The following is a 288358-nucleotide window of genomic DNA, read 5'->3' as shown; positions in this document are numbered from 1 at the left end:
GCCCTACATTTTTTTCCTTTTTTGATAATACATTACACTTCGATGTGTCACAATGTGGAAGAAAAGCCACTTTCATAGCGACTTTAATTCACTTTTATAAGGTGTTTGAACACTGATGTTGGTCCGCAGTGTGTGAGAACAACCAGCCTATAATGGCAAAAATTCACTCTCTCATTTTTTTTCATTCCCATAAATCAAAAGCAGTCTCTTCAAACGTGTGGATTCTGATTCCCCCTACAGCAACGTCATTGTAGGGAGAAGCCCCGGAGACCAAAGCTATGTCACTATTTTTATCCCGCCATACTCACCATCTGCATAATTCATAAACGCTCATTAATTTTGCACAGTACAGTCAGGTGACAGACGACTGAACATATAAGGCTGATCTCGCTACTTATAATTTCTATCACTTGTCCTGTTTTGTTGTTGCCAGTATGCTGGAGCATGAAGCTCTTGAAGCTCCGCCCTCTTCTTGAAAGGGGGCCAGGAATACCAGCTCATTTGCATTTAAAGGGACACACAAAAAATGGCACGTTTTCGCTCACCCCCCAAAAACATTTACATATTTTATAGCAAATTTAAAATGCTATAAAAGATTATCTGTAGGGTATTTTGAGCTGAAACTTCACACACACACACTCTGTGGCGATTTTGTAAAAAGGAGCATAATAGGTCCCTTTAAAATGTAGTAAAATTGCTGGCTTTTCTGACTGATTTTCACACACACAAAGGCTTTGCGCCTTTTACTGCCATTCAGATCAATCACATGCCTTCAGAAGACTTATAGAATAAAGTGCATAACTTGTATGGTCCACTTTTAATGTTGATTTGTGTAGTTTTACAGTTGGTCACTATGAACTGTCATTGTATGGTAGAGCTCTTTCACTCCAGTCCAGGAAGGACAGTGTCCTGCAGACTTTGGTACTAAACCCACCCACTTTAACCTTTCTGTCATTTGCAAGTTTGGTTGTGAAGTTGAAGGACCTTGTTGTATAGCAAGAACTTTGTAACAATTCTTCAAAATGTCTCCTTTATGTTCCACAGAAGCAAATAACATCTTAGAGGTTTGTAAAAGCATGAGGGTGAGTAAATAATGATATTATTTTTCCTTTTTAGGTGAACTATCCCTCTTCTGAGCATCAGTGCATATATACAAGATCACTGGTGAACACTGTTTCATAATTAGTATCCTGAGAGCAATGTAAATGCAGTGCAGTTCTATCTCATATGCAATTTCCTGGTAGCATCTTTGTATTGTCAAACCGTACATTACTTCTTACAAACAGAAAGCACCACTTGTGTTTTGAGTGTAATGTGAATGTATAATAGATGCAGCTCATTTTCATTTCAGTAAACAGCATCTCTAACCTTGAATAATGGATTCAGTGCCTGCAAGAATGATCCGTGAACCTTGATCTGAGTCCATTGAAGTTTAATATCATTCTGAATGTCAGAATGCTTTACGGCAGAGAAACATAATCCTTTTTCACTGAAGGTTGGGCTTGTCACCAAGATGTGCTCTGAAACACTTCCAAATTATCTGAGATGATTTTTGTGTGGTTCTGCAGAAATGAACAATGGAAAAACTATGGCTGGATAATCATTTCAATTGATTTACTGGATTCAAAACATTCTGTCAATCGGGTGTAAATAGACAGTGGTCCAATGACTGAATGACTCGCAGCTTGGGTCCTAAAAAAAGGACTCCATTAGAAATCTCTCTGGGAATCTTTTCCAAAATGAGCAACAACCCAGTGTCCTCTGAGGTTTTGAGGAGCACATCTAAGACAGCAGAACAAGCTTTTCCACTTCTTGATACCTGAAAATCATTTAAAAGCATTAGCTTTCAAAAAATGAAACATGAGCAATGAGAAGCGAGCACATGTTCAGTGAGGTCACTGCCATTGGCTGCTCTTGATCTACACAGACCAGTATCTCATTCTCAGTCGACATGTTCAGACCTGATTTTCTGAACTGGCAGAAGTGCACCTGCCCTATGAAGGTGTGATCGCCATCAGCAAATGGTAAAGGTAAAAATAAATAATTGGAAACAGACAGCACTTGCCTTTTGCCAATTTACCTGAAAAGTAAAGAGCTTTTAAAAGTAAAGAGATTGCAGTGTTGTATTACTTTTGTTCAACTCAGCATGATGACCATTTGAGTGATATTTCTTTTGTTATTTCTTTTCCCCTCTTTGAATGTAAAAAGCAGGTTTCCTCTGAATGGGTTTATTTCCAATACACTTCAACAACGTATGTCACCTGGAAAATTGTGTATTTGCCCAATAAATAGGACATATTTGCGAATATAATAGTCATATAATGTGGCAGTCCTTTATATTTCTGAGAAAGCATTCTACAAAAGGCATACTAAATCAGCTCATCATAAAGGTGAATTAAATACGGGTTACACGACTAAACTGACAATCTTGTCTCACAGTCTTTTCTCACAATTGTGATATTTAAGTTTCTTTCCTTTGCAGGCACAGTTTTCATTTTCCTGCCTCAATCTATGGCCTGGTGGGTCTTTAACAAGAGAACAAATTCTATATTCACGAGCATCCACTGGACCATTGCACTGGAATGCAAATAGGTTGGCTGCAGAGAGGGGAAAGTGCTGGGCTGCCACTTCCTATTGTGGATTTTTTAAAGACATGGCAGTTTTGATGATTATTCTAATCCCACCAAGGGCCTCTTAGTCTGAACTTTCCTTATCTCTCACTCCCAGTCATTCTCTCATTAAAAGGCAATCACAGGCCACCAACTCTAATAAACCAGCAAGTTCCCTTTTGAAATAGGGGTAAAATGAACATTTCTGGAGGCCGCTGTTTTTCCTTTTCAGGATGATAAAACCACTAGTTGTTCATGCAAATAAATGTATATTGAGCTATTGGCATACTAGTATATGTATATTGTTTCTGGATTTTAAAGAGTTTAAAAGTCACATACAGTAAGCATTAAAAGTCAATGAAGGGCAAGTCCTTGTATTTATAGAATGGAAGGTATAAAACTGGCTGAGCTCAACAGGTGTTTTGGGTGAACTAATCCTCAAAAACACACACTGACAAACAGAAAATCTTACCTGAAAGAATAAACTCTTGGCATATGCTGAATCTACGTTGGAGCAGCTGTGTTTCTAAGGATGCAGGTTTGGATCTGGTCTGCATCCTCCTCTTTCAACTTCCCTATTGACTGAAGGCATAAAAAGCATTACATTTAAACTGCACAATTATTGATATCGCATAACCACAATCAGATTAATCAATATGTCTATATTGTCTGTAATGGGGATTAAATATTGGAATAGTTTACTGCAGTCAATAAGACACTGTTATACTTATCACACTTTTAAATATTATCTTAAGACATTTTAATTTTAAATAATGTGTTGGTTTTTATGTAGTGTTGTATGTGTATTTGAGTAGGCCTATGTGTCTTTGTGTGTACCTGCCTAGGATCTTCGGTTGTAAATTAGCAATGTTGCTATAAGCCGGCTTGCTTACATTTTGTATTTTATACTATTCTTCATAAACATGTATTGTCTCTATCAAATAAACAAATGCATCATCAATAACCTATTGCCTATTTGCAACAAGTGTCTTAAATTAGAATGGATTTCCCTCACTTCCTTAATAGCACATTTTTGTCCTTTAAAGATCTAAAACCTTCAAAATGAGTTCCAATTAACCTCCATGGTCCATATCAAAGGCCCTTTTTACACTTGGTATTAAGTTGCGTTTTGGTCGATCGGATCACAAGTCGATGAGGGAGACACATAGGCCTACCTCTCTTTTGTCCACTTTCAACCACTTTTTTTCTACGCAATTTACATATGAACACGCCCGTGTCCAAAAAACATACGGAGAGCATCAGCTTTTATTGCTCTGACAAAGTTTAATGCTGCCTTCACGTGCTATCGGAATTATTGTAAATACTAAGCTGTGTCCCAAATCACGCATACACTATGCACTTATACACTATGTACTTGTGCACTATGTAACGTACTGCTCCGAGACAGAGGTTGAGGATCCAAACGCAGCTTTATTAAAGGGTAATCCACACTCGTAGTCAACAAACAGGCAAGGGGTCATAACAAGTAATCAGTCCAATTAGGCAAACAAGACAGGAGAGACAGGCAAACGGGTAATCCATGGAACAGGCAAGAAATCCAAAACCAGAGACATGAAACCAGGGAAACCGCTCAGAAATGCAGAAATGCAGTAAAACAACAAACAAGACTTCACAGTGAATGAAAGAGTGAACATGGTTTATATAGGCTGGGGTAATGGGGTAATGAGGTGATGAGACACAGGTGCAAACAATGAGTGATGATGAGTCCGGGCAAAGGATTATGGGTAATGTAGTTTGTGATGGAGTGACATTCCGGGGTGGAGTGCCCTCAGGTGGTAATCAGGGGCACTTTCACTGGTGATTGTGACACTATGGGCCCTATTTTAACAATCTGAAACGCAAGTGTCAAAGCGCGAACCGCAAGTAACTTTGTGGGCGGGTCTCGGCACTGTTGCTATTTTCCCGGCGGGATAAATGGCTCTTGCGCCCGGCGCAAATCTAAAATGGGTTGGTCTGAAGTAGCTTCATTATTCATAGGTGTGGTTTGGGCGTAACGTGAATAAACCAATCCGAGCGTCATCCAACATTCCCTTTAAAAGCAGGTGCGCAAGTTCCATTATGGATTGCTATTATTATGGCGTATTTACCAGGCGCACGCCAGGAGCGGTTCACAGCCGAGGAGACTGATGTTCTTGTAAGAGCAGTGAAAGACAGAGAAGTGAAGTTGTAATGTTGTACATTATGGTAAAGGTGATTTCACAGTATTTTTTTTTTTTAGGCTTTCAGTTTTTTCAGTTTTTCAGTCGATTTTTTTTCCTGGTTCTTGACGGACAAACCAATTTGTCAGATGTCCTTATATACATATATGTCTTGCCACTATTGGGCAAACAGGTCTTATCCTTAATTATTACAATTAGCCTGAATCATTTGTAAGCTAGATTTATGCCTATTTTTTCACATCTTCGTGGCATACCACAATGATTTCCGTCATCTCATGTGTTAATATTTTTTTAGTGTAACAATTTATGATTTGCAAAAATAACTGTTGCATCTGTGTAGATTACATGAGCAAAGTGTGTGCGCGTTGTGCACGCTATACATTATGGTCAAGCATGCGCCCTTAAAATAGCATAATGAACAACGCGCAACGCGCCACTGACTTTAGACTAGGTTTTTTCTGGTCAGTAGCGCAATTGTTTAATGGAACAGCAAAATAGCACCAGGGATTGTTTGCGCCGGAACACGCCTCCTTTTTTGCGCTGAACCGCCCAGGGAGCGCAAGTTCATTCACTAGTTTAGCGACGTGCTTCTGTGGAGGGATAAGCGCGCTTTGCGCGGGTGCAAAATAGGAATGACACATGCGTCGGTGTACAAAGTCAATTGCGCTGGGTGCAAGATAGGGCCCTATGTACTCAACCGTGTAGTGTATGAACTTTACATGGTTATTTTGTCAGTCAACATCGGAATCTAGTAGTTCCTCCCCCTCCACTACGTAATTAAAGCTGCGACAGTTGAGTGCATGAAGTGTCCAACATTACACACTTGGTTTTTTTCCGTTAATTTAGTGCATCATCCGGGTATTTAAAGTGCACTTTTTCTTTTTGGAATGTTCAGTGTTGTCAGAAAGCCTTCCTAGGAACTAATGTTATTGTTTCCGCACGTTCCGTTAGTAGTGACACACCGGTAGAAGATGACGGTCAATCTTTGTTTATGCTGCGGGGTATGCACTGTTTAATGCGTGAATTCAATACATGTAAGTACATATATCCAGTTATATCTTTACTGTAAGTGTCATGCATGTAATGGGTAATCTGCGATGTTTATATTGGTCGAGTTTTCCGTTCATTTCGGCCGTAATCTTCCATACTAATCTGCTGAGTCATCACGAGTCATCAACGCGCTAGTGTTCCGTTCCGATACAGCGCGAGTGTTTGTTTACAATCGCTTACAGCTGTGTGCTACTGTATTTTCGTCAACTTTGTGGTTATTAATACTGACATTTTGGTTAAATATATATTTCTAGTATTGTTTAGTTGATTTCCTTAAACCAAATTGTGCAATGAGACATACATGTTAGACGAATATCATTTGTAAATTATTTCTCTTTATTTCTTTCTGTAGACCATACATATCACTGCTGCATACCGCAGATGTATACAAGACTGTGAATAAATACCTCATCAACAAGAATCTCTTCTCCATTCCTGATTCTCTAATCGGAATCTGATCCATATTTGGCCGCCTCAACCAGTTGAAATATAGATGATAGTGAGGCTTCACTACATTATTATGGTCCTTCGAGCCGGATTGAGAGCAAGTTTAAACCAATATGGATCCAGCTGAAAGTGACACATTAGAGACAATGGACAGACCACGCCGCAGGACTAATCTGCCGTCTCACTTGGACGATTATGAGGTTGACTACCGACCCGCTGAGGACCCTCCTCCTAACGCTTCTTCCCACTGTCCCAGTCAATCAAGAAGCAACTCGAGGAAAACGTCTCGCAGTGGTGCAAGCTCTCATTCCAGGACAAGTAGGCGTTCTATAACCTCCACTGGCGTTTATCTTCCACCTGAACTCTCTAGTGTCCAGACTGCTATTTTGGAGGAGAAGATTAAACAGAGGCAGTTAGACAGTCTCCGCCAGCAGGTTGAGGAGGACTCACTGGCTGATGTGGAATACCAACGGCTACAGACACAAGCGAAAGAAGCCCAGCGCATTCAAGAGGAAGCTCTCACAGCAAAGGAGGCTTTATCCAAGCATCTAGAAAGACAGCGTAAGCTGCAACAAGCAGAGACTGAGCTTGAGGTAGCGAAGCTAGTATCCTCCATGCTAATTACAGACTCTGGTTCAACAACTCCTGTGCCTCCAGGCTCACCGGACAGCCTTTTGCCTCCACCTCAGCTTGTACACATTAGTCCAGCCATAAGTCCACCTCATCCATCATCCTCTCTCCAGCAGCCCGCTACTCAATCACCAGCTGTGACCTCAACCATACAAATCCGTCCATCTGAACAGAATATTCCTGATAACTCTTGGGTGTCTCAGCCATCACTTAGACCTCTGCAGTTGACAGCTGAATCTAAGAGTGCGCCACCTGCAGTGCACCACCGATTACCACAAGCAGTCTCATCACCTGTCTCCAATGTATTTCAGACTACCCCTATAGCTGCTCCAGCTCGTACAGTGCTATCACGATCGAATGTGGTACCTCAACTTCACTCAGGAGCCATAGTCATGTCTAATGCTGCACAGCCTTTGAGTACAATCATGCCATCTGTGCCACAGCGGCCTACCACAGCAACACTGCCACCACTTACAATGCCATATGCGGCACCGCAGACAGTAACCCCTCCAGTGGCAACGCGCACACGTCTGCTGCAGCCTCCAATTACCAGCTATCAGGCTTCCGCCATGCCACCTACTGGCTCCAGCTATGCTCAACCACCTTCATTCTTGCCCGTTCAACATGATGGTCATCCAGCATACCCTGGTACAGAGCTACTATTTGCATCAGCCTATGGCATACCACAGCCCAAGTTGCCTGTGTTTGAAAGTGGTAATGAGAGTGACTTTGCCTTGTTAAAGTTGGCCCTGGACAATTTGTTGAGCAGTCATAGCCACCTCAGTGAACAGTACAAATATCACGTCTTACTCAGCCATTTAAGACTTCCCAGTGCTCAGCAACTGGCTAAAGCCTATATGTACCATTCACATCCTTATTCAACTGCTCTGCAGGCTCTTCAAGATAAGTATGGCCAGCCAAGACAGCTTGTGCAGTCAGAGTTGGGTGCCATCATGAACACTCCACCACTCAAAATGGGTGATGCTAACGCTTTTGACTCCTTCGCATTATCCGTTCAATCATTAGTGGGCATGCTGAGGACTCTTGAGGGCCAGAACGGTTATGAGCTCATGTGTGGCTCTCACGTGGATCGTCTGCTAAGTAAATTACCATCGGCTTATCGTGATGGCTTTGTTGAATACTGCCTGAGCAGGGGCATTCTACAGACGGGTACCGACAAGACCTATACGCTTCCTGATCTGGCCGCCTGGTTAGAGATCAAGTCTCAAGCGAAACGCATCTCCAGCCGAGCTGCAACCTTGTTCCAGAGCAACTCATTTAAGTCCTATGGTAAGGCGATGACATTCACTCGTCCAAAGGAACGACCAACACCAGTTCTTCTGGCCAATGAAAGCATCACAAGGCCCCCTAAATCTGCAGACCTGAAACCCAGCTCAAAGCTAAAACCATATTGTCCCCATTGTGATAACAGGGACCATTACCTCAACTCATGTGACCAATTCAAGAAGTTCACCACTTCTCAAATCGTCGCTTGGATTAAAGAGGGAAACCGCTGCTGGAGATGTGGTCGGACACATGCAGTAGAGGCCTGCAACCTCAAGCGTCCATGCAAGGTCTGTAAAGAGATCCATCTCACCGTTCTACATGACTCCATTAATGACACTTCTAGGGCTGTACTCATGGTAAGCACGCCACCTACCAGGATCTATCTTGATAGACCTAACCGTTCCCCGAAGGTCATGTTGAAAGTGGTTAAAGTCCTCCTCCACAATGGTCGACACACTATGGAAGCCCATGCAGTCCTCGATGACGGGTCAGAGAGAACAATAGTGCTTCAGCCAGTAGTTCAGCAGCTCAAGTTAACTGGTACACCCGAATTGCTTCCCCTACAGACAATTCAACAGTGTCACACTGAACTTGATGGGTCTTCAATATCTTTTGAGGTGTCCTCAGTATCCAAGCCCATGACGAAGTTTAGTATCCGCAACGCATTCACTGCAACCGGTCTGTGTCTAGCGGAGCACAACTACCCAGTGACTGCCCTCCAGAGTGCCTATCGACACCTGAAGGATCTGCCGCTGCCTCCTGTGGACAGGGTAAAGCCATTTCTCCTTATCGGGTCAGATAATCCCCACCTTCTGACTCCAATTCAGCCCATACGCAAAGGCCCAATAGGAGGACCCATTGCTGTCTGCACACAACTTGGATGGTCTCTCCAGGGCCCGATGAGTCCAATGCAACCCTCACGAGGGAATCAGCAGTGTCTCCACATCATGACAGTCCCAACCGGGGATGAACTTATCCACCATGTAGAAAGGCTCTGGCAAGTTGACACCCTCCCTTACAACGAGAAAATGGTCACCAGGTCCAAACAGGATCGAGAGGCTTACACCCTGTTGCAGAATGCCACAATTCGGGTGAATGTGGACGGTGTTCAACGTTACGCTACACCATTGCTGAGACAAACACCGGTGAGTTTACTCCATGCAAATAAAGAGACTGTGCTTCCCAGTTTACGTAGCACTGAGCGCAGGCTGGCCCGGGATCCTGAGAGGGCTAAAACCTACTGCACTGAGATCCAGAAGTTGGAGGTGGCTGGTTATGTGGCTAAGATAACTTCAGAGGAGGCAAACGATAGTGCAGAGTCTTGGTACATCCCGCACCACCTGGTACACCACAACGGTAAAGACAGGATTGTCTTTAACTGTTCCTTTAAACACCAGGGACAATCCTTGAATGATCAACTGCTGCCTGGACCGACATTGGGACCTTCCTTGCTAGGTGTCCTCCTGAGATTCCGCCAACACACTGTTGCAATCAGCGGGGACATCAAAGGTATGTTCCACCAGGTACGCCTGCTGCCCAGGGACAGGTCAGTGCTGAGGTTCCTGTGGAGAGACATGTGTAGGGAGATGGAACCTGATATATATGAATGGCAGGTACTTCCGTTTGGCACTACATGCAGCCCATGTTGTGCTATTTACGCCCTTCAACATCACGCCCAAGGACACAAAGATGACATGGCTGACCTGGTCGACATAGTAGAACATTCATTCTACGTTGATAACTGCCTCCACAGCACGCCAACCATAAATGAAGCTAAAGTAATAGTGGATGGACTGCGTCAGATGCTCTCCGGTGGAGGCTTCGAGATAAGACAATGGACAAGCAACGTGCCATCTGTCATCCAACACCTTCCTACAGATGCCAAGTCTGCTAATAGCGAGCGCTGGTTGGCACAAAGCAGCACTGACCTCCAAGAACCCACTCTTGGTCTGCGGTGGAATTGTATCAATGACACCCTGGGTTACAACTTGCGCTCAACGGAGACCACTGCCCCTACCATGAGGAACATGTATAGGACTTTGGCGAGTCAATATGACCCTTTGGGGTTCATTATCCCATTCACTACCAGAGCCAAGGTTCTTATCCAAGACCTCTGGAAGCACAAGCTTGGGTGGGACGACCCCATTGAACCTCTGCATTTGAGAGAACAGTGGCTTACCTGGGTAGGAGAACTCCCGACTCTCCTTTAGTTGCAGTTCCCTCGAACATACACCTCGGCATCCATTGACAACTCTCCAGTCATCCGAGAGCTGCATGTCTTTAGTGATGCATCGGAAAGAGCTTATGGTTCGGTAGCCTATTTGCGTACCACAGATGGTCAAGGACAGGTCACAGTAACCTTCGTCTTAGCCAGATCTAGAGTGGCTCCAAGAAAATGCCTGTCCATGCCTCGCTTGGAGCTGAGTGCCGCACTGACTGGTGCCCAGTTGGCTAAGGTGATCCAAACGGAGTTGACCATTCCTCTTCACAAGGTTACTTTCTGGTCTGACTCTACTACTGTGTTATACTGGCTGACATCAGAGTCCTGCCGCTATAAGGTGTTTGTAGGAACGCGTGTAGCAGAAATACAGACCCTCACCGATATGGCTGAATGGAGGTATGTTGAGTCCGTTCACAACCCTGCTGACCACATCACACGAGGGCTTACACTAACCGAGATAACAGGCCCGCATCAGTGGAGCTCAGGACCGGCTTTCCTAAACCAGCCATTGGACCAGTGGCCATCTACACCTAAAACTAAAGAAGAGCCAGACTTCAGTGAGTTAAAGAAGGGTGCCTTCATTGGAATGGTTTCCGAGCCTAGTAGTTCCATTCCTGATCCAAGCCAGTTCCACGCATGGCACGAGCTCATCCAGGCAACTGTTAGATCCCTGCATGGGGCGGCCGGCACAGACACTGACTCTCCTGTCGAGGCTTCTGATTATATTGAAGCAGAGAGGCTCCTCCTGGCACAGGCTCAAAGTGACTCATTCCCGCTTGAAGTCAGGGCTTTAAAGGCCGGACAGTCGATTCCAGCTGACAGTCGTTTGAGCTCTCTCGCCCCTGAGTATGATGGGCTCACTGGTCTCATTAGAGTGGGTGGCCGGCTACGTCGGGCTAGTGACCTTGACCTGGAGACTAATCATCCAATTGTGTTGGACTCTAGCCATCCCGTCACCAAGCTGCTAATTAAGGAGACAGATCAGCGGCTCCTTCACCCCGGCTCAGAAAGGGTCTTGGCTGAACTGCGTCGCCAGTATTGGGTGCTTCGAGGCAGAGAAGCAATTCGTTAACAGCAACGCACCTGTCAGGAATGTCAGCGGTGGCGCGCCAAGCCTCAAACCCCGCGACTGGCTGATCTACCACCCTGCAGGCTCAACCTGTATAAGCCACCTTTCCATTCTACTGGCGTAGACTGCTTCGGCCCATTTACAGTCAAAGTTGGTCGTCGCCAAGAGAAAAGGTGGGGGATCATTTACAAATGTATGACGACACGGTGCGTGCATCTGGATCTATTGGAGCATTTGGACACTGACGCATTCCTGCTCTCTATGCGCCGATTCATAGCACGACGAGGCACGCCCATGGAACTGCTTTGCGATAATGGCACTAATTTCGTTGGAGGTGATCGAGAACTTCGAGAGACCTTCAATGCCATGTCACCAAGGCTCCAGGAGCTGCTGGCTGGGCAGAAGATCCGGTTTCGCCATAATCCACCAAGTGCGCCTCACTTCGGGGGAACCTGGGAGCGTGAAGTGAAATCAGTCAAGACAGCACTGCGTGTAATCCTGCGAGAGCAGTCAGTCCCTGAATCAGTACTGCAAACCCTTCTGGTAGAAGTTGAAAGCATCTTGAATGCCAAGCCACTTGGTTATGTATCCTCAGATGTCGCAGACTTTGATCCAGTGACTCCGAACTTACTCCTTATGGGTCGCCGCGATGCCTCTCTACCTCAGGTCCTGTATGACTCCAACAACTTGCTCGGAAGACGGAGGTGGAGACATAGTCAGGTGCTGGCTGACCGTTTCTGGACTGCCTTCATTCGCCATTACCTCCCAGGCTTGCAGGGTCGTGACAAGTGGAGGACAGATGGCAAAGAACTGACAGTAGGCCAAATCGTGCTTATTGTCGATCCGCAACTTCCACGGGCACTCTGGCCTGTTGGCACAGTGATGGAGACTCTAGCTGGGGTTGATGGTAGAATCCGTATCGCCAGAGTCAAGGTTAAGGAGAAAACCTACACCCGTCCAGTTGTCCGCCTGATCCCAATTCCTCACCTTGAGGACGATGAGACGGATACTTCAGACAGACTTTCTTAGTGTGTTCAATTATCCTGGCAGATAATTGGGGGCGGCAGTGTCAGAAAGCCTTCCTAGGAACTAATGTTATTGTTTCCGCACGTTCCGTTAGTAGTGACACACCGGTAGAAGATGACGGTCAATCTTTGTTTATGCTGCGGGGTATGCACTGTTTAATGCGTGAATTCAATACATGTAAGTACATATATCCAGTTATATCTTTACTGTAAGTGTCATGCATGTAATGGGTAATCTGCGATGTTTATATTGGTCGAGTTTTCCGTTCATTTCGGCCGTAATCTTCCATACTAATCTGCTGAGTCATCACGAGTCATCAACGCGCTAGTGTTCCGTTCCGATACAGCGCGAGTGTTTGTTTACAATCGCTTACAGCTGTGTGCTACTGTATTTTCGTCAACTTTGTGGTTATTAATACTGACATTTTGGTTAAATATATATTTCTAGTATTGTTTAGTTGATTTCCTTAAACCAAATTGTGCAATGAGACATACATGTTAGACGAATATCATTTGTAAATTATTTCTCTTTATTTCTTTCTGTAGACCATACATATCACTGCTGCATACCGCAGATGTATACAAGACTGTGAATAAATACCTCATCAACAAGAATCTCTTCTCCATTCCTGATTCTCTAATCGGAATCTGATCCATATTTGGCCGCCTCAACCAGTTGAAATATAGATGATAGTGAGGCTTCACTACAAGTGTGAACACACTACTTACACTATTTATACTTAAAAACATTATAGAATAAAAGTTCTGAAATAATTTTGATACCCAAATTCCCGAGATGGGCGTGCCATAAACTTTAAACATGGTGGTGGGGAGAACTACTGCTGTGACAGGTATGATTTATTAGTTTTTTTCCCCAAAACACCTAAACAGCTTGTCTTATCATTAATGAAGTGCATATTTACATATACGAGTAATCACTTGAAGCGTATTGTATGTTTTATACACAGCGAAAATAGCCTGCATTTGACCGAAATTACAGAATTGGCAGAAAGTGGACTATCTGGCATCGTAAATGTTTATATTGTCAATGCATGTGACACGACATAGCCTATAATTTTGGTTTTAATACGATTTTCCCAATTATTGGCAAGAATAAATGTGGTGTCCTCCACTATTCCTGTTCATTCCCGACAACAAAGCACTTAAATGCAACAAGCTCGTAATCACGACTTCAGAAGTGGGAACTATCAAATTTCCGATTGCACGTGAAGGCAGCATAAATCCCATCTGGGTAGGGCACTTCCCATAATGTTTCCGTATTAGGTAAGTAGGCGGAGAGGTGGTCTTTTGTGGTTGTTCGAATGCATTCTACCATATGAGCATCCACACTATACGAAAGCAATCTGGTCAAATGCGTTTTCAATTACCGTTGAAAGTGGTCGAAAGTGGACACACTCAAAACATTTTAGACCCCGTTTACACCTGTATTTAGCTTTTATGGCCAAACACATTAGGTACGTTTACATGGAGCACTGTAATCGGTTTAAAAGTCCAATCCGAATGAAAATGCTCCATATAAACACCTCAGTCAATCGGAATAAAAATGGCCAAACCGAATGAAATTGTAATCGGTTTGAAGCGGGTGGGATAAACCTTTTCATGAACCAATCAAACTGAAAAGTCCACCATGTAAACAACGTGATCCGATTACTTTGAGTGTAGGCTACGTCTTTCTGTGACGTGATATACAGCGCGCGTGCCTCCACAACTGAAGAGCGTGTGCCTCTCTTTTCCAAGAGAGGAAAGTTCATTTTTCCGAGGTATTAAACTTTTTTTTTCGTAACATGTTCTGAACATGATGTTGGAATAATGACACAGACATAGCCTGGCTACACCATCTCATCTTGATAGTGTTTGTCCTAGGCTTCAACTGCGCCTGACAGAAGAATTAATTTTTCTGAGGTGATTCTTACACTTTACAACAAATAATGAATAGCTTTTATAAAACTGTATAAGTCCTGGTGGCCGTTGAGAGTTGCCATTGCAATGGGGAACATTCAAGCTGCTGGAGAACACATGTCGACATTTTGTTTCTCGTAAGTTAGATATAAAAAAAAAAGTTAAACAACTGCCTCAAAATTGGTTAAGTAACATTACCCACAGTCTACTTGAATTACTTTTGTTAATATTTATACCTTTGTGATTATGGTATCTTTCCTTAATCATCTGAAATATCTATGCGTTTAGTACTAGTATGCGGAGCATGTCTTGAATGCTTTCATTCTTGTTTCACCATACATCCTGTTTTTATCAATAATTTGGGTGCATTTTGTAGTTAATTTTGTGTTTTTCAAAATAAATGAATTGAATTAATTTTGTTTCCGCATTAATCATTCACAGCTGTTGAAATAGCCATTGTATAGGACATAAATTAGTTTAAACTACTGCATGTCCGCCCACAGAAAAATAAATAAATATAAAAATGACCAACACAGAACTATTGATCCACGATACTAACGTTACGAATCTGATGCGGCAGACAAACTGTGTGCGCATGTCACAAAATGATTCTGACTGAAAGTCAGCACATGTAAACACCAAATCGGTTTAGATAACATCTCATGTAAACAGTCCACCGAATCTTTCAATCGGAATGATTTTAATCGGAATGACAAAAAAGTGCGCATGTAAACGTGGCTATTGATCAGTTTGATGAAATGGAAATCTGTTTGTTTGTTAAATAGCAATTAGCAAGACAGCTAGACAATATGTTATAATTTCTTCCTATTTTTAAGATAGGGACAGTCAGGCAGGAGAATGATGAATGGGATCAAGAAATGGCACAAGCCGTATTCAAATTCAGTGAAACAAAAACCAAAAGAAACCAGCAGACATTTTTCTCTGCAGGGCTTTTCACACTTGAAATAGGCTAGTTAACCCTGGGTCATTCCGGTAAACGTAATCCTGGGTTGTCTTGCTTCACATTTCACTCTTACTTTACTTTAGGTCAACAATTAATCCTGGGTATTCGTAAACTGCCGTTTCACATTGTACATTCCCATACACATTTGCACAGTGACAAATATCAGTGTCATTGATTGGCCGAGTGTCACTGAATAACACCACAAAAGCAGTGCTAACCCTACTCTGGAGCAGGGTTTCATAGCCCCACTTATACATGTGTGAAACATTAATTTACCCACATTGTTTAGAACGAGGATAACCCTTGGTTAGACACAGTGTGAAAAGCCCTTATCAGTGCAGCTCTGAATGACCAGAGTCTCAGCTACCACACTACCGCAAAAGGTAAATGAGCCAATCGAATGATTTCCAAACAGAGACTCATCTAGAAGCCAGAGATTGTATAAATAACCATCTATGTCAATCCCATCTGTTTTTACAACAGTCGCCTCTGTCACAGCATAGTTTTTGCAGATTTTTGGTTTGATGAAACCCTTCTTAACCTGCTTTGGCTTAGCACTCAGATATACTGTAGCTTGAAGCTGTTTTTCCACCACATACACTCTAATAATTTGTCATAATATGGAGTACCACCCAGGGACAGGGCTTTTGCAGTTTTATAGTTCCACTGAAGAGTAACATAAAGCTTAGGCTCTTCCCTAACTTTCAAGATCAATGATTAATGCACTGAGTGGCACAAAGCCAAATGCTGCAAAAATAGGGGGGAATTTATGTAAATAATATGCATTAAAATAGAGCACCAGCCAAACTCAGAGTAAGCGGCTGTCACTCTGTTTGATTCACAAATCTATAAGTCCCCTTTGTTACTAAATTACGCCCGCAATCTGTTAGTGCTGCAGGGATAGAGGCCGCCTTCGCGGATCTGTGACTCCCGAAACAGCTGTCCACAGCGGTGGATCCACATTTTAACACTTGCAAGCAGCCAATGGGGTTTATTTTCAATACTACACAGCATGGGCTGTAAAGTATCTGGAAGACACAGCACCCTGAGGCTTTGCAGTTGAGAAAAACAAGCTAAAATAGCACCCAAAAGCAGGCATACTCATGTCAAAACTCTTACACAATATGCTTAGACGTTTGCATTTGAACATGCATGGGAACTTTGAAATAAGACATATGTTCTGCTGTATTAAAGAGTCTCGGTTCATTTGCGCTGGATGAGAGGCACATTTCCTCAGATGTCTTAGGATATGCATTATTTATGGATCCGTTCACACAGAGAAGCCTCATATATGGTTGGCTGCCATGTCCCAGTTGTGCTCCCAGAATTCTCTTCTCGTCGTCTTTAGGAGGAGATAAACCTCCTCTGTGTAATGCAGAGGACCTGTGAGATGATACGGCTCTCTCCTCACACAATAACAAGATGATGTGCTCCACGACTGCGTCATGGCGGCGGTGAGACTAGTTGTACATGTCATATTTTGAGTCTGTGTAATCAGACTGTGACAATATTTCACAAGCACTGTCAATTCTGTGTTTTTCTTGTGATATTGGAAAGGGTAAATTTGTCTATTCACATCTCATGTATTTTATATGCTGCCCTGTTTTTTGTTGTGTGTTTTGTTTGTTTACATTTCAGCTATTTTTGTCCAATTTCGGTGCAAACAAAGCAAACGAGTTTGACTGATGAGAATAATCTGATTAGAGAATGATGTCTGTGTATTCCACTGAAAGCCATTGGCCGCTGAAGGTCTGTCACCATGACAATGCTCAGTCAAAAGAATATTGGGAACTCATTGGGATGCTGATGAGAATAGACGAGCATGTTTTCATCAGTCAGAGCAAAAAGGCCACTCCGGCTTGCAGCCAAATGAGTGTTCATCAGCCTCTGTGCTGATTCACTGCCAAGTGTGTTCACCAGTCTGGGTTACCATTAAACTATTTGTGTGTATAATACGACAGCTTCAAAATTTAAAACTGATTTTATTCAAGGAGTAATGATGTTGAAAATTCAGCTTTGCCATCACAGCAATAAATTACATTTTAAATGTTTTATATATTATATAGTTATTATATAGTAATATTATTATAGTTGATTTTAATATCACTGTTTTTACAGTATTTTTTGAAGAAATCTTACCGATCCCAAACTTTGAAACAGTATACACCGATCAGGCATAAGATTGACAGGTGAAGTGAATAACACTGATTATCTCTTCATCACGGCACCTGTTAGTGGGTGGGATATATTAGGCAGCAAGTGAACATTTTGTCCTCAAAGTTGATGTGTTAAAAGCAGGAATAATGGGCAAGCGTAAGGATTTGAGCGAGTTTGACAAGGGCTAAATTGTGATGGACGACTGGGTCAGAGCATCTCCAAAACTGCAGCTCTGTGGTTCAAGTGGTTCAAGGAAGGAACAGTGAAGAACCGGCGACAGGGTCATGGGCGGCTAAGGCTCATTGATGCACATGGGGAGCGAAGGCTGGCCCGTGTGATCCGATCAAACAGACGAGCTACTGAAACTCAACTTGCTTAAGAAGTTAATGCTGGTTCTGATAGAAAGGTGTCAGAATACACAGTGCATCGCAGTTTGTTGCGTATGAGTCTGCATAGCCACAGACCAGTCAGGGTGCCCATGCTGACCCCTGTCCACCGCCGAAAGGGCCAACAGTGGGCACGTGACCATCAGAACTGGACCACAGAGCAATGGAAGAAGGTGGCCTGGTCTGATGAATCACATTTTCTTTTACATCACGTGGATGGCCGGGTAACCTGGGGAACACATGGCACCAGTATGCACTATGGGACGAAGGCAAGCCAGCGGAGGCAGTGTGATGCTTTGGTCAATGTTCTGCTGGGAAACCTTGGGTCCTGCCATCCATGTGGATGTTACTTTGACATGCACCACCTACCTAAGCATTGTTGCATATACACCCTATCATGGAAACAGTATTCCCTGGTGGCTGTGGCCTCCTTCAGCAGGATAATGCCCTGCCACAAAGCAAAAATGGTTCAGGAAGGGTTTGAGGAGCACAAAAACGAGTTTGAGGTTTTGACTTGGCCTCCAAATTTACAAAACACTTAGGATAAAGTGCTGGACTAACACATCTCTACTGCACTGTTCAACCTAAAATGTTCAAAATATGTACCATATAACATCTCATTATATTTCTCTGTTGAATATAATTCATCATAGCACTGTCACTGACAATAATGACGTTTTTTTTCCAATAATCTGGTACAACCTTATATCTAACACAAACATATTAAATATCATTATGTGTTTGGTTGCAGTAACCCAAATGAGGAATATAAAGAAAGCTCCAAAAATATGTAATAAAGACTTAAACTCGCATTAAGCAGAAGCTAGTTTTCTATAGGGAGGATTTTTATGACAGCCACTATTTCTTCGGTTGCCTTCTGATTTCAGGTCTCTTTTCTGAAGCTCAGATTTCTATGCTGGAGAAAGCCAAGAGACTGCTGATTTGTGCAGGTTTGTGGAGAATGAAAGCTGAACACGAACGGCATTCTTATCAGCCACGTTCATTCGAATACCTGTCAAAATGAATACATCTTCTGTTTGACCCTACATAAAGACAGGGAAGGAATATGCTCTCTTGTATTCTTAAAGGTTCCTCTTAAATGCATTAGATATTGTGCTAGCAGGTAATGCAGTAAGCCTTCTCAGGTAGACTCCATTACTATGTTACAGCTTTATTTATGTGGATCAGGGGTCATGTCTTGCATGAAATGATGTGCGCTTTTCATCCATACTGTTTGGCGTGACCAGAGCTATGTATCTAAACCTGATCTGTGAATAAAGCCTTTGCCTGCCTTTTTTTTTTTGTTTCAACTGCCTGTTTTTCATTCCAAATGTTTATTAGTTTATTATTGTACTGTAACAAACACCTCCTAGAGATTTTATCAGATAAACATAATATTTGGTCAGTTCAATCTAAAGGCCTTTGCGACATTAAATTGCTAAAATCTTGAGTTTTTGAGATGAAGGGAGTGTGCGTGGCAGTCTGACAAAATTCAGTGCGACTGCGAGAGGCGCCTGGAAAAAGCCTCCATAAAAACGGACAGAGTCCGAATGACGGTCGGCAAAATCGAAAGAAAAGCTTGTCCTTTACTGAAAATTGCTGAAAATCATCCAATATCCTTTTTATGTTTTAAAATAATTATATCAAAATATCCATAAAAACAAATTGTATAAAATACTTCTCAGATACATTTTTTAGAATAAAGTTGCATCAAAATTGTATTGTATTTAACATAATTGTATGCATTTGAAATATAGAGAAGTTCTTTTAATTCAGCCAAGAGTTCACGGCGTGACTTATCGATCTTCCACTGGTCACAAGTCGTCATGTGATGTGAATTCGGAGCTCAGAGTTCACCAAGCTTGAACTTTGGAACACAGCGAAATGCAAAACTTTTCGCATGAGTTTGCGTTTCCGATCTGACGCATTTGCATGCGTTTGAATGGAATTCAATTAAATGAAAAGTGCAGTGTGACCGCCCCTTTAGTGTGCCTCTGATCCACAGCGAAAGACTTCCTCTTCCCCACCTGAGCAGAATTAAGAGGTGCATGTTACAGTTTCTCCCTAGTTCTGCACCACTTGTATGGGAGTGGTAACTAGGTGGGAATTTGAAATGGATTTAGCCTAACTGGTAGCAGATTAAGTCTGGCTTGCTGTCGTAACATCTCTGTCCAGTGTATAAAAGTCTCTCACATATTTGTGGGCTAAGCACATTCTCTTCTAACTGATCGGGAATCATATTGTCAGTACTGGCGCCAAAATTACATGAAACAACAAGTTCTTACAAAGCAACAACATACTGTAAAAATGTCTTGTGAGGCACCTGACAGTCTTTACAGAAGGCGTGTTGTTCAGCTAATATGTTTGCTTTTGGAAAGAAATACTCTCAATCAAGCAGCAACCTTCCGGTCTCTCTCATGAATGTGACTTGAACTGCAATTAATCGCCTGGCCGCTAGACAGGCTCCAAAAGGGAGTCAATCCTATAGACACCCCATGTTAAAATACCCAACTTTAGAGCAAAAAATATATAGGACATTTTGCCCTTCATGACAACTGAGGGGGGTTCATTTTTTTTATAACTCATCCGTTTAAATTGTATCAAGCAATAAAGTTCTGCATAATTAAGGGTGTGGCCACTTGAGTGACAGGTGGATTGCCACTGCTGTCACTACTAGCTGTCTGCTCCACCCATGTCCCGCCTCTTTGCCCATTTTCGGTTATCCGGGAATGATGTGGGTGACCATAGACTGTAAATAAATATGGACGTAGTGTCTGTGACGTCACCCATAGGATTCTGAAGAGCAGTTTTGAAGCGTAAAGTAGGGTCGAGCTGGCCGTTGGGATCTTGGCAGCGCGTCATCGCGCTTCACTCCCGGATAATAGAAAATGGGCAAAGAGGCGGGACGTGGGCGGAGCTGAGGTGACGCGATGACTAACAGACAGCAGATAAATGGCTATCCACCTGTCACTCAAAGTGGCCACGCCCTTAATTATGCTGAACTTTAAGGCTTTATATAATGTAAACAAATGATTTATAAAAAAAAATCACACCCCTCACAGTTGACATGAAGGGCAAAATTAGCCGTATAGACCAAAACCATAATTTGTACCAGGCTGTAAGCATGTTTTTTTCTGCTGTAAAGTTGGGCATTTTCACTTGGTGCTCAATGAGATTTGGCTCCCTTCTGGAGCCTGTCCCTACCGGCAGTTGATGAATTGCAGTTTAAGTCACTTCCGTATTGGCTTCAAGAGAAACTGCGGGAGGTTGCCGCTTGGTGGTGACGCGCTGCCAAGATGAAGGCTGGCTCTGTCCACTTTGAGCTTCATAAATGCTCTTCAGAAACCTGGTGACGTCACCATTGTTTAATACAGTTTCAATGCATCCTCTGCACCCTCTGTCTTTTGTATGGCCAAGCATGCCCTGCAGCATCAATAACTCATAGGTCTTTTTTTTTTTTATCCGCAGCCATGTGCTGAACAGCATAGCAGGCTGGAAAAAATTCTGGCATGGCAAGTTAGCAACAGCCATCCTCATGACCAACGAAAGCTAAAAAAAAAAAGCCTAATCCACGTCGCCAATTTGTGGTCTCTGTCAAACGTTATAAAACAATGGAGCACACGAGACAGGAGTAGCGAACTTCATCCATCTTATTTACTCATTTACTTCTGTTCTCACACACAATACATCACAATACAACAACAGTTCAGACTTCCTTTTCAAAATAGGAGTCAAAACACAATTCACATAATATTAGGGTTAGTTCACAAAAAAATCTCTCATGTCGTTCCAAAGTCGTAAGACTTTTGTTCATCTTCGGAACACAAATTATCTTTTTAATGAAATCTGACAGCTTTCTGTCCATCCATTGACAGCCTATGCTCCTACCACTTTCAAGCCCCAGGAAGGTAGTTAAGACATCATAAAAGTAATCCATGTGACTTTATTTTAGAATTTTAGAGCAGATGTCATATGTTATTTATTTAATTATGAGTTTGGCAGTTTTTTGAGATTTCAGGATTCCCTATTCAAATAGATAGGACTTGGTCTTGGATGCCCGAAATATCTGTGTTAATATGGCATCCAAGTGAACAAAGCAGGCTCAAAATTAATAAACACTCTAAAACAGCTAAACTTGCAACAATTGAAACATTTGCAAAAAGGCCTAAAATTATTGATTAGGGATGAAGCCTCTTAAATCTTTTAGCTTTTCTCGGATTGTTTCAAGAAGAGATTTGAAGCATCAAGAGTGTCAAAAACAGTGCCATCTTGTGGCAGGTCAAATTTATAGCAGCCATAAACCTGTGTTTTACTTATTAAAGGTAGGTAGTGTAGTCCATTTCGGAGAGGCTAGCAATAGCAAGCTAGTTTTAAAAGCATAAGATCCGATTCCCAGCCTCCCTTCAGAGTGCTCTCGAGGCCTCTTCTTTAAAACACAACACAGCAGATTCTGTAAAGTGTCACAAGACGAGCTCCTAGTAATGCCGCGTTCCAGGCAACCCGTAGCCCATGTTTTTTCCAACCTTCTACCCGTGAACGGCAGTTTTCCATTTGTTGACATGACATGGTTATGATTCAGATTGTATGTAGGCCTATCATATATTAACTTAGAGATAATCACCATATTTATAATGAAACTATCATATTTAAAAATGTGATATTAATCATATCATATAATAAAATATAATTTATTGTTACTACTGTAAATCTATATTAAATTATTATGGGATCTCCTTCAATGCTTTCAGAATCTTTACTTTTTTAAATTATTTTGTTTTTATATTTTTCAGATATATTTCTATATTAACATTTTAATGACAGCATATTTATTGATCAAAAATGAATTATTTTATTCATCGAAATAAACAGAACATTGTTCAAACTTTGCTAAAGTGATTGTGTATTAACTTAGACATTATTAAACATATTATTTTAGCGAAAGTATTTGTATCAATACTGTGTGCCTTTTGCCCCATGCTGGTGAGCCTTTTACCCCATGTGTGGGTTAAAATGCCCCCCTCCACACCCCATACATTTTAAAGATTTAAAAAATAAAATAAACCACTTTTATGATTTATTTTCACACAAAATCTGTTGCTCCATAAATGTTTAATACAAACATATATATTTTTTCTGTATATCATACATTAGTGAAAAGCACATTTTTCTTAATGTGTGCCTTTAGCCCTGTTGTACCCTACTAGATCGATGCGCTCCCAGTTACGCTGGGAAAGTCGTACACGAATAACGTAAAATAAAAGGTATAACAGCTTCTTTTGCCTTATGCGCCGTTTTTTTCTCCTCCGTTTACCTCAAATAAGCAAGGAGTAAGCACCTTTGGTGATAGAAATGATTGGTCCGCCATGCTTTGTTTACATCTAGCTACCACAATTCCTTGCGCTCAGGCAGTTTAGCGTGACTTTGCCTGGAACGCTACAAAGTCGTGGTTTGAAGTCATAACTTACGGGCTCAAAAACCTGCATGGAACGCAGCTTAAGTCACGGGTATGCCATCACGGTTACGACATGGCATGAAGCCGTGAATGCAGCATAAGCTTGTTGTTTTGGTTCAGGAGGAACTGTTGTGCTCTGTGACAGTCTTACAGACTAGCCCTCCAAATCTCAACCCCACCCTGCGATGATATGAACTCTCCCCTCCCCTTACGAAAATTAACTATGGTTTTATTGTAGTAAAAATGTTGTAACCATGGTTTTTTGGCTAATTGATTACATTTATAACCACAGTTTTACCACAAAAACATGGTTAAACTATGGTTCGAGTTGCAAAACCATGGTTCATTTGTGGTTACCATGGTTTAACTATAATAACCATGGTTTTTTGGTTTTATTTGTAGTAAAACCTTGGTTCATTTTCAACCGGATTTAAACCGGAAGGCGATCTAAACCGAATGCAATTTCAACTGCAAGACCTAATGAAAATTATAAAAGCCTCACCTTTACTACCTTTTTGGGGCTTGAAGAGGTAGTTGCGTAGGCTCTCAGATTTCATTAAAAAGATCTTCATTTGTGTTCCAAAGGTGAACAAAGGTCTTACGGGTTTGGAACAACATGAGGGTGAGTAATTAATGACAGAATTTAAATTTTTGGATGAACTAACCCTTTAAGAAGAATGTGCTTTTTCTATGACTTTATTGTTTCATTTTCAAATGTATTAGCACTTCACAGAGAGGTTAGAGATTACTGTGTCTCATCTTGCCACCTCAGCGAGGGGACAAAGCCAGCTGCCTCTCAAGGTAATCTCCGCCTCTACAGAGGGAGACGCGCTGTCTGCGTTTGTTACCAAACGCACCCTGAGACTAAAGTACCCAGGCTCTGATATGTTTACCTTTACTCTTTTGCACACTGCATTTGAAGCTTTATCAGTGTATTGACACAGGGGGATTAGGTTAGTGTGAAACAAGGTTGCTTTATCAATCCAAGCTCTTCCACCCCTTATACGCTCCATAATCCCTACAAAGAGAACCAAGAGAGGGAGACGAACAGACATATTTGGTATCGTCTCATGTATTCACCATTTATCTCTCTGAAGTATTTGCATTTGACACTGCGGCTCGAAGGCTGTAAACAAACAAAATAGTCTGTGCGTGCAGTTGAAAAGTTTATTTTAAATTAACTAGCTACTTAAAAGTTTACTTTAGCCTCTTACCTATCATGTGATGGTTTCCATGGCAACACTGGGTATTTGTTTGACAAGCGGTGACGGGCTGCATCATCTCTTCAACACTCTCCATCTCTTGACTGGCTGTGTGAAAATTACGTTGATTTTATCCCAAATTAATTGCCACCATTTTGACACACCACCTCATTTGGGGATTTCATCAGCACACGCAGATGTCCTATGCAGGTAACTCTTAAAGGGATATTTCACCCAAAAAAAATTCTGTCTCTTACCCTCAAGTTGTTCCAAACCTGTGTGAATTTCTTTCTTCTGCTGAACACAAAAGATAGTTTAAATAATAAGGGTAACCAAATTGAGTAATACGGGTAACCAAACAACTAATGATGCACACAGATGAATAATTTATATTAAAAACTGCAATATTCCATTAAAGGATTGTCAATTTTGAACACAAACACACACACACACACACACACACACACACACACTTCACAGAGCAGGTTCTTTGTAATGACTTATTAACTAAAAAAAAAAAAGTCTGTCATCTCCACTCAAACAGTCAAAGGCATGCAGGGGAGTTGCAGATAGATCAATTTACCGTACTGCTCTCTTGCCTGTTTTTGTAATGGGCTTTGATGTTCACATTGAGCTACATCAGAAGGAGGTTCTCGGATACCCAGCTCTATGATTGTGCAGGAATGTCTCTTTAAAGTCTTAACCTTAAAAGTCGCTTCAACGTTTCAGCATTTACATACTGTAGATGCGGTCAATCGACATTTAGTGGGAAATCTGCGTGACCAACTTAAAGGAGCTATGTAAGAATTCTCATGTAGGCTAATCGCTTATTTATTGCCAATGTGTGAACAGCTTGTAACAGAACGAGACCTTACCCCACTTCCTAGGCACTCAACGCGCTTTTCATAGAAGGGGGGAATCTCCTCAACCACCACCAATGTGCAGCATCCACCTGGATGATGCGACGGCAGCCATTTTGCGCCAGAACGCCCACCACACTCTGGTTTATTGGTGGAGAGGAGACAGAGCGATGAAGGGGATGATTAGGAGGCCATGATGGACAGGGGCCAATGGGAAAATTTGGCCAGGATCCTGGGGTTACACCCCTACCCTTTATCGAAGGACATCCTGGGATTTTTAATGACCACAGAGAGTCAGGACCTCGTTTTAACGTCTCATCCGAAAGACGGTTTAACTGCTGTTACCGCTCTCATTTTTGTTGTGTGTTTTGTTATTGAGAGGAAAGCGTGCAGCACATATATTCATATAAATGTGGATAGTGTCGGGATGTTTGTTAAAAGTATAATCACTGCAAAGGTATTTCCAACTTTTTAGAAAACGAACTTCGCTATGAGCATATCAGGGCCTTGAATCATGTTCAGCACGAGTGTGTTCACGAGCAAGTTGCGGCCACTGGTGTCACCAATGGTATCTGAATTGTGAAATCTTTGAGAGGAAATAATTTGCCCTCACAGATCGCGTGAATTCTTATTTGCCAAATAATATTAAATGTGACCGCACCTGTCATGGTTGCCAAGTCTGCGGTTTTCCCATGGAGTTTGGGCTACTTTTACTGTTGCAGCGAGTTTTCCCTGTGGGTTAAAGGTTTTACATATTTCATAAATTATATTTGACTGAAATGCTTGTATTGAAATATATTACATTCTACCAATGATTTTTTTTCATTTTTTATTCTTATATAGCACAATTTAATACAACCCGAGGAGCCAAACTGCTTTACAATTACAAACAACATAAATACATCAATACAATGTACATAAAACCAAGATACAAAATGCACAAAACCACCTTCAAAAGAGATACAGTTGCAGTCAAAACCTCTACATAACTGTTCTTGCATAGCGTTTAACAGATGTGATTTTAACCTAAATTTGAAAGTATTTGGCTGATCTAATAGCGAGGGGGAGATCATTCCAAAGTTTTAGACCCATTTGGGAGAAAGCTCTGTCACCCTTATGTTTGTATTTTGTCCTACTAACACATATTAGATGGTAATTCTCTGATCTCAAGGATGGGGGGAGTAAATTGTCCTAGATGTTAAGTTTTGTGAAGGAGGGGCACTTTTAGGGAGCCTTTGAGCTGTGTTTATGATTACTACAATGTAGTAGTTTTCAATTTGCATAACAGTGACTGTAAAATACGTATTTTAGGTATGGGAGAGGCATATTTTGTTCAGCTCATCTGTCCACCAAGACTTGATTTGTGAATTTGCCATTAAGATTCTTGATAACATTAAGTTATTTCACACACAAATTTACATTTAACATTCTTTCATAATTTACTCATCCTTCCATACCTGTATGACTTACTTGCTTTTGCAGAATAGGCTAAAAAAGAAGATATTTTGAAGAATGTTTTGGGAAACACTTCACAATATGTCCATTTGTTAACATGAATTAACTGTTAAATATATTCTAAGGCATTTATTAATCTTAGCTCATGTTTTATTAAAACATTTTTTTTATCAAAAGTATATGTTAATACTATTGAATAAACCTAAACTAATATTTGTTTTCTTATTAACTAACATTAACAACGATTAATAAACACTGCAACAAATGTATTGCTCATTGGACCCCGTTGACTTCTATATGGGAACAAATACTATGGAAGTCAGTGGGGTCCATCAACTGTTTGGTTAACGTCATTCTTCCAAATATCGTCCTTTGTGTTCAGCAGAGGAAAGAAATTCATACATGTTTGTAATAACTTGAGGGTGAGTAAATGATGACAGAATTAAACAATTTGGGTGAATTATCCCTTCGGTGCATTAACTTACTGTCGTTAACAAGTGGGACCTTGATGTCAAGCGTTACCATGTTTTGTACAAAATAACATTAGACCCTACACTGACCTTCATTGACAGAAACGCACAAAAAAAACTTAAAACTACAGAAAAATATGCTAGATCAGTGATTGGAAAGGGGAAAAAAATATATCTTTACTTTTTCGAGGTAAGAAATGGAAGACGCTGATAGATGCTAATACAACAGGCAGGCTGGTGCCAATCATGTGATTGTATGACGCCATCTAGTGGATGTCTTTTTTATTTTTTATAAATAAATAGGTTTGATTTGAATGTTTTATTACTATTATTATTATTATTTATTTGCTGTTGCAATTTCCAATGACAAAAAAGCAATGACATTTCGATAAATAGTTTTAATATTACATTTATTGTATAATGCGTATTGTATAACACCTTAAGAGTTATACAACAAATCTCTCAAAAGAAAAATCACTGATACAAGCCCCTAGTTTACACCAGGGATTACAAATTATAAAATACTCTGGCAAAGGCTGCTTTAAATCCAAACACATCAATATATGACAATAAAATAATTAGTGACAAAAAAGAAAGAAAGAATACAGAAATACTACGCATCAGAGTCCACTTATCATTTAAAAACAAACAAGCAATCATTATTTGCCATTGACTGGAAAATATTTGCTTCTCAAGCAATTTCTTTACAAAAACAAAGGATATAATCTTGATTATTGAGTTTGGTTATATAGATTACTCCAATCAAAGACTTTCTTTATAGCTCTTCCTCCAACTGATTTGAGGGCGATATGAGCGACCTTCTCCTTGTTTTTGAGACTATTAGTGAAGAATAAAGTCACTCAACATGTGCACATGCACTATCCCAAAGCAACACCACAGATTCTGCCAATGTCACATACACTAATAAACAGAATGGTTAAAATTTGACATTGTCAGACTTGTTAGCACATGTTACTGAGACGTACAGAAGCAGCAACAGTTCTGAAAGCATTTGTAAGTTATTTTCAAGTCCTTAATCCTGAGGATGGAACATCAAGAGTGCATCTTAAACATGAAACACATCAGATGCAACAATCAGTAACGTTTCTATTACTTAAATTACTAAAGTAAATTAAAATAAAATCCTATTCTGATTTGAATCCCTTTCATAAATATGTCTCTCTGAATCACTGCGGTCTCATGAGAAACATAATTTAGGCCTCTTTCAATCTCCGCTTAAGAACCTTTTTGTACCTAATAAAAGAGCCCTAAAAATCTTTCCTCCAAAAGTTCCCAGATTTACATTTCTTCAAACAAGACACGGTTTTTCTTTCAGTACATCAGTACATCTTTAGGCATACTGCATTCAAAACAGGGTCGAAAGCAAATCACCCACCTGTTAGTAACTGGTTTTCAATATGGCAAATTGACAGTAATCTTCAGAGCAGTGCACAACAGATAAAATCTGAAAAATGTCAAATAAAATAAAAATTAACAGTGCGGGTGGGTGCATTTTAACCCTTGTTTGACTTCTTCCAGCTATTAGGAGCTAGAAAAATATAAGACAAAAACAATGGCACAATCACCAGAGTGTGTGTGTGGGGGGTGATATATTAAGCCCATTTAACTGTTACGTCACATTACAGTTTTAACATTCCTCGGAATGTGGCACTAAAACAGAAGGAAAAAAAATTAAGAAACATAAATCTCACAGTCCTCCTTAACCAAATATCTGAAACAGATTAAGGCCCAACACAAGGCACAAGCACACAGAAATAATCCATTATGATTGACACAAAGAGGTTTGGAGAGCTGTACTGATCAACCAGATGGCTAAAACCTTCACAACACCTCCCACAACGGCCCTGGTGCCCATGACAAGCCTGAAACTGCTGTTTGGTTGAGAATATTGTATGCCACCATTCAAAAGTTTAGGGCTGGTAAGATTTTTTATGTTTTTTTAATGTCTCACCAAGGCTGCATGTATTTGATTTAAAAATTAGTAAAACAGTAATATTGTGTTTTCCTATTGATTATATTTTCAAATGTATTTTATTCCTGTGATGGCAAAAGCTGAATTTTCAGCATCATTACTCCAGTCTTCAGTATCACATGATCCTTCAGAAATCATTCTAATATGCTGATCTGCTGCTCAAGAAATATTTATTCTTTTTCGTAATAATAATAAAAATATGTTGAAAACAGATGTCTGTTCAGTCTTTTTGTCTTGTGCGTTGTTAAGCATTCTTGCTAAATAAAACTATTTATTTATTTAAAAAACTGCTAGAATTCCTTTTTCTCAGAAACAAGATTTAATACTACAAATGAAACAAGCACAACTAGCAGGTCATGGGGAAAAAAAGAAATGTATTCTATGTCATTAGTATTGCAATATTAATGTAAACCCTCATCAGTTACTGAGAATAATATTATTTCTGATTCTACTAAAACGTATGGCCGGAATTGTGAGCTTTTGAGGCTGTAGTCATAAGCGTTTCATTCATGCATAATCAATGAGCTCCTATTCAGTCATCAGACACATGGGCCAACTGTTTCCCTCTCTTCCACAAATGTGAGCTGCACATTAAAAAATCCTGGCCGAGGCCCAGTACTACTGGAAACATCTCAAATGTATTTCAACAATACTAGCTGAAAGATTTGGCATCCACTCTGATGATGTTAAATAAGCGATCAGCGTGAACCAATAAACAGCTGTTCTGTGTAGAATGAGTCCTTAATTCTTTGGTGCTTGACTAAATAGGAATTAGTTCAACGACTAATTCAATAGTTGAACAGCCACCAGGACAAGTCATCGTATTTCTAACCAACCCATATCATAGCTGTCCGATGCATAATCCAAGCACAAGATCTTGCGTGTGGATTATGATCAGAAAAAAAGTTTACATTTTGGCCGAGAGCAAACAAATCTCTCTCAGATGAATCAAAGTATACAGTTTTTTTCCCTGTGGTGCATGCATGTGATGAGATCAGCGATATGGGCATATAATGCATCTCTGTCCTAGCTCTGAGAGAAGTATTCTAGTACAATGCGTAGGTGACCCAGTCTGTCCTTTAGGGAAGTCAAAGACAGAACGGTGGTCTGATAGGCTGGATCTAACTGCAGCACTGACAGCAGCCACCAGCACCAGGCCGGTCCATTGGCAGACGCCTAAAATGCACAAAAACACATTCTAGTCAGGAAGTTACTATTCAAATTCAAGATTGGTGGTTTTGCTAATAAACACAATATTCTGTGTGCTCTGACCTGAATTTCGTCCTCTTTCTCGGGCATGATGCCGTACTGCCGGCTGATCTGCTCCTGAATGCGGCTGTTCAGACGGTGGTACCACTCCCTCGCCTGCTGATACACGCTGTCATGGAGAAGCTGCAGTAATTCAAGCTCGCCGCCTTCCACCTAAACACAAACAAGCAGAAGTTTTAATGTCGTACTGATGATAACACAAATGCTTGTGAAATCATAATGTAGATGGGTTAGAAAAGACTTTGAATATGTTGACTAACAGGCAGTTAATCACATGCTCCTCTTCCTAATGTTTGCTGAATACACTTGCAATTAGCGCTAAATAACATAAGTATTTACTTGATAATAAATTTGCAGTGCTAACAAAAGGTTTCATATTTACTGACATTATAAGCAATCTATCAGACAAACAGGCTCAGGCTTGTGATAGTGGTAATAACCCTCCTCATGAATCTTTAATGCATGCTTTTCATTTAATGTTCATGACACCTTATTTAGGTGGTTGAGACTTGGGGTGCCGTGGGAATCACAGGGCACCTCACGATACGATACAATACATTGCTCACGAACGATACAGATGATATCACGATACAGAAATTCTGCGATAATTAATATATTGCTATACAATGTTCGTAGTATTACCCGTGTACTTTACTTTTACCAGGCAGTTCTTGCATATTGCGTACTCTTTGTCAATTTTGTTTGTCGCATTAATGGTATAAAAGCCGAAGTGGGTCCAGACGTGGACGTGGCTGGGCCATCTATTATTTTACTCACACTGCTGTCTACCATCCATTCTTGGGCTAGTTAACTTATGTTCATGCTTCCCTCATTGATGTGTTAAGCGTCACCTTGAGAAGCCATGAAGTAGCAATGCTGGGAGTAGGAAAATCTATTTTGAGTGCCTTATTTTATTCATTAAAATATTGATATTTGGCGGCAGCATATCGATTCTCGTATCGCACGGAGAAGGAAGTTAAGATTTGACTAAACTAACTGAAATCACAATAGTTACTAAATAGATTACATAGAATTTCTGATGTTTCAGTGATACGGACCCATGAGCGCAATTTCATCCGCATGATTGTTGTATTATCTGGTTAAAAGGTAAATGGGCCGTTTCCACGACAACGGAGTTTTGGGGGCCTGAAAATGCAAGCATTTGAAAACGGGTTTCAAAGTGCAAGGTTTCGGAAACGATACCTTTATCGTCTCCATGGAAACAACAAAAACGCAAATCTGTGAAAATGGTGACGTCATGCGCAAGCATGTTACGTGTTTACCCATGCGTATTACTTGTTCGCTGGGTGTTTTTTTGACAAAGCTTTAACTACTGGCCTGGCATGTATAATACAGCCTTTATAGTCATTTTCGCACAATTTGTGTAAATGGGGATCATTTTGACAATGTTGTCGTCTGTTTTTAGTACATCGTTGTCTTGTTAACATTCCCTTAATTTCTGAATATTTGCCATACAGTCTTTGGGCAAGATTTACTTACAGCTTGTATCAGCGCAAACCCTCCTTTGGCGTAAAAAAAAAAACTGTCAGGATTTACTAAAGACACGTAGTGAAAAATTAGCACAGGGAAAAGGCGTGGACAGGGTTATTTTAGTTGCTGAATGTATTGCATATGCATTTGTAGGAGTTTCCCTTTCAGATGCAAAATTTATGGGAGGAGAGTATTTAAATGAATCATGCAAGGTGTTTTAATAAGGTTTGCTAGTCAATTTACTGTTATTTGCACCATTATGTAACACCCAAAAAATACATGTCTTAGACCAGACGCTAGTTTGCACTGCTCTTGTTAGATTGCATTATGGAAATGATCCGGCTGCGTCTGTGTTCTTTTATTTGCACGTCGTCAGTAGATCACAAGAAGAACTTTCCACTCACATCTGCATTAAATCTAGCCCTTAATGTGCTTTAAAGGGGTTAGTTCACCCAACAATTTAAATTCTGTCATTAATTACTCACCCACATGTCATTTCAAACCCATAGGATTTCCATTCATCTTCGAAGCACAAATGAAGATCTTTTTGGCGAAAACGGAGAGCTTTCTGTCCCTCTGTTGACCGCTATGCAACTACCATTTTGAAGCTTCAAAAAGTTCATAAAGAGATCGTAAAACTAATCCATATGAATTAAGCAATTTAGTCCAAATTTTCATACGCGAGTCGATTACTTAATATGATGAACAGATTTAATTTAGGCTTTTATTCACACATAAACATTGACAAGCGAACATAAAATGAAGCTCAATCGAACCTGCTTGACGTGGGAGAACCAACTATTGGGAAGTTCAAACATACTGCTTAACTCACGAGAACAAGCCTCATTGGTTCTTGCGAAAGCTCAAATGTGCTGCGTAACTCAAGAGAATGAACCTCATTGGTTCTCGCATGTCAAGCGAACATGATTGAGTTTTTCCGTTTACCACAACTGATGTGTGATTTGATGAATGTTTGTATGTGAATAAAAGCCTAAATTCAATCTGTTCAACATATCAAGTGATCTTGTCTCTTCAGAAAATTTGGACTAAAACGCTCAATTCATTTGGATTAGTTTTACAATCTCTTTATGAACTTTTTGAAGCGTCAAAGTGTTAGTTGCTTAGCTGCCAATGGAGGGACAGAAAGCTCTCAGTTTTCAAGATCTTCATTTGTGTTCCCGAAAATGAGCAAAAGTCTCACGGGTTTAGAACAACAGTAATTAACAGTAATTAATAACAGAATTTTATTTTTTCATTTTCATTAAAGGCTTCTTCCAATGTGCCATTTTCTTGGACCTAGATCTGAAATTAGAGTTATGGCAATCTGTAACCACTGACCTTATGGTCCTCCAGGTACTCAATATCAGCAGTGTGGTAGCCATCTCTCTGTCCTCTCCTGAGCACTCGGAAACGACTTCCTCCCACTGTATCCACATAGGAGCGACCATCAGGAAGCAAATCCAGTTCCAAAATATCCAACATGCAGCCATAATCTGCAAAGCTGTGAAAGGGTATCAAAACAATTAAAACAAACAGACAGACAGAGTTGAGCTGCCTAATATTTTTGTGGAAACATTGTATTCATTATTCTTTGAAGAATAGAAAATTCAAGAGAGCAGCATTTATTTAAAATAGAACGTTTTTACTGTCACCTTTGATCAATTGAATGCATCAATGCTGAATAAAATAATGTATACAAATAAAAATCTCACTGACCCCAAACTTTTAAACGGTAGTGTGTTCAATGTATATGTATATAATTTGAGAATTAATAAGGCCTAAATTAAGTTTCTTAAACTCAGTAAGGGTGCAGAAGCTAGCATGACCTTAAATGACAGATGTTAGCTGCATAATGTTTTATTTGTATACCCTTTGCCATGCTCATAGCTGCACATGCCAAACTTTTTGGTGCCCGTCTCCATACATCTGCGCATCATCAGACGGTAGCGAGGCTCAAAGATGTGCAGCGGGCAAGGGATGCCAGGGTACGCCACCGTGCACACAAAGATCGGGATGTCCTTGGTCAAACTGGAGATCAAATATGGTCAATTAATAAATAATTCTGCTTTTGCATAACTTCACACAATATCAAACGCCTTCTGGACTGTTAAAGCCTCTCTGATAAAATGTTAAGACTTCTAGACACCATTTTATACATTTTACAGATACTGGAGCTCTTCCAGATCTCAGCAGCATGGGAAATTCCCTTAATAGAAACTCATTTGCACTATATAGGCGTTATCATTGAGAGGGGCACTCACTTTGAGAGCTCTGCCATCTCTGCCTCATGCACCTGTTTCCTCTCTGCCAACTGCTGGGGGAAGAGGCGGGACATAACCTCCTGCAGCAGCACTGTAGGGTTATACTTCCTGTTCTTAAAATACTGGGAATAGAAGTAATGCGGTGAGACTTGAACTGCTAAGTAATATGATTTGCTATGTTTCATTTGTTTATTTACTTTCTGAAAACGCAATGTGATTTACTTGAATTAGAAAAATCAGGCTACTAGGTCTGCTTTAATTCATGTTATTCTCTAGGTGAAAAGCTAAACATTTAACTGTAAAATAAAGTTACATAAACTAAAATAATACAATGCATTTTTTAGATATTATATAAAATTATATAAAATGATATGCTTCAAAATACATGTAATTATTGTAACAGTCTGTAGTACCTCCTGCAGTGGTTGTTTGCAGAGTGGACAGCGTAGATTGTGATCCAGACTTCTCTCAATGCAGTTCTTGCAGAAAGTGTGTCCACAGGGTGTTGTCACCGGCTCATAGAATAACCTTTAATCCATTGATCATGACAGTTGAGCACAGATAAGAGGTGGGAAGTTAACAAACACATCTATTTATGCACAACTTACAGGGAGTGCAGAATTATTAGGCACGTTGATTTTCTGATCATATTTTTTTTCCAGGCACATTTGACCAATTCCAAACCACAGTAATCCTAATACCTACTATTGATTTAGTATTTGATAATGTATAAGTGATATATAATTGTTCATGAAGGCTGGAAATGAAAATCACCTTATATTCAGGTGTGCAGAATTATTAGGCATGTTTTCTTTTACAGATAAATGAGCCAAAAAAGAGATTTAACTCAGACTGAAAAGTCAAAAAGTATTAAATGCCCATGAGAAGGATGCAATACTAATGCAATACTAGACATTGCAGTTAAGGCATGACCATTGGACAGTGAAATGCTCGGTGGGTCAGCAGGATCTGACAAAAACAGGTGGTGAAGAAAAGACACCTGTTAACTGCAAAAGAATTAAGAATTAAGGTGAAGAATTAAGGGTGAAACCTTTTTCACCATTTTCCAGAGCTGCAACCTACCTGGAGTCTCCAGAAGTGCAAGGTGTCAGGATCTCAGAGACTTCAGTTAGGTAAAGAATCCTAAAAAATGACCCCCACTAGATAAGAATCACAAGCTGAAGTGTTGTAAAATACATGAAGAAGGTTTTTTTATAGGCTTTATGGACAGATAGGTTGAGAATGACTCTTGAAGGACCAGTACCACATCCTCTAGTACCACTGTTTGAAGAATTCATCTTCCAGAATCTGGCAGTACGTTTTGGGAGTTCATTTTTAGTCCATCTCTGCAAAACGGACTTCAGGATGGACTAAAATGAACTCCCAAAACGTACTGCCAGATTCTGGAAGATGAATTCTTCAAACAGTGGTACTAGAGGATGTGGTGCTGGTCCTTCAAGAGTCACTCTCAACCTATAAAACCTATAAAGCCTATAAAAAAGCAGGCTTCATGTATTTTACAACACTTCAGCTTATGATTCTTATTTAGTGGGGGTCATTTTTTAGGATTCTTTACCTAACTGAAGTCTCTGAGATCCTGACACCTTGCACTTCTGGAGACTCCAGGTAGGTTGCAGCTTTGGAAAATGGTGGCGCTGGAGACTAAAGGGTTCCTGATGGTTTCACCCTTAATTCTTCACCTTAATTCTTAATTCTTTTGCGGTTAACAGGTGTCTTTTCTTCACCACCTGTTTTTGTCAGATCCTGCTGACCCAACGAGCATTTCACTGTCCAATGGTCACGCCTTAACTGCAATGTCTAGTATTGCATTAGTATTGCATCCTTCTCATGGGCATTTAATACTTTTTGACTTTTCAGTCTGAGTTAAATCTCTTTTTTGGCTCAATTTATCTGTAAAAGAAAACATGCCTAATAATTCTGCACACCTGAATATAAGGTGTTTTTCATTTCCAGCCTTCATGAACAATTATATATCACTTATACATTATTAAATACTAAATCAATAGCAGTTATTAGGATTACTGTGGTTTGGAATTGGTCAAATGTGCCTGGAAAAAAAATATGATCAGAAAATCAACGTGCCTAATAATTCTGCACTCTCTGTATAGTGACATAAGCTCTTCTGGTCTTCTGGAATACTAGATTGTTAAAATCCCTGTTAAGACATCTAGAAATTTGAACCATCTGGTTTTATCCCATTTCATTAAGAAGAGGATCACTTTGCAGTAATATATCAATTGATAATAATACCTTAGATAAGGAATAATTAACAGATAAGGCTGTTTAATTATTACAAATAATAATGCATTATTTCCTGCAGCCCAGAGTCAATTATTCCATGTACATTATGGCCACCATGTCTCAAAACATTATTCAATGTTTTATTTCAAGACATTTCTCAGATTTTTATCCTTTAAACAAACATTTCTTACGCATCTCTAATAGCGAAGATGTAAATTTAACCGCTTCAAGAACAGTGACATAACTGAGAAACATCATGTAGCTTTTCAGTTGCAAAACTATTTTACTGATAAAGATGCAGGGCAACGCTGACGTTGTGTGCGTGTGTGTGCGTGCAAGCGTGTTCATGTTTTTAAGTGCCTCCTGTAATCTAACATTTAAATACTATATCAAAGGAAGTGTCTGGTACAGGACATAAGGCCAGTGAAAAAGGACACACTATAAATCCCCACTGACCTGATGCAGAGAGGGCACTCAAAATCAGTCACTGTCAGAACGCTGAGGCAGGACTCTCTGTCCACACTGCAAACACCTAAAGAATCAAACAAACAAAGTTGTATATGATAATTGATATATGAATAATAATCATTTGAATAATAACATAAATGTATGAGCCATTATGTTTGCCTGTTACTAATGAACAAAGAACTTCCAAAACCAAAATTAATCTTGAATATCAAAATGAATATCATATGTTTAATATGACAATTAACTATTGATATTTTATTAAATTGTTGTACACTTATGCAATAAATCACTCAAGGATTATACTGTACTCGAGAAGTGTTATACTGTATATATAGCTTGGCTAATGTGCTATGTTACTTATGAATATAATTAAGTTTTTAAGTGTCAAACCAGTCTCACACAATTTGCGGAAAATAACACCTACATACATTATTATGTATTCTTTACTTAATGCATAAAAAGTGAAAAAGTGACAATAATTTAAATTGTATGAAGCAAAGCAGCTAAACATAATTTGTTCAGCATTTTGGACTGGAACCATTTAAAAAAACACACTTAAATTATTATTAAATTATCTTTAATACAAAAACAATGTTTTAATCATTTCTAGATGGTGCATATATACATGTGAATGCCTTTAAAAAAAAAAATCATGAGCAGTAAGATATCTTCACCTATGTTCTGTTTCTCCTCTCTCTTCATCATCAGTTCCTCATCATCCTCCGCAGTGGGGAGGAAGGACACGGCCTGACACAGGCTCAGGCAGCACTCGCCGCTGGTGCCAAGCTTCACTTTAGTTGCATTCTTGGACAGAACAGAAAAAGACCCTGAGAGTGAGCATATAGCTCACATCACATATAACTCACATTTATTTTTTTTGCCATATCAACATCAAAGTCTATTTTCATGAGAAAAAAAGATATATATTTAAGAAAACATTACAATAACAACTATATCAGATCTTTCAGTTTGATATTTGTTGCTCACATTAACAATGTTACACAACAGCATAAGAGCTGTGCGCACACCTCACCTGCCCAGCATCACTTTGACCTTCGGCATTGTTGAGCGTGTAGCGCTGACTATCTGTGCACGAGGGGCTTACAGAGCTGGTGATAGGACAGGGATCTTGCAAATACTCAGACACGACATGCAGGATCCGTGGAACTTCTTCCGGTACAGGCATGCCCTCTGCTTCCAAGATCTGCATCATATAAAACATTTATTCGTGTTTTTAAGCGAAACTTGCTTCATATATGGATGTTTTGGATCTCAATCGTTTGGTTCTGACTCTCTCCAGAAAAGTCAATTGTTCATCAATCTTTTAGGAAATTTCTGAAAGACCCACCTTCTTAATCTGGTTTTTCGCAGGGGCAAAGTCAGGCTGCTGCTTCAGGCAGCGGTAGAACTGGATGAGGGCTTCAGTCTGTCTGCCCATTTCAAAAAGAACATTCCCTTTACGAAAGAACCCCTAAAAACACAGAATTTAAACACAAATTTAGCACAAATAATCCTATTCAATTTATTAAATATAATTTAGCAAAAATCCTCAGGAATAAAATGTAAATCTCCCCCATTTTACATAATAAATATAATCAAAACATAGTTACATAACATGTACACTACATTTTAAAAATAAGTTTTTTTAATGTCTGAAGTCTCTTATGCTCACCAAGGCTGCATTTATTTGATCCAAGAATACAGTAAAAACTGTAATATTTTGAAATATTATTACAATTTAAAATAACCGTTTTTTTGGTAAAATAACCATTACCGTTGGAGTAATGAATTTTCAGCATCATTACTCCAGTCTTCAGTCACATGATCCTTCAGAAATAATTCTAATATGCCGATTTGCTGCTCAAGAAACATTTTCTTATTATTATCAATGCTGAAAACAGTTGTGCTGACAATTTTTAAGGATTCTTTGATTAATTTTAAAAAAAACAGTCTATTTGAAATATAATTATTTTGTAATGTTATAAATGTATTTACTGTCACTTTTGATCGATGTAATGCATTCTTGCTGAAGAAAAATAGTAATAAATCCATTTTAAAAAGTATTATCAAATATTAACTTAATTAGTAATATATTAAGTATTAGTTAAAATGTGCAGCAAGATAGTGGGGAACGACTAAGGACCATTACACAAATTTATGAACATAGGGTGACTAGGAAGATGTTACCCACCCATTGTTAACTGAATTTCAACTGCTTCCTTCAGGCCGGAGATTTAAACTCCCTTTGTGCAAATCAAATAAATATAATAATTCCTTTAAACCTGCTGCAATCAGGTTTTAAATGATTTATTATAAATGTGTGTTATTTGATGTGTGTTGTGTTGCTGTATGTGTATGTATACTGCTGTCTACACAAAGAATTGCCTTCAAGGACAATAATAAAGTTAAGTTAACTTTGAAAGGTACTAGTGTATGCCAGTATATTGCTGGGGGAATAATGCCAAATCCAACAATGTGCTCTGTCCATACCAACAGAGATGACATAACTATGAAATTGTGTCAGTCATTTCTGTAATACCACACCATGAGACTGCACATACATTTTAGAGATCTAGAGAGAGTATGCCGAATAATAAATATGTATAATAACTTGATACAGATTTTCAGAATGCAGAATTCAGATGTCAACACCATCCCTAAACAACACTAATCAAACAAAAGTCGTGTCCCTAGAAAATATATAATAATGAGTACAGTCAGCAAAGATGGTCCTCACCTCAGTCCAATTGGGTCGCACACAGCACAGGTCATCCAGGTCACGGAGGGCATCAGAAAAGCGACGGAGGCCCATGCAGGCCTCAGCCCGCCACACTTTCAGACTCACGTCATCAGGAGCTGTAGATGCATGAAAAGATAGTCAGTATGATCCTCAGTCTCATTTCAGACATAGATTTGAGGCTTTTAACAGTTTGGAGTGTTTTAAATGTTAATAACCTAAATGGACATCTTTAATTTCTGAACAGCAGTACTCTGCATAAACTTTTCTCCCACCTTCAGGGAACATTGTGTTTTAGTGCACATCTAACATCTGTACCACTTGAATGGCATGAGAACTATTAGCACAAGGCGAAAAAAGATGGAAATAAAAACTGTCTAATGCATAAATAATGGAGTTCACCTGCTACAAGATAAACGGCGTGATGACTCCGATCGTTTGAATATTCCTATTTAATAATTGTTTAATCGATGTCATCCTCAATAAACCCGTCTCCGGCCTGACGGCTCCGATCTTTCGAATATTGCAATTTAATAATTGTTTAATCAATACCGCATCCTCAATAAACCCGTCTCTGGCTTGTTGCCTCCGATCTTTTGAATATTCCGATCTAATATGACAGATGAATCTAATATTAATCGATCAATCGATCATCCGATCTATTATGATCCTGTAAAGTTGCCAGAATAATAATCATACACTGTTGTTAATTGGCCAGAGGAGAACTGGCACCCCGACTGAGCCTGGTTTCTCCCAAGGTTTATTTTTCTCCATTAGGCCACCTGATGGGGTTTTGGTTTCCTTGCCACTGTCGCCTTTGGCTTGGCTTGCTCAGTTGGGGACACTACATTTTTCAACTAAATATCCAAATAAAACAAATTAGTAAACTAAATTAACCATATAAACTTAATTACTGATCTAATTACTAATCTAATGACCACATTGTTACTGTATGATAATTAAAATGATCTAGATGACATAATTTTCACCGGAGCGGCTGTACGGACGAATAAAATTCTGTTGCATTTTTTTCCTGTTTAACACTGTGAAGCTGCTTTGAAACATTCTCCATTGTAAAAAGCGCTATATAAATAAAGTTGACTTGACAAGATAAACAAAGGAAGGGGTGTATACACATTAGAGATTAATCAAATTCAATTACAAAGAGATCTGACAGTGATCGGAAATCCATTGTATAAAGAGGGACAGAAATGCAAGTTGCTTAATTATATATGTGCACACAGACCGATGAAATAACCTGTTACGATACAACAAACCAGATTATGTCATAGGATCCCTGATTACACAAGAGGGAAAGTATATGTGGGGCAGAACGCTGAACGTACAGGAAACTGCCTCTAATTGGATTCAAAGAGTTGAAACGATCTAGCTTTTGCCTCAGAGGGTTTATGTTACTGACAGATAATTGCAGTCATTCAGTGGCCGTAAAAGAATATGTATAATTCACTAAAAGATACTGTTGCTGTTAATAGTAATGCTATATCTATAAGAGAAGAGCCTTACAATATTATCAAACTGCACTATAGCTCATTATGTCGGGATACATTAATCACACCGGCTTCTCCACAACTACAATCATGCATCTTACAATATGCTCTATAATGTCTCCTTTGTGTATTGTGTACCTAGGGGAACTTGTTATTTCACCAGTGTGTGCCCTAGAGATGCTTTTGTGGCCTTATTTACCCTTGTTAGTGACATCAGCCACTCACAACATGTTTCAACCCATTTTCACTGGTACTCATTAACCCTTTAGGAGACCTGAGCTTATGAAATCACTGTTGCTTGCAACAAGCATGGTTCTCCGCTCACAAGTGTGTGAGTAGGTGGATCACAAAGACAATATCTAACAGTCTTCAACTAGCCCACGCTGTGTTAAAATGCTGCAATCTAGGGCAAATATTTCTAGAAACAACAGATTTCAAACTCCTGCTGCATATGGCTTTCATTATCTCAGCCTACCTGTGTTTATAGGCTGATCTGATTCTAAACATGCATTTAGTACATTAATTGCATCATCTCTGTGATGCACTTTCCACAGTGATGACCAGAACTGTCATGATTCATATACCATTTCCAGTTGCTTGAACATTTATCCTCATTTAATTCGAATCGTCATATGTCTGGAGGTTTTTAATAGCATTGAATGAATTCCTTTTTCATTAGTGAATATGAGGTGCACAAACTCATTGGTCTAATTCAGCAGAATAAGGTGTGCTGCTGTCATTGCATAAATGTCCTATAAAAGGCAAGTGCCGGCAAGTATTATGAGTTACAAATATCCTGTACAGCAAGAAAAGCAAATGTCAATATTTGCTTTAATTTGTTGTATAAAATCTAGTGAGCTTCCCATCTAGACTGCACAACCTACATTCCATGTCACAGAGCACTTATTAGGCACAAACAAATTATGTTATGCACCAAAATTGCAGTTCTCGCAAAAAGTGGTTGAACTTTTTATGGGTGGTTTAAACGCAGTGAATTAATTCATCCTAACTATACATTCAACAAAAATATTAGAACAAATTACCTTTAATTAATTCTGTCATATGAACAACCACTCTGATAAAAGTATCGTGCAACAATAACAGTTTTGGTTTATTTTGAGCCACACATGACGTTAATAGGTAACTAGCGGTTGGGTAAGTGAATCAGATTATTTCAGTAACCTAACTCCCAAGTGTGTTGGTTTACTCAATTGAACCAGTTTCTGAAAAGAGTCGGCTCTTAAGAACGATTCGTTCGAATACACAGTCGCGCTGAACCCAAGCGCCGTAAAGCAACTAAACATCATAAAAATCATTAAGTTGCTGTGTTTATTCAAATATAACCAGTGTTTAATTTAAAAAAACGAACCGAGCATCTGCATGTTCAGTTGTCATAACCAAAACGGAACACGAAACATTCCCTGTTACACAATAAACATCATGTTGCATAAGGTAATTTGCCTCGTAAACAGGGTTTGCGTTCTTACCCATCTCGATCCCTTCGTCCGCGATACGCAGCGCTTCAGTAAACTCGCTCGTTTTCAGCTTCTCCTGAATGTGACACTTCATCTTCGTCTCTTCTGGGCAACATTTCTCAATGACGCTGAAGAGTAACACATTGTTTTTGATGTTTTTCGCATCTCTCTGTTTTAATCGTTCTTTGCACGTGGGGCATCGCGAGGGCAGGAAAGCGCCCATGCATCTCCTGCAGAACGAGTGACCGCAGCTCATGGTCACGGGCTCGCACATGAGGAACAGGCAGATCGGACACTCCAGCAGATCCATACTGGACTCTTTCATCCGTTGACAGCTTCCTCCTGAAAGTTGAACAGCTGACAAAAGTTACAGAGCTCGATTCGTGAGCATGAAATGTGGCATGATCAAAAGTTAAACGACACGGGTAGTGTAGCAGCTCGCCCTATCTCATTTCAAGACCACTGCTTTTATAAGCTTCCAAAGGCCGATGGCAGTTTCTGCGAAATTGAGCCAGGTGTGCCAAGAGCATGCTTTAGGATTCCCTCTCCAACTTACGTTTATATATGACAATAGATTTAATATGTATGATTATCCGTTGTCAATCATATCTGTCTTTGTTGTGAGAGTAACGTTTCCCTTGTTGTGAATGATGAATTGGTTCACTCCGCTTCAGACCGATCAGTGTGGCTTTGCTGACTCCTCCGAACTCCATCAACGCAGCCCAAGGACCAAATAAAAAGCAACCGATTGATCTCTATTGTCCAGTTTTTTTTTATTTCGCTAGACCAACATCTTTCTCTTGCGTCTAGCCCGCATTATACTGGGTTCTCTTCTGACACCATTACATAAATAAAAAACACGTGACGCGTGGCGGTGCTTCCCATTGGCTCCCCCGCTCCGCTTTCCACCCTGTTGTGAAACAGCGAACGCCGCGTTTCATAACAGGGAATCTCGCGCACTAATTCAATGACAAACGCCTATAAAGCAAATTGTGCCGCTATGGACATATTTGTGCTCAATAATTGCTTTTCCTTTGTGTATTTCAGCATTTGCCGCACGTAGGAAGAGGTTTTGCTTTAGATATTGAACTGCATGCAGTCGCTTACCGATATCTTGCATTCTAAGCCACTGAAAACATTACAAACCCCGAGGACTAACAGTGTTAATATTTCTTAAACATGTATCTCACAAACATTACCTTTGCAAACCCTGTCTTACTAAGTTACATACATCTTTGTATACTTGCTGTATTTGTGTATTTATGGACTGGTGAGTAAAAACCTGAATTTAATAGCCCAAAACATGGAAAGAGCATATTAGTATGACACTACAAATACAGAGGCATTGTAATTACCAACTAAAGATACAAATATCCATTTGGTTAAGATATGCATCACTCGTTAGACTAAAATGCACTTACGCAAGATTGCATAAGTGGTGAAGGTTGTATAAGTTTGCATTTCCTCCAACCAATCAGCATCATATAAAGGTGTGACACTGAGAATGGCTAAATCATATAACATCACATGACACAACATTGTCTGGCTGAAGAGCAGGTTATTACTCAGCAGTTTGACAAGCTTTTTTTTTCCTTTATCATTATCATTCCATAATATACATGTCAACGTCCAACAACAGTTTATGTAATCTGGCTTGAAATACTGTTTGTAGTCTGTTTTATTCATGTGAAAACAACACAAAAAGCAGTGAGCGATGTGAAAAAAAAAGACCAGTAGATGTTTATTATTTTGCACATACAGTTCTATTTCAGTGGCTGTGTTAAATACTAAAAATGTCTGTATGTGTTTGTGGTCTGCTGAGTTTTGTAACAAAGTTGAAGAACTGGCATTTCCTGAATAACAATAATAACACATTACATTCATTCGACAGCTCAAGTCATCTCATCAATAATACTGCACATTGCAGCATCATTGTCCCACACTTTGTCCTTCTTACAAGGCACGTTCTTGTCCGTTTGTGCAACCATGCAACTAACACCCGTCACATCTACATCCATAGGCTCGGTTTTCAGTCTCGGGGCTCCAGCTGACCCCACGCCACCAGCCTCTCCCGCGCTGGAACTGTTCGGTTGCAGCAAATCATCTGGAAGCGAAGCAAGACACCCCTGGATCATCTCCACCACCCGCTCCAGATGCTTCTGGAAACGCTCAGCTGTCTCCAGCCTCTGTCTCTTCTGAACCTCCATCATGACCCGAAGCGTCTCCCTGGCCTGGTGAGGACGGTACTCGTTGATGAGGTGATGCATGTGGACAAACAGGAGTTTCAAGTCCTCCATCTTCTCCTCTCGCTTAATGCTGCCAGGGCTTTTGATGAGGATGTCCAGAAGGTCCAGAAAGTTGACTAGGATGGACATATTTAGCTTCTTCAGCTCTCTCTTGTGGTCAAACTGCATAGGGTGGAGGCGCTCGATGCCCTGGCTCTCTAATGGTCGAATAATGATGTCATCACATTGAAAATGATTGCCAAACATCATGTAACTGTCTCGAATAGGAGGAGGGGGTTTGGGGGCCAGTCCCTTTCGCACGTTCTCATCCGTGTACTCCTTGATGTACTGCATTGGAGGCGGTGGAAGAGCACTGACCTGCTGTGGCTCCCCCATCTTGTAAAACTAGTCGGAAAAGGGATAAAACAATCACATTTATTTTTTAAATAGACTAGTAGCAATATTCATTTATTTGTATTATTATTTATTAACTCTCTGGCTCTCTCTGGGATGTAATCTACAAACAAAACAACATTATTATAAACAAAATTCTAGATATATTAGTATATTATATTATAGTCAAAAAACAACATATTGGAGGGCTTCGGAAATGCAGTAAAAAGAACCATACACATTTTATCGAACAATACTGGTTAAGAAACAGCTAATAGCTTACAAGCTAAATGCTACAGTTCACCGAATAAATTATATAGAGAATCGCAAAGCGGGACTCATTGCTGTAGTAATCAACAACAAAAATACATACCGAAACTCCTGGCTTTATTGAACAAAAACAGTCTCGCTAAGTAAACATAAGCAAAGCGATCAAGTCCTCTTGCATGTCTCGATTTTCGATTTCTTCATGTCTAAACATAAATGGATTGCATTGGTACACAGTCCTCTAGCAACGAGGTATTTCATTGGCCAAAAGCAGATTAGGGCGTGTCCAAAGTAGAGCGAATTTAGTGACATCGTAGCTCGAATCTTTAATATATGAGATATTTAGGCTTTAGGTTATATGAGAACTCGATACAATTAATTAACTAATAATGTTAATGTTCATAGTGACCCATGGCCATGACACATTTATTTTGTGAGGGTTTTTTTCTTCTTCTAATGAGCCGTTTGTGTGATACAACCATATTGACACCCCTGGCAAAACAAATGTGCCACAAACTGAGGACACTTTTGAAAATTCTCAACATTTATAAATATATTTAACCCTGAAAGATCGATATATAGGTGGGGGGAAAACAGTATACATGTTGTTGGAGGTCTCTAATGCAGAAATAAATGGTTTTTGACATTTTAGTACGTTTTTAGGGAAATATTAAAACGTTGGGCCTGTTGGGTAGCAGGATTTCAGTGGTTTTACTCACTGTCTGAACAAATGTAGAACATCTAAAGGTTTATTTGCAGGGTGTTGGCTACTGCTTATGTAGTCAGAGATGGACATAAATACATCAAAGTAGGCTATATTTAAAATAAAAGTAGGCTACTAAATACTGTGTAAATTTGATTTAAATACAGAATACTGTGTGGGAAAACATATTTTGTAGTATTTTGAAAATATAGAAAATACACATGAAATTGGCCATCCAATGAAGTAGACTAACACTATTAAGGCCTGTTCACACTAATTAGACTTAGGGTGTACTCACAGGAAGTGATCTGATCTGTGTTTTGATTGTCGTGATTGCCTCGGGGTGCACATACAGAAAGATGCCTAAGCGTGCAAGTAGGCCTAATGAATTTGAGTTCTATTTCACGGCATACTGCACTTTTATACTCTTTTTAATACCAAGCACATCTCGCTCTTTATCACTCATTTATCCATGTTTGTATTGCTCTAACATGTCAATAACTCCAGCCCACTAAAAGCTCCACAGATATATTTGCATACCACGATATACTGTTTATAAACTATACAGAAAAAGGTAAATAAAATTACACTTAATAAAACCTAACATAAAACCAAAATCTGATAATAATAAAAAAAAATTAAACACTATCAAGACTGACTGGCTTGCTCTAATATCCAGTGCTAGTGCTAATGGTTTGTTCCCCTTGCTAGTGCTCTTTTTTCCTTCATGTTAACTAATGGCAAATCTGAATCCATTTTAACCTTAATCTACAAGGAAAATCGACATTGAAATCACCTTGATGTCAAATTTATTGTAAATATGAGTTTCCTGAAATTAAACATAAATGTCTTTGTCATAATTACTTGAAACTCAGAGATTATTTTTATAGTTGGAGTTTCTCATTTGGGAGTGCCATAAACTAGAAAACAGTTGCTGCTGTGACAGGTATGTTTTGTTTAGTTTTTTTCCACCTAAGCAAGATCACCTTGTTTTAATGTTAAAGTAGTGCATATAGTAGTGCAATAACCATTTCAGGCATTTTGTATGTTTTATACACAGCAAAACAGCATGTTCTTTACTGAAATCATCAGAGTCCAGAATCATCAACAAGCTGACTATATAGATAGCTCTGTGAATGTTTATATGGTTTTCAACGAATGGGATACGACATTTTATTCCAAATAATTAGATACGATTTTGGCTTTAATAAGATTTTCCCAAGAAACCTGGCATCCTCCATGATTCATATTCTTTCCAACAGCAAAGTACTTGAATGCGATAAACTTGTAATCACGACTAATAATTGGAAGTAGGAAATGTCTGATAGCACATGAAGGCAGCTTTATTCCTTATTTCCTCGCAGGAATTCAGAAAATTATAAAATATAAAAAATATTCAGATTGTATTTATAAAACCTGATGAACTGAATGAACGATTTAGCTATGTTCATAGCCTTGTTCATAGCCATAACTTCAGTTATAGTCCCAAAGGCAGTTCTTGTCCTCTGAGAAACAGAGGCGGACTTTGCACTTGCTGCAAAGTGTGTTGGTGTAGCCTTTACCACAGTGTCTGCAGCATCCTATCTTCTGACACAAACTTTCAAAAATACTCCAGTGGTGTATAAAGGGAGACAGCATCATTATTGATATCCTGACCTGAAAAGTTAATGCTGGGACTGATAAAATCCTTTATCAGCCAGTGATACCTGTCATGGTTCTGTGCTCTTGAGTGACTTGCTTTTCTGATGTCCACATAATCATCAGATGGGTGGTCACTGGGTTGTTTATTTTACTTTTCCAGTTCACGGGCATCTCCACATTCATCTTCATCACTTGTATCAGAATCCATTTAAAAATCACTGTTCCTATTTTGGACGGCATCAATGACATCATACACTTTGTAGATAATACGGTCTTTCCTGGCTGGTGCATATTGAGAAGGGGGGAAAAAACTGGTTATGTTCCACATCCCAATGATACTTTTACATTTAAAGAATTCACACATTCCACAGAATTTACATAAATATTTTTTTTATGTGATTAGTAATATGTATATATCATGCAGATATTAAGGTACTGTTGAGTGCTTTAATCATTTTACATTTTGAGCTTGTAATGTTGTCATTTTACATTTTACTAAAGGGGTAGCAAAATTCGCCTGTGCATTTTGCACACTACATGGATGAATTTTACTTGTCACCTGTTTCATGTTTAAGAAATACTAATAGAAACATAACGTTTTTGATCATTCACAAGATTTAAATGTCTTCTTTGTTACAATTTTGAGTTTTAATAAAATTGTAATTATTATTGAATAAGTTAAAGTTGAATTAAGGAATAAATTATTTATTTGAGACTTTGAAAGCATTTGTGAAGCAATATTTGAAACTATCTGTATCTTATCATTTATAAAACATACATAACTTGTCCTGTTTTCTTTTCTGGGCTTTGCTTGGCCAAACATCTGCTTGCTGCATTAGGGACAGGTGATAATGTTTTGGAATGTGGGGGTATAAATGCTATTAAAATGATAAGTAGAGGGCACAATAAGCTAGCCAGACTTTATTTGGTCATTTTACTTACTTAAATGTTGATTTATCCAGTCCAGTAAAACACAATGACTTGTTTCAAGTCAATTTCGCAGGTTGTGTGAGTTTATGTGAACAGGCCTATTCACAAAATCTTCCATCCAATAGCATTGCAAGACTGAACAATTGAATCTATTAGTTGTGTGAATGTGGTCTTAGCGAGAAAAAAATATCTGCAGGTTTATTTTAGTAGAGTTAAAATTGATGTTACAACAGTGGGCCTTACAGGATAAACTGAAATTTATTGAAAAGTATTTATTAAAAATATAAAGACTAAATTAGGATATTTGTTTGTTTGTTTGATAGTGACATTTCCTATTAATCTCTTACAGTTTTTTTAATTACTTAAAGTGTTACTTGAGGCCCACTTATTGAACCATTCACTTATGTACCTAATCTTTTAGCCCAAGACTGGTTCTCTTTCGAGAGGTCTCTCGTATTGCGTATGGTAAAATTCCTTTTCTCGAGAATATGAAGCAAAAACTTTATTCTATAAAGTGTCTATGTAAAACTCAGTGCGGCTGCACAACAGATAGAACAGCACGAGCTGCGCGCTGATTGGCTGTGCTGCGGCAACTGCAGGAACCTATGGCGAGGCGGCTGAGAGGGCGAACCAATAGGGCTCGCTAGAAAATCCCGCCGAACAAGGTCGCTAGATTTAGCATATTGAGGCTATTAAAGACCGTGTTCAACCATAGGAATTCAGATTTAACCTGCTTCAGCGATACCTTCGTTGACCTTCGGAATTGAAGCCCCGCCGTCGAAAAGCACTCAGCGGAACTTCTCTGCAGCCCTGAGGACGTCCATGTGCCTTGCTCACGAAGGCCGTGGGAGACCTTGGGCTTGAGTGGTCCCACCCCCAGGAGACAACACGGAGTAGGCTGGACGAATGCAGAGCCGTCGCCTTTCCTCCCCTCAAAAGCCCACCCCCTTCTTCCCGGAGGTACATGACGAGCTGACGAAGGCTTGGAAAGCCCCTTACTCAACTCGTGCAAAATCCTAGTTTTCCCCAGCGCTCTCTTTTGTCGACGGCGCTAAGGAGAAAGGATATGAAGGTTTTCCTACCCTTGAAGAGGCCGTCGCTGCGCACCTCTGCCCGCCCTCCTCCAGAGGATGGCAGGCCAGGGCTCAACACCCCTCCACACCATGGCCGTCCTTCAAGTTTACCAGGCCAAACTCCTCCGTTCTCTGGACGAGTCTGTTCCTGACTCTGAGACTCTGAAGGACCTGCGCAGCGCCACTGATCTAGCCCTACGCGCTACCAAATCCAACGCGCAGGTTATCGGGAGGACTATGGCCAACCTGACCGTTCTGGAACGCCACTTATGGCTTAACCTCACGGAGATGAAGGATACAGACAAAGCCTCCTTCCTGGATGCTCCCATTTCCTCCTCTGGTTTGTTCGGTCCAGCGGTGGTTGGCTTCGCAGAGTGCTTTACGGAGGCTCAGAAATCGTCGCAAGCGATGAAACACTTTCGGCCGAAACGCTCCTCAACCCGCTAAGGCGATGCCGCCAACCTCACGGCCGCGCTCCACATCCAGGAATCGGCAATGCTCACGCTCAGCAAGCCGCAGCAGGCAGCCCGAGCTTCGGGAACCTCGAACCCAAAGCTGCGTTGATACCCGAGCCACCGAAGCCGTCCTAGCCGTAAGAGGGAAGAGAAGGTGGTCAGGTCCCGTCTCGGCCGGACCCCCACCACACACTCTCGGTCTCCCAGTTCCCTACAGTCAGGTGACTGGCGACTCAGTTTCTGCAGTCAACGAGCCCATTATCAAAAGCGTTCGCCTGCACACAAACGCCGTTTTCACGGCGACCCAAATAAATCTCAAAAAGAGCTTTTTCTCTGTAGACAATGTGCCCACTTCACAGGATGCACCCCTACACTCAAACACCACCCACACAGCTCACGCGCTGTCCTGTGCCACAAATGTAATGCGTGCGTCCAATACACAGTGCACGCCGCCAAGCATAAACACTATCCCCACAGTGTTACAAGCACAAAACAACCGGGTTACCGGGTCCCTATCATTAAGTGGTCCGACCCCGATTCTAATTCAACCCCTGGCTTCATGTGCCCAGGCCTGGCAGGCCATTCCCGGTATATCAAATTGGGTGTTGAACATAATAAAACGAGGTTGATCGCTACAGTTCGCTCGCAGACCCCCGCGCTTTCGCGCCGTGGTCAAAACCTCAGTGAAAAGCAGCGTGAGTCACGTGCTCCGGGCCGAGGTATTAGAAAAAAAATTAGAAAAGGGAGCGGTGGAAACCATGCACCTGACACAAAGCGAGTCAGGCTTTTACAGTCGCTACTTCCTCGTCCCGAAAAAGGATGGCGGCCTCAGGCCCATCCTAGATCTCAGACATCTGAACAAAGTGCTCATGACGCGCTCGTTCAAGATGCTGACAGTGAAACAAATCCTCGTGCACATTCGCCCGGGGGATTGGTTTTTCACAGTCGACCTAAGAGATGCCTACTTTCACATTCAGATAGCACCCCGTCACAGGGCATTCTTGAGATTCGCCTTCGAGGGTCAGGCTTATCAATACACAGTCCTGCCATTCGGGTTATCCCTGGTGCCTCGCATTTTTACGATGTGCATGGACGCAGCCATAGCCCCACTGAAACTGAAAGGCATGCGGATACTCAACTACCTCGACGATTGGCTTGTGTATTGTCAACTGTGCCTCTGATTGGGCTATGACAAGTCCTGGCTCCTCAACCATCTAGAATGTTTGGGTCTCAGGATCAATATCGCGAAGAGTTCAATGTCTCCCACCCAGAATATATCTTTTCTGGGTACAGTCACAGACTCAATACAGATGAGGGTGCGGCTTATGTCACAGCGCGCCCTCTCTATTCAGAGCATGGCGGCGTCATTCAAACCTGGCGCATACGTTCCTCTCAAACGTTTTCAGAGGATGCTAGGTCTTATGGCCTCGGCATCGACAATACACAAACTGGGTCTATTACACATGCGCTCCCTTTAACGCTGGCTGAATTCCCGCGTTCCGGCCCGCGCATGGCGATCAGGCCAGTTTCGCATCAAAGTGAACCACAGCTGCGTGAAAGCTCTGGCTCCTTGGAAAGCGACCACCAGGTATCAGACAGGTGTTATTATGGGTACAGTTACGAAACAGAAAGTGGTCTCGACAGACGCGTCCAAGCTAGGTTGGGGCGCCCTACACGAGGGCAAGCCAGTCTCTGGCCAATGGGCAAATTCAGAGAAAAGGCTTCACATAAACTGTCTAGAGATGAAAGCGGTCATCCTTATCGCTGAGAGCTTTTCTTCCTTACATAAAGGGTCACCACATCCTGGTTCGACCGGACAACATGTCAGTGGTATCCTATATAAATCGCCAGGGCGGTCTGAAATCAGGCTCTCTACATTCCATGGCGAAACACCTCCTTTTATGGGCAGAGCACTACCTGAGCTCCTTGAGAGCGGCTCACATGCCATGTATCCTGAATCAGGGTCCGGATATGTTATCCAGAGGCGGCATTCCCCCCGGGGAGTGGTCCCTTCACCCGCAGACAATTCAGTTGTTTTGGAGCACCTTCGGCAAAGCGAAAGTAGATCTTTTCACCTCAGAAGACAATGCTCACTGTCCAATATTTTTCTCCAAACGCAGGGATGCGCTGGCCCACGCCTGGCCCAGACTCCCTCTTTATGCTTTTCCTCCGATCGAGATGTTGCCACAGGCCATCAAAAAGATCAGGGAAACCGAATCCACAGTGCTTTTAATAGCCCCGTTGTGGAAAAACCAAATATGGGTCTCCGAACTGACTCTCATGTCAGACAAAGCCCCATGTCCGATTCCGCTGAGGAAAGACCTCCTCACGCAGGCGAGAGGGAAAATCTGGCATCCCCATCCCAAACTGTGGGCCCTCCATGTATGGCCCATCAACAGATACCCGCGAACCTCTCTGAAAGAGTTCTGAATACTATTTCTGAAGCTAGAGCCCCCGCAAACAGGCGGCTCTATGCACTGAAATGGTCGGTATTCTCTAACTGGTGTACAGCACGAAACCTTGACGCACACTCGTGCGAGGTGGCAGAAATGCTCGCCTTCCTTCAAGAGCTAATGGACACGGGTCGTTCCCCCTCCACGCTCAAAGTATACGTTGCCGCCATAGCAGCTTATCACGCTCAGGTCGTGGGACAATCACTGGGGAAAAGTGAGCTTATTGTACGCTTTCTTAAAGGGGCCAGGAGACTGAACCCACCTCATTCCCCTTCAATCCCTATATGGGACCTTGCCACAGTGTTATAAGCCATGAAGGGCTCAACCTTTGAACCGCTTCAGTCTGTGAGCATAAAGCACCTCTCACTCAAAACCGCTTTTCTGCTGGCACTGGCCTCAGTCAAGCGAGTGGGTGATTTACACGCACTCTCCGCGAGTGCTTCCAGTCTTGAGTTTGGGCCTAAAGACTCCAGGGTTGTCCTCAAGCCAAGACATGGTTATGTTCCTAAAGTGCTTTTCCACTCCCTTTAGGGCACAGGTAATTTCTCTTTTGGCCCCGCCCGTGTCTCAAGACGAAAAGGACGCAAATCTGCTCTGCCCAGTTAGAGCACTGAGACTGTATCTAGAGCGTTCCGCCCCTTTCAGACAGTCGGAACAGCTCTTCGTGTGCTTCAGTGGCCGCACTAAAGGTTATGCTGTCACGAAGCAGAGACTCTCACACTGGATAGTAGACACTATCTCACTGGCTTATAAGTCTAAAGATCTAATTTACCCTATAGGCATTAAAGCCCATTCTACCAGAGGCATGGCCTTGTCGTGGGCATGGTCATGTGGCATACCAATGGAAGATATATGTGCGGTGGCAGGCTGGGCCTCTCCGTCCACTTTTATCAGATTTTCTAAACTGGAAGTCCCCGCTCTACAAGCTGGTATTCTCTCCATTTAATAGGTATTGCCTGTCATTATTAACTAAGACCCGATTCTTCTGGTCTCACGTCGCACAGTTTCGACGCATGCGCAATGTATCCTCGTGCCCATATGTTACCTCAGACAGTGGGTGTCCTTTTCGCGTGAAATAAGAGGTGTGTGTGTGTGTGTGGGGGGGGGGGGGGCATACAGTAAAATAAAGTAAAAGTGGAGTGCTGCAGGTCACGTCACGTGAAGAAATGCAAGTGGGAGAGATAAGGACGGCTGCCCGGAGTTGGAGGATGCGCCAGCGACGTATAGCAGGCAGGGCAGATTAGGGTTGGGAACCGAGAACCGGTTCTTATGCAGAACCGAAACTGATTTTTGAAAAATACCAGAACCGCGCGAAATTCCTAAGTTTCGGTTCCGAAAACGGTTCTGGTGCAATGTGTGTGCGAAGCGCTGGAAGCGTATCCTTTCATAGCGAGTGACAGCCAGTGTTGCCAACTCCGTGATTTTCCCGCTTTCCCGTTTTCCACTGTTGCCGCGGGCTGTGTTTCATGTCCGCGGGTTGAAACGATTGTGCAATTGTGCGGGTTTTGTTGTGAAAACCTGGCAACCCTGGCTCACCTCATCATGAATATTAATTACGTTGCCTGCCGCTTCCAGGAGGGCAACGCAGTTCAGCACTGAAAGCCCTCGCGCTTCACATTTACGGTTTTGCGTCAGATATTTTCTCGTTGACCACCAGCATAGCGAAGAGAAAGTCACAAGTATGGATTCATTTCCAAAGAATGAATGATAATGAAGCAAAATGTAACACGTGAAAAGTTAATAACATGCAAAGGAGGCTGCACTAGCAATTTGACAAAACATTTGCTACAGCACAGAGTGCCACAGGGCTTATACCAGATTTATAGTGAAAGGCCTATATATATAGCCTATATATATATATATATATATATATATATATATATATATATATATATATATATATATATATATATATATATATATATATATATATATATTTGTCAACCGTTGAGTCACCATGGTTTAGGTAAGCGTTTAGGCACAATTAGGCTACCTTTGTAATGCTGAATTGCAATTTATTATTTACAAGTTCACTGAATAACTGAATTACTATTAAATTAATATATAACTAATTAATAAATATAACTAATAAATATAATTTATAACTTGGTTTTATTCAGAGACAGAGAGATAAAATGTAATAAGACAATTTCAGAGGTGTTCATTTGAAAAAAAATGTGTTGCAAGAATGGCTTAATTAATACTGTAATATATGTACAGTACAGGACTTTTTTGACATTGCCAACCTGTAAATAAATTTTAGAGCAAGTAATAAACACAAAATGGATTGTTTGAGTTGCGTATTGTGCCTTTTTCCTTTACCACTATTTGTTTAATAATTTTAATGGAACCGGAATCGGAACCGGAATCGTTAGGCGGAACCGGAACCGGAACCGGAACCGGAAAATTTCTCACGATTCCCAACCCTAGGGCAGATGCAGTGCGGAGAGCGGGAGCCGTGCGCGCCCGTTGTGCATTCACACACTGGCAGAGTTTGTCTCGCGCAGCTGAACCGCGGCTTGTGTATTGCAAATACAGACAAATATTGTCCATTCTGTCACATTTTCCGGTGTTCTCCTCCGACTCCTGTCTGTCTCATGCTTTGATTTATGATGGGCAGCATATATCTGCTGCAAATGCAACCGTGTTCCCCTCTGTCTCATACACACATGCATATAACATGTTGTATATAAGTAGTTCACATGATAAATGTAACATTTAAAAGTTAAGATATGCTTCTAGTTTTAATAATTTAAACATGCCTTTAAAGTTTGGGCAAAAACTTCTGGCAGTGTTGTGTTTTCGTGTATTTTTTTTTTTTCCTTTTCACAGCGCTGGATGTCAAATGGTGATTGTGAAACACACGGAACAATTCATGGTGAAATTTGTTAATCAGGTCAGCTGAATTAAAGCCACAGTGCATTGTTCTGATCAAAATTGACATGATTAAAATGAAAAATGTTACGCCAATGTGTCGGACTTGGTAGACAGCCAGTTAGGAAACTTCTACATGATATAAAAACATTTTAATACTGTATCCTAAATTGTGGATGATTAAGCTATATATCATATGCTGAAGTAAATTTCTGGAGTGTTAACGATTAAAAAACAACAACAACAAGAACCGTACAGAACCGAAAACCGTGACCCTATAAACCGTGATACGAACCGAACCATGGGTTTTGTGAACCGTGCCACCCCTAATATATATATATATATATATATATATATATATATATTGATACTTTATGCCTTTTTAGGAGGCCCACTCTGTTGGCCCTCCTGGGGCTCACTGTTACCCATCTTATGTGCCTCAGGTTCCCTCAGGCTACATTTTGGGTCGGTTAAGAAAGCACAGCGTTTTAAATTGGGTTCCCATACGCAATACGAGAGACCTCTCGAAAGGGAACGTACGTACTCGGTTACTCACATAACCTCGGTTCCCTGAGAGAGGTGTATTGCGTAACGCGTGCTTGTGCTTCTCAGGGTATCGCTTCAGTCGATTTTAAACCTGAATTCCTATGGCTGAACACGGTCTTTTATAGCCTCAATATGCTTATAGCGACCTTGTTTGCTGTAAAAGGTAAAATGTAAAATGTTATGGCACAATCATTTCCCAATTACCCACACCCAACGATCATGTGTGAAAACACTTATACATAAATTGATCACTTAGAAATAAAAACAAATTTTTTTGAAAAACAAATGTATTTTTCACCCTTGCATTTCTGTTTATTTTGTAAATATATGCTGAATATACATCTACCTGCACCTATAAGCACTACGTCACCTTTTAGTGCTTTATAATACAGATTGTTTCAAAGCAGCTTCACAATAGTAACAAATTCAAATTTTCCTGAAAAGCAGCTCTAAGCAAAACATGTCATTATTCTGCTTAAGTCACTTCAGTGTTGATTCAGTTCAGTTCAATAACTAAAATACATCAATTGTGCATACATACTGTATACAGTGTGTTTGTGCTGTGCATATACATGTTTGACAAACTCTACACTCCACTCTGTACACTCCACTACACTGAGCAAGCAAAAAACAAACGATAAGTAGGGTTTTCAGTTTTTCACATTCCTGTGTAGTTTGGTGTGTATGTGTCTAATCATTTGATGTTTGTGTGGAGAGTTGCTATGCAAAAACACTATTTTTGGAAGAATTAAAACCGTTTTGAATGAAGTGTTTGATTTGGCAAGAGATATGTGACGTTTTGCGTGTAGCCAGTTTCAGAAGTTGTGTGAGCAATTAAAAAAAATACTGTAATGAGTTTTATCAAGCATTACCTTATAATCTCGGCTACTAAAAAAAAACACACACAACCTTTAATTAGTTTTTGTGTCACAATTGATACCGACTCTTGTTGACTATACTGGAGGTGTCACAAAATACAATTTTCAGTTACACATGCCACAATCCGCTGGCACATGACACAAGTTTTAGTGGCATGAACTGGCGTATTGTATGACATTTGAAAATCAGATGCGCCACTAAACATAGTGACATGTGCCAATGGCTTTGATGTTACTGTAATACCACTTAAAACCGGTCAAAGCTCTGAAAAGAAGGTGTTAAAAGTGATATTTGTAAATTATCTTATTTTGTATTTCTTTTATTTTCTGTTCATTCTTCATTATCTCCTTTATTGTTTATTTTCTTGTTTATAATTATTGTGTTGTATAAAAGGTTTAATAACTGAATAAAAATAAATACATCAAATGGTATACACTCAAATGTTTGGGGATTTTCTATTACAAGGATAGAAGATTTAATTAAATAATAATAATAATTGACATATATGATGACGTATAACAACTTCAATGTTTTGAGAAAAAGTTATATTGATAAAAAATAAATAGCCAGACTTGCATCTTTTCCAGGAAATCAAAGAATTAAGCAAATCTTTTCAAAACAGCATCAGGTAGAAAAAAATAATAATCTATGATTTGTCAATGAAAAAGGAAAACAATATCAAAGACTTAAAAAAGAAGAAAGAAAGCTGCTACCAGTAAATATGTTAGAATTTTTATATTTTCTTCACATATTTTCATAACTGTTTTAACCCACACACGAAAAAAAACTAAAAACAAATAGTCGCATTTCATTTTGTACTTTGTTTTAGTCAGCTGTAGATGCATACAGTAATTAAGTTATTTTTATATGACTGTTATTTTCACACTGATGCAATTTCCTGATTAATGTTTGTGGTTAGAAAATGTTCAACTGCTGCTATACCTGTAATGTCAAGTTTCAAGTTTAAATGTCTTTTATGTCTGTTCTCTAAATTATTAACACTCATTTTGAACATTTTAAGGTTTCTTATCTTTCCACTGTGTTCAGGTGAATCCCTCCATTTCATGCCCAGGCTTTGTTTGATGTTCCCTCAAAGAAATTTTAAATCACCTACATTGTATTACTGTATTACAAGGAAAATAGCTTAATAAACATTCTAAATAATGTCTTGAAGGGGAAAAAAAATAGGGGTACAATTAGGTGTAGGCTACGTCAGTGGATAAAAAAATATTAAAATAATACTATAAAAACAACAGAAGTCAATGCAATGTCCCCTATAATGTGTCTGTGAAAGAGTGATAACTCTCTCTCTGTGTGTGCGTGTGTGCGTGTGTGCGTGTGTGTGTGTGTGTGTGTGTGTGTGTGTGTGTGTGTGTGTGTGCATGCATGTGATTGCTTGAGCAGTCTACCTCAGGAAGTGGTTTACCTAAGTATCGACTCCGGAAACCTACGCTTTATACATCAGTATGAGCTCGACAAGTATATAACTAGTGATTGGCACACATCATTCTCCATGAGTCAACCTTCCATGTGGTAGTTAAATATCAAATTCCACCATGTACCCGAGGGTCATCTTAAAGGAAACACTGTACAAGAAATCACAACAAAAGAGAAGAACTTCACCGTGCAATTACAAAGAGAGGGTTTTTGTGCTAAACACAGAGGATCTGACATACTTTGAACATCGTTCTGGGGTATGTATTCACACCTTCTGAAGACGTTATTTTAACTGTCAATATTTGCACAAAATTAAAAAAAAAAAAAAAATCTTTTTTAATTTTGTTTTATAGTAAATTAAGAAAATGTCTGTGATGAACTGACTACAGAGTAACATATCATCATTTTATATATCGCCTTAGAAAAAGCCAACTCAAAAAGGCTGCATTGAACTGTCTCATATCAAGTGTGTGGAGATTGTACGCAGTGATGTTCCCATTCCCTGTGATTACAAGTACCCTTTCCAGGTGAGAATCAAGTGGATTTTTACTGATAAAGTCTTTGTCGGAGACAGTGCCTGTAAATATTGTCAATATTATGCCTAGTCTTTCTATAAGTGTCCTTCATAGAAGTCTAAAATGAATTTTTTGCTTTGATGTTTGTTTACAATGCTTAAACGCTTTGTTATTTGTTTTTTGACAGATCGCCCATGACAGCTACTATCTGTATGTGTTTGCTCCAGACAACGACTGCAGGTTAAAATGGGTCAAAGCTCTGAAAGAAGGTGAGCAGCTGTTACAGAGAGTGATTGACAAAAAAGAGTTTTCAATGTAGAGCGAACTATTGTTGTTTAAATGACACGTGTCAATGTACTTTATCTTTTGTATTTTATATTATTTCTTCAACTTATGAAGCGACGCAAAATAACAACTTGTTTCTGAAGTACCATCCTGACTTCTGGGTAGAAGGGAAATGGAGATGTTGTCATCAGACAGATAAGCTGGCGACGGGATGCAGTGAATACTATCCCAATGGAGGTGCAAGCTCATTTACATTTGAAGTATATAAAATAGCTGCTCATTTTAAATCAAATCACTTTATTGTCACTTCACCATATACGAATGTAGTAATTATAATGCGGAATATGGTGAATCTGAGTCCTTTTTCATTGTGTTCATAGTTGTTTCATTTCATCCCACAGCCAAACCACTTCCCCCAACTCCAGATCCAACGGTTTGTCATTCAATCTCTGTTCACTGTTTCTGACTTTCATGCGTATGTAGGCCTATGGCATATTTTAGACTTAATTGCCTGGTTTCATAGACAAGGCTTAAACCCAGACTGAAATGCATATTTGAGCTGTTTTAAAGGGATAGTTCACCCAAAAATGAAAATTTGACATTTATCTGCTTACCCCCAGGCCATCCAAGGTGTAGGTGTCTTTGTTTCTTCAGTAGAACACAAATGGAGATTTTTAACTTCAACTGTTGCTGTGTGTCACTCATATAATGCTTGTCAATGGTGATTAAATCTATTAGGGTAAAAAAAAACATGCACAGACTTCAAATGAATCCATGCGGCTCGTGACGACACAATGTCTTAAGACACGAAACGATCGGTTTGTGCGATAAATCTGTCAGTGCCATTGTTTTCTCTCAAGATGCAACTTTTTTTAAGGCATGTTTAAGTAGAGCTATTAGTATTAGTATTAGTCAAAAAAAATAAGAAAGTATACTTTCAGTTGACTTTGTATGTACTTCTCAGAAATAGGCTATAGCCTACTTGATGTACTTCTCAGAAATATAGACTAAAATTGCACTTAAGTAGGCCTATACTTGACTTATATGGTCAGAAAGGTATATAGAAAGGTATCAAGTATATTTAGCCTATACTTAGTCTATAGTTTTACTTATAAGTAGGCCTATCCATATTTTCATTGTTATACGGTAGGGGGCGTTATGACACATCTTCTCGTACAGAATCTCCAGATCAAAGCACAGGTGAAGAAGCAACAGAAACAAATGATAGAAGATTGCGTACGCAGATGTAAAATAACGTGATCATAAAATATTAAACATTATATAAACTAGGGGTGCACCGATCCGATATTAGGATCGGATATCGGCCGCGATACTGACAAAATAGCTGGATCGGGGATCGGAAAAATTAACAGATCCACAAGCCGATCCAGGTGTTTTTTTCCATCGCACCAGAACCTACGTCATTCGTCAGCTTCACGTGTGTCGCATGCTAGAAGGGAGCGAGCCAGAGAGTCGGCTGTGTGGAGGAGATATTTCACGCTTGCCACGCCAACTAGTTCGTCGCTGTTTCGAGGGTATTACTGCAAAGTCAGGGTCTTTCCTGCATTGACATTTTTTTGACGGCCAAAGCCTAATTTGATGAGTTATTGTGATTTACGAGTGATGTAGAACAGATGCTGCGCTTGTGACTGAGTGACAGAGAGACCGATCTGAGAGCTCCTCCCCCGCGCGCGCTCTCTGGGTCTTCAAAATAATCAGTGTTCGCTCTCATATTTCACATATTAATCCAAATCAAAAGCTCGGAAGACCGAAACCATGTTGCACGTGACACATTCGGACAATTTTGTCCGTGAATTATCACTGGGTGTGAATTGCGCTCTAAAACATTGACTCTTCTCTGACCAGCTGACATAAAGCATACTTTCAATAAACGGGAGACAAATTATATCCAGTTATGAAGTGTTTTCTGTGTGTTGACATCTTTCGCGATGTTCTAACAGACGGGATTCGCACACAACGCGTCTGCTAATGTCCGATTCGTGACCTAATGACTCCTTTGAACCGAATCATTTTAACGACTGGCCAGAACAACTGATCTGTCCAACACTGAACTCATGAACTCAGTTTATTAATTTACTCAGAACGCATCTGAAATGAGAACACAAGTGTGCTTACCCATTTTAGCAAGAGTGGGTAGTAAGAATTATTTTTAATTATCAACAGTATTTCATCTTATTTCTGTTGACAATGTGTAGTAAAATAAATAGGCCTAGCCTACAATCATTTAATCTGGAGTGAGGTGAAACCAGAACAAAGTTGTTATTAGCTAGCTGAAAATTTTTATTAAATTGCATATGGTAGAAAATTAGACTATTTGTTAATTTGTAATGCTACTTTTTAATATTGATATGATTATATACCAAAACAATTATCTGTAGTGTAAAAAATGTTTGGTAACTGTCAGATTACTATTGTATGTTTGACCAATACACTGTTTTTTGTTTCCACTGCTACATTTTATTTATTTAAAGAAGTTAGATTACATTCTATTTTAGATTTGAATGCACAATTGTTTTTTAAATAAATAAGAATTCAACACCTTACATACATCTGTTATTTTGTCTTAGTTATGTTTAGTTAGTAAAGTCTGGTGCCTTTAGTCTCTTCAAGGAAGGTATAAGGTGGAAGATATACAGTTTATTATTAATTCAACAATATATCGGATCGGTATCGGGTATCGACAGATACACAAAGCCCAGGCATCGGTATCGGTATCGGGACTGAAAAAGTCGGATCGGTGCACCCCTAATATAAACTGCCTAACCTTACGACCCAGGAAGGGTTAATGACTGTAAAGCTTTGGGGGAGTTGATGGACTCGATCTACTCCATCTATGATTTGATCATCGTTCTGAATCCCATCCGGATGTAGTCTTTAATGTAGTCTTAAAATGTAGCTCTTTTTTTTATGAAACGTAATTAACTGCTGATGAAAAAGGATGAAGCTAGAATAAAATGTTTTTAAAATGGAAAGAGTAGGTACAGATATATTTCAAGTATAAAAAAATGAAGACCTAAATAGGAACATAGTAGTATACTTAAAGTGCCAAAATAATATCTAAATAACTAATTATGATGTTATGTTCACTTAAATAAAACTTACAAGTATACTAGTATCAAAAGTATACTTCAAGTATACTTTTTTTATACTTGAAGTATAAAGCTAACAAACTAGTAGTTTGAACTTGTAGTTTGAAAAATATTTTGGTAGTAAACTATCCGTATACATATAAGTTAACTTGTAGTATAGTTGCAGTACAACTTAGTTGTAAACTAGTTGTGTACTCAAAGTGTACTACTGATACACTTAAAGTATACTTTTATACACTTAAAAAGTGGGGTAATTTTGTCCCAAGTAGTAACGAAACAATGTATTTACTAGTATAGTACTACTGCATTGATATTAGTATACTTACTACATAAAGTATACTTGAAATTTACTAAAGTATACTAAATAAAATGAAGTGAACTTGAAGTGTACTTATTTTTCGTAAGGATACTCCTGGCTTAATCTAAGCCCTGTCTGTGAAACCAGGCCAATATGTTTTATTTATCTTTAGGTAAAACATTTTCAATTAGCTTTAAAAATTGTGATTATTAAAATTGTTCTGTTATGTTTGCTTTTGAAATGCTTAGTATCATCAGGACAGTGTTTGGAAGAGATAAATTGAGCTGTCTGTATTGATCCTCTAGCGACGATCTTCAGATCCACAGGACAGGATCGTTGTGGCTTTGAGGAATTTCAGCCCTGTAGAAGACACAGACCTGCCTCTACATAAAGATGAAGAGTATTTTATCGTAGACTGTTCTGAACCAAACTGGTGGACTGTGAGGGACAAAGATGGGTAAATATCTAAAACAATTTTTTGCAGCCTTGTGTTAGAATAAGCACACAACTCCAATGTGAATTCAGACGTTTGACACATTACATAAACATGTACACGTATACATGAATAATTGTTTTACATTTGCCAAATGAGATTATTAAACAAAATGTCACGCCCTTTACACTCGCCGTCATGAATATCAGGCACAAAAACCATGAGATCGATAGATAGGATTAACTTCCTTGATATTTAGCATGAAATAATGGCATAAGTCCTTGCAGGAGAATTCTGAGTAATTCGTTTTTTATAGTAATACCTTATGATAATACTAACAAAAACTGTAAATGCCATCACCTATTAAAATAAATCTGTATGGTGATTAATATTCAGTCAAAGCCAAGGTTATGTTTATTAACTAAAACATACTTTTAGCATGTTACATATAAGTATAAATTGCAAAAAATGACAACAAGTCATTTATAGACCGCCTTTTATATAAAGGTTATAATTTAATAATAAAGCCCAAAATCCAGTCAACAAGAACAGAATTGTGAGGGGAAAAAACTGTTTTTAATGTAACAGGCTTTTAAATCTTTTACAAGTGAAGAATTTTGTGCTCTTTCCTCTCCTTTTACAGAAATGTTGGCTCTGTGCCGTGCATATATATTGCAGAAAAAATGTCAAACAACATTGAGAGATTTGAGTAAGTTCTGTATGTCACAGAATACAACTTTTTATGTAAAAAATGTTGATAAAAGGTCTTAAGTTAATAATTAAAGATCAAGCACACAGTAATGCTTTGTGGTTTTATAGGTGGTACAATAAGGATGTAACTCGGACAGAGGCGGAGGAGTTACTCATGAGAGAGGTAAGGCAGCCAACAACACTCAAATTATGTTTATAATATCAGTTCATTGTTTCCATAAAGTCATATAACAGCAAACTTTAACTGTGTTAAACACTTAGTCAAAATCTGTGCATCACTTCAGTACATTTTCACAGTTTTTGGGCATTGCAGAAAGTTGGGGTTCTTTGCAAACCTGCAAGAGCAACATCTGCAGACGGTGCAGGCAAAAGTGTGCAGAGTTCAAACAGAAATCTACAGACCGTAAACCAGAATGTGGCTGTGCCATGTTTCCTGTCATGACAGTCTTATGTGTTATGTTTTAAATATGAGAGAAGATTCAGACATACATGTGAAGGTTGAAACAGTTCATGTATGTCTTAATCATTATCAGTAACTCTGCCACAGAGCATTAGTACAACATGGACACATTTATCTATACCAGTTTGACCAAAAAATAATATGTCTGTGTATGCTTTCTTTTTGGCATTCATAGTATTTACATGAATATGAATTTATGGTTAACATTATACGTTTCATTTACAGAACAAGGACGGGGGTTTCATGGTTCGTGACTCTAAACATGCAGGTGTACACACCGTGTCAATATTTTCCAGAGTTTCAGGGTAAACACTTACTTTGCAATTAAATCAGTGTTACCCACAATCACTTACAAAGAGATATCTTACCTTTTTGTACAAATCTTAAATTGGTGTTCTAATGTTTTTGATGAATGTCGCTCATCTGCAGGTCTAATGGAGAGAAGTATCCCCTAGTCAAGCACTACCAGATCAAAGTACAGAGAGAAGGTGAAAAGGTCATGTATTTCTTAGCTGAGAAATACCTGTTCTCAAGCATCCCGGAGCTCATCCGCTATCACCAACACAATCCAGCAGGTAAGTTAAGAAAAAACTTCAGTTGCTCTTATATTAAAAGCCATTCTGTTGACTAATGTTCACTACATGATAGGCTTTTAGCTGCCTCTTGTCTTTTCAAATCTGAAAGTTGCACCATGATGATTTGATAAAGCTTTAGATCTTGATGTGAATGTTAAAGGGTTAGTTCACCTAAAAATGAAAGTTCTGTCATCATTTACTCACGCTCTAGTTGCTCCAAACCTGTTTGAATTACTTTCTTCTGCCGAACACAAAAGAAGATATTTTGAAGAATGTTTGCTAACCAAACAGTTGATGGGTTGATAGTATTTTTTCCCCATACTATGGAAGTCAATGGGTGTTTGGTTCCCAATGTTTTTCAAAATATCTTCTTTTGTGTTCAGCAGAAGAAAAAAAAACGTATGCATGTTTGGAACAACTTGAGAGTGAGTAAATTATGACAGAATTTTCATTTTTCTGTGAACTATCCCTTTAATTCAGCTGTGGGGAACTGCATACAACCCTTTTCATTATCCTTGTTTTTGTGACAGGTTTAATAACCAGATTGAGGCATTGTGTGTCTAGAAGTGTTCCAAATTCTTCAAATATGAAGGAGTTGTCTTCAGGTAAAATTCCAGCAGTAAAGTAAAATGTTATTTGTCTTTCATCAGTAAAGTTTCATAATATTAATACAGTGTACAGCAAATATCACTAAGATTTTTTAAAGAAATGTATCATTTTTAAAGAACACATTCAATTGATCAAAATGACAGCAAAAACATTTATAATATTTTTATTTATGTAAAACCTTTCTTTTACAGATAAGTGGGTGATCCACCCTGATGAACTGATATTAAGTGAGGAACTGGGCAGTGGGCAGTTTGGTTTGGTCTGGAAGGGAAGCTGGCTTGACCGGCAGGTGGCAGTTAAAACTGTCCGTGAGGGTTTCATGTCAGAGGAAGAATTTAAAGAGGAAGCACAAGTTATGATGTGAGCAACTCATACTGTGTATATTTCATGACTATGTATCCGAAGTACCATGAGAAAATGTCATGAATTTATTGCTCCCTCGTTGTCTGCCTCCACAGGAAACTGTCCCATGATAAGTTGGTCCAGTTGTATGGTGTGGTCACTGAGCGCTCACCCATCTATCTGGTATTTGAATTCATGGAGAATGGCTGCCTAACAGAGTTCTTACGTGCCAAAAAAGGCAGTCTTTCCCAGGAGGTCCTGTTGGAGATGTGTTTGGATGTAAGTGAGGGGATGGCCTACCTGGAGAGCTCCAACTTCATCCACAGAGACTTGGTAGGTGTAAACAGGGTCTTTAATGAGTCAATTTCTTACTTTATTGAGACAAACTTTTGTGCAGCTGTTCCAAAATCATGCTTTTTTTTTTAACAGGCTGCAAGAAACTGTTTGGTGTCCGAAAATAATGTGGTGAAGATAGCAGATTTTGGAATGACAAGGTGAGTAGCACTGCCTCATTATTTCAGAGACCCATGGCACTACTCAGTGTAATGGAACATTCCCATCTGTTTTGGCAGGTTTGTCCTAGATGACCAATACACCAGCTCTTATGGGTCCAAATTTCCAGTCAGGTGGTCCTCTCCAGAGGTGATCAAATTCGGGAAGTACAGCAGCAAATCAGATGTGTGGTCGTTTGGTGAGTCACTAGACAATGTTAAAAAATCAGCTGATTTTAAATGAATCACTCAGCTTTATCCATATATTTAGTTTATCTAAATATGCATTTGCCTATCCCTTTGCAGGTGTGCTCATGTGGGAGGTGTACAGTGAGGGACGTGTGCCCTATGATAACCGTAGTAATGCAGAGGTAGTGGAGGCCCTAAATGCAAGACAACGGCTCCTGAGACCCCGCCTCTGTCCACAGAGTGTGTACGAGTTAATGCAGTGGAGCTGGAAAGAGGTGAGTCCACCACAAGCAGCATCAGAAGCTTTCCAGTATAGCAAATGATCTCAACAAACTATCCTTGAACTATTTCTATATTAAAGGTCCCGTTTTTCGTGTTTTTTTGAAGCTTTGATTGTGTTTACAGTGTGCAATATAACATGTGTTCATGTTTCGCGTGTAAAAAAACACAGTATTTTTCACACAATTTACTTATCTGTATACCGCTGTTTTCACTGTCCTCAAAACGGCTTGAAAGATTTCCCTGTTCTATGAAGTCCCTCCTTCAGAAACACGTAACGAGTTCTGATTGGGCCAGCGGTTCCCGTGTTGTGATTCGACAGCAGCTTAGCGCACGCAGAGCGCACGTTACCGGAAAGGTCACGCCTCTTACCATTACGGAGATGCATGCGCTCAATGATCTCTAAGTACAGCGTCCCTGGTAAAGCCAAAAAAAGGTGACTTGACTCCGGGATGAAAATAACAGCGTCTCGACGACATGGCAACAAACAAACTATACAAACGCAACACTTCCTATTCTCCACGCGGGAGCAACAAGACCACGCCCCCTTTTTCAGCGTTCTTGTGGGCGGAGGTTAGTCGACATACTGCTCTACTGACGTAATTAAAGCAGGAAGTACCAGGATGTAGTCCTAACCAGCCGTTCGCTGTAGGCTTTGAAAGGGAACTTCTGTTAAATAAAATATCTCACTTGGCATTGAACTTTGAGCTTCATAATTTTACAGGTATTATAAATGCTCTAACAGCAACATTACACACTAACTAAAGTTTGAAAAATGGGATCACGAAGAACAGGACCTTTAATACAATATAACGTCATGCCCCATAAAGGTTGTTTTACTGAGAAATCCTGTTCTCGTGAATAGGGCCCTCTGAGGAAGTTAGTCATGTTCCCATTTTGCTTATCATTTTGTTTCTTTCAGAGTTTTAAATACACCCAATTAATGTAAACCTTCTTATTGTGTTTCTTTTGTTGCTCGTGTAATTGCAGCAGGTGCAATTTCTGTGGTCTGATCTGTTTATTCAGTTATTTGCCTACAAGTCTCGTTACTGTCGTTATTGTCACGGCAACATAAACACAACAATGTTTGTTTAACAGAAACCTGAGGATCGACCCTCGTTTGCTCTGCTCCTGCATGGACTGGCCTGCCTTGATCAAGAACCTTGATCCTGATCGCACCTTTGCCTTTGAATTAAAGTGACAGTTCATTCAAATATGAACATTTTTGTGATTTTAATCACCCTTGTATCATTTCAAACCTGTAGCCTATACAGTTTATTTTAGATATAAAAAAGGTTCATTTTGAAGATTCTTTGGTCAATCATATTGACCAGATAAGAAAAAAAAAGCACTATAAAAGGACCATAGACACTTGTGAGCTATATTTTGGGAGTCCTGAAGCAAAATGATATCTTTGTGTGAGGAAAAGACCAAAATTTGAACTGTTTGAACTGTTTTATGAACAGTTGTTATATGGAAACAAGCGCTTCAAATTTTCGTCTTTAGTTTTCAGCAGGTTTGGAATGGCACGAGGGTGAGTAAATAATGACACTTTACTTTTTTGGGGGTGAATTATCCCTGTAAATGAAAATACTGTATATTGTACAAATCAAATATTGTATTTATTTGTATATTTTATTTATTTGTTTTTATTTTCATCATTTATTTCACATTATGTCACTGAAGAGTTTATACTGTATAAACGTTACATGCATGATTTCTGCAAACACAATTCTGTCCCTTAGGAGGCACACATGAGCCATGTTTTTTTCATCCACCAGTAAAGACTGTATGTTGCTTATTAGTTTATGGCTGTTGCATATTCAACAAAACGTCAAATTTACATCTTCGTACTGATTCTGTCAGTGGTGCTTTCTTTATAGTTTGCATAAGGTTTTGTGCATAATAAACTCACAATTTCCTAAATTAAGTAAAAATTTGTAATACTCTAATTGAGCTGAATTGTTAATGAAATTTGATTATATTAAAACTACTTTAATATTCAAGTCTACAGACTGTTTATTATAACTGGCATACATATATGAGCACATGATGCAGACCTGCTGTTCCTGCTGATTGGTCCATAGTGTCACAAATGCCTTCACTGGTTACTGTGACAACGGCACTGAATAGAAACACTCCAGCATGCCAATGTTCACTGTGTATGCAGCCTGGGGGCCATAGGCATCAAATAAATGCATATTTATTTAATGTGCTTCTAGAGTGAAACTCTTTTTCCCCCAATGAAACAGAAATGCAATCATAAAGGGTTGTCTCTAAAATTCACAAGGCCTGGGCTTGGGACTCACTCTTCCCTGGCTCCAGTGAGTAGACTTTACATAGAGCAATTGGGTTTTCAATATTTTAGGTGCCACAGACCCCAAATTATCATCTTTGTGCGGGGAACACTTATCCTTAAATTTGAAAAGCATCTAGTTTCTTATATAAAGACCCAATTTATTCAGTGAAAAATTAATATTATAAATATGTCTTAAATATTATTTGGAAAATATTAATAATATTTAATATTATTAAACAGTTTTTCCTACTCATATACTATACTGTTAAATGTATGATTTATTTACTATTTATTTTAATCTAATTTATTTACTTCATTTATTTACTTTTTCATTTTAATCTTTATGATCATTATTTATTTTTATTATTTTTACACTGGGGTTCTCATCATTTTGACTCGTATAGGCTCCCTGTTGTCCATATTCAAAGGCCCCCCTCCATATTCACAAAGATATTTCTTAGGGTCAAGGTATACGTTTATTTATATAGCAGCTTTAAACAACACGAATGTTGACCAAAGTGCTTCACAAGCAGAGCAAATTACACACATAGTAAAACAGAACATGACAAATAAATAATAATCATAAAATAATAATACAAAAATAATAATAATCATAACCTTTAAGCATAAAACTGCAGTCCCTGGCATTTAAGAGATGCTTACAAAAGTAAAACCAAGTTACGAGAACGCCTGAGACAAAAAGGTAGGTTTTAGTTGATGCTTTAAAGACACTTTTCCTTTTGTTCTGAAGCGAGAATGTCTTGTACTTCTGCTGTGATTATGACAAAACTGCTTGTTTTCAAAATGTTTTATTGATATATTGAATTAATAGGTTTTCTGTTGATTTAACATATAAAATTAATTAACCATAGTTTATTTTGTTATTTGCTGAGGCCCCCTAGTGTGCCCCAGACCACATTTCCAAGGACCCCTAGCACTCTCCCGCGGGCCCCTGGGTCCATGGACCCCATTTTGAAAACCCCTGCTATAAAAACTTTACTGGGACCCCCTCATCACAGATCCTGCGACGAGTTCCCAGTTAAAATTATTTAAAAATCTATTTAGCTACTTCTGCATTTGATGTTGATTTGATATTATAATTACAGTGCTTTCGAAAATATGCCCTCATAAATGTAAAAGATCAATTCCAGAATGCATATATTGCCCATTATTTAAAAAAAAATTAAAGTGGTATGTTTCTATATTATTTGGCTCTTTATAATCCTATAAACTTAACATCATTGTTCATGACATAATATAAATCGACCACAGTGACAGAGTGCTAAGTGGGTCAGAAGTAGCAGTCAATACAAATTTAAGACCATGCTCATAGAAAATGATCTAGAATTTGCTTACTAGTCTTACCAACTTTGTTCATGATCATACTAAAATGAATAGGCCTACATAAATCGAAGAATTCTAAAAATCGAGTATGTAAACTGATGACTCACACAGTAGAGATGCTGTTTTAAATGGGTGCCTGTCTCTTTAAGAGCATGCACTTGCAGCCATTTTCTGCTCTTTGTGTGGGGTGGATTAGCGGATAGAGACCGAGCCCAGAGCATCAATTCTACTACACCGAGCAAACGCTATTTCACACTGTTTCTCCCCGCTTTGCACTGACCGCCCGTTAGTTTGGGAGCGGACATGCAATTAGCAGGTAGGTACATGTTATTATTTTAACGAATTACAGAGATGAGAGCGTTCACTCGACGGAGCGCGAGAGATGATGACACCAACCTGCGCGTGTAACGTTATTCCCCGAGCATGATGCTCAGTCATATTTTCATAGCGGTATGTTTTTTTTTTCAAGACAGCACATATTATGTGCTCGTTTGGGGGCGTTTTACACTAATTTGGTGAAGGTTTATTATGATGGAGGTGCAGATAGCATCTCTCCGCTATATGGGTGGGGTGAGGGGGGTGCGCGCACGTATCTCACACATCTCATATGTGATCTAACGCGCTCTATCTTTAGTTGTTTACATTAGTGCATAATTAGATGACTTAACTGGAAGTGGAGTTTCCTTCCATCATAGGCACATTTTAGGGTGTTTTTATCCATTCCTTCCGCGAGCTGTCGAGCGTGCTGCTGGTGTCCGGTGACTGGGGGCTGTTGCTAGGATATAGCCAACCGAACCGTTATTTTGACGCCTTTGATGATTAAGAATGGCTATGTGTGACATATTAAATGACTGATTCTTGTCTTTTCCTTTAAATGCGTGGATGGAATTTGTTCATGTTATGATTAAGGCCACATATTTTGAGTTTTTATGCTGTAAAATGGGCTTTAGTGATTTAGTAATTTATAAGGGATCATTACAGCCTCCCGGGCAAAATAAGCTATATTGTGTGGTTATGACCAGCATATTGTAGATTATCCTGCGTACTACACTGCTACTTATGAATAATAATAAAAAACACGCATGGGCATGAAATACTGATATGATTTGAAAACATTGTTAGTTTCACCCTTCCGCTAAGAAAAATAGTCCAAAATACAACGTAGACTATTTGGTCAAGCAAAAAGACGAACACTGCAGCAGTTTTATAATATTACTTTATATATTAATCAGCTATCCAAGTACATTTTTCCATGTAGGCTAGGCTACATATGCAGCTACAAAGATCACTTTCTCTCTCATTCTGTTGTTTGTCTTTTACCGGTTCGTTGTTTTTCCGAGTGATGGTTTAATTGGCTGCCTTTAAAGATATTAGAGCTTCTATTCATCTATCAAAGTTTTATTACAATAAAATTAAAACTTAAGGCCATTTTTCTACAGTCTGACTTGGTAATAACCATCCTGAGTCGCAAGAGGGCGCTGCGCTAGACCGCGGCGCGGAGTGATATGAGAGATATGAATGTAGCAAGCAACATCAGTATATTGCCATGGTCAGCATTGTTTCATAAATATATTTGATCACTAATCCAGTATTCCAGAGAGAGCTGTGTAAAATCAGAAATTAAGTTTTGTCCAAATCTTAAAGTCGTGATGAAATGGAAATGGCAACAAAAAAAAAAAAATTCTGCTTCTATATTTGCGAAAATTAGAAAATTGTAGGATCTATAAATTGGTTGTTGATTGGATGGAGGCTTATCTGAATACGAGCTTGCAGTTAATGGTTAGAAAGAGTAGTATACAAAAAAAGTAGACAAAAAAATTGGAGAAGTATGGCATGTCACCAGAGCAAAGTCTGTCGTTTCAGTGCAAGGTGGAGTAATGCTATTTTGATTAAAATTACAAGCTAAAGAAAAAAGAAACATGCACTGATAATTCATTCACAATAAGATCAATAACATGCATTTAGAAAGTAGATAGAGTGAATTGTCATGTCAACGTTAAAGGTGTAACATTCTGCAACATCCTGTGTTGTGCATAAAGACATGTTGAACCACCAACACACTGTATATTATGCATGTGTGCCTTTTGAAGGGAACAAGGAACCACTAGTTTCCTGAATACTAACGAAAAAACCATTTGAATGGTTTTTGCTTGCAAATATATTGTGTTAAAATACATGGTGTACAGCACTCATCATAATGCGTCACTTCACCTGCTGACAGAAATGATGCATGCCTACATCATCAACCACATTGGCCTAATTTATTTTCATCTCAGGAAATTACGACTGAATGATGCAATCATGACCAGTCCAGGCAGAATATGCAGAGGGGTTGTCTCAGTGTGTCCCGTCTGTACATAAGGGAGATTTTTTCAGTCAGCCATTTACATGTCCCGCCTGCCTGTCTAGTAATTGTAGCTTAAGGCTTGCAGAAAGGGCGGGAGTATAATGTCCCACCGAGTGGTGTGACCCAAATGTGACACTCTTTCAGTGGTGGAAGCTCTTATGTGAACTATGTAATATTTAGTCCTTATTTTTTGTGGCTTGACCAGTGGATCTCAACTCAGGGGGCCCACTAGGGCAGTGGTTTTCGAACCTGTCCTGGAGGCACCCCAGCCCTTCACATTTTGTATAGGTGAGTTTAATTCGACCGTAAGTGGACTGCGAAGTGGTCACAGGGTATTTCGCCATCTTTAGTGAGATTTCAATCCAAAGGGAGCGAACATGTTCAGTTCGAAGGGTACTGTGACTGGCGTAGGGAAGAAGGGAGCATCGATACATCACTTCACAGGAAAATCACCCAACTGTCATTGCACGTCGCATCACCTGTCTGAACTAACGATGGAGCAGAGCCGTTGGAAGAGTTTTTAAACAGCTCTGCGATGGAAGAGCGTACACATTTGAATATTCATAGTTATACATACTAGAGTTTTTATGAATGGTTATAGCAATAACTGTTACATTCACATATTATATTTTATGAATATGTAAACAAATTAAGTGTTGAGAAGCAGCTGAGGGCTGTCATTGTTTTATGTTTTATGCGTGAGAAAGAAACCGCACGAGATGAGAGCGCTACAAAGACCATTGATTAAAGGAACACTCATTTTACAAGTCCCCTAGAGTTAAATAGTTGAGTTTTACTGTTTTTGAATCCATTCAGCCGATCTTTGTATCTGGCGGTAGCACTTTTAGCATAGCTTACCATACATCATTGATTCTAATCATTCCATTAGCATCTCATAAAAAAAATGACCAAAGACACTTTCAATATTTTTCCTATTTAAAACTTGACTCTTGACCAACTGAAAATGAAAAGTTGCGATTTTCTACACCTATATGGCTCGGAACTACTTTCTCATTCCTGCGTAATAGTCGCCGGATCTTCGCGGCAGTACCATGGCTGCAGCAGCGCAATGATGGAACGCAGCGCCTGAAAGTAGCCCCCAGCTAGGTAACTTTCAATGTGACTGGCACTAAGTTCGTGTAGTTGCAGAGAAAGTTTCAGGCTTGCAGCCGACAAATTGTGTTGTGGATTTACCTGTGTGATTAGCCATGGTTCTGTGTGTTGTAAAGGGCTGTGATAGTAAGTCGAAGGTGTATACTACCACCATGTTTCACAGAATACCAACGAATCATTGCGCCGCTGCAGCCATGGTACGGCCGCGAAGATCCGCAACTATTACGCTGGAATGAGAAAGTAGTTCCTAGCCATATAGGTTTAGAAAATCGCAACTTTTCATTTTCAGTTGGTATTAGCACACAAATTAACTGTAGAAGAGTCAAGTTTTAAATAGGAAAAATATTGAAAGTGTCTTTGGTCATTTTTTTAATGAGATGCTAATGGACTGATTAGAATCAATGATGTATGCTAAGCTATGCTAAAAGTGCTACCGCCAGATACAAAGATCGGCTGAATGGATTCAAAAACGGTAAAACTCATCTATATAACTCTAGGGGACTTGTAAAATGAGCCTATTTTCAAAAAAAGTGGACTGTTTCTTTAAGAATACATTTATACATAGTAAACCAAATCAAAATGTATTTTCATATGGAATGACAGGTGCAGCTTCAAATGTGTTCATAGTCAATTAAATAGTCAGGTATATGTAAACAAATAAAACTAGAATAATGTTTTGATTTTATGTTTTAGATGTTTTTGTAAATGTATATGGTTTTAAATTTGAAAGTAAATTACAATATTCATTTGTTATATCATAATCTTTAGTACCCCCTCATTGCCTTTTCTTTGATGACGTTGCAGGGTGTTCCAAATGAGCGAATATTTTCAGCGAAGTCCACTTCAAAAGATATACCGTGCTCAGAGAGTAGGGAGCAGTGAACACTGCGTAGGGACCCTGTCGAATGGAACACACCTTATGTCTCCCTTATCAGACACACCCAATTTAGTTCTTGCAGTCTCTACTAATGAGCCGATGAGTTGAATCAGGTGTGATAAATGAGGGAGACGCACAAAATGCGTCTTTTTATTTTTTATTTATTTATTTGAAGAATTATAAAGGTTGGATTTTCAGACCTGGAGAAGTCATTTGAATTAATAAAATCTAATATCTCCATAAGTATTATGAGTATACATTTTCTAGATTTGCCAAGCTGTAAAATATATTTTATCAGGGAAATATTTTTAAAAATGCTTATCCTTCGTCTTTGTACATTTAAATCATGAATAACTGGAAACGTCATGGGGTCTTTGGATGTTGTTGTGGACAATGTGGGGCCTTGGAGTCAAAAGACCCACTGGGCTAGATGATGTAAATAGTATGGATTTCAATCCCATTCTTATATAGTGATACACTATAGGACTAAATGTATCATTTTCTTTTTTGGACTGGACCAAAAGAACCAAGAGTATCGAACTTCAAGTGTGAACACCCTCAGTGAAAAAGGCATGTGGCCCATGAATCTGTCAGTGATGGTCTAGTTTTGTCATGCTCGCATAACGTATAGGAATGTAGAGCGTTCATCCCACCGTACAAAAGGAATCAGCCATTGTGGGAAAGTTTATTCTGGTATCTCAGCATCCATTCCCACAGGCACAGTGTCTACCTCTCTCTCTCTCTCTCTCTCTCTCTCCCACTTTTCACACCCTTCCTGTCAGATCACTTCTTCCGTGGTGGTGTCATGGATGTTTTTTCCAAGAGTCCCTTTTTGAATGACAATGATTCAGCTCTGAGGTTGTTATCAGTCTGAACATGTCTCACGCCACCTCACGTGATCCTTTTCAACAGATTAATATGTGCAGAAACCCCCAGGGCTCAAAGTACAGACGTGTTTTTTTTATTTTTGTTCTGATGCAGACCATATCTGTGTGTTGAATATGACACAATTGGTGAGGCGAGTCTCTCAAGCAGAGTATTTATGTGGCGCTGTATATGTAGAGCGTTCCAAATGAGTCCCTTATGAGGTTCCATGATGACTAGTATGCTGCCTATGTAGACAGCAAGACTATCGAAATCAGGTCTCTTCGACTTATAGTTATACTAAGTAGGCTATACACCAACAACATTAGTGTGTGAAATATGTATAAATTGCTTACTACTGTATCTGCTATTTCTTTCACTTGATACATTGTAAATAAATAATAATAAAATTGATAAACAATTGAACATCATTACATGTTTTTAATATAATAATTGGACATTTTATGTATTGCATTTAAAGATCGCTGCGAATACATGTCGGTAAAGGCAAATGCGTATAAGCTAAGCAGGCTAATCTGTATGCTGCTAGTACTTAAGCTAACTAAAAGAGACATTAATGGTCATTATAATGTAGTTCAAATGGCATATATCATAAGAAATCAGTTTTTTTTTTTTGTAGGAATTATCAGGCACTAAAGGATGTACCCATTACAAGTTTTTTTTTTTTTAGATAATGGGATCGCTTGGGGTCCTAATGAAGACCATATTTAGTGGATTTCTCATGACAACAGCTCACTAGGTTTTGGAGCTGAGCTTAATTTTTCTTTCAGGGCAGAACTTGAACAAGCTTTGCGGAATTAGTTAAGCACAATAGCAGCTTTATACTTGTGTAAGATTTGCTTTGGTTGTCTAAATGGAAAATCTTCTTGTACATAGTTGCATGACATTGTGAGATGCATAAATGCTGAAAGGAAACCCCACCCTTTTACAGAAGCAATGGATGAATCAGTATTGTTAAAGTGCTGTAGTGCATATCAGCATGCATTTGTTAGTGATGTGTACTCCAACAAGAAAAATGGCAAGTGACGTATTAACCATGGGCTTTTTATTGGAAGATGTTCCTTGTAGCTTGCACCACATACTGACTCGGTAACATGACTTTTATTGATTTGACTTGCCATTCATCTCTGGACTAGATTGTGCTTGTTAAGACCAGGGGACAGTTGCATAAACTTAGCCTCTATGTTAAGATTGTGTCTTAAAGGGATAGTTCACTCAAAAATGAAAATTCTGTCATTTACTCACCCTCAAGTTGTTCCAAACCTGTATGAGTCTCTTTGTTCTGCTGAACACAACACCATAGTATGTTTTCCCTACTATGGTAGTCAATGGTTGCTCTATCTGCTTTGTTACAAACATTCTTCAAAATATCATATTTTGTGTTCAGCAGAAAACAAAAAAGAAACTCATACAGGTTTGGAACAACTTGAGGGTGAGTAAATGATGACAGAATTTAAATTTTTGGGTGAACTAGCCCTTTAAGAACTTGTTTGATCAGCTACCTTTTTATGTAACTGACTTTGAAAAGTTAAGTTCTTAATAAAAAAAATACTAACTTTTTAAGACTAGTTTAAGCTGTTTGAGAAACCGGCCACCGATGTTGCCTCTTCTGTGGTCTTCAGCATTGTGCCCAAGTGTGATTTCCACACTGAGCTACTCTGAAAGATCTGAGACAGTTATTCCATCATATGATTTCTGCTGTGACCTCCAACCATCTGACACCAACTTGGTCCAGACCTGTTGAGAATGTAGTTTAAAGCTGACGTGTGTAATTTTTTATTTTTAAATACTTTTGTACCAGCTGTGGAGAAACAACTATTAGTAAGCCATTTGTAGGTTGATTTCCCCAAAATCTGTTGGAAAAGGTTTTTCCTTTTTTCAATTTCATTTATTGTCGCTTTTAAGTCTGCAGACATTACACTTATTTTTTGGTAATTTTGCTTAAATGTTCATTTTGTGTGTTGTTGCTATGAAGTGTCATCATTTATCTTGTTGTTCACAAACTTGATAAGTTCCATACTTTGTTCCTGTTTGTTTCTGTTAATCATAAATTAACCCTTGTACTGTTCGATATAGGCTCCATATTTAATACTACAGTGATCACAGACGATCTCTCGCTTCCTGCATGTGCTATGTTTAATGGTCAAGCTAACATCATATTTCCCGCTGCTTTGTCACGCTTTGATAAAGGTAAAGATCAAAAATCAGCCTCCTTGGACAGATGGCTGATAGGTGCCTGTAGAGACTAGTTTCACTTATCAACTGTTCTGGACAGATTAATCTGGGTTTACAATCTAAATGTGGTTTACTGGTTTCGTATTGCATAAACATTTGCAGGTCTGTTTTAAAATGATTTTCAAGAGGAAAGAAATATATTGGAGCTGTGGCATAGCAAAAATTTAGTTTTCCCAAACCCATTCTTCCTCTGTCTCCCATCATTTAATAATAATAATAAAATTAAAATTAAATTATCGAACAGTTTTGCCCAGGATTACATACATAAATAATATTCTGCAATAAGAGATTTTTCTACAATTGGAGCAATTAACGTACCATTTAAATGCAAATAATTAGTGATGCACCGATCACGATTGTTCATGGCAATAATTATTTTTTATTTGTTTAAGCAAAATGTATTCGTTGTTTATTTGCTCTATAACAGGCAAACTGGCCTTAAACAAAAATATAACCATTTGAAATTAGAGGCAACCACTGCATTTTAATCACATATCAAACAAAGGTGCTACTCCCATGTAGCATGAGCAGTTGTTTTGATTTGAATTTGATTGTATCGTTTCAAGATTTAAAGCAAAAACTAAATTGTCTGACTTTAGATTTGTTAAATTATGCTACATAAGTCTAGCCTGGTCTTACCCAAGCGGCAACCTCCTTCAGTTTATCTTGAAGCCAATACGGAAGTGACTTAAACTGCAATTCATCGTCAGGCTCCAGAAGGGAGCAGAATCTCACTGAGCCCCATGTTAAAATGCCCAACTTTATAGCAGGAAAAAAACATGTTTACAGCCTGGTACAAATTGTGGTTTTGGTCTATACGGCTAATTTTGCCCTTCATGACAACTGTGAGGGGGGTGACATTTTTTATAACTCATTCGTTTACATTATATAAAGCCTTAAACTTCCTCATAATTAAGGGCGTGGTGACTTTGAGTGACCTTGGTGTTTGTCAAAAGCAGTAGGTAATTCGGCCGGGGATTTTTACACGGGTGGTGGGAGACGGACGGCAATAAAATCACCACTGTAAATGATGACAAGGTCTTCCGACCCCACGAGAAACAATTGCCGGGGCTTCAGCAACTCCTTCACCACTAACGGAGCAGAAAATAGCTGGAAAATCTAACTTTTCCCGGGCCACAACATCATGGCCACCACCAACAAAACTCAGCAAAGATTGTTCTTGCTCCGGCTTTAACTTCTGGATATATTCGGCAGCGGTGCCACAATGGAATTAATGGCTGCGCTCGCATCTTTCTCCGCCGCCATTACTGAACTACAACTCAAACTAGCGCACGATATCAACGTCAGCCACTCCCTCTGTTTGCTGATTGGACCGGTAAAAATTTGTTCGGAGAAAACCTAAGAATATACCGCAGTCCCAGACGGAGTACTGAAGGAAAATGAAAATTGAGCCGAAGTACTAGGAGGGCGGAGTCACGTAAGTCACCTGCATAAAACAAAAACAGTAGATGGACTGAATGAAAATGCTAATTCACTCTCTGACAGTAGGGGGCGCTTATGTAACAGCAGCGGTTTCTTTGGGTACCGCTGAACACAAAGCAGCGCTGCGCTTAAAAACACTACTTTATATGGAGGTAGAGGAAAAGAAAATGCCATCAAAACTTTTCTAAAGACAGTCAGTTCCCTTCATAGATACATTTATATAATCCCACCCCACCCCCAATTCTATATTTGTATTTGCTCTGATGACATGTCAGTGTTCTCTTCTTTGCATCCGTCTTCAGCGTGTCTCGTCTCTGGCCTGTGTTAGCGTCCTGTTTACAGACTTCGTAATATTCCCTCACAAATGTATTAGTGGGAAATTATTGCTGTCCAGTTCGTGTGCAAGTCCAGAATAGAGAGAGGCCAAAATAAAACCATAACAGTTTATGGCTGGTCGACTGGTGCATATCTACAAACCATTATTTTTGCAGATCACAGTCAAGCAGACCTGGGTCTAATACAGACCATACCAAACCACACTTCCTGAAAGTGCAGAGATGCATTTCTTATATTAATATAGATAACTATTTTTATCTTGACACTGCATTTGAGAGATGCAACATTTTACAACTCTTCTATACAATACAATATTTGAATGTCTTGACTCTTGAGTTACCTTCATATGTGGGCTTATTATATTATATTAGGGGTAGGCAATATACCAGTAGACATGTAAAGCGGTAGAGGTTTTGGATTATATCCTCTGTTGTTGTTACACTCAGATAGGTGACATTGCAGTGTTGCGCCATCACAAAAGTTGATAATTTGCATGCCTGTTTAAGCCTTGCCAATTTAAATGATGAGGCAATTTTAAACTGTTCAAGCGCAATAAGCAGTGCAATAATGACTGTCTTGGATTACTCCTGTAAACACAGTAGGTTAAGTCAACATAAAGACTAGGGCTGGGTATCGATTCAGATGTTCCAATTCGATTCGATTTCAATTCGCAAGCTCTCAAATCGATCCGATTCTCGATTCAACTCAATGAGTATAGATTTAATACAAATACTATATTTATAAAAAAAGAACAGTGAACAAGTTTACAAGTGGGTAATTAAAAAGAAATTAAGAGCCACAAAATTGTATATTAAACTCTCTTTATTTTAGATACACTTGGGTACATTAAAACAGAACCCATCTCTAAATTTCAAATGCATACAATTATGTTAAATACAATACAATTTTGATGCAACTTTATTAAAAAAAAATATCTGAAAAGCATTTTATACAATTTTGTTTTTATGGATATTTTGATATATTTCTTCTAAAACATAAAAAGGATATTGGATGATTTTCAGCAATTTTCAGTTAAGGACAAGCTTTTCTTTCGATTTTGCAGACCGTCATTCAGACTCTGTCTGTTTTTCTGGAGGCTTTTTCCTCCAGGGGTGTCTGAGCTTTTCGATTTGTGGCCTTTGAGAATTGATTTTGAATCGACCACATTTTTAAAAACGATTAATCGGAAAATAGATTTTTTTTTGCCCAGCCCTAATAAAGACAGGGCTCGACAGTGCGAGCATTTGCGACCTAAAAATAGATGTGTGAGAACTGTACAATGTATTTTTGAGCACGTGGGTGAATAATAAAAAAAATCCCTGCGGGTCATGTTTCCTTAAATGTAAGTTCATAAGTCTTCAATACCTTAAATGGTATAACAAACGTCTTAATGATCATTTAAAGGGGCTATATGCGTTTTTCTGAAATTTAAACTCGCGACTGACACCTGTGGCCAAAAAATAGAACTGCTCTTATTTTCTGCTCGCTCTCGCAGCGGTGGTGACGTCACATCCGCAGACAGCGCGGGAAAAACCTACCCGCCAGAAAATAGGAAAAATAGGATACAGGCTTATGGGTGCACCCACTGTGAGCGGACAAGGTGTCAGTATGCTCATCAGGAGATGTTTGAGTCATAAATGGTAAAATAAAAAGGCTATTGTTACGTTTATTTTGGGGAAAAAGTTGCATATAGCCCCTTTAAGGCATCTTATATTTTAGGGATGGAATAACATAAATTGCAATACTGCCTAATATGATAATTAAACTTCAAAAGGAACTTCATGAAATAAATGTGAGCAAAGCCTGAATGGGGTGCTGTTGTGCGATCGACAGGCTCGCAATTTGCGCAATTCGCCATTTATGCCAAGCGATTGGTTATGAACTATGTTTACCCTATGGTGTTTATATTGTAATATGTTGTATATGGTTGTAAGAATGCATATTTTATCCCCCTCATCTGAATTTGAATGAGCATCCTGCAATAATAAAGCATAGACATTTCATAATAAGAGTCCCGGTGTATTTCGTTTATTAAATAAGTCACACAGTGTCTCCAATTTCCACCCCGGTTATTATTTGGTTACACAAACTATTACATTTAATTTCCATTTAATTGAAAGTATACTATTGTAGCTTCTGTCTGGGATGAAATAGCTTATTGTTATCGTGAAATAAAATTACTCATTGTGAATAAGATTTGGGTCATATCGCCTACCTCTATATTATATATTAGTTTAACTAATTGACAAAAGCTGTAGCAGCCCTAATTAATTAATGATATCTTTTGGAATTTGCTGGCAGCCAAAGCTGCACTTGTGTTTTGAGATTAATTGAATTCCACCAGTGAAACCGAGTGAAAGACTTTAACGAATTAGAGAGATTTCTTTAAAGTCATGACATTTTTCCTTTTTGTTTTATAGACTGCGTTTCACTTAAACAGAGTTGAAGTACTTAGTGCAGCATCCATGTCTGATGATGTTGAAGCTCATGGTCTATTTTTGTTTCAGATTGGGCTGTTTTGTGAGTGAACCTGTGTCGCCATGACAACCCACGTGACCCTGGAGGATGCGCTGTCCAATGTGGACCTGCTGGAGGAGCTTCCCCTCCCAGACCAGCAGCCATGCATCGAACCCCCGCCATCCTCCATCATGTACCAGGTACCAGGCCCTTATGCATTAACGCAAATGCATTTCAATATTTGTAGTAGGATATAGAGTTCACACTTCACTGTAAAATTTTGCTGGCCTTCTTTCTCTTACTAGGCAAACTTTGACACCAACTTTGAGGACAGAAATGCGTTTGTCACTGGTATTGCCCGCTACATTGAACAGGCCACTGTTCACTCCAGCATGGTAAGTAGAAGGACACTTTGTGAAACAGCACATTAGGATGGCTGGTCATGTGACCAGGGCAGCTATAACAAAAGGATGTTGCATTATAACAAAGCTGCTCTTTATGGTTCTTGCTGAAATCTTTTTCAGAAGAGCACTGAGAAGCAGAAACAGTCATTCAGTTTATCTAATGTAGGCTTTTCTTTGCCACAGCGATATTTAAATAAGCCCTGAGCAGTGCAGTTCTTGTCCCAAAGCTTCATTTACAAAAGAAAATCACCAGACATTAACATATTTTTATGTTACTGTAAAACAAAATTTATATACATTACAGTAGTGATACTTCCAATTCATATACATCAACCTTAAAATATTACTTTTAAATTGTGAATCAGCGTTTGTGTTGGCCAATAATAAAGTTTTGTTATGCTGTATATTAAAATACACAAAACAAAAAGTTTGTGGATTGTAAGATGATTTAAAAGATTTTATTCAGCAAGGGTGGGTTAAATTAAACATTTATAATGTTACAAAATATTTCTGTCCCAAATAAGTCCTTTTGAATTCATCAGACAATCCAAAGAAAAAAAGTATCACAGTTAACAGTACAATGGTTTTCAGCATTTTTTGTGCTATATCAAAACCCAATCAGTTTCAATTCTGTTTTAGCAGAGGCGGAGAGCTCAGGACAAACACCTTTTCACAAAGCCACCCTTGTCTTGTTTATGCTTGCTGTTTTGTACTGTTTTGTGTCTGTTGGGGTTTGGGGTTTGTGCTGGAGAGAATTGAGATTGAAGCATCTACTCCACCTCTTCCTCACACAGCTCAGTGGCTCGTGGATGTGCTTGGACTGTCAAACAGTAGCACATGTTAGTCAGAGAAATAGAGAGGTCCTCAAGGACTGGAGGTCCTGTTTGCTTCAGCGGCCTTCTGTTAAAGCTCTAATGAGCACATAGTTGTAGGTCTGGATGAATGATCTGGCATCTCTAAACTTTTATTAGGAGTATATGGTGTTTTTAAGGTGAACAATGCAGGCCTATTGAAATCATACCCTCATACTTACTATATAACTTGCTCAATGTGCAGACTCCATTGACGTCTCATAGATGATTTTTTAGTAAGGTTGACTGGTTGAGATTAATCACAACGCAAAGGGAAGACTTGATTGTTATTACACCGTTCGTTGTCGTGTAAACTTACCCTTAGATGACTTGACTAGTCAGTTTTGCACATGCTTAGTTTCGCAAGGCCTAATTGTAATACTTGCTGAATTGTGATTGGCAGAAATCCAGGTTACATGATTTATTAATGGAAAGTGGAGCATAATTAGGGACTCGGTCTACACTGAATGCACATTGCCACTCTAATCAACAAAACGGTCTAGACTACAAGTGCTCTGATGATTATAATAGAGCAATCTAGTTTTGCGTTGTTGGTTTTTCTCCTTCTCCCTATGTCTATAATTGGGTTTACAACTGTTCACACCGTCATTGTTGCCTTGTAAGCGCTGGGAATTATTTCAGGAAATGTAGATCTAGTTATACTACATAGAAGTAATGGTGAATACCAACAGGTTATAACATGTATTAACCACACATTTACACAGAATTCGCAGGAGTTTATATTTGTGGTTCCTATAGCTGTTGTTCTTTTTCCTCTTTTTCAAACTGTGTTTTTTCTCTCAGAATGAAATGCTGGAGGAGGGGCATGAGTATGCCGTCATGCTGTACACCTGGAGGAGCTGCTCCAGAGCCATTCCTCAGGTACACACACACACACACACACACACACAACATCTGATGCAGTTAGCGGTGGTCCAATGAGAGCGTATTCTTAGTATTGTAGTAAAATTCATGCAGTTTGGCCTACAAGCCCATATACAGTTTTACTATCTGGTGTATCGTAGTGCGGAAAAGAAACTCAGTGAGAACATGCTAGAGTGTAAAAATGTACATATTTATAGATTTATTGAAGTTTATTTCTGCCAAGTGCTAGCATTCAAAAGATTGTGTGTTAAGTCTTGTCTTACATGAAATTCTCTCCACCTTTTTCTGAGTCTGAACCCCTTTTCATTTATCTAAAAGATATAATTGATGTAATGACCAAGTTCAATAATATGACTGCCCTGCACTAACTGTAGGAAAAGGCTCATTATTTATAATCTCCGTTCTGAATCCAGCCATTTTAATGTCGCCCTCTTGTGCCTCTCAGGTGAAGTGCAATGAGCAGCCAAATCGGGTGGAGATCTATGAGAAGACTGTGGAGGTGCTGGAACCTGAGGTCACCAAACTCATGAAGTTCATGTACTTCCAGGTGAGGGAGGAATACAAATATTTGAACTCCATTCATTATTTATTCATTCTTTAATATCTTGTTCATCAAACAACAATACTTTTTTATGTTAAATTTATTAAGAAATACTTGGAAGTTTTCTTTTCAAATAAAGGAGTGTGATAAATAGCATATTAGTTTTTGCAGTGCTTTCAAACTTGGTATTGAGAGTCATGACATTTCACTGGTACACTGCGTTCAAATTGATATCCCTCCCTCTAGCGCAAGGCCATTGAACGTTTTTGCAGCGAGGTAAAGCGACTGTGTCACGCTGAACGCAGGAAGGACTTCGTATCCGAGGCCTACCTGCTCACTTTAGGAAAATTCATCAACATGTTTGCCGTGCTGGACGAACTGAAGAATATGAAGTGCAGTGTGAAAAATGACCACTCTGCTTACAAAAGGTATTACAGGGTCATGCTTGCATTAAAGGAAAAGTGATTTTTCATAAAACACACATTTGATGACACTATTTCTTCCTTTCAGAGCGGCTCAGTTCCTGAGAAAGATGGCTGACCCACAGTCCATCCAGGAGTCCCAAAACCTCTCTATGTTTTTAGCCAATCACAACCGAATTACACAGGTACATTTAACTTCAAATATGGTCATATTTACATTAAAGGAATAATTCACCCAAAATGTACATTGGCTTTTTTATTCTATATTAACTTTATTTTTTTTATATTTCTCATGCCATTCCCAATTTGTAAGCTGTACATTTTACATTTTTCAAGTAGTTGTTCAACTCTTGCAATTCAATTACTTAATTCTGACTGAGGCTTTTAAACTCCAATAAAGGCTAAAAACACAGTTTCTGAAGCTATACTTGGGTGTGGAACAGCCTGAAATGAACATTTTGGGGTTTTCTTGCGGACAACTTTGCCTTCCCCCAAAGCTTCTCTGTTCACCTCTCGTTTGCACATTGACATGCAGAGTTTTGTTTTGTGTGATGTTTGTCCAGTGTCTGCACCAGCAGCTGGAGGTGATCCCAGGTTATGAGGAGCTGCTGGCTGATATTGTCAACATCTGTGTGGATTACTATGAGAACAAGATGTACTTAACCCCCAGTGAGAAACACATGCTGCTAAAGGTGAGTACATCCATTCCTGCCGAAGCCTTTAAGACTCAGCTGAAAGAGAACTTCACAAATGACAAATGGCTCTGTTCTATGTTTCAGGTCATGGGTTTTGGCCTGTATTTGATGGACGGTAATGTCAGCAACATCTATAAGCTGGATGCAAAGAAAAGGATAAACCTCAGCAAAATCGACAAGTTCTTTAAGGTGATGAAAAAATGTCTGGTTCTCATGAAAACTTACTTTTCTTTTTTTTTTTGGTTGTTGTTGTCTTAATCCTCTGATTGTAATGTCGGTGCTTGACAGCTGCAGGTTGTGCCCCTGTTTGGAGACATGCAAATTGAGCTGTCACGGTACATAGAAACAAGTGCCCACTATGAAGAGAACAAATCCAAGTGAGTCTACTAAGAAAGATGTCCTGCATGCATTAAAAGTATTAGGGTTGCTTTCTGTGCAATACTATTTCTCTTTTCAGCATTACTTGACTGTTATGAAAAGTAATCAGTTATTTTTGAGCTTGCATAATTAGCATAAGCTTTGGGGTCAGTAAGTTTTTTTTTTTTTTTTTTTTGTTTTTTTTTTGTTTTTTTTTAAGAAATTAATACTTTTACTCCACAAGCACACATTTGATCAAAATTGATAATGAAAGATTATCATAACACTTATTTTAAGGTAACGTAGTTACACGGTACTGCATGTACTTACTATAGTAATAACAGTAAATTATGCATAATTACAAGTAACTAAACCAAAACCTAACCCTTACCACAACTCTATATTAAGTACACATAGTTAATTAATATTACTCAGTTCTTATTTGAGTAAGTACAATGTGACTGTCACCAAAGTATAAATAAGTATAATCAAGATTCAGTTTCAAACAAATGTTCTTTTGAATTTTGTTCATCAAAGAATACTGAAAAAAATGGTTTCCACAAAAAAATGATCATCAATCAGCATTGATGATAATAAGACCTATTTCTTGAGCAAGAAATCAGCATATCAGAATGATTTCTGAAGGATCATGTGACACTGAAGACTGGAGTAATAATGCTGAAAATTCAGCTTTGCCATCTTTGCAAAAAATTTATTAAAATATTATTTTAAATTGTAATAATATTTCACAACATTACTGTTTTTACTGATCAGATCAAATAAATGTAGCCTTGGTGAGCATAAGAGCTTCTTTCCAAAAATAATCTTACAGACCACAAGTATTTGAATGGTATTGTCTCTCTCTCTCTCTCTCTCTCAGGTGGACCTGCACTCAGAGCAGCATCAGTCCGCAGTATAACCTGTGTGAGCAGATGGTGCAGATCAGAGAAGACCACATCCGCTTCATCTCTGAGCTAGCGCGCTACAGTAACAGTGAGGTGGTGACCGGCTCTGGACTGGACAGTCAGAAGTCTGATGAGGAATACAGGGAGCTCTTTGACTTGGCGCTCAGAGGACTGCAGCTTCTTTCCAAATGGAGCACTCATGTCATGGAAGTGGTACGCCTGAGATCGTGCAAACAGTTTTCAGCATTTCACTTCTCGATTTGTCATGCATTTCAACCATCTTCTCTTCCTCTAGTACTCTTGGAAACTGGTCCACCCAACCGATAAATTCTGTAATAAGGACTGTCCGGGCACAGCTGAGGAGTATGAACGTGCTACTCGCTACAACTACACCAGTGAGGAGAAGTTTGCCTTGGTGGAGGTCATTGCCATGATCAAGGGTCTTCAGGTTCTGATGGGCCGGATGGAGAGCGTGTTCAACCAGGCCATCAGGCACACCATCTACTCTGCCCTCCAGGACTTTGCACAGGTGACCCTGAGAGAGCCACTAAGACAGGCGGTGCGCAAGAAGAAGAACGTCCTCATTAGGTAAGAAGTTCACCACGTAAAACATTCTATACTTTTTTTTGCGGCATTACTTATCATCTTGCTTCCCTGTAGTGTTCTTCAGGCTATTCGTAAAACCATCTGTGATTGGGAAGGGGCAAGAGAACCTCCTAATGACCCGTGTCTGAGGGGAGAGAAGGACCCCAAAGGGGGCTTTGATATCAAAGTTCCTCGTCGAGCTGTTGGCCCCTCGAGCACACAGGTCAGTCAAATAATTTTTGCAACATAAATGATATTTAATGATATTTGTAGTGTTGTATTGTCTATAAAGCAAAGTTTGTTTCTGAGTAAGTGATCCTTCCTGTCTTGCAGCTCTATATGGTGCGCACCATGCTGGAGTCTCTCATCGCTGATAAAAGTGGCTCTAAGAAGACTCTCCGCAGCAGTCTGGATGGCCCCATTGTTCAGGCCATCGAGGACTTCCACAAGCAGTCCTTCTTCTTCACCCACCTTCTGAACTTTAGTGGTGAGACAGCAGTAACATTTTTCTATTTTACATGTCTATCATCTTTATATATTCATGATTTTCATGGCATAAGAGAATAGACTGAGAGAAATGTTGTATTCCTTTCATGACGTTCTCGTTCTCGTTCTCGTTCTCTCCTAATTGGCTGTCAGAAGCCCTTCAGCAGTGCTGTGATCTTTCCCAACTCTGGTTCCGAGAGTTCTTCCTGGAGCTCACCATGGGCCGTCGCATCCAGTTCCCCATCGAGATGTCCATGCCGTGGATCCTCACCGATCACATTCTGGAGACCAAAGAGCCCTCCATGATGGAGTATGTGCCATATGCATAGTTCATACTGGTTATTAAGTTATACTTCCATTCAAAAGTTTGGGGGCAGTCAGATTTTAAATTTTTTGGGGGGACAGAAATTTGTATATATACATTTAGCAAGGATGCAGTTAACATTTAAAGTAACATTTATAATGTTACAAATAAATGCTGTTCTTTTGCAATTTCTATTTCAATTTCTATTCCAAGAATCCTGAAAAAATATACATCACAGTTTCCACCAAAAAATATTAAACAGCACAACTTTTTTTTAACATTGATAATAAGAAATGTGTCTTGAGCAACACACTAGCATATTAGAATGATTTCTGAAGGATCATGTGACGCTGAAGACTGGAGTAATGATGCTGAGAATTCAGCTTTGCCATCAAAGGAATGAATTACATTTAAAAATATATTCAAATAGAAAATTGTTCTTGTTTTTTGTTTTGTTTTGTTTTTTGTATTACGCACTGTTTGAAATGCTTGATTCTGATTGGTCAGCGCAATATTCCAAGAGCAATTATTCCCAGATAATGGCTTTCGCAATGCTGCATAATAATGACCCTGGTGCGGTCTATTTTGCACAACTGCTGGATGTACATTATTATCCTTTACATAATTTCACAATATTACTGTTTTTACTGCATTGTTGGTCAACTAAATAAAGCCTAGGTGAGCATAAGAGACTCATATTTTTTAAAAACATTAAAAAATTCTTACCAACCCCACACTTTTAAACAGTAGAGTATATGAACATTGACCAATTGTGTCTGTCTGAATGTATCATTTTTGACACACAAATCCTTTTTTTTCCTCTCTCCTCTCAGATATGTGTTGTATCCGTTGGACCTTTATAATGACAGTGGTTATTATGCCCTCACTAAATTTAAGAAGCAGTTCCTCTATGATGAGATAGAGGCCGAGGTAGAGTGTCACAGATTTATCTACACATATATTAATATGTCTTCCATTCAGAAATATCTCTTTTAAAGTAAATACTAAAGCAATCTCTTTTTCTTTTAAGGTCAACCTGTGTTTTGATCAGTTTGTATACAAGTTAGCTGACCAGATATTTGCCTACTACAAAGCAATGGCTGGAAGGTAACAATATTCCTTTATTTTAAATGTTAGTATGTTTTTCATGCTAGTTAAGGTTAAAGTGAGGACATTAGTCTGCTAGATGGTTTTTCAATCTTTGAATGGATTGTATGGTTCTTTCTCTTCCTCACAGTGTCCTCCTAGACAAACGCTTCCGTGCGGAGTGTAAGAACTATGGTGTGATCATTCCATACCCGCCCTCAAACCGCTACGAGACACTGCTCAAACAGAGACATGTGCAGGTGTCACACAATTCTACCATTTGAATGGGCAACTCAAAATTGCTTTTCTATTTAGTGAATAAATAATTGGTAATAAATGCATTTCAATCTCTGTTGTTGTGATCTTCAAGTATGTGTGTTGCAGTTTTAATGAATAACACATTTACTTTACTCTGGATCCTTTGTAAAGATGAATTTACATAACATATTTGTGTTTGTGCTTTTTTTATAGCTGCTGGGTCGCTCCATTGACCTGAACAGGTTGATAACCCAGAGGATCTCAGCAGCCATGTACAAATCTCTGGATCAGGCCATCAGCCGCTTTGAGAGCGAGGACCTCACCTCCATAGTGGTGAGAAACTGATGGTGTTTATCACCATAATCTCTGTTTATTCAGAGTGACAAACTTGCAGACAATTTTCTTACCCATTTGGACACCTTAAAGGGATAGTTCACCCAAAAATGAAAATTCTGTCATTTATCCACCCTCAAGTTGTTCCAAACCGGTATGAATTTCTTCTGCTGAACACAAAAGATATTTTGAAGAATGTCAGTAACGGGCCCTATTTACTTCCATAGTATTTTTTTCCCATACTATGGAAGTCAATGGGGCCCATCTGTTTGGTTACCCATATTCTTTTGTGCAAAAATATCTTCTTTTGTGTTCAGCAGAAGAAAGAAATTGACAGAATTGAACTATCCGTTTAACCCTGTAAAGCCTGACATGATTTGGTGCAGTTGCTGATATTTATATGACCAAAAAGAGGAAATTCTGATGTAAATCAATCTCAAATAAGATCTTTATAACGGTATAGCAGACTACTCACATAACATGCATATAAATTAGGGATGCACTGATATGACATTTTTAGCCGATAACCAATAATTCTTTATATTTGAAAGCCAATAACCGATATATGGGCCGATAAACACAACATTCCTTTACAATCGTCTTCTCATTATAATTTTATGTAGCCTATAATACAGATTTGTGGTGCACTTAACTGTTTTTTCCTTTTTAAAGTGATTCCAGTCATATTTCAAGCAATTCAAAACCATCATGGCAGACAGCACGCATCTGAAGTGTCTCAGCTGAAGGAAAATATAGGCTATCTATCGGCTTGAATATATCAGCAACATTTTCTTATTGGATTGATAACGATAACATTAAAAATGAGCATTTGTCGGCCGATAACGATATGTTGTCGATATATTGTGCATCCCTATTATAAATATCAATTGTCTCTCTATATCTCCCAATAATGTTTTAGTAAGATGAAATTTAAATGCCTAGTTTTAGGATCGAAGCTCTGTAGTTTTTTTTGGGGGGGGGGCAAAACTTATATAAATCAATGCAATGGTGATTGAGAGATATACAAATAAACACGCTCAACCTCAAAAGCCTGATGTATCATGTTTGATACTCACATTTTAACATTTTTTTTTTAAGAAATGCTTGAATTTGCTTAATTCCAGTAAGTATTCATCTTGAAATATTACTTAACAATATAAAAGCTATTCTTACATTTTTTTTCCCAAAAAATCAGTAAAGATTTTTCAGCAAAATGACATGAACCACAACCTTAAGAGGGGTGTTTTTAGAATTGTACTTAAAGGCATTTTACATATAAAAAAACGTATAACAGTCAGACAAGAAAAGGCAAAGTTTTGATCATGTTGACAATTTAGAGGCCTTAGAAATTTGCTTATCAAATATGATACAGTAGGCTTTATAGGGTTAAAATTAGAATGACAAAGTGTTATGATTTAAGAAATTTAAAGACTTCAAAATCTAAGGACTTATGAAATTATGTTTTGGTCATGTGTGTTTCAGGAGCTTGAATGGCTGATGGAAATCAACCGGTTGACTCATCGTCTGCTCTCGAAGCATATGACCCTGGACAGTTTTGATGCCATGTTCCGTGAGGCCAACCACAACGTGTCTGCTCCGTACGGGCGCATTACGCTGCACGTCTTCTGGGAACTCAACTTTGACTTCTTACCAAACTACTGTTACAATGGCTCCACCAACAGGTCAGTGAACAGAAGTTGTAGATGCATATCCCTACTAATGTGGTTCATTATAGATGATAGTGTTGAAAAATGTGTTGAATCTCATGGAACAGGTTTGTGCGGACAGCCATTCCATTCACCCAGGAGCCTCAGAGGGACAAGCCTGCCAATGTCCAGCCTTACTACTTGTATGGCTCCAAGGTCTGTAAGCAACATGATTAGTTCATGTGAGCCTGAACCAAAGACTTGAATGCGTTTCATACAGTGTATTAGAGAACACTAATGTCTATTTATAAACATCTCGCTTTGTTTTTCAGCCTCTGAACATTGCTTACTCCCACATCTACAGTTCCTACAGGAACTTTGTGGGTCCTCCACACTTCAAAACAATCTGCCGTCTTCTTGGTTACCAGGGCATCGCCGTGGTGATGGAGGAGCTGCTCAAGATAGTCAAGAGCTTGGTATTTTGTCTCGCTGCTTGGTGTACATGTATTTTCTCTTTCTCTTAGCCATTCCATTCCCATAAAATCAGATTTTTGGGGGGGGGACTAAATATTTGCCACAATTTAGAGAATTTTTTTTTCATTTGTCCTGTCCATCTATCTTCCAGTTGCAAGGCACCATTCTGCAGTATGTGAAGACACTCATAGAGGTGATGCCCAAAATCTGCCGTCTACCTCGCCATGAGTACGGCTCACCAGGTGAGATCAGCACTAGTCCGGTATGACTAGTAACACTCCATTTATGCTTTCTAAAGGCTGATTTATACTTCTGCATGCAATTACACATGCTGAGGGAGCTTGATAACCCCTGAGAGAAGGGTTCTGGCAGACCAATGGCGCATTGTTACATTTTTGGAGAGGTGCACGTCAGGCTATGCTAAACGCAGAAGTATAAACTGGGCTTTAGTCAATCTGACTGTAAATCAGTCTGATTCAGCTTTCCCCTATATTATGTATAATAATAACTCATTGTTATTTTATTATATTATATTAAAAACAAATAGAATGGTAAAAAATATTTACTAATAATAATAATAATAATAAATAAATAAAACGTGTATGTTCTATAAGCCACTTTGTATAAGGCTGCGTTCATACTGCAGGCTGAAACGACCCAATTCCGATTTTTTTTGCCCTTATGCGACCTGTATCTGATCTTTTCATGACAGTCTGAACGACACAGATCCGATCTTTTCAAATGCGACCCAGGCCACTTGGGTATGTGGTCCATATCCGATACATATCCGATCTTTTGAAATGCGTCTTCAGTCTGAACTGCCAGGTCACATGTATCCGACCCGCACGTCGTTGATACGCGACAAACGTCATCATTGTAACTCCCGTTCCTTACTCCAGTCCAGTGGTGGCGGTAATGCACAAGAAATAGTTGCTAACCGCCAATAAAAGAAGAAGTACGCACCTGTTGCTAGCCAATACACTCCAACTCCAACGCGTTTCTGCACTGTTATGGGCCGCCGCAAAGTTAGTTGAAGGCGCTCTCAAACATAATTGAAGGTGGATCTGGTCATTCTGAAGTTACTGACGAATTCGGTATCAGTAAAGCCACTCACATCAGTATCTCACCACTCCTGGCTGCGACTCCGCACACACACGTTTCTCTGTACCGACGTTGCTACCACTGCTCCACAAAACGCCATGGCCAAAAACCTTGCTCTCCTCCTCTTTTTTAATTTTCTTCTTAACATGAGAAGGTTGTAATGGTGCTGGCTCCGTTGCGAAAATAACTTTAATAAAGCTAAACGAACTCCAATGCTGACACCCATATTTGGCTACTTCCGTAAACAACAAGTGACGTCGTTGACCGTTGAGTACTCTTCTGCGCATGCAGGTCACTTCTGGGTCATTTCACGTTCACACAGGAGATCACAAAAGGTCGCATTTAATTGGAAATGTGAACGGCCTTGCAAAAAAATCGCATTTTTTCAAAAAATCGGAATTGAGCATTAAGCCCTGCAGTGTGAACACAGCCTAATTTCAAATGCATAATTGTAATTTATATTAAGCCTGTCAATTTAATGTGTTCATTTAATACAATTAATTAATGAAAACCTTTTGTAAAACACTTTGTAAAGCATATTGTGTAGCTTTAGATTGAAAGGCTGTAAATTAAGCATATGAATCTAGCCAGTAGCCACTGATCTATATACATGACTGGTTTGCTCATGACATCATAAAAAGTGAAGCCACCATGCCGCCATATTGGTATTACCTCACATTCTATTGTATTAATAGGAAATCATCTGATTTTATTGAGAAAACAACATTACCTAACGAGTGCGCATTTTTACATCTGAAGTCTTCCTGTACATTTTTAAAATGCAAACATCCTAAACATTTAGATGGTTATTCTAAATTAATTTCCCCTGCTTATTAAAAGTTACGTTAATCTTCATTACAGTAGCGAATATCCGATCAGACACATTTCACAATATTTATTTTGAAATCTGAATACAGATTTAACTAAACTAAACATTAACTAAACATGAAATTAAATGAATAAATAATTAGCTAAATAAGTAATTAGCTCAACAATATATACAAATAATACACTGTGAAAAAAATTCAGGTCTCCAATTGAAAATTTTCTAGTGACGATCACATCTAAATTTTTCAGTTGGCCAAATTGAATTTCTGTGAATTGATGCAATTTAATTAACAGAAATTAAATTTGGCCAACTAAAAAATTCAGATGTGATCAGTCACTAGAAAATGTTCAATTGGAGACCTGTTTCTTTTTTTACAGCGTAATTAATTCATATGTAACCTGTCATGCTAGTAAAAAGCCATAGAATTTGAGGAGACCTGTGATTTTTATTTATATTTTTTACGGTTTCCAAGATTTCTGAAGTGGATGTTGGTCAACAAAGACATCAGGAAATAATATACAGGCTTCACAACGTATTCTTATAAACTATGCTGACTGCATATGGATTTAAAGACATGGAGCTTTATTTCCAAGCAAGATGATGCATGGCTAACCATTTTAAAATTAATATAGTTCAATTTAGTAATGGGTGATTGTATGTATTGTACTATTTAATGTTCGAAGTATCAACTAATGTACGTACATATATCTGAAAAACAATTCATGTGCAACTGATACGATACAAATCGAGTGATTCTTAGGTCAATGTTATGGCTGTAAGTCAATGATGCCCACCGTCAGTAGGGAATCGTAAGATGGCCACTCAAACTCTTTCGGTGGCTTCACCGCCTCCTGGCAGTTTAGAACGCAATGAGCAATCTGGTCATTAATATAGATCAGTGGATCTAGCCTGGATTGTTTTTGATGTTATGTAATATGGAACATTTGTCAGGCATCCTGGAATTCTTCCACCATCAGCTGAAGGACATCATTGAATACGCTGAGCTCAAGACAGATGTGTTTCAGAGTCTGAGGGAGGTGGGCAATGCCATCCTCTTCTGTCTTCTCATCGAGCAAGCTCTGGTGAGACCCCCTCTGAGTTCCTCTTCCTCGTTGCATGACATAGTGTATTTGCTGAGTTTATCTTTAATCACTTACTCCTAATCAATTGATCTAAATTCTCATCATCTCAAGCTGATTTCTAATTTAGCATTAGCCATTCAGACCTGCCAACCTATGTATTTTGAGTATCAGGTACGCATTTTGACTTAAAGTACCCAGGTACGATTTATGACTGCAAAAAGCCAGTGACACCTTGTGTTCAATTGTGCACATGCAGTACTTGAGTCCAGCAAGAGGCAGCAGCATATAGCCTGCCAAAAAAACTAAAGGAGAGTTTGAACGATCATAGGTCTGGGTTCATTTTCCCAAATATCAAGCATGGAAATAAATATTAGTATTGTAATTTTACTGTTGTTCTGTAAAAATATTATTATATTGCTTACAGTAATATTGTTTAATTTTTAGAATTTAATACAAATAGTGTTATTGTTGTTATTATTATTATTATTATTATTATTATTATTGTGTAGTCATATGGAATGGATCTCAAAAACCAACAGTGTGCATGTTGCTAACATTTACTGGAAATCCACAATTTAAAGCTTATATATATAAAAAAAAAAAAAAATTGGCACGGGCAACCCTGGCTCAACAATATACAATTCTATTGTTGTTGTATTTACATAGGCAATGTATGTGTTGAATAATGCCGTTGAGTGGGGGATGTATGACTGTGTGCAAAGCAAAGTGTTGCGAAGGCGAGTATTACACTATTGTGGTACTCAAAATACTTTGCCACGGTTGGCAGGTGTGGTCTTTCATAAAATGCTTTATTTTCTTATGAATTCTTATGATATTCTTTAAGGAAATACTTTATAATGTTTATCATGAAAGGGTCCTATCAAGGCACAATCCTTGACTTGACTCAGCCTGGCTTTGCTAATCAGCTGCATAAAGAGGCAGATTTGAATTTGGAGTGTTTGTGTGTGTTTGTGTTTGTGTTTGTGTTTGTGTTTGTTTGTGTGTGTGTGTGTGTGTGTGTGTGTGTGTGTGTGTGTGTGTGTGTGTGTGTGTGTGTGTGTGTGTGTGTGTGTGTGTGTGTGTGTGTGTGTGTGTGTGTGTGTGTGTGTGTGTGTGTGTGTGTGTGTGTGTGTGTGTGTGTGTGTGTGTGTGTGTGTGTGTGTGTGTGTGTGTTTTTGGATGTGAATAATTAATGAATTACTGTGTGCATGTTAACGAGTGTGTGGGTGGATGACACTGCTGCCATCTGCCCCTAAAAAGCAACTTTATTTCTCATTACACGCTGGCAACAACTACAGGTGGTAAGGAATTAGGCCTCATTCATGTAACCAAATCACAAACTGACTGAAAGCACACTCTTCCTGGTTTCTATACTTTTTCTTTAGTCACTTTTGTGCCGTGTTCTGCCATGGATTCAAGGATGTTAGTGTCACAGAGACGAGAGAATAAAACTCGAAATGTAATACGGAGCTGCGAATGTCTGGCCCTGTTGTGATATTTGGACTACCCGTGCCCACTGGGTTAATATTAAGAGGCTTCTTTAGGATAATTTCCTCCAAAGGAAGTCTTCCTTGCTTTCATGGCAGTCACGACTCCTCTCTGGCTGCCTGTGACGTCACGTGCTGGTGCACATCTGCTTCCATACACTTCTCTTCTCTTCACTTCTTCTGATGCCTGTTTCTCTTGTGTTTCTGTTTGGGTCTCTCTCTGAAGCATAGTGAATGTGTCGGATGATCAATGCACGCTGATCTCTCATTAACATCGTTTCTGTCAGGGTGCTCTTCTGGTCTTCTCTCTCTCTTCTTGTTTGGGTGTTGTTTGGTGCTTGTTTTATTATTGTGAATGAAGTGATTTTTGCTCAAATTTGTGTACCTCTCAAACTAGTCATTGCCATAACACCTTTAATTTAGGGTTTCCACCAACTGCCACAGTAATATTTCATATAATATCTCATAGCAAATATAAAATCTCCATATTTTTTATGTTTCTGGTATGGAAGCTTGTCTCCACCATGGAATAAAAAAAGGTAGTTGCGACTTTTTATCTAAAAATTATGTTTCTTGCTTTTACAGCTTTTTTTCAATTTGCTATTGTGAGTTTAAAAGAACTACGAGATATTAAATTGTGAAATATAAACTCACAGTTGCGACTTGTGAACTCCAAATTGCGAGATAAAAAGGTTTTTTTTTTTTGTTCCGTTGCAGAAACAAGCTTCCATATTCTGGGCCCAATTATTTATTTTAATGAATGTTTTGGTAACACTACCTTTATAATAAGATTTCATTTATCATTGTAACTACATTAGTTAACATGAAATAACAATGAACAATACTTCTATAGCATTTATTAATTTTAGCTAATGTTAATCTCAACATTTCCTAATACATTCTTAAGATCAAAATTTGTATCTGTTAACATGAATTAATGCACTGTTAACTAACATGAATATGAGCATTTTTGTTAACTAACATTAACAACATTTAATAAATGCTTTAAGAAGGTATAGCTCATTGTTAGTTCATGTATGTTAATGCATTAACTACTGTTAACAAATCTTATTGACCTTATTGTAAAGTGTTACCAATCTTTTTGATGTGGAGGTATAATGAAACTAATGAAATGCACAATACATATTAATAGTTAGGGATGTGCACAATACATATTAATAGTTAGGGATGTGCAAAACTATGTTTTTTAATCTGTATGTTGGTGGATTCACATTCACATGACCCATTGTGTTAAAAAACAGCTAGATCAGGGATCGACAACTTAAGGCACGCATGCCAACATTGGCACATGGAGGAATAATCACTGGCACTTGACAACAGCTAAAGTGGTGTATGTACTTAATTTAAGTCGCTCGAACTTGCATACAGACATACATTTTGAGTTAATCATTCTGCATAGTCACACAGCCTGTTTTATTAAGTTGGGTACTATAAATGCTATTAAAGTCTGGGATTTTAACCCACGCTAGCGCACCGATCCGACAATCCATTCACACGACCTGAGGTACGCGCTTCTGTGATTATCCCCCTGTGTGCCATAAGGTTGCCGACCGCTGAGCTAGATGGAGAACAACAGACTGCAATGTAGAACACACTAGTCTCGAGACACCTTTTTTTTTAAGAATAATGCCTTAAATTGTGTCACTTAAAGGGATCGTTCACCCAAAAATGAAAATTATCCCATGATTTACTCACCCTCAAGCCATCCTAGGTGTAAATTACTGTTTTCTTTCAGACTTTCAGAGTTATATTAAAAATATCATTGCTCTTTCAAGCTTTATAATGGTAGTGAATGGCAGACCTGATTTTGAAGTCCAGAAAAAAGGCATCCATCATAAAAGTAAACCATAAGGCTACAGGCGATTAATAAAGGCATTCTGAAGCGAAGCAATGGGTGTTTGTAAGAAAAAATATCCATATTCAAAACTTTATACACTGAAATAACTTTCTTGCAGCAGACGGCCCACGATTTACATCAATTTATGCCAAAAGACTAACTTCTGACGCAATGTATGACGTCGGATATAGGAGTAGCGTAAGCTTTGATGCCCTTCACTGTTCAAACAGGGCTGGGCAACAAACTCAAGCTCCTCTGACATTTCTCTTTAAAAATTTTCCTTTTAAACTTATTCGTGACCAGTGTTTTATTTTGCTTTATCCTCTGCACTTCCACGTTCATCAATACATCATGCGTCAGGTCATGGGTTACTCTTTCATCATAACTCAATGCGTACGGCCGTCTGTCAAAAGCTAGTTATTTTAGTTTATACAGTTTTAATTATGGATATTTTTCTTACTTAAATGCATCACTTTGCTTCAGAAGGCCTTTATTAACCTTTATTAAGTAATGGATTACTTTTATGATGGATGGATGGATGTGTTTTTTTTGGACTTCAAAATCAGTTCTGCTATTCACTACTATTATAAATCTTGGAAGAGCCAGGATATTTTTTTAATGTAACTCTGACTGTGTTCGTCTGAAAGAAGAATGTCAAATACACCTAGGATGGCTTGAGGGTGAGTAAATCGTGGGGTAATTTTCATTTTTGGGTGAACTAACCCTTTAAGGCACAAAATGTTGTTGGAAAAAGTCAGCCATGTTGCAATGACCAAGGGCAAAATAATGTTAAATGCAAGAACATGCCACCCTTTAATAGGGTGACCAGCAGATATTCCACAAATGTATAACCTCCAGTGCACAAAATGATCATAGTCCTCTCAAAAATATGGAGGCTATGCATAATAATGGGAACACTGCTCAATGTTTTCAAATTGTTAAAAATAAAGTGAATTTATTATACAAGCAGTATTTTGATGGCTGTAGTGGTGATACTTTGAAGGGAATGAATTTAGACATGTAATCCTGTATGAGAATTTGTCTCTTAATTCATGCACATTAAAGCACTGCGCTAAAACAATTAAAGCTTGAACAAATATGTATTAAAAAATAGATTAACTAGATCATCCTGACAATATCCATAATGTTTTTTTATATAATTAATAATTGCTTTTCCTGTATATTTTTATACAAATTATTCTACAAATAATTAAGCCCAAAGTATACTTCAGCTGTCCGCTCCACTATGGTCCACACACTATCCGTGTGACGTAATTTTCAGGGTCCATGTGCAGCCCAATTTTGTGTCTGCTTGGATGGTGCGCATACAACAGCGCATACTTCCATACAGAAGGGTCCACTAGGTGGCAATATGCAGTTGTGGAAGAAGTGTACGGAAAGAACGCTACAAAACAACATACTGTTCCAAGAACAGCAGAGTGATTCTATAATTGGAGATTTTGCATTTCAAAAAGATAAGGAAAAAACTGTTCTTTAACAGAAATTCTGTCCAGTATTCTTATTGAAATAATTTTAAAATTGAGTGATTCAGTGCTAGGCAAACACAAGTTACTCCCTTTTTTTGCTTTATAGTAGTGTTTGTCAACTCTGTTACAGACAAATTAGGCAATGTGTAAAAATAACATTGGTAACAGAGTTTGACGATAACAGGATTGATAATTTTAAACTCTTTAGCCGAAAACTTTTTAAACAACCCACTGTGTGATCAGTGATGCATTCTGTTTTCCTTTTGATATTGTGGTAACATTTTTTATGTTTTACAAAATAACTCTTGGCGTAAGAACTTTTTAGATTAGAATATTTTCTTAGGGAAAGCACACATACCTTTTAGTGACTTGGATTTGACATCATCTCCTGTATCTTACATGGTTGTGGGAGATAATTCCACCACTTTAAAGGCGAAGTATGGTATGGTAAAATAATTGACGCAAGATGTATGGACACATTTTTATAAGATTAAAGTTACTTTTTATATTTTTAAACAATTTAATGTAGTAGAATTAGGAAAATTACTATTTAGGGCTTTTATAAATTAAATATACAAAAAAATACACTAATTTGGACAACAAGAAATCTTGATTTTCAGCTATACAAAACACTTTTTACAGGAAATATTATTGTTATGGCCTGTAACATCTTGTGATCCATGACAATGAGTAACAAAATATTAACATAATTAAAAATATAACCATTTGAAAAAAGCTGAAAAAATAATGACTTTGGACACCATATGTACCTGCAATTATAGAATCATTCTTAATTTATTTTATTTTATGGTTCTTGGTGTAAACTTTGCATGCAATGGCGGATCTGCTACTTTTCTTCTTCTATCCTTCCGAGCGAATTTCCTGTAAATGACGCCCTCTGATATCTTGTAGAGTATAGAAAAGCAGTTGCACTGCGCATGTTAAACCCGTCCATCCGTGCTGATCCGTGGTTAAGTATACTTTGAAAGCTGTGCGGACACAACTGTGTGAGACCGAGCGGAAAGCAGAAAATGAAGTATAGCTAGCTGGGCCTTTTGGTGGGATCCTTTATTAATACTATATTTGGTATAATCATATCATTCAGACTGAGCTTTTCATTCAACATAGATGCTACATATATATCATATTTAGGGTCAAAATGTTACATTTTCATACATATTATGACTAACCCATTTTCACACTGAATTGTGTGTGATGTTTGTGTTATGTAAAGCTTGATTTCATTTAACAGTGTGAATCATTTCTCATTTGTTCCTCATGTTTCTGTGCTGTTTGTTTGTCACTCAGTCACAGGAAGAAGTTTGTGACTTACTTCATGCTGCACCATTCCAGAACATCCTCCCAAGGGTCTACATCAAAGGTGAGAAATGATATTCAATAGCCCCAAGATCACTTTATATATATTAGGGATGGAACGATTACCGGTTAAAAGTTTGCAGCAAGGCTTTGAGCCAAAGACAAACGAAAAAGTTCAGACAAGACTAGGGTGACATTTAAGGGACAATAATGTATATTCATTGTACATTTATTACACAGATTTTCTTTACCACAAATAATTACGGGGACGTATTGATTTGAGATTAATGTTTAAATCTTACCTGTTTATAAATCCATTTTGTACTGTGTAAGTACAAAAAGTCAATCTGTTGTGATACGTGAATGTGTTATAATGCGTTGCGACAGCCATTATAAGGAAGGGAATTCCACAGAATAGAATCCTGCTTAAAAAAGTGCATGGATCTGTTCTTTTTGAACACTTTCATCTCACTTGAACAAAACTGTGATAATATTGATAATCGTGATAATTTGGGTCACTATAATCGTGATATGAAATGTTCATACCGTTCCATCCATAATATATATAATCTATATATCTGCTGAAATCTTGCTTTAATGTTGAACTCTACAGAGGGAGAGCGACTGGAGGTGAGGATGAAGAGGCTGGAGGCAAAGTATGCCCCTCTTCACCTGGTGCCCCTCATTGAGAGACTTGGGACCCCACAGGTGAGGCACTCAGTTCAGAGCCATATTATCACTAGTATTATTTATGCCAGGTGTTCCCAAACTGTGATGCGCACAGTATCTCTAAGTGGGAAATCCACATGAATGTAAAATAGTAAAATAGTAAAAAAAAATATATATATAATATAATATAATATAATATAATATAATATAATATAATATAATATAATATAGTATAATATAGTATAATATAATATAATTTTTCTTTTTTTTCATGTTTTATTTCTAATTTCTGATCTGATTTCTTTCTTTTACTATTTTTCTTTTTTTAATAAATATGACTCTTTAAAATTTTGGGGTCAATAATTTTTTTTAATGTTTTTGAAAGCAGTCTCTTATGCTCACCAAGGCTGATCATACATACAGTAACTCAGTAGTATAGGGAAATATTATTATAATTTAAAATGCATTTTCTAATATACATGTAATTTGTTCCTGTGATGTAAAAGCTGTATTTTCAGCATATTCCAGTCTTCAGTGTCACATGATCCTTCAGAATTCATTCATAAAATGAATTTTGAAAGAAATCGGAACTTTTCTTTTGAATGTTAGTGTAGGTTTGTGCATCTGTTTATTGGATTGTGTATGGCATTGTATGTAAATTTGGTTTCCATTTAAACATTTTGTTTTAATAACTTTTTTCAGCAAATTGCAATCGCGCGGGAAGGAGACCTGCTGACGAAGGAGCGTCTGTGCTGTGGGCTGTCCATGTTTGAAGTCATCCTGACACGCATTCGCAGCTTCCTGCAGGACAGCGTGTGGCGAGGCCCTCCCCCCACCAACGGCGTCATGCATGTGGACGAGTGCATGGAGTTCCACCGCCTCTGGAGTGCCATGCAGTTTGTGTACTGCATCCCTGTGGGCACACATGAGTTCACTGCAGAGTATGGCAACATCATACAAAAAAAATGTAGCAAGCATTTGATTTAGGTTTACATCATAAAACTGAAATGTTTGGGGTATTTTTGTCTTTAGGCAGTGTTTCGGTGATGGTCTGAACTGGGCTGGCTGCGCCATCATTGTGCTATTAGGACAGCAGCGTCGCTTTGACCTCTTTGATTTCTGCTACCATTTGCTGAAGGTCCAGAGGCAGGACGGCAAAGATGAGATCATTAAGAACGTGGTGGGTGTCTGATGTCATAGACATGAACTATTAAAATTACATAACTCATTTCAGGAAACTGTTAGCACAGCCAAAGATGCTATATATATACACTACCATTTATATGTTTGGGGTTTAAAAAAAAGTTTTAAAGATGTATAAAAAAAAAGAATACTGTCATTTTTTTTATCAATTTAATGCATTCTTACTGAATAAAAGTAAAGACATTTATGATGTTACTAAAGATTTTTGTAACACTTTATAATAAGTATCATTTGCAAACTATTAGTTTTGTAGTTAATCATTTTTAAACTGTAGTTAATACATTAATAGACTATATACAAATAGTGAGTTCTTCATTGTCACTGCAATTAACAAAGTGTTATTGTTTAATTAGCTAGTTAGATAATGCTTTAACTACTTATTAAGCGTAAATAGTTCTCACTGAAGATAAGGCCTAGCCTAGGTAATGGAAAATTGGAAAATGTCATCACCCCCCCCCCCCCCCCCCTCTTCGGAACACAAATTGAGATGTTTTAGATTAAATCCGAGAGCTACGCTGTTCACGTTGTAAACACAGTGCAGCTCTTCCGGGTTATACGTCAGAATGCCGGCTCTGTATTTGGGCAACACTGTTCACGTGAGCACCACGTTCTGACGTACATCCAGGAAGCACTGCAATGTGTTTACAACGTGAACAGCGTAGGAGACTGACACAGAAGAGAAGAAATTGTTGAATAAAGTTATTATTTTTGTTTTATTGCGCACAAAAAGTATTCTTGTTGCTTCGTAACATTAAAGCTGAACCACTGTATTCGCATGGACTATTTTAATGGTGTCTTTACTATGTGGGGTCAGAAAGCTCTAGGATTTCCTCAAAAATATCATAATTTGTGTTGATGAACAAAGGTCTTACAGGTCTGGAACAACATGAGGGTGAGTAATTAATGACAATTTCATTTTTGGGTGAACTAACCCTTTAAGTGCTTTAACCCAGCCTTTATTGGACATTAATCACATTAGTATTAAGTAACTTTTAAGTTCCTTAAAATCTTTACAAATACGTTAAGCACACACACGTTGGGTTTTCATGTTTTATGAGGACTTCCCATATAAATAATGATCATTTTAACCTAACTGGATCGATTGACAGAAATGCAATATATTCTACATAACTGTTATCAGTGGAGTATAAAGACCTTACATATTGTACTGTTATGTATTTATTACCTTAGAATGAGCCAATTCTATTTCCATACACCGCGGGTCCCCTTACAGTGAAATTGCCATTTTGCGGCGTCATGTTTCTACAGTAGCCTAAACGGATAAGCTACTCTACAGAGCGCTAGTCACTCTCTGCTCTCTCCGACAATGACATTTTTGTCCTGTGTCTCCGACGACAACATTTTTGTCCTGTGTCAGCCCCAATAGCTTCTCTGTGCTCCGAAAGGGAGGGGTGAGCGGTGGGTGATTGCAATTCACAACCTCACCACTAGATGTTGCTAAAATTCACACACTGCAAAAGTCCCCGTGAACTTGAAGTTGCAAGCGACTTCAGTGTTGTGCATCGTGACGATCTCCATGTGATTCCGATTCCATGTGCATTCCTCGCTCATAGCAGACTGACGGTTGAATATTCAACCCAAGCTGTCAAACTGACGTCATCAGAGGAGGAACACCATTCCATAGCGGAAGCAAATTTTCAGATTTTGATTAAAGATTACCAGGCCCGGTTCTACGGGGGTGCTAGAGGGTGCTAAGCACCCTCAGTTGATATTGGCAAAACAGATTTGGCAGATTTGCAAATTTGTGTCCGAGCTCTGAAGAGCATCACGTGCATCTATTTACAGCGTGTTTTTGCAGCGGTGAGTAATGTAGCAATCACAGATAGTTTTTGCCCGCTCAAAACGCCAGTTTCTGCGAAACTTCTCATTAACAAAGTCAAGACACGATGTAAGTAAGAGATTTATTGTTGACAACTTCATTTTTATAACGAAACTTTGTGAGATCGCGATGAACTGACAAAGCAACAGCATTTTAGTGTATCGATACAGTCTATAATATTCATTGAATAAAACGTTTGTTGCTAAGAGGACTGACGGCCAATTGCATGCAGCAAAATTTTGGAAGTGACATCTAAATATAAATGCCACTCTGCACGAGACAGAAATATACTCCTGAGACCAAGAATAGAGGTTTTGCCTGTAATGGACATTATATTTTAGCGAATTTCTCTGACAACATACAGTTTTAAGTCTGGATATTCTTATGAAATATTAGACATTCTTATGAAAATATTACTACCCATTAATAAAGTATTATTACCCCAAAATCCCATTGTTTGTCTATTCATGTCTTTTAATTATCTCAATAAATGGGTTCTGGTGTCCTCTACAGAGCAGAGGATATAGCATATAACATAGGAATTTTTAAAAAATCTAAATTTGTTTTTTATGCTCCAAACAATGCAATGACGAGGGAAAAAAAAATTCTAAATCCATAAAACCTTTTTTTCTGGTTCTCAGGAAGATGACATGTTAAAATACCAGTAACGCTTTAAAGCAATGTAAAGGCAGACTAATAGATTAATAGACAATTTGTAGCAAAATATTTTTGAAATTTCAATTATTGGTAAAAGTGATGACTTGGTGATGAAATAAATAATCATACATTTCTCACTTTACACTGCTATGGTGGAGCCGTTGCTTAGCCTATCTGCACTTTACTAGAGCACCCTCAGTAATTTCAGAAGCACCCTCAGTGATATGATTTCTTGAACCGGGCCTGAAGATTACCATGACAAACACTTTTTTTCTGTGTATTAACTTGCGCAGATTGTTTAACACAAAACTAGTAATGTGCGCTAACAAACTAAATGCATAAATATGCAGCTATAATGCACGTAGGCAACAATTGATATTTCATGTCAATATACAACTGCACACTTAAAACTGATCGTAGTGTTTAAATATTTGTAAGATTGGTGAATCTATAGAACAATGCAAGGAAAACTAACTTTACCGCACTCCGAGAGTCCCCTAGTGGTCGGGAGCATTTTCGTTGTGTTGAGGATTTTTCGTTGTGTTGTGGCTTGATTTCGTTGTGTTGTGGCTTTATTTCATTGTGTTGTGGCTTCATTCCGTTGTGTTGTGGATTTATTTGTTGTGTTGTGAACTTATGTATGCTTTTTAAATTTCGTTGTGTTGTGCACTACTGGGCCACCGTAGTTTTCAACATTAATAAGAAGATATGTTTCTTGAGCACCAAATCGTATTCGAATGATTTCTGAAGGATCATGTGACACTGAAGACTGTAGTAATGATGCTGAAAAATCATCTTTGCCTTCACAGAAATAAGTTGTTTTAAATTGTAATAATATTGCACAATATTACTGTTTCACTCTGTTTTTGGTTAAATCAATGAAGCCTTAGTGAGCATAAGAGACTTTTTTCCAAAAATCATAAAGGCCCCAAACATTTGAATGGTAGTGTAAATGTGTCAACTTCTGTATTTAATGTTATTTGTCGTGTAACTTTCAGCCACTGAAGAAGATGGCAGACCGCATCAGAAAGTATCAGATTCTCAACAACGAGATATTTGCCATCCTCAACAAGTACATGAAGGCTGTGGAGACAGACAGTTCTACTGTGGAGCATGTTCGCTGTTTCCAGCCTCCTATACATCAGTCTCTGGCCACCACATGTTAAACAAACTTTGACTTCCAGCTGTCCTATTCTTCCTCTGGTGTGACATTGCTCTCAAACGTAGTGTACAGGGCCTTTGAGCTTTCAAGATTGCCTCAGTTTTATTTAAATAAGAGACAAACCTCCAGTCTCGCCACATGGTTAAAAGAAAAAAAAAACACAGTAGATTTCTGTCCCAGATGTTATCTAACCCTTATAAATATCAACACTCCGCATCCATTTTACATTTAAAGGAGATGTGAAGTAACTGGAGATATAGGACTGCTGAAAATGTTTTCAGGTCACCAGAGGACATTTTAACAAAAGTTCTAGTAAAAAAGAAAAGAAAAGTAAATCTAAATGACTTTTGATTTATAAATAACTATTAAGAGAAAACATAATTGATGTCAGTTTAGTTTTTCTTTCTTTTTTAATTCATGCCCATACAGATATCATTTCATTATAATAGTATTTGCATGTACCTCACAAATCCCATATATCCTAGCATTGTTTGGACTGTAATGTACAGACCGAAAAGCAAGAGTACATTGACTACGGACACGAATGTCCAATAATTTCTCCCCTTCAGATATTTTTATGCCCAGAATTGTTTACAGAATTCTGTTATCTTTATTGTATTACAGCACTGGTTTACAGATCTTTGCAACATCCGTCATTGTAAATGCTGTCGAAATTTGCTTGTAGTACTTGTTCGAATTTTATTGGTACTTCACTGGTATCAGTATTTGCCTCAACTATTGAAAAGTAACCTCGATTATCTTTTCTGTCAGTTTAATCGCAGTCTTCGGACTGTTCATTTGGGCTATTTTATACACGATATGTGTAAACTAGTGAAGCAGTTCGCCGTTCTAAAGTGCTAATAACTGGATTTGTGCTGTGATGACATCTCTTTAACCACCCTATAGTTGTTACAGACTGCAGTAGTATTACTGCATTACCTTGACCAATAACGGACAAAAAGGGAAAATGTTGGACATCCATCGTTTCAATATCATGGTTACTAAAACTTCCAGAAATATTTCAGTATTAACCTTCACAGGCCCTTTGCTTCAGCAGTGTTAGACAGATTGGCAAGCGTTTTGTTCAATTTTGTAATTTATGTGGCTATTGTAAATGTAACCTCATGAATGCTCATCATATTCAGTTTTTTTTGTTTTCCAAGAGTTTTCAGATTGATTTTAATCTGTTTTTAAATAACTGTTGAATTAAATGGGTATTTTCCAGTAATCTATTTATGCATAAAATTTGTCTTGCTCTTGGAAGGGTTAGTATGTGAATGATGATGGAAAAATGTTTTGGCATTTAATTAAGGAAGTGCTGTTTTAAAAACTCAAAGCATGACCGGTGTAATTTATTGTCATCATGGATCTATTTGTGACATGAGATTTTTGTTCATATTGTTGTACAAGTGATCATGTTTTGAAATACAAAAAAGGAGAAAATAATACAATGTACAACAAATGGTTCTGAACAGGAATTATAATAATGTTGTATTTCCATGAAATAAAAAAGATCTAACTGAAACCGGCTGATTTATTTCAATTTGATTTATTGAATGGCAGCATCTTTAGTTTACCACAATCCAGCATCTTCCAGATTATTAGGTGTCTTTGCGACTCTTGTAGATGTTTTCTGAGGTGGAATCATAGCCCTTTGATATTTTTGGTACCAATATGCAAAAGTCAAGAACTTAATTTAATAAAGTTAGGAAAGCTCCTTATTTAAGAACGAGTCTTCATATATTACCGTGTTAATGCCCAATTGGTGATTTAATCAGTAAGTTCCTGTGTTTTTTTTCACACCTTGGGTAGGTCTGAATAGGATGTAATTAATTGCCTTGTTTTTAAGAACATTTCATCTAAAGCAGGAGGCACTTAGCACTAGATAAACATTTCCTCCACATGGGGATGATGATGGCACAGCTGGAAATGTGAGGAATCCACATGGTTTTTTATCCCTTTCAAAACTGACTCTCCATTTGTGGAAGTTTCGAGGATGTTATGAATATTTTGGTCACTTTTCTTTGGAAAATATGAATACACAACTCTTAAAGTCTGTTTTGTAAGAGCAGGAGTGTTTCTTGAGGCCTCTGATTGGCTGAGCTGAACGGGCAGGCGGAGGAGGGTGGTGCTTTTAAATGGCACACAGAGTAAATGTTTGCTTTCCATCAATAAAAATGACACCCAACACCCCCAATCCGCCAAACAGCTGTCTCTCACAATGGAGAGGACGGAGATGTATAGGGAGAGAAAGGGAGAGGGGCGAGCTGTGACCACTGAATGAGACACAATGCCAACTTTACAGACTGAAAAAAAAGATGGATATTATATATATGCCTATATATAATTTCAGGAAGAGTTTTCACCTTTTGAGGGCCAATTCTTTTCTAACCATCATCATTTATTTTCGCATTACATCAATAGATTTGAGAATTTATTACCCATTAACCATAAATAACTAGGCCTAGAATAGAATAATAAGATTAATAGTATAATATTATGAAATTAGTAGTATAATATTTGTAGGCCTATCTATCCCAAACCAAAATAAATTTACATTTTAGTGTTATTTTTGCCCCCATGAAGCTCTTTTAATTTCTGACTATTCTGCTTTCACATAATTCCACAATTATAGTCTTTATCTAGCTAATGGTGGAACAGCAAACTCATAAGTTAAACTAAATGAGAAGGAAAGAAATGTCAAGCCCATTGAACAATGTAATTTTACATTATCATTAGATAATCTGACCATTGTTGTGTTATCTTGAACGTTTACTTAAGTCGTATGAACAAAATGTTTTGGGCTATAGGCCTAAAACTGTCAGGCCATTTTGTGACATTAAAATTTCAGATGATCTATTTATTGAAGGCGTAGGCCTACGTTTGCTGAATACAATAAAGTCAGTAGGCTAAAGCAGTGTGTAAGTGTGTGTGTGGACGTTGCAGAGGTGGGCAGGACGCTGGTCAGAGGGCGGGAGATCGGCACTCATATATGTGACTCAGTCGGTTTGTGAGGAGCAGCACACTACCAAACTTTCCTGACTGGACTCCTACAGAAGTTTACACACATGGTGTGGGATTTCCAAATGCGCCGTGGTCCAAATTGACATTTAAATATCATTTTGACTCTGAAAATTCACTCTGGAATTTTTGCATTATTTTGCAATTAAATCATTATTTAGTTGAATAACAGAAGACATGATTGACGAAGTAAAACGTGAGAGAGGCGATCAATGGATGTCATATTACTCGACCGAGGTAGGCTATGTTCTCCCCATGGGAGAAAACATTCATTCAATTTACCTGTAATTTCTCGTTTATTCCGTATTATTGTTAACTTCAGTTGTTTTGGGAGGAAATATCTAAATTATTTATGTATAGCCATCCCCTAAACAAATCTACTTATATTTATTTTTTTATTTTATAAGTTGCTAACTTTTATTTATTTATTGATGTATGTATCTTCGAATTAATGACGTGTTAATAGGCCTGTGTAATAGCCTAACTGACGCATAAAATAGGCCTTTAAAAGTCAAAAATCTTAAATTCATCAATCCTATATTTAGCCTATATTATTTATTTATTTTTAGAACTGGTCTAATTCATTCAAACATATTATATAGTCTAGAACAGGTGAATTAAACCAGTTTTTAAGCTTTTTATCTGTATGACGCAGTCACGTTAACGTTCCTATGGTTATATTAGCCTACGTGTGTTTTCATCTTGTGTGTGTGTGTGTGTGTGTGTGTGTGTGTGTGTGTGTGTGTGTGTGTGTGTGTGTGTGTGTGTGTGTGTGTGTGTGTGTGTGTGTGTGTGTGGTCTTGCAGTAGTTAATTGATTGACTCTGTGATTGTGTTGAATGTCTCGCGCTTTGACACTCGTGTATGACTTACAATCGGCCCAGCACGGGCTCATAACCAGAGGGGCGTTTCGGAATCCGAAACACGAAAGCGGGGTTCCGACATGAAAGGGCCGAATTATTTCGAACGGTGTCCATTTGGGGGGGAAAAGAACAACTGAGAACAGCAGTCGCGCCCCCAAATACCCCTCTGTCATGAGAGAAAAAAGGCGAACGGTGAGTGACTTAAAAAGAGACAAAACAAGGGCGAGAAGAAAAGCCGGACTAGCTGGATAATGGGGTTATCGGCTGGGTGGGTGGTCAGAATACATTTACATCGCGTTACCCAAGGCGCCGAGGTTATGAAATAAAGGTTAGGCGAGGATCTATGATGGATCTATTAGGAAATTATGCACACTCGAATATTAATGAGTTTTAATATTAATATTTGTGTCCTAAATAATGCATTATCAAACTGATCAAAGAGCAAGCAAATTTGTAGCCTATGATAAACATACACTCAGTCCTGTATGGCAGAACATTAAACCCCATTTATGTAAAACCCATCTGTTTAGCCAATTGTCAACAATTATAACAATTGTCTTTTATATATATATATATATATATATATATATATATATATATATATATATATATATATATATATATATATATATATATATATATATATATATATTGTCTTTGAAAGTGTTCTTTTCAATTATAATGATCATTTCTCATCTTTGCAGGTGTATTATGGAGCAGACAGCCTGCAGTTGGGCCCCAGAGGATATTCCACCCCAGTGCATCACTACCAGAGTTACGGCCCATCGTGTGATTCAGCGGCTGCAGGAAACACCGGGAGGCTTGAAAACCCAGTGGCAATACTGCCTCAACCAAACCCCAAAGGATACGCTGAAAGCAACCCCAATGAACCCGAGTTTCCGGCACTGAAATCAGTTTACAGACGGACCTTAAGCCATGCCAAACCACCGTATTCCTACATTTCTCTCATCTGCATGGCAATCCAGCAGTCGCCAACCAAGAGACTGACTCTGAACGAGATCTACGACTGGATCCGCCAACTCTTCCCGTATTACAGACAGAATCAGCAGCGATGGCAAAACTCCATCCGCCATTCCCTGTCGTTCAACGACTGTTTTGTGCGCGTACCGAGATCTCCAGACTCACCAGGGAAAGGCTCGTACTGGGCCCTGCACCCAGACTCTGGGAACATGTTCGAAAACGGCTGCTACATGCGTCGCCAGAAGCGCTTCAAGTGCCACAAGGCGACGTCGCCATCAGCAACGAAAAATTTGGATGGGGAAGCTGTGAAAGTTGAAGGGAAGAAAAAAAAGGTGGAGGTCAAGACAGTCACCTCTTCTTGCAAATCACCTGTACCTCCTTCGAGCGACGCCACGACACAGCATTCAACCATTTTACCAGTGTCCTATCCAACCACCAAAGCACCTTCTCCTTCCCATCTTCCTCAGCATCTTACTCACTCACACACTTTGTTTCCCACCCAGCCTCCAGAGATCTCAACACACTTGCCCTCCCTGAGCGTGCCATTCCCAACAATGCCCAGCCCCAACCTGCAGGCTGTCCCGTCAGCCTCTATGGAAACCAGCTTGCACTGTGAACCAACATCCCAACACCCTATTTCAGTCCTGCGACTTATGGACTTCCAGTACTGCGAGACCCCTGTGAGCTACCCGGTTTACTGCCAGTCTAATTCCCATCCCAACTTCACCTCGTATGCTGGAGACTCGGTTTACTATCCTGGATTTAGCATGTGTTCTGCTCCTCTTTTGAGTTCCTCCTGATCTTCTGTAGCGTATTAAGGGCTATTAAAAATGAACCCGTTTCTGTTTAGATACTTATAATTGCTGTACATATTAGTTAACGGACGCCCCATAGCTGGAGAAGTATCTGTTATCTGATGCTAAAGGATTTCTGTGTGAATGTTTTGGATAAATTCAATTGAATTGAAGGTGTTTGAAGATACATATCAACATGAATCCCATGCTGTAAATCTCAAGTAAAATTTGAAACATTCAAAAAGGTGTTCATTCTATTATTTGCGTGTCTGGTGTAAGGTGCAAGATTATAATCACACTTTCACATTATTTTACTGCAGCATTTTTAAAATTCCTCAAGAGAGTGTTTGGGGAAGAATCAACTCAACGGGGACATTGTCCTGCTCTCATTGTAAAAAATAAACATCATTTCCTGCCCTAACATTCCTTGCACTAACCAAGACAGCCACACTGAAAACTAGTAGCCACCTTTAGAAACCAATAAAAATGAATAAAATCGACAAGACACAAACAAACAGCAGACTCTGAAATAAATATAGGATATTTATAAATATAGGAATATTATGCATATTAATTTACTATTAAATGAGTTTGAAATAAAAGTATAATTATGGCGCTAACCATGGTTAGAAGAAAACATAAATTATAATTAAAACAATGATATATGATAAAAATAATGAGATAATAAATGCATATTAATGAGCACTTAACCTCCATAAAAACAATCTATGTTTTCACTTTCCTTTTTCTTGCTTATGCTACTCTAAGCAATGTCTGAAACGTTGTCTTTTGAGCACTTTTTGTGTTTATTTGCCTCTTCACAATGAATTGCTTGATGTATTCCTCATTTGTAAGTCGCTTTCGATAAAAGCATCTGCAAAATGAATAAATGTAAATGCAAGTGAATACGTTTAAAATAAAAATGCATATTTATGCCACTACCAGGCAGAAAAATGCACGAAGCAATCAAAATACTGATTTACGGACGATATGGGATAGGGTAATGGGTAGTGTCCAGACATGGCTTGTGATTTTGACTGTCTGATGGGCTGAATGCTAGCAGTAGAAAGGTTGCGACCCCCTCCATCCCCTCCTAGCCTAACCTTTGATTCCTTGGTAAGCAGGATTGTGTTTGAGTGTATGAGAACAAAAGGAAGACACTGGTCTTAATGGTGGACCTCCCCAAAGCAGTGTCTTCTCAACAATAGGACACAGGGACACCCACAGCGATCTGAGCAGAAGCCACAGACCCCTCAGTGTGTGTCCGAGATTCAGAGAGAGGGCGAGACGTGGGGAGTTCATGAGATTTCAGGGCTGTGATCTGTTCCTGAGATGGTAATTGTCTTCTTTATAGAAGTCGGCACGTCTTCAGATTCTGCTGCATGCTCATATGATGGATGACTGTGCTGTTGCTTTCTAAATATCTGACGAGTCTGGATATGTGTGTATTCAGTTCTAAGCAATACAAGGGTGTGAACTGTGATTTCTAGAGTGTGAAGATGCTGTCTGCAGGTCATCAGTAGGCCAGCTGTGGATACAGACTGTCAGTGGGGTGGGACGGGAGGAAGGGTCTGCTGCCAGGTGACTGTTTGTCAAACTTGCTTCAGCTCATCGGTTTTATCTTAAATTAGCTTAAACGTATAAAGTTGAATTTATGGTATCGAAAACATGATCTTCATCTCCTTTGGATTATAGCATCTGCCAAATTCAATGTCATTTTATTGAAATTATATGAATGTAAACTTTGTTTTGAAAGAAATGTATACTTTTATTCAGCAAGTATGCATTAAATTGACCAAAAGAGACAGTATAAAGACATTTATAATGTTACAAAATATATATAGATATTTTTCTGTTCTTTTGAACTTTATATTCATCAAAGAGCCCTGAAAAAATGTATCACAGTTTCCACACAAAAAATATTAAGCATATTTTCAACAATGATAATAATAAGAAATGTTACTTGAGCAGCAAATCTGCATATTGGAATGATTTTTGAAGGATGAAGACTGGAGTAATTATGATGAAAATTCAGCTTTGCCATCACAGGAATAAATGACAGTAAACAGTTTTTTAAAATTGTAATATTTCACAATATTACTGTTTTACTGAATTTTTGGTTACATAAATGCCTTTAAAAAACCTATAAAAAGAAATCGTACATCCCCCAAACTTTGAACGGAAGCTACTGTATAAGAAAAGAACAATTAATCAAACACATCTTAAAATAATAATTTAATTCAATAAATTATAAATTCAAAAGTGTATAAAACTTTACACCATTCATAATGTTGTAAATGGTCCTGTGTTGTGACAGTTTTAAAGTACAAAATATTGTAATAGGTCATAAAAAAAGCTGCATGCACAACAACTATAAAAGAATTACAAAAGCATGTCACACCGCAGGACATGTCACTTCCAAATAAATGAAGATAATATTTTATTTTATTAACATTTCGTCAATGGCTGCTTAAAACATCTGATGGGGGTTTTGTTCCACTTGTCAAAAAGCTGGCATGTGATTGGCTGGAGAGTGGAAGCTACCCTGTTGGCATGGCAGCGGCCGAACAGACTAGGCCATGTTGTTTACACAGTGGCCAGCTTTTTATTGCCTGTCTGTGCCTGCGCGTCTCCGTTAGTGTCCCTCCGTCTCCTTTCACAAGGGCTCGGGTAAATATGCCTGTTCAAATAGCCATCACTCAGAGGCAGTGACAGGCCTGTACTCCTTCCCTTAGCACCCCCTCTTCGTCCGAACCCCCACTCATCCCCCTCGCTTCAGGCCACGCTCCCTATCTGAATGAGAAAGCGTTCAAACTCTGGCTACATTTAAATGAATGCTGAAGAATTCAGGGTAAACACTTTGATTCCCAATAGGACATAAATAAAACAGATTAAAGAAGCACTTTTCTGTTTTATGCAAGTGACACCATTTCAGCTAAACGCTAGAATAAAATCTATAACTTGGCTTATTTCACTTAACGTCATCCACTATTCATCTCCTCTATTATTCTCTCTTCATCTCGGGATCCACCTGTGTTTGCAGAGTGACAGTGGTGTGGTGCTTTCAGGACAGTCAGATAAGCTACCAGCAAATAACAAAAAAAAAGATGAGGGACACCCAGCATCTATTTATCCTTTTCTTCCTCTTTCATCCCTTTGTAATCTGACTCCTCTATTCATTGCTCGGCCTTGTGGCTCTCTGGCTGGTCTGAGACTGCTCTTTAGGGTGTGCACCTTGCTCATTTTCTGAAAGCATCGAGTTATTGCAGCTTCTGTCCAATGTATTCATCCATTGTTGTTTTCCTCTTTCCATTATTTCCCACCTTTATGTTCTAGTTTCTGGTTTAATCATAGAAGTGGTCAAACTCATCATCAGACTCCACTGACTCATTTATAGCAGCAGGACGGTTCTCCTGTGGTAGATTTTCCTCCTCTGAACCAGAGTGTTGATCTGAATAAAAACAGATATGATTAAATGCAAATAACAACATTTTCCTCGTCAAATTTCAGTCGTGTGAAAAAGAAAGTACACCCTTTTGTACAAGTACAAGATTTTATCATTTTACATATCAGGACATAATAATAAAAAAATAATCTGGTCTTTAGAAGGTCTTAAAATGGGGTAAATACAACATCTTATAAAAAACATGCCATTCTTGTCTCGTCTTTTTTCTAACTGAGGCTGGTAGAGTCTGAGATGTAGCCCTTGGGTTTTTTGCAATTTCTCAGAGTGCACGGTCTACCTCGAGGTGAATTTGCTGGGACGTCCACTCCTGAGAAGATTGCCAACTCCCTTGAATGTTTTCCACTTGTAAATAATATTCCTCACTGTAGAATGAAAGACTTCAAACTGTTTGGAAATGGCCATTTTACCCTTCCCAGATTGATGGCAGCAACAATTGCTTCTCTAAGATCATTGCTGATGTTTTTGCGTTCTTGGCATTGTGATAACACACACCCGAAAAACTCCTGACCAAACTGCCAAAACTTCTGCTTTTATACAGGTGATCACACTTGCTGATGATCAATTAATCAAAGACGTTTGATTAGCAGTGCCTGATTTACTACTTACCCTCTTAATTCCTATGGAAGCAGTAAGGGTGCACTTAGTTTGTTACCCATGGCTTCTCCATTTTCGCCTTTTTTTTTAAAAAGGGATAGTTCACCCAAAAATGAAAATTCTGTCATAATTTACTCACCCTCAAGTTGTTCCAAACCTGTATGAATTTCTTTCTTCTGCTGAACACAAAGTAAGATATTTGGTGTTTATAACTGTTTATAAATGTTTATAAGCAAGCAAATCTCAGCAGTCATTGACTACCATAGTATTTTTTACCCATCATATAACTGGACATTCTTCCAAATATCTTCCCTTTGTGTTCAGCAGAACAAAGACATTTATACAGGTTTGGAACAACTTGAGCGTGAATTAAAAATGACATCATTTTTGGGTGAACTATCCCTTTAAAAAAAAAAAAAAAAAACTAGGCGTAAACGGAGAAGCCATGGGTAAAAAACTAAGTAGTAAACCAGGCGCTGCTAATCAAAGGTCTTTGATTAATTGATCATCATTGATCATATGTGTGATCACCTCTATAAAAGCAGAAGTTTTGGCAGTTTGGTCTGGAGCATTCAGGTGTGTGTTAACACAATGCTAAGGACGATAGTTAACCCATTTTTGGGTGAACTATCCCTTTAAATAAATAATGACACATTGTAATATGTCATGTGTTGCTTTAGGTTTTATTTACCTAATTTTAAGACCTGCCGAAGACCAGATGATTTTTTATTATGTCCTGATACGTAAAACCATAGAATAGACCCTTTCACATTTCCAGGTTTCTCAGAGCGGAAGACGTTATAGTTGGGTTAAATATTATAGCTGTGAATGAGTGAATACAATAAATATTTTTATATGCGCCCATTTGCTCAAATATCAAAAGAAAAACGCCACAATAGTGATTTCACAACTTTCATAAAGAGGGAAAAAATAGAGTGAGATTGATAACGGCAGTCAAAAGAGAGAAAGATGTTAATTTTTACCATCACTCCCATAGACGCTGTATTAGAAATACACAGCAGCGGTAACTTGTATTTTGTAATTTGATGCAAAAGTAATACAATACAAAGTATTAGTGTTATAAATGTACATATTTAAAAAAAAAAAAAAAAACGTTGCAAGATTTACGATATTGATGACCGTTAAAACACGTCATCACAGTCTGTGAAAAGGGTCTATTCAATAGTGTCCTTTCTCTCAAGTGTAGATAGATAGATAGATAGATAGATAGATAGATAGATAGATAGATAGATAGATAGATAGATAGATAGATAGATAGATAGATAGATAGATAGATAGATAGATAGATAGATAGATAGATAGATAGATAGATAGATAGATAGATAGATAGATATTAAACATTAAATTAATATTTAAACATACCATTTGATTGGTATTCATCTGTCTCCTCCACATAATCCTCCCTATGGGAATAAATAAAGGTTAGAGAGAGTCCTGATGAGCAAAACACAATACAATATAAAATGCAACAAAACTCACTTCTGTGTTTGGGAGTTGACAGGGTTGAGAAGACCTTCAATATCGTCATCTTCATCATCAGGGCATTTTGTGTGATCATCAATAGGGTCTCTTGACCAGGGGTACGCTTTCTCGACCACAACCTCATCATCATCTTCATCTTCTTCTATTTCTTGATTGTAAACCTCTTCCTCTTCAGTCTCATCTGCATACAATTCTTCAAGACTATGCAGAAAGTCAGTATTAGTCCAATGAGGAGAAGATTCATTAAACAAATAACAAGAAGATGAATATTCATGAACAGTGTTATTTGCACAAATTTAAATATGCACCTTTTGTGAATGTCAGAAGTATTAACTTTTTTGTCATCCTCTACACTTTTTATGGCCTCCTTTTGTTCTTGAAAACTGTTCTCTCTCTCCTCTTCCTCTGCTGTCTCTCCTCCATCTTCACTATCTGGAATGTCCTCTGGAACATCTCCTTCCCCACTGGGTTCAATCCCATCTCTCTTCACTTTCTCACTCCCTTCTTCATCATCACCCTGTGCTTCATCATCCAATCCTGCTTCTTCCTCTCCACCTGTACCTTCCTCATACTCTTCTTCATTTTCAACTTCTCTGTCACATATGTTCTCTTCTGGAACATGACTGTCACCATTTCCTTCAAAATCTTCTTCAGATCCATCATTCTTTTCTGAGTTTACACTACTTGGAAGTATTTCTTGGCTCCTGCTTCCTTCCTGTTTGTCTTCCTCTTCATCTTGCATCACTGCATCAACATTCTTCTTAGTGATGATAGATTGTTTGCTGCTATACTTCTTAGATGTTTTTTGATGTATTTTGCTGATTTTTGTGTCCGAGTGGCTTTCCGAAGCATCTTGTGACATGTAAGTGGAAGAGCTACAACAGATAATTGTGGAAAAATGTTACAAGAAGATATGAATGTTTCCAAAATCTTATAGAAGATCTAGGGCTGTCAATAATGATTATTTTAGTAATCGGTCTATTATTTTACAATTAATCGAGTAATCAGAATTTCTTTGTGATTGTAAAAATATACCCAAGTGAATAATAGTCTTTGATTCAATTATAATATATATATATATATATATATATATATATATATATATATATATATATATATATATATATATATATATATATATATATATATAACAATGGGGCAATAATAATTTATTCAAATAAACTATTATAAAAATTATAATATGCATGGTAATCAACTAATGTTTTAAAGTGGTCATGAACTGGCTTTAAAAAAAATGTATACTGTTGTCTGAGGTCAACTCATGACATTTGCGTGGTTTTTACATTCAAAAACATCATAATGAATAAGAAATAGGCTATTTTCTCCCTGGTTTTGAGCCTAGCTCCAGGAACGTTTTTATGGGCATCCTGCATTGAAGACTTGGAAGTAAACGCCAACTGCTATGATTGGAATCATTTGTATTACTTGGCCGGCCTGATCAATGGATATAAATGCGAACACACACAAGCACGCGCACGCAAGTACGTGCATCATCAAAACTTCACCGCAGACAAATCAGCATGTTCAAAACTTCCACGATTGTATTTTTCCTTCAGATTACCAGTCAAGAGAATGAACAACGCACATCAAGAAAGGAATGTTATTTCACTATTTAAGATAGCCCGTCATTCGCCCCGGGACGTCGGGCTTTGCGAGTCCTGGCCTATACATGTTCGAGTCTGATCACGAATCGCACCACAATGAACCAACAACACCTCAAAATCAAAGGATACTCCAGCCTGTGATCGCGTGGTAAGTTATGTTTAGTTAGACATGTACACATAATCAGTAGATATCAAACGTAACAATGCAATACTATCACATATAAAAAACATTTTTTACTCACATAATTGTGTTTCATCATTCCTGTCAGATCTAGGAGCCACAGCATAATTTTTAAAGGGTTAGTTGACCCAAAAATGAAAATTATTCCATGATTTACTCACCCTCAAGTCATCCTAGGTGTATATGACATTCTTCTTTCAGACGAATAAAATCAGAGTTATATTAAAAAGTCCTGGCTCTTCCAAGCTTTATAATGGCATTGACTTGTTGGTTCGTTTTTGAAGTCCATAAAAGTGCCTCTATCCATCATATACCTGCTTCACACGGTGTTAATAAAGGCCTTCTCCTTGACTAAAATAACTAGCTTTCGGCGGTCAGTGGTACGCAAGTCAACTTATGGTGAAAGAGTAACCCATGACCCTTGAACCCTTGACGTATGCGTATTGACGAATGCAGAAGCGCAGAGGATAGAGCAAAACAAAACACCGGTCATGAATTAGAAATGCAGAGGATTTTGTGAGAAGAGGGGCTTGAGTTTGTTTCCCAGCCCTATGCACGAGAGGCGTCAAAGCTTGCTCTTCATATTTGGTCGTAAGTCGACTTGCATACTGCTGACTGCCGGAAGGCTTTTATATCTCAAAAGCTCAAGGGAAAGTTGATTTCTCAATTCATGACCTCTTTAATTATGTTTCATAACAAATGCCTGCAGAGGGCGCCATCAAATCATAGTTGCCAAGATCAAAATCCTTGTTTAATATTTGCCACACAACATTTAATTCAAATGTCCACCTAATCTTTAATGTTTGGCCACTTCTTTACAATAGAAATGCTAGAGCCACTGTAATTTCTTGAACAAGAACATGTGGACATCTAAACACGCAAACTCAGAGTGAGTTTAAGGGTTTTAAATCAACCCTAGTTTAAATGATTTACCTTACAAATCTGGTGAAATGGTGCACGTTGCATTCCCAGATGAACGTTATAAGCAACCCAAACTCATAGCATATGCAGAGATGGAGTTTGTTAACCGAGCTGCTGAGACGTGCTCCACGCACGATAACAGTGCAACACTTTGCTATAATACACATAGCGTGTCAGACATTATATGCATTCCCAAATACACGTTATTGGAAACACAAACAAAGCATTTACTGTGAACGGAGCCGATCTGAGCCGCTGGAAGAAACACGTAACCTGTCTGGACGTAAATAATTAAAGGGGGGGTGAAATGCAATTTCATGCATACTGAGCTTTTTAGACATGGATTCCCATGCTAAACATGGACAAAGTTTCAAAAATTAAGTTGGACGTTTGATGGAGTATTTCTGTGCCAAATATACTCCTTCCGGTTTCTCACAATTTTCGGGAAAAGAAATTCGAGTATGGGCCTATATGACGTCAAATGGGGCGGAATTTCCTTATACGGGTCCTAAGGGAACTTGTCCCGGAAGGGCACACGTGACTAGAGCGAGAGAGCGAAAGCAGTACGCCCATCAAAGCACTTTGCTCGGCTGCGCTGCATTCACAGGACTTCATGACATCAACAATGTCACCAAAGAAGAGTGTTTTTGGTTGTCAGGGCAAGACAACCCTGTTCAGCTTTCCAAAGAACCTAGCGTTAATGGGACAGTGGATGGAGATGTTTTTCCGGAGCAGCAACTGAGTTGTGCAAGTGTTTTGTTTGTTCCCTGCATTTCGGCAACGATGGTTTTATAAACAAGGCCCAGTTCGACGCCGGATTTGTAGCTCGTCTAATGCTGAAAGATGGAGCGGCCCCAGTGATTAAGGTGCACGGTCATGCGTTGGAGGCAGGCGGTGAGTAAAACTGCTTCAAATGTCTTTGTGTTGTTAGCTATCGACTCGTTCATTCAAATGCGCTATTATAGCATTGTTTTTCTATGTAAACACGCACTAGTCTGACGTGCAAAACCGTTACGCTTGCTACTGCTAACATTACATCACATATAATAGTCCATAAACCAAATTATATCCTCATAAACCATGAGTAAACACACACAAATGTTGTAAAACTCGCGCATGACAAGCCGCCAAGCAAGTATATAAGTTACAGTTACAGTACAAACCATTGAGACATCCTGCTGTAGTCGTCGTTGCTGCTTCTCCTGTTCAATTTCAGCCTCTAGATCTGATTCTGGATCATATATGTATGGCTAAATCTGATTGATCTCCATGGTTTATTTAGGATAAAGTTTTTTCTCCACGTTTAAGGATGTCACAGCTTTCAGACGCTCTCAACGCAATAGCTGCGCGCGCTCGCGACTCCTTTGCTCCGCCCACACGACACGCCACCAGTCGCTCTGTTTTCTTTCGGAAAGACTTGGTACAGCATATCTTTCTTTTATAAATATAAAAAAACTAAAGACTTCTCGGAGATATGAAGGATGCAATACTACTCTATAGGTACTCAAGATTGACATGAGATTGACTGAAACGGAGTGTTTCACCCCCCCCCCCTCTTTAAAGTATCGCGCTTCACTCTGAAACCTGCAGCGCATGTATGTATTTAATTTAATCACAGCCTTTGGCATTTTATAAAAGCACTATGCTATTTTTAAATGGATTTAATATTAGAAAACCGTCTAATAATGCGGTTTGTGGATTCTCGTCCGTGGCCAGTTATTTAACAGAGGTAAATTTCGTTCAAGGATTTTTTTTAAATCATGCACTCGAATTTAATCAGGGAATCGTGACAGCCCTAAGAAGATCCATCTCTAACATGCAGTCTGCATGGATTGATTAAAATGTGAAAAAGATTGTTAATTTGGCTTACCCTTGAGAATTGTTATCATTTTCTGTAGAGTGTGATTTGGTCCCATCTCTTTTTTTCTTTCCCCTTTTTTGCATCCCAGACACCGTGACTTCAGAGGTCACAGTGCTGCCTTCACTACTTTCTTCATGGTCAACTGATAGACGCACTTTAAGCATACAAAATATACACAGACTTATAAGGAGAGTTTGTTTACATTAGACTAACAACATGTTATATTTTTCCCAATGAGAAACAAATCAATGTAAAGTCACCAAATTTCACAAAACTAACCTGGCCTACAGTCTAGCTCAGACCGATCACTCTCTTTCCCATTCCTCTTATGTTTAAGTCTCTGGCAACTCTCCTCATTTGGGTTCAGTGTTGCTTTTCTCACTTTTTCCTTATCTGTCTCACTGCGTTGGATTCTTTCCTCACTGGGATTTGGTACATCCATGGTACGTCCATCATACATCCATCGTACATCCATCATGGGGCTCAACACAGGAAGTTGTGGCCAGGAAGCACCAGCAGGAGTGAAGTGAGCTGTAGGCATAAACCCTTGCCTTATACCGGCCCATAGATGGTCCATTGATGGTGACTTCTGCTGGACTGGAGAATGTGATTGATGGAGTGACTCTCCAGGTAAAGAATAGTAGGGTGGCAAGGTATTATTCGAGGCTTGAATGTTCTGAAGGTTTTTATAATCCTTTGGGATATTATTTTGTTGGAGTCCGGAAATAAAAGGCTGTGAGCCAGTTAACCAAGTGGGTGAAAAGTAAGGATGATGGCCATTTGGATTGGATCTTTCAGTATTTTGCTTGATGTCTTAAGAAAGAGGGTAGTGTTATCAGTTTCCTCAAAAAAAGAACTTGAAAACAGAAATTGCTAAGCACATTACCTTTTTCTCTCTGAGTGTTTCTCATTCTGTGAGAAGTTTGAGATGGGTTTGAAGAATTGGAGGACAGAAGGTGGCCTCTAAAGTCAGACCTATGTGCAGTCTTCATACCTTCGTTCTCCTCCATCTGTTGAATATAACTCTTTAAGTGCTGTTGTACCTCATGGATTTAAAAAACAAAACAAAAAAAAACAGACATCACAATCAATACAAGTTTACACCTTGTAAAAGACATCACTTCACTTAAAAAAAAGCACCTTGGACTTTTCAGAAACTCTTATGTCTTTCAGTCTTTTCTGCCATTGTGGGAAGTTCTCTTCCAGATACTGTTCATACTGAACCTTTTGAAGAGCAAATGTGTAGGTTAGTTTAATAAATGTGACCCTGGACCATGTACCATGGGTATATTTGTGGCAATAGCCAACAATACATTGCATTGGTCAAAATTATATATTAAATTATTCTTTTATGCCAAAAATCAATAGGATATTAAGTAAAGATCATGTTCCATGAAGATATTTTGTAAATTTCCTCATGTAAATATATATTAAAAAAATTATTATTAGTAGTAATTTGCATTGCTAAGGATTTCATTTGGACTTCATTTTCTCAATATATTTTTTTTTTCCACGCTCAGACTGTTAAAGGGACATCTTTATATATTATTTATCCCTAAAAGATGCATAGTAGAACCTTAAAGTCAACATGAAATGGAAATTACAATAGTCTTTTCTTCCTTATTGCGATGTACCCAAGCAAAACGTTTTCTAAAACGAGAAAAAAAATATATGGCAGGACTTGATTTTGTGAAGTGATTGGATTGTAGTCATTTGCTAATTGATGTGATTTCATGTGATTGGCAGGTTGCAGGAGTGGATTGTTGGCCCACTCTTGCACCAGTACACACTTCATCAGAGAAGAGATGAAATTGCAAGGGAAAAGAGAAGTTAAAGTTTTTGATGAAAGATTACACATAAAAAAACTATTATGTGCACTAGAGCTGCAACTAACGATTATTTTTTTTATTTTTATTTTTTCTCTCTCTATGGCTCTGAAACAAGCCTACTGGCAGCAGGGTTGCCAGGTTTTCACAACAAAACCCACCCATTCGTTACTCAAAACTAGCCCAAAACAAGCCCAATCGCGTTTCGGGGAGGTTCTCTGGTAAACATCGCGTTCGGGGGGTTAAATATGTGGGGGGGTTTTCAGGGCTGCCTGCTAAAATTCTCATTCCTGGGGCTAAATATCACATAGTTGGGATCGCTTCAACCCGCGGACATGAGACACAGCCCGCGGCAACAGTGTAGAAGTAGCCCAATTCCGCGGAAAAAACGGGACTTGGCAACACTGACTGGCAGTGTGAAAGCTCCCGCTCTCCACGCGCACAGCTCCTGCTCTGCCACCGCGCGCAGTGTGAAACCGGCATTACAGAGCGATCAAAGCACAGTTTTACTCGGCTTCTGTTTAAAGTACTCCCACACTTTTGAATGTCGCGGTCTGGCTTTATATGATAAATGATCAATGATCACTATGCCCGGGAGCAGAAGCTGCCATTATTCTAGAATCTAGATCTTCTGTTCCATTCTAGAACGTAAATAATGTGCCGCCGACGCGTCGAAGCATTTAACGCACGTCGACGTATTTTCGTAGTCGACGTCGTCGACGCGTCGTTGCAGCCCTAATGTGCACGAATAAATAATTTATAATAAACACTGCAATATTCCCTAAAACATAAGAATTGTCAGCTTTGATTTCATTGTGACTTTAAGGGTACATGACTACTCTATGGTAGCAATAAGCGCCTTTTAAGGTTAGATGAGGTACAATGCTGTCCCTTTAACTGCCCCAGTCACTGACAAGCCCCTAAAGGTTTTTTTTTTCTCTCAATACAGTTGTATTCTACAATGTAAATCATGGAAGGGGGCAGGGAAGTCCTGCGTGGTTGCTTACCCGTATGTTATTCATGGCTTCGGTGCTGGCCAACATATCATTGAGTGTATCTTGTGCTTTCTGAAAGTCCTGCAGCAGCTTTTGGTTATGGATCTGAGCCCTGCGTTCCTGCTCACTGATCTCTAACCAGCGGCCTTGCAGCCAGGCAGCCCTGCTGCTGTATCGTAACAAAAAACATGATGAACTCATGATTCATTGGTGATAATGAACTCAAAACGAATGTCAGAATCCTCTATTGTTTCCAACTGAAGTCCAATTGTTTCTTGACAACCTGAAAACTCCAGTTTACCCAGTAGAATCTTATCAATTCTTATATAGAATCCTTGTTTGATTCCATTGGTTCCAAAATATGATACTTTCATTAACATTATGATATTTGACAGCAAAAATAGTGTCAGACATGCAAATATTCCATAAGCCTACATTACAGCACAATACCACAGATAACACATTCCATTTATTTTAAAATTCTGAATTCAATGGCTAAATATTGATGTTAAGATGTTCAATAAATGGATAGGTTTCTTACAGGCGATGATTCCGCTGCTGTGATTGAAACTCACTCTGGAGCTGCATCCTTCTTCGCTGACTGCAAAGATTAGATATAAGAGATAACCATTCAGAAAAGGTTAGTAATGTTAAACACACATACCCAAACTACAGAATGGTCTTGTTGTTTTGAACCTCTAGGGGAGACCGGGGAATGTTGTAACACAGGGTTAGATGTAACACTGTTTGACAGGTCAGAAAAGAGCCATGGTCACATCATCAATATCATACACTCCCATCTTCTTTTTGAGCTCACATGAGAAATTGCATGTGACTGTGTGCACATTTTTAGATTTGATGACCAAAAAACAGATTTTCCGGCAAGAAAGTAAAGTTTTTCATCAGGATTATTTTTTGCCTAGCAATCATTGAATTAGAGGTAGCCTACAATTATATTAACTTACATGACTTCAAGTAGCTATTTATCTAGTTTAATTTGATGCTTTGTTATGCTAACCCACATGCTAAAACAGTTAGCCTTTGGCTGTTTGGGGTGGGAATAGTTGTACGTTTATTTTTAAAATGTTACAACCAACCTATGATGAGTCCAGTTATCAATCACATCCTCTGTTGAGGCAAAAAAAAAAATATTTTTGCGTTTCGATTGATTTATTCAGTAAATGTGTTCCATCATGCGCATGTCTTCTTACCATCTAAAAAGTATCTGCCTTAATTGAACGCACAAGTTTTTTTGTGCATATTATTAGAATTTATGCACATTGTTTCCATCCACCGTTTTTATCCAATATCTCAAAATTTACGTAAAAATAGGTCGATCTTGGAAACATAGACTGAACCCTTGACAAGGGATAGGCTACGCCTACACTTACACGTACACAAACACACGTAGCAATTGTTTTGCATTACATTTAATGTTCTAAAAAATTACAAGAAAAAATGAAAACATTCAATACCAAAATTGTTCTTCAAAAGTGTGGGTGTTATGTCAGCAAATGATCAGCAGTGTTACATCTATCCCCATCTAGTGTTACAATTCCTGTAGTGTGGTAGATTGTAACAACGGAACTCTTTGTATTTGACATTAACTCACATAATCTATGATTGTGTAGTACATCTCCAAGTGAGTTATATGTAGCAGACAAATGTGGCTACCATGTATCAAAATTTGAGACATCTTGCACAAACAACCACTGAATTACAAAAAGTGTTACAAAACCATCCCCGGTCTCCCCTTCTTCAGAGCTTGGGGAACAAAAGATGACAATCACCATTCACTTTCATTGCATCTTTTTACCACGAGTAGCCTATACACAACATATCAACAACATTTTATTTATTTTATAGGTTTCATTGCGTTAGTAATGATGGTGGTGATGATGATGACAGAATAGTACGTTTTGGGTGAACTTTCCTTGTAGTATTTCGTTTTTTTTCTACACTTGTTGACAGACAACAGCGCCCTCTCCTGGATTTTAACGATGCCACGAACACAATTAAATCAGAATTCACTTAGAATTTAACTCACAATATCATGTCAACGTGCACCACAACTCTCTAATATTACCAACTAAAACTATCTAGTCTAGAGGGCCTAAATATAATTCTGAGATAGGTAGAACATATTTGGGGCTGGCAGGGACGAAACGAACAAAATAAAGTAAAGTCTTACGAGCGGTCACTCACTTGTGTTGTATATTCTCGAATGCTGTCCTTTGATAATTGTCATGGCGCTCCGCCTCAGCCTCTGTAAAGGGTGTCATGTTAAACTCGATCTGAATGGCAAACTGCTCTCTCAACAACCAGCAGTGCGGATTATGAGATTAGGAATTATTCTTTGCGAAAGTGGGTCAGAAAGGAAAGGGTGGTCAAAGGGAAATCGTGGTAGGCTTTGACTAAACGCAGTTTTACAAGGATAAGCAAGGGGGAATTATAAATTCTTACATTCAGACAGAAGTTAACTTCATAATAAAGGTAGATCTGTACAGTGAAATTGAATTATGTTCAGGTCAGGACAACAAGCATTTTTCATACTTCAGATCGAGACAAATTATGTGCCTTATTATTATCAGGTTCCCATTATTTAATTTTGTATTGATTGATTCAGCTATAGTTCGTGAGTGAGTAGGTAGCTAAGACTTTAAGGAATAAATAAATTTAAATATATTTTTTGTTTTGTTTTTTGTATACAAGCACACAATCCTTATTTGTGTTATTTTTTGAAAATGTAAAAGTGAAGACGGTGATGGGTAGTTAGTGTAAGGGGGTAGAAATATAAATCATTACGTCTATCGTGTGCGTGTGTGTGAAATATTTCCACGTGGAACTGTTGTAGAGTGCCGTTTACGTCAGAGGGACCGTTTCAGCTGCAACACAGACCTGTCATGAGCCGAATGTTGTTATTAGCCTGCAGCAGAAGTTCATCGTACGAGACAGCAGAGTATTTCTTGTTGAAACGATATTTTGAATGGAATGACAGGTCGGTATCAATTAATAAAAAAGTAGTATGAGTATTTTATAGTTTCTTACCGATATCTGTTGTCAGTGTTACTGGAACACTCAAAGTAATGTGTCAGAGTTAGCAGTGTCCTGTTCATCACGTTACTAGTTTCAAAAGCTTCCTGTTTGTTGAAACTTCTATTATGTACTTTATCCAACATACTTTTGAAAGATTTTTAATGTCTCTCTCAACTGGCTATTTTTCTGTTTTTGTGACCAGATTCGAGCAAACGAGAATCGAGTGGCTTTACAGGTAGAAAACAGGTTGAGCAGGTAGTGTCTCAAGCAACAGATGATTTAAAGCTGAAAACATGGCTGGGTTCATGAGTAGAGTATGGTGTAAGGTGGAGTCAACCGGTCGCTATCTGCCTATCGTTCTGAACGCTATTCTGGTGTTCTCCATCACTGCCGAGGTCAGCTATCTGGTGCTGGTGGAGGCTCCTCTTGAGCCAGCACAGAAGAAGACTGAGTGGTCCACCATATGGAAGGCCATACATCTCTTCGCTCAGTACTTTATGCTAGGAAATATAACCTGGAATGCTTCGTTGTTTGTGAAAACTAACCCAAGTATCCGTGGAGTGTTTCTGGCAGGAGATGAATTGGGTCATGGGTGGAGGTAATTGGTTTGTATTTATTTATCATGTATTTATGCTCTTGAATCTCTGTTTGAGCTTTTGTTGCCAATCAAAAAGCAGGAAACAATTATGATATGATATTTTCCTCTTCTGTGACAGGTACTGCTACAGCTGTGAGACCCACACTCCTCCACGATGCTCGCACTGCTACGATTGCAACGTGTGTGTACTGCGCCGTGATCACCACTGTGTGTTTTTTGGGCAGTGTGTTGGTTTCCGCAATTACCGGTATTTCCTGACCTGTTTGCTGTTCATGTGGGCAGGGTTGCTCTATGCTGTAGTCATGAATGCTGAGGTCTTCATTATCGTCTTAAAGGAGGGTGTCACTTTTCACAGTGTCATGCTTTTGCTCGTGCCCTGGATAATGCTCGTCTCTGGTGAGTATCAGCTTTCTAATGAGTGTCTGCTACTGCTATGAGAAATCTGTAATGTCATGAGAAATCAAATTTTCATTGATCTTTTGAAATGAGAGTTGAGTGCGCTGTGGAAATTGTTTTTCACGGTCCTCATTTATAATTTGCTTTGGATAAATGCATCTGCCAAATGAACGAATGTAAATAACATAGATGGGGATAACTTGAAAATGCAACTTGCTTTACAGTCTTGGAAAGCATTAGTTACACCGCCATTCAGGGCTGCGTTTCTCAAAAGCATTGTGAGCTAAGTTTATGGTTCTACGATCTACTTAGGCTTACGATGCTTTTGGGAAATGCAGCCCAGAAGTTTGGGGTCTGTAAGATTTGTATTTTTTATTCTCGAAAGAAGTTAATACTATTATTCAGCTATGATGCTAAATTTATAAAGTTACAAAATAATTTATATTCTTTCTATTCATCAAAGAGTTCTGATAATGTATCATTGTTTCCACAAAAATATTAAAGGATTAGTTCACTTTGAAATAAACTTTTGCTGATAATTTACTCACCCCCATGTCATCCAAGATGTCCATGTCTTTCTTTCTGTTAGTCATTTTAACTCCTATCAGATGAACGCGATCATCTCTAAGCTCTGCCATAACTTCCGCTAAGTGAGGTCAAAATACGAGCATGGTCATAGATGTATACGCAGATGCCTCATTAGCGCCTGCACGGATCAGTAGAATGAGGCATCTACAATCGATATATCTATGACCACGCTCGTATTTTGACCTCACTTAGCAGAAGTTACGGCTGAGCTCAGAGATGATCACGCTCGTCTGATAAGAGTTAAAATAATAACATAAATACTGCTCGGTTTCTCGCAGAAACTGGTCGTTTCGCTAGATAAGACCCTTATTCATCATTTGGTATCGTTTAAAGCCCTTTGAAGCTGTACTGAAACTTTAATTTGGATCTTGAACTGTTTGGGACCCATTGAAGTCAATTTTATGGAGAAAAACCCTGGAATGTTTTCATCCAAAACCTTAATTTATTTTCGACTGCAGAAAGAAAGACATGGACATCTTGAATGACATGGGGGTGAGTAAATTATCAGCAAAAGTTTATTTAAAAGTGAACTAATCCTTTAAGCAGCTCTGTTTTCAACATTGATAATAAGAAATGTTTCTTGAGCACCAAATCAGCATATGATTTCTGAAGGATCACGTGACACTGAAAACTGGAGTAATGATGCTGAAAATTCAGCTTTGCCATCACAGGAATACATTACATTTTAAAATATGTTAAATAGAGAACAGTTTTTTAATAATATTTCACAATATTACTGATTTTACAGAATCATTGATCAAATAAATGCAGCTTTATGAGCATAAAAGACATTAAAATCTGAACTAAAAACTGTATAAAAGAGTTAAAAGACTTTTAAAAACTATGTTAGCATAGGTACAGCAAAAAAACGAACAAAAAAGGGTCATAAGCTGTGGAAAATGGTAGTGCAAATGATGACTTTTGGCCTAAAAATAAAATGATACTTAAATGTATTAAATGAAACCTTTTAATCGTCACAAAAATACCATAAACATCTTTTTTTCCCCCTCCAATCACAGGACAGGTGACGGCGCGAGCATTTGCTTTTGCATTCATTGCTGACACTTGTGTAGTGGGCTTCCTACTTGTGGCTGCCTTCCTCTTCTTTCACGTGGTTCTTATGCTGAGGGGTCAGACCACACGTGAGTGGTACTCAACCCGACAGCCTTACAGCCTGGGAGTGCTGGCCAACGTCAGGGAATGCCTGGGCAAGTACTGGTACATCAGCTGGCTCTGTCCTTTGATACCTTCCCCGCTGCCGGGAGACGGCATAAACTTCAAGGTGACTGGTTCACTAGAGCCCAAGAAGTAGAGTGTGCGCTGATAGGTATTTTCTCATTGCAACTTCAGTACATTGGCCCAGCTGATCCAGAATGGCATGTTGTCGAGCCTGCAGCAGCATTTGCATGCTGTTCTCACACCAAACAATTAGCAGCTCTTTTTTTATCTGAAGAACCAGCAAGAAGTTTTGTTTTCTAATTTCACTTTACAATGTTTTTTCTTTTCTAATTGGTTTTAATTGGGGTTATTTTGGTGGATGTCAAGTACGCAATTTAAAATATTTTTAAAAGAATTTTGTTTTTGGTTCTGTTGTGCAATCTTTGCTTTTGTAAAGCAAACTTTTTTTGGAAAGGGAAATATATGGATATCCTAATGGTATGTTTTTTTTATTTTATTTGCTCTTTATTTTTCACTTTCATGGACGTGCCAAATAATCTGTTCGAAGTACAAATGTGAATGTACTGTATGCCAAGCTGTCTTTTTTTGTCCTGAATTATACAACATATTGTCATTTTGTTTGTAAGGCACTGAATATTGTTTACCTTAAGTTTCATGTTTATATTTGTTTTTTAATCAAAACCAAGGCGTGTGTTATCTTTCCTTAAAATAAATAATGTTTGGTTTTTTATAATGGAGATATTTTTGTAATGGTGTGTAATTTTTGTAATCTTAGATGTCAAAGGCAACCCTGTTACCAACATTATTGCTAGAAAACTATTTTACTTAAATATATATTTGTTATAAATTAATCAACGACAAACCATCATTTCGTCCCAGACTAGCAAGCCCTGCTGGGTCAACTAAGCGATTACTTTCAACCATGTTTTTTAATGTTGATTGGATATAATGCAGAAAATTGCAAAACCACTCCAATCAGAGATACTGGTTCTTCACTACCACTCCTACTAAATCTAGCGCGACCCCATGTGGTTTAAAATGAAAAATAATTGTATTTTTCGTTTTGTTTCTGGGCTTATGTTGTACCCTATTCGTGGAAACAACCTCAAATACTTTTTGAGGCCCGTATATCTAGTTTCAAAACACTCAAGAGAGCTGATTTACTCTAGCTGGATAACAGTGTTGTTGTTCTTGTGAACCCTGCATGAGGGCGCAGTTGTGAGTCTGGGAAACACCCTCGGTGACGGAGTCGAGCGCTGTGTGGAGGGAGGAGAGGGCGAGAAAGGGACACAGATGGAGGTGGATGTGATAAGAATGCTTATAAGCTGAGACAATATGTGAAAACATTTGAGTATTTCAATTCTTGCTCAAAGACAGCTTAAGATATTTTCGCTGTTTCGTTATAACTAAAGATCCGGAAAGTGCAAATATCGGTAAGTGAAAGATGACAGAGTGTCTTTATTGAAGCGGTGGGATGCAAAGGCGACAGACGTATGGGTGAATTTAAGCAAGCTGGCCCGCCGTATGTTGAAAAGAAAGGCCAATATAGGAGGTGTGAATGAAAGAAGAGGGCTTCTCTCTTGGTTGGACATGTTTTGAGAGGTGTGGTGGAGGGATGAAGGCGGTGTTGTTATCGAGACGGCAGCGGCTCTTCTATCGGCTCTTCATATGTGCTGTCGGGCTCCTCGCCATCACCTGCTTCGCTCAAATTCTTCATGTAACAGGTGCGTATATTCATTAACACAAATCTTTCCGCTGCTAATAATGATATATATTTTGTTAAAGGTTTGCTTTGTGCGTATTTCCCGTCTTACTGTGGTTCATGGTGTGTACACACACAATTGAGAATTTTTCATTGTCGTGGATAGATGTGGAACGTTCATGATTCATTAACAAGATTCTGTCATAATGTGTTTCTGTGATGCAATGTGGCTGTGAATCAACCACATATGCAGCTATAATGGTCTGGGACTGCCATTATCCACCCTAAATTAAAAACAAACTGTTCGAGAGGTTTTTTAGAAATATGTAGGCCTATTATTTTTGACATACATGAATGATGTCACAGTAAAACCCCAAAAGAGGCTGTGAGCAGCAGGGACTTACTGAACTGCAGGGGTGGCAGACCATGGCAGGCACATAATTGCCTTTTTCTAAAGGGCATCACTGTGACAGCTGCTTCAGCCTGACATATTTCACAGTGACCTCTCCAGAATCTCTCGGCATTGTTACCTGGACATCACACCTGTGTATTGGGCCTATTACTCATCTTCAGAGGTTGAAGGGTTGAATCAGCAGGGGTTTAGAAGTTCTTCAGACATCAGAGAAGATCAGTCCAGCTGGGTTCTTTTAATTACGTTCCATTTTTAGAGGTACCAACTTTCTGTTGTAATTTAAGTGCTGATGGGGAGCAGATAAAAGGTTTTAACAGCTCTTTTATGACAATTAAATGAATATGACAGAATATAATGCTATATGAACCATGTTTACATAGGTATTAAAGAGATAATCCACCCCCAAATTAAAATTCTGTCATCATTTACTTATCCTCTTGTCATTTCGAACCTGGAACACAAATTAAGATATATTGGAAAATGTGTCAATGTTTCAGTATTATTATTATTATTTACACAATGACAGTCGGTGGAGCCCAAATTTGTTTGGACCCCAACATTCTTCAAAATATTTTCTATTAGGTACCATAGAATAAAGTAAGCCATACATGTTTTAAATGACATAAGGGTAAGTATATGATGACAGGATATTATTTTTTGGGTGATCTATCATTTTAAGACTAGTTGATGCGTAACATGCCCATGTGCTTTGGTCATCATTTCCTTTTATTTTTGGGCATTTTGAATCACCATTTTGCTATAACTGGTTACTGTGGTCTGACAAAATGGATTAAAAATATGTACGAGTACTCACAATTAGTTGACCCATAATTAAATGATGACAAATATCATAAACGTTTGAGAGAAAGCTGTTTATTACTGAGGCGTCGCACCCGTGGGGGATGTGGGTGTTTTAACACCCACACTTTTCCCGGTGAGAGGGTTCAACACCCACACTTTTTCTGCAGTTTTCCCGCAGTTTTGCACAAACGCTTTAGGGATGCCACAATTCTCATTATAATATTAAACCGTTCGGTACGGCATTCACGGTTCAATACACGCTTGTGAAATGCGTTGTTTTTGTTTTTGCAGTGTGCCTGTGAGTCTACGCGCTGATATGAGCAAATATCCAATCACTATACACAGTGCTAGACACGCTTGCAATGCTGGTGTCAGAGAGTTATACTCACAGAACACTATAGTTTTTCACAATCACGAAAGTTCATTATTTGCATGCGTTTTAAAGCCTTGCCGGTTATTCGCGTGCTTATGCACCGTTTTAACGCGCAGAACGCGCACTAAGCCTGCAAACACTTGATTACTGGACTAAGTAGTCTTACTGTGCTAATAGTGTCAAATACACACAAGGTTAACATAAACACATTCGGTTATGTGTAAAGTGAAAGTAAATTTGCGTGTGTCTGTATATTAGGTGCACGTCTTAAATTGACAGCAGCGCAGCCTTGACACGCTGTCCTTAAAGGGACAGTTAGCCTCTAAAATTATGTAATTATTTACTCATCCAATGTTGTTCCAAACCTGTATTAATTTCTTCTGTTGAACACAGACAGTTGATGGTAGCCATTGACTTCCATATTATTTCCTACTATGGGGACTTTAACGTTAATAAAACTACACAAGACATAGAAAAGCACTCTCTGTTCTTGACTGAAAAACATTAATACAGTAGCTTTAATAAGAATCAATGTATATTTTATAGTGAAGTCTATGTAGTGTTTTATTTTTACATCTATTCATTAAATTTCATACTTAAATGCTGCTGTACAGCTCTGAGCTGCCAGTGTAAATCTTTATATATATATTTATTTTATATTATACTATACACTAGGAATGTGTACAAGGTTTTTTAAAGTAAAGTTTTAAGTTTAAGTAAGGTTTTTCAAGTCTTTTAAGCATTTTTTCCCCTCCTTAACCTCTTTCTGTTCCCGTCGCCTAAGAATAGAATAGCAAAAAACTGATGTGACAAGCCATCAGAACCCAACCGAACACTGTGGTTAAAAAAAACCGAGGTATGTATATACGCTTTCCTGTAGCTCAAACAGTAGAGCATGGCGCTAGCAATGCCAAGGTCATGGGTTCGATTCCCAGGGAAAGCAAGAACTGACAAAATGTAAAAATGTGTACCTTGAATGCAATGTAAGTCGCTTTGGATAAAAGCGTCTGCCTTTTGTACCCTTCTGTCATTGTATTCATCGTTTTTATTGTTAACAAACAAACCACATCCATCCCCCACACTTTTGAAAAGCTTGCTACGAGAATATAGCATTTTTACACCTCATGTCAACTTCCCTGTGAGTTGTATCAGAGGTGACATTTCCACACCCTGTCGAAAAGCACAAACAGATGCTGACAGATGAGGGGAAAAATGTATAATATGACCTGCTTCTCTGTCGCAATTCTTCTGTTTTGCTTATAATTTGATCTTTTCACAGTGCCTTTAACTTTTCCAGTTTTGTCTGTGTGAGTAATGAGTTCCTCTGGGAGGCTGAATCTGAATGTTAAGCAGCTCCATTGCCATTGGAATCTACAGCTGAATGAAAGAGTGTGATTTTATTTTAGTAACTTAAGCTTAATTTTAATAATAGACTGTAACATTACCATGTCAATCACAATGCATGTTTAGATGTGGATCTATGGGCATGTCAAAATCCAGAGAAACCGTATAGACTATTGGTGAATCAGATGGAAACATCTTAGCAATTGACAATTGACCATTGGTTATGACCTTAAAAAAATTAACAGTAAACTCATAATTGGAAAAAAAATTCTACTTATAAATTTTTTTTTTTAAAATATACAGGTTGCTGTTATGTGTAAATGCTCTCTTGAATCACTACTGTGCCATTGTCTTAATATTGTCTGCATATTTTAATATGCAGGCATTTAGCCTATTGCAGTTATATTTGGAACCGATTAGTTTGCATATGTAAATGAGAACTATCTTTGTCATTTGGTTCTTGGTTAAACCACACCCTCTCTGGGCTCAAATCCAGTTCCACACCACTCATTAATCACTGCTTTTAGATCAGGTTTCCATGGAAACTTGAGAGGACGGTAGGAAGCATTCTGATTGCCTCAATCTTTTGCCCATTTTTAAATAAGTTGGAGTTTAAGTTAGATACAGCGTGTCCAAAAGCCTGATTTTTTTTTTTTTTTTATTAGAAAATGCAGAATACAAGCACTTTTGCATCTTTGGTGTAACTAAAGAACTGGTTAAATGGTTAAAAAAATGTGTTTATTATATATATATACATATTAGGGGTGTAACGTACACGTATTCATACCGAACCGTTTCGGCTCTCAGTTCGGTGCGCGTGTGTAAGTGCGGAACACTCTTCAATCCTAGTTCCCACTCGAACATATTAAGTATTCAGTCCATTTCATCTTGAAATTCAAACGATAAATGCCGCTTTGACGCTCTTTAATGTGACGACTGATCACTGTATAGGCGCGTCAATTCACTGCGGTGCGATCTTACGGTATGTTGAGGATACATTAAAGGGGTGGTAAAACACATTCTTTTGAAGGCTTGATTGTGTTTGTGGGGTGCACTGTAACATGTGTTCATGCTTCGTTTTAAAAAAAAAAAGCATTATTTTTCATATATTTGACCTTATTTCTACACTGCTCTGTCCTTCCTTGTAAAACGGTCTGATGCTTTCCGGGTTGTATGAAGCCAGTCCCTCAAAAATACACAGTGGGCTGTGATTGGTCAGCTGGCCCAGTGTGTTGTGATTCGCTAACCGCAGTGCACGTTTGTCGGAAACGTCACGCCCCTTCCCTTCACCGGTAGACTGTGTTTTGGTCAGTATTAGAAACGATGGCGTCAATAAAACCATACCAATCTGAGCCCGAATCAGACCCAGAACATTTTAGTGAAGATGATCGAGCAGAACCTGTTCAGTCCTCAAGAGTAAAGACTGCGGATCTATAGGTGATCGCTACTGAATGGCACTGTTACTTTTGTATTTTTAGAACGATTATAGCCAAATATCTGTCGCAAGAACTATTAACCCAAAACACTAAACACTGGCTTTAACTAGTAAGTTAGCCAAATCACACACAGAACCATGTTTAGCAAGCCTGTAGATAAACAACACATAAAAGCTCTAATCAAAGAATTATTTACACTAATGCCAAGTTCGCTGTTGAGATTTTAACGTTAGTGTTTGTAACGATATGTGTTCATCGGATAACGTTATGAATGAGCATTTAACAGACTGGTGTGCCGAACAGTGTTGTCATCTGTTTACTTCCTTGCTACAATGTACAACCTATTACAGGAAAACACATCGATGAAAAATAAATCAGACTTACAGGTTGTGGCCCGTAAACAGCTTCTGTTTGTAAATCCAGCTTTCAGGACAAGCCGTTGTGCATATCCTGTAGTGAACTCGCGAACATTGTGGAAGTTTTCCTCCGTGAAATGTGCTGCGGGAGGGAGCCCCGCGCGCGTCGGGCATTCACACACTGGCAGTGTTTGTCTTATGCAGCTGACTTTGTGCAAATCCGGCATTGAACTCGCGAAGATGGAAGTTTTCCTCCGTGAGATGTGCTGCGGGAGCCCCGCAAGCGCCTGTTCCCTTCTGTCTCATACACACGTGCATATAACATGCTGTATGTTAAACGCTCTGCAACGCACCCCTGTCCATATGAAGGCTGAACAAAGCAAGTACCCCAGACCTAAAATCCGGATGAATATAACAGCGTTTCCTCGGCATCGCGGCAACAACACTCCAGCCTAACTATATACCACAACAGCGCCGCGATACAAAATGGCGCCCCCGACCCCCCTATTTAATATTCTCGGAGGAGGGGTTTATGTAAATATTGAGCCTGGTGATGTCACCAACCCTGGAGGAATGTGTGTAGTCGCCTTCTGGCCGTTTGCTGTAGTTCTTAGAAATGGATTTCTTTAAAAGCAAATATCTCCCTTTGCTTTGAACGTTGTAACTTTGCAGATGTTGTTTATGCTCAAGCAGCAACATTACACGCTAGCTAAAGTTAGAAATCGTGGTTTACCACCCCTTTAACACTTACTAAAACGTATCATATGTCGTGTAATCGCTCAGTCAGTGTTTCAACCGCGGAAAGACGTCAAACAGCTTGTAAACAATGTCGCGCAGCATCATTTACCTCAGTGTCCACAGCTGTTAATTTACTAGAGAAATCAACTTTCACTAAATATATGCACAATATTCGCATATATATATATATATATATATATATATATATATATATATATATATATATATATATATATATATATATATATATATATATATATATATATATATATATATATATATATATATATATATATATATATAGGCCTATATATACACTCTAAAAAAATAATCCAGTGGCTTAGTAAATATCACAGTAATAATTAACTTTAGTAACTTAATAAAATTTCTAAATATCATTTATTTGATATTTTGAGTTGAACATACCAAAATAATCGACTAAAAATCCAACAGTTAATTTTGTCTCAAATTTACAGTTATATTTAAGTTTTTTTCACTAAAAGAATTTAGTGTTCGAATAACCAATTATTTATTTCAAATATACTTAATATATTTGTGAAATTTCTATCAAAATATTTGAGCAGGGAGAATTAAATCGATCTGTTTCAAGAACCACAAATATTACTTAATTCAAATCAAGATTATTAATATTTAACAAGCACTGAAGAAATTTAGTACGTTTACTTAAAGGGGCTATATGCGTTTTTTCTGAAATTTAAACTCGCGACTGACACCTGTGGCCAAAAAACAGAACTGCTCTCATTTTCTGCTCGCTCTCGCAGTGGTGGTGACGTCACATCCGCAGACAGCGCGGGAAAAGATGACCCGCCAGAAAATAGGAAAAATAGGATACAGGCAGTGTTGCCACAGTTACTTTGAAAAAGTAACTTAGTTACTTTACAGATTACTTGATTTTAAAAGTAACTAAGTTACTTTACAGATTACTTGATTTTAAAAGTAACTAAGTTAGATTACAAGTTACTTTATTAGTTACATTCATCAGTTGCCGACAACACCTCTGCAGCCTCATCATAAAAATGACAACCGTTTTTGCCAACACTAAACATAAAACGTTACACTACACTAAACATAAAACACTAAACATAAAACCCTAAACATGTTAATGAAAAGGTACAAATTACTTTGTTTTTATTAAATACATTTATGAAAAACTATTTATATTTAATTTTTAATTTATATTTATATATGAATGTAAATAATTATATGGGCCTACACAAATAATATAAAATTACAAGATTTATATTTTATTGTAAACGTAATGTGCAGCTCTGTAAAGGGACAACAAATATATGATCGATCCGTGAGAACAATATATTTTTTTATAATCTTTAAGTGCACAAAACTATGAAAATATATGAAACGCTTCAAAACAGAGCGGCAACAAAGCGCTTATGCGCATCCCGGGTGCAGAATGATGCGCTTAAAGCAACATGGAATCAGAGTGTGCAGTGCAGCGCGAGTGCACATTGAAAAGTCCACGGCATAAAGAGAAGATGAGCGTCGAGCCCACAAATCCTAGTCTACTATGTAGCCTATATGGGTCCAAACATTCACTGATTATTTGTTTCTTCACAGTTTTTAATTCTGGTTATTGTGCGTGTGATGCTAATTAATAGTCATTGTGTTGTCACCTGAGTAGCGAGCACAACATCTTTCAGAAACCGCTAGATAAACTCCAGGAAGATAAATTATTTTATCAACATATCAAGTATTATAACGGGAATATATCATATGGAATGAGCTTTACCGCTGACTGCTGACTGGAACCGAACGACGCGCAGTTTGAATGCTGAACGGAGAATGACAGAGCAGCGGAGGAAAGACATTCAGCTATGGAATAGCTTTAGATGACTTTGTAGGCTACTAGCAAATAATAATATACTAATAATGATTGCTGAAGGATAATGTGACAATATATATTTCTGATGATTATTTAATTATCACGACATGCCTAATCTGAGCAAGTGACTGCCTGTCTTGAGTTTTGTCGACAGACGGAGCGGCCGCCTCGTAATTCTCTATGCAGGAAAACCCTGCTGAGACTAAACAAGAAAGCAAAAATATATATTTTTACTAAGGAAAATGACAAAAAAAAGTAACTCACAGTGACTTGGATAAGTTACTTTAATCTGATTACTGGTTTGGAAATAGTAACGCGTTAGATTACTCGTTACTGGAAAAAGTGGTCAAATTAGAGTAACGCGTTACTAAGTAACGCGTTACTGGCATCACTGGATACAGGCTTATAGGTAGGGTTGGGAACCGAGAACCGGTTCTTATTCAGAACCGAAACTGATTTTTGAAAAATACCAGAACCGCGCGAAATTCCTAAGTTTCGGTTCCGAAAACGGTTCTGGTGCAATGTGTGTGCGAAGCGCTGGAAGCGTATCCTTTCATAGCGAGTGACAGCCAGTGTTGCCAAGTCCGTGGTTTTCCCGCTTTCCACTGTTGCCGCGGGCTGTGTTTCATGTCCGCGGGTTGAAGCGATTGTGCAATTGTGCGGGTTTTGTTGTGAAAACCTGGCAACCCTGGCTCACCTCATCATGAATATTAATTACGTTGCCTGTCGCTTCCAGGAGTGCAACGCAGTTCAGCACTGAAAGCCCTCGCGCTGCACATTTACGGTTTTGCGTCAGATATTTTCTCGTTGACCACCAGCATGGCGAAGAGAAAGTCACAAGTATGGATTCATTTCCAAAGAATGAATGATAATGAAGCAAAATGTGAAAAGTTAATAACATGCAAAGGAGGCTGCACTAGCAATTTGACAAAACATTTGCTACAGCACAAAGTGCCTCAGGGCTTATACCAGATTTATAGTGTAAGGCATATATATATATATATATATATGTATATGTATATGTCAACCGTTGAGTCACCATGGTTTAGGTAAGCGTTTAGGCACAATTACCTTTGTAATGCTGAATTGCAATTTATTATTTACAAGTTCACTGAATAACTGAATTACTATTAAATTAATATACAACTAATTAATAAATATAACTAATAAATATAATTTATAACTTGGTTTTATTCAGAGACAGAGAGAGAAAATGTAATAAGACAATTTCAGAGGTGTTCATTTGAAAAACAATGTGTTGCAAGAATGGCTTAATTAATACTGTAATATATGTACAGTACAGGACTTTTTTGACATTGCCAACCTGTAAATTAATTTTAGAGCAAGTAATAAACACAAAATGGATTGTTTGAGTTGCGTATTGTGCCTTTTTCCTTTACCACTATTTGTGTAATAATTTTAATGGAACCGGAATCGGAACCGGAATCGTTAGGCGGAACCGAAACCGGAACCGGAACCGGAAAATTTCTCACGATTCCCAACCCTACTTATAGGTGCACCCACTGTGAGCGGACAAGGTGTCAGTATGCTCATCAGGAGATGTTTGAGTCATAAATGGTAAAATAAAAAGGCTATTGTTACGTTTATTTTGGGGAAAAAGTTGCATATAGCCCCTTTAATTATAACACTGCACCCCTCCCCCGCCCCTTGACGTGACGACGGCTCGACGGTTGATTGAGCGCTGCTTTTTGAACTAGTCTCCAGAGAAGTTTCTTCTCCTCAGTGTTGCAGAATTGGAACATTTCTTCTGTGAAATTCAGGTTTGTGTGTTTTATTTTATCTATAAAATCATTACTGAGCTTAAAATCTTTTTATTTAATGCAAAACATACAGTGAGTGACGCAATGTGAGTAAACGAGTGCTGCATCTGTCTTTTAAGCCCCTGGTGCTTCAGTCCTTGCTCAAAACACACGACTTTATTGCTTAAGATAATGAATATAATTAATTTGGATGATAAAATGTTCTTAAAACTGTGCACTGTTTGTTTATTGGCAGATTATGGAGTCAGGCACGTTGCAGTATCTTTGAACTACTAGTGAAATGCAGGACGGCGGTCTCAAGTTCAAAGTCCACCCGCGAGTCCATCTCAGGCTCGAGGAATACTTTTAAATGTTTAATTTTTACTTGTTTGTTACATGAGTTTAATGTTGTAAATATGTTGTAAAATATTGTATACATCTCAACTGTAATATGCTGTATTGCTTTACTCATTGTCAATAAAGGCCATTTTCATGTTATAAGTGTGGTTGTGTGGAGTATTTTACAAAGGTTTAGAGGAAATTAAAGTTATACTATTAGAGTTAATATCACTCATAAATAAAAACAGTTAATTTTACTCTTAAATATTGTTTTTTAAATGTTTTTCCTCCAATTTTTTCTACTCAATTTAATTTGTAAATGTACCAAATGTAGTTACACAGATCTACTTAATTTTTTTACTTGCATTTGCTCCGCTCATATGGTGTATGTAATTGATTTCACTGCTTTAAAATTTACTAAATTTTATTATTGTTAAAATGTTTCACCAAAAAAATTGAGTAAATCATAGTAAACGTTTTTAGAGTGTAGGCCTGCCAAAACGAACAATAAACATTGGCTTTACTAGTAGCCAAATCAAACACAGAACCATGTTTAGCATGCCTGTAGATAAACAATCCATAAAAGCTCTAATCAAAGAATAATTTACGCTAATGTCAAGTTCGCTGTTGAGATTTAAAAAAAAAAGTTTGTAACATTAGGTGTTTGTCGGATAACGTTAAGTATGAATGAGCATTTAACAAACTGGTTTGCTGAGCCAAACAGCGTTGTCATCTGTGTACTTCCTTGCTACAACGTACAATTAACAATACGAACTATTACAGGAAAACATCGCCGAAAAATAAATCATACTTACAGGCTGTGGCCCTTAAACAGCTTCTGTTTTTAAATCCATCTTTCAGGACAAGCCGTTGTGCGAATCCTGCATTGAACTCGCGAAGATTGTGGAAGCTTTCCTCCTTGAAATGTGCAGTGGGAGCCGTGCGCGCCCGTTGTGCATTCACACTGGCAGTGTTTGTCTCTCGCAGCTGAACCGTGGCTCGTGTATTGCAAATACAGACGAATATTGTCCATTATGTCACATTTTCCGGTCTTCCCCTCCGACCCCTGTCTGTCTCGTGCTTTGATTTATGATGGGCAGCATATATCTGCTGCAAATGCGACCTGTTCCCCTCCGTCTCATACACACATGCATATAACATGTTGTATGTTAAACGCAGTGCAACGCACCCCCGTCCCTAGGAAGGCTGAACAAAGTGGACCTGCAATCCGGATGAAAATAACAGCGTTTCGTCTGCATCACGGCAACAACACTCCAGCCTATAACTATACCACAACAAAGCTTCCCTGCAGCGATACAAAATGCCCCCCCCCCCCTTATTTAATATTCTCGGAGGAGGGGTTTATGTAAATATTGGGGCTGGTGATGTCAGAGACCCTGGAGGAATGTCTAGTAGTCCCTACCGGCCGTTTGCTGTAGTCCTTAGAAATTGATTTCTTTAAAAGCAAATATCTCCCTTTGCTTTAAACTTTGAACGTTGTAACTTTGCAGATGTTGTTTATGCTCAAACAGCAACATTACACACTAGCTAAAGTTAGAAAAGTGAAATCGTGGTTTACCACCCCTTTAACTAAAGTAGTTTACTAATGTACCTTATTGTAAAGTGTTACCCTTATATCTAAACATGAATATCAGCTGAATCTAGGCTCATAGTTTGGGCTCTGTTGTTAACCTTTAATATGATAGTAATAATGTGCAAGTAAGGGCTCCCTATATAGTTTACAGCATTATCCTTAAGTAACTTTTAGTTATAATTGAATTAATTTAAGGTCAGACACAATTTTTTTCAGTAAACCACTGTTTAATAAAAAAATTAATAAAAAGCAAATTTTTAAAACTGCTGTACTTCAAAACCGAGGTACGTACCGAACCGTCAGTTTTGTGTACCATTACACCCCTAATATATATATATATATATATATATATATATATATATATATATATATATATATATATATATATATATATATATATATATATATATATATATATAATGTCTGTATATATTTATAATGTAAATTGTCTTGAGAAGCTAAATATGTGCCATAAAAAAAGAACATCTTGGACCAATTATGAAGTAAAAAAGATAAAGGTATACAAATTGTGCATTTTTCCAGCCCATTCCAAAGAGGATTCAGACCTGATCTGGACCCGGCGTAAACTAACCCAGCAAATCATAGAGGAGAACCAGACATCAAGCACACCGAGAGCTGGTGAGTGAAAGCCTGAGCAGCTCTCTCTCTCTCTCTATTTATTTGCCTGTCTTTCTGAATTACATCCATCCATATATTGCTATCTTTCCCCCTGCCTCCTCATTCTGTGAAATGATGCAGACAGGTGCCCTCTTCATAGTCAAGCCCCCTTTGAGGCTTATGTTACTAAGCAACAGAATCCCTAATTTCAGAACAGAGGATAGTCTGTTTTAAGCATTCAAAGTGTGCCACTTTAGATAGATTCATCATATGTCTTTTTTTCCTTTAATCAGCTGCACAAATCACTCATTGACAGAGGTTTCTCTTTTTCCTTTCTTTCCTTTTTTCATCTTTCATTCTCCAAATCCCTCACTTTTTTGAGTGTTTTTTTTTCAGCAAATAAATGTTCAGTGCCTCAGTTATTAAAGCTTATGACAGTTCTGATGTCCCACAACCCTTAATGGATCCTAACACAGGGTTGCACCTTCTGGACCTTGCACCTTTATTTATATATGATATAGTTGGTGTCGTTAATTATATTTCTATCATTTAAAGGGATAGTTCACGCTAAAATTAATATTTAGCCATCCTTTACTTACCCTGGTGTTGTTCTAATGCAGTATGCTGTTCAGACCACAAAAGCAGAAATAAATAAAAAAAATGTCCCCCAGCATCAAGCTTTATATAAAAAAAAGAAGACAGAATGGTCCCATACAACACATGTCGTATATTCCGTATGTTCTGGGGGTATATGATAGGGTTTGGTGAAAAACAAACTGAAATTGAATGTATTATTTAACGAAAATCCTGACCATGTCTTCTGTGCATGGTACACATTCATGACACTCTATGTGCCGCACTTCACTCCAAGTTGATCAATAAAAAAACATGATATGAAATACAATCCATGTACTTTCTTCTCTGAGGTTCCATTGTGTTTGTCATATCAAGAAGTTATCGCATTCATGACAACTGAGATATTTAACTCTGTGAAGAAAGTACACGGATACTTTTTTGGGATTTCTAGGAGGTTGTATTACATATAGCAATAATATGGGACCTTTCTTTTATACTTGTTTTGCGTCTTTTTTTCTTTCTTTTTATTTTTTTTACTTAACGCTGGTGGCTATTTACTGTCATTACGAGTGCTGTAAAAACTCCTTTTATGGTCTGAAAAAGATACGGCATTAGAACAACACCTGGGTGAATAAATTATGAATTAATTTTCATTTTAAAGGGGGAACTATCCCTTTAAAGGCGTTTCATTCACTGCATATAATTCACTTTAAAACTATAAAAATACACTGTTTTGCTTAAGATTATTTGCTTGTACTGTTCACACATCACAAATGGCTTATATGAATTGATTACATTTTTGATTACATTTAATCTGTACATATTATTCTTGCTTATATATAATTAATTACTATTTAAGTTGTTTGCAAGGCTCATAAATATTTAAAAAGAGCAGCGGTAGTGTATGCTGAGCAGATCACTTTTGGAGGGCAAATGTAATAAAATGTAATGCTCTAAAAGCCCTTAAAATCATTACACCCCATTAATTATTTATAAATCCTACTGATTTATGAAATTCAATAAGGGAGTCCTTGGTAAATGTAATCTTAAATGTAAATGAGCAGCTGTTTGTTCCAGCTATGCTTTTCAATAACAGATTCGATAGCATTGCTCATAAAAATCAAGACATATTGCCCATTACATTCGGCATATTATCTAGTTAAATGGCACTTAAAATAATTGATATATGCAACAAATTAGATGCAAAGTCTGTCTGAAGTTTAAAAACTGAAAAGCTGTGATACTTATTATTCTTAGCATTTAAAGGGGTGTCATTTCCTCCCTCGTCTTTATTTCATGGCTGTTTATTAGACAGCTGGCCTCTTTAAGGCAGTCAGAGCAAGAACAGTCTTCACGCTGATTGCATCTCAAGAAGCTGTGGGCTAAAGTATTACCAGTCCTCTGATTTAACAGGCCCACTCTTCCTGGCCTCTCTGCACTATTACAGATTAGCTAAAAGGCTGGTCAATTCAATTGCCACTTAGTTACAATAGACAAAAGCTTCTTAACACCCTTAAGTTAAATGCAGCACATTCTCTTGATAAGAGCTGCAGTACATCAATGAAGTGAGAAAGCACAACACTAAATAGTTTAGTGTTTTTCACGGATAAATAACATTTTCTTGGCCTTCTTTTGATTTCCACACATCCAAAATCTGAATATGTGGTTAGATATTCTCTTAAAGGTCACAATTTTTAATAACCCAGAATACGGTTTCATAGCCACTGTGCACGGTCAGATGCAAAACCTTTATGTGACCTTTAACACAAACGTTAACATGCTAAATGTGATTAGCACCCGTTTCAGTACAGACTAGAGCTGCCAAGATTGTTTCATAGTGATTGAAGGGATTTCAGGATATTGTTAGCCTTGCTTTATGGATTGCATAGTTTCTCTGTGCTATATTCCTAATGGTCTTTTAACCCCATTTCCATTCTCAAAAATGTTCACTTTTCCACCAAGCTATCCATGAATTTCCAGAGGACATCTTCACTAAGGGACAGAGGAGGCATGGGGCAATTCTACTGCATGTGTTTTGTGTAAGTATGCCACAGTCCAGTGATAAATATACAGAGAACTGTGTGTGGCAATGATTGACCGTATCAGGCAAAGTACACTACTGTTCAAAAGTTTAGAGTCAATGAGATTTTTTTTAGACATTAATATTTTTATTCAGCAATGATGCATTACATTGATCAAATGTGACTGTGAAGACATTTATAAAGTTCAAAAAGATTTCTGTTTCAAATAAATGTTTTCAACATTGCTAAGAAATGTTTCTTGACATGAATAAATTCAATTTTAAAATATATTAAAATAGTGATAATGTTATAAAATAAGGATTCCATATGTTAACATTAGTTAAGGGTAAGTTCACCCATTAATTCCTCACCCCCATGTCATCCAAACCCGTAAGACCTTCGTTCATCTTCAGAACACAAATTAAGATATTTTTTTTAATGATATCTGAGAGCTCTCTGACCTCTCCATAGACAGCAATTTAATTTTTGTTAGATTTTTTTGTGTGTGCAAAACGTATTCTCTTCGCTTCATAAAATTAAGGTTGAACCACTGGAGTTACATGGACGATTTTAACAAACCTTTCTGGACCTTGAAAGTGTTAATTACATTGCTGTCTATGGAGGGGTCAGAGAGCAATTTGTGTTCCGAAGATGAACGTTTGGAACGACATGAGGGTGAGTAATTAATGACAGAATTTTCTTTTTTTGGGGAACTAACCCTTTAACTGCAGTAGTTAACATGAACTAACTATGAACAATACTTCTGCAGCATTTATTAATCCTAATGTTAATTTCAACATTTATTCATGCATTTATAAAACGTTGAATCTGTTAACCCCCCGCATTGCGTGTGGCAGAATCTGTTGATTCTTTTAAAAAACAGCTGAAGACACTTTTATTCATTCAAGCTTTTAGTTAATTTTGGGCTTTTATGTGTTGTTTTGGTGCTGCGTTAATTTGTTAAATTTCATATACTTTGTAAAGCACTTTGTGATTTTTATCTGTGATAGGTGCTATATAAATAAAGTTTACTTACTACTTACTTACTTAACATTAGTTGATGCATGTGAACCAATTTTTATTAACTAACATTAATAAAGGTAAAAATAAATACTGTAAAAATAGATTGCTCATTGTTAGTTCATGTTAGTTAATGCATTAACAAATGAAACCGTATGTTGTAAAGTGTTACCAAAATAGGAAACTTGAGACATTTTAAATTGTCATAATATTTCTCTATTTTATTATTTTACTGTATTTTTGATCAAATAAATTCAGCCTTGGTGAGCATAAGACACTTCTTTCAAAAACATTAAAAATATAACCGATATAACCTGTTCATTTCCTATTTTATTAAAAATTTTAAGCTATATTTTTTTCAGTACGAGTTTTAAATTTCACCTTGAATTTTAGTTTGACTTGTAGTTTGTGATTTGATATGATAAACCTGTTTGTTTGCTATAATACACAGCAAAATTCAAAATAATAAAATAACTGAAAATGAAAGACTTTATGCAGACCGGTCTGTTATTGGTCTGAGTGTTTGTCAAAGACTTTATATATAGGAAGACCATGCACTCCGATTACTTATGAATGGGGAAAAAGTGCAATGCCCAATATGGCAAATAAGCCCCGCCTTGTAAATGAAAGAGCCAATCGTTGATTAGTAAAGTCATTGTGTCGCTGCAGCTGCAGTTAGAAGCTTGGGTTGCTATAGAAACACGCAGTGTTCTGAGACTGTGTTTAGGATTGCGCATGCGCATTAGATTTTTGTCATGATTCGAGTGTTAAGAAACAAAATTTATGAGACAGTTGTTGTCAGATTTCATTGGTGATTTCAAATATGACATTTTTACAGTTTTGGAGAATTTGATGTTTCCCCATTCAAAGAGATCGGAACTGCACTTGAAGATGGCCGCTGAGTGAAATGACTTGTCTTAAAGGGACTTTGGTGTTTGTGAAGGTTAAGTAGTGGATATCTGCTGACCTGTCTTCTGTGTGCTGTTGTGATCACAGGCAGTATATATGTTCTATGCCCTTGCTATTGTCTGCGATGTCTACTTTGTCCCCTCTCTGGAAAAAATCTGTGAGGTGAGTGTAGTTTGCTACTACTGGCAGGAATCTCAATGTTCCTGGGAAATAGCAGACCATATTCTGAGTTGCCGTTTGTATTTTCAGAATCTGCACCTCAGTGAGGATGTTGCAGGTGCCACCTTCATGGCGGCAGGCAGCTCCGCACCTGAGCTTTTCACATCTTTGATTGGTCAGTATCAGTGAATGTTTTTTTTAAATGTGTTGTTACGGTATATACAGTAAGTTGTCAATACATTGTTGTCTCTTCAAATCAGGTGTGTTTATCACCAAGGGAGACCTGGGGGTGGGAACGATTGTGGGATCAGCTGTCTTCAACATCCTGGTCATCATCGGAGTTTGTGGAATATTTTCTGGACAGGTAGTTTATGCTTATGTTATTATATTAAATAAAAATATTCAATGTAATTTGTTTCTTGTGACTTTTCACCATTCCTTCTTTACAGACCATCATTCTTACCTGGTGGCCGCTCTTCCGTGACTCTTTCTTCTACATCCTCTCTGTGTTGGCCTTGATTATGGTAATCAGCTCTATATTTGTCTGTCTGTATTTTGAAGTCACACTTAGTTACTTAATTTACTTTTGTGTATTTCAGGTCATATATGATGAAAAAGTAATGTGGTAAGTGTGCTAAATTCATTGTGAAGAATGTGTAATAATCTTAATTGACATTTAAGTGAACAAGAGCTTATAGCATTATCATAAACATCGCTGTTGTAGGTGGGAGACTACAATCCTCATATCAATGTATGGAGTTTACATCCTTATCATGAAGTGAGTATTTAACATTTTTACTTATCATATACAGTACCAGTCAAAATAGAATTTATAATAATTAAATGAAATCTTATCTATATTATATTATAGTAAATAAAAAAGTATTTATTTATATAACTTATTTACATATATTTTTGGTCAGTGCATAATTTCCATATATATAATATAAGTTTTCATGTGGCCATTTCAAGGTTTAACAGTCAGATTTGGGGCTGGGTGGAGCAGAGGTTTGGTATCCCAGGTCAGCCGTGTTTGGTGAGCAGTCTGCGCAGAGATGTGTCGGTAGGAGAGGCAAGCCCCCACTGTGACACCTCCATGATCCTCTTGAAGAAAGGTGTGTGTGTGGGTGGAGGGTGGAGCTGTGTGGATCATAATGAGTGGTTGTGCATTATAAAGTACCACGTCACTCTCTCTCAGGTCAGAATGCGGGTGGCCAGGACTCCCCGGTGGTGATGGTGGATGAGTTGATGAGTCTACACCCTCACCAGTTCTCTTTCTCAGAGGCAAGCCTCCGTGTCATGATCACGCCCCACTTCTCCCCCCGCACTCGCCTCAGCATGGCCGGACGCATGCTCATCACTGAGGTACTGGCTGGATGCTTGCTCGCTTTTTGCACGTCTGGATGGGACAACAGCTCCTCAGTTGTGCAAACCAAGAATATAAACTATCAGGCTTATTTCATGTATGAATTAAAGGAAGCAATTAATGGAGTTTTTTTTGTTGTTGTTTTTTGTCTCAAAAGATAGACGCAAAAATGATTTTGTCTTGTTTTCCAGCAGTAAAGATACTGGTGTGAAAAACAAGATATTAAGACTTGTTTTAAGAATATACTACTGTTCAAAAGTTTGGTGTCGATAAGATATTTTGGTAACCCCTTTTTAGTATGGGGAACACATATTCACTATTAAAGGTGAACTATGTAAGATTTTTGCAGTAAAATATCCAAAAACCACTAGGCCAGTGTTATATATTTTGTTCAGTTGAGTACTTAGAATATCCCAAATGTTTCCAACTATTTGTAAATCGTGATAAATTGCTATTTTAACCAAGGAACCGGAATGTGTGAGCTATGCGTTTGAGGGAGTCGCCTGTCGATTGCGTCATATCTGCGTTACCCTCGGTTTCTGGTTTTATTTAGCAGAAACGCTTTACTCTCACTGCAGTGGGAACAAGTGTAATAGCATCTGCTGAGCGAACGTCATAACTTCCTTTTCAACACACTCAGATATATCTAATATGATAAACAGAGTTGCGTTACCTCACTCATAGCTGGAAAAGAGGAAGTGGCGCCGGCGACCGTGTCATAATAAAAGTCCCGCAGGTGACTATGCCATAGTAACAGTCCCACTCTTCAATCGCTCCTGCGGCCTTGCTCAGCTCCACAACACTCGGCCCTGCTCTGCTTCATACAACAGTAATGTTAATAATCGCATCCATGAACATGATTTCTGCCCGAGTCCTATCCTGACTCTTTCCCACCGGCTGTGAGGTGAAGACCACATTTCCCAAGATTCTGCACTCAAACGTGGCGTCATCAAACTACGCCTTTGTTTTGAACAGGCAACCTCTAGTGGACGGAAACGTTACATAGTGTAGCTTTAACTATATGACTTTTTCCTTAAAGGGATAGTTCACCCAAAAATTTAAATTAGCCCATGATTTACTCACCCTCAAGTCATCTTAGGTGTATATGACATTCTTCTTTCAGACGCATAAAATCAGAGTTATATTAAAACATGTCCTGGCTCTTCCAAGCTTTAGTATATTGGCAGTGATTGTTGCTTTGTTTTTGAAGTCCATAAAAGTGCATCTATCCATCATATAACTGCTTTACATGACTCTGGGGGGTTAATAAAGGCCTTCTGAAGTGAAGCGATGTGTTTGTGTAAGAAAAATATCCATATTTAAAACTGTATAAAGTAAAATATCTAGCTTCCGCCAGATAGGGAAAAAACCTAACTGGTGTGCAATGTCGTCAGACGTAGCGTAAGCATTTTGAATTGCGAGAGGCACTATACTTTTTCCGTAATATGGATATTTTTTCTCACACAAATGCATCGCTCCAGAAGGCCTTTATTAACCCCCCAGAGCCGTGTGGAGCAGTTATATGATAGATAGATGCACTTCAAAAACGAAGCAACAATCACTGGCATTATAAAGCTTGGAAGAGCCAGGACATGTTTTAATATAACTCTGATTGGGTTTGTCTGAAAGAAGAATGTCATATACACCTAGGATGGCTCGAGGGTGAGTAAATCATGGGCTAATTTTCATTTTTTGGTGAACTAACCCTTTAATAAACTCCTAATTCACTGCTTATTAATAGTTAGTAAGGTAGTGGTTAAGTTTAGGTATTGGGTAGGATTAAGGGATGTAGAATATGGTCATTCAGAATAAGGCATTAATATGTGCTTTATAAGTACTAATAAACAGCCAATATCCTAGTAATATGCATGCTAATAAGCAACTAGTTAATAGCGATAATTTAACCATAAAATAGTTTTACTGATTTAAAACAAATTATAATTAAAAACGGATTTTAATATAGTTTTCTCATGCATTTACTGTTTTCAATAAAAAAATAAAACAGTATTATTATGAAATATTAAAATTTAAAATAACGGTTTAAATACTTTTAAAAATTTAATTTATTCCTGTGATGGAAAAGCTGAATTTTCAGCATCATTACTCCATTCTTCAGTGTCACATGATCCTTCAGAATATTTCTAATATGCTGATTTGGTGATCAAATAATAACATTATTATTATCAGTATTGAAATAATGCTGCTCAATATTTTTTGTAGAATCTGTGATACGGTTTTCCAGGATTTTTTTGATGAATATAAATTTCAAAAGAACACCATTTATTTGAAACAGAAAAAAATTGATCAAATCTTTTGAAAGATTATTTTGTCTTTACTGTTACTTTTGATCAATCCAACTTTTGATGCATCTGCTGAATAAAATAATTCCTTTTTTATATCTTTTATATTTTAATCTAAATTATTTTTCTTATTTTTTTCTTTTCTTTCTTGTTTTGAGCATAAATCAAAAAGTTCAATCCAAAAAAATAGTTTGAGGTCCAGGCTTAAAATCAGAAAATATTGCATTTAAACAACTTAATTCATTACATATTCTTTTAAAGTCTTATTATCTTACACAATGTTAAATCTAAAGTTATGATATCGCTTATGTTCTATTGGAAAACAAAATTTTAAAAATGGATTAAGAAAAAAATCTGTGCTTCTGCACAAATTCTTTAGGAAACTTTAAAATAGATACAACTGAGACAATCATTTAGAAAGAAATATGAAAACGTTTTTTTTTCCTTCAGGAGAAAAAAATGAGAAACCATTTTCCATTTGAGCTCATTTAATGTCATTGCTGTCTTGAAAAAATATATTAAAGAGATCTCAATTATTGTTTCTCTTTCCTATGGGTCCTTTAATACGACCCTTCTGCTGTAACAGGTATGATGTTGACTGATCCAGTCCTCAGAACGTCTGCTGCCATTTCCTCTGTACTCTTCAAATGTCAGCAATAGTATTTCGTTCTATAGGTTCAGGCATTCCATTTTTGTTTAAACCCCTGGGAGATCTTACGTAACCACCATTTTGTTGTTTGTTTGGGCAAATGCTTTATTCCATCTACAATTGGCTTGACTCTTGCATGTCATCTTTAAGAGGCCCTGACAGGCTGCGCTTTACTTTGGTCGTGCTGTGTGTTCGGCAAGCTTGACTCTTAAACTCTGTCCTCAACATTTCTCACCTAACTGAATCTCATTTGTTTGAAGGGGTTCACATTGGGTCTCCCCTGCACAGTGTACATCTCTCACATCATCTGCCTGTCTTCTACAGAGGCAGAGACTAATTCGAAACAGGAGCCCTGGCGACAGCAGTGGCAGCGGAGCAGGGGACATTGCCGGCCAAGATGGTCCAGGCATGGAGGGAGTTCCTTGGGGTTTGGAGAATGGAGGGGCCCTTGAGAGTGAAACGCAACCCCTGGAGGAACCCAGACAGAGGGGACAAGGAGAGGAGTTCGAACGAGTAACAGATATAGAGGACGCACAGCCTAAAGAGGAAGAGGAGGATGAAGAAGAAGAGGCAGATGAAGAACAACCCTTCAGACCTCTTACTGTGCCAGGTGAGGGAATATTAAGGATGAATTATAGATGTTTCTTAAACAATTCACAATTGATCCACAAGTAACAAATGTAGCCTAAATGGGTAACCCTTTATAATTACTTGCGCTATGAATCATTAGTTAAGCATTAATAAATAGTTATTTCATAATTTTTAAAGCATTAATAGACATTAGTAAACAGTTTATAAATGCACCTGTAAGTGCTTTGTTCTTGCATATCTATAATGTCTTTAATAATTGTATTTTCGTCCTTTATTAATTATCAATTTATCATTTCTAAATTAAGTATTACATTATTTACAAACCAGTTATTTAAGAGTTAAGATCATGTAAAAGGTGTAAGTAAATGATTAATAATCTCTTTAAATCTTTGTAAAAGCTTTACAGGCATAAATAGTCCTCACTTTAGATGAGCTCACAGAAATAGTCAGTCCCTCCAAAAAAACGTGATTATGCGATCGCATAATTCAATGCATAATCAGCCAAAGTCCGCATATTTATGCGCGGGGCCGCATTTTTTCAAATACGCCGCACTTTTGCCGCATAAATTGCCGATTTCCGTGCGCAAAATTTGCGGGGCTTGCATTATTTCATAATCGTTGCAAAAAAGTCACATATATCTTAGCAGAAAGTTGAAAAATGTTGCGTTTACTTCACACAAGAGCAGCCATTTCCCCCTATTGCCATGGGAACGTTATGAAGTGACGTAATTACGCAACGTGAACATCATCAAAAAGCTGCAAACCCTGTGATGAAACCATGATGAAGCATGCAAATCATTCTCATTTGTCAACAAAAATAAGTGCAAAAGGCCGCATAAAGCAGTTTCCCGGTCTGTTACATGACATTCAGGAGTGTATGCAACTTTACAGTTGTAAGATTGCATTTTTTTGTTACCAGTGGGTTAAATCATACTAGTTTCAAAAACATTGCAGTTGTAAGTAGGCTATATTTGTAGTATGTAAATTTACGTTACAGTAAGAGATTATTGGAAGCACTTATTTTAACAGAAGATGTCTGTTTTGTATAGCTACCTCTGTGAAACAGGAAGCACACATTTTATTTTATATTTTATTTATTCATTTTTACAGAAGTTGTAGCATATTCCTTTTGTAAAGCTACAGAACTTGTTTGACTCATCAATGTTTTGTAAGTTTGAGCCATGTGTTTATTAAGGTCTGAAATAAAACAAGATGAGAACTTAAATATTCCCCAGCACTTTCTGTGATGTAGTATGCTTGCTTATCATAGGAAGTAATAAGAAGTGACTATTTACATTAAGTTAGTAGCCTAGAGAGAACCGGGTGTTGGGGGAATCAAAAAATAATAATTTTTGCCCACAACAATCACAAAAAAAATCTGCATTTTTCTGGAAGGACTGAATAGTTAACTGACAACTACTACGTTTTATAACTACCTGAATTAATCATGAATTACAGTAGGAATACGTGTTAATAAAGCAGTAACTATTACTATATGTCTAAATAATAAGATGTATAAATGTACATTTGAATAGTTTATTAATCATTTACTACACTTTCTACATGATCTTATGAACCACTGACAACTCCTAAATAACTGGTTTGTAAATAATATAATACTTAATTTACAAATGATAAATTGATCATTAAATAAAGTATGAAAATACAATTAAAGACATTACAGATATGCTTATAACTCAAGAACAAAGCATTTACAGCTGCATTTATAAACTGTTTATTAATGTCTATCAATGCTTTATAAATTATGAATTAACTATTAACTAATGCTTTACTAAAGATTCATAACGTGCAGTTATTATAAAGTGTTTCCCATAAAGGTTCAATTAACTACCAATGATCTGTATCTTCTATATTTTTAATATATGAAATAAGTAAGCTTTTTTTGTGTAATCCTTGTAGTACTCTGTGATGTTGCTGAAAAATTTGAGTCATCCAGAATCGTTTTAGAATTTGATTATGACTCCTTGAATTGAATCATGAGGTGCACAAACACTCCCAACTCTAGTGGGTATGTTTGTAAATGATACCAAAACGTTATATTAAACCATTATTCAGAATATTCTGAATTACAGGACAACACATTGAGTTTATTGTGGTTCATCTGTCTCCACTAATTTTTCCACATCCTGATCAGGGGAATGGTCCTCATTTTTAGCCCATTAAGGACCATAATCCATTAGTCTAAGGGCCATTTCCAGATAATGGGGACGTGCATTTTAGATTTGTGCACTAGTGTTATGATTATAGAAAAGGGATGAGAGCTCTCAAATCTCTCGGGGCTGATGCGCCTTGCAATCAAATGAACTCTATCACTGCTGAACAATTGAACATGTCACTGAACATGACAGGGAGGGTTAAAATTGCAATTTGAAGAGCTCAAAAAAGAGAGATCATTAATGTTTCATTCAAATATCATTGTCTATATTGACAGTATTTGTCCTGTCGTGACATTTGAATGTATGTGATACTCTCTTTGTCCTGTAGGTGGCACTAAGGAGCCTAGTATGAAATAGTAATGATTTGAAGTATTTTTATCCACAGAGGGGCGCTGGCAGCAAGTGAAGTGGGTGTTTTCATGGCCCTTAGGCTGCCTGCTCTACTACACTGTTCCCAACTGTGTTTTGCCCCGCTGGGAGCGCTGGTTCATGGTTACCTTTGCGGCCTCAACACTCTGGATTGCAGTGTTCTCCTACCTCATGGTGTGGATGGTGAGATCAGCCCTACAGTGCTCATTGTCACTGCAAAAACACCATGTGGAAATATTTGTTTATCTCAAAATTTGTAGAATTTCTGTTTAACAAACAATATCTTTGTTTGCAGGTCACCATTATCAGTTTTACACTGGACATTCCAGATGTTATCATGGGTATTACATTTCTAGCAGCAGGCACCAGTGTCCCAGACTGCATGGCTAGTCTCATAGTTGCCCGTCAAGGTACTAAGATTACTCCACTCTTCCTTTGCTTGACCACATATTCAGTGTTATTGATGAATGAATGAATGAATGAATGTATGTGTCTGGTGCTGCAGGTATGGGAGACATGGCGGTGTCCAACTCTATCGGAAGCAACATCTTTGACATTCTGCTTGGTCTTGGTTTCCCATGGGCTTTGCGCACTCTAGTGGTTGATTATGGGTCAATAGTGAGTATGTATTTATTTGAATTAGGGATGGAATTAGATGGTCTACTAGTCTGTGATGCATTGTGATTCTTTCTCAAACAATTTTGGATGGATCCACCAAAATTTTATTATGTAATAATAATAAAATAATAATAATATTAATTTAATATATAAAATAAAATGTATATATTTAAAGCAAATAATATTTTCAGACAAGTTGAGACTCCTTCTGATCCATCCATAATTTTAACTTGCTATTTAACTTACTATCCTTTCTATTTGTTTTAATTCGCTATATGAAACAGCATTTCTTTACTCTGCCGTTATTTTTGTCTTATTTACATACTATTATAGTTTTTATTAATATTTTTGTTTGCTTTTTTATATTTGCAGTTTTCATTTTCATTTTAGCTTAGTAAGTTTTAGTTATTTTATGTGCCTTTACCATTTAATTTTTTTTTTATAAAACTATTCAGGTTTTAATTCACTATTATTTATTTATTTCCAGTTAGTAATTTGAATGCTTCTTCGTAAACCTATCTCAGTTAGTTGCCCAGGCGTAATGGTTCTCAACTGGTTTGGCCATGGGACCCACATTTTCCCATGGTCAATAAGCCGCTACTAAATTTTTTAGGAATTTGACCTAATAAGTGTGTGTGTGTGTGTGTGTGTGTGTGTGTGTGTGTGTGTGTGTGTGTGTGTGTGTGTGTGTGTGTGTGTGTGTGTGTGTGTGTGTGTGTGTGTGTGTGTGTGTGTGTGTGTGTGTGTGTGTGTGTGTGTGTGTGTGTGTGTGTGTGTGTGTGTGTGTGTGTGTGTGTGTGTGTGTGTGTGTGTGTAAAATTTGCTTTTAAAAACCAAGCAAAATTATTTCACAAAAATGGTTGAAGCACACACAGGTACCGTCCCATTTAACTTGCACATAAATTGTAGGAATGATGAATAAACAGTATAATGTAAGGCTATTAAATAGCAGTCCCTAACTAGTTTTTGTTAATACAATAAAGTTTGTAGTTTGGTATGAGCCACCACAGTCATCAAAAATATAGATAATAACAACGGAAAAAACAGTTACCATGGTAAATACACAATAATAACATGAACTGTTAATGAAAGATATACAAACTGCTCTTGATGAATAGAGTGAACATCATACAGTACCTGCATACAAATCTTTCCCAGCTAACACACAACGCTTTATTGGTACTTTTTGGTCATTTCATGACTTACTAATTGACAACTTTACTACATTGTATGCTTGTAAGTGCTATGAACACAGTATAATATCTGACAGAACAGAAAAGTTAGTTTTTCTGAGATGAGACTGAGACTTTTTATTTTGTAACAAGTTAGAAAAATAACATTAGAGTAATGACACTAACATATAGCCTGACAACATCTCATGATCTGACAACAGATACTGAATCAGGACAACATGTTTTTCTCAGACACGCTTTACTTAAACTGCATCTCATAGAAGAGTCAACCGCTTTCATGCACTTCTTTCAAAATAAAAATCTTGCATCAGAAAATCATTTAGAAATATAGCTGCAAGCAACAGTTAAGGGGCCAAGCATAAAGAAAGCATGACAAGTCATGACTGCATGGGTGAGAGCGTCAAACCAACTGCAAGTTGGTCAGAGTGAAGTGACTACGACACATGCAAAGTTTGGTGTCAATACGTCATAGCCCTGCACAGATACAGCCTCAAGAGTCCTTTTAGCATCATGCTTCAACTTGGTTCTACAGTATACAAAAGCGGTTTTGTCTGCATAACTTTTTGTCAGCATGGTCTGAAGATGATACAATTCGATTTTGGTGAAAATCGGACAAACAGTCTAGGATAGTTCGAAAATGAAAATCTATTTTCTCTGCGTGACCCATAGAATCTATTAAGACGTTTCAAAAAGTTATTTTACGTATTCAAAAGTTATTTTACATTTTTGGAAATTTCATTACAACTGCCACAAAACTTTTTGAGTGCTGTCAGGGTGTGGTGGCGAAGACACATACCAAGTTCCGTAAGGAAACGACAATGTGTTCCTAAAATATAGCATTTTACGACAAAATTCAAAATGGCCGACACCCAAAATGACTGATACGGGGAAATTATATTTTTGTTTCTAGCCCTTACAGTTCAAAAGTTATTAGCACAAACATAAGTGAAACTTTGGATAGCTGATGGCACTAGAGGGATTGAGTTAGAGAATCCAAAATTGCCGTGGTTAATGTTCAGACTGTGCCAAATTTCACATCTTTGTACCATACGGTTCTATGGGCTGCCATACACTTCCAGAGCGGAAACGGAAGAAGAGGAATAAGAACGCCAACGATTACAACAGGTGCCTTTGCACCTTCTGTGCTTGGCCCCTAATTACACAACCCACTCAAAAACTTTGGGTTGCGACCCGCCAGTTGAGAAACACTGTCCCAGGCAACTTATTTACTCATTTTTGTTTATTTTAAGTTTGTTTCATTCAGTTCCTTTTATTAACAAAACCTTTTTTTAATAGCTATAGTTTTAGTTAACAATAATAAACCTGTTTCTGTGTGCTAAATACGAGTGGAACCAAAAGTGTACAATATTTTGATTCTTACAGCATTTTCTCTGGGTCTTCCTCTAGGTCTTCATTAACAGTAAGGGGCTTGTGTACTCAGTGATTCTCCTTCTCGCTTCAGTTTTTCTGACTGTAAGTTCATTGAGAATTTGAGAACTCTCATCTCATATTGAAGCATTTACTTATGTTGTAATGTGTGTCTCATGGCATGTGCATGGTCTGTGTTCTGTCTGTCTGCACAGGTACTGAGCGTGCACCTGAACCACTGGAGGCTGGACCGGAGGTTAGGCCTTGGGCTTATGTTCCTGTACGCCATCTTCCTGCTCTGCTCCATCTGCTTTGAGAGACTCTAGATCACACTGTTCATGTTTTTCTTAGCTGTAGATCTAGTCATAGATAACCATATTTTAGCCCCAGTCACTGCCTTGATAGTAGCAGTTATTTCAGCCAGGGTTTGAACCGTGACTCTGCTCTGGTACGTTAAGAACAGTCAAGTTCTAAACACGGCTTTAAGCCAATCACCCGCTAGACAGTGCTGCCAAACTCAAGGAGACTGTAATGCATACTGTACCTCTGAAACATTTCTACTTAACATTCAGAGCTTCTTTAAGAGAACACAAATCAGTTTCAATTACAAGATGTGATGAATTTATATAAAGCGGTGTTAAATGTTTACAGCACACAGAACTTCCTAACCTCGGCTTTTGCATATTTCTATTCTGAAATCTTATAATCACAGTCAAGCACGGTGCGAAGAAAAAATTGACATTGCAAAAGTGTTACTACTAAAAAGAGTTCTATTAACTCTTGTAACAGAGATACTCTCAACGTATTGCATTACTTTGCCTTATTTATTTTTGACGTTAGCTGTGGTTTAGGAATTGAGCATTTTCTTGTTTCAGTATATTTAAGAGCAGTCTGTCACTTTTTGTGTTGTTCCTTAAAAAAAGAAAGTATTCTGGTATTTTGGACGAGAGTTGTTATAGTATTACTGATTAACCAAAAACATCCCCTGTCTTTGGTAAGTGTTTACATACCAAACATGCATAGTTTTATATAAAGTGTCACTTAGAGGTGTCTGTTGCACATTTTGATATGTTGTAATGAAATTGTTACTTTTGTGCCCCACTGCAACACTATGAAAAATGAACGTGAGAAAGTAACAATCAAATAAATATTTTACAATGTGTAACCATTATTCAGAAATAACTGCTTTATACACAGGCCTGTATACATTTTCACTCTATGTATGAATGACACTTCATTAAACAACAGACCTTAATTGGTCTTTGCACCAAATGAAAATGCAGTTATAATAATATAATATAATCTTATAAACAATAGAATCTTTTTTTATATACACTCCTGCATAATGCAGATAATGAATTAAACTCTAAAAAATGCTGTGTTAAAAATAACCCAAGTTGGGTTGAAAATGAACTAACCCAGCGATTGGGTTGTTTTAACCCAGCAATTGGGTTGTTTTAAGCAAACATTTAACCCAACCGCTGGGTTAAAACAACCCAATTGCTGGGTTAGTCCATTTTCAACCCAACTTGGGTTATTGTTAACCCAGCATTTTAATTAATATAATATGTATTAACAATCAAAGGCTCCCACTGTTTGAGCTGAAAATTATTTGGTTAATTCTGATACAGCAGTGTTTTAATTGTTAACTTTTTTTTAAGTTTTTTTTTACCGTTGACTTTTTATTATGATTAAACATGCTTATGTTTCATTTCTGTTGTATATTTAATTTGTATTGCTTAAAAAGTCCTGCTACAATAGTCAAAATGTTCTTGCTTGTGGTTTGCAGTTCTCTAGTACTAATGAGCAGAATTGAAAATTATTGAATTTCTCTTATGAAATGTCCAGAAGATTTTCATCTCACCACTCACGATAAAAAGTGTGTTAATTAAATTGATGTGAGAAATAAATATGACATGACAAGTTACAGCCTGACTGAGTAAACATCTTATTATGCCACTGTTTAAGGTTATTTTCATTTTAAAAGTCGCATAATGAGGACATGGCTCATTAGTACTATCTCACCATTTGTTACAGTTCTGTCTATATTATTAAAGATATTTGTATGTTGTTGAGTGCAATAAAACAAGGTCTGTGCAATACCCAAGATCGCCATTTTAATGAGTCATTTGCATCCTTCCCCATATACTTATGGAAGTGTTTCAAATAAAGTTTCGTTTTCTTCTAAACCGTTTATTTATAAGCATAGCATTATTGTCACATGTCTGTCTCGCCCTGTGCTGCACATGTGGTGTTTTATATTATTTCTGCGTGATGTCATGTGCGTTCCTGTCTTCAGTCTTGACCCCACCCCCCTTGTTATCTGATTATTGATTAATTTGCCCCACCTGTTGTTCGCCATTACCTGCCTTGTTTGTCCTCTATTTAATCTCATAGCGTCTTCTGTCCGGTGCTGGTTCATTGTCGTCTTCACGTCATGTTCATTGGTGTGTCTTGTGTTCCTGATTCCGTATGTATTTCAGTTTAGTTTAGTTTAGTTTTCCCCCTCGTGGGTATTTTGTTTGTGTTTATTTTATTATTTAAATAAAACCACCCTTTCTTCTTGCGTTTGAGTCCTCGCCTCCTCACTGCACCAGCAGCCGTGACAATTATGCGAACAAACTTTTTCAAAGTGTCATGGAAACAGTTTTAACAAAATGGATAAACATGTATCATAAGAACATTTATATCTTCCATCTGTGATCTAGCAGTGTGTGTTGGCTTCTACAAAAAATATTAATATGAATTGATAATAATATGAAATGTTTCTTGAGCAGGTTTAAAAGTCCAATCCGAATGAAAATGCTCCATATAAACACCTCAATCGGAATAAAAATGCCCAAACCGAATGAAATTGTAATCGGTTTGAGAGGGGTGGGATAAACCTTTTCATGAACCGATCAAATGAAAAATTCCACCATGTAAACGACCTGATCCGATTACTTTGAGTGCACTTCCTTCTGTGACGTGATATACACAACTGAAGAGCGCGTGCGCCGCGCTCACACCAGAATGTTGACAAGTAAATTTTTCTGAGGTATTAAACTTTTTTATTTCGTTTAAGTTATGAATATGACACACATTGCCTGGCTACACCATCTCATCTTGACAGCGTTTGTCCTAGGCTTCAACTGCGCCTGACAGAAGAATGTATTTTTCGGAGGTGATTCTTACACTTTACAAAAAATTATAAATAGCTTTTATAAAACTGTATAAGTCCTGGTGGCCGTTGAGAGTTGCCATGACAACGGGGCATATTCAAGCTGCTGGAGAGGACTTGTCGATATTTCTCTCAGTCTAAGTTAGGCTATATATATATATAAAGTTCAACAACTGCTTCAAATTGGTTAAGTAACATTACCCACGGTCTACTTTAATTACTTTTGTTAATATTTATACCTCTGTGAGGTAGGCCTATAAATAGCCTATAGCCTACAGTTACTAGTAATGATGCTGAGCATGTCTTGAATGCTTTCATTCATGTTTCACCGTACATCCTATGTTTTATCAATAATTTGGGTGCATTTTATTGTTAATTTTGTGTTTTTCTAAATAAATGAATTTAATTCATTTTGAGTCCACATTCATCATTCATATCTGTTGAAATTGCCATTGTATAGGACATATAGGTTAAACTACTGCATGTCCGCCCACAGAAAAATAAATAAATATAAAAATTACCAACACAGAACTATTGATCTACGAACGTCGCAGTTATTATAATTGGCAAAGTTTCGAATCTATGCGACAGACAAACTGTGTGCGCATGTCACAAAATTATTCCTATTGGAAGCATCAGCACATGTAAACACCAAATCGGTTTAGACAACGTCGCATGTAAACAGTCCACCGAATCTTTCAATCGGAATGACAAAAAAGTGCGCATGTAAACGTGGCTACTGCAGACTGGAGTAATAATCCTGAAAATTCAGCCTTGTCATCACAGGAATAAATTACATTTTAAAATATAGTCAAATAGAAAACTGTTATTTTAAATTGTAAAAATATTTAAAAATATTACTGTTTTTAATGTATTTTTGATCAAATAAATATTTTTCCTAAACATAAAAAAAATTTGACCTCAAAATTTTGAATAGCTTGTGTATATTACATAACATATATAACATAACAAAAGAGCATAGCAGTCGTGAATTTTGATTTTTTTTTTTGAGAAATGATTTTTTTTTCATAAGAATTTTAGTTAACCAAACCACATTTATTTAATAAAAATAATGTTTTTGAGGAAACATTCAAACTCTGCTATATAATATATGTATACTGATATATGTCAAATCTTGCTTTTCTTCAAAGTACACGCACACAAAAAAACATGTTCTTCTTGTTTTGTTTCTTTCTGTTTTTGGACACAAAGACGGTGTACGATGAGAGATGTCACGGTCTAATACTTTCACCTGCAATTTCAGAAACTCAGGGATGACATAATCCATCACTGCGCTACGCTGTTTGTTCATTTGGCACCAAACAGTTGTGTCGTATTATATACCTTTCACTTTGATAAATACAGCAAAAGAGAAACCAATAGCAATGTCCCAGGACACACGTCATCTGGTGCATAAGAGGGCTTCTTGAGTATTCATGGATTGCTTTGAATGTCTAACAAGGATTGATTGTGACAGTATCTAACTTTGATGTCACTGAGAACAGAATTATGATTCGGCCCTTAACTTTATATGAAGAGTATTTGGCAACCATGTACTAACATCTAAATCAATCATTTGCACTGCAATGCACTTGTTGTGTACATGTTTTTAACCTACAATTTTACCACCAAACCTGTCCCTAACCTTACCCATAACTCGATAGCAGAAAAAAAAATTAGCAATACAATTTGTACACATTTTACCTAACAATTCATTATTTTTCATGTAAGTACATTGTAGTTAAATACACCTAATATAAACTGTGACCAATGGAACATCAAAGCAAATTACAGATTAAAAATCATTCGAAATTTGTAAAATGCGCCATGCAATGCAAGGTATCAGACATAAAGAATCTAAAGGTGGTCACTGATGGGTAGTGAAGAGTAAACATTTGTTAGGGTGTCTGTGCAAGCAGAGATAGGCTCTGTCTGAATTGACAGCACACCCTTAATTGTGTCTATGACGAGAGAACCTCACGTCAAAACCATTAACACTGGGATGGGGTGACATGAGCAGTATTGATCCCTTCAGGATAGATGGCCTCGGAAGATATAAAACTGAAGATGCCGGCTGGGGCAAGGGCACTGAAGACTGAAGTCACCCGTGATCCTCTCAACATGTTGTCACTGGCGCTGCTCTACATTCTGGCTGTGGTTTGCTCTGCGAGGAGAACTCATGCACTGCCTCTGTATTCAGACACGGCACTGCCCCAGCAGGAAGGTAAGATCCACTCTGTGCTTTTGATAAGTTGGCAAGCTCGTGATGTTTGTTAAAGCTGAACATCAAGACAAATGTGCAGTGTACATTTATGAGACATTAGGTTGATTGCTGAGTGCTTCATGTCTCGTCTGTTTCCAATGTTAATGTTAAAAAGGAAATGGTGAAATGCAGTAAAGGGAAAATTTGATAAAGACCCATGAGCTTGATCTTATTAAGATAATCCGAATCTTTCCACTACGACTTTAAAGCATAGACATTTAACTTGGAAAGAGATATCTGTTTTTGGACAATTGAGGAAATTCAGAGATTTTATTTTCAAATGTAATTAAACCCCCCTTGTAATTGAATTTCTTTTTCAAATGAACAAAATCGAAATATGACATTTTGTTTGGCAGAACTGATTCAGAAACTGGTGGCAGAGGTTGAGGAGGGACAAAGTAATGATTTAACAGAGCAAAGGGACATCAAAACCGTGCTCCCTGTCCTGCTCCAGAGAGGTGAGACAGGGACTCTTGGGGACAGTTGTTATTACTAAATAACATGTATCATATTATTAGAAAGGATACCATTTTCACGTTTTCCTTCAGCCAAGTCATGTTTTTCTGTCTTTCTAGGTGCAAAAGAAACTTTGCAGCAGGAGAAAATAAATAACATGGTATGATCACACTCTTTGTAATGAATTTACAATTCTTTCTTTCTTTCTTTCTTTCTTTCTTTCTTTCTTTCTTTCTTTCTTTCTTTCTTTCTTTCTTTCTTTCTTTCTTGTGTGATAATGAATCGGTATGTCTGTGTCTTTAGGTGGATGACTTAAAAGCAGTTGTCATAAAACTAGCAGCAGCCGATAACCTGCGTTCTCAAGGCTATCTACGATCTGAGCAAAACTTGCCCAAAAACAATAAGAGAGGTGAGCCATCAAAGAATCAAAGCAGAGATTCCCATATGAAGTGCAGATTTTTTATATATAATGTTATTATATAATGTTATTGCCATATATAAAATTGGTGTTGGCGAGTAGCCTATATGACGGTGGTAATTGTGGTAATTCTACAATGCAATGTTGTAAGAACATGGAGGTAAACAAATGTGGACGACGCTCGGGACAGTTGACAGGCCAGTGCTGCATCGTCACAAGAGTTTAAAGGGGTAGTTAAGCCAAAAATGAAAAGTTGTTATAATTTACTCACCCTCAAGTTGTTCCAAACCTGTATGAGTTTCTTTGTTCTGCTGAACACAAAAGAAGATATTTTTAATAATGTTTGTAACTAAGGAGATAGAGCAACCGTTGACTACCATAGGAAAAAAAATACTATGGTAGTCAATGGTTGCTCTTTCTGCTTGGTTCCCAACATTCTTCACTCTATCTTCTTTTGTGTTCAGCAGAACAAAGAAACTCATACAGGTTTGGAACAACTTGAGGGTGAGTAAATGATGACAGAATTTTCATTTTTGAGTGAACTATCCCTTTAAGCCTTGGCAATTTAAATATTCAAGTGCAGGAAGACGCAAAAGGGAACTCAATTTATTAAGCTCAATTTGCGTCAAGTGTACGCTATAGCTACGTCGTAGGCTGTCTGTAGCATGCGTAGCCAACGGTGTAGCCTGACCTGCACCTCCCCAAAAATGTAACAACGCGTCAATTCTATGCGGGCCGCAATCGCTGTGATTGGTCTGCCAGAACCCCTCCCTCAGGTTTTATCATGCTCCCTCTGCATGTGTAATTGCACGTCGACGTGGTCAATGACGCAGAAGTATAAATGAGAATTGACACGCAGCCTACAGTGTAGAGGCTACGGTGCAGGTCCGACACAGAAGAATAAATCAGCCTTTACTCGCGTTTTGTGTGCGCACACATCCAAAATGTGCACTCAGAAAGCTGCACGCAAATACTGAATTGAGCTCACTTTTGCGTATTGTGCTTGAACGGATAAATTAACACACAAGAACAAACAAAAATGCCCGTCTTGGCGAGTATCCTATAGTAAACTTAGGGCCAGATTTACTAAAAAGGGCAAATTAGCTAAAAATACAGATGGGAGGGGAAAGTTCAGCATGTGATCTACTGACGACGTGTAAATTAAAGAACACAGACGCAACTGGATAATTTCCATAATGACCAACGCAATCTACCAACATTAGCGTCTGGTTTAAGATGTGCTTTTTCAATTTATGGCACAAATACCATAAATTGACTAGTGCAAACCTTAGTAAACCACCTTGCATGATTCTTTTCTCTTCCCATAAATTTTGTGTCTGAAAGGGAAACTCTTACAAATGCATATGCAATATGGTCAGCCACAAAAATAACCCTGTCCAAGCCGTTTCAGCACGAATTTTTCACTGCGTGTCTTTAGTAAATCCTGACAATAGTTAACGCCAAAAGAGGGTTTGTGCTGGCGCAAGCTGTTATTAAATTTATAGTCGCTTATGGCTTAAGTGAACGTAAAAACAGTAATAGTGTATTGGATCAATTTTTTCTGCTGCTGTTTGTGTTTTTAATGTTAATCAAACAACAAAGGACAAAGAAAAAAACATTCACTGCTCTTGACTGAATAACTTGTGTAACTTTAATAAGAATGAATTAATAAGGATGTTTAATTTATACAGTGATGACTGTCCAGTGTATACATTTGATTACTTTATACATATAGAAACAATTATTCAATGTTTCTACCTGAAAACTACTGTTACTTGTCTTTAATAATGTTTAGAATTTATATTAGTTAGGCTTTTAGCTTTAGCTGTGGTGTCGAAATTGGAAAAGAGAATTGTGAAGTTTTACTTCTAAAATTTTAGTTTCATAACTGCCTGCAGTTTCATGGCTGGTAATAAATAAAAAAAATTAATGGCTGGAAAATGTTCTTTTCCCATTGGTAGCTTTGGCAAAAGTTAGTTTCAGGCCACACATTTTTTTCAGTGACAAAAAGCAATAAGAGACAAGATTTTAGACAATTTTAAAAATGTAATGCAGATTTTATTCATATAAAGAATATGTCAAGGATGACACAACGGCTTATATATCCTTATTATATTACTAATCAAAGTTTTTGTCCTTCCCTTTACAGCCTGTTTTTGGAAATATTGTGTTACAAACTAGGAATTAACCGGCTGAGATGGACTGAGGACCAGCCTGACATCCCTTCATGTACAAACACCTAAAATGTATGCCTTTGTGTCCCCAACCCCATAAAATATAAATTCAGCTGCCCTTTGACATTGTGAATATTGTTTTATATTTATATATAAAGTAATCTAACATGAATATGAATGTATTTTTTATCATAAATGAAAACTGACCTAGAACTGCAACTGTAAAATAAATATAGTCTAGGTAATACAGATCAGTTGTAATATTTGTGTAATTTTCGTTTTTGAATCCAGTCATCACCAGCTATAGATATGCTTTGACATTTACACGAAAAGAGAATTACAAAATAGTTATATGTGTGATATCAATTTTATTTTAAGTAAAATCTGAAAGAAAGCAGTTTAATCTCTTTTTTAAACAATCATGATGTCTAACAATGGTGTTTGAGCAACTCGGTACATCCTTCACAATAACCCTTAATACAAAACAACCATTACTGACGCATGACATTTGTGTTTTCAACTCATTTTTACAGATGATTAAAAGATATATTACATATAACCGAATATGCCTTAATGAATGTAAAATACATATATACATTATGCACAAAAACATTACATGCTGTTAAAAGCACAACTCGCCTGTTGTGCTCGAGATCGTTTGCAAAAGATCCTATGACATCCTAAACTATAAAGCCTCTTTGACAATAGCAGTCACTTAAAAGTATTGTAGTAAATCTAATGGGCTCAACAGGCACAATGAAAGTGCATAAGCAAAATGTGTGTTTTGTATTTGTTACTCTACTAAGAATGTAGATGCCTTAAAACTTATAAACTGAAACTATTTACACTATTTAAACATTTAGGCTACCGCCATTAATCTGAAGTTCAGTTCCTCTTGGCCACGCTCAGATAGGTTTTCTCAATTTCAATGTCAGCTGGACAGGTCTGGCTGAACTCCTCTCTCTCACATGCATTCTGCAGGTAACGCCACACCCCAGTGAACTGAGCAGGAATCTCAAAACTACAGTACTTCCTGGCAGCAACCTACAAAAAACAAAACACACACACATCATAATTATGTATTTAACATTAAATAGCTGTATAGGCCTTTGTATGTGTGTGTGTGTTTCTGTAAACCACAGAGGCGTATCACCTTGATGACGTGCAGCTTTGGTAGCAAGTTGCAGTCTGCCAGTGTCAAGCGGTTGCCATCAAGGAACTTTCTTTTGGATATGCTGATGTTTTGATCTAGCTCGTCCTGAAGTGGAGTGTTCAAATATTCATCCAGACGCTTGAACTCTTTCAATAAGGCTTTTTCATGGACTGAGGAATCATTTGATAGAGAAAGAAAATATAGTGATATAGTACATTATAATACTGATGCCAAAGTGTCTACATGCAGGAATATTCAGATAAAAATCAGAAAATCATATTCTGTTGCTCTATTATGTAAGTTTCATAAATGCATTAATCTGATTAAGTAAATAGGCCTGTTTTGTTTCTAAAAAGCAGCTTGATGATCACAACTACACTGATCATGATAGTGAAAATCTTAATAAAACTGCTTGTATCACTCTGCTTGTCTATAATGCGCAGTTCCAGTCAGTGGTGTGTATTTTCATGGACTCTTCCTGCAGGTTACTTCGTTACACCAGTAGGTGGCGACAAATTACTGTCTTTATGAGTCATTGAACCAAAACAATTTGTTTCAAAAAAGCTGATTAAAGCCACAATGTGTAATTTTTCACCGCTAGAGGTCGCTTATTCAAAATAAAAGCGAAGCTTGATGACGCCTTGATTTCACAGAGCTTTTATTAGGCCGCAGATGAGTGCTTCCGCTTCTTCTGCTTCTACTGCTGTTTTATCATGTTAGATACATTTGAGTGTGTTGAAAGTAATGTTATAATGCTACTCAGTGCATTAGCTCAGCAGTAGTCTCAGCCTTAAGGCCTGTACACACCGGGACGAATATCACGCGCTCTTATCGCCAATGTTTTTCGAGACATTAAACAATTAAATTAAGCTTCAAATAATTGTTTTCTAAAGATGGTTTCTGTCATTTTAGGCAGTTTTTATCACGATGATTTAATTTCAAGTGTTCGTTTTTTAAATAAGTTTAGTTTTAGTGAGTTATTTGATACTATAAAAACGGGGGGTGTGATGTTATGATTGACAGCTGAGATTGACGGCTTCTCTGAGTGAAGTTGTCACTAAGGCACTAACGGACTTTTTTCGGGATTTTTTGGAGGAGATTGGAGCTTTAGCTTTAATTTCTACATTTTCATAACTGTTTATTTCACACCAACATAATTAATTGTTCTGCATCTGCGAGAGTGTGGGCGGGCTTTTGATAATCGTGCTTCTACTTCCTGCTCTCTACTGCGCAACTCCGGTCCCGAGATCGCTACTGCGCAGACTCGGTCCCAAGATGTCAGCGCCGTGTGCGTGCCTACGAAAGCTTCAACTCTGGTCAGCGGAAGTCGCGTCGTCCATATTTTTTTACAGTCTATGGTTCACACCCAAACGTTTTCACTGGCAATGCGCCAAGTGAATGTGCAAATTCAGTAGATAGCGCTCCCGGCACACAAGGTGGTGCTGCGGCACTTTACCCTTCTGATACTCGCTTGTCACACAGAATAAAAAGAGAGACAGTATTTACGTGCTTGCCAAAACCATAGACATTATGTCTATGGCCAAAACCATTCACACACTTTTTGCTAACTGGCAAGCAGCATTAGCAGCTCATCTTCTTCTTTGTCTACTTACTACTTCTTCGTTGTGTCAACGTGTGCTCGGCAAGACCACTTTGTGCTTGAGTGCCACCAAGTTGTGTTTTACTGTCACTTCAGCAACTCCAGGCACGTGAACAAAAGCGCAATTTTTAACGAATCAAAATTAATCAAAATAAAAAACGAGCCTGGGGCGTCTTTTTAAAAATGACGCTTTTACACTCACATTTAGTCACAAGGCGTTAAAAGTCGGCGATAAACGCGCATGAAAATCGTCCCGGTGTGAACAGGCCTTTAGACGTCACGGACTGGCTGAATGTCTGATATGGCAAACTTATCTGGAAACACTTCAGGAGTTTCCAAGTCGTCATCTGATTGGTTGTATTCTACAGGATGTCCGTGAGATGTGTGTGTGTGTTGCGGTCTGCCTGGCACAACGTTCTTGAATTAATAATTTATAGATGCATGCCGGTCTGTTATTGCAGGGACATCGATTTTACATTTTCACACCCATGGTTGCGTTACATGTCACTCAAACATTCTCTTGCATGGTCCTTGACCAATGAAAGCTGCGATAGAGTCCAGACTTTCTGCCGTCAGGCTGAAGGTCTGGCTACGCGAGACTAGCTCAGTGACTACTATGTGAGACACTTGTTGCACACTGCAGTAAGCTAGATCGATATTAGGCATGGTAAAATGGTACTTGCGGTAAATCAAGAAAACGAGATTTAAACAATTAGACTAACTGTGTTGAGCTATATAACAATGATTAGTTTTCTGTTGATGAATGTATCCATACAGTTGCTCAACTGTCTAATAAAACCATAAAACACATAATATATTAAAGCGCCTTTGATGTTTCTACAAAATAAACCGGAAATCGAGGGTAACACGGGTATGTCATTGACAGGCGACGCATGGACATGGTCTGTGTCCTGGTCAAAATTGCATATTTCTCTGGATTATATATCACAAAATATATAACGTTGTTCTAGTGGTTTTTTGGATATTGTAATCCAAAAATCTTACATATTGTGCCTTTAATTTAGAAACTACACAAGCGACTCTCGTTATGAATGAGTTAATGCAATGGTTCTGCTTTTTGGAAGTATTTTCGCAATATCGTGTCTTGTAACTCAAAATGAATTGTATAAATGCAGTATCACACAATCATGCTGCTTCCGTGTTAATATATATTACATTTAAATATATAGGTCTGATAACTCACAAGCACTTTTTGGGCTGTTCTTGATAAACGCAGAAAACTTGGCAAAAATGTCAGCACCAACATCAAAAGACTCTTTGTAGCGGGGGCTGAGATGAGGATATCTGATAGGATAAGAGGGAAATATTTAGAGAAAGTCATCACACACCTAAAAGATAGACATCCAATATTCACATGATAATGCTGATACTCAAAAAACACTTAAGCTTATCCATGGTACATAATACATGTTAAATAGGCTGAATGTTTTTCCGTTTTAAAAATGTCACAAATATTCTGTCATATAGTATACACTGCTGTTTGGGGTTGGAAATAAGGCTCTTATGCTCACCACGGCTGCATTTATTTGATAAAAAATACAGTAAAGTCATATTTTAAAATGTTATTTATTCTTGTGATGAATTCAAAACTGAATTCATCAGCCATTATTCCAGTCTTCATGATCCTTCAGAAATCATTTTAACATGCTGATTTACTGCTCAAGAAAATAGTCTTTGATATTGATGATTCATCACAACCATATCAGTGTGTCAGATATTACTTAATGAGTTTAGTCATGCGACTTATGACAGAACAAATGGAATAATGTCTCATTGTGAAAGGTTTACACAATACCGAGGAGGGGCGAGTGTGGTCTCCAGGAACTCTTCGATCTTAATGAAGTCAGTCTTCAGCGTGCCATTGTACAGGAGGAAAGGAGGGTTGGTACCTGGTGCTAAATCCTTCAGCTCTTCTGGCTTCCTAAACAACACAGGGTGGAGCAGAGCAGAGGGAGTGTAAACCACAGGGTGTGGACATGGTCAATATGAAGTCACGTATTGTACGGAGAGTCTTTGAATGAGACCTAAAGTGATTAATGCTGCTTTAAAACAGTATTAAACTCATAGCACACGGATATGGGAGTGTCCTGCTAAATAGATGAAAGCTGCATTTGCTTTAGAAGAATTAGATGGGAACAGGGCAATGGGAAAGTTCACACTCCCTTCATCCTGTTTGTAGTACACCCGCTGTACTTTGACCGCCCCCGGTGTTATCAAATCCAGTCCATGTAGGTCCAGAATTCCTCAGATTTCACTATTTGTCTACTGCATTCCATTCCATTTGATAGTCCTATCCAGGGCCGGATTTACCTAATATTGTGACATAGGCCCACTGTCGGTCGGAAACCTATGACCAATACTGCTACTTTTCAGGAAATGGAAAAAACACTGTTAAACAATAATTAAACAAAATAAGGTTGTCAAAGGTGATATAGTTGCTTTATATATGATACTATAGCCTAAAAAAAGGTTCTATATGGCACCAAAAATGGTTCTTGGCTCATAATCAGGGGAACCTTTTAAAGTGCTATATAGCACCAATCTTGGTGCTTTAGTGGTTCTTCAGCGGTTCTTCAGAGGTGCTATATAGCACCTTAGTCAAAGAACCAGTGAAGAACCTCTGAAGAACTGCTGAAGAACCACTGAAGCAGCAAAATTGGTGCTATATAGCACTTAAAAAGGTTCCCCTATGATTACGAGCCAAGAACCATTTTTGGTGCCATATAGAACCTTTTTTTAGAGTGTACACCCCATTAGCATTTTACTAAAATCAAGCTCAAATCAAGTTTTTGCTGCGAATGTCCTGTTTTTTTCCCGTCATTAACGGCCGCATTTGAGGCATTAAGTGCATTGCATTACATTTTCATCAACTTACAGGTTATGTTGTTTATTGTAGCTGTAGCTATGTGTGCGCTTAGTTTTTCTGTCATTTGGCTTCATGTTGTTTGGTAGGCTTATTGGCTATGACTCAATGGAAAAATGTTTCTTGAGTAAAGAAAACGTTTATTCAAACAACCAGTTCTTTATTTATCTTTGCATTGCAAACAAGATACACTCCACTAAAATGTGTGCGGCAGGGTGGAGTTATGAGTTTTTACCGACAGTTTGTGGAGCCAAAGGAGTTACGAGGTTTAGTCACAAACTGTTTTTATACTTTTCATTGGTGAAATATTTGCAAACCCTGCAGACAGACGTAAAGTGTGACAAATAGTAATTATGTATGAAAAAAGACGTGATGCTGGCAGCTTACTTCCTCATGTCAACGGTGGTTACTGTGAACTTGACTCCTTTCAGCCAAAGAACCATGAAGAGTCTCTGGCAGAAGGGACAGTTCCCCACATTTTCTCCATCATGACCTGCCTTGAAACAAAAAAGAGAAATCCATGGTAAGTATCAAAGTTTCACAGACAAGACACTAGGTTACATAGACAGAGAAACATATTATATATTTCCTTAACCCTCATGTTCTGTTAAAATTGATTGTACTGTATGTTTTTTTTTTATGTTTGGGGTTCCAGAGACCCTGGACTGTATATTAATAAAATATAAATAATGAATTTGAAATCTACCTTTATTTTCTTTCCATATGTTTTTCTGACTTAAAGGGATACCCAAAAAATGAAGTCTGTTGTCATTTACTCACCCTCCGCTTCTAAATGTATGTGAGTAAATGATTACAGAAAGTTCATTGACTGAACTACCCTTTTAATCAAAGCCCAGTGGAGGCAGAAATTTAACCCATCTGTTATTATAGCATATGATCACATTGAGGAAAATAAAGTGTGAAGTTTCAGGAATCTGATATTTTAATCACTATGTTCACATGCAGAGCTGGTTATTGCTAGAAGTAACACAAGTCAGTTGCGTTTATATGCTACTCTGTAATATACTATAAATTTATATAATTTATATAATATATATATTTATTAAAAATACAATAAAAGAAGAAGCCATTCTAATAAAATGAACATCATTTAACATGTCTTTACTGACATTGCATTACATGACAGAAATCCAGATATTTTAAACCATTTTCTCTTAATTCTGTAAAAAAATGAAAAATAATTAAAAAAAACATTATCCATTATCCATTAAGTTTACATACGTTTCTTTTAACCCCATTTTTAATCACAATGCAATGCAACACATCATTCAAAATACACCCAAAACACCTGTGGAAAAATAAGTATGGAAAATTCCTCCTTATTAACACAGTATTGGGCTCTATTTATGGGCCATGACAGTATCCTAGGAAACAAAGTTTGTGTTTACATGATGTTTCAGAATGCTGCTTTCTGCAAAAACCTGAATAAACATTTTCATAAACAGCAATGTTTTTAAGATATCCTCTCAGATCTCCGCAATCTATTATTATTAGTTTACTTTAAATAAATGTGTCCCTCCCTTCAAAAAGAATAGGACATAAATAGTCCATGTATTGTGTGGGTGTGGGAGCTTGATCCAAAGAAAAGGAAAAGCAGGAATTGTCTAGAAGATAGAGATAACAGATCTGAACAATGCCCTCTACCGCCAATAATGCCCATCTTTTAAAATAAGAACACAAAGAGCTGCACTATAACTTCTCCAATAAATGGTGACAATCTACAAAGCTTTGATGATCTTTAGGATGTTACGGTCACTGCACATCCATGTCCTACTCATTTAGTTCATGAACTGTAGCTCAACTGGTAAAGCATGAAAGCATCGGCAATGTCAAAGTAATGGGATCTACAGGAAACGTAAGCGTGTTTACGGGTGTGACGATGGATCCAAGAGCTGTCAGTGTTTCAGTGCGTGCATGTGTGGTGATAAGATGATTCCAGTGATGTTTGAGTGTCTGTTCTGATAAACAGAAGCGTAAAGGCGAACAGTTGCATATCAAACATACTATCCAGTCTACGGTACTGCATGTGTTAACTGAATTGACTGTATACACCCAAATCAACCTCTGATTCATGGTGCCCAAATGTAGACCTTCCCTGACAAAAAACACTGATAGAGCACTGGAAGATCTTGGTTCATGGTGTCTTTGTAGAGTACTATTCAACAAAATATTCTTTTCTCAGTCAGTATAAGAATATGAAGTAGAATATAATCAATTTTTCTGTCTATCAGGAAAAAACATAGGCCTACACTGATATAAGAGGTGGAAAATAAGAGGCAAACGGTACATAAACTACTAAGAAAATTTGATCAAAAGTTATAATTAGGTTTAACATCATTACTCCAACAGTGAGGATTACATAATGTTGAACTTGATCAATATTCAGATTAGGGGTTTAGTCATTTATTTTAACTAACTGTTGTTATAATTTAATAAATTATTTTTATATTTAATATTATTTGATTCTACTTCATTGGAATTAAAATCTTTAATTTGGAATAAGAGTATCTGACCAACTCAAACTTGTAAAAGTTGAACAACTGACCTTTATGAAGAGCTCAATTCGTGGTTCTTTATCTGAGTCTTGTCTGAGTGCCATTTTTCCCTGCAGGAAAAAAAAACTTTACTAAGTCCAGACGTCCGAGAAAAATATTCCACAAATCAACCAGAAAACCCCCAAAAGATTTGTACACAGCTGTAATGTGGGCAAGTGTTCGCAGATGAAAGTTAGTCAGACTCTTGCTGCCTGCTTTCTCCCTCCAGCAACACACTTTAAAAGTCAGGAGGGAGGGAGGCTAGAGAGGATGGGCGTGACCCTAACTATATAACTGTGCTGCCAGGCTGTGTCAGAGAGCTCAAAAATAGCTTTTCATTTTATCCAGTACGCACTTACACTAAGGAGAAACGTCACAGTGCTATCTCAGACGTGAAGCAGGGGCCACATTCCATTCATGGTGGTAACACTTCTACCTCTTACTAACTTTCCCCTCTCCCATATGTTCAATCACAATGTGCCCCTTTCAGCTGTGTAATGGAGAGGCTGTTTTACTATACATTAACAAATCCACTTATTTAAAAGAAGATATTGCTCTCGCATATTAGACAACAGAGCGAAGACTTTCTCTTCTCTTTTTGAGTCTTTTTTCTAGTGGTCTGACTCAATCTGTTCTTTCGTATTGTCTACACTTCTCTGGAATTTTTTGAACTTCCAGTAAACTCTCAAAACCGTCCAAAAAGAAAACTTTTGGCACAGCAGAAATCCAATCACAAGTGAGCTAAATCCCTTGGGGGACATTTGGGGATGTCCTCAATTGATATCAAAAGTTTCGTTTTTGGATGTTTTTTTTTTATTTTTATCTAAAATACCGTTTTCTGGTAGGAATAGGGGTACGATGTGCATTAGGGTTAGTCTATAGTATTTATAGTGCATATAAAACATTAGAAGTCTATTGCTAAGATACACAGTTGCGTGTGTGTGTGTGTGTGTGGGCATGTTTTTGTGAAATATCAGGACACAAATGTGTATAATTTGGGTATGACATAGGTATTACAAAAAGAGGGTGAAATATGAGGACGTTCCCCATGTCCTCACTTTTCAAAATGCTTATAAATCACACAGAATGAGTTTTTTTTCACAGAAAGTGAACTGCACAGTCTCCTGTGAGGGTTAGGTTTAGGGACAGGGGCAGTGTAAGGGAATAGAAAATACGGTTTGTACGGTATAAAAACCATTACGCCTATGGAATGTCCTCACATTTCACAAAAACAAACATGTGTGTGTGTGTGTGTGTGTGTGTGTGTGTGTGTGTGTGTGTGTGTGTGTGTGTGTGTGTGTGTGTGTGTGTGTGTGTGTGTGTGTGTGTGTGTGTGTGTGTGTGTGTGTGTGTGTGTGTGTGTGTGTGTGTGTGTGTGTGTGTGTGTGTGTGTGTGTGTGTGTGTGTGTGTGTGTGTGTGTATGTGTGTGTGTGTGTGGGGACAAATGAGGGTGCTGGTATATGTGATCATTCTCAAGGGATGGGTTCTCTTAAACAAATAGTTCCCCTCATTCCCTGAATGCAGTCATGTTGAGTCAGAGGAAACAATTCCGTCATCTCATGGCTTCCCCTTATAATTGAGCATATTAACCTGGAAAGACTCTTAGAACAACTTATAGCATAAAATTAATCTCTTACACCAACTTAGACTATAAAATTAATGTTGTACGCTGGCGCTATAAAACAGAAATTTTAATGACAGAATGTCTTACATAACTGTTTTCAATCCCTTTAAGAGTTTCATTTCCTCATTCAGCACACAGATGTTGTATTAAGGGGTTTATTGCATCATTCTGGGGAATTTACACTAGTTTGAAACAACATTAACACAAAAAACAGACACATGCTACATGAAAAAAGAAACCAAAGAAAGCAAGGAGTTGCTTTGTTATTCCCTCACAAAGACTTGGTTGTAGACACTTTTAAAGGGATAGTTCATCTAAAAATGAAAATTCCTTTGTCTGAAACCCGTATGACTTGTCCAAACTATGAAAGTGATGACCACGTCTTGTCAAGCTAAATTTTTAAAGCATTATTTTTAGTAATATACATTAATATAGTGTACAAGTAAGTGCTATTTTAATGGTGGAGCTTGTCAGCCCGTGGTCTCTATAAAACTTAGATTTTTGGAAGAGAGCAGCTCAGACATTTATTTTACTTCATATCTTCTTTGGTGTTCCATAGAAGAAAGATAAGGTTTTCAATCATAACAAAATTTTTATTTTGGGGTGAACTATCCCTTTAAGTATAAAAGGCTGGTGATTATACTGTATATATAGCAAGAGCTTGACATGGAAACTCCTAACAAACCCTGGAAATTAAGAGAGTTCCACTTCGGCTAGAACAGGAAATGAGCCATCAGCCATGCCAGTTTACCCAGTGTAGCCTACTCCCTTCTCTAGGAGCCAACAGGATACTATGAGTAACAGAGCTGTGAGCTGTTTCAGTCCACGCTAGCTTCTCTTTCCTGTTAACATACCGCACCACTGCACAGAATATACCAGCAAACAACAAATCACCATGGAGATGATGAGCTGTAACGATGCAAGACTGTAAGCCTCTAATCTGATGCCACTGCTGCAACCACTAAGCAAACATGGCAACGGTCAGCACATTATTGTGCAGAATTTGTCTCTATACATCAAAACAGCTCTAATTTAAATCACAAACATTCCTCTCAGGCACCAGACCGATCTCATATGTGTGGGTGGAACGTTCTTTAACTTGGGGAGGGTGGTTGTATTGACAAAATGCTGAGAAAGCTACATGTTTTCTGACCTCTGCTTAATAGTCAGCACATGTTTAGATAACATACTGTCCTTATAGAGCAGACTGACACAAGATACATATTTACCAGCTATGTATATAGTGGCAACAGAGTTGCCTCTCCTTTAGTATTTCTGGAATAGAGAAAATGTGATCACTAACCACTGACCTCTCTTTTCCTCTGAATGAGAGAGGAAGTACTTATTCTAATATGATAGGCTATCTACAGGACATCCAGCAGCTGGGAACACACACACAGCTTGGAAAATCCTTGCTTATCTCCCTAAAACAGGACCCCAAATGTTGATCATGCGGACCCACTTCTGTCATTGTACATCAACGCAAGCAAGGGAAACAAAATCGTCAAGCTCAGAAAAGATTATTTCTTGTTTTGAGGTTTTTTTAATGACGAGAAATGGAGATAAATCTGATTTAATGACCCTTTACACAAAAAAATAATTCAAGACTCATGTCTTATTCAGTATTTATCTTGTTTTCCAGTTTTAAAAAAATCAAGATCAACACAAGAAAACAAAAATTGTATTACCCCAGTCTCCAGAAATGTTTCTTATTATTATCAATGTTGAAAATAGTTGTGCTTCTTAATATTTTAGGGTAAAGCATAATACATACAGCATTTATTCAAAATTCAAAACTTTGGTTTATTAATACATTTAAGATGTATTTGAACAATATATATGAAAACTATCAGGTTAATTTTAAAGATTAGATTTTTTTTTTACTTTAAACAAGACTAAAATACTTATTAAGAAAGTGTTTTTTTCCCAGTATATTTGACTAGAAACTACATTTATTATCATCAGGGTGGCTACTTTTTAAACAGAGGTGTGAACTTTGTCACCTCAAAAAGCCCTTTTGATAAATAAATGGAAAACAAGCATGGGAACTGTCTAAATAGTGCAATGATACAAATGTGTGTCAGTGTCAGTGCTGTTGAAAGAACACTTGTTCTCCACTCAGCACAATGCCACCATTGACCCTTTTCTCCTGGTCAAAAGTCAGAGGGCAGTAAACAGCCAAACAACTTCTCCTAGAAAACCACATTGGTTATAAACCACATTGATTCGTAATGTGCGTTGTGCACTATGTCTCTATGGAGCTCTTGTTGGTCTTGGTGTTTCCTCTCATTAGTCCTATCTGTCAACACAAGGCTAACCTCATCAACTCCAGATTTCTCTGGTAAGTGTTTTTCTTTCATTTTGTGGCTATGATAGAGGAAATACAGCATGCTGTCTTGGAGCTAAACTCCCAAAGGAAAGAGGACATTCCGTATTTTGTCTTTTACACAGTCCTTGTCAACAATCTGTAGAGCATCAGCTTAAGAGAGACGGGTGTCCCTTCCTCCTCCATTGTTTGAGCACAATCCATATAGGAAGGCAAAGCAATATTAACCCATTCTGAACCAAAGACAAACATTTTGTGTTGAAACTAAAGGTTAAAGAAATGTATAATATGTTATACTGTGGGCAATAAACACTAGAAAATACACTCAAATACACCAATGCATATAATGCCAACAGCAGTGTTCCGGATGTCATAGTTCTGTAAAAAGTCATAATTTTATATTTTGATTACTTCAGGCATTTAAGTGACACATTGTTTCAACTGTTTATGACTGTGTTTCTGTGCCGCCACCCCCCCCCCCCCCCACACACACACACAAACAAAACAAAATGGCTTTAAGAGTGATAATCAGCCAAGAATGGCTCATTGTGCTTATTTGTGAGTGTGTCTTTGCCTGGCACTGCATAACAGAGAGCTCTACAGATGCAGAATGGCTTAACCCAAGAGAGATAGAGAGAGAGGTACAGGCCAGACATTACCCTTGATCCAGTTCCTTCTCATTGAATACTCATGGATATGGTCCAATTTTATAAACATAACACGCTTGGAATCTGAGCAGTGTGGAAAAGTGGAGGATAAGAAAGAGAAAAATGCACCTGGGGAGGGAAATGTTCTACAGTGTCCCTCATTTATGTTCTCCGCTTCATAAAATCTAAATCTCAAATCTGCAGTACAGTGAACAGGAAGACCTCTTTCAATTTCCTGTTCCTGACCTCTGCCTCTCTCTTTCACTGCAGTTTTATATTTGAAAGATACAAAATTCCTGAGGCAATTTTCAAAATAAACTATGTGCAATGAAACAATAGAAGCTAACTTGAAATTTAAACTATTGATAAAGTTGATTTATGATTGCCTATAGATCATTATAGATATAGATTTTATTTACAATATCCCTTCCCAAATCACAACAATTTATGATCAATACAATGTTATTAATAACTGAATAGGCTCACCAAAGGGCAAAATGATTAACTTTTTTAAATTTATTTTTATTAGTTTTCCTGTCCTGTGTTCTGACGGCACCAGTTAGAAATCTCTGTTATTGTATTACTGAATTTGTAAGATTAAAACAGCACTTGTATTAGAAAACTGAGAAGAGCTTTCTACATCATAATGTCAACCACACCTTGCAATTGCAAGATTAGATAAGCGAGGGAGTTGGTTTGTCCATTGTCATATTGCTGGATTTGCACATATAAGTGTACAATTGTGGTCTACAATGCCATTGTGTAATGGGTTTTCTAAATGCATTTACAATGCCTTGTTTGAATGCTGAGCAGTGCCTTTACTCAGCAACGGTGATTCTCAACTGATGTTTCTGGCCCACTTAGTATATCAGTCTATTTTTCCCCTTAGATTACCTCCACAGGATCTTGAAGAACCACACTGCCCATGCCTGTGATGGAGAGACGCTGTCCATCAGATGCCCTACTAGAACATCTGTGGCTGTCCTCTCAGCATTTTATGGACGTCGTGTCCCGAGTCCATATCTATGCCCATATGCAAACCCAAACATAACAGAGGAAAACACTGACTGTATATCAACAACCGCCATTCAGGTAACATTAATCTGCATTTACTCATTCTCTACACTCTAAAAAAAAAAAAGGTTCTATATGGCACCAAAAATGGTTCTTGGCTCGTAATCATAGGGGAACCTTTTTTTAGTGCTAAATAGCACCAATTTTGGTGCTTCAGTGGTTCTTCAGCGGTTCTTCAGAGGTGCTATATAGCACCTTAGTCAAAGAACCGGTGAAGAACCTCTGAAGAACCACTGAAGCACCAAAATTGGTGCTATATAGCACTAAAAAAGGTTCCCCTATGATTACGAGCCAAGAACCATTTATGGTGCCATATAGAACCTTTTTTTTTAGAGTGTAAAACTCCTGTATATAACTCTTAATGATTGACGAATTTGAGTCAGAATCAATTTTTATGGCCAGAAAGTGATGTCTGAGTGCCAGGATCGACAGGAGTGTCAGATTCCTGTGGTGAGTCCTGTATTTGGTCAAGATCCCTGCCCTGAAACCAGCAAATACATCATTGTCTCCTACAAGTGCAAGCCTGGTGAGACACCTGTAGGCCTATTGTTCTTCACTTTAGCGATATTGTAACCGAGCAGCACATCAATGATTTTTCTTCTTCACAGAGCATCATCACTCGAGAACTGTGTGTGAGAATGAGCGGCTGAAGCTGGCCTGTAAGAATGACACGGTTCTGGCCATCTATTCAGCCACGTTTGGCCACCTGGAGCACGACAGTCTTGAGTGCCCTCAAGAGGCTAAAACCAAAACGGACATAGGTCTGACAATAAAATAACACACTTCTCCCATCTAGTGGAAAGGTTTTGCTACAACAGCAGAGGCAGTAAAATTTGTGTTGAAATTAATTTGATGAGATATTGCTTAAAAGCCTGTTTCCCGTTAGAGTGCTTGTCTCCGTCGGCCTTGAGGAGGGTGTCGAGGAAGTGTCATGGCAGGACGAACTGCTCTTTGTTGGCTGATGCTCAGGGTTTTGGAGACCCCTGTTTCCCTGGCACCAGAAAGCACTTGCGAGTTTCCTTCACCTGCGGTGAGTTTCAAGAGGTTTAGAAAACCTACAATCACCATAGCTATTCATTAGGTACTGTTGACGCATGCATAAAAATACTTACTTTGTTCGTGTGCATTTAAGTACCACGGTATCTACTGGAAGATGTTGGACGTGGAAACACAGATCCTTTCTTGCTCTCTGACTATACGCATGGTAAGAAAAAGAAGATTATGGTGTAGGCTAAATTATCTTCATTGCTAAGCTAATTTTCATTTTAATAAACCGGCTTGTATTAAAAAGATGATTTTAACATAATAACTGCGACTCATTCCATGTTGTGAGAAGGCCTATTGGAAGTGAATAGGCCCTACATGACAGGAAAGATATACAACTGTGGTCAAAAGTTCACATGTAGCCTATTGCAGACTCTGCTAAATGATTTTAACAAAATAAAAGTTTTTTTTTTTTTTGTAATTGATTCTCAAGTGTTGTTACCATGTATTTTTGTTTTGTGATGGCTATTCATGAGTCTCTTTTTCATCCAGTTAAACAGCCCAGTGTTTTTCATAAAAAAACATCCAGGTTCTGCACATTCTCTTGTTTTCCAGCATCTTCTGCATATTTGAATCCTTTCCAGGGACTGGAATGATTTTGAGATCCATATTTTCACATAAACAACAATTGAAAAAGGTGTAGCCTAAACTGAAAACACTGATGCTAAAGAAGGCAACAAGTTGCATTAACAGTCAAACGAAGATGAATGTAAACTTTTGAATGGGGTCATTTTTATTTAATTCAGCAGTGTTGGGTGTAATGCATTACTAAGTAATAACTTACTTTTCCCTTGAAAACGTAAATATTTTTTGTAATTTAATTACAGTTACTTCTGATGTAATTGTTTTAAACTATAACAATTCTATAAAACAATAGAGGATTTAACGTCCACATTTTACATCTAATGTTAATGTTAACCTTCTCCCTTTAAATATTTTGGCCAGTTCAAGAATAATTTATGGAATTGTATAGCCTATTATTTATTTGAACTATTTAAAAGAGCAGTTTCATGTCTGTCCTTGTATATTGTTTAAATGGTCGATATTGATATGGGATTTAGAAAGTAATTAAATACATTTTTTAGAGAGAGTAATTAGTACAGTAATCTAATTACACTATTGAAGATGTATTAATAGCTAATGGCTCACTTTATAGAGTAACTTACCCAAATTCAGCTATTATTTTGTCTTGTGGTCCATCTAAACATCTGTATGTGAAAGAGCATATTCAGGCATACTAAATCAAATTTTAAAAAATATTAATTTTATTATCCTTCTTATTTTGTTAAAATTATTAACATTTTGCTGATTTGTTCAAGGTGTATGTATAATTTTGACCACAATATGACATACTGCCAGTCATTGGTTGTTGGCGGTCCTGCTGACTGCGGGATCCAATCCCCTCCTCTTCCCCCTTCACAGGAGGGTGGTATACTGGCCCTGGTGTGTCCAGACCACAAAACATTTTCACCAACTCTCTGGAAATGTTTTCCCAGATCCAGGGTACGTTAGATGTGTGGCCTGATCACAGAATGTTTAGATGATTTGATGCCATTTTTATTTAGTATTTGCTTTTCTTTTTTTTGTGATTTAATTATTTTTCTTTTTTTTTTATTAATTTTGCAAATGCAAACATACATTTTATATACAGTATGTACCAGTAACATGAATATAATACAAAAAACTAAATCAATGCAAAAACAATTAATATTTCTTTGTGGTTTTCTAACATCAGCAGTCAGCAATTGCCTTCTCATACTAATTAATTTAATCTCTTCTCCTCTTCATTGTTGAATGTATATGTAACGAAGGTTACGCTTAAAGATGATAAGGGCTGATTTTGATTGCAGTGAACCAGGTGTGTCGGTCAGAACACCACAGAGAGAAGCATCAATTTGAACTGATTTTATTTTCACTGGTATGGAATATTAACAGGAGAGGGAGTCAGCCTTTACATGAACCTTAACAAGAAGGAGTTTGAGCTAAACAGTGCAGTGGACTGTGGAGGGCTTCCTTTACGGCCTGCAGAGAGAATGGATCCTAACTTTGCTTGACCCTGAAGGTGATGGCCGATAAACATGCAAAGGGACAATGACCCAAATGCGTGAGCAGGTTGAGCACATTTAGTGGAGACTTAGATTCAGTAGGTGCACAGTCAGTGAGTCCTGCTTTAATTGACGTAGAACTGGCTCATAAGTGGGCCGAATACTCATTAACAGACGTAGACGTGTTTGGTATGCTCGTAGTTGAGATGTAGATGTACAGTATTATGAGTGTGTGGTTTCTCTGCAACACACAAAGAGCAATACTCAAATAACAGCAACATCAGTACAGATAATCATCATTCACATACTGACTATAGGCTGCTCCCTTCAGACAATGACAATGATCCATAAACACCTGATATAACATTTCCATCACATTTACTTTCACTATTTATCTACATTATCTACTAAAACATTATTAACATTATAATTCTGAACTTTGAAGATCCACACATAAGTTATAATAACTGGCACGGATTAGTTAACATTGCCATGTAACATTATACAGCCGATCACTGCCTCATTAAAGATAACGAGCATCAATCAACATTGAAGGAGTAAAGTACTCACTCGTTATAGGACGCACACAAACACAAGAAACATCTAATCAGAGTGATGCACGTCTTCAGCCGTTCCTGAATGCGGCAAACTGATTTCGGACAGCTGCTGAGGTAATCTGCTGTTCGCGCCGTACTGAATGAACAGTGTCTCTTCCGGTTGCTCGCGCCACAGACTTTCATAATAAGAGTCTCACTAGAGTAGCGCAAGTGCTCTGACATTATCATAAGTGGCCTTTTGCACAGTATTGTTTATTACATTTTAAATGTTCACTTAATTTCTTTTCTTCATCTTGGCCTCTCTTTTCCATTTCCTCAAGGTCTTCCGGAGACAGTGGCTTTATACTTTGTCTCTGGTATATGTGCTGGTCTGTTCTTCTTGCTGTGTTTGTTCGGTCTCAAATCCACTCTGATTAGAGATCTGAAAGACTTGGCGTCTGAGCTAGGAGATGAGCTAAAGTCCTCCCACAGGTCACAGGGAGGACTAATAGAGGATTTTGATGACGATGATGCCTCCTTGCGTACTTCTTTTCGCAACCTAACACGCTCTTATCACACGCCAGACGTGTTCAACCAAGAGATGATAATGACAGTGGTGATGGAGGACAGAAGGGATGAGGACAAACCTGAGATACCAAATGGAGACGTCTGGCCCCATATCAACTCCAGCCCTTATGCCATGCACAAAATCAAAACCTCCTCTGCCTGATACTAATGTTCTCTGCATATCTGATTGTTGACTGTTTTCTTTAATAAAACAAACACTAATTATACTATTTAACATGAATGATATCCAAGATTAGATTGTCTGGATCTTAAATGTGTAACAAGAATGACATCCGTGACATCCTTATCAAGCCCACCTGCTTGTGTTTTTATAGACTGTATTTATGTATACATTTTCATTTATGTATAATTCACTGTTTATTACTGGTTTATTAAATGAGTGGAGATGTAAGACAGTTATCTTATTTATTTGGATGTTGTGCACATTGAAAATAAAATATATTAGTGTCCAAACCAGGTGGAATTGGTTTAAAATAATTGTATCTAAAACCGGGTTGTGTTTAAATAAAAGGCTGTATACTGGGAAGTTGACAAATAAGCAATAATGAAGAAAAATGCATATTGTTATAGTGTGAAGTCTGATGTTTGAGAAAATATAAGGGGTCACTAACTTGTCAATTCTTTCAGTTTTTTTTTTCAAAATGTTTACTGAAATGTCCTATGGTGTGACATAGCAACAATTAAGAATATGGTGTCGCACCATAAGACAACAAAACGTAACACTTTTATAGCGGTTCCAAAAAAGTTAAATATTTGAATAATTCTGAGACAAAATCTTACCATTCAGGGCTTCAGTAACATGACCTTGAATTGGGTCCTTCAAATAATTAAACTTGTCAGTGGAATTGCCCGATTTAAAATCAGGATATTGTGTCACACCGGAGGGCATGGTTTTCAGAGACAAAATGTAGGCCTACAGGGAGTGCAGAATTATTAGGCACGTTGATTTTCTGGTCATATTTTTTTTCCAGGCACATTTGACCAATTCCAAACCACAGTAATCCTAATAACTGCTATTGATTTAGTATTTAATAATGTATAAGTGATATATAATTGTTCATGAAGGCTGGAAATGAAAATCACCTTATATTCAGGTGTGCAGAATTATTAGGCATGTTTTCTTTTACAGATAAATTGAGCCAAAAAAGAGATTTAACTCAGACTGAAAAGTCAAAAAGTATTAAATGCCCATGAGAAGGATGCAATACTAATGCAATACTAGACATTGCAGTTAAGGCATGACCATTGGACAGTGAAATGCTCGTTGGGTCAGCAGGATCTGACAAAAACAGGTGGTGAAGAAAAGACACCTTTTAACCGCAAAAGAATTAAGAATTAAGGTGAAGAATTAAGGGTGAAACCATCAGGAACCCTTTAGTCTCCAGCGCCACCATTTTCCAGAGCTGCAACCTACCTGGAGTCTCCAGAAGTGCAAGGTGTCAGGATCTCAGAGACTTCAGTTAGGTAAAGAATCCTAAAAAATGACCCCCACTAGATAAGAATCACAAGCTGAAGTGTTGTAAAATACATGAAGAAGGTTTTTTTATAGGCTTTATGGACAGATAGGTTGAGAGTGACTCTTGAAGGACCAGCACCACATCCTCTAGTACCACTGTTTGAAGAATTCATCTTCCAGAATCTGGCAGTACGTTTTGGGAGTTCATTTTAGTCCATCCTGAAGTCCGTTTTGCAGAGATGGACTAAAAATGAACTCCCAAAACGTACTGCCAGATTCTGGAAGATGAATTCTTCAAACAGTGGTACTAGAGGATGTGGTGCTGGTCCTTCAAGAGTCATTCTCAACCTATAAAACCTATAAAGCCTATAAAAAAGCAGGCTTCATGTATTTTACAACACTTCAGCTTATGATTCTTATTTAGTGGGGGTCATTTTTTAGGATTCTTTACCTAACTGAAGTCTCTGAGATCCTGACACCTTGCACTTCTGGAGACTCCAGGTAGGTTGCAGCTCTGGAAAATGGTGGCGCTGGAGACTAAAGGGTTCCTGATGGTTTCACCCTTAATTCTTCACCTTAATTCTTAATTCTTTTGCGGTTAACAGGTGTCTTTTCTCCGCCACATGTTTTTGTCAGATCCTGCTGACCCAACGAGCATTTCACTGTCCAATGGTCACGCCTTAACTGCAATGTCTAGTATTGCATTAGTATTGCAACCTTCTCATGGGCATTTAATACTTTTTGACTTTTCAGTCTGAGTTAAATCTCTTTTTTGGCTCAATTTATCTGTAAAAGAAAACATGCCTAATAATTCTGCACACCTGAATATAAGGTGTTTTTCATTTCCAGTCTTCATGAACAATTATATATCACTTATACATTATTAAATACTAAATCAATAGTAGTTATTAGGATTACTGTGGTTTGGAATTGGTCAAATGTGCCTGGAAAAAAAATATGATCAGAAAATCAACGTGCCTAATAATTCTGCACTCCCTGTATAAAGTTCCCACGCTTTTAGAAATTGATGGATGAAACAATATATAGGCTGTCATTTACTAAATTAGACACTTGTAAAATTATGACTGAGGTATTTATTAACATTTGTATGATTTTCTTTTTAATGTATAAAAGTTGTAATTTACTGAACCATGCTTGAGACAGTCACACCATAGGACAATTTTGAGATTTGGCTCAAAATATAAAAAAAAGGGCTGTTTTAATATCAACAGGTCAATGTAAGACAAATAAATGTTTAACCATTTACTGTATTTTAAATGATGACAATGCTAATTATATTCATTTTAATCTTGTGTGATTGCTTGTCACATCAACACCCCTACTACACTTGCAAGTTGCAACACTGTTTATCCTTCTAAAGAAAACATTATGCAACCTTTAGGACTATATCCGTTGATAGGCTATTTGAAATTCATAGTTAATGAAGCAACAACCCTCGGATTAAAATGAGGGCGTTTGACGAAGGCTCTGCAATGACAAATATTTAAACAGTGGAGTGAACTATACTGTTTACAGTGAATATGCGAAAAAGTTGGGTATCTTTGACGTCCCTGAGCAGCGCATAACACACCCAGCGATGTTGCTGCGTCCGGGAGAACGCGGTGATGAGGACCTCGAAACTCATTCGTGACCGGTGACGTCTTGCTACATATTTTCTGGTCAGCGTAAACCGTAAACCCGAACATTGGTTTATAAACGCGACAACACAACCGTCATCTACCGTGACCACTCTCTCTGTTTAAGCCCAAATTTGATACACACGTACTCGATAAGCGTTGTTTTATCCGGAGTTCAATGACTCTGCACCGGCTCACAAGCTGAATTGCACTATTTTATTTATCGTCTAACTTACTCCACTTCTTTTTGGAGGAGCGAGTGAACATTGATTTAACGGTGTTTGTTGTTACTTAAACCCGTTTTTACGGGGCAAATTCCCCCCGAGCGAGCGATGTGTTGCGATCACCCCGGAAGGCCAGCTCTTCTGCACGGGCGGTGAGGGGTGGAGCCTGACATGAGAAAACACTCGAGCTGCTGAGTTTAGCCTGTTAGCTAGCCGCCTGACGGCTTTAATTCAACACACTTTACAACATTCACGATGGAGCATTCATTCGGGATTTCAGATAGCCATTGTTTGGCCGTATCCTTTATTTTGGAGCTCGGTTGTTCATTTTCAATTTGTTAAGAGCAATAGTAGTGTCTTTTAAAGTAATGTAGCCATGTCTTGTTAGCCTAGCTGTAATGGTAAAAATAACATGTATTTTCGTTTTGTCAGTGTAATAAAGAGGCATAACAGAATGCAATTTCTTTCATTTTTGTTGCTGTTTTCTCTGTCACTGCTGAGACAGAAGTGTAGTAGTAAGCGTGTTGTTTATCTAAACATACTCTCGCTGCTCTTACATTCTTAGGAATAACTTGAACAGCATTATGTGACATTGTCATGTCACTTGATATGAATGACATGTTGCAGCTGCTGCATGCTATAACGAGAATTACGCTTTTGTGGATTTGTACGCATGTTCGGACTTGCCCCTATTTGTTTTTATTACTTGCACAATGAAGTTGTATAAAGTCCAAAAAGTTATTTGATTTTGTGAGGGAGGGAGGGAGGGAGATGAAGCATGAGAGCCTTCAATCGTCCCACTTTTCCACCCTTTTTCCTCTGCCGCTTGCTATTCAGTTGAATCCTTGACAGTGTTTTTCCCCCCAGACGGTTAGAGGACACGAGCTTAGAAACGGACAGAAAGAACCAAGACTTCTGTCCCTGTTACAGTGTTCTGGACAGTTCAAGTGAGTAGACTTCGATCTCAGTTTGTCATTTCATGTTATTAAGAGGGCTTTGCTTTTATGTGTATATCCGGATTAGTTGCAACAGAAAATGTTAAAGCCTCAGAAAGTTGAGCAGCTGTCCAATCTCTGTTGGACTGAACTGCTCATTCTGTCAGGTGGCTCATTGTTGCTGCCTGTCTGTCTGTGTTATTAGACTGATGATTGTGTGCTCGTTTTTAGCCTTTTTGACATGATTAGTAACTAAACCCACTAACACAGGACGTCTAATTGGTAGTTATCTAACCAGCATCTCTATCTTGAGAATGCAGCTGACTTTTAACAGGCTGCTATTTGTTTTTTAATACGACATGACTCAATTCATGATTATGGACGCTTTTTACTGACTGTGATGAAGCATTCCCACAGTTATTATATATTATGTAAGCTTTATTGTATTTCCATTTCCTAAAAAAAAAAATTATAATGTACATAACACTACATTTTGTTATATTACCTTCTTGGCATTACATTACGAAAAACAACAAGAAAGAAAATAGTTAACAGCTGCAAGGGTGTTTCTTATACAATGGCTGTGGAAATGGCAGTACATTTGACATATTTGACATAATTTGACATATTTCTGTCCTCTCACCACCATAATCAAACTGTCTCTATTTTTCCTCTTTTGGACTTGGAAACTATTTCCATGGTTTTTTATTTTGCTATTGGAGCAAACAGGAATGCAAAAATCATATTTGCTGTAGTGTCTGGTCCATTATATTTGAATCTATTTTGCTGGTTACTATAGATGTGAGAAGACTCTGTGAAAGATTGTGCAGTGAGATTGTGTTTAGTCAGTGTGTGTTAGAGCTGCGGTGGTGGATGCCAGCGTGCTACCCATTATGCTGCATTCCACCTCGGTGTCCTAGAGCCTAATAAGCCTCACATGAGCACACAAACTCTTTAACTGTATTATAAGTGTACACACTCAGCTTTACTCAAAGCTCGGGGACTGACTGTGTAAAAAAGGTCAAAATGTTATTTGTTGAATCCTTTTGTAATGAAAAGGATCTCCTAAAATAAGACTCATAAGACATCAACTCAAACATCAGTTGTGGTAAACCAACGGACGCTCAAGCATGTTCGCTTGACCTGCAAAAACCAGTGAGGTTTGTCCTCGTGTTACGCAGCATGTTCGATATTCTGCAAGAACCAATGAGGTTCATTCTTGTGTTACACAGGATGTTTGAGCTTCCACAAGAACCAATGAGGTTTGTTCTTGTGTGTCAAGCAGGTTCGGTGTAGCTTCTGTTCACTGATTAATGTTTATATGTGAATAAAAGCCTAAATTCAATCTGTTCATCATATAAAGTGATCGAGTCTCTTTAGAAAATTTGGACTAAACTGCTCGACTCATATGGATACGTTTGAAACTGAACTGCTGGAGCATCTTTCTATGGAGCACTGAAGGTATAACAAGATAATAAAAGTATAGCCTATTACATGATGTTTCATTTAGCCTGACAGACCTTTGGGTTGATTTTTGAGCTGCATTCGTGCATTGTCAATTGAACTTTTAATGTGGAAATGAGTGCCATGGTTTAACCTCAGAAAGGACGGAGATATTTTTGGCATGAGCAGATTATACCCATCATCACTACAATGGGCTATTATTTGTATTGATTGAATGTGAGATTGCTTAGCAAGTCTAGGCCAAATTTCCCTTGTTCATGAGTGCTGTGTTTCCTGGCAACAGCATCCATTACTGCAGTTATTGTCTTCTGAGACTAAGAGAGGGGGCTCACTGGCAGCACAGAGGGGTTCTAGTCTTGCCTCCACGTGTTTGCATGGCATACTCAGACAGGGAAATCTGAAGGTTTTTCCAATAATCCACTGTAATTGAATTTCCCATGGAGTGGAATGGAAGCAAGACCATGTTGAGAGGAACCTGATGCCCTGGAGTTGGCACTGTTATTGTCAGAGAGTGAAATATGGTCTGCAATTAGCCCTCCAATATGCATTTAGCCTGCTGCATTTCTATAAGCTTCCCTCCACCCTCTGTATTCTGAAGCCCTATTTTTGATGAGATAAGATTATGCTGGACCATAGTGGAAATATGAGATATACACTACCGTTTAAAAGTTTGGGGTCAGTATGTTTTTTTTCATGTTTTTGACAGAAATCTATTTTTTGCTCATCAAGGCTGCATTAATTTGAGAACAAATACAGTAAACATTTATATTGTGTAATATTCTTGCCATTTAAATAACTGTTTTCTATTGTTGTATATTTGGAAATGTAATTCCTATAATGGCAAAGCTGAATTTTCAGCATTATAACTCCAGTCTTTAGTGTCACATGATCCTTTAGAAATCATTCTTAAATGCCGATTTGCTACTCAAGAAACATTTCTTAGTATTATCAATGTTGAAAACATTGTCAATGTTGATGTTCTTGTTAGAAACTGATACAATTTCAGAAGTTCACAAGAACAGCATTCATTTGAGGAAATCTTTTGTAACATTATAAATGTTTTTACTGTCACTTTCGATCAATTTAATATCCGTTAAAAAAAAAATTCTTAAAAAAAAAAATCTTACTTACCTCAAATATTTTAACGGTAGTGTATCATTCTCAGTGTACTGTATGCTGAACAGAAAGGGTGTTATCACACTGTTTTTTTTTTTGTTAAAAAACTGAATATATGTTTAAATCCCGGAACAATAAGTGGAATTCTTATTAGATAGGTTATGCGCTCTTGTATGACTTTTCATGAATGAGTCTCTTGTTGTTAGGTTGGATATTTTGGCAAACCCTGAAGCAATTGTATTAAGCCCAGTTGCCCAGCTGTCCATCCCCATCAATAACCATTTTCAAATAGTTCGAGGTAAGTTTCTAATGACTATTTAGTGTTTACAGAATGAATTTGTAACAGTGTAAATACATTTGCTCTCTTCTTACTATATTGTTTTCCCTGTACAAACTCACCTTTGGTCTCTGTGAGTAAGGCATAGAAAATAAGCACTGTGTTTGCATAATGAAATCTCTTTCCCATGATCAAATATTTGAAAACCATTTGTCACCATAGACTGGTCATGGTGTGACAGGTCAAACAGGCTATGTTTTATATTTCCTGGTACAGTTCCCTGAAAACCTGTATAATGGGTACCTCTCTCTGTCTTTCTTTTATTTTCCCTTTAGAGGCTGAAGAAGCGCTTCTCATTGACATCTCAATTAACTGTAAGGTTTTTTTAATTAGCCAGCTTTTTAATGTATTTATTTGTTTTATATGATTATTTGGTTTAATTCCAATTTTCACATTTTCTTCCTTGGCCAAGACTTTACGTAGTGTGTTGGAACGATTACATTAGCATAGGATACAATTTTAGTGCATCATTTTTCAAATAAATGTTACATAATTTTTGGCTGAAGCATATCTATCTGACAATATACATAAGTAGTATACTGTAGCAGCATTCAGCTTAAGAAGTTTATTGCTACTTTTATCCATTTCATTTTCTTTTTATAATTGGTATGAAATTGCAATAGATTTTATTTTTGTATACTCAGGGAGGTTTCTTAATGCATTTGGCCTTAGTAAATAATTAATGATTTTGATTAGGAGTAAAATGTTCAATGCTCAACAGCGACAGTACGGATTCGTCTTCGAGGCGAGCAAATGCCAGAGCTTCTGCTGGAGCTGCAGGATGATGTGCACACTCAGTCTTTCTTACAGCATGTGACAAAGGCCAAACAGCAAGGTGATATACCTTATTTTCCCTGCACAGGAAGCTTCCACAAACATCAAGCCACATTTCTTATTTATTAACTACTCTGATCATTTATTTACCAGGGTAACCAACACCCAGTTTTATAGGTTTGTCAGTAATGAATGCTTCCTGGAAGAATTTGACCTCTGTGTCAGGCAGAAAGTTTGACAGATATAATTCTTTGGTGTTGGTTTACTTTAGTTTACATTGTTACAGCCACATTCGGGTCAAAGGTTAGACGACCTGCTGCATGATTTCTCTGATTTGTTACCAACTTACCACACTGCTTGTAATTCAGCTCAGGGTATTTGTGTCCTTCAAACTCTTACCTTAGAGGCATAAGCTTCATTTCCTGACATCGTCCATTGGCTGATGTATAATTTATGACAGTGTGCTGAAGTCTACTTAAGGCTGGAATACACTACAGGACTTTTAAAATCTGAAAAGTTTCTAGAACACTGGGCATAATACACTTGTAAATGGCTACAGAGAAAGACTGGATGCCACACACTAAATGACTGATTATCACACACTACCAGACTTTAAAATTGCTCCAAACTCAACAAACTCACTCAAAAAACATGCGCTTTGTTGCAAGGAAACACGTGACAGAAGAAAACAAACATGGATGTGCAGGATTTGACTGCAGTAGTTGTAGTTACTTCTGAGTTGAATAAAAGAGGAACAAACATCCAAGTGGATTTGGATGATCTCTTGTGTGTAGACAGTTAGTATAGGCTGTGCAAATTGCAAATTGTTAGAGAACTCAAAAACATCATGTATTAAAAAAAAAGTCAGTATTGTCAAAATGTCACATTTTTGTATTTAGGATTTGAAAGAAAGAAAAAGAAAGAAAGAAAGAAAGAAAAAGAAAGAGAAAGAAATACAGACAGATCATGTCCAGATAAGGGAAACATTTAAAATAGAAAACCATAACCTGCTTTTCTTGTTTTGTTTTTCTTTTAATTTTAGTTTATTCTGACATGGTCACTTTGTGTAAGTGTACCTGTGCTTAACTTATCTAACCCTAACCCTAACCTTTTTCAGCTTGTATCAAACTATCACTGCTAAAGATGTTTTGAATTTTATTTTAAAGCACCAATTCATAAATACATTAAACATCACTGTTAAATATCCCACCTTTAGTTGAGAAGAAGAGTTCACTTCCCAGGAAGATGGAGCCTGTTGTACCTATTCCAGTCAAAGACTGCATTCCTGTTCCACCTCAAAGAGGAACCTCCAAATCCACCTCAAACAACATCAACAACAGTACTTCAGTAAAGCCCTCAAACACAGGTATGGAATATATTTCTACGTTGGCTTACATGGCCAGATGCACCAAAGACTGTGAACGTTCTGTCACTGCTCTGTTCCTCTCTTTGTTTATAGACTCAGCCTTCTCGCTTGCAACAGATTTTGGTTTTGAAGAAAATTTTAGCAATTTTATAAAAGTGGAAGAGAAAAAGAACAAACAAAACCGTATAGTTGCACAACGTGAGCCACCACCTCCACCATTGCCCCCTCTTCCCCCTCGGAAAGGCACATACACACCATCGACTAATGCCACGGCAGGCCTGACTACTAAAGAAAGGCCACCATCTGCACTGAATGCCACACCTGTCAGAAATGAGTGAGTGCTACTGGTTTTAAATGCAGAAGCCTGTACATTTTCAGCTTTGTTGAACTCAAGTGTTGTTTGTCGTGGCAGATTTCAGTCTGTAGACCGCTCCGTTTCCTGGTCTGACAGCCCGTCCAACTACACCATGAGACAGGCCATGATGAGCAGCCATTCAGGGTCAAGGGAAGGCCTGCTTAAGTATCGCCTCAGCAAGAAAGAGAAAGAATATGTGGACATTAAGAACTTTCGGTGAGTGGCAACATGCCTGGAAACGTAATGGCAATAATTTAGTTTTGACTGATGTTTGACATATGGTTGGGTACCGAATCCCTGTGCCAATATGGCACCGGTACCTATATAACCGGTATGTAACCGGACCGAATTAGAATGTAGATTTTGATGCCTCATTTCAGTGCCACTTAAATTCAAATGTGTTTTCACGCTTTGGCTGGCGCCGAGCCAGAGACAGAAGCCCTCAGCGCTTGTCACGTATCACAACTATTCAGTGTTTTCAACCACATCAGGTTTATTTTAGGTTTCACACTTTTAAATGTACACAAGTACTAGCAAAACACACACACTGATGTCTATGGAAGTGGCAATAACAATCCTTTCAGTTATAATTTGACTACGTGTCTTTATTTATATCAGATACACAGTATATCGTCGCTGCCCGATGAAACTCACGCATGTCCAAAACGGTTACATTTCAGGAAGTGAAAAAAACACCGTATTTCAAAAGCAGCTGAATGTAGCGTTGTCATACTTGGTACGGCATCTTTACATGTAACCATATTCTTGCCAGTGTAATGATATAATCCACATTTGACCAAAATTGAGTTTAAATGGACATGCATGCATATTTTACAGTAACGGTGGTCGATACGCGTTCTTCCGATCATTAATTAGAATGGCCAAGTCGCGTTTCATATTGACAGAGGAATACGCTCAGTTTATTAAATAGCCTACGTCTTAGTTTATTAAATTAGAACTAAACTGTGGAGAGCTTCAATGTCGTACTTTCGTCAGCCAGGTTCACAAATATAAAAATAAATAAAAATATTCGGTGACAATTACTTCGTCTAGACCATTTACCGATAAATAATAGTTGTGAATATATAATAAACTTGAGAACAGTTGTCAAAAACAAACGTTTGCTGATACTTTACCTCACAGTGTTATTCAGCTATCCAGTGCTGAGCTTCGATGAAACTTCACGAGACCGGCGAGATGCTTCCACAGGGCGGGAGATACGCGGCGTGATTGACAGCTTTGACACCAAATGGATATATGAGAAAATCAGATGACATGATTTCACAACTTTTCATTGGCCATTTAGATATGTGAAGCATACTGTATACGGAAATTAACCTGGACATTCAATCCGTCGAAAAATCTCAAAATCGGCAAAATGGACATACGTGGTTTTCATCGGACAGCGACGATATAGTAACTATAGTTTACTCTATTCTTCTCCCTGTTCAACGGTCACTTAGATTCCGTTTCCACCGAAATTACCCGGAACAATTTGTACCAGGAACTTTTTTTACAGGAACTTTTTTCCCCCCAGACCTGCTACTGTCTGCGTTTCCACTGCGGTCTAAAGCAGTGGTTCTCAAACCTGTCCTGGGGACCCCTCGCCATTGCACATTTTGCGTGTCTCCCTAATCTAACACACCTGATTCAAATCATCAGCTCATTAGTAGAGACTGCAAGAGTTGAATTGTGTGTGTCTGATGAGGGAGAAATACAAAATGTGCAGTGGTGAGGGGTCCCCTAGACAGGTTTGAAAACCACTGGTCTAAAGTACCGTGAGGATTAGGCAAATTAGCCCAGAGACGTGGGACTGCGCGCGGCTGCTCCTCCCAGTCAGCGACGGACAATAATAATTTTTGTGCGATACTGTCTGCAACAATAACAAGTATGGAGGAGATGCAAGCAGCGCTGCTTTTGCTAGTTATGTATTGTTTTACTAAATATGTAATTAACAAAACGGTGGAAAAGAGATTAGCACTGATACTAAAGCGTATTCTGAAAGCTCGTAAAGCTAGATTTAAAATAAGACAACGTATGTTATTATCAGCTATCACGGACATTGGCCGTGCGATTTGCTGACGCGCGCCATCGGACAGAAAGAGCAAGACTGATATTTACTGAACGCAGAACGAACCTCGCAAGATATAAATATATATAAATAAAATGCTGCGAGAGCTCAACCAATCAGTATGTTCAGCGCCCAAGTCCCACCCCCAAAAGTTCCGGAACTTTGAAAAAGTACTACCTCGCGAGCAGGGCCGTTTGGAGGGGGAAATATTTACCTGGAACTTCATTTAGACCCTGGTTTCTGCGGTCGAAACACACCGAGTACCACCCCAAAGTTCCTAGTTCCTGGGGAAAGTTCCTGCGGTGGAAGCGCGGCTTTACTTTCATGTATTTCGTGAGATGTGGATGAATTTACGTGATGTAAATCCGACAGCTCCGATTCTCTGAAATAAGTAGTTTGCAGCGCAAACTAACATGGTGGCGGCCATCACGCATTATAGATCAACTAACACACACTCACTTACACATATTTGAACATCAGAATATCAGATAGTTCATGATATAGTTAACAAGTTTGTGAATATTTTGAATTAAAAAGGAAAAACTGAAGAAAAAAAAACGATATAGTTGTCCTACAGCACTATTGCGGCTGTTGTGTGTAATGCGTCGCCATGGAAACAATAAGGCTATGTGTTCTAAAATATTTAGTCAGTGAATATGGTCATATTTCTGCAAAATAATGCTGAACCGTGAAGCTGTTTTGTAGCATACCAAGAATGCAGGCTACTTTGCTGTTATTAGTACTGTAACTGTTATTTAGTGTTAAATTAGGCCTATTTTAGTTGGGTTAGGTGGCTTAGGTTTTACTGTGAATTTGTTAAGTAAATTGTGTTTTATTTCTATTCATATATTTAAGTATACTTGAAACTTTTAATAAATTGTTCAATTTAAAGATTTTTTTTTTCAATAAAAAGCCATTCTTAAATGTTTATTTCACCATCGTTTTGTGGCTTTTTAAAAAGGCATCGATTTGGCACCCTGGTATCGCAAAAAACCCAAACGATACCCAACCCTAGTTTGACAGGTGTTTGAGTGAGTCACTGTATTTTACAGGTTCTTCATGGGCACTTGGAATGTGAACGGTCAGTCCCCTGACAGCAGTCTTAAGCCCTGGCTGGGCAGTGACCCAGACCCTCCAGATGTCTACGCACTGGGGTGAGTGGCAGAACAAGAGCCTCCCGCTCCAAAATAATGAATCTGAAACTGTTAGATCAGATCTGGAAATGCATGTATAGCTTGCAAATGAGGCCATGTTTGAGAAGCCCCATTTATTTGCAATTTTGTGACAAACATAATTGTATTACATCCTTAATAGATCATTGTACATTATACTTTTTCCATTAATGGGTTTGATTGATTAAGGTCATGGTGCTTTCTGCTTTGTCTAATCTTTTCTTGTGTGTTTTGTCAGATTTCAGGAGCTGGATCTGAGCACAGAGGCATTTTTCTACATGGACTCATCCAAAGAACAGTTATGGGTTGATGCAGTAGAGAGAAGCCTCCACCCTAAAGCCAAATACATACAGGTGAGTGAACGAGATTTTTGCTATTCAACATTTAAAATGCAAATAACATTTCTTGTCTTGTCATTCCTTTGGCACCCTGAAAGCAGCATTTGGGAGTCAACTGAAGAAAGTATGTGCAGCTCGCTTTCATTTTATGTGTGGACTTTTTGTGAAGTTCTGCATGCTCTCTTCAGGTCCGTATCATTCGCCTAGTGGGAATGATGCTGGTGGTGTATGTCAACAAGGAGCACAGAGATCACATTAGAGAGGTGGCTTCTGAGTCTGTGGGAACTGGCCTCATGAATAAAATGGTATGTTTGCATTTGTTAAAATAGGAAGTGGTTTGTCAAAACAGGAAGTCATTTTAGCTTTTTATCTTTTGGCATAGAATGCATATCTTTTGTTGTATTTGTATTAGATCTAGTGTAATCTAGAGTGTTATTGATTACACACATGACAGAAATGACCGCAAATCGAATCATACTTCCCTTCTATCAGTAGATCAGTGTCGGTGGCCTGATAAGATTAACCTACTTTTATTACTCCATTACTATAGGGCAATAAAGGAGGAGTGGCTGTGCGTTTTGTGTTTCACAATACCAGCTTTTGCTTCGTAAACTCTCATTTGGCGGCTCATGTGGATGACTTTGAGCGGCGGAACCAGGACTACAAAGACATCTGTGCCCGCATGAGTTTCCACCTGCTGGAATACCCCCCTCTTAATATAGTCAAACATGAGTGAGTGTCATTGTCATCCAATGTAGCCTTTTTTTGAACCCATGATTAGATAACTATATTTTTAAGTGCCTATATTTAAATGCTTCAATGCTTATGATTTCTCCTCTAAGTGTGGTGATTTGGCTTGGAGATCTTAACTACAGACTATGTTTGAGTGATACCAGGGAGGTAAAAAGGCTCATTGATGATAATGAATTACGGAAGCTTCAGGAGTATGATCAGGTGAGCCTTGGGGATGATGCCTCTTTATTATAATGCTTTATCTTTTATTTTATTTATTTATATATATATATATGCGTGCGTGCGTACGTGCGGCAGCTCTTTAAGTGGTAGCCAAATATAGACTTCCATTTTTGCTCTGAAAGCTCACTTAATTGCATCTTCTGTTTTTTTACTTTGCCAGCTGAACATCCAGAGAAAGACTAAACGTGCCTTCACTGATTTCATGGAAGGGGAGATTAATTTCATCCCAACTTACAAATATGATGCTAAATCAGATCGATGGGACTCAAGGTAAAGTTTTTGGAAATCAGGAGGTCTTCCTTTATACATAATTGTTTGAAGATCACTTGCTGTTAAAATGCTCTTAAAGTAAAAAAATAAAAATAATACGTTTTCACGTCATGACTTGGTTTTGTCCTCTGGGGTGTGTTGACAGTGGAAAGTGTCGAGTCCCTGCCTGGTGCGACCGCATCCTCTGGAGAGGGAGCAATGTAAAGCAACTTCACTACCGCAGTCACATGGAGCTAAAGACCAGTGACCACAAACCCGTCAGCTCTGTCTTCAGTATCGGGGTGAGGTTAACTCCATTCATCATGTTCATCATAAAGGAGTTGAGAACATCACATTGATTTTATGTGTGTGCTGCAGGTGAAAATGGTGATAGAGCAGCGCTACAAGAAGATTTTTGAAGAGATTGTGCGGGACATGGACAGAATGGAAAATGACTTCCTGCCCTCTTTGTCCCTAACCCGACGGGAGGTGAGTAATGAAAGGGAGACACACGGGTCAGTGTATTCTCTGACAAACTCTGCATCGATCCTCTGGCCTGCCTCCGTTCTTTCTGAGATTCCACCATATATCAGTGGAGGGTCAATAATGTTTGCACAATCTTAGCACTTCTCTGGACTGTGAGTGGATTATTGGCTAATCACATGTGCCATAATTGCTTTTAGACTAAATGCTCTGGGAAGGTGTCTTTAAAATAGAAAAGACTATAGAAATAAACTGATCACCATCACCTGGAATCACTGCATCAGTGCACACTAACCGAAAGGTAATAAAAGGTAATAAAAACATAACGGTACATTATGTAAGGTCTTTATACTCCACTGAAAACATAGTTATGTATATTATATTGCATTTCTGTCAATAGATCCTCATAAATACTACACACTGAACCTTTAAAGGATTTGTTGCTAACATATTAGTGCCAGATACCACAGCACACCTTCAGGGGTCTAGTGGAGTCCACGCCTTGACGTGTCAGGGCTGTTTTGGGAGCAAAAGGGAGACCAACACAATATTAATAATGTTATCCCTGATCGATGTATGTCTATGTGGTGTTTTTAATATGCTTTTAGACAAGCCATGTGCAAATTCATAAGTCAACACCATTGCTGAGTATTTTCTCCTTAAAACTGCAATGACCCAAAGACAGTCTGAAAAACGCAGTTTGAAATCCCTCTTGTTCTCTGCGTCACAAATATGTTGTAACTGGTGGGCTTTAGCATAGCATTAACTATGCTGCGAAGCAGGGGGTTCTCGAGAGAAGCCATGTAATCCCGGTATATTTTTCTGTTGATATGAAAAACCTGGTACATTTTAGCAATATAGCAGGTGAATTATGTATAACATTGTATATTACAATGCTATGATGAAGTATATGCCTTTCTCCACTGATGTTCTAAGTTGAAAAAACATTTCTAGGGATGCTGATTTTTAAAAGGCAGCTGTCTGACTTTGAGATGGCAAACGGGAACATGGTTTGCTTAACATTAGCAACACATTATTAGCTGTTTGATAACATAGTCAAGCAAAAGGCTAATCATAATAATTACCGTTGTGTGTCTGACGTTGTAGAGAGCAATACGTTAAACTCATTACCATTCTGATACATCAACTCAGGACTAGACAGCCCTGTATAATTCACTCTTCCACTTCATCTGAGTTTCTGGTTCAAACATATATGGCTGAATTAAACCAATATTTCCACTTGCCATTGTGCAGCATTTATTAAAGTAAAGTTGACCGAGACTAGGTGTAGACCAAGGTTGTAGAGTTTCATTAAAGCTATTTTAAGGCATGGATAATTTTTTTTCATTTGATTTTTTTTTTTAAATATGCCATTTTGGTGATCAAAGATGAGTTTTAAGGGATAAAAGTGTTGACTACAGGTGGACTTTAATGGATGCATTAAATTTATCAAAGGGGACAGTAAAGACATTTATAATGTTACAAAAGACTGGAGTAATGTCTGCTGAAAATTCACTTTTGAATGGTAGTGTATGAGGCTGTAGACACACACACACACTACCATTCAAACAGATGTTCATGTTATCCCTGTTCTTTATTCCATAGTTCATCTTTGAGAATGTGAAGTTCCGTCAGCTGCAGCGTCAGAGTTTTCTCATCGCTAATGATGGACAGGTTGCTTGCACCTTTGCCTTCATTCCCAAACTCAATGACTCTCAATACTGTAAGCACTGGCTACGTGCTGAGCCCAGCGAAGGGGTACTAGACCCTAGTGAGTATCTCATATGGCATTTCAGCCCTGTATTTTTGTCATAAAGAATTACACATATTCTTTAATGTTTGATAATGTTTTCTTTTACTTCCTGTTTATCACAATATAATTAGACTCTATGGTTGAAAAAAGCTGGCCTTTTTTGGCAGTATGTAATTTCATGACTGGCATTTTTTGATGATACATATTTATCTAATTTGTATTCTCATTGTTAATTCCCAGAATTTTACTGGGAAATGTTTGGCCAAAATAGCTTTAGAGGGATGAAATCATTAACTGAAACAGCACTTCTCCAATGAAGCGCTTTGTATGTGTCAGAGTCTATTTGACTTTGTCAGTGTATATTAACTTAAAAAAAAAAATATTTTTGTGCATCACAAAAGTAAAAAATTTGGATGAAAATATAAGAGAAGAAATTTAAGGCCATTTTCAATGAAGTCAGTGAAATGTCATGTCAACTGCTCATATCAGGTTGAGAAGACACAAATATGATGTGTTTTCTAAATTTGTTGATTCATGTCCAGACTGCACCCAGCTTCCAGACTGTCTAATACTCAAATATTCCTGTTTTTTATTCAGATGAGAAAATAGAGATCTTCCTGGAGGTGTATGTCAGTAAAGATTCAGTAACACTACTAAACTCTGGTGAGGATAAAATCGAGGACATCCTGGTGCTTCATCTGGACCGGGGGAAAGACTACTTCATCACTGTCTCGGGAAACTATCTGCCCAGCTGTTTTGGCACATCTCTGGATACTCTGTGTCGTATGAAGAAGCCCATCCGTGAGATCCCCATCACCAAACTCATCGATCTGGTGAGGCACAATCCACAGCTGCAGTTGGTTAGATGGATTATTATCACAGGATGCATGGCTAAGTAAAGATAAGTGGCTGCCAATGGCAGACATTGGCAAGGAATTTTGCCTCCAGATTTTAGATAAGAGAAGACTTTCAGGTTTGACATGATTCTGCTTTGAGGCTACAATGAGGAAGTCATGTACAGAGGCAATGTTTTGATGGGAGACAGCTTGTTCAGTAGCAATCGGTCATCATGCAAACAGTCTGTGTTGTTCGTCACTGTTCCATTCTCCACTATATTCTCAAAATATAATTATTATTATTTTTTTTTTATAGCGAGTAGTCAATCATCTTTAGTCATTTTCTGTTTCTATCTCTCTGCTGTTCTCTGATCACCATTGGTAGCTGAAAGCTGCTTATTTGTAATTATGCAATACTGTCTCTGTCTTCTCACGGATTACGCAATGTTTCTCTATTGTCTCATCTCTCCTCCCTCCTTTACTCCTTTCTGCTCTGACCACTCATTTCCAACCAATCATTCTGGGTCTGCATGATTCTCAGGGAGAGGATAGCTGCATGGAAAAGGTAAAGTCCCTCTTCATGCACAAAAAAGACTCATTAGATCATGCAATAGGACAGCTGCTATTGGGGCCTACATGTGTGATTGAGGGTGACTTTGTCCTGTTTTAAATGTTTTTTCCCCCAGTGTGACAATGTTTAGAAGTGCTTGCCCGTTCACACAGGTCAGCTTGCTGCAGTCACTCTGCAGGTTCAGGCTAATGAAAACCACTGAGGCTTGATTCTCTCAGCTTGTATTCTGTCCCTCCTTTCTCACTGCTCCCTAACTTACTACTCACCAGCCAACAATATTAGATTAGTAAAGAGAGGAAGCAGCTCACAGCATGGTGAAACCAGCCTCACAAATCAGTGTAATTTCAACTGTAAACTGTTCTTCAGAGTTGTTTTTGACTCTCATCGTGCCTTTGTGGCTCAGCATGAGTTGCATTCACACTAATTGCATGAGTCCCCTTGTATTGTTTAGCAGTCTTGGGGCTGTCACTGGGGTTGTCTCCATGTAACATGGTTCTGTGTGTATGAGAGAGAAATGTTATTTGTGGCCCCTTTTCAAAGATCACGTTGCTGAATTTATGTCTGTTAAATTTTTTAAAGTGCCCCTATTATGATTTTAAATGTTCTTAATTTTGTTTTGGAGGTCTCCTACAATAGTTTTACAATGGGTTTCGGCCTCTCTAAACCCCTCCTTTCCGAAAGCCTATTCTGCTCTGATTGGTCAGATGGCCCAGTCTGTTGTTCAGTTCAGAATCTATTCTTTTTTTTTTGGAAAACAATAACTCCATTTATTGTGCTTTGATCTGTGAAAGTTTGCAGACCTTTTACATTTACAAACAGCTAGATTACAGACTACATGGAAGTTAATATCCAAAAAAGCATAATAGGGGCACTTTAAACAAAGGGATCATGATAATAATGTTGGGATCATCTGCATTTTTTAAGGCACTTTCCAAATAGGGTGCTATATAAGTGCTAAATAAGTGACATTGTTACAAAAGATTTCTATTTCAAATAAATTATAATATTAAGCAGGACAACAGATTTCAACATTTATTATAATAATAATAATAATTATCAAAACAAAATAAAAGCACCAAATCAGCATATTATAGTGATTTGTGAAGGTTCATGTGACACTGAGTAATGACTGTTTAAAATTAAGCTTTGCCATGACAAGAATAAATAACATTTTACATTTTAAAGTATCTGTATATTAATATATAATATATTTTTGTATATATATGTTTTGTGTAAAGTGCTACAAGATATTTTATGGCTTTCTTCTTAAATCTAATACAGAATTAAATTATAACTTTTAAGACTATTCTCAATTTTATCAGGAGAAATCCCGGATGTATTCCTTGTTGGACAGTTCTGGAACAGAGGATAAACCTCTGAAGATTCCTAAAGAGGTCTGGTTGCTTGTTAATCACCTCTACACTAAGGCCTGCCAGCAGGTAAACAAAATAAACCACGAATGCTCCAATGATTAGCCATAACATCTCAAATGACTAACTAGATGATTTTCTTTTTCTTTATAATAGGAGGACCTTTTTCAGACCCCTGGCCTGCAAGACGAGCTACAAAGTATTATTGACTGCTTGGACACCAGCATTCCTGAATCCATCCGTATCCTTTCCCACCAAACAAAAACATATATGTTTATATATAGAAAGGGCAAGAGATTTTCCCAGCAGATAGATTACTATGTGATAGTCTGGACAAACCTCTTTAAGGGCTCTCAGAGTTACTTAGCATAGAAATGCTAATGCCTGTCACTGCAGTGAATGTGTGTGACTCCGTTTAAAGCTGCTCTGACTGGCTGGACTCTCCCACACAATTCTTCCCTATGCTACTGAGAGACTGAGAATGTTCCCTCTGTCCTACTGTAATGGTCCTTGAAGACATCCCTAGAGACACTGTGTTCTTTCTTTTCTCTTCCTGTCTTTTCCTTTTTCTAACTGCCATATTTTCTCTTCCTGTGTCTAAAATGTGCATTCTCACTGTTCACCGTGGTTCTCCTTGACTGCTGGTTAGCTGGCTGTAATCACTCAGTTGCTGAAGCACTATTGATCTTCTTGGAGGCTCTTCCTGAACCTGTGCTATGTTATGAACTCTATCAGCGCTGTCTTGAATGCTCTCATGACAGCCGCCTCTGCAAACAGGTACATATTATATTGGTAGTGTCATGGCAATGTATTTCATATGCTATTTGTGGTAGTGCTTGGTGTCTATACATATTCTTGATTCAGTTTGTATTCACAAGCTCTTGATGTTATTCAGATTTATTTGGGTATATTTTAGTCACAATGTCCATTTTGCTTATATGAAAGGAATTGTCTCTCTGCTATTGATGTAAATTAGATGGAACCTTCTAACTTAGTATCTGTATTAACAAAACAAATATATATATATTTATAATAAACACAAAAATCAAAAAGAAAACATGAAATTGATTGTATTATTATATAAAACTGTTTATATAACACTGTGCAAAATGATTATATACTCATGAGCATATACATTTCAACTCTGAATGGGTCTATATATGCACTGCCTAAGTTTGGGGTCAGTAAAATGTCAGTATTTTTTTTATTCAGCATTTTGATCAGAAGTGGCAGTAAAGGCATTTTATGTAATTTATACTTCAAATAAAGTTTCTATTGAAAATAAAGTCTATTGTATTTCAAATTCAGCTTTGCCATCACCCACATTTTTTTCAAATGTATATTAAAATAGAAAAGTTATTTTAAATTGTAATAATATTTTACAGTATTATGTTTTTTATCAAATAAATGCAGTCTTATTTTTCTAAAACATTAAAAAAATCTTACTGACTCCCAACTTTTAAACATTAGTGTATTGTGTGTGTGTGTGTGTGTGTGTGTGTGTGTGTGTGTGTGTGTGTGTGTGTGTGTGTGTGTGTGTGTGTGTGTGTGTGTGTGTGTGTGTGTGTGTGTGTGTGTGTGTGTGTGTGTGTGTGTGTGTGTGTGTGTGTGTGTGTGTGTGTGTGTGTGTGTGTGTGTGTGTGTGTGTGTGTGTGTGTGTGTGTGTGTGTGTGTGTGTGTGTGTGTGTGTGTGTGTGTGTAGTAACAAACCAACCATATTACATAATTGTTTAAATGATCAAAATAATTTTTCCTTTGGTCATGGGATTATATCTAAAATGCATTTTTAACAAAATTACAAGAAGCATCCAAAATACAGATCAAAGTGTATTTTAAACCTAGAAATAAACAAAGGATTAAGAATTAATTGTTTGTTTTCCTCTAAACAACAGCTAATATCTCAGCTGCCACGAGCCCATCGCAATGTGTTCCGCTACCTGATGGCCTTTTTGAGAGAATTACTCAAACACTCTATTGACAACAACTTGAACGGCAACCTCCTAGGTGAGTCTGACTAAAGGCCCTTTCACACGGGAATGTGATGCAATGGGAGACATGTAAAAAGTGGCAAAATACTTTCAAAGTCCTGCCTCTTCCACAAGCACTGCTCTATACATTTTATCTTTTAGCGAGTGGCAGCTCTGCCGTGTTGTCTTTAACCAATTATTGTACAGATTATTAAAAACCAATCAAAGAACATTTCACTGAGCTCTTATCGGAGTGTTGAAAACAAGATGGAGAAGACGTTTTAAATGTAGTGGAATTCCTAGAGTTGTATGACCAATCAAAATTCTCATACATTTTTTAAAAATCCAGAGTGCGAGTGCACAAGTTGTTTTGCCAGGTAAGAAGCTGACTGTGTCTGACATGAAAACTATGTTAGTTATGTTCCCGTGAAATTTTAAATAACAAATAACACAAACACAACATTTCCGTTATGTTTTATTTAGTTTTTAGTAAATACAAATGTTACCGTGTCGATTGTAAATATGCCATTGTTCGCCTTGAGACCGCAACGCGAGCACTGTCACAACTGCACAAAGCACTTCCACTATGAGGGAAAGCTACATACACATAGCGATTCCACCACTTGCCATGTCCCGTGTGAAACGCCATTTATTCTATTGGCAGCAGATTGCAAACATTCAGGTGCATTACTGTTGTATCGTTTCTTGTATCTCTTGTCCAGCTACACTCTTCGCAAGCCTCCTCATTCGGCCACCTCCCAACCTTGCTGGAAAACAGACGCCACACGATCGTCAGAAAGCCAATGACTTCATACTGGGGTTCCTGATGGGAGGTGATGAAGACTGAGGAAGAGGACTGTAGAACGAGGTATCAAACCTCTTCTCAGAGGTGTTCTGGTGGTTCTGAAGCAAAAAGACACTTGATGTGTGTTTGTGACTGGTCTTGGGACTGGGAGATATACGGGCAACCCTGCACTAAGATGGCTAACTGCCTCCATGATGAAATTTGGGAACTGTTGGATAGTTCTGTTTTGCACAGACATTGCCCATTGGTTATGTTACGCTGTTCCTCTATTCCTGCTTCAGAGGAATCGGTATCACTTTATCTCTGCTCCCTGAACGTGTTGCTCTGGGAGTATTAATAACTACACTTTAACCCTTACAAACCTCATCTTTTTGATTGTAGCATCCATAATCCTACGTGCAACCCCATTTTCTCTGGTTTTGACTCCTGTGTCAGAGTGCTGTAATGCCAAATCCGATATTCCCGACCATATTTGACTGAATGTGACTCATGGGCACTCAAAAGAATGACTTTGTTACACTAAAGGAAAGCCATGCAATGGAGATTGTATTGACTGCTGCTGCCAGTTTAAACGCTCTCTCAGAGCCCGGAGCACATTTTTCCGCCTGTCTCCCGCTTCCTTTTCTCCTTCGAAAATGACCTTCACAAAGAAGTGTTTCTTAACAAGGTGACTTAGACAATCGACTACCTTTCAGAGCGGAGGAGAAGTCTGGACTATGATCTTTACTCACAGTTCTTTCTGAATCATGATGAATCAGCCGACTTTGTCCGTTGTGGTGTGTACGTTATTTATGTTTTCCAGTCTCATACATAGTTGTCCACAGCATCGGGCATTTGGATGTCCTCCACAGATGAATCTTAGTCGTCTTCAACAATGGCAATGACCGTTGGATGTGGTTACCTTAATTAGATCTGGACTCTGTGGCTGATACTTTTATTCTTTTGAGGTCTTATTCTTTTACAGATCTTCTCTGGATCCTGTTGTGCTACAGAGATGTTAACATTTTAACTAATGTGCTCACTGGGTCTTTAATTGTTCTGTTCTGTCATGTCCTGTAATGAAGATGCAAACGTGGTCCTTCTATTTATATGTATGCTGTGTGTTATACTAACCCAGACTGGGATAATTTTGTGTACGTTTACAGTCTTTGTGTCCTTTGTTGGTGTTGTTTCATGTTACATTTAAACTTTATATTTCCATGTAGTGGCATACTGGCATATGTTTCTCTCTCTTGAACTCAGTGCATATTGGGATTCTGTTGAACTTGTTTGTGAGTGCCGACTGATATTCTGCTGGTTTTTACTCCTTGCGCCAGTCAGTCTGGTTTTGTTAAACAGTGTGTAAAGAGGAAGTCTCCTTTGTTATACCCGCATTAATCATCACACCAATGCTAAAATATTATTGTTACACAAACCACTAAAGCTGTTTGCGTGTGACATGTTGGCCCTGTCCATTAGCAATATTTCCTCAGAATCTTACAGGAAATGTTTTTTGAGACTTTGCAACTTGGAAAAAGAGCTGTAATCAGTTTCCGACCAACTCTGTGTCCTGCCTTCCTTTACTTTTAGACATAAATGTGCAAAAAAAAAATGTTGCTTTAGGGGCAAAACAGCTAGTCACTGGGACAAAAAAAGTTCAAATGTGCATATTAGTACCTTAGAGTAGTAGTAATGTCTGTATATCTCTAAGGTCCTGCTTTGAACCTTTTAGGGCTAAATAAGGTACAAAAGCTGTGGGCTCTGCCCCAGTAACAAGCTGGTAAATTTTTGGCAAAGAAAATTTCTGGGAGTGTTGAAAACTCTTAAGTAGTGATGTTCTGTGAATGATATTGGCTGTGGCTCGATGTCCTCCAATGATCCACTCTCAAATCTCTGTCTAAATCTAATTTCTGCTTTGGAAAGGGCCACCGTGGAGCTCGACTGAAATCACATTTTTTCCATTGCCAATAGATGTTGTTTCTGGGAGAACCTCATTGCAGGAGACTGAATCAGAGGACCAGAAATTCAGATGGCCATTATACAGATTTCTGGTGTTCTGTGATCACCATCCCATCTGTTTGTTTATTTTTGTGTCCTGTCGTTCTTTCCATTCAGTTTTTGTAATGATCCTGGTACTTTGCAGCTGGGTACTTGCACATACTTTGTTTTATTTGTGGGGAGGGGTGGGACATCTAATTTATTCAATAAAATAAAGACATTATGAACGTGTTATTGGGATTTCTGGCATTTCTTTTTGCTGCGCTTATGTCTATTACTATTGCTTAACCTAATTATTGGAGTTTGTTAAAGAAAAACTAGTGCAAGCTCTTCTGACCTGAACTGTCATTGCCCCATCTGCACTTGTGTAACTGTTTCTGCTTCCAATCATATTGCAGTGAACAATTACTAAATTGTTTCTGTTCCATGTGAAAGGTCTATCTTCTGACACTGTTCCCCTGGTTAGACCACTTAGTGTTCAGTGAGAGATCCCACAAGCACGTGTGACATTCTCAGCCCGACGTCTATATAGACCCCCGGCTTGAGCGGTTGTCATCATCTTTTACTTTCCTGCTGCTATCATGGCCCTGCTGAGAGTGTCCTCGTACCGTAAGCTGTTTGTGGAGGAGCAGTGGAGCCAGGCTGCAGGACGCTGTGGAGTCCAGGCCCGCTCCGCTGCCAGGTCGGTGTTTTTTAGATCTGAAAGCCTTGAAGTATTGCTGGTAAATTTTAATTGAATGTATAGTAATCAAAATAGAGTTGCTATTTTGGCATTTCAGATCATTCCACCATATAAACTCATAGTTAAGACTAAGGATTTATAGACCAAGTTTATTGGCTAAATATCAACAAAATTATGATTATTGGCCGATTTTAAATCTCACTTTGTTTTGTTTCTTAAATAATGAATTTGTGATTCACACCTCACACCTGGAGTAGTAGTTGTTGTTATTAAGTTTTGGGTCAATAAGTCTCTTATGTTCATCAATGCTGCTTTTATTTAATAAAATTGATTCTTCAGAAATTATTATAATATGCTGATTTGCTGCTCAAGAAACATTTCTTATTATTATCAATGTGGAAAACCATTGTGCTGCTTAATATTTTTGTGAAAGCCATGATACAATTTCTTCTTTCAAGGATTATTTAATGAATAGCAAGTTCACAATAACAGCATTTATTTGATTTTTATTTTATTAATTGTTTTTATTTACTTTCTCACTTTTGACCAATTTAATGCTACATTTTTGAATAAAAAGATCAATAAAAAATGATAAACACTTACTGACCCCCGACTTTTGAACTGTAGTATGTACACTCACCTAAAGGATTATTAGGAACACCATACTAATACTGTTTTTGACCCCCTTTAGCCTTCAGAACTGCCTTAATTCTACGTGGCATTGATTCAACAAGGTGCTGAAAGCATTCTTTAAAAATGTTGGCCCATATTGATTGGATAGCATCTTGCAGTTGATGGAGATTTGTGGGATGCACATCCAGGGCACGAAGCTCCCGTTCCACCCCATACCAAAGATGCTCTATTGGGTTGAGATCTGGTGACTGTTGGGGCCATTTTAGTACAGTGAACTCATTGTCATGTTCAAGAAACCAATTTGAAATGATTCGAGCTTTGTGACATGGTGCATTATCCTGCTGGAAGTAGCCATCAGAGGATGGGTACATGGTGGTCATAAAGGGATGGACATGGTCAGAAACAATGCTCAGGTAGGCCGTGGCATTTAAACGATGCCCAATTGGCACTAAGGGGCCTAAAGTGTGCCAAGAAAACATCCCCCATACCATTACCCCACCAGCACCAGCCTGCACAGTGGTAACAAGGCATGACGGATCCATGTTCTCTTTCTGTTTACGCCAAATCTGACTCTACCATCTGAATGTCTCAACAGAAATCGAGACTCATCAGACCAGGCAACATTTTTCCAGTCTTCAACTGTCCAATTTTGGTGAGCTCGTGCAAATTGTAGCCTCTTTTTCCTATTTGTAGTGGAGAAGAGTGGTACCCGGTGGGGTCTTCTGCTGTTGTGGCCCATCCGCCTCAAGGTTGTGCGTGTTATGGCTTCACAAATGCTTTGCTGCATACCTCGGTTGTAACAAGTGGTTATTTCAGTCAAAGTTGCTCTTCTATCAGCTTGAATCAGTCGGCCCATTCTCCTCTGACCTCTAGCATCAACAAGGCATTTTCGCCCACAGGACTGCCGCATACTGGATGTTTTTCTCTTTTCACACCATTCTTTGTAAACCCTAGAAATGGTTGTGTGTGAAAATCCCAGTAACTGAGCAGATTGTGAAATACTCAGACCGGCCCGTCTGGCACCAACAACCATGCCACGCTCAAAATTGCTTAAATCACCTTTTCTTTCCCATTCTGACATTCAGATTGGAGTTCAGGAGATTGTCTTGACCAGGACCACACCCCTAAATGCATTGAAGCAACTGCCATGTGATTGGTTGATTAGATAATTGCATTAATGAGAAATTGAAAAGGTGTTCCTAATAATCCTTTAGGTGAGTGTATATTATATAGTGTATATTTATTAGTTTCCTAAAATACTTAACTCTAAAAATCTTTCAAATGTTATTTTTATTTACTTTTTTGGATAATATTTACCCATTTAACCTATATTTAACCATATAATCACCCTTGGAGTTCTGTGTAAATAATCTGAATCATTTAAACAGTGACTTCATTCTTTATTCTTTGAATTATAAATGACACTGTTATTAGTTAAGCTCTTTCGTGTATTTCCTCTTTTCCTTTAAAATGGTTTGCTTATGTTTTACTTAGAAAATAAACAATCCATTGCAGACATTGGAAAACTTTCAATCTGTTTGACAGGGGTAGAGTTTCAGTGAGTGAATGTCCCGAGCTGGATTTTGCTGCAGCTAGTGCCCTAAACAAGGAGGGTGTGGCTCGATTTGTCCGTGAGCGTTCTGTCATCGCTGCCCTCAATGATCGCCTAGCTGGCCTCATCGATGTGGTGAGACATTAAAATGTTCACTCCTACACACCCAAGGTTCTGCTGGGTAACAACCAGCTGTGCTCATGCTGAATCTAATGGTCTCCCTGTGTGTGGCCCAATTATCATATTTCCATGATGTTTAATGGGGTCAGTCATTTGCCTGAGGGTGTGAAGAAAATCATATTAAGGCCATGAAGATGCTGTCACAGTGTCCTCTACTGCATAGTGTAATATGATACAACATTTTGAGCATAAGCCATTACTCTTATATATTGCATGTCCTCTACTCTCGTAAGTTACCTTATGTGTGGCTGTGGTAGGTTCGGTGTCTAGAAGAGGAGAATGAATCTCTAGAGGCTGAAATCATTGAGCTGGAAGAGAGGCTAGAGTCAGACAATATCACCACAACCACCGTCAGCATCAGCAGCCCTGCCGACTACAGCCTGGAGGCTGTGATAGAGAGGCTACGGAAAGAAAAGGTACCTCTTGGAAGTGGTGATGGATATTTATGCTTGACTTGATAACATTAAATTGATTTAAGTTGTGTGTGTTTTCTCCTCAAATGTCAGTTTCTTTAACACACAATCTATTCTGTTGATTCTTTCATTTCTGCTTACTGGTTGTTTCCCTCAGGAGGAGATTTTATGTAACACAGAGGAACTGAAGGGTGAACTGCGGCGTCTGCAGATGAAATATGATCAGGTGGTTGAGCACAAGACTCTCATCCAGCAAGAGCGAGAAGATGTTTCTTTGGTAATGAAAAATGCCATGAAAACTGCAGATGTTATTTGATATGTGGTGTGTATACAGGGCCCAAAAAATATCAGCCACGTTTAAAGATAGATATTATAAACTAAATTTTACATTAGCAATTTTGACTAACAGAACATATCCAATCCAGTTATTTTACTATTATTTATATAATATTATAATGTATTTTTATACTATTGTAAAATATTTTGAATTAGCTTTTTATATTTTCAGCTTTCAGTTTAGTTCATTTCAATTATTAGTTTTAATTAACAATAAACTGATCCAATCAAAATATACAAAAACATTTAGTCTTAAATAAGAAAAGTTCATCCTTTGTTTTATGATTTCTAGCAGTTTCTCATGTATAAAATAAGCACTGTGCAATATTAAACAGTAAGTACACTCTGGGTTGGGTTAAAAATGGACTAACCCAGCAAGTGGGTCATTTTAACCCAGCGGTTGGGTTAAATGTTTGCTTAAAACAACCCAATCGCTGGGTTAGTCAATTTTCAACCCAACTTGGGTTGTTTTTAACCCAGCATTTTTTGTGTAGTCATTTAACAGATGAGCAAAAAAGCAACACTATAAAAAATAACAACATTTAAACACAAACTGAATAACCACACCTCACCACCAGACTCAAATCTGCATTCATACACCAGAATATATAACTTTCGTGAAATTCTACACTTTCCCCACCACTAGATGGCAGTGTTAGCCTGTGCTGTGGGTGGGGTGTTCTGACTCCAGTGGACGTGTGTGAACGTCCCTGGAGTGGCACAGCACAGCTGCTGCTCCCAGATCCGCTCTGGAGAGTCCTGATTACAGGCCCCGCTGACTCCCGGCCAGCGGCCACTCTGAAACCCGAGCTGCTTTCTGTAGAAACCACTCCGTCACCCTACAGATGTCAGAGCACATCTCCAGTAAAAGAGCAGATGTGGGAAAGCTTTCACCGTGCCTAATAATTCACTCATTCAGCCTCTCATATCTCCTAGATACAACAGAACAGGGCTTAGCGTTCAGGCTAGGCTGAAATGAGAAAGGGTTGAAGAGAAAGAATAAAACAGGAAGAGAACCAAAGATGGAGCCACACACATAATATAGTTGCAGTTGTACAAGTAAAATACTTTAGAGACATGAGCATGACGTTCTATATGCAGTTTTGTATTTTCCCTAGTTTGATTTCACTAAATGGCATTTTAAAGAGGCAGTGGTTATATGAAAAAATGGCATGAGAAAGTAGGATTTTAAGCACCAGCGCTGCATCTGGCTGGAATGTGTCCACCATAGTGAAGTTCTGCCCTTCGGTGGTGTGGAATAGATGAACCATCGAAATGCTGTCTAGACTCTCTCCAGTACTGGGCTTGTGTTCACGCTGAGATAACGGGAACAACGGCCGCTCTGCCAATTCTGGGCTCCGGGGAAGCTTGTGTGTGTGTGTGTGTGTGTGTGTGTGTGTGTGTGTGTGTGGCGGTGCGCTTCCTCTGCCGCCCAGATCCATCGTCACACTGCAGCATTCACATGCAAATGCTTTCATTCTGAGTAATTGAATTCATCGCCAATTAATCAGGCACTTAAGATACCCAGATGAGCCGAATAAATTGGGGGACGTCGGCTACGTATGTGGATCTCGTCTCCCCTGCATTGCAGTCTTTGCCAGGGCACAACCTGGTGGCACTGAGGGTGCCCGTGATAGAAGATGTAGAGGGTAAGTGCTTTGTGTTTGATTTGACCTTTATTTCCGCTTCCCCACTCAGGAGGTGGATGTAATTACCACTGACTGCCTAGCCCTTCGAGAGCAAGTGGCCATCTATGAGGAGCAGCTGGCCGCCATGGAGAGGCAGCACGAAATGGTAAGGCCTTGCAGAATGTGACGTGAAAAACACTTTCTGTTACTTATTTGAAATCGGAACATTTTACCTTAGACCTCTGAATTTTAGCACGGCCTTGTGGGGGTTTTGCTATTTAAGGTGTCTCCTCTGATCGTAAGGGGAACAGGTTTAGGGGAATGGAGACTGACAGGAAACACGGTCCCTCCAAACACAGAACTAAAGAATGTAGTATATGGGGAGTCTGCGGGTACGCAATGGCTGGAAACAGAGAAATATCCGTTGACCTCCCTCTGGGACGTACGGTATAACTCACAGTACAGGCGTATGAAATGAAAACAGAAGTTCTTCTTGTTTTATTAACTGCTATTATTATCTTGATACATCTGCCACTCTCTCATTATTCATATTGACGAGAACAAGCTGAGACTCAGACTCAATCTCCTTTTCATGAACACTTCATTGGGGCCAGATTAATGAACAGCTGCCCTATCTCGCACATGCGGATATTGTTACCCGAGTAGAAACCAAAAGCCATGATGTTGCGTTTGTTCGCAGAGGCTGGAGAAGTTGTGTGAGCCCAGGCCTCTGGATGAAGGTTCTCCCACTGTATCCCTGCAGTTCCCAACCTTTGATATCACTCCAACCATCATGGACATTAAGGAGTACTACAGCGAGCTGGCTGAGAGCTTCAAGGTGAATTACACACCACTAGTATATATTCCAATGTTCTGTAAAAGCTAAATTGACAGTTTTTGTGGCTTTAACACTACACTACTACACTGGGTTCAGTAAGAAGTTTTTTTTTTAAAGAAATTCATTATTTTATTGGTTGCATTTTATTTTACAATACGTGTACTTGCGTGCACTTAAAGTGTACTTCCCTAAGAAAATACTGGGTAATATAAGGTAACTACAGAGGTTTAGGGGTAGGTTCAGGGTTAGTACTTAGTTATTACCTAGTTATTGTAATTACTGTAATAAGTACATTGTACATTTGTACTACATTCTTAAGACCCCAAACTTTTGAATGGTAGTTTGTTGATTACTGCAGAAAATAATACAAAATATAAAAGTATAAAAGTACGAGTTAGAGAAAGGCAGTTACAATAAAAGTAAATGAAACCAGCTTCTAAGGTTAAATATACTGTTTAAAAAAATTCTAAATTCTAAATTTTTGCAGTGGGACTATTCTTTTATTTTTGTCAGTTATTTTACAATTATTTTCTGCTGTAATCAACATTGTGCCACATGCTGTCAATTGAGTTTGAATAAACTTGAAACATTCCTTTTGAAGGATCAGGTCCCCCACCATCCACCCACCCCTACACTCCCAGAATGCAGAAATGTAGCATGATGTTCATGCCTCTCTTTTCCTTTTTGAAGTGAATGGGGTTGGAAACTATCCAGCACTGAGAAGGAACAAAAAAGTTCCATATTCCTTGTAAATAACGACAGAATTTTCTTTTTGGGTGAACTAACCTCTTAACACAACAGTGCTTGTTTTTTTCCTTCCTCTTTCACACTTTACTTCAGGGGGCAGTTTTGTGGGACAGAGAGCTCTGTCCACATCTAGCACAGAGCACTATTGTCCCCTCTGTGTCGTTTGAGGAGTGAGGGCTCTCTAAAGGTCATCCTACAGCACCAGTGCCCTCTGACCCTGTTTGGCCCAGGAGTGACTGCTCTTGACTGGGGTTGCGGTGGTAATCAGAGCTCTGGAGCCCTTCCAAGGCTCCTATGCAGAATGAGTCTGGAGAGGAGAAGAGAGCACTTCTACACCAGGACACTGGAGAGCCTCTATAGGCTTAATAGTCTCTAGTGTGTTTGTGTGTGGGTGTAAGATAAGCAGGCAAAGAACAACTCCTGCTAGTGTGCTAATATATACGCGCTACATACGCAAAAACCAGCATGCATGCAAAAAACATCCTTTACCACCATTCTCTGTTTTCAGTTGGTCTGCTTTTCTATTCATTGCTCTCTCAGGTGGTCTCAGAACCCCAAACTGGTGCTTTGTTTCATTAGTGCCGCACAAGGTCCAATTGTCTCACTCACAATTGATATTGATTGGGATTTGGGGGGAACAGTAATTGGAGGCTGGTTTTTGACTGGTTGCACCTGCTCACCTGATGGGCCTTCATTTGTGCTTCTTTCTTCTGGGAATAATCAGTGATCCATCTTCACTGCCTGCTCTCTATAGAACTCTGCTTCATGGGTGGTAACCCTTCTTTAGAGATGCAAGAAACCTGAATCTGTAAACCTTTCCTGCATTTTAGTTTGAGTCCAGAGCCTCAAGCGCTTCCACCATAGATGCTGCAGGAAAAGGGAAGGAGGAGCAGCTGGCTAAGTTGACTGGAGGGAAAGTGAAGGACATCTCCAAAGAGACTGACGTGAATGTCCTCAAGAACCTGGTGAGTGAGTTTACTCTCAACGACACACTTGAGCTTTGACCCATCAAAAGACACTTCAGCACTACAGACAGCCACTAAAATGGTTGCAAATGAGACCTAAAACAAAACCTTTTCAACTACATTTAAAATGTAGTCACCATTGGTGGCTGTCTATAAAATGTATCCGGTTTAGTCAGATATTGACTCATTATTAAAGGGTTAGTTCACCCAAAAATGAAAATTCTGTCATTAATTACTTACCCTCATGTCGTTGGACACCCGTAAGACCTCCGTTCATCTTCGGAACAGAAATGAAGATATTTTAGTTGAAATCTGATGGCTCTGAAAGGCCTCCATTGACACAATGGCACTTTACACTCTCAAGACCCTTAAAAGGTACTAAAGACGTCGTTACAAAGTCCAGCTCACTACAGTGGTTCTAAAATAACTTTATGAATCGGCGACAATAGTTTTTGTGCGCAAAAAAACCCTAAATAACGACTTACATAGTGATGACGATTTCAAAACACGGCATCATGAAGCTTCGAAGCGTTATGAATCAATGAGCCGAATGATGATTCGGATCGCGTGTCAAACCGCCAAACTGCTGAAATTTGGCGATTCAAACCGCTGAATCGACTCGCTGATTCTTAACGATTCGAAGCTTCATGATGCCGTGTTTTGAAATCGTCATCACTATACAAGTCGTTATTTAGGGTTTTTTTGCGCACAAAAACTATTGTCGCCGATTCATAAAGATATTTTAGAACCACTGTAGTGAGATGGACTTTGTAACGACGTCTTTAGTACCTTTTAAGGGTCTTGAGAGTGAACCGTGCCATTGTGTCAATGGAGGCTTTTCAGAGCCATCAGATTTCAACTAAAATATCTTCATTTCTGTTCCGAAGATGAACGGAGGTCTGACGGGTGTCGAACGACATGAGGGTAAGTAATTAATGACAGAATTTTCATTTTTGGTTGAACTAACCCTTTAAGGTGCACACCACTGTTTCTTGTAATAGCAAACACTGTCTGAGTTACGGAGAAATGATTCTTAGGAATCAGTACGAAATGTATCACTCCTCAGTTAGTAGTTCAAATCAGACCCACTCATTGAATCGATCAGATCAGTTACCGAGTTCACAAAAGACTCCCTCAATGAACTGCTAGTCATTTTACAGTGATGATCGATTCTAAATGAATTGAAAAACTCTTGAATATTTCACTGAAAGTATCACTGGTGTTTCGCAATGCCATGTCCACAGTCTGACAGCTGAGGAATAAAGTAAGAGAACTCCTGCTGCCCAGAGTGTTTTTTTTCTGAGATAGGACTAGGAGGATGTGAGGAGTGTATCGTCTATAACAGTGTTTATCTCTCTCACTGTCTTCCATTATGAACAATACATTTCACAGTCTGCCAACGCACTCTCTCCCCCAATCATAAACTTCATAAACTTCACACATTCCTGCAGTGCCTCGGGAGACAGCAAATCGTACTGAGCCGTAGTAATAAAATCTCACCTGTCAGCCTCCCTCACCGGCAGGAAGAGAAACTTTAAGTTGAAAAAAAAAAACAAGACAGGGAAGAAAAAGTGATGGATGCGTTAGCGTAAAGGGAAATCATTCAGGATTTATGTTCTAAATGATTAGGAGCCGATTGCTGACTTAGTTTACATTCTGAAGAGCAAGAAAACCATTGGTCAGCCACAACTCACACCTTTACATTTGAGATAACAAACAGGGTGGTTTGGTTCTAATTATTGTGGTTGTGGTCGTAGCCCCTCTCTTAAAATAAACTGACCGTCTCCAACCACACTGCTCACTCTCATAACACAGGATCCTGTTCGCTGATCAGTGATGGACAGTCTGCTCTGCTTCATCTTCCTTCATACTACATTCTCTTTATTTTTCTCTCCTCATTTCTCGCCAATCAATTGTGTTTCCTACAGTAGCTTGTGTCAGAAAGCGTTGCAGGTAGGATAAGGAATAGGAAGGCATCAATGCACATTTGAATCCAGTTTTATGTAATGTCATCTCTACTAAAATGTCTTCAAACAGTCAGCTTTTGAAAGCAGCATAAATGTCTCCTTCACAGCCTATATCTAATTCCTTTGTGAGCAGTTCGGTGGTTGGTGGAAAGAATAATGACATCTGAATGAGCAGTTGATTTCATTTCTTGTCAATAAATATTTAGTATGAAGCTCACTTTAATTTGTTGATTATAAGTTGACTATTTGAAGGATCATTGACAAATGAGTGTCCAAGGTAAAGAAAAGGGGGAAAAAATAATTTCTTAGAAAACTACCCTGTGGTCTTCATGTGGTTTGAATTCTTTTATACCTTTTTTAGAAAGAAAAAAAAAACATTTGATTCTAAAAAATGTCATGTGGTAAAACCATCAAGTAAATACATGTGAGTATACAAATCTTAATCAATATTTTCAAAAACATTTTCCAATATATTATAGAAAAGAAAGTAAGTATTATTATTTTTTTTAGCTTTTTACAAATATTTTGAAATAGTGCTGTCAATAATTTTTTTTTTTTTACTAAATAATCACACATTTTTCTGTAATTAATCGTGATTAATCGCACCTAACATTTAAGTTTTTAATATATTTAGATATTAAAATAGCAATAAACATATAGTTCTTTTTTTTTGCACCACATGATATTTTACAATCTGAATGGTTCCTTATTATAAAAAAGGTCAATTTATCTTTCATTTTAGAGCCTTATTGACCTTGACACATGAGTGACACATTAAAGATGCTTTTATGACATCAGGACATTTTTTTTATTGTATGCCCCCAAAAATGATCAAAATTAATTTAAAACTTAAAACATACTTGTGACAAAAGAGCTGCACTGAAGGAAGGCATTGTGTGTATAAACTGCATGTTTAATGTATTTTTGAATTTAAAAAAAAAAAAGGATTCAGACCAAAAGATCCAAAAAAAAGTTGAAATCAGTTGATGTTACTGACTGACTGGGCAGTGTGGCAGCTGTCTTCGGTTTCACCCTATCTCTCCTGCCATTAAGAATGGATACTAGGGATTCTGGTTGCTCTCTGAGACAGTTTGGCTAAACAAACTGTTGGTGGTGAAATCAGGTCTCGTTTAGCTGTATATTACGGCAGAGACACGGCCACCTTACTCTCAGTCGAGACCCAAAGCAGAGTAACAACCATTTTCATCGGTTGACGTATCATCAGCTTGTTAATAACAGAGCTCGGAGCCTCCCAGGATCTACCTGAAAGAGAAACAGAGCGTGCAATCTCCATCCATCTCTGACAGCTGACTGTTTAACTTACCTGATTACAGTAATTACTCACAGCAGGGCAGCTCGTGCACAGAGGTGTGGCTGACAGTTCTCTGCGTTGTGTTTGTTGATAGGTGAATATGCAACGGGAAATGTCAACTGTTTTCAGACATGCGCTCACAATTACTAATTTAAGACCAAAATAGGCAGCAATTACAGCATAATGTCTTGTTAAGCTCAACTCTATGTTGTTATACATTGTGTATCTGCATCTTATTATGTTTATGCTAAGTCTTTGGACATTCATTTTCCACATTCCACATTCTGAAATAAATGCAATTATGGGAATTGCCTAGTGACATAAAATGTCAAAACTATCTTATATTTTAGCTTCTTCAAATTAGCCGTCTTTTGTATGAATTACAGCTCTGCACACTGAGCAATCTCACCAACTTCATATGGTGCCGTCTAAGGTGCTTTATAAATAGTATTGAAGGACCTCTCATACATGCTGGACGCTTACTGGATGCTTTTCCTCTTTGGTACAACATCTTGACTTTAAAGATCTGAAATACATATTCAGTCAGCTTTGCCCAAACCTTTGACTGGTGCTGTATGTAATTGTAGATTGCAGAGCTGCAGAAAGAGATGGCAGAGCTGGAGAAGCATGGAGACGAGTTGGAGGCTGAAATAGAAGCCAAGAAAGTCAAATACCTGGAGGAGATCGAGGAGCTGGAGGTACAAGCACTCGCTGTTCTTATTTTTCTGCAGCAGCTCTCAGTATCTCACCACTGTGTTGTGTCTGTCCAGAATTACATTTGTCAGCTGGAGGAGGAGGAGGCTGATCTTCAGTTCCAGATGAAGGATCAAAGTGGGGACTATGAAGAACTGCTGAACCAGAAGATGAATCTAGACATAGAGATTGCTGCTTACAGGTGATATACGTTATCATCACTATTGCTCATACTTTAACATGATACACTACCTTTGAATGGTTTGGGTTGGTAAGTGTTTTTTATTTTAGTTTTTTTTTTTTTAAAGAAGGCTCACCAAGGCTGCATTTATTTAATCAAAAATAGTAATATTGTAAAATATTACTACAATTTAAAATAACTGTTTTCTATATGAAATCATTTTAAAATGTAATGTTTTCCTGTGATGGCAAAGCTGAATTTTCAGCATCATCACTCCAGTCTTCAGTGTCACATGATCCGTCAGAAATCATTCTAATAGGCTGATTATCAAAGCTGAAAACAGTTAAAATTTTTGATAAATTTTTTTAGGATTCTAGTTCAAAAGAACAGTATTTATTTGAAATGGAAAACGTTTGTAACATTTCAAATGTCTTTTATAGTCATTTCTGAAAACTTAAATAACATTTTTTTTGTTTGTTCTTACTTACCCCAAACTTTGGAATGGTAGTGTAAATCATGCAGCTTGTTGCAGAGAGGTGTGCTGTTACCTTTTTAAGTGATCACACTTAAGATTTTACCCTGGCGGAAAAATCTGTGTATCATAAGCTGCGTTTCCACTGATATTGCCCTGAACAATTTGTCCCAGGTACTTTTTTCCCCCAGACCTGTTGCTGCCTGTGTTTCTACCATGGTATAAAGTACCCTGAAGATTAGGCAAATTAGTTCGGTGACGTAGGATTGCGTGCGACTTTCCAGTTCCCCTTGGATTTCATCCTCATCATATAAACTTAATAAAGCCTGAACCTCGTCATTTGTCCATCGGTCGTATTTTTAAAACTCCATTGTTGATTTGATTAGCAAACAACTCTTACTGCACGCACCACAACAGACTTTTAAAAATGGTGGTTGAAATCTAAATGCTGCGTGAATTCAACCAATCAGCATTTTCTGCGGCCAAGTCCCACCCCCGAGAGTTCCTGAACTTTGACGTAATACCTCATGAGGGGGACATTTTTACCACTCCAAAGTCCCTAGTTCCTGGCGAAAGTATCAGTGGTGGAAATGCGGCTATAGATATTTGAGGGTAGGCTCTTTTTGGCATGAACCAGTAAACAACAACTCAAAACGACTTTAGCAACTGCATAGCAAAGCCCTGTCAATCAACTCTAGCATTGTGACAGTTTTTAATACAAGACAGCATTAGTATAAAATTGTAAATATGATTATAGTGGAGGAAAGACAAAAAAATTTATATAGAAATAAAATAAAAATAAATCATAAACAATAAAATTAAATAAAACAATCCCCCTCTTTTAAATGCATTTTTATAGATCATAAAGAATATACGTGTTGAATGATGTCATTGCACTGCAGGGTAAATGACTGTGACACAATGAACGATTCCTGAGGCCAAGATGGGTCACAGGAAGCGCATCCCCTTACAGTTGCAGAAAGCATGAAGTAATTTCCTGTTTCCCTAAACATGTGTCTTTTCATGGCATCACCGGATTGGGAATACTCCCAGTCTCCTCTGATGTATGTGGCATGATGACGCATGCACAACATAACCTCAATCCCTTGAAATGCCCCTAAAATAGAGGTTTCTGGCTCTAGAGGTTCAGGAAGCGGCCAAGTTGCAAACAAAGGCTCTTTAAAATGGACAAAGAGAGCTGGTTTTGTCTTAGTTGACAGGCCATGCAGCGGATGTCACACCTCTGTGCCTTCTGCACATGTACATCATTTTTCTCAATATTCTAGATTTATATTACTGCCGCTTTCTCTTCCTTGATGAATAAGAGATGAAGGCTTGGCTTGTATGCTCTTGCAGACTTTAGAGAGCTGTCTGCTCGACAAACCCCTAATGACACCGTGCTGCCATCTCCATTGCCATTTGGCTTGTGAAAAATCCCAAATGCATTTTTTGCCAGATGACAGTTGTTGACGAGCATCTTTGATGCCACATTCAGCCTCATTATCAGTTTAAAACAGTACAGACTGCACCACATGCATCCCAGCATCTCTGCCGGCCTCTCGACAGACATTTCACCATGATATACAGTTGCTTAAGATTATCCTTAGATCAGGGCTACATTGAACCCTGTGACACTAGGTATATTTCCACCCAAAGCTACAAATTTAACAGCTTAAAATTTGGAATATTGCATAAAACATTTGTGAATAAAGCACAGCTTCCATCCCATCTGTTCAAGAGAACAAATGGTCACTTCCTGGGAAATTGGTGCAAAATATCTAATAAAAAAAGGGAAGTTGCTGCAATTGGAAAAGCCATTGTTTTTTCCAACATCATAAATGACTTGCGTCTTAGAACATGCAACCAAAACACAATAAATGCTGTCATGTGATCTTGCATTCAGATTCCTGGTGTTTGGGAATGCAATTGTGTGAGACGCTTCTAAGAGTGAATTCAACTAAATCATTTTGATGAGAGACTTCGGTTCAGGCATTTCAGAATTCAAACCAACATTTGAGATGCTGTGCAATGCGATTGTTCCACTGGTTAGCCCAGTTATCCAATCCCATCCTCTGTTGAGGTAAAGTCAAATGAGATGTTTTTTTTTCTTCGGTAAATGTGTTTCCTTTGCATTTTAAGCGCATGCTTTCTTAATGGATTCAAAAAATGATCTACCTCAATTGAGCGTATAGTTTTTTTATGCAATATATTCAATTTGTGCATCTCGGCATTTCCATCCAGCTGTTTTTCTTTGTATGCAATATCTCAAAATGTGCTTAAAATAGGTGGAAACAGCTACTGAGATTTGGATTGGTTAGCAGTGAAATAGTTACCCTAACCTTTCACTAGTGCAGATGCTCAAGCTCAAGCTAAAGGCAGATTGAGTTGATGTTGTTTTTTGTTTTGTTTTATTTTCCTGCTTCAGGGGTTTGGTTGAAGAAGAGGTGGAGAGACTGAGCTGCTTGTAAGATGCAAGAATGTGATGCTCTTCTCTGGACTAAAGCAGACGCAAAGAAACACTAAAACCACATACAGTTCAACCCTTAACAATGAGTCTCACAAATCAAGAAAGTAAAGAAAACAGCTGTCAGACACACTTAACCTTCTGAGCAGATGTAAACCTTCACTGACAGATGAACTTCAGGGAGTATGTGCAAGCTCATTGATAACGGGTCATTGGCAGGTAACCCGGGGTCTTCAAGAAACACTGAATCTGTGCAGCAGTGGGAGTGTTGGGGGAATTTCAGCACGGGAATCTTCTACTTGCAGTTTCAAAGTCCATCACTGATAAAGTCCATCACTGATAAACATACATGTACTATACTGTTAAAAAGTTTGGGGTCAGTAAGATTTATTTTAAAAAGAAATGAATGCTTTTATTCACCAGGGATGCATTAAATTGATCAAAAGCCATTTATAAAGTTGGAAAAAAAATAATTCTGTTCTTTGAACATAGAATCTTGAGAAATATATTTTATTTATTTTCCTTACAAATATTTAACTTTTCAACATTGATAATAAAAAATTAGAATGCTATCTGAAGGATCATGTGACACTGAAGACTGGAGTAGTGACATAACACAGGAATAAATTACATATTAAAATTTATGGAAATACAAAGCAGTTATATTGAATTGTAATAATATTTCACAATTCACTGTTTACTGTATTTAATAAATGCATATTAAATCAATGCAGCCTTGGTGAGGAAAAACATAAAAAAAAATCTTACCAACCCCGACACTTTTGAATGGTAGTTGTACATTCATGTTTTATTCACACAGGACAGTTTTATCACTCTGCAGATAAAGCCTGCTGATACTCACTTTACCTTTAACCTTTCTTGTTCTGTCCAAAACTGTTTTAGATCTGTCAATACATACATTTACCTGCACTTTAAAATATCAATTTCAGACAGACTACAGCAATAATAAAAAATAATAAAAATGTTTTAGTCCCACTGAAAACTTCATTCAACATATACATTAACAATATGTTCACTACTTCAAATATTTAGTATGCATTGTGTCATGTGTACTTAGACAGATGAAGATTGTAGCTTTACCACACAACTTTTGATTGGATAAACACGTACTTATTGACAGATAAATTCCCAAATAGTTCTCATTTTCATTGGACTTTTTGCTTGTCCCCTATCATCTGCAGCTAGTTTTTAATCGAACATACTGACTCTCTTCTGTGCAGCAACTTACATCGTTTAAATAAATCTTTGCCTTTAAAAATCATTCAGTCTTTTTTCTTCGGAACTCTAAGTTGAGTACATTTCACTTTTATGGGAGTATTTCTGCCGACATGGACTTGAAAGAGACTGCAATCGTCCTTCTGTCAGTCAAGTGCCGTATCGTTTCACCAGCTTTGAAGTCTTGGAGTGGAGCGCTGTGAAGTTTTACCCAGCAAGCCCTTCAATCTTCATACTGACCCTCGCTTGTAAGCGCCCTGTGCTGTTAACCCTATCAGAGGCTTGTTATCTATGCATTTAAGATGAAAAATGCAGCTAATAATGGATTAGATAAGATTATCCAGGACCCGTGAATTCCTGTTGAATTGAAGCCCGTCCGTAAGGGCTGCGGTGCAGCTGAACTGACCTGTGCAGCCAAGCTGACTCCTTTAATTCTGTGGATATGAAACATGGGCAGCAGGAGAGGAAGTCACTCTGTCTTTGGGGCCCTTATTTTCACTGCCGAGGTACTTAGTCATTCTTGTTGCCCAAGGGCACCAGATCACCCTGAACCTCCCCCTCTTTAAATACACTCACCCATGCACCCCAAAGCCTTCTGAGTGCTTCTGATGAAGTATGGGACCCTGGGCCTGGTCTGCTGGCCTGTGGGGACTTTAGTTTGCTTCTGGCCTTTCCTGAGGTTTGACAATGGAAAAGGGAAGGGGAGGATCTGACATCAGCAGGAGGGGATCAAAAGGTCACGTAGGGACATTTGGCCTGGCATTTTCTTATTCGATGCACATTGTTTTGCATTTTTTTTCCAGCTTGTGTCTGTCTCTAATGTGATGAATATTGTGTCCTCATTATTCGCTAATTTGTTTACAGTGTGCTGATGTACCTCGAATTAAATTTGTTCAATGAAACATTTCTTAAACACAGGCACTGCCTTTTTAAATCAATTTGCTCTACATTATGTTCATTTCGTAGGGATGGTGGGTCCCTACGAAATGAACAGTTTCAGTTCATTTACAGTTTCATAATTTCAATTTTCCCAATTTGAAAAACCATGACTTAACCAGGCTGAAAACAACTGCTCTTTAAAACATTAACAGAATTATTTTGATGATAATGGGAAGGTTGGACATGATGTATTAGTAGGGGAGTTTTTTACCCCTCCCAGTGGACCCTTACGGGAGGTTTGAGGGGCTATTAACCCCGTGTAGGCCAGCAGTGACATTGAGAGGTCAAAGGCCAGTCTTCCTTTTAGCTTTCAGACCTTGACAACTTGGCAGTAGGGGTCAGTCATCAAAGCTGAGTTTTGGGTCAGCGGTCAGTGACACCCCTGGCCTTTTAATCCTGATGCCCTTGATGAGAAGTGAAAATGGAGGCAGAGATAGGGAGAGACATCTATGAATAACAAAGATTAAAAACCAGCTCCTAATCTTCACTAATACTAATGCTTATGAAAGTTTACACACCTGAGTCTGGTTGGGCAGTGTTATTGAAGGCCAGCCTGTGTAAGAATGAATGCACTGATGTTAATAATAAGGTTTAAACTGAGAATAAGATGGTGAATCGCACCCAGGTCAGATAATTAAAAGTTAATTAAAAAAATTGTAAATTATATTTAGCATAAACAAAATGAAGCCTTTTAGGGCCATAAAGATTAATTAATTTCATTGTGACATCTCTAGTGATAATTGAGCACTTTTTCTTCACAAATTGTCTTAAGCATGCTTTGTGCATCCAGATTAAATTTTTCTTTTGGTAGTTTTTGGTATAATTCAAAATATATTTGTATCATTATTATCATTACTGTAGTATTTGTTACAATAATTCTATTATGCTTTATTTATTAAATATTTTTAAATATAGATAAATGCCATTGTATATCATTTTAAATATTAAAAACACATTTTACATACACTGCCGTTTTTAAGGTTTTTAATGATTTTAGATGTCTTATGTTCAGCTAGTAATTTTTTTATAAATTTTTATTTATTATAATAAAATACAAAAACCAGTTATAATAAATATTATTAAAATTTAAAATAACTGTTTTCTATTTGAATATATATGTGTGTATTTTTTTTCTGTGATATTACTCTAGTCTTCAGTGTCACATGATCCTTCAGAAATCATTATAATATGATGATTTGCTGCTCAAGAAACACAGTCAAAACACTTTGATGAATAGAAAGTTCAAAAGAACAGCATTTTAAACAGAATGTTTTGGAAAATTATAAATGTCTTTTAGTGTCACTTTTGATCAATTGAATGCATTTGTCATAATAAATGTGTAATAAATGTATTAGTTTCTTTCCCCCCCAAAAAAATCTTACTCTACTAAAACTTTTGAACAGTGTAGTACAATGTTGCATAAGCTTTCTTTTTCAAATAAATACTGTTCTTTTGAACTTTCTATTCATTTATTACACAACTGTTTTCAACATTGATAATAATCATAAATGTTTCTTGAGCAGCAAATCGGCATATTAGAATGATTTCTGAAGGATCATGTGACACTGAAGACTCAAGTAGTGATGCTCAAAATTCAGCTTTGCATCACAGAAATAAATTACATTTTAAAATAGAAAACATTTATTTTACATTTTAATAATATTTTACAATATTACTGTTTTTGTTGTATTTTTAATCAAATAAATGTAGCCTTGGTGAGCATAAGAGACTACTTCTAAAAGCATTGCAAATCTTCCAGATCATGGATCAAGTTTTGAACAGCAGTGTATACTTTTACAATTTATTGTTAATATAAGAAAAAAATGTCCTAATGTAAAAAATAGGAAAAAGGAAAAAAAACCCTGCAAAAGTACTAAAATTTCTTTTGATTTTGGTTGTGAAATATGACCCGGACATGTTTACATTGACCCAGTCAAATAAAAAAGCAGTGTTCCACACATTACAGGGGAATTTCACATGAAGAATGGCATCCAACCTTGCAGAAAGTAGTCATTGGCAATACGTTATGATATTTGAGCCAAATAGAACATGCTGTTTCAGTCATGAAAAATTGGATTAGGAATTTAAGGTAATGTTCACTAGAGAGCGGCTCGTGATTCAATTCAGCATTCACCTCTTGATAGACACACTTGGCTGTTTTATCCCAACCTGACCGACTGAACAAATAATCAAAGTCCCTTTGAAAGAGAAAACTCATTTTTAAGGTTCACGTATGCTGTGTCTGGAAACGAGACCAAGCATGTTATTACATCAAATAAACAAAGACACGGAGGGGGGAGAGTAAAGAAAGAAAATAACGACTGTGAAAATATACAAAAGTGAGAGTCAATTGAGAAAGTCTTTCCATAATAAGAACCGAACAAATAATAAATTACAGAGGTTGCTTTCAGCTACAGGGAATCGGCAAGATGTTGCCAGCCGAAGAAAGAAGGCGTTACTCTTTCACCTTCTCAAGGAGACAGCAAGAACACCAAACACCATCATTCTAATGCAAGGTTATCTTTATTTTTTCATATTCATTCTGTTCACTTTTGATAAGGATCTCATCATCCATGAGGTAACTTTGGTCTGTTTTCTGTATATTTTCATGATCTTTGTGACAAATTAAATTGGAGTGTCGACAGTTAATCATTTTGAAATCAGTAACTCTGTTCAGGTGCTTCTTTCATCTGGCCAATGGATCAACATAGCAGGATGGATTTTAGAGCCTGACTTTGACAGGTTCTCAAGTGTAAATTTCATTATCACAACCATCTAAACAACTCAGTAAAGGCCCGTTCACACCAAGAACAATAACTTTGTTAGCATTCCATTCCAATGGATGATAACATCCTGTTTATTATAAGCAAGCACTGCAGTTTTGTCATGTGCCGCTTTAAACACTTAAGCTCTTTAAAGTCGAGTGGACTCTGATTGGCTGTCAATGTTCATCAGCTGGAGGAAAACAAAATCATTCTGAAAGTGATTCCAACCACATTGTTCCTCAGTGTTGTTATAGTTGTGGTGTTGACTTCCCCATTTTAATATAATTAGAATGGTTATTACATTTACATTTATGCATTTGGCAGACTCTTTTATCCAAAGCGACTTACAGTGCACTTATTACAGGGACAATCCCCCTGGAGCAACATGGAGTAAAGTGCCTTGCTCAAGGACACACTGGTGGTGACCGCTGGGATAGAACCAGCAACCTTCTGCATATCAGTTAAGTGGTTTAACCCACTGGACCACCACCTCTCCCATTAAAACATTAGTTATAGTTCTCGTCCTTGGTGTGAACTTAAAGGAAAATTCTGTCATCATTTTCTTAGAAGGATAGTTCACCCAAAAATAGAAATTCTGTCATTTTACTCACCCTCAAGTTGTTCCAAAGCTGTATGAATTTCTTTGTTCTGCTGAACACAAAAAAATATATTTTGAAAAACTAAGGGTAACTAAACATTTGATGGCCTTCCATAGTAGGAAAAAAATAGTCAATGGGGCCCATCAACTATTTGGTTACAGACATTCTTTAAAATATATTCTATTGTGTTCATCAGAAGAAAAAAACTCATACAGGTTTGGAACAATTTGAGGGTGAGTAAAATGACCTGGGTGAACTATCCTTCTAAGGCCACAATAAGCAGGTTTAAGGTGCGGACACATCAACCAATGTTCAGTGAATTTTTGGGGGTGAAATCCAGTCTCTTTAATATTCTCATGATTATGAATTTTGCGTGACGGAAAGTTTGAAAGTGACTTTTATGTGATCTGTGCTTCATACATTTATACACATTCATTCTTTTTTTGCCCGCTTTCGCTAATGGGACTGTACCTTTATGCATCATAGACTCGCTATAGATGTTTCCAGGCATGTTTACCCATAATGCTCTGCTTTGTGTCATGCTTCAATATTTAGTCGTCCTTTTAACCCCAAAATATGCATTTCTAGGCTGGTCCCATCAATCCCATGTCCTATAATGAATATACATACTTACACAACATACATAAAACATTCTCATTCTGTGCTATATAAAAATAAACTGTTTCTTGTTGCATCTGCTTTTATCATCACAGTGATTATTAGTGTTTATTTGTAGTGAAAAGCAGGATATGAATTGCATAAATCCCTAAAAATGTTTGCGCTTGCATGCTTCTTTCTCCATCCTTCGTAGCCATTTCCTATCTTTGGTCTCGCTGAGTTTGATACAGCATTAGCCTGGAGGTATGACTGCTGCTGGATCTTAAACAGACTCTGAAATTATTTTCCACTAGTTACTCATTCATCTTACTCCGTATACTGGTCTGGTTCCTCTCAGAGCTGACAGGTCAAGTAGGTAACCAGGAGGTTGTACTGACTAGATTGTTAGTATTCAGTTTGGAAGCTGAAGCTGGCATGAGTTGGCACGCCTCTGCTCTTTTAGTAAATAATGTTATCTGACACATCTTGTATACTAAAGAGATTATGGCAGGCTCTATATCCCCTATTACCAGAGTAAAGCTGCAGGATAATGTTCCTAAGAAACTTGAACAACATATGGAGCTTATAGTGATTAACAACAGATGAAAAGATACTTACCCTCAAACTGAGGTTTATGCAATTACCATATGGTTTGTAAATATTCGATAAAAGGGTTTGATGAGGTCAAAGTCATCTGTAACCATTATGTTTTGGTGAAAACTGTGGTCACTGATCCTTAGTGGTAACTCGCTGTGAAGTGTTGTCAACTGGCAATATCCAAACTCCATCTGAAGACAAAACAATCTCACCTCGCCTTCGAACAACATCTGCTGCCCATTTGGAAGCCATTCCTGCAGTCGGTGCTGTTTAATATTCACAAAGTCTCTGGAATCTGGCTGGTGCGAAAAACAGGAGAACAACCTGGAGGAACACCCAGATGCTTGAAGAAACGAGGGGGTTAAACAGGAATTTTTGAACTCTGGTAATTTGGACGGGTGGTAACTGCAATGGCGCACGGCCCTCTTGGGGGGCCCGGAGGCGAGGCCAGACCCGAGGGTTAGCCACACAGGAAGTTTACACAGCAGCTTGCCAAATCAAAATCTATTTAATCATCAAACCGAACGAATAGGAGCTGTCCGCCAGACACAGCTCAGCAGCTGCCTCAGATGAAGACAAATGTGCTGCGGAGCTGCTGGAGCAAAAGGCAAATGCGCTCCATGAAACGCATAGCGTAGGTGCGCTTTTCAGAGACATTCGCCAAGCCATTTTGGTGGCGCGTTAATACAATTGAAGAGCTTTTGAATGCGTTTAATTGTTTGCATGTGAATTGCATTTGAAAAGAGATATTATTTTGCCATTGTTAAAGTCTTGGAGTTGATTCACGGCATGCTTTATGGGAATTACTTGCATGTGGAATTGTGACATAAACAATGTTAATTGCCGTTTTTAAACTACACAAACACTTCCCATATGTTTTACTGTAAGCCAAATACATTGACCTTGTTAAACGCTCTCGAGTAGTGCAGTTTGACTTGAATATGAGGATATTTAATGATTGATGGCCATAATGATGCGAGTTGAATTCCAAGCAATAGAAGCTCATTGTTTCATTTCCACATAGGATGAATATAATTTGTTTACGCATATGGATGTCTCTCAGGAGCGCTTGTTTTCTTTGCACGCTGTGTTTGGTTTTCTCATGAATCTGATATCCAAGTTTAAGAATGCATGTCTCTCAAGAGACAGCAAGTAAAGAAAGGTAACCTAAATAATGCAACCAGTCTGATATGTATAGACTTCAAGACATTTCATATGCATGAGAACATCATCTCTTTGTCAACAGCTCCAGTAGTAATCATCAGGATGGTATTAGGCTTCTGGGTGGTATTGAAGCTGAAAAAAAAAATCCCTTTTTGGTCCTCAGCCAACGATCATTGGTTATCCTGCAGAGTAGAGAAGCGCTTGTGTATGTTTGAGACTGATGCTATAATGGTTGTCTAAACCTGAAGGTGGTGAAGATCATTAAACACCTCCTCAGTCTCTCTCTAAAGGACATCTCTCGCCATGGCAACTACATAAACATCACACACTTTCTCCCAGGGTAAATGTGGAAAGAACATACAAGGGTGCTACTTCTGAAGTCCACTAGGGACTTGGACTCTTTATAGAGCACACAGAGAAATATGGAGTTATGCAGAGCCAGGTTTTAGGACATTTATAGGATGTGATATTTCCTATAGACTCCACCGATTGTTCATAACTTTAAAAAGCATCATTGAGTTTCTGAGAGAGCATGTAAAGAGTATTTAGGTTTCATACTTATGCAGAGGTTGTTCAGCTGTGAGAACTAATGCGCATTTGGGGCCGCTAAAACAGCTCTCAAAACCAGGTCTTGAAAGCTACAAGCTAATCATAATTTCAAGTAATTTAAAGCTACTGTTTTGAAAAGTTAGATAGGTTTTTTGAATTTACTTTATAAAGTTTTAAGTATAGATATTTTTCTTCCTCAAGGCAAGCCCATATTCACTGTAATCATCTGAAAGAAGATTGTCATTTACACCCATGGCTCGAGGGGGAGTAAATCGTGGACTAATTTTCATTTTTGGGTGAACTATCCCTTTAAGGCCTAACTGTCTAAAAATTTGTTTAAAGGGGGGGGTGAAATGCTGTTTCATGCATACTGATCTTTTGGCACTGTTAAAGACTTGGATTCCCATGCTAAACATGGACACCGTTTCATAAGCTAAGGTGGACGTTTAATGGGAGTATTTCTTTGCCAAAGAGAGAGAGAGAGAGAGAGAGAGAGAGAGAGAGAGAGAAAGAGAGAGAGAGAGAGAGAGAGAGAGAGAGAGAGAGAGAGAGAGAGAGAGAGAGAGAATTTTTGAATTTTATAACACTTTATTTTGAAACAATTTTACAACAGTGAACAAACTTACACTTCACTCAAGACATTTGGCAAAAGTTAATTCTCCATCTTTAACAGAACATAGCATTTCTTTATGATCCCAGACATTTTCAAATTCTTTAATGTCCTTCATATTTTTATAGAACATAAAATCAAACTTAATTCTTACTTTAATTAAACTCTTAAACACTTGTACTACATCCCGACAACTTTCACCTTCTATTCTGTCCTTTCTTGTCAGATAAATAGCCATTTTTGCTTTTCCAATAACAAAGTTAATAAGTTGTCCTTTCTTTCTCTTTTCTTTTCCAAACCTGAACCCAAAAATGAACCCGACCTTTGAAAAAATAACCTTAAAGTTCACAAACATGAAATTAAGACTCAAAAATAAACTCTTCAGCCTGTCACAGTGAACAAAACAGTGAAAAATGGTTTCCCTCTGTTCACAAAAAGGACATTTACTCTCCACTGCTGGATTAATGATGCTAACAAACGCATTTACAGCAACAATCCCGTGCAGGATCCTCCACTGCAAATCCCCTTCCGGTTTGGTCAACGGTGGCTTGTACATAGTCCTCCACACAGGTCTACAGCTCTCTTCCACCCCAAAATGAGCAGCCCATGGCGTTTCTACCCGCACTTTCAGCTTCTCTTTATTCAGTACTTTAACACATACTTCATACAACTTTTTCCCACTCACATCACAAAAACCCAACCCTGCAAAACTTTTCAATGTAAAAAATTGATGGGAAAATTCCTCCTCCGTGAACGTTGGTAAAATGTCCATACTTGGAAAAATGTCACTTTCTTCAGGTGTGAATAATCCTCTACCAAAGTTCCTGATTAACAACATGTCTTCATCATTCAGCTTTTCTTTTATGTTGTCCAGAAAAAGATCCACGATCCTCTGTGATTTGAGATCCAGACATTGCGCCACATCTCCTACATTTTCAAAATCATTCCCAGCAACTCTTATCAGTTGTCGCAAAGTAGTCATTTTTGCTGCTATTAGAATGCTTGTCAGTCCAGTCATCGTCTGTGCAGCAACATCCAGCCTTGCCCCTTTGATTAAAGGCTCCTCCAGTAGCCAATGAAGCGATGGCATAGACGCAATCCTTACAGTTCTTACTAATGACCAGGCTCTCAAAACACTGCGGTAATATGAGGGAAGACTTTTTATGTCTCTGGTTTCACATTTGATCCAAAACAAATTTTCACTCATACCCAAATCCCCTACTTTTTTCAAAATAAGACTTATACCGGCTTTCCTCGCACTGCATTTACCGTACAAAAATTTCTGAATAAACTGTAATCTAAAAGCTGTTTTGCGACTTTCTAGATGCAGCAAACCCTGCCCACCCTCATCCCTTTTTAAACATAACACACATTGTGGTACCCAGTGCATCTTATTCCAAAAAAAATCAACAATTAGAGCCTGAACTTTAGATAGAAGACCTGTAGGTGGCTCAAGGACTGCCAAACGATGCCATAAGGTTGCTGCTACCAGATTATTAATAATTAGGATACGCCCTCTAAAAGACATTCTCGGCAATAGCCATTTCCACTTTTTCAATTTCCCTTCAACCGTCTCTATAACCCTTTCCCAATTTTTCATAACAAAATGTTCCTTCCCTAAAAAAACTCCCAAATATTTAACCCCCTCAGTAGCCCATGACAACCCACCTGGCAAACTTGGCCTTCCTTGAGTCCACCTACCTACTTCCACCGCTTCACATTTAGACCAGTTCACTTTCGCTGAAGACACTTTCCCATACAATCCTACTATCTCTTTAACCTTTTCCACATCAGTGTTCCCCTTAACTACTACCATTACATCATCCGCATAGGCAGATAAATAAAACTTTTGTTCTCTGGACAATAAAATACCTTCTAGAGACTCTCTTAATTTACATAAAAAAGGTTCAATTGCAATTGAGTACAACATTCCTGACATTGAACAGCCTTGCCGAATGCCCCTTCTAACCTTTAAGGGTGCACTTAAGCCACCGTTGACCTTTACTACACTCTCAATGTTACCATACATTACTTTAATCATTTCTATGAAAGGCTGAGGAAAACCAAAAACCTCAAGCACTATCCATAAATATTGATGCTCAATTCGGTCGAAAGCCTTCTCTTGGTCTAATGAGACCAGTCCAAAACTTTCACCAGTGATTTTAGCTATATCAAAAATATCTCGAATTAGTCCAATATTTTCTAGAATGGATCTGCCAGGCACACAGTAGGACTGATCCGCATGTATGATCTGCTCCATCACTTTTCTCAGCCTGTTGGCCAAAGCTTTCGATAAAATCTTAAAATCCACACAAAGCAGGGAAACGGGTCTCCAGTTTTTGATTTCTTTCAGATCTCCTTTCTTGGGTAAAAGGGTCAATACTGCCCGCCTGCAGCTCAAAGGCAGTTGCCCTTTAGCAATGCTGTCACAGAAAACTTCCAACAGATCATTGCCCAACAGATCCCAGAAAGCTTTATAAAAATCAACAGTTAGACCATCTAACCCTGGAGCCCGCCCATTCTCCATGCTCATTACGGCTGCATTCAACTCTCCCAGAGATAATTGGCTCACCAACTCTCTCTTTGCCTCCTCCTGCACTTGGGGTAGGCCTCCGAGAAACTCTTGCCACAGCTCATGATCTTCTGCATACTCACATTTAAACAGCTCTTTATAGAACTCAGCAGCCCTCCTGCGCACATCAGCCGTCTCAGTGAGCTCTTGCCCATTGTCTGCCCTAAGACAGTGAATGGTTCTGCTTTGGCCATTTTTCTTTTCCAGGCTGAAAAAAAACTTGGATGGAGCATCCATTTCAGATAAATTCTGAAAACGAGATCTGATCAATGCCCCCTGTGCTTTACTACCTAACAGATCCTTTAATTCTGCTTTCTTTCGAATCAAAGCATTCACTTGATTTCCAGTCAAATCACTGCCATTTTCAAGCTCCAAAATATCATTTTCTAAAGTTTTCATTTTTTTAACCATTTTCTGGGTGACATTGAAATTGTATTGCACACATAATTGCTGTATTTGCTTCTTCCCCAAATCCCACCATTGCTGTACACTTGAAAATGTTGTCTTTTTACCTCTCCACTCCCTCCAGAAAAAACCTAAACACTCCTTAAAATGTGCATCTTGCAACAAAGCACTATTGAAAATCCAATAGGCACTTTTAATTTTTAAACACCGTATAAAAACACTTGCAATCACCATGGAATGATCAGAGAAACACACAGGATTAATACAACATGATTTTACAATTTGTAGTTGATGTTCAAAAACATACAGGCGATCCAACCTTGCCTTTGAGATCCCACCTTCCCTTATTTGTAGCCATGTATATTGTTTCGTATTTTCATTCATATTTCTCCACACATCCACTAACTCATTGGTTTCAATCGATCGAATCAATGACAACCTAGAAGCCGTATGCGGCTCTGGATGATTTCGATCTATATCATTAGTCGTACAATTAAAATCTCCTGCAACCAGGAGGTAATGGTCAGGATCACAACTCTGTATAGTATTTGAAAGTGTCTCTAAAAACAGCATTCTCTCTATTGCCAGAACTGGGGCATACACATTTATTAAAACAAAGGTTGCAACATCAAATTTTGCTGTAACTTTTAAAAGTCTTCCTTTCACCACTTCTTCCACCTCATATGAAATTGGCAGACACTTATTTGCAAAAAACACTCCAACCCCAGCACTTGTGCTGTTCTTATGACTCAGGATAGACACCCCCTCCCACTCCCTTCTCCAGTCCACTTCATTTACATCATTACTATGGGTTTCTTGAGCAAACATTATATCTATACTTTTCAATTTCATTAACTGGAACAATTGACTCCTTTTCCTAATATCCCTTGCTCCGTTTACATTTAGTGTGGCAAATTTCAAGTCAATCATAAAAAATATATAAAAGAAACCAATCATAAAATTAACAATTAAAGAAGAATAAAAATCAGAATACATCAACTTGAAATTTACCTCACAAATCCAGTCACATTTGTTCTGCACGTAACTTTTGTACCAGCTTTTTCAGTCTATGGAATTCTTGACTTGTTAGCCCTCCATCCCCTCTTTCACTCATCAACGCCCGTGCTGATTCCATAAAGAGTTTTCTATCCGGAAAAAAATCATCTACTACCACATTCCGTTTGCCTTTAGTTATGCTCAAGAACCGCTGAACCTTCTCCAGCGTATATCCGCTGGGCTCCTGCCTCTCACTCACTGACCCAGCACCAGCTGACCACTCCGCTTCCCCAAAGCTGGCCAGAGAAGAGTCCTCAGAAGAGGAATCATCTGATGAGTCCTCTGAGCTATCATCCCCTACATCCTTCTCTGATCCTTGACTACTTATTACTTGTCTTTTCGATTGTGTCCCTCTTTCACTCTGCTTTGATTTCCTCTTTACCACAGGAACTTTGAACACCCTTTCTTCATCCTCCATCATCATCACACTGCCCTCATCTACCGTAGCTCCTATCACTTCTCTCAACACTTCCCCCTCCAGTGTCTTTGAATCAGTATCAACACTCATCCCATTTAACTCAGTACTTTTATCCTTGTCCATTATTACAGCTTCACTAGACTTCTGTGTACTTACAGTTTGCTCAACTTCATTTGTAACCTGATCATTCTGACTATTCACCTCATTCTGGCCCACTTCATTCTGGCCCACTTCATTCTGCTTTGGACAAAACCGCACTTGATGTCCTGTCTCTCCACACCTGAAACATTTCATAGTCTCAGTTGTGGCAAAAATCACATATTCAAAACCCTCCACTTTGAACTTTAATGCCAAGTTTAGTTCATCTACATCACCCTTCAAAATCATAAATAGCTGTCTACGAAAAGAAACAACATGTTTCAGAAACGGTGATTTGCAACCCAGTGGTATCTTTTTAATTGCTGAAACTATTTGCCCATGTCTCGCTAATTCGCGCTCCAGAACCTCATCGCTAATGAACGGGGGAACATTGGAAATCACCACTTTCTTTGCCGGATTAACCAGCGGAAACACACCAATATGTTCGCCTTTTATCACAATCCCTTGTTCTACAACTTTATTAACTTTCTCAATCGACTCCAAAAACAGCACAATTGCACTATTCATTCTTGACGCCGATCTTATACAACTACATCCAACAATTTCTCCAACCGCGAGGCTGCACTCCTCCACGGAGCATTCCCCGCCGACCGGCACCTTAATGCCATGCCGGCGCGACAGCTGCTCAAACGCCATCACACACACACACACCCGCCGCAGCGGCCAGACCAAAGAAATCCGGCCGCCGAAATAAAACTTTCTACTCTTCCCTTATCACTAACCCAAAATATATTACTTAAAGCAGGAGGGAAAGAAAAGAAAGATCAAAGATCACAAACACTCACCAAACACTCTCACACGCGTCCCTCACTCACTCGCACATGCGCAAACAGAGAGAGAGAGAGAGAGAGAGAGAGAGAGAGAGAGAGAGAGAGAGAGAGAGAGAGAGAGAGAGAGAGAGAGAGAGAGAGAGAGAGAGAGAGAGAGAGAGCGTGAAAGCAATAGGCAACGCCCATCAGAGCGCTGGCTCGTACAGATGGAATTTGCTTTTCCGGATCAACAACTGAGTTGCGCAAATATTTATGTCTGTTCCCTGCATTTCGGTGCCGATTGTTTTATAAACAAGGCCCAGTTCGACGCAGGATTTTCAGATCGCCTAATACTGAAGGATGGAGCGGTCCCAACGATAAAGGTCCCAACGTTGGAACCGCAGGTTTGACTGCTTCAAATGTCTGTTTTTGCCTATGCCCATCAAGTAGCCCAAACATGATCACGTATTGATCAATGGAGCATGCGATGTATAGTGTGTACATTTGTTTAGCTGGCCACTATATGTGTATGTTTGTGTATTGTAAAAGCACTCCAAACAACAATACACAAAGAATGGGGAAATATGTTGAACTACATAAGCGCGGTTCTTCATTCAAATGCGCTACTATTCCATGTCTTTCTATGTAAACACTAGCCTGACGCGCAAAACCAGTCCGCTTACTACAAATCATGTCTTCACAAACCACGCGTAAACACACACACACATACACACACACACACACACACACACACACACACATTGTAACACTCGCGCTTGACATGGTGTTCTAAATAACACAAGCCGCTAAACATATTATATAGTTAGTGTAACTTATACCACATAGTCGACGTCCTGCTCTAGTCGTTTTTGCTGCTGCTCCTGTTCAACTTCAGCCTCTGGGTCTGATTCCGGATCATAGATGTATGGCTGTATCTGATTAAAAGCCATTTTTTATGTTGAATAAAGTTTTTCCCCGCTTTTAGGGATGACGCAGCTTTCAGACGCACTCAACACAGTAACAGCGGCGCGCGCTCGACATTCTTTAAAACCATATTGTCCCCATTGTGATAACAGGGACCATTACCTCAACTCATGTGACCAATTCAAGAAGTTCACCACTTCTCAAATCGTCGCTTGGATTAAAGAGGGAAACCGCTGCTGGAGATGTGGTCGGACACATGCAGTAGAGGCCTGCAACCTCAAGCGTCCATGCAAGGTCTGTAAAGAGATCCATCTCACCGTTCTACATGACTCCATTAATGACACTTCTAGGGCTGTACTCATGGTAAGCACGCCACCTACCAGGATCTATCTTGATAGACCTAACCGTTCCCCGAAGGTCATGTTGAAAGTGGTTAAAGTCCTCCTCCACAATGGTCGACACACTATGGAAGCCCATGCAGTCCTCGATGACGGGTCAGAGAGAACAATAGTGCTTCAGCCAGTAGTTCAGCAGCTCAAGTTAACTGGTACACCCGAATTGCTTCCCCTACAGACAATTCAACAGTGTCACACTGAACTTGATGGGTCTTCAATATCTTTTGAGGTGTCCTCAGTATCCAAGCCCATGACGAAGTTTAGTATCCGCAACGCATTCACTGCAACCGGTCTGTGTCTAGCGGAGCACAACTACCCAGTGACTGCCCTCCAGAGTGCCTATCGACACCTGAAGGATCTGCCGCTGCCTCCTGTGGACAGGGTAAAGCCATTTCTCCTTATCGGGTCAGATAATCCCCACCTTCTGACTCCAATTCAGCCCATACGCAAAGAACCAATAGGAGGACCCATTGCTGTCTGCACACAACTTGGATGGTCTCTCCAGGGCCCGATGAGTCCAATGCAACCCTCACGAGGGAATCAGCAGTGTCTCCACATCATGACAGTCCCAACCGGGGATGAACTTATCCACCATGTAGAAAGGCTCTGGCAAGTTGACACCCTCCCTTACAACGAGAAAATGGTCACCAGGTCCAAACAGGATCGAGAGGCTTACACCCTGTTGCAGAATGCCACAATCCGGGTGAATGTGGACGGTGTTCAACGTTACGCTACACCATTGCTGAGACAAACACCGGTGAGTTTACTCCATGCAAATAAAGAGACTGTGCTTCCCAGTTTACGTAGCACTGAGCGCAGGCTGGCCCGGGATCCTGAGAGGGCTAAAACCTACTGCACTGAGATCCAGAAGTTGGAGGTGGCTGGTTATGTGGCTAAGATAACTTCAGAGGAGGCAAACGATAGTGCAGAGTCTTGGTACATCCCGCACCACCTGGTACACCACAACGGTAAAGACAGGATTGTCTTTAACTGTTCCTTTAAACACCAGGGACAATCTTTGAATGATCAACTGCTGCCTGGACCGACATTGGGACCTTCCTTGCTAGGTGTCCTCCTGAGATTCCGCCAACACACTGTTGCAATCAGCGGGGACATCAAAGGTATGTTCCACCAGGTACGCCTACTGCCCAGGGACAGGTCAGTGCTGAGGTTCCTGTGGAGAGACATGTGCAGGGAGATGGAACCTGATATATATGAATGGCAGGTACTTCCGTTCGGCACTACATGCAGCCCATGTTGTGCTATTTACGCCCTTCAACATCACGCCCAAGGACACAAAGATGACATGGCTGACCTGGTCGACATAGTAGAACATTCATTCTACGTTGATAACTGCCTCCACAGCACGCCAACCATAAATGAAGCTAAAGTAATAGTGGATGGACTGAGTCAGATGCTCTCCGGTGGAGGCTTCGAGATAAGACAATGGACAAGCAACGTGCCATCTGTCATCCAACACCTTCCTACAGATGCCAAGTCTGCTAATAGCGAGCGCTGGTTGGCACAAAGCAGCACTGACCTCCAAGAACCCACTCTTGGTCTGCGGTGGAATTGTATCAATGACACCCTAGGTTACAACTTGCGCTCAACGGAGACCACTGCCCCTACCATGAGGAACATGTATAGGACTTTGGCGAGTCAATATGACCCTTTGGGGTTCATTATCCCATTCACTACCAGAGCCAAGGTTCTTATCCAAGACCTCTGGAAGCACAAGCTTGGGTGGGACGACCCCATTGAACCTCTGCATTTGAGAGAACAGTGGCTTACCTGGGTAGGAGAACTCCCGACTCTCCTTCAGTTGCAGTTCCCTCGAACATACACCTCGGCATCCATTGACAACTCTCCAGTCATCCGAGAGCTGCATGTCTTTAGTAATGCATCGGAAAGAGCTTATGGTTCGGTAGCCTATTTGCGTACCACAGATGGTCAAGGACGGGTCACAGTAACCTTCGTCTTAGCCAGATCTAGAGTGGCTCCAAGAAGACCGGCTTTCCTAAACCAGCCATTGGACCAGTGGCCATCTACACCTAAAACTAAAGAAGAGCCAGACTTCAGTGAGTTAAAGAAGGCTGCCTTTATTGGAATAGTTTCCGAGCCTAGTAGTTCCATTCCTGATCCAAGCCAGTTCCAAGCATGGCACGAGATCATCCAGGCAACTGTTAGATCCCTGCATGGGGCGGCCGGCACAGACACTGACTCTCCTGTCGAGGCTTCTGATTATATTGAAGCAGAGAGGCTCCTCCTGGCTCAGGCTCAAAGTGACTCATTCCCGCTTGAAGTCAGGGCTTTAAAGGCCGGACAGTCAATTCCAGCTGACAGTCGTTTGAGCTCTCTCGCCCCTGAGTATGATGGGCCCACTGGTCTCATTAGAGTGGGTGGCCGGCTACGTCGGGCTAGTGACCTTGACCTGGAGACTATTCATCCAATTGTGTTGGACTCTAGCCATCCCGTCACCAAGCTGCTAATTAAGGAGACAGATCAGCGGCTCCTTCACCCCGGCTCAGAAAGGGTCTTGGCTGAACTGCGTCGCCAGTATTGGGTGCTTCGAGGCAGAGAAGCAATTCGTAAACAGCAACGCACCTGTCAAGAATGTCAGCGGTGGCGCGCCAAGCCTCAAACCCCGCGACTGGCTGATCTACCACCCTGCAGGCTCAAACTGTATAAGCCACCTTTCCATTCTACTGGCGTAGACTGCTTCGGCCCATTTACAGTTAAAGTTGGTCGTCGCCAAGAGAAAAGGTGGGGGATCATTTACAAATGTATGACGACACGGTGCGTGCATCTGGATCTATTGGAGCATTTGGACACTGACGCATTCCTGCTCTCTATGCGCCGATTCATAGCACGACGAGGCACGCCCATGGAACTGCTTTGCGATAATGGCACTAATTTCGTTGGAGGTGATCGAGAACTTCGAGAGACCTTCAATGCCATGTCACCAAGGCTCCAGGAGCTGCTGGCTGGGCAGAAGATCCGGTTTCGCCATAATCCACCAAGTGCGCCTCACTTCGGGGGAACCTGGGAGCGTGAAGTGAAATCAGTCAAGACAGCACTGCGTGTAATCCTGCGAGAGCAGTCAGTCCCCGAATCAGTACTGCAAACCCTTCTGGTAGAAGTTGAAAGCATCTTGAATGCCAAGCCACTTGGTTATGTATCCTCAGATGTCGCAGACTTTGATCCAGTGACTCCGAACTTACTCCTTATGGGTCGCCGCGATGCCTCTCTACCTCAGGTCCTGTATGACTCCAACAACTTGCTCGGAAGACGGAGGTGGAGACATAGTCAGGTGCTGGCTGACCGTTTCTGGACTGCCTTCATTCGCCATTACCTCCCAGGCTTGCAGGGTCGTGACAAGTGGAGGACAGATGGCAAAGAACTGACAGTAGGCCAAATCGTGCTTATTGTCGATCCGCAACTTCCACGGGCACTCTGGCCTGTTGGCACAGTGATGGAGACTCTAGCTGGGGCTGATGGTAGAATCCGTATCGCCAGAGTCAAGGTTAAGGAGAAAACCTACACCCGTCCAGTTGTCCGCCTGATCCCAATTCCTCACCTTGAGGATGATGAGACGGATACTTCAGACAGACTTTCTTAGTGTGTTCAATTATCCTGGCAGATAATTGGGGGCGGCAGTGTCAGAAAGCCCTCCTAGGAACTAATGTTATCGTTTCCGCACGTTCCGTTAGTAGTGACACACCGGTGGAAGATGAAGGTCAATCATTGTTTATGCTGCGGGGTATGCACTGTTTAATGCGTGAATGCAATACATGTAAGTACATATATCCAGTTATATCTTTACTGTAAGTGTCAGGCATGTAATGGGTAATCTACGATGTTTATATTGGTCGAGTTTTCCGTTCATTTCCGCCGTAATCTGCCATACTAATCTGCTGAGTCATCACGAGTCATCAACACGCTAGTGTTCCGTTCCGATACAGCGCGAGTGTTTGTTTACAATCGCTTACAGCTGTGTGCTACTGTATTTTCGTCAACTTTGTGGTTATTAATACTGACATTTCGGTTAAATATATATTTCTAGTATTGTTTAGTTGATTTCCTTAAGCCAAATTGTGCAATGAGACATACATGTTAGACGAATATCATTTGTAAATTATTTCTCTTTATTTCTTTCTGTAGACCATACATATCACTGCTGCATACCGCAGATGTATACAAGACTGTGAATAAATACCTCATCAACAAGAATCTCTTCTCCATTCCTGATTCTCTAATCGGAATCTGATCCATATTTGGCCGCCTCAACCAGTTGAAATATAGATGATAGTGAGGCTTCACTACAAGGACCGTTTAGATTAGAATAAACATTGACGTGGATGAATTCGACGCTATAAATATTCGATATGACAGTTTAGGATGAACAGATTCACTAGGATAAATCAAACGTTCCCAGGTATGCAGGAGGAGCGTTGCGATTAAACGATTCATTGGACTTGGTGCTGTAAAGCTACTGTATGAGAGAACTGGTGAGTAGTGCCAGCACGTGTGTTTATTTCGAAAGCGATGTAAGTTAGCGTTTGGCCGCAGCTCGTTCGATAAAGTAACTAACGTTTACTGAAAAAAACACTAAGTTACACTGATATGAAAATAACCGAGCTACCGAAACAGCAGACTGTAAGTCTGTTGCGTTAGTAACGTAACAACTCTGGCCAAAATATTACATTTTGGGTCAAGTCCTTTCTTGCTTCTCAGGCCTACTAAATGTATTGCTTTTTTCTGTCTTCACTATATATATATATTTTACTATATATATATTTTTTATCATCGCTGTTGCAATTGCACTCAAGGTACGGTTCATCATGTTGACTAAAAGAAATGGACTGTGTCAAATGGGCCTCATTTAATGTTGAAAATCTCCAGCCACGCAAAGCAGTAATTTTTTTTGCAGCAGCAGATGTTGTCTGGCTACTTAAGATTGAATTGTTTGTTTGTCAAAGATGTCTTGACTGTCTGAGGCGCTCTGTTGGTTCATGTTCGGGGCTACGGCCAGTAGTCAGGGGAGCTGGGGTCACTGCATCCCTCCGCCAGACTGTAGTCATGGCAACAACCACAGTGGTAATCATGGCTGATCATGCTTCTATAAACTCCCTATCGGTGATGAATCAGATGCCAGCTGTTTGTTATCATAACAGAATAAGTACCGTAATAATCACTCAAACATGTGGTAGTGGTTTGAAGATTCACTTGCTTTCCGTGGACCCTGGCTGAGATTACAACACAAACATCACATTAAACTGTTTACAGAGAGCTAACTTTTTTGTTGTTTACTTGTAGCTTAGCCAAGACTCTTATCCAGGCAAATAAATCTGGATTGTAATTATATGCCTCAAAGTAGCTTTAAAGTGCTACTATTATGTTTTTTTGAATATTCCCTCATGCAGTGCGTAATATCTGTCTGTGAATGTAAACGTTGTAAAGTTGAAAGTGCACAATAAGTAAAGTTATTGTCTCCCAAAAGAAAGAATTGACTCTGAGTCTGAACCACCTAAACGAGTCATAAGTATTTCGAATCACATTGCGTTACGGTTCTACATCACTAAAAAAAACATTTGCATAATGCTAGGAAACGTGCCCATCAGTTTGTGTTTTCTGTTAATTACAAGTGTTGATGGGGTTACTACGTTGCATTTAGATCCATTTCTTATTTTGCTGGATTATACACTTACAAATATATAAAAAAAATGAATTCAAGCTTGAGATTTTACTGGGGCACAGCAGATTTATACTGTGACACGTGCTCCAGTAAAAGGGGTCTAGCAACGCTCCTGTTTTCTACCGGATGTTTAAAATATGTCGTTTTGTGTTTTATATTGTGTAAATTTAACCGGCTAACTCAGATTGTTACTGTTTTACTGAAATAAGCAGCTGTGGGCCACTATTACCTAAAACAGTGTGTATGAATGCAGATTGTCTGTCATTCTTACTACTTTGAGTAAAGATAAAGCAAGATTTGTTATGTTGTAACAAACCTTTATGTTACATCAGTCATTCACGTTAGTGCTCGGCTAACGCATGCATTGATATAGTTTCTGCATGTGCACCGCAATAAATTAGAAATATACACATGATGATGGACATACACTTGTAAATGCTGATAGTGAGGAATTACCGTTACAACATCTCATAATGTACCTCAAACTGAGTAGTGTATGACTGAGAAATGTCCTGCCCAAGCCATCCTTTCGATGGAGGTTAACTAATTCTTCCAATGTTTCATCATTGTACTCTTGCTCGGATTGATATGGTAAAATCAATGTCATTGTTACTGTCTTTATAGTTCAATCGCTGAACTTTAGGAAGCCTCCGGACGGAGCTGAAGAACAAATATGGTGATGGGGTTTAGCTTTTCAAAAACGCTGTACGCAGTAGACCAATCACAACAGACTGGGCCATTTGGGCAATCAGAGCTAAGTAGTTTGTGGAAAGGAGGGATTTAGAGAGCCTGATTCATTCGTTGAGTCGTTTCGTTTGAGTCATTGAAAAAATGTGGTGATGTGCAATGTGCGGACCCACTTTATATTAGGTGGCCTTAACTATGTACATTTGGAAACATAGATGAAACTCACAAGGTGAACGCATATCTTGACGCTAGGGCTGTGTTTCCCAAAAGCATAGAAAGCCTAAGTTGATCGTAGAGACCATTGGTGGCAATTGGTCCACGATCAATTTATGCTTACAATGATTCTGGGAAACGCAGCCCAGATTAGTTGGTACAATATTTTTTTTAATTGCTGAGATGGTACCAAAAATGTGAAAAATGGAGATTACCAATTAGTGAAAATAGTGAAAATATTGCTCCAATAATAAAGTATCTATTAACACTTGTGCACTCCCACTTGACATGACCTTTGGAACTCAGGGCATCCTCTACATTTCATTACAACCCTTATTGTTTTTCTCCATGCTCCCTTCCTGTTTCATGGTCTTGTTGTGGTGCTGTTTATTGCATGCTGTAATCCACACAGCTGGCTCTTCAGACCAGGACGAGTGGTGGAGGTCCTCAGCACCACTCTGCCATTCTCTTCTTTATACTTCCCTTGTCTCTGTTTACAGGCTGTCTCGAACAGACCCAGACCCTGCCTGCCATCACAACACACTCCAAAAGAGCAGAAAGGAAGGTCTTCGGGTTCATGTTTAATAAACAATCCAGTGAAAAATAATTAGCTGATAAGGCGCATGCTTTGATTCAGCGTGGAGGTGAAGTTTTACATATCTTCTCTAAGCTCAGCTGCGTTTTTAATATACATGCTGAATATTTAATACATTTACAACCTAAAGGAACCATGATGAAATGCAGATTTATTCCTCAGGGAGAGTTGAGGGAAGGACAGTGCACATGGATTTGCATATCTGTCAGCATCACTGCACACCTTGACTTCCTCGCGCTATTCTGCGTACGCATGGCACAATATAGGTCTGTAATCAACCAGACAACAGGTTTGCTCCAGATGTGCTGAGATTTAGTCTGTGGTGGGGCTGTTTCTTTGCCTGGTGCTTTCTCTATGTGGTATAGACTGTGCCAAGAAAGCCTTGCTGGTTGTTGAGGGGCTCAGCTGGCTGTGCTAAAAGATAAGAAAAAGAGAACAGAAACTTGCTCGATCCATTTCTCTCTCCCTAAAACCCAGAGGAGCTGACCTGCATTAAGACATCAGGAAGAGTTGAGCAGTTAATAGGATGGATACAGGCAAACATCCTCAGAAGCTTGTTAAAGAGAGGAGCATTGGCAGCGATTTAGAAAATCAGCTATTATCGTTTAATGGGGTTCATCAAATCCGAGTTGGCAAATTATAGCAGTCTGGCCCCCTCCCAAAAATCTCTTTTGCTCCGTGACATCTCCATCTCCGTATACTAATGCGTTTATAAGCTGTGTAGTGTTCACAAAAGCAGTCAGTGTGAGCCTTATCGCTGAATGAAGCGTCCCCGGCCAAGATTTTCCAGCAATTACATCAGAACCTCCTCCAGCTCTGAGAGGTAAAGGATGATATAGCCAGTGCCGTTTGTGCTTTAATGTGCCTCTCCCCCAAAAACAGGTCTGTTTCTCAGTGAGCTCAGTTTGTTGTAATGTTTCATGCACGACGTATGTAATGTGCTACAGAAAAGATTGTTTCTGCATTCCTTGAACTTGCAGCATACAGAGCATGCTTCTGTTGTCCTTTATGTTTCACATAGGGCTATCTTAATGTGATTTCCACAGCCATTTCATGATGACCCCCGAATGTGCATATATATATATAAAATCGGCTCTTATATTGTCGCTGCACTAAATTCAAAGCAATTTATTAAAATATTATCTGCAAAATATTTATTATGAGAATAATATAGTGTAATGATGTATAAAACCTTTTTTTGTTGCTGGCCCAACCAAATTTAGACATTATTATTACTATAACCCAACCCAAAAATAGAAGTTAACGCATACATGCTAGATGGATGTTGTTCCATGAACATAGTCGCAGTGCGTGCTTTAAAATAACAAGGATTTTGATCATCAATCAGCTGGAAAAAAGGCTCTGAAAGTGATTCCCTAGTTATTCTTCCACTGTCTCGTTGTTATCTTTATAGTTGTGGTGTGGACGGTTTCTGACAGTTTGTACAGAAATTCTTTGGTTATGCAAACCGATTGTTGCAGCAGCTGTCCGGGTGGCTTGTCTCAGATGATCTTGGAGGTGAAGATGCTGGATGTGGAGGTCCTGGGCTGGTGTGGTTACGCATGGTCTGTGGTTGTGAGGCCGGTTGGATGTAATGCACACTCCCTTAAAACTTGCAACATCTGTGGCATTGTGCTGTGTGTTAAAACCAGGGCTTAAAAACGGAAAAAAAGATCAATCGGTTCACTCCGAGCAGAATCGATATTATAGCGTTTCCGTTTTTGCGTTCCTCAATAAACATTACTGTTCTGAAAACGGTTTGATTTGAAAAAATACCGGTTAATAACGTTATTTTAATTTAGCTTATACTTTAAACAAATATGTATAAATAGACTTATTTTTCACTCAATAATAATATAACGCATGATAATTAAACTTGAATATTTATTTCATAACATTTTTGAAACCACAACAGAAATGCATTAATTACAAAGCATAAACAGCGGGACAAATATTGACCTGTTTTAATGGAGCGTTAGACAATCGAAAGTGGCCCTCTTATGCCTAATTCTTTTCAGAAGAGGGATAACATTCTTTGTACAAAACTTTTTTTCAACACGACTTGTTTTAAAAATTGCATGAATAAAGAATAAATAAACTGGATAACCATTAATGCACCGTCAACTGGTAATTTCAAAGCAAACACTGCGCAATCACATAATCAAATTCAGTCAGCTAATAAAGCTTGATCATTTAATGCAATATAACATACCATTTAATACGAAGCATCAACCGTCTATATAGAAAACATTGACCTGTCCTGTATTGGCAATCTGAAAGACTATAGGAAAAATGTTTGATAGATGCTAGCCTACTTGGATAGGCTTAAACGGAATCCATAAACTAGCCTAAATCAGTCTATTTGAGCTTAAAGTCCGTACTGCTTATTTAAACGTTCGAAAAGAATGTCTTCCAATACCTGCACTTTCATTGTAGACCTCAGCGGGGAAAGAAATGTACTTGAGGCATGTAAATGCGCGCTCATACTGACGGTAGATTCACAGATGATGGTGCGCGGGCATTTCACTCACGCTTGATCCGTCAGCGTCACATGCTGTAGCTACTCAATTCATGATTGGTCACTGCCAAATTAAAATATTAAAGAGAACGATAAAATAACGTTATTAACCGGTTAATGGTCATTTCAAATTAACGTTTCTGTTCAGAACGATTCAAATAGATTTTGATTTCGTTTTCGTTTTTGTTCCTCTTAAAATTTCGTTCGTTTCCGGTTTTCGTTTTCGTTCCTTGAACCGGTTCAGAGCCCTGGTTAAAACTGCACATTTCAGAGTGGCCTTTTATTGTGGCCAGTCTAAAGGCCCGGGTATACTTCACTTATTAATTGTGAACTTAAACAGGCTATGAAATTGTGAACTTGAAATATAAATCTGAAGACACGCACATATAGCGCTTTTCTTAGTAGGCTATGTTGGATTGACTTCGTTTAACGACGATCAAAACAGACTAGCTGACAGCCTGCCATGAACGTGAGATATATAACCAATCGGAGGAGAGCCCTTCTAGCCAATCATAGACGAAAAAGGCGGTACCTTCCCCTACCATCCTGGGAAAAAAAATATCGCGTTCCGGACCGGTAAACTACTTCTTCGCTCGTGCTTTCGACGGATTTAAGAACAATTACTCCAAGTCGCCCCCTGTCGTTTCACAGAATACTACAACGGCGCGCGCGTCGACTATAAACGCCTCGTCCGTTTGGGGGAGGAGCGCGCTCAGTTTGCGGAGCTCGCGCTGCGGAGCCAGGCGCGAGTATAACAGGGCCTTTACCGCGACCGGACGCGTCACGCGCGCAGCCCTGTCCGCGCGTCTTTCAAAGTATACTACACAACGGATGTGCGCGGATGATCGCGTTCGACACATGCGCAGTAAAAAAGTGTCTATGCTCTACCAGACATCGAAGGGCAGCACTGAGTCCTGTCATCAACGGGACATTCGCTGGGCATGATCGGAGAAGAATTGTAGTGCATCCACCATTGCGACATGTTTTGGAAGAAACACTGAAGAATCAAAAATTCTCTCTTTTTTCCAAGTGAGTTGTTTTTAAACCGGTCTTTGCACACTCTTCTTCAACGGCTGAACACTGTGCTCAATATTGTGCGTATTGCCACCTAGTGGACTCTTCTGTACTGCTGGTACATGCGCTGTTGCACGCGGACCGTCCGCGAGCCCTCCGAGTGACGAAAATTACGTCATGCCGGCGGTGCACGAACGCGGACGGCCGAAGTATACCCGGGCCTTAAGGCACACCTCTGCAATAATCATGCTGTCCAATCAGCATCTTGATAGGCCACACCTGTGAGGTGGATGGATTCAGCAAAGGAGAAGTGCTCACTAACACAGATTTAGACAGATTTGTGAACAATATTTGAGAGAAATAGCCCTTTTGTGTACATAGAAAAAGTCTTAGATCTTTGAGTTCAGATCATGAAAAATGGGGGGAAAACAAAAGTGTTGCATTTATATAGGGCTGGGTTTTCACAATTTCACAAATTTCACAATTCGATTCGATTTCGATTCACAAGCTTTTGATTCGTTTCGAATCAATTCAATAGCGATTATTTTGGATATGTATCAGGTATAATACATGGAAAATGTTCTCAAGGAAAACACATTTCTGAACTAATGTTGTAAACTATGGGAGTCAGTTGATGCTACATTAGCCTACTAATATTGAAAGTAAAAATTAACAGATTTGTATACAAACACTTAAATGACACTAAATGATGTTTTTTTTATAATAATAGTTATAATATTAACTTTACAATTACATAATAATACACTGTAAAAAATGTCAGGCCTCTCCAATTTAAAATTTTCTAGTGACCGATCATATCTAAATTTTTCAGTTGGCCAAATTGAATTTCTGTGAATTGATAATTCACAGAAATTCAATTTGGCCAACTAAAAAATTTAGATGTGATCAGTCACTAGAAAATTTTGAATTGGAGACATGTTTTACAGTGAAACTGTGAGATTGGTCCAATTAAATGTTTAAAATTTTAGTCACAATTGTTTATTTCTCACTGCCCAAAAGACAAAAATGACTAAAACATAGCCTAAATATATTAAGCAAAATACAGAACACAGACAACAGGGTTTACATTTTATCACATTACTTTATTAAAAAGTAAATTCCAACACAGGATATTTGGTGAAAATACCTTATTTTCAATAAGGAAAAACTCTGAATACATTCAATAAGTCTTCTGCATAACAGGATGTCTTAATGTGGTGAATAAAACGCGACACTTCATAGGCTAAAAACATTATGACATTAATGACAAAGTTCCCCTGCATCACATCTGGCAAATGACAGAACAGAAGTTACTTCATTATATAATGAGGATGAGACGAATGAATGGATGAATAAGAAAATCACAAGCTTGACGTGTTTGATTTTAAAAGGCAATAACTCAAGCCCTGAAAGAGGCCGACTCCAAATGCAATCTAACTGCACCGGGTCGCATGGCACACATATCACACAAATGACTTAATTTACTTATTACCTATTGTTTTAGACATATAAGATATGAGGAAAATAAAACTATTGGCTACCATTAGAGTAAACGAGAACACACACATTAAACCAATGAATGCATGAACTTGTGATTCTACAAAATGTCTTTTAAACTTCATACCGGGTCATAAAGCAAAACTCTGGAGAATAATTGCAGTGCTAAATACTCACCAACGTCTTTGTGAGATGAATATCTCTATTCTCTTGGGAATGTCTGTTTCGGTCTTCAGCACCTGCTGGTTCGGCTCCGCTCGCGTTGCTGCTCCCGCGCTCCGCATTTGAAATCTCCACACAAACGGTTTTCTTACAACACTGACAATACAACACATATTTAAAATATGCTGTCAATAAATTGTTTCTACATTAATTTGGAGAGTAAATGAAATTATTACAATATCAAAACATTAAAAACTTATTAATCGTGATTAATTACAGAAAAAAATGTGATTAATTAGTTTTTTTATCAATTCCCAGCACTACCTAAAACACAATCATCCGCTGCAGTTTTCCAGCTGTTTATTCAAGAGCATTTGTTTGTTTACAGACTGAGAGTCCATTGCTTTTTTTTGTTTTGGTTGTTTTGTTCATTTATTGTGCATATTTAAAATGCTTTCCGTTTTCAGTGTTAAATAGTCTTTAGAAATAAAAGTTTATTGATCTTTGAAAAGTTGTACCTGCATTATTATGCCATTATCATTATTTTAGATGAAAATGGTCTCAGAACGACAATATTATTGTTTATCGCAATAATTTCTTGGCCAATTTATCGTCCAGCTAAATTTGTTATCGTGACATGCCTAACCATAGTAACTATTAATAAGCAGTAATTAAGAGTTTATTGAGGAAAAAGTTGTAGTTAACAGAAAGAACTGGACCCTAATCTAAAGTGTGACTGAAGTTTTTGGTCATCTATATTCAACTTTTCAACTTCAGTACATGTCTCCATGTACATAAAGTGTCAGATGACAATTTTTTTACTCAGTAAGCTGTTAGAGCTGTAAACTGTTTTCTCTATTGAATAGGCATATTCTAATTTTGTGTCGTTTTGCCATCTCTTTGCATGATTGCTATACGCATTTGAGCTGAAATTGATTTAATTGACAATCATTATTAATCGATCACTGATCAATGAAGCTCTAAAGGAAGAGTATCATAGCACCACTTTAACATTTGCCTCTTTTGTTTAGTTGATTTTAATATTATGGGCTCAAATAAGAGATCATTTCAAAGGGTCATTTGAAAAGTTATGGCCAATTCCTGTTGCACACGCAGCCCTGTTTTTTGGGTGGTGTGGTGTAGTCTCAGGGCCAGTCACTGGAAGGGTTAGGGTTCCTGGGTTCTTGGTTTGATTCAAGTTCACAATTTAACTGCCTTAAGAGCACAAAACAGTCACCACTGTGCCTTTTAGCAGGGTACTTGACCCCAGGTTTCTCCGGGGATTATCTCTGTTGTGAGTATATGGTCTTGTTCTATGGTTACATTATATGAAAGTTGTGGAAATAGAATCCATCCGGCCATTAATTTTTCTTGGTTTATGTAATCCTGACAAAAAAAGTGAAAAATGTAAGAGAAGGGTTCAATGCATTGTCAAATTACTACAACTCAATCTTCCCAACTTTAGTTAAGCTGCACTTCTGATTATGGTAAACTTCACTAGGTTCAGACAAAACGGCCTTTATTCTTCCCTGTGAGTAGTAGGAAGATTAATTTCCCACTTGAAAGATTAGTAGAATACCTTGAGGGTAGTGACTTGTGCTGCTGTCTGTCTGTCTAAGCGGTGGCTGTGCCGTTAACGTCTGCCTGTTTGCAATTCAGCCGCAAACCACAGCCCTCCCTCAGGGCCTGATATTCCCTTCAAGATGTGGCGTCTCCCTACAGATAATTGCTCTCCTTAGCAGATAATAATTTTTGCACTTGTTCTGAGATAAGCTGGAAAATGCGTCTCTGCGCTTTTTGGAGGAACCACACTGTGGTGCCCCTCAATGAAGTTCATCAGTGGTCTTTCCTGGATCAGGATGTTTTATTGTTAGCTATCTGACAATCTCTCTGGTGCACAGCACTGATTACCTTCTCTCTGGGGTGGCTCCCTCCTAATCTGTTTCCTTTGGGCCCTCATAATTCATATGCCTGTGTAAAATCTCATTGAGGGCTAGTTAACATTTAGAAGAGCTCAAGCATATGCTGACGTTTAAAATGTTGCCATAATGAATTTATGTGCAGGCCAAGGCAACTGTAAATGTTTCAATAAAAGTTTCTGAAGCACAAGTCCTTGCTCCATTTTACAATGTCACAGGATCCCCGTGGGGTGAGTCTTGTTTACTGCTTGAAATGCAATCATAAAGACTGAGGTAGAGCTTCCAATCTTCCTCACTCCCAAAACAATCTCAATCCTCCCCCTGAACCAGTGCTTCGAAACCAGAGACCAGACCACTGGAGATATACACCAAAAGCATCAACAATGAATTAAACAATTCATTTATTTGATGAACATAAGGCTAATATGCTTCTAATATTCCAATTTTATAAATATTGAAAACAGTTGTGCTTAGAGTTGTTCCGATTCCAATACTAGTATCGGAAATATCACCGATACCACAACAAATTCTGGCACTTGAACCCATGTACCGATCCGATACCATTTTCTTAAACAAGATCTAGTTATTATGACCGCTAGCTGCACGGTTCTTCTTCGCTGCTCAGAATGCATTGCAAACACAGGAAGTTGTGCTGTATTGCCACAATCAACCACTGTTTAGAGCAGTGAAGAAGAAATGAAAACACGTTAGCAGTATGTCCGCTGTTCAGCAGTATTTCGTCTTTGTGTGGATGGCGCGTGAGAAGGGATTAGGTTTAGGTTAGGGATGGAGTTATAGGCTCAAACATCTATATAATAGTAAGATGTAAATGGCCTATACAAATATATTTATAATGTAAATTAAACAAATTAATAAAGATTTTTAGCTGTAGTTTTGTACTTTTCAGCATGTATCCAAATTAGGGATGCACCGATACCAGTAGGCTACTCGGGTCTCGGTCCGATACTGTTGTCAAGTAGCCTACTCGTACTCGTATTCGTAAAACTACCCCGATACAACCGCACCCGATACCACTTTATGGCAACGCATCTTCGGATGCGGAGCCGCGCGGTTCATAATTCGCCGTGCACACCCGCACACCGCGGCGCCAAGTGCAAAGGGGTCTCGCGCTCTCAAAGCGCACAACAGTCATAGTTTGGCGTCATTTTTGCCGCGCGCACCCGAGCGCTAGTGCTGACGCGGCGAGTATAAACCAAGCTTAACCGCTCGTGAGGCAGATACCTCTCGTTAGTGACTGCCGAAAGAAAGGCTGTTTAGTAGGGATGTGCGCAATGACTAGCCTAACCCCGGTAGTATAACAAGCCTAAGCAAGCTTAATTGTTATACTAGTTTGACATGACATGGAAGAAAATGGAAAAGTTTTGTGTAAGCTTTCAAAATCCTCCTTCACCCGAGTGGAGATTTATCTGAAGCCTCCGCGAGCGCCAGAGAAAACCAACGCATGCAAAACCTGAGGTAAAATTAAATGATTTTGTTTTGCTGCAGATATACACTTTTCTAAATAATATATTAATTTCAAGATATAACATTAACACGACAGTAATTTAAACATAGCCTTTGTAAAAAAATATATATTTAAAGCAAAAACCTTAAAATTTTTATTTTCCAAGTCGTCTTGCAGCAGCACTAACGTTTAATCGACTAGTCTCGCACATCCCTAGCTCAGTGTCACACATTGTAGATGAAAACAGAAACAGGCTCATAGCTGATAATGCAGAGAAGCTTCTTTTCATCTCCAAAAAGGGCTGTATGGCTATGGTAACATATAATAATTTAATTCAGTTGTTCTGCTACTATGTTGTGTGGTACTGGAATCCACTGAATGTTACAGGTTACATCTATGTGAAATGGGCAGCAGTGCCATGTTTGTTTAGGAAAACACCAAGTTGAATGTTAAAATGTCAGCAACAGCATCAATTTGTGTATTTACTTTGTTGCAATCAGAAAGCGAAAAACATCTGATGAAAATAAAACATTGTTAGAAGAACTGTAATGGTATTAAGTACTTGTATCAGTACTACTCGGTATCGGCAAGTACCCAAATATAAGTACTTGTACTTGTACTTGGTCTGAAAAAAAGTGGTATCGGTGCATCCCTAATCCAAATGTACAAAAATTTAACCCACTACTACCTATGAATACTAATGAGATCAAGCTGAAGCCGCTTTCTGTGTGTTTAATCCTGGGCGATGGTTTTTGGATCAGTGGTGAGGCAAATAAGTCCAGGATGTGTTCCACCCCTCTTCTCTCCCTCTCACCTTCTCTTTTACTGGTCCATCAGAGTAGGTCCTCCCCAGGGGGCTCTTTGAGCAAATCACAAGAATTTCGGCACCCTGATTAGAGCAGTAACTGAAAGTCAAGCCTCCGACTACCTTCTCAAAATGACACGGACGCTCCTACACCACTCCCTTGTGGCTCGCCACAACCCCATTCACCCACAACCTTCAGCATTTGTGCTGCTTTTGTTGTTTTTGTCAATGTCAATGATCCATCCCCTCCGCAGGATGGCCACTGTTAACACAGCTGAGGTGCATTAGGCCTGTGTTGTTCTTGCTCCTTACCTGGCTCCAGGCTCTGTTTGCAGTCCCCTGTGTTTTCCTTCCACTTCAGTGCAGCCGCAGACCCCGCGCAGGAGTCCAAGTGGCAGCTCTCGGAGGCTGTAATGCGTTTAATTGCCCGTGATGTTGTTCTTTCTGCAGTTTTGACGTTTGGAATGGCAGTGATTTGACAACGTGCTGTCAGATCCACTATGTATCAGTGTGGCTGATTAATTAGAAGTGACTAGAGTTGGAAGGCAGAAAACACCCACCGATATTACCGCTGGTGGTACCTGCAGACAGCTGACGGTAATAAGAAGGCTTTTATGGTGTGGCAGAAGAGACTGGAGGCTTGTTGCCAGGGCCGCTCCAGATGTTACTGCTGTGTCTTGGCTTGAAGTTAAAGTTGTAACATCTTAGCTTTTATTTTTCCATTACCTCAACCGTTATTGATCATTTAGAACACCCCGTGATAACTAAGCGTCTAACAGACTTTACGTCTTCATGGGTCCAGGGTTGTCAACCCAATCCATAAGTTAGCTTTAATGGGAATCTGTGACACCTTTTATTGCAGTGAGAGTGAGCAGACTCCTTGTTGATCCCAGAGCAGTCTGGTGTACATAACTGCCTCCTGGAGTCAACTCCCCAGATCTGCACTGTAACTCTAGAGCTTCATTGTCACGCTCCATATCACCTCACTGACCCCCGGCCCAATTATATAGCTGACCCAGGTTTGATGACATAACCTCTCCGGATCGGGGTGCGATCACCTCGTGGGGTACCTTACTGCCTGTCAGGCCATGTCAGCTCGCCATGCTAAGCAGACACTTCCCAGAGCTGATCCCAATGGACGGAGCGGCAATGAGGGGCTGTAGACGGACCATTTTTTCTGGTCGAATTCTCTTTTTTTTCTGTTTTTCTCCCTCAGTTTCAGTTTTCAGTCTTCTGTCAAATAAGCAGTTCTAGGGTTCATTTTCTGTTCTTTTATTGAATAAAGTGGTAACACTTTACAATAAGGTTGTATTAGTTAACATTAGTTAATGCATTAGTTCACATGAACTAACCATGAACAACACCTCTGCTCAGCATTAGTTAATCTTTGTTAACGCTAGTTCATAAAAATACAGCTGTTCATGGTTTGTTTATGTTAGTTCACGGTGCATTAACTAATGTTAACAAGATTTTAATAATGCATTAGTAAATGTTGAAATTAACATTAACAAAGATTAATAAATGCTTTATAAGTGCTGTTCATTATTAGTTCATGTTAACTAATGTTGTTAACTAATGTTAATTAATGAACCTTATTGTAAAGTGTTACCAATAAAGTTTTAGTCCATATTTTTGAAAAAGTGCAAAACAACATTGGACCCTCTTTGACTTCCATTGTATGGATAAAAACACAGACATTTTAAAAATATATATCTTCTTTGGTGTTCCACAGAAGAAAGAAAGGCACACATATGGAAGCCCATTTTCAACACATAAGAAAATAATAATAATAATACTGTATCACATATTTTCAACTTTTTATGATAGTATTATGATTTACCAAAGCACAGATTTTGTTTCTGTTATTGAAAAGTTTCAAGAAAGTTTTAGTCCATACTTTGAAAGTCAGTGCAAAAACAACATTAGACCCCTTTGACATTGGTAACACTTTATAATCAGTATAATGAAGACAAGTTCTTACAAATCATTTGCAAACTATTAGTTTATGGTTAATTCATAGTTAATGTATTGTAGTCTCTACATAGACTGTAGAAATAGTGAGTTCTTCATTCATTGTCACTGTAATTAACAGAACTATTATTGTTTAATTAGCTCATGTGTAGAGTTAGATAAAAAATTTTAATGCTTTGTTGACAACTTTACTGACTGTAAATAGTTCTCACTTTAGAGTAGGTCACCGAAAATGGGAAAATGTAATTAATTGCTTTAAACCAACCTATATTGGACATTAACTGCAGTATTAGGTGTTTCTTATATTGTTTTATGGGTAATACTTTAATAAGTATACAGTAATAAAGTGTTTGCAAATTTTTTAAAAACATTTTTATGAATGAACTATTAACTAATATTTTGTTAATAATCTGTAAGTACTTTATTACTGTATACTAATTATAAAGTGTTACCAAAATATCTTCGTCTGTGTTCAATAGAAACACATTTTTTCATTTATGATTTCTTAGTGAAATTTTTATTTTATTTTAAAGTTTTAGATGAACTATTCCTTTAAGAGTAAACCAAGTGATCTGTGGTTAAACTGTCATAATTAACTTTATCATGTATTAATATCATAATGTGGTTGAAACTCTTTATTTCTTTTTGTATTTTTATGTCTTTTTTAACTTAAATTATGAAAATGATTATGAATGACTAATATTTTTAGTAGCATTTTTATAAAAAAGAACAAACTCACACTTGTTTCTTAAAATAAGATTTTTAATATTACTTATTATCATAAAGATATATTTACACACTTTACAGAAATAGAAAATAAAAACACAAAGCTACGCATGAAAGGAAAAAAATAAAATAAGTACTCCAAGAGCTAAAGCTTATCTTTTATAAATTAGAAACCAAAAGTTCAAATATGTACACAGTATTTCAACCATTTCTGATACACTTGTTTAATTCATTTATTTATTCATTTGTTTTTGCCCAGTTCAACATCAAAACAGAGACAGGGACTGTACATTTGGCCAGGTGAGTTTGATGAGCACACACCTCCAACAGGAATAAAGAGGAGGAATAATACCTTGCCGTTACGCTGCTTTTCACGTGGCCCACTAATACTGTTGAAATGCCAGGCCTGACTACAGATTTTGAGATTTGAAATGGATGAGTGTGCTGAGCAAACAGGCCATGTGTATGGATTCATGTTTTGGATAGAGGTTAGAGCTCTTTATGGGTGTGAAGTCTTGTTTGAAGCAACAGAATAATCAGATCATTCTTGGCATCCTAACCAGTTGGTGGACATTTGTGAAATGTTGGGATTGGATTTCAGTTACTTGATCTGGTCGCCACATTTTACATGCACCGTGACAAGCTAATTGAAAACAAGCAGCCAAATGGGTCTTTTTTTCTTTCTGTGTCAAATATGAAAGCAGAGCAGTGTGCCCTATGAATGTCTTGGTAAAACCAATGCAATGAATCAAAATGCTAAAGAGAAGTTTCGTATTGTATTCGTGGCTTTTATCCTTCCTCTCTAAGGAACTCTTTGGACCTCATTTCACTTTCCACAGCTCTGTTTTCAACATACAAATACCTTCTGGATACCTTTCTCCCATGCAAACATCTGTACTCAAACAAAAGACCTCTGAATGATCAAGTGGAACGTGCGTAAAAGTGCATAGGACTAATAATGAAGCCAAATTGGGCAGAAACACATGATAGAGTAGGAATGAGTTTCTTATGTGAGCTCTTTAAAGAAAAACAAAAAATGTATACAAAATGATTTGTGCTCTGTAAGTATAATGCGTGTGTTTGCCATTTCAGTTTTGAGTCTGGACGTGCTTGTACTCTTGGTGCCGCAAGCTCCATTTACCTGATGTGCTGACGGGGACGATGGGTTCGACGGCAGAGGAGGGTGAGAAAGCTTTTTTGTGTCCATGACATATTGTGCAGCAGACAACTTTTTCTACACTTTTTTTTTTTACAACCTTACACACAAAAATAAAATACAGCTTTCCACACTCTATCGAAAAGTAAGCTTTGGACAACCAGCTAGACAAGAATCAGTCAATTTAATTGTCACAAGACACTGGAAAACCATTACATGCCAAAAGACTTGTTTTCAGGATTTAATTTTCCAGCAGCATAATGGAATTGCAAAAGTGCAGCCTTGCATGTCCGTACAGAGAACTGTTGGAGGAAAGCCAAGTGATTGATAGGGGTCTCTGCTATAGCAAGCTTTGGATTTTGTCATATTTGTCTTTGGATGTTTGATGAAACAGATAACCATCACCATCGGTGGGAAGGGGGGTCGGGTCGGTTGTCGTAAGTAGCAGTGACGGGCTAGTTTTTCAAGATTCAAGGCTTGAACTGAACTGAAACACTGCTCGATAGCCCTCCCTGGAGGGGCAGCTCAGCTCCGGTGAGGATGGTGAAGATACATTCATGAACAACAGTGTGGATACAGGCATTACTCTGCACCTCTAACAGACTCTTCAGACGGAGTGTACGGCAACTCAGACACCCAAACTTATATCTTCTCTGCATTCTGACCTACTGATCCATGAAGCAGAGCTCTCGGGAGCACTATAGTTCTGAGAAAGCGTTAATGAAATCCACATCTCTGTCTGAGAGTGTATAAAATAATCATGGCGTGACAGGAATTATTAGTATTCACAGTGCCCTAAGATTCGATACATTTTTAATCGAGGTGAGCTCGGTTGGGTGTTTTACCGCTGTGGTTTTCAGGCACTCTCTTATGAAGATCTGATTTTGCTGCGAGACGGTGTTTGTGGATATACGCGGCGGCTCTCTGTTTCCAAATCCACAGACAAACGGTGAACAGGGACTCAAATGCTAATTTGCAATAATTCGCTGTGTTGTCTAATTGATGAGCGTAGCTAACAGTATCATAAAAGCTTCTAAACTCAGCCTCATAATTTGTGTCTGACTGAACGTTATGAAGGTTTGATGATGCCCAAGCCAAGAATTGCTTCTATTTATAGATTATTACATCATAAATCAGTCGAACGCTAAGGTACTGTGGTCATTCTATGCCATTTTGACTTGTGAGCTCTATCAGACTTGAAAGAGATTTTAGTGATTCCAATCTAAAACCGATTAGCAATGGGGTTTAATAACCATCACAGCCGTCTGTGCTAAAGAGGCTCAAACTCAAAAGGCAACTGCTCCCACTGGGGAGAGAACAATAATGGCTTGTAAAAACGCAGTCTGGATGTGTAGCTACAGTGGTGGATACATAAGCATGAAGCTAAATGGTGCAGATACAAATAATGTGTTTTTCTTAAATAAATGCATGTAATATAGACCATACAGGCTTCTGTCACAGCACCCTGAGAAATGAATTGAAGTATAACAAAAATAACATCAAAAAAATGAGAACTAAACAAGAAATCATTTCCAGTATGATGTCAAATAAAGGCATAGAGTTCTGTCAGTCAAAGAATCCGGTCAAGTGGACAATCTCAGCCTAAATCATCAGATCTGTATGGAATTTTCTATTTCTTTTTTTGGTCTTATGTCTCCAAACCATGCTACCATTGCCTTTACATTGGATGTTCAAACAAATGGCAAAATGCTTACATGTGGGTAGATGTTATGCTTCCCCCAAGAAAAGAGGTAACATGTTTACTTTTCTTCTCCTGGCAGCACTGTGGAGTAGATTTGCTATTTGGCACTTCATTAAAAGGAGAGATGGTCCGCCGTATGTAGCAGATCACCCTGGCCAGTTAACAGTCATGTATCTCTGCTGTAAAGCAGCGTTTGTCATGGGGGAGGAGAAGAGGGCTCGGGACCGATGATCTCGCACTCATGGAAGTGGAGTGTGATTTTGATAATGAGACACTGTGGCTTTATCCTTAAGCTTCGGATGGCTGACAACTCTTAGGCTCATTGGTAGGATGAAGTGTAATGACCATTGGGCAGCACAATGAGATGCAATCAAGCTGTTTAACATGGATGTGCCATTGAATTATAGTCATTCAACATTTTAGAGGTAATTATAAAACCAGTATTGATAACTGAACCAGCATTGAATGCATTTACATGTACAATCTGTGTTATGGAAGTGCACATGTGTGGCGCCAAAACTCGATTTAAACAGTTTATCTCATTTAAACATGGTTTCTTGTATTGTCAGGTTTCTAGCAACTTTTTTTGTGAGTAGTTTATCAAGTAAATGCACTCATTGATACTATTATTCATGTTTTTTTTGTTTTGTAGGCAGATGATAAAATTGTGCAAAATGTAAAACAATGAATGATGCTAACCTGGCCATAATGGGCCTGAGCATTTAGTTGTGCCTTATTTTAGTTTCCCTATCACCTTCTTCCCTCATAAACACCGTTTATAAGCCAAGAGTTGCCAACATGTAGCAATTGGACAAAGCGCTGCGGTCACCTCCACGCTGGAGAGAATGGGACTAGCACACCTCGGAGAAGAAACTGACGCTTTTCGGACTATAACGGTTTGGACCAGGCTCCCCACTGCTCACACATCATGCAAAGTGTGGCCATGAAAGGGCTCTAGAAAGCAAATGAGGAAAACCACAGGAGGAGAGAGACAGACAGAGAGAGACAGAATCTGATAGCTCGGGCTCAATACCCCCCACCCCCGTTCCCGGCCCACAATTCTTCGTAGAGCTGAGGGTGAGTGGCTTGTCCTGGTTTTTTGTGGACAGAAGAAGAGTTGCTTGAAGAACCAGCAGGTGCTATGGACATCACTCTTCAGGCTGGGCTAGCAAAGGCCCCTTGTTGCAAGGCCCCCCAAGGCAAAGGAAGAGCATAGAAATCAGAACCAAGGGGGAGGGCACTCTAAGCTGTGCCTGTGGACAAAAGAAAAGAGACATGATACAATGCAGGGTTTTTCTATACTTTTACTAATTGGCACAGGTAACTGGTACCGAATGTAACAGGCAAGAAAAGAATGGTTAGAGCAAGTCATCAAAGTTTTAAATATCCTGAAGGTTACTCAAAAAACATCTAGCTAGTTCTTTCAGTATTCATGGATCATCAAGAAAGACATGCATACAGGATTGGAATGGCATGAGGGTTAGTGATTTGTGTCAAAAAACCCAGATGGCAGATGAGACGAGTTTCATTCTGTATTCAGAGGTATTGATCGTTTTCTCAATAATTTAATTATTTTTAAGCTTATTGAAGGGATAGACATTTACCTTTATGTCATTCCAAACCTGTATGCATTTATTTCTTCTGCAGAACACAAAAGAAGATTTTTTTTGAATATCTTTTTATGTTCTACTCTACAAAACAAAGAAATTCCAACAGGTTTGGAATGACATGAGGGTAAGTAAATAATAACAGAATGTTTATTTTTGGTTTTTGGTTCATGCATCTGGAGTGTAACACTAAAAATGTAATGTTCCTATTTTTCACTTTGAGCAAGGAATCTGTGTAAATCAGTGAGGTCATCTTTTAGTGTTTTGTTCATAACGTCACAATGATTTCAGATAGTTGTAGCTGTCAATGAGCTTTATTCTTCCACTACAATCTTATTGCCCATTGAGCGATAAGAACCATCTTTTTACTTGCTTTGTTACACCTGCATATTTCTGTGTTTGACTCATGTACAGTGCATGTACCGGTGATTCTTATCTGAACCATGTTTTGTTTGTGACTAATCACGTTTGTGATGCTCTATGACATCATGCCGATTGTCAGAAAATACCCACAACAAGGAGATGCGTGCACTTTAAAAGAGAAACTTTTTGTCAGGCAGTTGTTTTCTAATCATCTAGTGTGCCCCTTGGTACTTTAATGAGGCTGATTTTCAATTTCTACCTCTCTGCAGTGCCTTTGTGCTTGGAAGTCTTTGAAGAGGAGGTCTCTTCAACATGTGTTGTTCCTCTTATATGTTGTGGCATCTGGATCTTGTAACGGGTTGTTCATTCTTGTGTTGCTTGTGTTCTATTACTGCAACTAGTTCTCATAATATTCAGCTGAGCTTTTAACCTCCTTTTCCGTTTACTTCCTAGAGCATTCACAATGAAGAAGCCCCATCCAATGTGTTGTTTAGTTAGACTGGTTGATCTTAAGGGAATATTCAGGGTTTCAGGTAAGTGAAGCTCAATCAACAGCGCTTGTGGCATAATGTTGATTTACCACAAAATTTATTTGTAACTTTTCCCTCCTTGTCTTTTACAAAAAAAGGTGTCAATCCGTAAATGCTCAAATATTTGGTTAAATGTTTCAGTAGTGCAGCCACAAGATAAAACAATAGTGTGAAAAAAAGAAATTGTTTTCTAACCATTTCCAGTTATATCCAGTTTTATAACTTTGTTGCTGTGACAACATAGTGCCAAAAATTGTAAAACGATTATAGAATGATGAGAATAACTTAAAAATGCACTAGTTTAAACAGAAAAATTAAGTGCTCTTATGACTTTTTCCCTTTTATTTATTTTGTAGTAATAAACATTGTCATGTTGTTGATTGAATCAACATTGAAATGCTGTTGATTGAGCTTAACTTTGAACTGTGAATATCCCTTTAATGAGAGTGTCAAGTTATTTTTAATAGTTTTGTTATAAACACTTGTTCGTACTTGTTTAAATCATCCCATTGGTGTTAAGTTCTCAATTCAGGCAATGATTCCCTTCTCTGACATCCTTCTCAACTGCAAGCACAGTGGTGCTGCATAATGAAAAAAGAAGAAAAAAGCCTTTCAAGTGCCTCCACTGTGGCCTTATTCGGTGGTTCTCTGTCTGTTATCAGCCCTTGAGGAGAGTTAATTGCCCCGGTCAGTCTGTGCCCCGTTTTAGCCATAGATGATGAAGTGTGAGGCTACATTTCTCACACTGCACAAAATGTGAGATGTTGTACACAAGCCAGATGCAGGTCAAACACTTTAGTGGGAGTCCCATCTGGGCCATGGACTGATTTACTGTACTGTGTCATACAGTAATTATCGCAACATGTTCTCTTTAGCGATAAAATGTCTGTCAAGGAAATGAATATAAATGTAAATGTATCACATTGTGGATATAATGAACTGTGAGAGGATTAGGAGAAGAATTTTGGGGTTTGGTACCGCAGGCTTGATTGGCACATTAGTCGCCTCAAATGAACTGGTTCACCAAAGCGGGCCCAAAGGAATGTGGGTGAATGTGCTAAAAGACGTGAACTTTGAACCCTAGTACGGCATGAAGGGAGCTAAAGAAGGAGCCGAATGAAAGAGAAATCTTCGTCTTGTTTGGGGTTGAAGTGCTGTTTGTGGACTCTACATTGTGAGTCACTGAGCCGTTCCATTTAATGGAGCTACACAACTTCCTGCAGTTCCCTTCATTGTGCTGCCAGTATTCTGGGGATCAAAACAAGTATTGACTGCCCAAATCACTCAAAGAATATGTGAATATTGGTTGGGATGGGAGTGCATACATAGACGTTGATGTTTGTGTCCACCTATGGGGACATTAAGATTTTTTTCTATGTGCTTTGTCTTAGATCGACGAAGCAAATTAATAGTAATTGTTTACCAAGTTTAAATTTTTTTTTTTACATTTGCTATAGAGGATTTGAGGGTTTGGGATTTCTCACTTTTTATTGCCTTCATCTCAGCTTTTAAAAATGATTAACTGTGCCATAAAGAGCTGACTTGTTCTTCTCCATAGACTCTGGTCTTATATGTGAGGTTAATTTATGGCTCTGCAGGCTTGTATTGTGAACTCCTGTGGGGTCATTGTATCCTGTTAAGTCATCTTGTTTTAAAAAAGCTGTGAATGAGTCCTTGCATATCTCTCTGCATCCTCTGAAAAACTGTGGGTCAGCATTTCAGTTCGAAGCTTATAAGTAATAAAACATAACCGTGTTGATACGATCTGCCAGATGCCATTCTCTTTTATTTATTGACGTTGTAACTTGAATGTTTCCTTAATAAAGGCCACATTAAAATATATGCTTTGGTGCTACATCACTGAACATTTCATGGAGACAATGTTTGTAAGAAGAGAAAAAACTTTTATTAAACATAAAAAAAAATGTTGCCTGTGGAATTGTTTATCTAGACGTTAAGTTAAATATCCTTTTTATGTGGAAAAACTAGCTGAAGCGGTTCAGATGAGATTCTGGAGTATTATCTTTGGATAGGGAATTTAATTGGCATTATCAGGATAATGGAAACATGTTGACTCAGATATAATACAACATTTATATTGTATTATATTCCACTCTGTATGGGTTTTGTAGATCTGCTGGAGAAGATTGGGACCACAGAAGCTGGCAGTCTAAAGTCCGGTAATCTCATAAAGACAAGCAGTTTTTCTGTGCCAGCAGTAATCTATAATTCATGAAAGAAGTGAAGGAGCGAGCAGGTTTCTGTCAATCACAGTCTCCCTTTCTTCATGTTATTCTCCTGCATTCCCAACCTTCCTCAGTATGCACTCAACGATTGAGACAGGTGCTTTTCTCAAGGCCTATCCAGAACTGCTCCATTTATTGATGGAAATTAGATTGTTTTTCTTTTTTCCTCCCCCTTTTATTGGTTACTCAAATTCTGTTCTGCTCTTATTGTTGCTTTTAGGCTATTGCATTGGTACAGTAATGTCAAACTGACCTTGCTCTAAAATGGCATGGGTCCCTTATGGGAGAGACGGGGTCGAGGGCGTCTCCTCCTCCAGCCAGAGGGTCTTTGGCTCCGGCCGGCTCGAGCGGTATTCTGCCGTAAAGGAGTCCTCATGCTGCCCACCTCCTCCAGCTCTTTGCTATGCTCGGTGGAGGCCATTGGACCTGCGGACAAAAAAAGTGTTGGTGAATTCTGAAACCCAACATAAAATAAGGATAAAATGGATGATGCACTTGTCTATTTTTAAAGTATCTTGTTCATTTTGATAAAACCGATTTGCAAAAAACAATGTCTCCAAACATTTTTTTCCAGTGGTTGGATAAAGACTTAGCCCCACCCCAAAATCACAACAAATCAATTGAACAAATTACATGTTTCACCTTTAGGAAACTTTATTAACATAGTTTACTGCTGCACAAGAACTACCAAAAAGTGCCTCAGCACAGTCACGGACTGTTTACGTGCAAATCTTTAAACTTCTCACTTCATGTGAGGAGTATCTGTCTCAATAACACTGGGCAGATGCTTGTCCTGAACACATATTTGTCTGTGCGTCTATGTGCACTACACTGCTCGCTTGTGAGCGTGCTCAGATGTTTCTAGTCATCTCTCAATAAGTGCGAGTAGATCCTTTAAGCCCGTCTCATATCCACAGCTTGATCCACATCAGTGCGTCTCTAACCTCTCACCTCTTTAGAAAAATCAAACAAGTCCTCCGGAGAGAGCAAACATTCTGGGAGGTTTTGGGGAGACCTTGATCTGTGCAGCACTATCTGATGTCAGTGATCTCCCATTCAAGCCCTGAATTGGCTTTCTAAGGGTGTTTTGTTTGAGTTCATCATAGGGATTGGATGTCTTTCCATGGAAAGTTCCCAGTCTTCCTAATGACAGAAGCTAGAATCTATGAGACCCGTCTTTTCCTACATTATTGAAGGGGATGAATGGGAAAACGTGCTTGGTCAATCATCAGTTATGTTTCCCGTTTCAGGCCACTGCCTTCATTCCATACTATACACATACCATACTGTCCTCTTTCCGCTGAAGCGCATGAAGATAATTCACCCCGTTCTTCCAAATTCATCTCCCTTTTATGCATACGTCTTTCTTCCTTAACCTTTTTTGTCTATGTTTGTCTTTAACTCCAAAAAAACGCTGTCAGAAATGTCTTAAAAAAGGAATCTTTCAGTGAGAGCTCAACAAATGCCTATCCTACAGAGTAAACAGAGAATCCCATTAACCTTTTCCCAGCAAGAACTTGAATGAGATTATTCTCGTCGGGTCAAGACATTCCTAACATCTCCCTGGGGAGTGACAGACAACCTATATTAAGACAACAGGGTGAGGGTTTTTGAAAATATCACAACACAAGCCATTCTTGTGAACTAAACAAAAAAGTCTCATTAAGAATAAGCTGAAGTTTAGACATATTCTTTGTTTTGGAACATGGTAGCTTGTTTCGAGCTGTCTGAGCTGGTCATTACCTGGTAAAAGCTGGTAGACCATCTTGAATGAGAAACAAACCAGTTTGGAGAAGATAGAAACCTGCTTAGACCAGCTAGAAACCAGCAAACATGCTCCAAAACACATCTACCAGCTTAAAATGGATTTTACAGCAGGAAAACACAAATTAATAACTAATAGCTAGCAGTGAAAAAACAGGGTAACATGGAAAAGACAGATATACTCTGACTGGAATGTATTTATTTTCAGTGACAGAGACAGTCTGTTTTTTTTTTTTTCTTTACAGAGAGCATTAAGCAGCTAATGGCATACGATTTGAGTTGGTAATTATACAGCCTTGAAAAGTTTAAATGACTTAAATCTTTGACAGTTAGTACATGTAGTGACTGGACGACGTGAGGCTAAACACGTTGCCTATAAGTCTGCTTATGAGTTAAATATCCTCAAACTATATTTTTAAATTCCTGACAACTCAAATTACATTTACAAACTAATCGCCTTTAGCTGACACATTACACATTCACAGCGGACTAATTCGGCAAACAGTGGACTAATTCATTTGCCCCACAGAAAGACTACATTGCATATTTCAACATCTCATGGAATAAGGAAACTCTAAATCTCATCTATCCACCAGGCCTGCTAATCTGAGCATTAACCTCCGGTAATTTCTCCAGAAATGAATGAAGCAAGTTTACACATTCTGTCTGCATTCAAGTCATTTCTTTCTAATCTGAGGGGTTTAACATGTAAAAAGGCTCTGTGATCAGAAATTCCCCCCACCTGATTGGTCCTTTAAAACACGTAGGGTCAGCTGTGAGAAAAGCTGTCTTTTTTGCTTTTTCAGTACCATAATCACTCAACCCAACATATTGTTCATCATGGCATGCGGAATAGTCTTGAAATGTCTCTGAGGGGGCAAAAACACAATGTTTTTCGTCCAGGCAGGCAGAAGTGGCTGTAATTACACCTGGCTGAGCTGAACGCAGCACATCACCGCAGCTCTACTATCAGTGTCTGTCATAAACCTCTCCATAATGACACAATTTAGATGTTTCCTGCCATCCCCATCTGACAGGCAGCGTTTGCTGCCCGCTTAGCTTTGAGGGGAGCAAATCGCTCAGAAAATTGTCATCCCAGGCCAGAAACAAGATGCTGCTAAAAATAATCTCTGGTTGTGAGAAGAACAGCGTTTATGAATTAACTCAAGACATGCATTAGACTGATGAAGAGGGAGGTCTATTTTAAGCACTCAGAATCACTCCATTGTCTGTTTTACGACTCTTGGCTTCTTCTCAATCTGCATAGCTCCTTGTGTGACTCTGCGGGTCGTATCCATGCTTCCTGGCGAATGCAAAGTGACAGGAGCAATAACCGTGAATATACTATAATAGATGGCATATGCTGATGGGATCTTCCTCTAACTTGCTGCTTGTTTACCAGACCCACTCAGGGATGAAAACGCTCTAGCCCCTTTATTGCATTAGATCTGATGGCGCTGATAGTGGGCCTCCTTCTCACCAACATAATTTCTTCCAGGTTCACCGCCTAATGACAAGCTAGTCAGGAAGTAATATTCCAATAGATGCTTCTCACGATACCAGCAGTCTTATCTGAAGACGTCAAACTCTTAAAGTCCAAAAATGAAAATTTTGTAATCATTTACTCATCCTTGTTGTTCCAAATTTGTTTTTTTCTGTGGAACACAAGAAAGACCTGTGTCTCAGTATTTTTTGTCCACACAATGAAAGTCATTGAGGTTCAGTGTTGATTTGGACCCCATTGACATTCATTGTATGGATATAAACAGTCTCCCAGATTATGGCACGGAATTATATCATGTTGGTTGTTGTACATATCGCGGCAGTTTGGAAATTAAATGTCTGATGAGTGGTGCTATATGGTTAATGCTCTATCACATCTCATCATCTGAGCAAAAGTAAATGTGAGATGGCATTTGCTTAAGTAACCGTGATATTTTAGCTTACTTCTACTTTGATCTCTTTTATCAAGTGTTGTGACTTGTACTCAAGTGCAATGCAGTACAAGGTGTGCTACCGAGCAAGTTTGCTTCATCAGAAAAGCTATAGAGCTTATGTGATGTAGATGTCAAAATGTATTAGTTTACAAATCATGCGCAATGGTAAAAGTGCTAGGAAGGTCGTAACATATATTGTAAAATGCTGAACCACACACAAAAAATCGTTATTAATCGATAATCTGCCTCTGTAATCATATGTGTGAAAAGGAATAAAAGTTGTTTCCGTTTTACTACCACTAGTGCTGGAAACTGCAGTGAATTGTATAGTTATGGTTTTGAAGTTTTAGGCAAAGGCACTTTTTTTAATGAGCCTATGTTGAAATTTCAGTTTTGGGAGCCGTTCGATCTGGCAACACTGAAATCATGCAGTCACCACAACTAGCGCCCACAGAGATAGTGGCATGACAGGAAGTTTCCAGATTGGTCAGCTTTCCTCTAGGCTAATGATAAATAGCCAGATCGTTGCCATCTCATCCTCTAGTACCACACTCCTTAGGTTCATCCATTATGTTGACTTTTTAACACGACTGCCTCGCTGTGCCTCGCCTCCGCTGGACACCTTGTGTCTGATAGTGTGTCCCTGTAAATCCCAGGGCTGCCTCTTAGCCGAGAGAGTTATCCATCACCCAGCACTTTCCTGACAGGGAGAGAGAGGCCCAGGGTAGGCAACGCTTATAAAGGGCCGAGCACAATCTGATGAATGGTTTACCGAATTTCTCTGACTGGCCTAAATTTACAATACACTCCCTGTACAAACACACAACATGAAAAATAAAGAGCCGTGACTTCCAATAGATATAAAGTTTAGGCTAGTCTGAAGACCTTTAAACTCAGGGCACCAGATGGATCTAATCTTTTACTCACTACTCCAGGAAGTGAGAGATTAGATCTACTTACACGCAAAGCAGAACCAGGTGAGGAGAGGGCAACACTTATTTATGGCCGGTTGTACTACATGTATTATCTCTGCTCATACATTTGCCCTAACACCTCCACCCCCACCCATCTTAAATCAACCAAATTCAACAACCAATCAACGTATAATATAATTGCTCTGTCTATGCAAATTAAAACCGTCTTGCTTGGTTAGTTTGTTTGCACAATGTTCCGCAAGTATTGATTTGTTTGTCATTGTTTACAGAATATTCTGCTTGACTACCCTGTCTATTTATTGTGGAGACATGGATGCAGTGGTGGGCATGATGAGAAGACATCCAGCATCTCACTCTCCCCACAGCTTGAGACTGCAGTCATAACAGCTCTTGTAAGGGCGTCTCCACAAACATGCATAATGGATACCGGCAACACAGCCACATCATAAGTCAAAGGTGACACAAAGTGTTATGGAGGTTTGTGTATTTTCTCATCTTTTGTTTTTAATAGCAGCCTGAAGCTAATAAGGTTTTGTGTGTGGCTTTATCTAAAGAACTAGAGCATGTCTAAACAGATCCTTTTCAATTCAAAAGTTAACAGGCCTTTAGATAACATTGAGTGCACTTACATGCATCTTACACTTAATAAGCAGACAATTTGTCAAGTCATGTATGAACTGTGATTTTATATTGATATTGCTAGATAAAGTGTGGGTTTAGAAGGCATACATATTTGTATGTTTGCATAAACAGTGAAACGTACATTATAAACATATTGATAGCGGCTAAAACACATTTTTATGAATAAATGAAAATGTGAATTCATAGAATATTGAATTCATGGAAGTAATAAGTAGATGTTATTGTTTTTAATCAATATAATATGAAATCCAAAACATATATTTTTAAATAAAAAATGTCAAGTGTATCTGTACAAATGTATTTATAATATAAAGTATTGATAAAGATTTTGATACATTGATACATTTAGAGTAGTTTTAGATATATATGTGACCATGGACCACAAAACAAGTCATAAGGGTCAATATTTTTATTGAGATTTATATATAATAATCTGAAAGCTGAATAAATAAGCTTTCCATTGATGTATGGTTTGTTATGATAGGACAATATTACATTGGTCGATATACAACTATTTGAAAATCTGGAATCTGAGCATGCAAAAAAAACTAAATATTGAGAAAATTGCCTTTTAAAGTTGTCCAAATGAAGTCCTTAGCAATGCATATGTCTACTGATAATACATTTTGATATATTTACGGTAGGACATTTACAAAATATCTTTATGGAACATGATCTTTACTTAATATCCTAATGATTTTTGGCATAAAAGAAAAATCTATAATTTTGACCCATACAATGTATGGTTGGCTATTGCCACAAATATACCTGTGCGACTTATGACTTATGGTTTTGTGGTCCAGGGTCACATATGTGCAAACATGAATTACAAATACCTTTAAATACTAATGAGATCAGGCTGGTCAGATTTTTTTTTCAGGAGCCCAATTAGCCTCTCTGTTCTGTGTCCTGGTGGCTTACATCTTGTATGCATATCTGTTTTTGCTTCAACTTCAAAACTTGAGAAAAAACATTTTATTTGATGTTTTCTTCCATCATCTGTTTTTATAATAAGCATAATTCTGATAGTTAACCATCATTTTGATGCACATGTAAACATTCATTGATGCTCAGTTGCACATGAATCATTTTAGCGTATGAAATTCCATGCTCCCATCGTTTGTGCTGTGTGTGATGCCAAATAATTTCCAAAAGCATTTTGTGAATGAATGTGCATGTGCGTGACTGTTGGTGCTTTGTTTTGCCTTGCATATGTGCGAGAAGAGGCGTGGAGTCCCATGGGGGTGTAACCATAGCTGACGGTGTGTGACGTCAGAGGCGTGATCCCCAGTGTCTCGGAGGACATTCATTCAATGAAATAAGAGAGAGAGAGCTCCACACTTAGCTGCTTTTTCTCCGCCATACACGCAGGCATGCCAATTTGATGCCCGCTAAGACTATCCTTTAGCTAGTCACACTTGATCATGAGCATTATGCCTAGAATGAGACACATTAATTAGCATGAAACCCCAGAATGAATCACTTGCCTAGCTCATAAATAAGACCCTGTTACACTAAATTTCCTAACAGTGTGCTATTATGTCCCTAAATATACTACTTCTGATATGGAAATGATGTTAAAGAAGCCAGTAAGACTCCCCGAGTGGCGTCTGAAATCAGCAGCCTGGCCTTTTGAAGCCTGGAGTCGCTGCGCTTCTTATCGCATGCCTACCAGTAGTGCAGGGCCTTGGCATAAACTGGTACCAGTCTCTAACGTGCTCTCAAACCACGTTTCCATGGCAGCCGCTGTGAAAGGCACTCTCTGAGGAGCAAGAGAATGACATTGTCAGCTGGAATGGATCAGGTTTCCCAGTTTACAAATTTCAGCACAGGTCCATTATTAGGTGGAGGTAGGCAGTAAGATTGCTTAACCCTTTCACAGGCCAGTCGTTGTATTTCATCACAACGGAGGCTGTTTGATATTCAGCATTGTGCTGCTGTGATAGCACGCGGCTTGCAGGAGAAAATGAAGGCGTGCATTGTGTTCTGCAACTCCGCAGAGGAACAAAATCGCATGAAAAGTTCACAGACTTTCCCACACCTCCACTTTGAGCTCCATTACTGAAAATAAGAGCAGCGCTCTGATAAAAGTGGCTGAAGCTTCTTGTCACCGCTCTTTTCTCTGATCGTTTCTGACACCCTCAGATGGTGTGCAGCCTAGCAAGCAAACTACACATGACCCAAATTAGCACTAAGCTATAATAATGTGGTTAGAAATGGCCCGGTTCCGAATGATCAGAGAGCTGCAGGTTCAAAGCGCTACGGCTGCTGCCTTGACTGCTAATGATGTGTTGAGAGAAAGAGAAAAGATGAAAAAAAAAGGGGAGAAGGCTGATTAAGACTTGCACAAGCTCTTGCACCAGCACTTCAGACTGGTAGGGGTGAATCACTGGGTAGAGGTTACTGCAGGTTGGACCTTTAAGTACAAGAAAATCAAGTGAGCCGATCATGCAAAGCATCTTAAGTGCGATTTCTTCTGAATTGGCTTCCAGGGTAAAACAGCATGCCGTCTCAAAGAGGATTTACCTCAGAGACGGGCAGCAGCGGCGATCGAGACCCGAATATTCTCGTCAGCAGTGATGGGCTCAAACTCAGCATGTTGGTAATCGTCAAGAAAGTGCTAGCTCTTTTGCGACGGGATGCTCTGGCAGTCTATTTCCAAGGGCTCTCTAATCGGTAATGAACCACATCCACCCCTTATTATTGTGCTGTCAGCTGTGAGCCCGCATGCATACTGTCTTTAAAGTGGACTAGTGATGGTATAGCTTCAATTCTCCTGCTTTGGGCCCAGTGCCTAGCTATTGAAAGGAGTGTCAACCGGTGCATGCTGGGATATTTCCAGCTGAGATCACACTAAACAATCAGTCATGAAAAGACACATATGTGTCATATGGATGAGAACGGACTGATGGTGCATGATTAACAGCTCAGATGTGAATGGCTGCTTGTGTTGTGTGATGGAGTGTTTTTGTTTCAGAAAATGTGCCCTGGTTCTCACAGTAACGTTGTGGTTCAAGTTACAGGCCATATTTAATTACTGACAGTTCATTTACCTTTTTTGTTTATGTATGTTGGTATATTAACCACAGTGTTTAACCAGAATAAGATTAAATGTAAAGCTTCACAATCTTTGAGTAAACTCTCTGTCTGAATTGTATATGTATTTACAGAATCCGGTTCCAATTTCTGCATGCTAGTTTAACAAACAAGACTTATTCATTCAACATGATGTTTTTCTTTTAGTGCGTGTTTTGTCTCTTGTTGATATCAGCTCATGCATACCTAATTTGTTCTAAACTGAAAGACGGGAATTTATATAGCATGATAAGATTTGCTTTGACGCATAATATCTTTCAGTTTTGAATTGTTCCTTCTGGACATCTTAAAAACAATTTCCTATCCTTCACAACAAATTGGATGACATTCAATATATTTATCAGAATTGTTTTTAGCTTCATAAGAAATACATGCATAGAGGTGCTACATTTAATGCGCAACGCCCTCAATTAAAGAGATCAGAGAATACTTTGAGGCTTGAGTTTGTATTGGCGGTATAAGATTTAGTGCAATAAAATTGAAGGCATAACACATATCCTGTACCTTGAGGCTTGGAATTATGGGTAGTCCCAGTGGGGGAATCAGTAAAGTGTTCCAAAAACTCTTGAACACTTCTCATAAACAATCCAGTCAGTTTCTCACATCCATGCTGCTCAGAGCAATCATAACCCCGGCTCTGTGTTTCTGAATGGATTTAGTGAAGTACCCAGAGTAGAAGCCTTAAATCAGGCTAATGGTTTGATGTGATATACTTCTGAAATAATCTGGGAAAGCACGATAGAAGTACAAACAACAATGTGCTATTTTTCTGCTTTTAACTGCGAACAAAACCAGGCCTGTGTGCTACAAATGTGTTTTTCATTCCTTGCTCTTCAAATTGAGCATGAAAATAATTAAAGCACATTTATTCCCCGACTTGAAATATTTATACAGCATTTTGCCTTGCTGTTCATAAAAATGTCCACTCTGATCGTATCTGATCAGCGACCACAATAAACGTAATGCTTAATATTTGAAAAGGGAGCTATAAATCAGGTTAATAACGGGCCCCTGTGGACGCAGCAAGGCGTTCGGTATATCTGGCTTTAATTAAAAAGTTGGGGAAAGAGAGGGAGATTTTGGGGGTGTCGAGGGATATGTTTTCTGATGTATAGAGGAAGGGGCCTAGCTAATGGTTTGTCAGCTTGCTTGTGGGTACAGGAGGCATGTAGCTAGCCAGATGCAGTGTGATTCTGAGAGAGAGTACAGTGAGCAAGCATCCATTTGAAGCAATTTTGGCACCGGGCCCATTATATTCCCCACATTTGTCCACCTGCAAGTTCGGGAAGACCACCAGCTGTGAAGTTTTAAAGACCTTTTAATATTTTAGCGGCTGTGTTCCTCACCACATCAGAAGCCTGTTCAGTCGCTTTTTTCTTTTCTTTCTCCTCCATCAGCACCCTTCAGGATTTCTCCTCTGCATCTGTTTAATTCTGATGGTGGAGGTGATCTGATATATTCAGAGTGCTCTGAATTGCATTGTGCTGGCCTATAGCAATCACACATGTCAAGACAAATTCGGAATGCCACTGGGGAGCTTTTCTTAAAGGTTACCCTATGTCTTTACCACATGAGTTATAATAGAGCTCAGAAAATGTACTCTGTTTTATAAAGGGCACTGTTTTATTGGTCTGCTCTGCCGGAAAAATAACCACTTCCACAGCTCCGAGCAGATATTTATGAAGTATTTTTAAAATGGTGCAACAAGTTGGCAAAGACTGCAAATGACCCTTTGCTTGATCTGTTTGAATGGGCATTATGTAGGTAAAAATGTCAGTACACTCTTAAAAAATGCTGGGTTAAAAATGGACTAACCCAGCAGTTGGGTTGTTTTAACCCAGCGGCTGGGTTAAATGTTGCTGGGTTAGTCCATTTTCAACCCAACTTGGGTTATTTTTAACCCTGCATTTTTTAGAGTGTATGTACATTACTATAAAATAGTAATTGTTCAGGGAATAGATCATCGTTATGCCATTCCAAACTTATTTAATTTTCTTTCTTTCATGAAACAAATGTATGCACTCGGCTGAATTCCCTGGGATTCAAACCCCTGCCATTGGCATTGCTAGCACCTACTCAACTTTGAGCTACATGGATGCTTCAAAAGCAGAAGTTTGCTATAAGCTCCAAAAAAAAAAGCACTATAGGGGTATCGAAAATGGTCAATATAGCTTGTCAATTATACAAGTTTAGTAATGCCATATAAAAACAATTATTTAATAAATGTAATATTCACTGATAATCTTCTCCACCACAGCTCATTTATGTTTGTACTTACATGGTGCATTTGCACAAATATTACCAAATATTCCAATTGCACAAATGAAATTGTGAGTAAAATAAACGTTTAGTTTTTTTCATACTGAGGTATGTAAAGGTCTTAGAACTCATGAAATGCAGCGTACAAGTCACATGGATTACTATTATGAAGATTTTTTGGAGTTTTGTATTCATTTTTGTTGTCACTTTCATTGCATGGGGAAAAAAACACTACCTAACATTTTCATTTGTTGTCATAATTTGAAGAAAGTCATACGAGTTGGGAATGACAGGAGGGTGAGTAAATGATGACAGTATTTCATATTTTCATACTGGTACATTACATTGAACTCTTATTTATAGTTTATTTGCATATCTCTAACAAATCACACTGCAGACCTTAAAGTGAAACCATAGATAGAGGATATCCAGGTTACTCATAAAATAGATCTGAGTCGCTGACCCTCTGTATGTGTGTGTGAGCATTTGCACGTACTGTATGTGTGTGCATATGTATGTTTGTGAAAGAGAGAGGAACTCAGCCAAAAATTCATCATGCCTCAAAGCACCGCTGAATGATTCTTCATATTCCTGTGATGACCTTCCTGTAGTGCTCATCTCCTTCATGCTGCTTTGACACTATTATCATGTTATCGCTGGACATCTGGAAAAGTTTGTCTGTTTGTGTTCTCTCCGTGGCCCCTATAATCAAGTGCGTAACCGCAAACACCTTCTTCACATTAAGTGAACTCATGGAATTATGATTTAATGCTTCCTGCATGCTTTTAGCACATGGCCTCTGGTGTTATTTCACAAAATATCCTGCTCTTACCTCTCGTTTCTTCTAAAAAGAAACATTGTGTGGCTGAAGACTTCCTAATGAGCTTTATATTTGTTTTGCTGGGGTCTCACGCTGACCCAGGACACGCACAGTGAGCGACAAGCCTGTGCAAGATCTCCTACGCTACTTCAAAGTTTAATACCGAGTAATAGCATTGTTGACAGCTCACATGAAATAGATAATGCCCGAGATCTGATCTCCACACCGTCACCTGGACGAAGAGGACAAACCAAGCAGCTACAATTACACCATCTCAGGACTTCTCTGCGTGTATGTGTGTGCGTGTTTGCTCTCTAGACTGTATTTTTGAAAGGACTTATCCCGCGCTTCCGTGACATTGAAAGATGAGGCGTCGATATCGGACTCGGACTGACAACCCAGAGTGCCTGAACTGTTTCCACAATATGAAGTGTTTACATACCAGACTTGAGAGTGGAAGACAGATTGCTTTCAGGATGAATTATGAATGGCTCAATGCACTCAAGATTTGCCCATTCTTGAGGGGAAGCCCATTACAAGACGAGCAGATTGAGGTATGCGCAGACGAGATTAGCAGGGCCGCAGCCGTTCTGCTGGGTGACACTCAATGCCTGCGGTAGCAAAGCCGCTGTCGCCTGTTGCACCATGACTTCTCTGCGTCCCCACCCTCTTTCAACCTCAGAGAAAGCAGTGTGCAGATCACCCCCATTGCACGGTTGAGACGGATGGCAATTTCCAGCAAACTCCCAGTGTACTGGAAAAGCGTTTGTCTGAAGATGAAAGGCTTCACACCCGCTGCCTACACACCGAGCCGCTTCCAACACCTTCCCGCGACAGCGCGCAGCTCCGGCTCCCCGCGGCTCCCTCACCCCCATCTCATGATGGAGATAATACTACTAATAGCGCAAACAAGGCAGTCTGACCTGGATCACACGTTAGTAGCCTGTCCTTCCGAGGATCAGGATCAGGCTCCACACACATGCAGGGAGAGTGAAAAATGACACTGACCGTAGTGCAAGGTAATTGCTTCCCATTTACTCGTGCAGAGACCAAAATAGCAGCATCTCTCTAACAAACGTGTGTGGAAACGCAGGGTTTGCCGTTTGATACGGCCAGTAGCCACTACCCAGCACCCTTCAACATGCACACACTCTCAAACACACATGCTTCCCAGCAGTTGGACTTTAGAGAGATGTGAGCGTTTACACAAGGGCCACAGTTGTTTTTAACACAAGACTGTTACCTGCATCACATCTGCAGGGTGGCCACCGGTCACCTGACTCAAGCTCACAGCTTTGAGACTTGCGTGACATCTTTGATAAAGGGTTTTATTGTAGAAGTAGATGAAAAATAACATGGTGTTGGAGCAAGAATTACATAACGGCACAATAGCAGATTGTTTTTGGAATAAATCATATGGAGCTTAAGCACAAGAACTCTGATCTATAGCTTCAGCTCAGAGAGACTGAGAATCCATCCATGATGTGGCACAGCCCAAAAGACATGGATCAAATCCACCTTTAAACATCTACAGGAACCGTAAGTGCCAAAAGCATATCAGCGTTTTGCTTGTGAAATCCAAATTATACAACCATCTGCTGTTTTTAACACCTCATTACATGCACCACAATACCGTATAGACAAACACCTTACATTTACGACATCCAGGAGTACATAATCCTAGAAAGCCAAGCATTACATGACACCAGGAAGAATCATCATCATCATCATCATCATCTCCGTTATTTTCCTACATATGTCATGGTAAAGTCGGCAAGTAATCCACCAATGGCACAATTAACTTCATTAAATGGGCACAATAACAAGCCAAACCTCTGCAGTGCAGTACAGCGCGCAGCCAGGTGCCGTTTTCCTCCTCTCCCCAGCCCCAGAAGGCTAACCATGCTGGGTAACTGATCAACTACAGCTGCCCATTCCCGTTCCCAAGCCCAAGGCTAACAGCAGAGAGAAAAAGATAAACACAGGGAGGCAACAGCCGTCACGCTCCGTACTTACCAGCACTGGCTGAACACAGCAGAGAAACCACCAGCACAATCACCAGCGTCAAGATCTTCACATTCATTTCTGCTCTCCCCTCCGTTTCCCTGCCAGTCGCTAGCTGATATACTGTAGTGGTGTGTGTGTGTGGATGGGAGGGAGAAGAGAGTGGGTGAGCGAGAGCGAGAGAGAAAGGGAGAGAGACTGTTTGCTCTTCGGTGCGCGCGTGTGTCTGTGTGTGTGTGCGGCTGTGTGCGTGTGTGGCTGTGAATGTGTTTGTATATCTGTGTGCAAGTGTGTGACTGCGCCGCTGAGATTGAGGGCAGGTTTCTGTCGGAGTTATCCCGCCGTAATGTGCACGTTTCCCTTTTGTGAAGTCCAGTAGAATGAGTGTGAAGGAGCCTGTTTGTATCAGAGCTGATTGCCTTGAATTAGGAGCCCAAGTCCCTCATGTTGCTTATGTATCCCTGACTCTGGGGGTCACGGAATAGGAGGCTTCCTCCCCCTTGGTATTAACCCTCCCACTAAGAGAGAGAGAGAGAGAGAGAGAGAGGAAGAGGGTGGCTTTATGATATTAGTCAAACAGATACCCTTCTTAGAATTGTTTAAGTTGTGCGTGTCCGGAAACAACATCACATGAAGGAAAGATGGTTTTCTTCTCTTAAACATCTCCTCATATATAGGTAGATGAGTTGAACAGACCGACACAGTTCCCTTTCATAACCTGGGTGGCGCTTTTTCTGTCCATTTTGTGTGTGCCAGAGGAAGACTTATCAGGACCTCTGTTGTTTGTTTGATTTGCTGATTCTGAGTCATTTGTTTTGCTCTGTGTATAGATTTCCATTCTTTGCAAGAACAAAAGGTCTGATGAAAATCTGAGCAGAGGTACATTGGGTACTTCATGAATTTTCTGCCATCCAATAAACAGGAAGGGTTTAATTTCTCATTCTGAATGGTGAGTGATTTGAAATAGCCTAGAAGCAGTACAACGCTTTGTTTTCATATATATATATGTGTGTGTGTGTGTGTGTGTGTGTGTGTGTGTGTGTGTGTGTGTGTGTGTGTGTGTGTGTGTGTGTGTGTGTGTGTGTGTGTGTGTGTGTGTGTGTGTGTGTGTGTGTGTGTGTGTGTGTGTGTGTGTGTGTGTATGTGTGTTTTTTTTTCCATGAATAATATGGATGTAAGTAAGTTGATGTGTATAGTAATTTTATCTTGTTTTGTTGTTTTTTGCTTTAAATATTTGTTTTCAACCTTTGGTATCATTAATCTAGCATAATTTAAACTGTTTATGACCCACCCTCTTCATTTTCAATGCCTAAATGAGCATTCCCATAATCCAGTCAAGAGAATGAAATACAAGTGTAGCAAGAGGCCAAGAGACTGAGGCAGTCGAGGACAGATGAACATATTATGTGCTGTAATGTTGTTAGTATTGTTCTAATCAAGATGCCTACCATATGGTTTTGTTACTAAAATATCTTCTCATTACTTAGGTCTCTAGCTCAGTGTTCGTTATGCGTCATTCTTTGTCATGCAAGACTAAATATAATGATTCAAAATACTTTGTGTTAAAAATATAAAATTCGGTATAAAATGAATTTTAAACAAATGAAGTGGCTGTTCGAAACACTGATTTCTGCTCGTTTAAATTCTGATTTCTGGGACCGTGGCTCCATGTGGGATTGTTTTTTCTGGTCCTCTGTCCCAGGCAAGTATGTCCGTAGCACCCTCTTCAGAACTAAGGAGCACCTTCCATTTTAGCGTGGTCCACTTGAAGCCTTCACTCTTTGTGAAGTAATCCTCTCGTCTGGTACTGTCCAATGCAAAGTCTGAAGGTGCTTATCCTCCACAGACCTAATTTTAGCTGGGAGATAATTTGTTGAAGAACACTGTCCAGCTTTTATGTATGGCTGGAATCTGCTAAAACATGCCTGACTCGATTAGTTATTTTCATGAGAGGAATAATGCAACAGTTAACACACAGCAAACATAAATTTATATTAATTTACAGCATGCACCCAAACCGTAATTTCCAGTAAAGGATGAATGGCATGTTGTAATGCTCTTAAGAAAGATAAATGAGAGCATTTTTGACAAATTACTTTTAGTTCTCTTTGGGTGTTTTAGGTGCCTTGCATATGGGCATATACGTTTCTGCTTCTTCTCATTTTAAATTCAGAGCTGCAAATTTTTCCTTATCGGTTGTTATTAGACATGTTCATAACTGATGCACCTGGCATATCTGACCTCACAGGAAGTACTTGGATGTTTACAGGAAGCGCTTTAAGAGTAAAGGAATGCCATGCATTTCACGTGCCAATCCCATTCATCACCCGAAACCCTTCCTGATTTACCGTTTTATTAATAGTGAAGAATGTCTCTCCTCCCAGTCCTCACTGCTAGTTAAACTTAATTCAATCTGGGTCATAGAGAACAAAAGTAGACACCCACTCATGTTTAGTGATATCTATCAATCAAGAATGGAAAAATCAACAGGTGTTTTTTCATCCGAAGCTATAAACGGCAACTTATCTCATAAAATGTTTACTTTATTATTTGCCTCCATTCATGATTAATGTTCTTCCTGTTTGTTATCCGCCTCTTAATTGTTTCTGTGTTTAGTCCAGGCATCAAACACAGTACCTGAATAAATGCGGGCGGATGTTTGTTAGTGCTGTTGTTGAGTGATCTAGTTTAAAATAGTCGGGCTTCTGAAGCATGCCAACATATAGTGAGTATTGTTTTCAAGGCCTGTAAACATTGAAAGCCAAGATCTAGTTAAATTATATGGTAGTTTAGGCCATTAATGCCCACTGTAATGTTTAGCTAATTTTGGCAGCAACAATAAGCTTTAATTGGTGAAATATTGAAGAATACACACATTTCCCTTATCACACTTCAGGTCAGTGGATTAAACTTTCATCCCATAATCATGTCTCCAGCCATGTCTTTTCAGTTGAGACAACCATGCCATTTCTACCACTCTCGTACTGGTGGTAACTGGTTGATTTTGTTCCAGTAATTTATTTGACTAATGTGCGATTTGTTTTTTTGTTTCGTTTTTTTTCCCCTGGAGCCTTGAGTTGCTTTCGTGGAAATGTATTGCAGAGGATTTGTGGCTATGCAGACAGTTGTTAATTTCTAGCTCATTATTTACCCTGGACCAGCCAATTATCCCCAGTGAACACTGGCTCTAGTGTTGCGTGACTCAGCAGCAGCTGTCTCCATAATCCAGGTTATCCGGCCCATCAGCGAGAGAGCACTAACTTGGCTAACATGGGATGACAGTTTAGGGTCACTGTCAATTCAATAGAGCAGGTTTCAAATGCTTTTCACATTATAGACAATATAAGGAATCCAAAAATCCCAGGTATTTTCACCTTTGCATAGACACTGAGTTGCATTATGCATCTGTAATATTTTATTTTAATAGTATAGATCAACTTTTTATTTTATTTTAAGTAACACTTTATTTTAAAGTGTCCTTGTTACACATGCTATACACTGCAAACCCGAATACGTTGGCAAAACAATTTTTTTAATTTAAGAAATGTAAAGTTTAAGTAAGCAGAACTTGCAGATTTTATTTTGTAATCATACATTTGAATTGCTCTAAACTTGAAATATTTGAGTAAGCTAATTCATAAATTGAACTAAAAAATATCATGTTATCCCACATTTTTAGTAGTGGGAACTTGACTAGCTTTAACTAGCTAATTCAATAAATGCCACCTTGCTAATTGGTTACACAATGTTTTGGTAGCATTAGCATAGCATAGCACTTGCTGAATGAGGACAGCAATATAATACATTTAACATATACAGTGCATCAGAAAAGTATTTAAAGCGTTTCTCTTTTTCCACATTTTGTTATGTTACAGCCTTATTCCAAAATGGATTAAAATTCAGTATTTTAAATCTTTGCAAATGTATTAAAAAATTTTAAAAAAAATTACTAATTCAGATTACTTAAAATGTGTCAGTTTTGAGAACTTAAAAGAAAAAGTTCATTTGTTTGAACTAATTTGTTTAATTTGAGTTGGCTCTACTCAAACCGATTAATTATTTTGAGCGTTAGGGTTTACAGTGTGGTAATAACTATATTATGCATCATTTCATGAAAGTAACCCTACAACAAACCTAATCCTAACCATAACCCTATTGTAAGTACTTGTAGTTAATTAATATTACTCAGTACTTAAATGTAACAAGGTCTTGTAAGGTTATGTAAGGTCTTTATACACCACTGAAAACATAGTTATGTATATTATATTGAATTTATGTTAATAGATCCTTATAAATATTACACACTGCACCTTTACAATAAATTGTAATATGTTCTTTTTCACCTTTGCATGGACACCAAGTTACATTGTGTTGATCTGTACAATTTTATTGTATCAACATTTGATCAATATTTTATTTTGCTTCATTTGATTATTTTCATCATTGCGTGCATGTTGAGTTGCAGTGAGTTGATCTATACTATTTTATTTTAATAGCTCTGATCTACATTTATATTATTTTATTGCTTTTGTACAGACGGTACATAATGCAGTATAGTGACATGTTACAGGAAAAACTATGGTCTTTGTGCATAATCAATGAGCTGTCTTGTGTTTAAACAAAGAGATGTCTTCATACAGTCTTAAGCCCGCATACTCCTTGTTATAGATTTACTCCCGAAACCTTAAAAAAACAAACTCACAACAGCTTTGACAGTACAGCCAGTATCTAATCAGAGATGTGCATCTCTGGGATAGTTTCACAGGTGCCAGATAATGCAAGCACTGATTTTGAAGTCACCCGGCTGCCTCTGTCTCAAAGGCTCTGATGAATACATCTTGGGGATCCTTTATAGCCACGTGCTTAGTGGACTTTTGTGTTCTCTGGAGATACATGCCAACTTTTCTCATGGTCTTTTGGACTTCTAATGGTGCTGTTGTTCTTCTATATGCACTCCTTCCAGAGCCTTCCTTCCTTTAGCAGTGTTTTTTTTTCCTCTCTGCTTTCTCCCCCGTCTTTATCATGTCAGAAAAAAACTGATCTAAAAGAAGAGATATGCTGTTCATCCTGATCCGGAGTTCATTTATTGTAGCAGAAAGATGAAAAGAAGTCAAAACAAATTGAGAGCTCGTAGAGAAAGCCATAGCAGAGTGCATTCCCTTTTCCTCCCTGATGATATTCTGCTTATCGGAATTTCGATCAGTTCACACCGTCGCACGCAGTTTAGAAACGGCCGGCTTGGTTTGAATGGATGGTGGTTGTAAGTTCTCTGAGTTGGAAAGTAGAGTGTCAGGCTGGCTGTGGATCAGAGTCTGTGGGACTGATGCAAGCTGAGAGATAAGAGACTGATTTCAGGAAGAGCGGCACGCGGGCATTTGGTGTTCCTGAACGGGACTTTGAAGTCAGACAATGCCCACTCTTCCACAATCTCTAATGATCTTCATCTTCATGAATGATCTGCAAATGACCACGCAATCCTTTCTTGAAATTTTCTCCTGTTTACAGTTTCCACTGCCAGGCTAATCTAAGATCCTGTTAATGTGCAATAACCTATATTCCAGGTGTTATGTGCTTCGTGTTTAGTCTGGAATGTGTCCGAAAATGCGAGGTTACAGTCAGGGGACGCAAAACATAGCAACTGTTGCACAGGAGTTTTTAAGCGACAAAGGAAAGTGCTAATTATGCAAAACAGAGTGTTACAGCACATTGAAGATTTTCATCTTCCAATCCTTTTCCTGTCCTCATTAGTGGTCTGTGTTCTTAATTTCATCATTATCATCAGTTAAACGGCTGCCGTTCTCTCCTCTGTGGATTGCGGCGGTGTTCAGTCTGCCAGCACAGGGGACTTTTACAGGAAAATTACAGTCATTTTCATGAAGAGGTCATTATTTGCTCTGATGCAATCAGGCCAAGGTGAACAAAAGACAAAGAGAGGAGTCAATAAAGAAATGGATGTATCAAGTGCAGTTACAGGGTCATCTGCCATAAAAGCAGCAGCGTGTTTTTACCCTACATTCGCCATGGCCACGCTGATGGATTACTCTTTCACTCACTGCCCTCAAAGTCATTGTCAGAAGCTCGTTTTTTTATTTTTCT

The 288358-nt window shown here is 38.5% G+C and overlaps 14 protein-coding genes across 24 annotated transcripts; 9 read left to right on the top strand and 5 right to left on the bottom strand.

Annotated features, from left to right (window-relative positions):
- Positions 1-27763: 27763 nt before the first annotated feature.
- lonrf4 (LON peptidase N-terminal domain and ring finger 4) lies at positions 27764-43760 on the bottom strand. The gene is made up of 12 exons (XM_079839526.1): positions 42861-43760; positions 39866-39984; positions 38477-38599; positions 38162-38332; positions 37803-37932; positions 37117-37192; positions 34812-34926; positions 34399-34520; positions 34007-34165; positions 33476-33638; positions 30650-30799; positions 27764-30553 (listed from the first exon to the last, which is right to left on the bottom strand). The coding sequence occupies exons 1-12, from the start codon at positions 43171-43173 to the stop codon at positions 30404-30406; spliced, it is 1791 nt and encodes a 596-aa protein (XP_079695652.1). The 5' UTR covers positions 43174-43760; the 3' UTR covers positions 27764-30403.
- Positions 43606-45951, bottom strand: med7 (mediator complex subunit 7). Its single transcript, XM_079839527.1, has 2 exons — positions 45840-45951; positions 43606-45478 (listed from the first exon to the last, which is right to left on the bottom strand). The coding sequence occupies exon 2, from the start codon at positions 45467-45469 to the stop codon at positions 44741-44743; it is 729 nt and encodes a 242-aa protein (XP_079695653.1). The 5' UTR covers positions 45470-45478; positions 45840-45951; the 3' UTR covers positions 43606-44740.
- Positions 45952-58689: 12738 nt separating this feature from the next.
- Positions 58690-69230, top strand: itk (IL2 inducible T cell kinase). Its single transcript, XM_079838703.1, has 17 exons — positions 58690-58981; positions 59147-59251; positions 59427-59508; positions 59639-59761; positions 59926-59957; positions 63238-63389; positions 64009-64074; positions 64185-64239; positions 64762-64841; positions 64966-65111; positions 65642-65716; positions 65912-66080; positions 66179-66395; positions 66492-66556; positions 66635-66753; positions 66860-67017; positions 68120-69230. Exons 1-17 carry the CDS (start codon positions 58844-58846, stop codon positions 68186-68188), a joined length of 1851 nt encoding a protein of 616 aa, XP_079694829.1. The 5' UTR covers positions 58690-58843; the 3' UTR covers positions 68189-69230.
- A 1607-nt stretch (positions 69231-70837) lies between these two features.
- cyfip2 (cytoplasmic FMR1 interacting protein 2) lies at positions 70838-108808 on the top strand. 4 transcript variants are annotated; one of them, XM_079839057.1, is made up of 29 exons: positions 70838-70980; positions 82408-82557; positions 82663-82752; positions 84417-84494; positions 84943-85044; positions 85285-85466; positions 85549-85645; positions 86024-86152; positions 86240-86344; positions 86450-86532; positions 87393-87630; positions 87713-88005; positions 88078-88225; positions 88336-88489; positions 88642-88798; positions 89626-89722; positions 89823-89899; positions 90030-90138; positions 90350-90469; positions 91952-92151; positions 92244-92331; positions 92448-92591; positions 92741-92831; positions 95471-95601; positions 101742-101814; positions 102364-102458; positions 103122-103360; positions 103452-103599; positions 107118-108808. In XM_079839057.1, the coding sequence occupies exons 2-29, from the start codon at positions 82441-82443 to the stop codon at positions 107283-107285; spliced, it is 3753 nt and encodes a 1250-aa protein (XP_079695183.1). In that variant the 5' UTR covers positions 70838-70980; positions 82408-82440; the 3' UTR covers positions 107286-108808. The 4 variants fall into 4 exon arrangements, with proteins under 4 accessions (XP_079695183.1, XP_079695181.1, XP_079695184.1 ...); XM_079839055.1 differs by having other exon boundaries at positions 86444-86532; XM_079839058.1 differs by having other exon boundaries at positions 70849-70980; positions 88645-88798.
- Positions 108809-110300: 1492 nt separating this feature from the next.
- On the top strand, positions 110301-113178 carry foxa (forkhead box A sequence). Its single transcript, XM_079839685.1, has 2 exons — positions 110301-110539; positions 111869-113178. Exons 1-2 carry the CDS (start codon positions 110480-110482, stop codon positions 112943-112945), a joined length of 1137 nt encoding a protein of 378 aa, XP_079695811.1. The 5' UTR covers positions 110301-110479; the 3' UTR covers positions 112946-113178.
- A 1511-nt stretch (positions 113179-114689) lies between these two features.
- On the bottom strand, positions 114690-128236 carry LOC307139354 (uncharacterized protein). Of its 5 annotated transcripts, none has more exons than XM_079838285.1 (11): positions 128117-128234; positions 126453-126512; positions 125924-126080; positions 124231-124314; positions 123977-124100; positions 123370-123903; positions 123100-123244; positions 118811-119377; positions 118500-118703; positions 118383-118423; positions 114690-116390 (listed from the first exon to the last, which is right to left on the bottom strand). In XM_079838285.1, the coding sequence occupies exons 1-11, from the start codon at positions 128191-128193 to the stop codon at positions 116284-116286; spliced, it is 2100 nt and encodes a 699-aa protein (XP_079694411.1). In that variant the 5' UTR covers positions 128194-128234; the 3' UTR covers positions 114690-116283. The 5 variants fall into 5 exon arrangements, with proteins under 5 accessions (XP_079694411.1, XP_079694410.1, XP_079694409.1 ...); XM_079838284.1 differs by having other exon boundaries at positions 114691-116390; positions 123977-124124; positions 128117-128236; XM_079838283.1 differs by having other exon boundaries at positions 114691-116390; positions 123977-124133.
- Positions 126727-132445, top strand: zdhhc24 (zDHHC palmitoyltransferase 24). 2 transcript variants are annotated; one of them, XM_079838290.1, is made up of 4 exons: positions 126727-126851; positions 129150-129545; positions 129664-129941; positions 131549-132445. In XM_079838290.1, the coding sequence occupies exons 2-4, from the start codon at positions 129241-129243 to the stop codon at positions 131839-131841; spliced, it is 876 nt and encodes a 291-aa protein (XP_079694416.1). In that variant the 5' UTR covers positions 126727-126851; positions 129150-129240; the 3' UTR covers positions 131842-132445. The 2 variants fall into 2 exon arrangements, with proteins under 2 accessions (XP_079694416.1, XP_079694415.1); XM_079838289.1 differs by lacking the exon at positions 126727-126851 and adding an exon at positions 128776-128909.
- Positions 132446-132959: 514 nt separating this feature from the next.
- On the top strand, positions 132960-162472 carry slc24a6a (solute carrier family 24 member 6a). Its single transcript, XM_079839110.1, has 17 exons — positions 132960-133432; positions 144968-145063; positions 147581-147657; positions 149656-149730; positions 149818-149902; positions 149988-150091; positions 150177-150251; positions 150327-150352; positions 150452-150505; positions 150700-150842; positions 150926-151092; positions 154367-154652; positions 157196-157362; positions 157475-157589; positions 157685-157797; positions 160398-160463; positions 160574-162472. Exons 1-17 carry the CDS (start codon positions 133267-133269, stop codon positions 160682-160684), a joined length of 1926 nt encoding a protein of 641 aa, XP_079695236.1. The 5' UTR covers positions 132960-133266; the 3' UTR covers positions 160685-162472.
- A 3167-nt stretch (positions 162473-165639) lies between these two features.
- Positions 165640-169047, top strand: urp1 (urotensin-related peptide 1; the record flags this gene model as incomplete). Its single annotated transcript, XM_079838200.1, has 5 exons — positions 165640-165742; positions 166138-166239; positions 166357-166397; positions 166541-166646; positions 168805-169047. The coding sequence occupies 5 exons, from the start codon at positions 165640-165642 to the stop codon at positions 168834-168836; spliced, it is 384 nt and encodes a 127-aa protein (XP_079694326.1). The 3' UTR covers positions 168837-169047.
- Positions 169048-169180: 133 nt separating this feature from the next.
- On the bottom strand, positions 169181-177383 carry clic2 (chloride intracellular channel 2). The gene is made up of 6 exons (XM_079838199.1): positions 177033-177383; positions 174854-174963; positions 173399-173524; positions 172787-172887; positions 169983-170152; positions 169181-169873 (listed from the first exon to the last, which is right to left on the bottom strand). The coding sequence occupies exons 1-6, from the start codon at positions 177084-177086 to the stop codon at positions 169715-169717; spliced, it is 720 nt and encodes a 239-aa protein (XP_079694325.1). The 5' UTR covers positions 177087-177383; the 3' UTR covers positions 169181-169714.
- Positions 177384-180728: 3345 nt separating this feature from the next.
- Positions 180729-187361, top strand: LOC307139624 (protein eva-1 homolog C). Of its 2 annotated transcripts, XM_079838667.1 has the most exons (8): positions 180735-180987; positions 182509-182711; positions 183096-183219; positions 183302-183454; positions 183580-183723; positions 183826-183897; positions 185160-185240; positions 186660-187356. In XM_079838667.1, the coding sequence occupies exons 1-8, from the start codon at positions 180894-180896 to the stop codon at positions 187046-187048; spliced, it is 1260 nt and encodes a 419-aa protein (XP_079694793.1). In that variant the 5' UTR covers positions 180735-180893; the 3' UTR covers positions 187049-187356. The 2 variants fall into 2 exon arrangements, with proteins under 2 accessions (XP_079694794.1, XP_079694793.1); XM_079838668.1 differs by lacking the exon at positions 185160-185240 and having other exon boundaries at positions 180729-180987; positions 186660-187361.
- A 2631-nt stretch (positions 187362-189992) lies between these two features.
- Positions 189993-211376, top strand: ocrl (OCRL inositol polyphosphate-5-phosphatase). 2 transcript variants are annotated; one of them, XM_079839092.1, is made up of 24 exons: positions 189993-190520; positions 191091-191170; positions 193945-194036; positions 194351-194389; positions 194797-194910; positions 196066-196215; positions 196309-196549; positions 196628-196786; positions 199694-199795; positions 200052-200166; positions 200340-200456; positions 200702-200883; positions 200994-201105; positions 201287-201396; positions 201542-201677; positions 201754-201864; positions 203464-203629; positions 204209-204444; positions 204989-205012; positions 206341-206457; positions 206545-206629; positions 207038-207165; positions 208281-208392; positions 209078-211376. In XM_079839092.1, the coding sequence occupies exons 1-24, from the start codon at positions 190479-190481 to the stop codon at positions 209200-209202; spliced, it is 2895 nt and encodes a 964-aa protein (XP_079695218.1). In that variant the 5' UTR covers positions 189993-190478; the 3' UTR covers positions 209203-211376. The 2 variants fall into 2 exon arrangements, with proteins under 2 accessions (XP_079695218.1, XP_079695219.1); XM_079839093.1 differs by lacking the exon at positions 204989-205012 and having other exon boundaries at positions 209078-211370.
- A 342-nt stretch (positions 211377-211718) lies between these two features.
- On the top strand, positions 211719-227474 carry vimr2 (vimentin-related 2; the record flags this gene model as incomplete). The annotated part of the gene is made up of 10 exons (XM_079839091.1): positions 211719-211825; positions 214004-214139; positions 214442-214600; positions 214755-214874; positions 216632-216727; positions 217262-217399; positions 218977-219111; positions 222978-223088; positions 223161-223285; positions 226162-227474. The coding sequence occupies 10 exons, from the start codon at positions 211719-211721 to the stop codon at positions 226202-226204; spliced, it is 1170 nt and encodes a 389-aa protein (XP_079695217.1). The 3' UTR covers positions 226205-227474.
- A 34979-nt stretch (positions 227475-262453) lies between these two features.
- On the bottom strand, positions 262454-282684 carry apln (apelin). The gene is made up of 3 exons (XM_079838198.1): positions 282275-282684; positions 269059-269231; positions 262454-265312 (listed from the first exon to the last, which is right to left on the bottom strand). The coding sequence occupies exons 1-2, from the start codon at positions 282339-282341 to the stop codon at positions 269065-269067; spliced, it is 234 nt and encodes a 77-aa protein (XP_079694324.1). The 5' UTR covers positions 282342-282684; the 3' UTR covers positions 262454-265312; positions 269059-269064.
- Between the last annotated feature and the right edge of the window lie 5674 nt (positions 282685-288358).

This window comes from Gobio gobio (genome assembly GCF_949357685.1).
Source record: "Gobio gobio genome assembly, chromosome: 16".
Taxonomy (NCBI): Eukaryota; Metazoa; Chordata; class Actinopteri; order Cypriniformes; family Gobionidae; genus Gobio; species Gobio gobio.
This window is presented reverse-complemented; position numbering and strand designations above follow the sequence as displayed.

What these genes read in the sequence shown, in the direction of transcription:
- zdhhc24 (XM_079838290.1), top strand. Translation starts at nt 129,241, where the DNA reads ATGGCTGGGTTCATGAGTAGAGTATGGTGTAAGGTGGAGTCAACCGGT. An exon ending in GAATTGGGTCATGGGTGGAG is followed by an intron (nt 129,546 to 129,663) that starts GTAATTGGTTTG and finishes CTTCTGTGACAG; the next exon opens with GTACTGCTACAGCTGTGAGA. An exon ending in CTGGATAATGCTCGTCTCTG is followed by an intron (nt 129,942 to 131,548) that starts GTGAGTATCAGC and finishes CTCCAATCACAG; the next exon opens with GACAGGTGACGGCGCGAGCA.
- clic2 (XM_079838199.1), bottom strand. Translation starts at nt 177,086, where the DNA reads ATGGCACTCAGACAAGACTCAGATAAAGAACCACGAATTGAGCTCTTC. An exon ending in GAATTGAGCTCTTCATAAAG is followed by an intron (nt 174,964 to 177,032) that starts GTCAGTTGTTCA and finishes TTTTGTTTCAAG; the next exon opens with GCAGGTCATGATGGAGAAAA. An exon ending in ACCACCGTTGACATGAGGAA is followed by an intron (nt 173,525 to 174,853) that starts GTAAGCTGCCAG and finishes TGTGTTGTTTAG; the next exon opens with GAAGCCAGAAGAGCTGAAGG.
- ocrl (XM_079839092.1), top strand. Translation starts at nt 190,479, where the DNA reads ATGGAGCATTCATTCGGGATTTCAGATAGCCATTGTTTGGCC. An exon ending in CTGGCCTCATGAATAAAATG is followed by an intron (nt 200,457 to 200,701) that starts GTATGTTTGCAT and finishes CCATTACTATAG; the next exon opens with GGCAATAAAGGAGGAGTGGC. An exon ending in TCACCAAACTCATCGATCTG is followed by an intron (nt 204,445 to 204,988) that starts GTGAGGCACAAT and finishes CATGATTCTCAG; the next exon opens with GGAGAGGATAGCTGCATGGA.
- med7 (XM_079839527.1), bottom strand. Translation starts at nt 45,469, where the DNA reads ATGGGGGAGCCACAGCAGGTCAGTGCTCTTCCACCGCCTCCAATGCAG.
- lonrf4 (XM_079839526.1), bottom strand. Translation starts at nt 43,173, where the DNA reads ATGAAAGAGTCCAGTATGGATCTGCTGGAGTGTCCGATCTGCCTGTTC. An exon ending in TGCGACCCAATTGGACTGAG is followed by an intron (nt 38,600 to 39,865) that starts GTGAGGACCATC and finishes CTGTGTTTTTAG; the next exon opens with GGGTTCTTTCGTAAAGGGAA. An exon ending in GCAAACAACCACTGCAGGAG is followed by an intron (nt 34,521 to 34,811) that starts GTACTACAGACT and finishes TTCTATTCCCAG; the next exon opens with TATTTTAAGAACAGGAAGTA.
- slc24a6a (XM_079839110.1), top strand. Translation starts at nt 133,267, where the DNA reads ATGAAAGAAGAGGGCTTCTCTCTTGGTTGGACATGTTTTGAGAGGTGT. An exon ending in TCAAATTCTTCATGTAACAG is followed by an intron (nt 133,433 to 144,967) that starts GTGCGTATATTC and finishes GCATTTTTCCAG; the next exon opens with CCCATTCCAAAGAGGATTCA. An exon ending in CAGACCTCTTACTGTGCCAG is followed by an intron (nt 154,653 to 157,195) that starts GTGAGGGAATAT and finishes TTTTATCCACAG; the next exon opens with AGGGGCGCTGGCAGCAAGTG.
- LOC307139624 (XM_079838667.1), top strand. Translation starts at nt 180,894, where the DNA reads ATGTCTCTATGGAGCTCTTGTTGGTCTTGGTGTTTCCTCTCATTAGTC. An exon ending in ATCAACTCCAGATTTCTCTG is followed by an intron (nt 180,988 to 182,508) that starts GTAAGTGTTTTT and finishes TTTTCCCCTTAG; the next exon opens with ATTACCTCCACAGGATCTTG. An exon ending in GCTCTCTGACTATACGCATG is followed by an intron (nt 183,898 to 185,159) that starts GTAAGAAAAAGA and finishes CCCCCTTCACAG; the next exon opens with GAGGGTGGTATACTGGCCCT.
- cyfip2 (XM_079839055.1), top strand. Translation starts at nt 82,441, where the DNA reads ATGACAACCCACGTGACCCTGGAGGATGCGCTGTCCAATGTGGACCTG. An exon ending in TTGGCCCCTCGAGCACACAG is followed by an intron (nt 88,226 to 88,335) that starts GTCAGTCAAATA and finishes CCTGTCTTGCAG; the next exon opens with CTCTATATGGTGCGCACCAT. An exon ending in ACACATGAGTTCACTGCAGA is followed by an intron (nt 103,361 to 103,451) that starts GTATGGCAACAT and finishes TTTTGTCTTTAG; the next exon opens with GCAGTGTTTCGGTGATGGTC.
- LOC307139354 (XM_079838283.1), bottom strand. Translation starts at nt 128,193, where the DNA reads ATGACACCCTTTACAGAGGCTGAGGCGGAGCGCCATGACAATTATCAA. An exon ending in TTCGAGAATATACAACACAA is followed by an intron (nt 126,513 to 128,116) that starts GTGAGTGACCGC and finishes TAATCTTTGCAG; the next exon opens with TCAGCGAAGAAGGATGCAGC. An exon ending in GAGTTTCTGAAAAGTCCAAG is followed by an intron (nt 124,134 to 124,230) that starts GTGCTTTTTTTT and finishes TAAATCCATGAG; the next exon opens with GTACAACAGCACTTAAAGAG.
- foxa (XM_079839685.1), top strand. Translation starts at nt 110,480, where the DNA reads ATGATTGACGAAGTAAAACGTGAGAGAGGCGATCAATGGATGTCATAT. An exon ending in TGTCATATTACTCGACCGAG is followed by an intron (nt 110,540 to 111,868) that starts GTAGGCTATGTT and finishes TCATCTTTGCAG; the next exon opens with GTGTATTATGGAGCAGACAG.
- apln (XM_079838198.1), bottom strand. Translation starts at nt 282,341, where the DNA reads ATGAATGTGAAGATCTTGACGCTGGTGATTGTGCTGGTGGTTTCTCTG. An exon ending in GCTGTGTTCAGCCAGTGCTG is followed by an intron (nt 269,232 to 282,274) that starts GTAAGTACGGAG and finishes TTTTGTCCGCAG; the next exon opens with GTCCAATGGCCTCCACCGAG.
- itk (XM_079838703.1), top strand. Translation starts at nt 58,844, where the DNA reads ATGTACCCGAGGGTCATCTTAAAGGAAACACTGTACAAGAAATCACAA. An exon ending in ATTACAAGTACCCTTTCCAG is followed by an intron (nt 59,252 to 59,426) that starts GTGAGAATCAAG and finishes GTTTTTTGACAG; the next exon opens with ATCGCCCATGACAGCTACTA. An exon ending in TCACCAACACAATCCAGCAG is followed by an intron (nt 65,112 to 65,641) that starts GTAAGTTAAGAA and finishes TTTTTGTGACAG; the next exon opens with GTTTAATAACCAGATTGAGG.